At 38.7% G+C, this 288,358-nt stretch overlaps 2 protein-coding genes and 1 long non-coding RNA gene across 10 annotated transcripts; 2 read left to right on the top strand and 1 right to left on the bottom strand.

Moving 5' to 3' along the window:
• Positions 1–58,518: 58,518 nt before the first annotated feature.
• On the bottom strand, positions 58,519–197,364 carry HHLA2 (HERV-H LTR-associating 2). 7 transcript variants are annotated; one of them, XM_013064885.2, is made up of 11 exons: positions 197,226–197,361; positions 196,688–196,837; positions 174,287–174,330; positions 85,000–85,106; positions 72,463–72,552; positions 70,405–70,758; positions 68,971–69,234; positions 66,172–66,492; positions 62,962–63,069; positions 60,719–60,774; positions 58,519–59,744 (listed from the first exon to the last, which is right to left on the bottom strand). In XM_013064885.2, exons 5-11 carry the CDS (start codon positions 72,524–72,526, stop codon positions 59,709–59,711), a joined length of 1,203 nt encoding a protein of 400 aa, XP_012920339.1. In that variant the 5' UTR covers positions 72,527–72,552; positions 85,000–85,106; positions 174,287–174,330; positions 196,688–196,837; positions 197,226–197,361; the 3' UTR covers positions 58,519–59,708. The 7 variants fall into 7 exon arrangements, with proteins under 7 accessions (XP_012920339.1, XP_044944240.1, XP_044944244.1 ...); XM_045088305.1 differs by having other exon boundaries at positions 197,233–197,361; XM_045088309.1 differs by lacking the exon at positions 66,172–66,492 and having other exon boundaries at positions 197,226–197,364.
• Positions 197,365–197,535: 171 nt separating this feature from the next.
• Positions 197,536–251,024, top strand: IFT57 (intraflagellar transport 57). Of its 2 annotated transcripts, XM_004769130.3 has the most exons (11): positions 197,538–197,874; positions 200,369–200,531; positions 201,318–201,436; positions 204,583–204,673; positions 209,361–209,429; positions 225,357–225,479; positions 245,066–245,137; positions 246,121–246,252; positions 247,592–247,654; positions 249,561–249,627; positions 250,628–251,024. In XM_004769130.3, exons 1-11 carry the CDS (start codon positions 197,663–197,665, stop codon positions 250,804–250,806), a joined length of 1,290 nt encoding a protein of 429 aa, XP_004769187.1. In that variant the 5' UTR covers positions 197,538–197,662; the 3' UTR covers positions 250,807–251,024. The 2 variants fall into 2 exon arrangements, with proteins under 2 accessions (XP_012920337.1, XP_004769187.1); XM_013064883.2 differs by lacking the exons at positions 200,369–200,531; positions 201,318–201,436 and having other exon boundaries at positions 197,536–197,874.
• LOC123394373 lies at positions 229,135–234,232 on the top strand. Its single transcript, XR_006609079.1, has 2 exons — positions 229,135–229,957; positions 232,847–234,232. It is a non-coding gene; the product is annotated as an uncharacterized LOC123394373 (long non-coding RNA).
• Positions 251,025–288,358: the final 37,334 nt, after the last annotated feature.

Raw genomic sequence — 288,358 nt, 5'->3', positions numbered from 1 at the left:
TATATTTGTTTCAGGTGTGTAACACAGTGATTGAATGACTATACACTGCTCAGTGCTCACCCCAAGTGTGCTCTTAATCCGCTTCACCTATTTCACCCATCCCCCCCACCGACACCCCCTCTGAAGTATGATGTGTGATTAAGTTCTGAGCTGAGCTAGCAGGTTTCCTCAGGGAGCATCCTATCTACTTAAAAGGACGATTGACCAACAAACTATGTGTATTCTGATTCAGATATTTGGCAGATATTTTCTCAAAAGTGAACAAAGTAAGCCTGTCGCTTCAAGGAAAACAACTGACATTATCTGTTGCCAATAATAAAATTGAAGCTTTTAGGCAAAAATCATGTTTTTGGAAAACATGTATATGCCTTCATGAGCCTGATGCTCTCAATTGTTAAAGACTTTTTGGATGAGATCGGCAGTGATGTTAACAAACACACTGTTTTCAATGTTGTATGGAATATGTCAATATTTTAGAAGATCTGCGTAATTCAGTGAACACATATTTTTCAAATCACCACGTCATGATGTTATATAGTCATGTGTGGGTGAAAGATCCATTGAAAGTTTAAGCTAGACTCCTGAATTTTAAGGTAGCAGAGGATCATACTGCAACTAATCCTTGAGATATTTCTATTTGTTGAGTTTTGATATAGTATCAAATAATGGTCACAATTATCTGAAAAGACTATGAAAATTCATCTCCCTTTCCCCATGTATCTATGGTAGGCTAGATTCTTCACATACGTCATTAAAAACAGTGTATTACAGTAGATGGCATTCAGAGGCAAATATGAAAATCAAGCTTTTATTAAGCCAGAGATTTTTTAAAATGTAAAATAATGTCATTTTCTCACTAACTTTTTTGTACTTTTAGAAAATATAGTTTTTCCTCTTAAAAATGGTTGTTTAGGTAAACATGTTAACACATCATGAAGATTTTTATTATTATTTGAAAATGAATTAGTACAAATTTTAAATTTCTCTTTTAATTTCAAATATGCTATCTATTAAATATAAAATCCATGTAAACAAAATCTTTTTGGGGTCCCCAATAAATTTTAAGCATATGAAGTGTTTCTGAGACCAAAAAGTTTGAAAATAGCTGCTTTAGCCAAAACAGATGCTTTCTTATAATGCTAAGAGTTTTAGAACTTGTTTATAGCAAGAAATATAGGGATCACAGGTATGGTGGGCTATTAGTGTTGCACTAATTACACTATAGAAGCAACTGCCTTTGCCCAGGATTGGCTCAGTATTTGGTACAATTGCTAATAATCAAGGCATTGCTGTCCTATCATCAGCAAAAGAGACAGAGAGTGTAGACTACTGTATAATGAAAAGTTCCCCCATCATGGTCCTAGCCTCCACTATTTAATGACTATTTTTAATATTTATTTAGCAGCTAGTCTATAAAACACATTCACAGTAGTAAAAACACATTAGTCACAAAACACATTCATTTAATTTCCATTAACAGTTTTTTAAAGATTTTTATTTACTTAGAGAGTGTGCAATTAGGGGCTATGGGTGAGAGGGAGAGGAAGAAAGAGAGGAGGGAATCTAAAGCAGACTTTGCAATGAACACAGAGCCTGACTCAGGGCTCAATCTCATGATCCTGAGATCATGAGTTGGACACTTAACCGACTGAGCCACCCAGGTGCCCTGACAATTTTTTATTGTTATCCTCATTTTACAGATGTGACAAAGAAGTTGTAATTCCCTAAAGATTATATAGACAGAAGTTGGTAGAGCCACATAAAAGAAGCAAGGGAGCATAACACAAAAGAATGTGCTCTTCAGGGTTAAAAAACTTCAGTAGAATCTGCCTCCACCACTTACTGGCTATGCACGTTGGTGTCTCAATCATACCCTAGTTAGTTGCTGTTTCCCCTCTTTAAAGTGGGTAATATACTACGAACATGGTCAAGGAGTTATGGGATTTAAGATGGATAGTAGTGCCTGTTGCACAAAAAAGTTTCAATATATGGTAGCTAATATTACCTATTATTGACCCAAACTTACTGTTAAAAATCAGTTCTTTCTCAGGGCTCTTTTGTGCATCCCAGAACAGATCATTGCCATGGTTTTGCTGATGACTGAACTCTCAGACCCCTGTTCTATTAAAAATATGTGTTAGGAGTCACTGTGGTGTCCTTCGAGTGGACAGCTCGTGGGAGGAGGAGGTGGTGGATGGGGAGGCAGGCTAGGATGAACTCACTTTGTGAAATCTTTCTGTAGGAGAGTTCCTGAAGAGGTTGGAAGAAAAGAAAGCTCTGATAAACCAACTTTCCAGGGAAAAGAGCAACTTCACTGGGCAGATAGAAGCACTGAAAGGGCAACTGGAAGAGGAATCCAAAGTAATACATCTATTATTTTTTGCCAGTAGCTTGACTGTGTGTTTAAAAACAAACAAACAAACAAACAAATCATGCCTGATGGATGAGGCTCGATATCTCCTCCTATAAAAGAGAGGAAAATGCCCCGGAAGTTATGGGGGAAAAAAACATGGTGGACCTTGTATGTGCCAGGAAGGAACTTCATCACAGAAGGACTTTACTCAGTGATGCAAATTGCTTGTCTAGTTTGTCAAACTTTTTTTTTTTTAAGATTTTATTTACTTATTTATTTGACAGAGATAGTGAGAGAGAGAAAGAGAAAGAGGGAGAGAGGGGCGCACACAAGCAGGGGTAGTAGCGGAGGAAGAGGGAGAAGCAGGCTCTTCATGGAGCAACGAGCCCAATATCGTGACCTGAGCCGAAGGCAGATGGTTAACTGCTGAACCACCCAGGCACCCCGTTTGTCAGATTTAGACACAGCAAGCAAACTGTGTATTTCCATTTTGCATTATTAAGTGAACAGGAAGTCAGCAAGTCTCTTTATGGATCTTTGATTCTGAATTGCACCAAGAAGTAGAATTAAAAAGAAGACCAGAATGAAACAAATGGGACTGGCTTAGTTCAAATTTAAGTTGTCGATAACCTATACATATCAGCCATATCTTCCCAAGAGGATATATAATGTTTCTAGCAGGTGACGCCAGTGAAAGTGGCCCTTTAAGGTGAAAATGGAGTGACTGAGGTGAGAGAGAAGTTCTCTGAACTCTGATATTTCAAGCTAATACCTGGTTCGTCTTGAAGGCACCTTGCTACTGACGCCCCATAGCACCTCACTTGTATGTAATCTCCCTGCAAAGGCATCTCTTCTGAGGTACAGGTCATGAGACTGTAGATGTCTGTTCTCAGATATTTTATTTTATTCCCTCTATTCTCCTTATTTTCTACATTATATATACATTTTTAAATGAATCCCATGGTTTGTGCATCAGACATTCTGCCAGATATGTCTCTCATGTTATCTCAATCTTCATAGAAGTCCTAGGAAAAAGGAAGAATTATATCTTTTTACATGAAGAAACCAAGGCTCTGAGAAGAAAAATAACATGTCCAAGGTCATACAGTTAGTAGTAGAGTGTGAAGGAATTGTTGCTGGTCACGAGATGACTTAATTTAGATTTTAGAAGATCTCTCTGGCTGACTTCCCAGTGGCTTCCAGCTGGCCTCAGAGGCCCCTCTGCTTAGCCTCCAGCCTCCTCCTGCGACCTTACGTCATACGTCTGCTTGCCTCATTTCCTCCCCTCCGGCTGCCCAGACCTCCTCTGGGCCTCTTATCCAAGTCACCATTACTCCTGCCAGAGGACTTTCAGAGCTGCTATTTCTACTATGTACAAGCCCGTCCCTTCCCCAAGGCCCTTGGGCAATGATGTGAAGGAGTCAAACATCCTGTATTGTCATTCTGTTTTAGTTCCTTACTGCTGTTAGCATTAAAAAATTTTTTAATTTGTTTATATGTTCATTTTGTGTATCCTCTCACCCCTTTATGGCTCCTGAGGGCAAAGACTTTATCTTCATCTCACTTACTTCTATAAACACTAATGCCTTGAACAGGTGCTCAATGAATATATAAGAGGGGTAGGGTCACAATTTAAAGCCAAATTTATTGGCTTTCAAAGCCTGCGTCCTTCTCAGGGTCACTGTGTATTGTTGCTCCTCTTTCAAAGCTGCCCAAGGGTGTCTGGCTGAGGCTGCTGTTAACTAAGCCTTGTGCTCTCAGAGCTGCATCCACGGATTGAGAAGGTGCTTTTTTCTAATTTGCAGTAAGGACCTGTGAGGGCTCGGCCCAGACTCCAGTAGACTAGGTTCTTGCCACTAGACTAAGTTATCTTTTGGGAATGATGGCTCTAGGATAACCACACCACAGGTAAATGACAGAAATGTTCACCAAACTCAGCTCTGCTGTCTAAAAACCACAGTAGCTGCTACGCTACCACAGGTGACTGTGTGAATTTAAGTTTATTTAAAACAAAACTAAAATTCAGTGACCACACATTGTACTAAGGCACATACTGAGTGTTCAATAGCTATATGTGGCTATGGTTACCATATTGGATGGTCCATATATAAAATCTTTTCTTTTTTTAAAATAAGGATTGATTGATTGATCGAATGATTGATTGATTTGAAAAGAGAGAGTGCGCAAACATGAGCAGGAGGGGCAAAGGGAGAGGAAGAGAGACTCTCCAGCACACCCCATGCTGAGCAGGGAGCTTGACATGGAGCTCCATCTCACGGCCCTGAGATCATGACCTGAGCCAAAACCAAGAGCTGGACAGTTAACCGACTGTGGCCCCAGGTGCCCCTAAAATATTTTCATCTATAGAAAGTTCTATCAGGTAGTGCTGTTCTAAAGTGACCAGAGATAGTGTTCAGAGATTGACATGTGAAATAAAAGATTTTTTCATCAATGAATGAAAAGCTGGACCAAGTCTCAGTGATGCTTTTTTAGTCCAAATAAGATCTCAATCTTAGATAGTGCTAACCATAAATCTTCCTGTCTAAATGATAGGGAATGTTTTTGCTACCTTTGTATTCCCCACTATTTCCAGAACCTGCCAGTTGCTGAAGCCCACATAGTCAGGCAGACATTTCCCTAAATAGAACACTGTTCCCTGTTGTAACAGCAGCAATTAGATACTTGATCCTTTCTCGTCCCAAATTCTTTCCTGGGTATTATCTTACTAGGTTCAGGTTCAGCTTGAATTTGTGGCAGGTTGTTATTAACCTTATCTAAAAAAAAAAAAGATGTCACCTCCAAGCGCTTCGTTGTTAATGGTAGCGATGCCCTTTTTTAATGTGTGTTGCGTCTGTTAAGTCACAGAGCGCCCTGGCCCAGGCCCTGCAGTCAGCCAAGCATGACCGTGACCTTCTTCAAGAGCAGAATGAGGAAGAACAAGAGGCCAAGGCTGAGCTGCTCCAGGTTCTCTCCAAAGGCAATAGTGAAATGGTGCAGTGGAGAGTGAAGTATGTAGATGACATAGGCCAGAGGACTGAGGACTTGGAGGATGCCAAGTGAGTGGGGCAAGGCATACCTGAATGCAGAGGGAGTTATACAGCAAAGGATGAGGAGAGTGACCTTGACATAAAGGCCTCATGTAGACATTGAATGAATCGCCACCAAGTGTGTGAATAAGCCCAAGACCAAAGCTGAAGCAGCCCACTGCTGGCAAGGAGCACATGCTCTGGTGGGGCTAAAAAATAACAATTATAATAGAGTAATAAAGACTAGAAAGAGGTCCTGGTGAAAGAAAGGAGGCCCTTTCTAGAGCACGTCTTCGTAGAAGACGTGACTTGGAGCTAGGATCTGAAAATGCGCTAGCCCTCAGAATCCTGTACTTCATTTGGAACATCAGAATAGTCGAGTCCAAGTGTGTACACGACATTAAAGTCTCTGGTCTACAATTTGGAGACTACAAAGTGCTCTGTGAAGATGGACAGAGATGGCTCAAAACATATCAGGATCTGTCATCACGCCTTAAGAGCTGCAAGTTTCTTTGAAAAGAAGTCACCCTCAGACCACCTCTCAGGTTAGAATATCAGTTTTATAGCCAGCACTCCATAAAGGCTTTAGAAGTCCTTCTCAGGAACTACAGGAGCTTGGGGCCTAGATAAATCAAGACCTGGTACCGGGGTGCAGAACTGAAGCATATTGTTCAGAGGTCAAAGGGCTGTGTCAGTTTGAGAGGAAGTGTCAAGCCAACCCCAGATTTCTAGTCATTAAAGCTTTACTCAAAAGAACATGTCCCTGGTTTGGCAGCTTAGCAAAACTGCAGGGCAGATCAATCCCGTTCTCTTTAGTTTCAACCAAAACTATTGTTTTTCCGTTCTTCACCTAAATCTTTGAGAGACATGGCTGTGCATTTGCTCAGTAGTCACTGGGTCCTGTCCCTGGAGGGGTACCAAGTGATCCATCTCTGAAGCTGCAGTAACTTGAAAAGGGCTTTGGGATGACGGATACTAAGAATACCTGCGGTAGACGTTTGAAAAATGCCAGGCCACAGAAAAGTGGGGCTTTGAACTGAAATGGCTCCTCATATTGGAAATAGGGCACTTGCTTCTAAAGTAAGATTCTTTTCCCCCACTATGATGGAAGAATGCGGGTGAAGGTGCCACCAGTCACAGTGTTTGCAGGTTTCTTTGGGAGGGGTAGGAAGGGGGGAAAGCATCTAGACTACTTATGACCACATGGATTTGTTGAGCTAACAGACTGTTGTTCTGCAGCACATGACAGCTAAAGAGAAATAATGGACCACATGGTACTATCTGAATACCTCTTCTGCTTTCAACTTATTTTTTTTTTTTTTTGAGGGAGAGAAAGAGAACTCGTGCGTGAGAGTTGCGGGTTAAGAGGACATGGGCAGAGGGAGAGAGAGAATCCTAAGCAGGCTGCACACCCAGCACAGAACCCTGCAGGGGACTTCATCTCCCCACCTTGAGATCATGACCTGAGTCAAAATCAAGAGTTGATTTCTTAACTGACAGAACCACCCACGTGCCCAAAAACTTAATTGAATATCAAATAAATAAAATGTTGTCTATATCATATTTTCTTTGTGATTCATCCCAGGGAGGCAGAACTACCAAAAAAAAAAAAAAATCTAGGATTCTCTATATATATTTTTTAATTGGCTTCACAGGATGACTTAGTCTAGCTGAATCAAACTCACCTGAGACCCAGCTGAGTGTTTCTGAATTCCACATTCCCCAAGAATAGGGAGTTGGTTTCTTAATCTTCCACATCTTGCACATTCTTTTACTGAGTAAGAACTTATGGTTGGCAAATGAGGAACAAATGGTAGTTGGTGTGGAAATGTAGAAAGCATTATCACTGAAGTGAGGGTGACCAACTTGTCCATTTTGCCTAATGGAGTTGTGAGTTTGCTGATTTTAGCATGGATGGCCCCACGTCCTGGTAACCCCTCAGTCCCTCCCCATATGTGGTCACCCAAAGAAAAATCTCTATTTTCTGGTACCAATTGAGTATTTCTAAGGTAGTTAATATATAATTTATATTATATAAATATATATACATATTTTATATATATATGTATATATATATATATGTAATTATTTTATAAGGCCCCTATTTGAGGTGGAGTAAAGCATCAGAATCTCCTTTGGCTCCAGCTTTATTGTGATATAATTGACATCTGTATATGTATTGACATTGACATGCTGGGACCAAGTAGGGCTCCAAACTCCTACGTACCTTTAAATATGTTTAGGAAATTGAAAGGGGAGGTGAACCATGAGAGACTATGGACTCTGAAAAACAATCTGAGGGGTTTGTAAGGGCGGGGGGTGGGAGGTTGGGGGAACCAGGTGGTGGGTATTAGAGAGGGCACGGATTGCATGGAGCACTGGGTGTGGTGCAAAAATAATGAATACTGTTATGCTGAAAATAAATAAAAAATAAATTTAAATAAATTTAAATAAATTTTAAAAATAAAAAATAATATTCAATATATGTTTAGGTTATACAATGTGATGATTTGATATGGGTACATATGGCAAAGTCTTTACCACAATGTAGTTAGTCAATAGATCCCCTACCCTATGTAGTTACAATTCGTTGTCCTGAGACAGTTAAAGCTCTACTTTCACAGCAACTTTCAAATGTAAAGACAGGATTATTAACTGTAGTCACTAGGCAGTATCTCTTGTTGGGACTCCTGGGTGGCTCAGTCAGTTTAAGGGTCAGATTTTGGCTTTGGCTCAGGTCATGATCTCAGGGACCTGGGATTGGGAATCTGTGCTCCCTGGGGAGTCTGCAGGAGATTTTCTCTCCTCTCCCTCTGCCCCTCCCCACCTTGCATGCATACCCTCTCTCTCAAATAAATAAATAAATAAATAAATTTCACTCTTTTTCTCTTTCTTTCTTTCTTTCCTTCCTTCCTTCTTTCCTTCATTCTTTCTTTCTTCTGAGAGAGAGACAGAGACAGCATAAGCAGAAGGAGAGGGAGAAGCAGACTCCCCTCTGAGCCAGGAGCCCAAATATGGGGCCTGATCCTAGGACCCCAAGATCATGACCTGAGCTGAAGGCAGACACTTAACCATATGAACTACCCAGCACCCCTCAAATAAATAAATCTTAAAAAAAAAAAAAAAAAACAACTTCTCTTAACATTTAAGAAAAACGAAGCAAAGTTGAGAAGTTACTACAGTTAGAAAGCCAGCGAGTAAGTAGTTGTTAGTGCACAGATCCCTCCTGGATGCTGAGCACAGATTAGTTTTTGTAGGATTCCCCCCCCAAAAGGGGGCTTTATGACTACTTTGGTCTGATGGGCTACCTGTGTGGCACATGTTCATTCCTGAGGACATTTTTCTCTTTAATAATAGTAGATCAGAAAGAGCTTTGGTACACACACTACCTTTCATCTAAGAAATGTAAAGAATGGGTAAGAACGGGGCTGCCAGCCTCCCTGCAGGAGATGGGAGCAAGAGAACACATTGCATCCATCAGAAAGCCTCAGGGCACTGCGTTGTGCGGATGGCAGAGGAGGCACTTTAATAAACCACTCCATCTCAGAGGATGCTGGAGGGCCAACAGCAGGAGCTAGAATCCCCCCCCTGAGAGCTGTGGGATCTGTGAAGAGAGCATAACAATGGGACGGATTTGAGTATGTAAATTTGAGAAGAGCAGCTGAGGTGGAGAAGGAATTCAGAGGAAAGACAGAACTTTGGCATGTTTAGGAGCTACACGGTAAGAGAGAGAGAGAATGAGCAGGAGAGAACCAAAGAGTGTTCCTAGAAAACAATGTAGCAGGGAGATCTTTAAAGACCAGAGGTGCCTAAGAACTTTTAACAGCCGCTTACTGTTGGTGGGCTGTTCCATACAATCTTCTGCTTTCTCTCACTTCTTCCTGAAGTCATTGATAAAGTCTGGATTGCTGACAGAAGGTTTAGGGTTAAGCAAATACTTATAGGTTTAGGGATCCCGAGTTCCAAGACCAGGTTGGCAAAGGCTAGGGGAAGATAAAGCACACCTGGACATCCGGGTTCTCTAGGCACACAGTGGTCATTTGGAGATGTGAGCTGCTCTTGCTTTGGTACCTCTCAGCGGACCTCAGGGGTCTCCCTGCTGTGTACCCAAGCGCTGCTGTAATCCAGGACACACTGGGGGAGGACTCTGAGGGCTGTAGCTTCACTTGCCTTTTGCTTGGGTCTCCCCTTCTCAGGAAGAAGCTGGCCATGGGGTTGCAGAAGGCTGCTGAAGCCATGGGGGTAGCAAATGCCAGATATGCCTCCCTGGAGAGGGCCAGGCACCAACTGCCGCTCGAGCTTGGGGACACCCTGTCCGACCTTGGGAAAGCCCGCTCCTCAGCAGCCATGCTGGACCAGAAGTGGCAGCACTTGGACAAGTGCCTGGATGGCTGGAAGCAGAAGCAGGAGGAGTCACAGGCCATGCTAGGGGCCCTCTCAGAAGGAGGCCCGGGCCCTCAACACTGAGCTCCTCAAGCTCAGGCATGCCTACGAGGAGAGCACTGTGAGCCAAGAGATCCTCCAGAGGGTGAAAAAGAATCTCCAAGGTACTCTGAGCAGGGCTTGGAGCCAGAGTAGGAGCAGAGAGGTGTGGGGGAGCCCTCAGAATTGTCATGGTCCCACTCAGGTTTTAGCTTTTCCATTTTTAATACTTTTTTTTTTAAACTAGGGTTATTATTTATTAAATTCTAAAAATAAGACTACTCTCCTACCTTAGCCTCAGGTTCACTTCGTCAAGAAAGCCACTATGAAGAATTTCTTTATCATCCATAGCCTGACCAAGATTTCCCATGCATAAATGCATGCATGTATTATTCAAGTTGTGCAGTATTCTACACCTCGTATTTTTTCATTTATCAAAATAATTTCTAATTTGACAAATATTTCTGTGGACTATGCAATGTGTCGGGCTCTGTTGCATACACAACCATTCCTTATTTAATTCTCAGAACAGTCTTATGAGTTGGTTTGTCTGTAAAATGCAGATTGTATTAAGTCCTATAAGATCAAGAACTTATCCAAATGCACAGTCAATCCAAAGCAGGTGTGAGATCTGAGCCCAGGCAGCTTGACTCTAGCCTATGCACACTTAATCACGGGCTCTACCACTGCCCACGTGCTTCGTGATTCTCTTTTCAGGTCTGTCCCCGGAGGCCTGCCACGTGATTGCTGATAGTTGCAGAGTGTTGTATTATAAGGATGAGCAACACTTATCGAACTAGACCTCGTTCAGCTTAGATACAATTTCTCGCAGCTACAAATAATCCTCTACAATATACTCCAGACATATACCTGTGGATATGGGCTAATGTTTCAGAAGGGGTAGCTTCCTAGAAATGAAACTGCTGGACTAAAGGAATGAATTGGTAAATTAGGAGATGCTGCTGCCAACCTACACCAGCACCATGAGTGATGGGCCTGAAAACCCTGAGATGCCCTGGAGAAAGCTCATTGCTCTTGGAGGCAGGAGTGAATCTTGCTTCTCTGTTGGCCTACATAGTCCATGCTCAGTGAGACTGAGCATGAGCACGTGAGAGGTGCTGGAACAGTGGTCAGAGAACTTCAGCTGCATCTGAACTGCCCAGAGGGCTGGTGCAAATGGTGGGTTGGGCCCCCCCTTCAGAATTTCTGATTCACTGGGTCTAGGGTGGGGTCTCAGAATTTGTATTTCTAATAAGTTGCCCCTGAGGAGAGTGCTGCTGGCCTGGAGACCACACTTGGGTTGGGTGGAGGCTTGGGCAGAAGTCTTTTTCAAAAGCTCTCCAAGTGATTCTGAGGTATGGTCAGAATGGAGAACCATGGCCCTGAGTTTTCTTTGGAAACCTCTCTTCTAAAGAGGACTTATAAAAGAAGCCTTCATTACATAAGAATTGTCATCTAAAGAGTTTGGTGTTGTAACTTTTCAAAACTCTATCACAGCCGGGGATCTTGGAACCAGAGGAGCAGGCAAGCTCTTGAGTTCCTTCCACTACTTCTGGGCGGTGGTTAATTTCCAGAGCTACTTGGCCCTACTCCACTCCTCTCAGTGACTAGATGCTTCCTTCCTGAAGAGGCAGAACTGACAGTAACAATGTTGAATGGTGGAGGTTTTGTCACTTCTGGATGCCTTATTCTGCCTACGACTCCTGTTCATGGGAGGCTAGCCACAAACGCTCAAGCGTTTGACCTCCTTTGGATACTCTGGTCAGTCTGCACTCACACATCAGCTTCTGGCAGGCAATGACCCAGCTTATGCTCCAAGTTCCCATCCTGGTGACGGTGGACGGAATGGCAGCCACGGGTCTCAACAGGTAGGCACTTACACCAGAAGTATAGGGATTCCCAGTCTGTGTCTCAGAGCAGCAGCCTGCGGAATCTGACATGGCTCTGACAAGCAGGCCTGCCGTGGAAATTTGTACAGGTTGTTCACTGCACGGTACTCTGAGAAGCACCGTCCTCTCCGGTTGTAGCAGGCAACTTTCCGGTGGGTGGCAAGAGACTATACTGAAGAAAAAGTGACTTTTTCAAATTCCAACAAGGGTCGCATAGATGCCATGGGTGACCTTACCATCAAGTCTCCAAGGATGGCATGACCACGGTCCTAGAGGTACGGTCCACTGTACCTGATATCATGGGTCAGATATCACTGGTTCCTTTCACGAACTTTGCTGTTCTTCCTTCTCCAGAAGAGATGTCTAATCTGACAAATCAGGTGAGAGAAGGAAAGAAGAACCTAAATGAAATGGGAAAGGCCAAGAAGCAGGTTGAGCAAGAGAAGACTGAGGTCCAGGCAGCGCTGGAAGAAGCAGAGGTATTACCTCCGGGGATCAAAGAAGGTTTTTGTCATTGTGACAAAGCAAAGTAATAGCAGCAGCAGCAGCAAAAGCACACTCCTACAAGTGTGAACTCTGTGCTGGGGACTAGGCCCAAGGCTCGAGACACCGTACCTTGGCAACCATTGTCCCATTTCACAGATGAAGACACTGAGGACCAGAGGGCAGGGTGAGCAATACTGGATACAAATCTACCAAGTGTAATGAAAAATAGGAACCGCAACTACCTTCTTTATTGATTTATCCCCTGTCCCTAGACCCTCACTGTTCAAAACTGAGCCCACGGATCAGCTGCTTGGAGCTGCCTTGCCCTGGATTTTGTAAGAAATTCAGACTCTCAGCCTTCTCCCCAGCTCTGCTGAGTCAGAATCTGCATCTTAACATGATCCTTTAGTGGCTCATATTTACACTAACGGCCGAGAAGCACTTGCCTAGAACACGGGCTGGTGTGTAGTAGAGGTTCAACAAATATCTGGTGACTGTTAAATGAATGATTGTCCCTTCATGATATTGAATGATATCCATTGAATGAATATCAAAACACTTCCTCCCCCCAAAAATTTAGTTTTAAAAGTGAGCTTCAAAATGATATTCTTAAACATTTGTCCTCAAAGCTTATCTTTGTACAGATTGTTTGGCAGGATCATTTTGAGTGTTAGGGATTAAAAGTTCAGGAACAATCTCTGACCTTATCCCTGGGTATGTGCTAAGGATTGAACAAGCCACCGAGACTTTTTGCCAAAGAGGGTGAACTAAAAGGAGTCATCTGTCACGGTCACTAAGCAGTTAACACATCCTGCAAAGCCTCTTTTCTCGGAGCTGAGTTTTATCTTCTTGACCCTCCCTTAGACTAAGCATCCATCTGGTACTTAAAACGCAGCCTCCACCACTCACCTTCCAACTGAGAAGATGATTTTTTTTTTAAAGATTTATTTATTTGTTTGAAAGAAAGAGATAGCAAGAAAGAGCATAAGCAGGGGGAGAGGGAAAAGCAGACTCCCCAATGAGCATGGAGCCCAATGTGGGACTTGATCTCAGGACCCCAAGATCATGACCTGAACTGAAGGTGGACACGTAACTGACTGAACTACCCAGGAGCTCCAAGAAAATTATTTTTAATTGGCAAAACAGTCCCTTTTAAACAGAGCCTTTGGAAGGTATGATCATGGAAAATTAGACTTCAAAGGTCTGCTCCACGCCAAACAATGTCCATTAAGTTCATGTTATCACTGCATTTCTGTAAGAGACCTGACAGACAGAAGATGTATCCACAGTATCCTGCATATAGAGCTGTCAAGTGGATGGCTTTTTTTTTTTTTTTAAGATTTTATTTATTTGACAGAGAGAGATCATAAATAGGCAGAGGGGCAAGCGGGGGTCGGGGTGGGGGGGAGGAGGAAGCAGGCTCCCCACCTAGCAGAGAGCCCTATGCGGGACTAGATCCCAGGACCCTGAGACCACGACCTGAGCTGAAGGCAGAGGCTTAACCCACTGAGCCACCCAGGCAGCCCAAGTGGATGGCTTTTGACACAGCTCTTGCCTTTTTATGCATAATTGTTTTCCTGAGGTCTTTACATTTTACATAGAATTCTTTCAGTTGGTAGTGTCACCCTACCAGGCTAGTCCTTGTAAAGTGAGCTTTGTTTCATTTTCTTTTTCCCTATGGTCCTCGGGCCATTCTGGCTAGGTACTTTCTGAAGCCACCACCCTAACCTAAAGAAGTAAATTTCATGGTAGAAATTTCAAGCACTATGATGGGCCGGTGAGAGATATGACTGGCCGGTGGGAGGGGTGCAATTTGAGTCCCATGTAACACAGAGACATTTCACTTAGTGAAGGGACTGGCACGTCAACAGGCAAGAGTAAGGCCATAGCGCTCATACCACTTACCACCACTAGATGGCATTATATTCTATTTGCATTTTCTCAAGTTTTGTCTTTTACAGCATCCATAAATACTTCATCAACTTGGACAAGTATTTGTAAAATTGGGTTATTTGCTTTCCTGGGTGAGCCTTTATGAGAAACTTTATCATATTAGTTTTGAAGCCACAAAGCTCAAATTATCCCAGGTCACCTTCTCCAAAGATTGTTTCTCTGTGAATTCTAGAGGGTGAGAGGTGACAGTTTCCCCTGAAGGAAGGGCACCATTTCCTTGCAGGAAATTGCTCTCCAAGCATTGGTTTTTGATTTATTTTCTTTTATATTGAAGGTAGTGTTGAGGGAACAGCAGCAAGGCCTTAAGACATATTAAAATTAGTAACATCTTTCTTATTTTTATCTTGAAGTTGCTACTCAGTTTTACTTTTTACTTTTGTTTGTATGTGGTAACCACCCCAGAAAAGGCTACAAAAATTACTCCTGCCTCAGGACTATCTTCCAGGTGATAAGCAGATTGTTGTCACACCTTAAGTTCTTTATAAACATCTTCCTCAGTATTTTCCAAATATTTTGTTTGTTTCTACTTCTATATAAATTGTGTCTTTGGAACAGGCTTTAAAGATTTAATCAAAGCTACACTTTTAAACTTGAATCACCTTTATAACATCCCTGGCAGTAATTGCCTTGCCTATGTTTAAATACTCAAAGGGACGGGAGATTTCCCTAGCTGTCAAAGCAATCCATTTGAAGTAGTATTAATAGTTATGGTGATGATGGCTCACACCGAGTGTTATGTGTCAAGTACATCCTAAATTCCTTTATTGTTCTTCCTTTGACAATATTTGGATACTCGCCTGTTTCCTGCTCTCTGAATGCTTTCAACTTTTTCGCTATTCCTCCATGATGTCCAGAATTAAATGGAAGATTCCAAAGTCGGAGTTACCATTATCCTTGCTCTAGCTTTGATCCACTTATTGATTCATCCTGAAGTTGAACTATATTAAGCGAAGCCAAGAGTAATAAATTAAAAAGTTTAAATATAGTCACAGACGAGATTGAAATTTTCTATTTTAAAAAATGCTTTAGAATTCTAGTTCCTGAGCTATAGCAGAGAGCCCTAGGAATGTCAAAGCTGTAAGTGACATGACAAACAAAAGCAGTCACTTGTTTCTCATCCTGTTCCAATCTTCGGGGACCTGATTTGAACTTAGAGCTCTCCCAGCAACTCCAAAGAGAGCTACGATAGTGACATACATTTTGAGGGGGAAAAAAATTTTTGTGTCCAAAAAGTAGACTTAACTTGGTACTTTTTAAATTTATGTCTTTCAGGGAGCTCTGGAACATAATGAAAGCAAGATTCTTCGCTTCCAGCTTGAACTCTTGGAAGCTAAAGCGGAACTTGAAAGAAAGCTTTCAGAGAAAAACGAAGAAATAGAAAATTTTAGGTATCTGCGATTATTCTGATGAGCAACATTTGCATATTCCAGAATCCTTGACTGACTAGAACATGCTGTGTTTGGAAGCCTTTTTGGCCTCTGTTTGAACATTTCCAAAGAAACCAAGACAGTTTAACCCTACACCAGCACCTTTCTAGTGAGCTCACCACTATGAGTATGAAGGCACACCTTTATGCAATTATTGCATCATTGCCTGTTTTTATGATTTTCTTATATTCAAGCAGCTTCTGTTCTCCTAGAGACTCCAGATAACACACCCAAAGAAGTATAATCACATGCAAAAGGACTGGGGGCATTGCCCAGTCTCTTTCTCAGGCATTCGAGAAGCTGACGGATAATGCGGAAGGGTGGAGGAAAGGAACCAAAAAATGTGATGTGGTGCATTAAAATTAATGTCAGATCAGAGTGAAGTTTTCACAGAGCCCCTCCCCTGTGTGTACCTGTAGCCATTTGCGTGGAGAAGGGCAGAAGCCAGGAGCTAAGCCGCTTACTGAATCCCTGGTGGAGAGGCTGAGTCTTAATAGTCAGGAAACTGAATTAGACAGGACTCACGGGTGGCAGGAGCTTTTCTTAGCTTCCTTATAACAAGCTGATGACTTTAGACATTCTACTTCTTAGCGTCTCAGTGAAGTGAGGGGATAAAAGCAGCCCCATACATGTCACAGAAGGTGGTGAGGAAGATCAGTGAGCTGATGTTGGCAAAGCACTTCACACTGTATAGATCAAAGCACAATTATAAACACATGGAATTCACTATGATTATATTATTTATCCGATCTGTTCCATTAAGTCTATGCCATATGTCAGCAAGGAAAATCATCTGAGTCGGAGTTTTGAGTGGCAAGTTGCTTTCAATGTGTTTGTTAAACAATTAAAAAAATTGTTAATATATTCACTAGAACTGGCTTCTTTCCTGTAGCCCAAATTCAGACAAAACTCCCATGGGCGTCATTTTTTTAATGAGGCCATCAAGCCCCATTTGGCCCTCTGTGTGCTTTGAGTTACCCTTGCTCTCACTCACTAGCATTTTTCCCTCTCGAGGACTAACTGTGGGGATGAATTCTGGTCGACTTAAGAGGCTCTGAGGCAGTGTCTAAAAGAATTTTTTTTGATGAAGGGCAGAACATCGGGCCTTGGTACTTGCCCTACTTCCTTCCGTGAGGAACAAAAACGAACATTTCTTTGTGCAGTTAAAAAAACTCATTTCAGGTAACGTCAAGCCTGCACCTATTAATAAACCAAGCTGAGAAAAAATGAATCCTCCGAGAGTCTGCGTCTTGTCAGGTACATCTGAATGTCTTAGAGCCGTTCACCAATTATGATAATCTTACTGCAAAGGAAGTGGAGATCCAAACAGCCAGGGCTGGAAGAAGAAAGAGCGAACCCTAGCTTGAAGCCTTGAGGGGCCTGAAAAAGGAAGGGGCGGGCTGGAGGGTGGGGCGAGCTCGTCAGGAGTTTTAGTTAATGATTCATAATAACTATAATAGGTACATCCGGAAAGGAGAGATGAGCCTCTCTTAAAGAATATCACAGAGGCCCTAGCAGACGTTTCTGCAGAAGGGCTTCTCCGTGCAAGTGCGGGTTGTATCTGGATGCTTTGGTTTGAATCTGATGCTTTCATGGGACTTCAGGGCAGGGAGGCCAGCGGGTCCCAAGGAAGTGAAAAGAGTGGCAGGGGCAGAGGGGGAAGCCCAGGCAAAGCAGAGCCTTCCAGCAATCAAGGATAAGCCAAGTAATGTTCTAGAACTCGAGGAGAGCATTGCCTGGGCCTGCTGAGGTTCTAGGTCTTCGGTCCACATCAGCCTTGGGAAAGGCCACAGAAACTAGAGACCCGTGGAAGGGACCAGAGAAAGCAGCAGAGACCCGAGTCGAGGGCAGGGACCTGATCGCGCTGCAAGTGGCCTGATGCATTCAACTCCTCTGCTATCTTTAGGTGAGGACTAATCCTGAGGGAGCTGGAGTCCTGTTGGTGGGGAAAAGTAGAAGCAGCTGGTGTGTGTGTCATATGTTCCACTTGTTAAACACATATTTGAGCACTTCACGTTGGCCAGACACTGTGTCTGCTATTCTTGCCGGGACTTCCTAAACTTTTATGGATTCAGTAGGGCTTTCTTTTTTAAAAAAAAGATTTCTACAAAAGCTCTGATTAACATAACTGGAGGTAGGGAGGTGATGACACTGTTGCTGATGGGAGGAGAGGAGGCGTGTTGGTGGCTGGCTTTGGTCACCCCCGTCCTAGATACAGGAATGATGGCTGTTAGCAGGAAGGCTAGCGAGTGGCTGTAACTGTGACCCAAGTCAGGTTCTAATAGAAGACTCAGAACTGGGTTGAAAACAAGTGGGTCAGGTGTGTCTTGAATTTTCAGAGACCACTGAATGTCTCCTTCCTCCAGCTCAGGACAGGGAAATGCTGGGATGTGCGAGGGCCCAGGGTGCACCTGCCTTGTCTTCAGCTCTCTCCAGACACACGCAGAGACGTGCTGGGAAGCTTTTGGGAATGAGGCACTGAAATTCCTTACTCTGTCAAAATGCATTAGCTTGCTTTGGTTTGATCACCTACAGAAAGGTTGAACAAAAACTTCTGTATGGGATCAGATAGGGTAGGGGAGTAGAAAATTCTCTTTACCCACTTTGGGTCTCTGGCTGGTCCTAAGAATTAAACTGACTGAAGACAGAGTAGCAGGAGAAAAGTATACACATGTTATTGAATTTTTACGTGCACAGGGGGCGCCTTCACAAGAGGATAAATACCTGGAGACATGACCAGAGCAGGAAGACATAGAAACCATGAACTTGTGAAGTATTGACACGGCATGGGGATTTGGGCCAGGGGTAGCAAATGCTGAAGAATTAGCAAGGTTTGTTTATATAGCCTTCTTGGCCCTAAATTCCCCCTTTGGTGGTAAGGAGGAGTCCCTTCCTTCTGTACAGGGGGAGGGTATCCTTCACATGCGAGATTTATGTACTGCATTCAGCGCAGAAGGGCAGAAGTATTTAGAGCGATCTTCCTGGTTTTGTTGTTTTCTTGAACTCCTTGAGCTTAAGAAATTTAATATGCCATGGTGCCACAGTTTGAGCTAGCAACCCCCAAGCAGCATCAGTAGTAAATATTTGTGGCTTGCACAGGCCATAGGGTCTCTATCTCTACTCCACCTTGCAGCTGTAGCTTGAAAGCAACTGTAGGCAACAGGAAATCAAATGGGCATGGCTGGATTTGGCCCATAGCTTCTCGTTTGCCCACACCTGGCCTCTAGCCTTGCAGGATCTGCTAATGCTCTATCATGCTTTCTCTCCCTTTGGTCTGTTCTTCAGAACTCAGTGATGTCAAACTTCACACGCAGTCTTAATTTATAAGCACCATCAAACTTAATTTCGTTTACTGTCTGAGTTTCTGCCAGAAGAATATGTTTAAGTCTTTTCTCGTTTCTAAGTAAAATATTTTAGCATGTCTTAAAAAACAGGATCTCAAACACAGACATGGTATTTAGTCAGGAAAATATCTGTTAATCATTTTAAAGCTAAATCCTATATATTAGAGTTAAGGAAAGTCTTATAGTTCTCTGATATGCATGAATAATATTGCAAGAGAAAAAAACTGACCTATTGAATTGACTGACCATTTAAAACTGTTAAGATCTTAAAGTTGGGTTTTGTTTTTTTTTTGTAATTCTAAGGGTTTTTTTTTCAAGATTTGAGTTTTTTTTTTTAAATTCTAAATTTTAAAAAATATACAATTTTGTCTTAGTTTCGGGTATACAATACAGTGACTCAACAGTTCTGTACAGTACTCAGTGTTCGTCACAGTAAGTTCATTCTTAATCCCCTTCACCTATTCCACCCAGCCCCCACCCAGCTCCTGTTTGGTAACCATTAGTTTGTTCTCTATGTTATGAGTCTCTTTCTCAATTTGTCTCTTTTTTTCTTTGTTCATTTGTTTTGTTGCTTGAATTCCACATATGAGTGAGATCATATGGTATTTGTTTTTCTCTGACTGACTTATTTCACTTAGCACGATACCATCTAGATCCATCCATTATACCCTATAGATTGATACGGGAGTCCATTCTTTTTTATGGCTGAGTTATATTACACACACACACATCTTCTTTATCCATTTATCTATTGGTGGACACTTGGGCTGCTTCCATAACTTGGCTATTGTAAATAATGCTTCAGTAAACATGAGGGTGCATATATCTTTTCAAATTAGGGGTTTTGTTTTCTTTGGGTAGATAGCCAGTAGTGGAATTACTGGGTCATAGGGTAATTGTATTTCTAATTTTTTAAGGAACTGTTCTCCACAATGGCTGCACCAGTTTGCATTCCCACCAACAGTGATGGTGGTTCCTTTTTCTCCACATTCTCACCTAAAATTTATTATTTCTTGTGTTTTTCATTTTAGCCATTCTGACAGGTGTGAGGTGAAATCTTATTATGATTTTGATCTGCATTTCCTAGATGATGAGTGAAGTTGAGCATCTGTTTATGTATCTCTTGGCCATCTCCATGTCTTCTTCGGAGAAGTGTCTGTTCATGTCTTCTGCCCATTGTTCAGTTGGATTATTTGGGGGTTTTGGTGTTGAGTTATGTAAGTTCTTCAGATATTTTGGATACTAACTCTTTATTGGCATGTCATTCACAAATGCCCCTTCAGTGGGTGGTCTTTTAGTTTTGTTGATGGCTTCTTTCCTGTGTAAAATCTGTTATTTTCAGATACACCCAATAGTTGATTTTTGCTTTTGTTTCCCTTGTCAGAAGGGATTTGTATCCTATGACTTTACTGAATTAATTTATCAGCTGTAGTAAATTTTAGATTGAGTCTTTAGGGTTTTCTATATGTAATATCGTCTGTAGATAGTGAGTTTTACTTCTTTACCACTATGAATGCCGATATGGATGCCTTTCTTTTGTTGTCTGATTGCTGAGGTAAGGACTCCCTACTCTAGTACTGTGTTGAATAAAACTGATGAGAATGGACATCTTTCTCTTGTTCCTGATCTTAGGAGAAAAGCTCTAAGTGTCTCACCATTGTGTATAATGTTAGTTGTGGGTTTTTCATATATGGTCTTTATTATGCTCAGGTATGCTCCCCATAAACCCACTTTGTTGAAACTTTTTTTTCATGAATGGATGTTGTTCTTTGTCAAATGCTTTTTCTCCATCAATTGAAAAGATCTATGGTTTTTATCCTTTTTCTTGATGTTGATGTGATGTATCACATTGATTGATTTACAAATATTGAACCACTCTTGCATCCCAGGAATAACTCCCACTTAATCATGATGAATGATTTTTTTCAATGTGCAGTCTAGTTGGATTTGGCTTGCTGATATTTTGTTGAGGATATTCGCATCTATGTTCATCAGAGATACTGGTCAATAGTTCTTTGTTTTTGTAGTGTCTTTATCTAGTCTTGGTGTCAGAGTATTGCCAGCCTCATAGAATAAATTTGAAAGTTTCCCTGACTATTCTATTTTTTGGAATAGTTTGATAAGATTAAATATTGATTCTTCTTTAAGTGTTTGGTGGAATTCACGTGTGAAGCCATCTGGTCCTGGACTTTTGTTTGTTGGGAGTTTTTTGATTACTGATTCAATTTCAATGCTGATAATTGGTCTGTTCATATTTTCTATTTCTAAAAAAGAATTTTTATCCTATGTCCTGAATTGGTTTGGGGACGTTATATAAATTCCTAGAAAGGAATTTATCCGTTTCTTCTAGGTTATCTAGTTTAGTGGCATATCAATATTCATAATATTCTCTTACAATCCTTTGTATTTCTTTGGTGTTGATTATTATTTTTCTTTTGTTTCTGATTTTGTTTATTTGAGTCCTCTTTCTCTCTCTTTATGATGAGTCTGGGTAAAAATTTATCATTTTGTTGATCTTTTCAAGGAACTAGCTCCTAGTTTCATTGATCTATTGTTTTTAATTTCTATTTTGTTTGTTTCTGCTCTACTCTTTATTATTTCCTTCCTTCTACTGGTTTGAGGTATTGTTTGTTCTTTTTCTTGATCCTTTAGGTGTAGGGGTAGGTTGTTTGAGATTTTTCTTGCTTTTTGAGATAGTCCCATATTGCTATAAACTTTCTTCTTAGAATAGCTTTTGCTGCATCCCAAAGATTTTGGGATGTTTGTGTTTTCATTTTCATTTGTCTCCATGTCTCCATTTTTTTTTATTTCTTCTTTGATTTCTTGGTCGACCCATTCATTATTTGGTAGTATGTTATTTAGCCTCCATGCATTTGTATTCTCTCCAGATTTTTTCTTCTGATTGATTTCTAGTTTTATAGCATTGTGGTCAGACAAGATGCATGCTAGGACTTCAATCTTTTGAATTCATTGAGATTTGTTTGTGGTTTAATATGTGATCTATTCTGAGAATGTTCTGTGTATAACTGAAAAGAATGTGTATTTTGCTGTTTGGGGATGGAATATTCTGAATATATCTGTTAAGTCCATCTGGTCCTGTGTATCATTCAAAGTCACTGCTTCCTTGTTGATTTTCTGTTTGGATGATCTGTCCTTTGCTGTAAGTTGGGTGCTAAAGTCCCCTACGATTACTGATTACTATCATTACTTCCTTCATGTTTGTTATTAGCTACTTTATGTATTTGGGTACTCCCATGTTGGGTATGTACATATTTACAACTATTATATCTTCTTTTCGGATTGTTTGCTTTATGATTATACAGTGTCTTCCTTTGTCTCTTTGCTTTAAAGTCTATTTTGTCTAAATATAAGTATTTCTACCCTAACTTCCATTTGCATGGTAAATGCTATTCTCCCTTATTTATTTTTTATTACAAAGTTTTATATAGAAAGTAGTTTAGCTGTTTTCGCTCTCAATTTTGGCAAATATTTATAATTTCAGTAACTAAAGATTGTCAGTGCCCTCTTTCCTTCCCTAGGATAACTGCCCCCACTAAGTCTTGAGGAAGTCAGCTCTTGCTCAGTGGTGGATCAGGGTAGTGGTGTGTTGATGGGGGTCCCTTCTCTCTTTGTGTGGGAGGCTGCATTTGCCTCTGCTGTCTAAGACCCTGACCTCAGAGCTAAACTGTTGCAGGGCTCCCAGAGTCCCAGAAGCTGGCCTCTGCTCAGATGGGAAGGCAGAAGGGTTGCCCCTCTCTTGTTTCCTCTCCCTAGGTACCCTGAAGTGTCTCAGCCCACCTCCTGCCCTGCCCCACCATCCACTGTGCCCTAGAGACCAATCCATCCATGGGTCTCTGGGGAAGCTGCCCCTGCTTTCTCCTGGGGGATCAGCCTTTCCACTTCTCTGCAGGTAGCTGCCCAGGGTCTCTCTCAGGTGAGAAACTCAGCTCATTGCCTGAAGCCCCTTCTCCACCAACAGAAGAACCTGGAGTCCTGGTTAAAGATGGTGTAGATCGCCGGGTTAAGCAAGCTGTTGCAGTAGTTTGGCAGTAGCCAATCCAGAAAAGGAACTTGTAGAGCAGGTCCGCACCTGGCATGTCTTGGGGCAGATGCCCTGCAGGCTGTAGCTGAAGGGGAGCCAGCAGAGCAGCAGCACACCCATCACCACAGTGTGAAGGTAAAGTACTCTTGTGCACCTGGGCCACTGAGCCTCAGAACACGCTGTGGGGTGCAGTGCACCTGGCACCCTGGCAGCACAGAGAGAACAGGGAGTGTGAGCTGGCATCTGACAGGCACCTGCCAGAGTGCAGACCTCCAGCAGCCAGCACTCCCAAGTTGACTCTGGCCAGACCCTGGCGTATGGGTGGCCGTCATCCCCACCCACATCAGGCTGCTGTCCTCTGGCTCTTCTTACAGTTGCATAGCCCCTGTTGCTGCATCCAGCCCTCTTTCTGTAGTCCTGCAGGCACCTTTGTGGCCTAGGGTACATACATGCTAAGCATGTGCATGCGCAGCTTGGCCCTATAGCAGATGCTGGCCTAGACCAATCCCATGGTGAGGCCGTGTGGAAAATGAAGCTGTTGCAGCAGGGCTAAATGTATTCTTGTCCTTGTTGAGACTGCATTGTGGGTGGGTGGGGTTGTCAAGCTGGCAGTAGAGCCGGAGAAATGGTAGGAAGATGACAGCTAAGATGAGCCACATGACCGCATCCATCCCTTCACCTTTAATCCGCAGGCATCTTTAGGTCTGAAAGGAGTCTCTTGTAGGTGGCATATAGAGGGGTCCTGCTCTTTTTTCCAGTGTGTCACCTTATGTCTTTTGATTTGACCATTTAGTCCATTTACATTCAAAGTAATTATTGATAGGTATGTACTGATCACCATTTTGTTACTTGTTTTATGGTGTTTTTGTAGTTCTATTCTTTTCTTCTCTTGACCTTTTCTCTCATGGTTTGCTGGATTTCTTTAGTGATATATACTGATTCCTTTTTCTTTATTTTTTGCATATCTATGACTGGTTTTTGATTTATGATTACTATCATGTTTATATATAACATGCATATGGCAATCTAGATTAAGTTTATTGTCCCTTAAGTTTGAACCCATTCTTTATTCCTCTCCCCTCTATGTTTTAGGTATATGGTGTCATACCTTACACCCTTTTATTTTGTGAGTCCTTTAACTGATTTTTATAGATACACTTAATTTTACTGCTTTTGTGTTTCCTAATTTTCTCATTCCTACTTAGTCTTTCCACTCAAAAAGTCTCTAACATTTCTTGTAGGGATGCTTTAATTGTCAAGAGTTCCTGTAACTTTTGTTTGGGAAACTCTTTATCCTTCCTTCTATTCTGAATGGTAGCATTGCTGGATTGAGTAGTCTTGGCTGTAGGTTTTTTTCTTCCAGCACTTTGAGTCTATCATGCCACTCTTTTTTGGCCTGCAAAGTTTCTGCTAAAAAAGCAACTGATAGGGTTATGGGGTTTCCCTTGTATGTAACTATTTTCTTTCCTTGTTTTTAAAGTTCTCTCATTATCACTACTTTTTGCCATTTTAATTGTGTGTTTTGGTGTAGATCTCCTTGGATTGATTTTTTTGGAGATTTTCATTGCCTCCTAGATCTGGATTTCTCTTTCCCCAGATTCAGGAAATTTTCAGCTATTATTTCTTCCGATAGATTTTGTGCCCCCTTTTCTCTCTCTTTTCCTTTTGGAATCCCTATAATGCAAATTTTATTATGATTGATAGTGTCACTGAGTTCTTTAGGTCTATTAGCAGCTTTTATTACTATTTTTCTCTCTCCTGTTCAGGTTGATTTCTTTCCATTAGTCTATCCTCTAGGTCACTAATTTATTCTTCTGCTTCCTCTAGTTTACTATTTATTCCCTCTAGTGTATTTTTAATTTCAGTTACTGAGTTCTTCATCTCTTTCTTTTTTATGTTTTCTACCTCTTTATTAAGGCTCTCACTGAGGTCATCCACTCTTTTGTGGGTATCTTCATGACCATTACTTTAAATTCTCTTTCAGGCATATTGCTTACCTTGGTTTTGTTAAGCTCTTCTGTTGTGATTTTGTCCTATTCTTTAATTTGGGACATATTCCTCTGTCTCCTCAAATTTTGTCTAATGCTGTGTCTGTTCCTATGTGCTAGGAAAGTCAGCCATGTGTCTGCTCTTAAAAGTAGTGGCTTATGAAAATTAGTAAATAAATCTTCCCTTATAACCCAGGCATTTTTTCTTTTTTTTTTTTTTTAATTTAAATTTTAGTTAGTTAACATACAGTGCAATATTGGCTTCTGGAGTAGAATTCAGTGATTCATCACTTACATACAACACCCAGTGCTCATCACAACAAATGCCCTCTTTAATATCCATCAATCATCTAAACCCATTCCCCCACCCGCCTCCCTCCATCAACCCTCAGTTTGTTCTTTATTGTTAACAGTTGCTTATGGTTTGTTTCCTTCTCTCCTTTTTTACCCCTCCCCCTATGTTTGTATGTTTTCTTTCTTAAATTCCACATATGAGTGAGATCATATAGTATTTATTTTTGTCTGACTGACTTGTTTCACTTAGTATAATACACTCTAGCTCATCCACATTTTTGCAAATGGCAAGATTTCAGGGGTTGTGTGTGTGTGTGTGTGTGTCTGAGTGATTAATATATATCCCACATCTTCTTTATCCATTTATCAGTCAGTGGACATTTGGGCTCTCTCAATAGTTTAGCTACTGTTGATAATGCTGTTATAAATTATAGGGGTGCATATACCCCTGGAATCTATATTTTTGTATTCTTTGGGTAAATACCCAATAGTGCAATTGCTTGATCATAGAGTAATTCTATTTTTAACTTTTTGGGAAACCTCCAAACTGTTCTACAGAGTGGCTGCACCAGTTTGCACTCCCACTAATGGTACAAGAGAGTTCCCCTTCTCTGCATCTTTGCTATTTGTTATGCAGTCTCTTTAAGGATGGGGTTCAGTTTTCCATTTCTCTTGCAGAAACTATCCCAATGATTTTTAAAGTTCCAAGTGCCAAGCCCAATTGTAAGAACTCGTGAAGCCAGGCCCCTCTGGTTTTCAAAGCCAAATTTTATGGGGATTTATGTTTCCCACACAGGTTCCTCATGCCTGGGGTGCTTAGTATGAGGGTCTGTTTCCCTTGTCTCTATATTTCTCAATACTGTGGACAATCCCACATGTCCATTTAGGTCCCAACAATGTCTCTGCCCTTCCTACATTCTTCCATGTGGTCTTTTCTCTACTTCTATTTATGTAAAATCAGTTCTGCCAGTCTGTGTATTGTTTTCTGGTTTATTTACATTGATGTATTGTTATCTAGTTGTATCCACGGGATGAGGTTAGCTCAGGGTCCTCCTATTCCTTCATCTCCCCTAGAAGTCTGTACCATATCTTCTTTATCCATTTACCTATCGACGGGTACTTGGGTTGCTTCTATTCATGGCTATTGTAAATAATGCTGCAATAAACATAAGGGTGCATCTATCTTTTTGAATTAGTGTTTTTGTTTTATTTGGGTAAATGTCCAGTAGTAGAACTACTGGATCATATGGTAATTCTATTTTTGATTTTTTTGAGGAATGTCCATACTGTTTCGCATAGTGATTGCACAAATTTGCATTCCCACCAACAGTGCATGAGGGTTCTTTTTTTCTCCTTTTCATCCCTAACCCTTATTATTGTTTGTTTCTGAGTTTAGTCATTCTCAGAGGTGTGGGGTAATATCTCACTGTGGTTTTGATTTACATTTCCCTGATGATGAGTGATGCTGAGCATCTGTTTTTGTGTCTGTTGGCTATCTATATATCTTCTTTGAAGAAATGTCTATTTATGTCTTCTGCCCATTTTTAATCAGATTATCATTATTATTACTTTTGGTGTTGAGTTGTATAAGTTCTTTATATATTTTGGATCTTAATCTATTACTGGGTATATCACTCGAAATTTCCTTTCCTATTCAGTAGGTTGCCTTTTTGTTTTATTGATGGTTTCCCTCCTTAAGTTTTAAATTTTTATACTGATTTTTTTTCTTTTGGTTTCCTTTTTCAAATTGTCTTCCACATTTCTGGGGGTGAGGGCAAGAACTTCTTACTATATTGTTCTGGTCCTGAGTGCTTCATTTTTTTTTAAAGGTACTTGGAGGAGTTTTCATTTTAAAACATAACTATACATGAAATGTATTGATCGTCTAGAGGCCATTCTCTAAGCCTGTATCCTATCCAAGCCTCTCAAACCACAGTAATTTCTACTGTCTGCAGGCTCTCATGAAGATTCATAAACAACTATAGAAAAATACAGTTTGAAACATTGTTTAAGTAAAATGTATCTCTGTACAGAGGATTTTGACACCAAACTAGGAATACTTTTGTTCCTGCATAAGGATAGTCGGCTGTGGCGAAAATAAGTTTCCTCGCTGTAAAACAAAGAAGAGTCTTAGAGCTTTTAGTAAGCGTCTTAGAGCTTTTAGTGATTTTGAGAATGTGAGTCCCTGTGTGAGTCTGCTTAGGCTGCCATAATGAAACACAGACTGAGTGGCTTAAATGCATAAATTTATTTTCTCACAGTTCTGGAAGCTGCAAGTCCACAATCTAGGTGTTGGCAAGTTTGGTTTCCCCTGAGGCCTCTCCTTGGCTTGCAAATGACGCCTCTCCTGTTGTGTCCTCACATGGACTTTCTTCTGTGCATGTGCATCCCTGGTGGGTTTGTGTATGTCCAAATTTTCTCTTTTTATAGGGACACAAATCAGATTGAATTCAGCCCCACCCAACAGCCTCATTTTACCTTAATCACCTCTTTCAGAGGTCATGTCTCCAAAGATAGTCACATTCTGAAGTACTGGGGTTGAGGGCTTTGACATATGAATGGGAAGGCACATATTCAACTGTAATAGTCTCTTTTAACTTTATATACTGGCATCCCTGTAGGATTCTGAACTGGAAGCTGAACAGAAGCCCAGGACATAAGAATAGACATGAGAGGCTGACCTCAACTTGCTGGGTACAGGGATGTGGGGTTAGCAGAGGTGATGTACTCACTCTGGGCTTTACATTTTCCCATATGTTTCCATAACTAGCTCGAGACTTCCTCCCACCAGTGGGGAGAAGAGTGGTTGTGACAAGTGGCCCCTCCTCCTATCATCTAATTGAAAACTCTAACGATACTCCTACCCAATGTGGGCTATATGCCTTGCTGATTGGCCTTAGAGCTGAGGACACAGGTTCAATGACATTTCAGTGCAGACCTAATTCTGATACAAGTTGAGTACATTCTTACTATTTGTGATAATGGGCTCTGTGATGAAGAATAAGAAGGTTCTTCCCACCTCTGTCTTGTCTCTCCAGTACTAAGTCCTGTTTCATAGGGTAAGTTTAACAGGGCATGTTGGTTATAGCAGTTAACCTGCTCTGGCTCACAAATAACAAACCTTGGTGACTTAAAACTATCAGAGTTCATCTCTGCTTTATGTCCAAGTCCAATGTAGGCTAGGCTACAAAGAAAGCCACTATTCTTCAAAGTCATTCAAGAACCCAGGTTTCTTCCTTCTTGTGGTGCCACAATCTTCCATATGTGGCCACCAAGTTTGCCATAGATGTGGAAAAGGGGAGTCATAGACCATAAAAGTGAAAATGTTGTATGGGCAAGGCCTGGAAACATTTCTGCCCATAATCCAGTGGCCAGGATTCAGTCACATAGTCCCAAACTAACTGCTAGGATGCTGGGAAATGGTTGCCATGAGTTTCCCAGAGTTTTTCATTACTTTCCTGAACACACATCCATTGTCTAAACTTCTGTCACTTTGCAAATATGGTTTCAGCATAGGGCTTTGTCGTTAGGAAGAAATATTGAAACAACTCAATATTTACACAGCAGTTGGTTTTCTCAGCTTACCCTTGACTACTCCAACTCCTAGAGAAAGATAACCGTGCTATTATAGAAGAACTAAGAGCATCGACAGGCCATTAGAGCAGTAGTGCTGGTCCTTGAGATGTTAGCCTGCGTGGCTCTTTCTTGCCTTGTACAAATGTGTTTCGCCATTGAAAGTAGTTTAAATGTTATAGCTGTCAGGAAGAGCATCCTTCCTTTTTACTTAGCCACTCTAGGAAATCTAGGTGTTTGCCTTATGCTGTTCTTTAGGGCATTTTAGATAAGGCTAAGGCTCCCCCACTGGAATGTCACAAAGATTTTAGTACTTTCCTTGATTCTTGTGGGAAGGTGTTCTAGGATTCTTAATCTGTTATGATGCTCATTAACCTAAGCCTTCAACCTCTGTGTTTTTAAAAAAGATTTATTTATTTATTTGAGGGAGAGAGAGCATGAGTGAGCATTCAAGTGGGGTGAGGGGCAAAGGGAGAGGGAGAGAGAGAATCTCAAGCCAACTCCCCACAAAATGCAGAGCTGGATGCAGGGCTTGATCCCAGAACCCTGAGATCATGACTTGAGCCGAAATCAAGAGTTGGCCACCTAACTGATGGAGTCACCCAGGTGCCCCAACCGCTATGTTTCTAAATGACAACCTTAGACTCATTTTGTCAATTTCCCAGAATTTTTCTTGAATTTTCTTTTTTTTTTTTTTCTGTTTCCTAAACTATTATGTACACAGCAGGTAACCTTTCTCAATTTGGGTGCATGATTTTTCCCCCTGAATGTTATTCTAAATTTAGGAGGAACCAGCAATGTGCTGTTGACTCCCTGCAGTCTAGTCTGGATTCTGATACTAGAAGAGAATTGAGGCGACCCGGCTGAAGAAGAATGTGGAAGGGGGCCTCAATGAGACAGAACTTCAGCTTAACTGTGCCAACCGGCAGGTGTTAGAAACAACCAAATCCCTGGGCCAGCTTCAGACCCAGATCAAGGTATATGTACTATGGGGCAGGGGGCAGGGAATAAACAAACCGAGAGACCGATTATATTGAGCAATGACAGTAAGGGCAACAAATCTAATCCTTCAAGAGAGCAGGAACATACTTAAATTTAAACTGGTGGAGGCTTGCCCAGAGCAGACTTGCAGGTGCATAGCCCATTGAACTCAGAGCGATCTGTGCCCCAGGCCCGTGTTTTCTCTCACAGGACCTTTGGGTGCAGCTAGATGACAGCACACTCCTGAACAGTGAGCTGAAGGAGTAGGGGGCTATGGCCGAGAAGCACAACTCTCTTCTCCACTCTGAGCTGGAGGAACTGAGGTCCTTGTACAAGCAAGACAGAATGGGGGTGCAGGCTGGCAGAGGAAGAGCTCCTACAGGCCACAGAGAGAATCAACCTTTTCCATACCCAGGTGAGGCCCATAAATTCTCCCCATTAGCTGCGTCAGCAGTGTGAAGGCCATTGTTTCCACCTGCTGTTCAGCCTCGGACCATACCTAGTTGCCATGTCAGGCCTTGGGTGTGCTATATGAGGCATAGGTTAAACCTTTGGCAGCAAAGCAGTGGGCACACTCTTCATTTATTCCCGGATGTATTAGTTTCCTAGAGCTTTTACAACTCAGGACCACAAACTGGCTGGTTTAAAACAGCAGAAATTGATTCTTCCCAGTATTGAAGACTAGATGACTGAAACCGAGGTGTCGGCTGGGCCATGCTCCCTCTGAATCCTGTAGGTCAATCCTTGCTTGCCTTTTTCTAGCTTCTGAGGTTTGTTGGTGATCTTTGGTGCTCCTTAACTTGTAGCTGCATCATTTCAATCCTCTGCCTTCACATGGTATCCTCTCTGCGTCTGAACACCATTTTTCCTCTGTTCACATTTGTATCTAAATTTCCCTTTATTATTTTTTTAATAAGAACATCAGTTGTATTGGATTTAGACAGCTCCTAATGATCTCATTTTTAACTTGATTACCTCTGGAAAGACTCTTTTTCCAAATAAGGTCACATTCAGAGATCTGAATTAGGGGTTAGGACTTTAGCATCTCTTTTGGAGAGCATATAATATAACCTATAATACTAAGTCCCAAAGAATGGACTCTCAGAGCATTGATAACCAGGATTCTGGAGAGATATGAACATTCCCTAGTACCAGAGCCACTTTCCTGCTTCTCCTGTTCCCTCCAAGTCCCATACTCTCCCAGCATCCCAGGATTTTTCTTTTCTTTCTTTCTTTCTTTTTTTTTTTTTTTTTTTGTTTGTTTGTTTTAAATATTCCTGCCTCAGAGCCAGGAGATTTCTAACAATTCTAAGCGGCTGCTGACTGATTTGATGAGCTGTCAGGACTCTGGTATCTCATGAAAGGTTATGTAAGTGACACAAAGCAAGAATTTTGAAATTGTTTGCCATTCTCATAGAACCAGGAGAAACCCTCGTGTACAGTAAATGGATCAGTCAACATTTCCAGGGCACCCACCATACCCTGAGCAGATATACATGGTATCTACGCAGCATGTCTCTATCGTCCTAAAAAAGTGAAGATCTAAGCGAGGAACTTCAACCCACTGCCGGTGTGTAGTGTCAGAGCAAGCCCATCCCTACAGAAAGCCTTCTCTGACAGTCCTAGACCTACTAGATACACAATATGCTTAACTGCAGCTGGAAGCCAAAGACAGAAGTCTAGGGGAGGAGGAGATTTGGGTTGTTGAGGGAAATTGCTATACTCGAACATGGTGAGGCAGAGGTGGGAGAGGTCAGAGAAATGGTATTAAGAGGCAGGGAGAGCCAGGTCCCCAGCAACCTTGAGTCTGAGACTGAGGCAGCTTGAATTCTGTCTTGTAGTTAACGGGGATCCATTGAAGAGTTTCCAGTAGCTAAGAGTGAAATGATCAGATTTTCATTTTAGGAGTTTCAGTCTGGTGAGTGCCGTGAAGGGTGGATTAGGCAGAGCTGCCATGCCTGGAGTATTTAGCAATGTCTGTGGGATCATTTTGGGATCACTCTCCAGTGACTGGAGAGTGCCACTGACTGGGCAGAGTTCAGAGATCCTAATATTCATGCTAGGTGCAGGATAATCCTACCTCACAAAGAACTGCCCCTCCCAGAATGCCAGTTGTGCCCCCTCCTAGAAATACTGGGAAAAAGGAAGGATCAGCCAAAGATATTTCAGCTAGAAAGCATTGCAATTAATTTGTGCCTACAGCTTGATTTTTATGTCCATCAAAACACTGTGCATGGCACAACCTTATTTAGATACCATGTGATATGGAACAAATAGGCTGTGTGTTCTGCATAATTCCTGGCAAGCTAACTCACTTCAACATTTTATTTCTCTCTCAGGAAAGCTTCTCTAAATACAATGAGCAGGATTCTTATAAAGTCGGATATTGAATTTTTAAAAAGTAATCATCTATCTGTAGTACTTAATAGCTATTGGTAATAAATCATTTGCCATGCCTATTATAACTGATAATGCACCAGTGGGTCCCAATATGATGAAAAAACACTAGGCTAGAGAGAACTGAGCACATCAACCAGAGGAAAAAGCAGACACAGGGAGGAGGAGATGAGTTTGAAAAAACAAAAAGAAAATTAGGTTGTGGAAACCTGATCTCTAGGGCAGAGTTTCTGACACTTTGCTGTATAACAGAAACTAACATAAAAATTCAAATTCTCAGGTCTCATTTCAGACCTACTGAATGAAAATCTCTGCAGTGGGACCCAGGAATCAAATGAATTCTCAGGTGATGCTGCTGGTCCCTTTGACCAGCAAATCTAGGTGATACTACCTTGTCTAGACCAGCGTATCTAGGTGATACTACATTGCTCACAAGGACCTCTCCCCAATCTTAATCATGTGGGGGCACCTTGCAGTTAATAGAATGCTGTCAATCTTTTGATGACATAATGAACCTTTAATGGAACCTTCTTAGTACGTTCTGCATTCCCAGACCTCTGAGCCTAGAATAAAGATACAAGGCCAGCCTTATCCTTGACTGACTACATGTGCTCTTTTTAAAACCCAAGCTGTGACTGTCTAGATTGCCCTCTTGCACAATATCTCCTAAACCCCTTCCTCCCCAAAAGAACCAGTTAGAGTCATCCAGCTTGAAAACGTTTTGGCAATCATCTCTCTAGCAGATTTTAAATGATTCCATGTATAAACAAGTCAGCATTTATATTTATACCTTCCTTTACAAAGAAAGAGTTTCTATGGAGTGACGTACAGTGAGCATCCAGAAAATACCCAGTAAAACACACGTATCCTCAACACCACCACCACCACCACCAGGGAAAATCTTGGGTTGGGGGACACAAAACCTAAGCTCTCTGGGAGGACAGAGCACGGTGGCCTTGATGAAGATGCTTCATGCCATTGAGGAAGCAGGGCAGAGCCTGTGAGGCTGGAATATCTTTCTATTTCCAAGGTACAATCTGCTTTCTGAGAGAGGTACTCGCTAGAGAAAAGTGAAAGGACAATGAAGAAAAATCAAAAATAGGAACCTGTGCTTTTTATATTACATTCTCTATGCTAAGGTTTCACACCCTCAGAAAAGCTGTGCTTCAAACATGGGCCAAATAGCAGCAAAGGGAGCCTCAGCCTCTAGTGTCATAACCCAGGAAAGAAGAATTAGGGCAGTACCAGCCACAGAACACCAAGCATCCCCCCCGTGGTAGAGGCTTCCTAAGGGCTAGGGGATGAGACTCATCTGAGCTACTCATCTGAGCCTCCTCACTGCAAATCAGGTAGAAAGGGAGGCAGATAAAGAGAAAGGGGGGTTTTTGTTTTTGTTTTTGTTTTTCCTAGAGCAGCATACTGGAAACTGATTTTTTAAAAAAGGTTTTATTTATTTATTTGACAAAGAGAGAGAGATCACAAATAGGCAGAGAGGCAGGCAGAGAGTGGGGGGAAGCAGGCTCCCTGCCGAGCAGAGAGCCCAATGCAGGGCTTGTCCAGGACCTTGATATCATGACCTGAGTGAAAGGCAGAGGTTTAACCCACTGAGCCACCCAGGTGCCCCTGGAAACTGATTTTTTATTTCCCAACCTCCTGCTCCCCAAATATCTGCTGCTGACCCTGACTTGTGCTCTGGAACACTTGTTTCTACCACATCAAAAAATAAAAGGCAGAAAACCGTATTCCTCAACAAGTTGAAAACCAAACATACATTTGGGGTTTGTAGCTTATCTGGATCCATTTCTACTTTCTTATTCAGAGAAACTGTCTCTTTGATATCGAGCCTCTAATGGATGAAATACCTTCCATTCAAATATGCCTTTGCTGGCACAGGGGAGTTTTCTAGTGTGGCTTCCCGGGGTTGGAAGGACCGGTACACTGACTAGCCGCTTAGAATGGAACTTGCTCCCAGCCAGAGCCCATTCCCGTTGCATGTCTGCCACCAACCAGCTGGCTTTTGCATCGCTGGTCTCAACTTGCCTAACGAGAGTGCTGCTTTGCTTTAGAACACTAGCCTCCTCAGCCAGAAGAAGAAACTGGAGGTTGATGTTGCCAGGATGCAGAAAGAAGCCAAAGAGGCAGTGCAGAGGTGTCAAAATGCAGAAGAGAAGGTCAAGAAGGCAGCCACTGAGGTGGGTCCATTGACTGCTCCCTCACTCCCGTCTTCAGAGTTGACCGGAGTGGTAGCCGAGGGGCAGAGGCAGATCCGCGGCCAGAAAGAATTCCATTGATTCTCCATACAGCCGGGAGCAGATTAGCTGACCCCTTTGCCTCTCTGTTCCCATTTTGAAAAATTAGGCCAATTAGCTCCTCCCTTCCAACCTACTCAGACATTAAAAAGGAGCCGTTGAATTGCTATAAGCAAAACCTCATGAAAGCAAGAGGGGTTTTTGTGTGTGTGTGTTTTTTTTTTAAAGCTAAGCCACTTTCCACTTGTGAATCAATACATCTAGAGTCTAGAAACAATTCTTCCTGTATGTCCCCACAAATAGCTATTTTCTTAGTGTCTGTAATGGTTTGATGATGATGATCTGGAAAGAAAGCTTATTTCACTTATCTCTTCCAACCCATACTGTTGTTTGAGTAGCACCATCAGGTTGGTAAAGAAGGGTTCCAGGGCTGGTGTACCTTCTTTATTTGAAAGTTTAAAATTGTGGATGGGGGTGCTTTTCCTAAGTGGCACTAACCTCAGCATTGGCAGCCAGCCTTGTCTGAAGCTTTGTGGGAACTGAAGAAAGGCCACTGCTGGGCACCCCCTGTGGGCAGATGCAACACTTCTCTCAAAGGGCATAGCAAGCAGAAGGTAACACTCGGCATAAAAATTAGCAGAGAGAGATGGAGGATCTTGCAGGCCCCAGGCTTGTTGAGCAGAGTGTACCCTTAACTGCAGCCTCCACTCGCTCTCTCCCCATCGAGTGACTCTGTGTAGTCCATCAACGCCCGACTATGTGTAGCAGCCCTGATTTTGCTATGTGAATGGAAGCTGATCCTCTTGATGAAAGGGGTATGGGAAGTGGGGAGACAAGACATTTAATTGGATTTTATATTAGTCATTTTAAAATTCAAAAGAGGGGAAGAGCTTGTGTCTATATTCGCCTGAGTTATTTGCCAGTTGAGGAGCTAAACAAAATCTTTGCGCCAAACCCCTGGATACCAGGTCACTGCAGAATCCAGCCCTCTCTAAGAATAGAGAAGTGTGCCTATCACCCAGCCATTTTGTATCAAGGCAGGCATTTCGTGATGGAAAAGAGGTATGTGAAAGCTTGGAAATGGTTGATGGCCAAGAGGAGAATAATATGCTTAACATTTACGAAAATCCGCAAAGAGAGAATGGGATAAAAAGAGTGTCTACTCCAGCTTGGGAAATGTATGCAGTCATGCATTATGAAGACTAGCTGCTCTCGCGTGCCTTTATGAGAGTTTCTTGACAATGTTGAAAAATGAACCTCACTACCTCTTCCCCCACCTTCCAGTTTTCTAATAGATCAGCTCTGAGTCCCAACCCCACATAGCAGAACCCAGAGTTGCCTCCCTAATTCATTCTTTGCCCTCACCATCTGCACAGACGTCTCACACTTAAATTATACAGATGGTTGGTAACCTGATAGACAGAGAAGCTTTGGCTGGGAGGACAGTGTTCTTACATTAAATGCACTGAGAGATTCATGAACCAGTTCTTAATAATTTTGTCGAGACATCAAGCCCTTGTACACATAGCCAAAGCCAAGAGCAGGCTTCACAAACAAGAATTAACCTTCTTTGTGCCAGATTATTGGCACTGAAAGCATCTGTAGCTGCCAAATTCCTGAAGCCTAAACTTGTTTGCTGTTGTGAATCACAGAATTATAAAAGTGAGATGTGAAAGATTTTCATAGGCATCCTTCCGTACTTGTCCTGGTGCAAGATACTACAGGGCACGTCCCGGGTTTTCGTCTGCTCAGAGCTGTTGTTCCGGTTGGTCAGCTTTCTTTTGTGTTGTGCAGTGTTCATGCAGTGCTTCATCTCTAGATAGTTTCTGCTACCCCTCACCCCAGTTTCTCTGTAGCTGATGTCATCTTGATTGCCATATCGTTGACAAACGTGAGGGTGACAGAGGAAGACATGACATCTGGTCAAATCATGACCTGAAGATTGTGGGTGCAAATGAGAAGGTCACTTGGCTGCCGCCTTATCCCAGCTCCTTTCTTCTGTTTTAGGCAGCGAACATATCAGAAGAACTGAAGAAGGAGCAAGACACCAATGCTCACTTTGAGAGGATGAGAAAGAATATGGAGCAGACAATTAAAGACTTACAAAAAAAGCTGGATGAAGCTGAACAGACGGCCGTGACGGGGAACAGAAAGCAAATCCATAAATTAGAATCTAGGGTAGGCATTTGCATGGGTCATGATGGGGTCATGATGACTCCAGATTCAAGGTCTTATCCTGGAATATCACTCCAAATGTTCCCTATTTCTCTAATCACTTCTGCTTTTTAGCACTTGTAGATCATTGAGAGCATCAGATCTCAATATACTTATTTATTCTTGTTTGACTTTGGGCGATCAACCAAGACTTTTATTGGGCTGGATTAACTCTGCCTCCCCTTTTCCTGCTAAGTGAGAATACATCTTCTTCCATTCAGCCACACCAACTCCAGGCTTCCCACAGCTGGAGTTACTTGTTGGGTACATCTGTGCAGTCTTGCTTTTGTGTCTTTGTTCCTGTTATTTGCTCTGCAGAGAATGCACCTTTTTTATTTGCCAGGGAAAGTGGAAGGGAAACAACTAAATCAAGGATCAAGAAATGCTTGGTGAAGATATAGGAAGGGCAGACGACAGTGACATTGCACCTGCCTTCAGGGAGCTTAACAACAAATAGAAAAATCTCTCTTGACTATTGAATCGATTTCAATGACTATGTACAAGTTGGTGACAAATGTTAGGAGGGGAGGAAGAAAATTTCACTGGGACTTGATGGTTCAGAAGGGCCCCTGACAAATACAGTATTGCTTTTGCACATTTATGGTATATCCATACAGTAGAATTCCAATGCACATCCATGGTACCTCCATATAATCATGCTGATTAATTAGGAATGAGGAAGAGCTCTGTAGTAGGTTCTGGAGATCCCACCTAGTGGTACAATGATGATAAAAGTCACCATCAATAGGTAGTGTCACAAGCTTTTGTGCAAGAGCAGAGGAAATCTAGAAGATGGGTGCACATACACATTTTGCTTAGGTTTTCAAAAAGAAGGGGTGACAGGATTAGACAAAAACGAATAAAAATAGCTACCCATAGGAGAAGAACACAGAGATGAAACTGAGACCTTCTGAATGAAACTTGTTCCATTGTTTTGACTGCAAAATCATATAAAGCATTTACATGCTTCCTAATTAAAAAACAAGTTTAAATCAAAGAGCAGAATAAAACAAATCAATCCTTAAAATGTTAACAAAAATGGAAACAAGTGAAGCTAACTGTGTATCAATTTGGGGAGCATAAAACCCACAGATGAATTATTCCCAGTGACTTTTAAACATAGTGCTTTGTACATGCCTCATGGGATACATCTAAGGACAAAAGAAAAAAAAATAGCAAATGAAGTACTGTACTTGCAGTTTCAAATAGCGATATCTTATTACTACTATGAGTAAGACTAATATAATTCTTTAACCAATAATTATTTAATCTTTATTGTATAAGAACCAAGTTTTTTAGTATGAGAGAAAAAACATATAGGTATAAAATTCAAGAACTTAGAATATGTCTTTTTTCCCTAATAAAAAAATAATACAGGATTGATACTGGTATTTCCAATTCAAATTTAAGATTGCAGGCTTTAATTTTGTTCTTAATTCTGCTCTTTCTCCACCATTAAGTCCTAGAACCAGTGTTAACTCAGTAGCAATGAGCCCCTGATATCGGCTGATACTAAGGAATTATGATTAATTTTCTTAAAAACATAATCATAATACTATTATCTGTTAGGATTACATGACGATATATTTACAGTGAAATTATATGATGTCTAAGGTTTTATGTAATAGTGATTTTCCCAGAGGAGTTTTAATACACTTAAAAAGACATGCAAGAAAACTTCATCTTAAAGGGGGGGTCTCATCGCCTCATGTCTCATCCAATAGAACTATGTTTTAGGCTCCTGTGTGATAGGGGGTTAGAAGATTATTTTAATGGGCTTCCTCTATAAAGAACTGGTACACCTGCTGACTTGCTCTCCCTGAGGAAGAGCAAGAGCAGTGTGTCTGAAGTGGGGGGAGGGAAGCAGGGAGTAAGAGATGGGGTCAGACGTTCCGGGCACATTCCTGCCTCGGGCATTAGACTGCAATTTTTAAAAGGATAGTCCGGGAGGCCCTGTGGAGAAGGTGGCATTTGTGTCAAGAAGAAGGCAGGGGAGAGAGCCACGGACATCGAGGGGAAGAGAAGGAGCAACCAATACCCTTCCTCCCTCAAGTCTCTACCCCCGTTTCCACTTTATTTCTCCAAACTCACCACTGAACATATCCTATATTCTGCTTTGTGTGTTCCCCCTCATTAAAATGTATGCTCATATAGGGGAGAGATTTTTGTTTGTTCTGTGCACGGCTGTATCTCTAGCCTTGGGGTCTGGTGTGTGGCTGGCATAAAATATTTGTTGAAGGAATGTTAACTTTGCTTATAGGACTCCGTCAGGCTGCAGGCAGGTTGTCAGTGTGCTATAGCTCGCCCACACAACAGGGCTGCCGGGCGGCAACATGCCGCATCCGCCAGAGCCTCAAGGTCAGATTTCAGAGAGTCAGAGCTGACCATGGAGAAGGCAGTTTAAGACCACAGAGCACAGTGGCTGGTTCCTTTATTTTTTTTTTTAATTTTATTTTTTAATTTAATTTAATTTAAATTTTATTATTTTTGATTTATTTATTATTATATTTTTAATGAAAGTGGCTGGATCCTTAAAGGGTGCTCTATGTAGCTGATTCTCCGTATACTCACCGATGTTCCTACACACGCATATGTGTGTATTTTGTGATCTAACAGGAGAATTGTCACTTCTGCGTGGATGAGCCTCTCACTGCCTTCAGAGTTTAAAGAGGCCTTTTATAAAGAATTTAATCCACAGAATTTAATCCACTCGCTTTTAGCGAGCCAGGGTTCCCAGAGACGGGGCCCTGTTTAATCATGGCCGGATGGAGAATGAACGCATCTTTCTAGATGACGTCGTTCTATTGCAAAGGACCGTGCCAGTCGGCAAATTCGATGTCACCCTGGCTTGCTGGCGGCCAGCCTGTGGTCTGAGGTCAGGGTTTCGTTGCAGGTTTGCAAACTGGAAGGTCAACCGGAGGACGAAATCCGTCGCAGGGCAGAGGCCCAGGAGGAAGCCGGCAGGCTGGAGCGATGCGTCAGAGAGCTGACCTGTCAGGTCCTCCTGGAATCCGTTGGGGTGCTGGAGAAACGTGCTCCTTCAAGCCTGAAATGGCCTTCCGGGTCTCCTGCTGTTCTCTCTCCATCTTCGCCCTCCCTCAGCAGTAGACACGGACTGACAATCCCAGGGCTTCTGTGCTATTCGGGGTTTGGGACGGTCCCTTTTCAGCGCTTACAGGGAGCAAAATGGGAGTGGCACGTCGCAATTAGAAGCGAAAAGCTATTTATACGGTGCTGGTTTTGTCACATATAACGTCTGCAGCGCTTGCAGAAAGATGCCTTCCTGTGAGAGGCTGAGTGAGAACAACGTGTAAATGAAGTGGCCGACAGAGAGTTGGGGGGGAGGGTCCTCAGCCGGCAGGTGACATGCGACCCTGGCTACCCCGGAGCAGGGGACATCCTCACCCCTAGTGTCTGGTAACACAAACCCTCCAGGCCCCCCAAGGACTCTGGTGCTGGTGCCAGGTGGTGGAAACACAGCAACGGTTCACGACGGGCCTCCAGAACTCTCAGCTTCTCTTCCTGTGGCCCAACGCTGGTCTCCAGCAATAACAGAGAAGTGGGAAGGCTTCTTACCAGGAATAAAGGCATTTCTGAAGCCACAAGATCATCCTTCCTTTCATGTTCATTTTCTAACCTATCTTCCCTTCAAATGGAAGGGCCCCTAGAGTCCATGAGACCAAAGGCCCCTCGGGGGCCTCGTGTCTTCCTCGCACAAGTTGGGGTGTGTATTCCAGTTGTCAAACACGGACGCCAGACGTCACTTTCTAGCCCTGTCCTGCCGCATGGTCTAGCTCATGCCGGCGAAAAGGCACCTTCACTCCAGGGGCCACCCACTTTCACAGCACCTTTGGATCTGCTCGTCTTGCTTCTGGTCCCTGAGGCTGAGTTGCTGTTTGAAATGCCAACATCTTCCTCCCTCGCAGCAGGAAGGATACTGTAGATAAGAAAGCAGAGCACTTCAGAAGCCCTGTCCTGGGCTAATTAAGATGAAATGAGCTACTTGCGCAGCTCGTCTTTCCTGAATAAGCGGTTCTTGTCTAAGACGAGTTAGTCTGGTGCTTCTTTAGGCTGCACTCCTTCTATCGAAACCACCCAGGAGTGAGCCCCTGGTATGTGCTGCAAAGGAGGTAAACAGCTTGGGAGCAGGAGAGAGGTGGTCTCCGCCCTTCTTTTGAGGAGGGTGAGGAAGTCCCGTGTGCAGCCTGTTAATAACGTCCAGGGTTTTCTTTTTATTTTCCTACAGATTATTCAGACATTTTTTTCTTCTGAAGACAAGTTCATTATAGAACAAAACACCAAAGCTATCCTTTTTTGGTTTTCATTGTCCCCAAGAATGCATTCTTGTTCTATTGTGTTTTCTCTTTGTTCTTCTCAGCAATAACCTTTTTGTTCCCTCAGGTACTAGCGTGGAGGAATAGTTCTTCATTTCTTCCAAGTGTCTGCACAGTGCTTAAAGTGTATCTACTCAATTACGCCATGATTTTTCTGCTGTTAAATCAGATAACACCTAGTGAGCACCTGTTTCACACAAGATATTAAGCTAAGCGCCGTAACGTTAAAGAGACATTGGAGAGCCCTCCACATTCCTTGATATCAGTACCTGGTTTTGAAATATCCAAGATAGATGCTGACTGGATCCAGTCTGTTCTCCTTTAACATCAAAATGACCACCAGGACTATGAGGTGGGGTGTTTCGTGATAGTCTTCTTTGGTGCCAATTGAAAATGTCATTTCGAAAGGGGCCTAAATGTGGCTTTGCTTTCTGAGGAAAAATCCTCTGGGAATATCCTACTATATTAGAAAGGGAATCAAGTGTGACCCCAACCACTATAGTTGTATGACCAGTCCCCATTGAGCATTCGGAAGTTCATCCGATTTTCTCTCTTCAGTACCCAGAATAATGTGCTATAAAGCAGGATGTAGGACTAGGAACTTAGAACCGTTATAGAAGGTACAGACAGTTTTTCAGCAGCACCCCCCATCCACCTGCTCCATTTTATCTTCAACTGCTTTCTATATTCAAGGATCTATGTATAGATGTTATTTAATCCTTACAAATCTAATTACAGATATAGTGTCTTCCTTTTTAGAGATAAGGAAACAAAATGTGATTATTTGGGGTAACTTCTCTGGGAACCAGGTGCCAGGATAGAGTTCTAGAAGTACAAGAGATTTATTGGACATAACACCTGGAAAGACAAAGGGGAGAGCAAGAAAGATCAGGCAGAGAAAGCCTTTAGGCGACAGTGCAAGTCTGACACCCATGAAAGGGAAGGGTGAAGGAGAGGCAGATTGCCGCGCACCTCGGAGCAGCCTCCAGCACAGAGGTTGCACGGAAAGGAGCCGCACGTTGGGCAGTGATGGCCAGGTCCTCATAACTGCTGGCTGGGCCCAGGTGTTGGCTGGGGGATCCCTGGGGAGTGGTGATCTCAGTGTGAATGCTATAGCGACTCCCAAAGGTGCTACAGCTGGAGGTTTTCCGGTAAGTGCCCACCTCACAGCTTGAAGGGAAATCTGAGCTGTGTACACCTCTGCCTACCACAGGGCTGAGATGTGAACCTAAGCCTGACAAAGGTTTTGCCTTCTCAAGCGGGAGGAACACTGTTAACATCAGCAACCGCTCCTAGGCTTCTTCAGTTTTCTTCTTTGTGGCTTCCTTGACCACGCAGTAAGTTTACTGGTCTCCGTGAATTGGGTTTAAGCAATTAAACTGCTATTGGTTTTAGAACTTCCCGTAAACACATAATTCTATGAGTCTTCAAATTTCTTAAACCTGGGATGGAGAGGGACAGGCAGATGAAAAGAGAATAGATTTTATTGAAAAAATAGAGTTGTCTCATTTCCTTATATCTTGGTCTCTGCTTTAGTAAGCGTAAAATTAGTAATGAATTATCTATGGTCAGATTGTACTTTAAGGTGGAGTGGGGAAGGACGCTAAGCGATACAAATGGCTTGAAGTTTTTTTCTTTACTCATGTATTTATTTATTTATATTCAGATAAAATTGACACATAACATGGCATTAATGTTGGGTGTACAATATAATTTGATGTTTGTTTACATTGTGAAATGATTATCACAAGTTTAATTAACATCCATCACTACACATAATTACAAAATCTTTTTTTCTTGAGATGAGAACTCTTAAGATTTACTCTCTTAGCAAGTTTCAAGTATACAACACTGTATTGTTAACCGCATTCACTATGCTCAACATTATATCTCTAGGACTTGTTCATCTTAAAACTGGGATTTTGTACCTCTTGACTACCTTGATCCATTTCTCCCACTCCCTACATCCCTACCACCAATCTGTTTTTTTTTTTTTTTCTGAGTCTGGTTTTTTAGATTTTACGTATACGTAAGATCATATATTATTTGTCTTTCTCTGACTTATTTCACTTAGTATAATGCCCTTAAGGATTGCAAATGGCAGGACTTCCTTCTTTTTTATGGCTGAATAATATTCCTCTCTGTGTGTACATACACATACCCCATTTCCTTTATTCATTTGGGTTTTTTGTTTGTTTGTTTTTAAAAGATTTTATTTATTTATTTATTTGAGGAAGAGAGATCACAAGTAGGCAGAGAGGCATGTAGAGAGAGAGGGGGAAGCAGGCTCCTTGCTGAGGAGAGAGCTCGATGCAGGGCTTGATTCCAGGACCCTGAGATCATGACCTGAGCCAAAGGCAGGCACTTAACCCACTGAGCCACCCAGACGCCCCCATTCATTCATTTGTTGATAGACACTTAGGTTGTTTCCATGAACATGGGGATGCAAGTATCTTTTTAAGATAGCGTTTGTTTCCTTCAGCTAAATAACCAGAAGTAGGATTGCTGAATCATATGGTAGTTCTAGTTTCAATTTTTTGAGGAAACGTCCATACCATTTTCCACAGTGGCTGCACCAGGTTGCATCCCCTTTTCTTGTTTTCTCATTAACACTTGTTATTTCTTGTCTTTCTGATATCTCATTGTGATTTTGATTTGCATTTCCCTGATGGTTAGTGACGTTGAGTACCTTTTCATGTACCTATTGGCCATATATATATCTTCTTTGAAAAAAATGTCCATACAGATCCTCTGTTCATTTTTTAGAACTCCAGTATAATTAATGTACAATGTTATATTAGTTTCAGATACTCAAGATTGTATTTCAACAATTCTATACCTTACTCAGTGCTCATGGAGATAAGTGTACTCAATTTCCTTCACCTATTTCACCCATCCCCCAAACACCTCCCATCTGGTAACTACCAGTTTGTTTTCTATATTTAAGAGTCTGCTTTTCATTTGTCTCTTATTTTATTTGCTTGTTTATTCTGTTTCTTAAATTTCATATATGAGTGAAACCATATGGTATCTGTCTCTCTCTGACTGACTTACTTTACCTAGCGCTATACCCTTTAGATCTATCCATGTTGTAGCAAATGGCAAGATTTCATTCTTCTTTAGAGCTGAATAACATTCTGTGTGTATATATACCACCTCTTCATTCATTCATCCTTTGATGGATACTTGGGTCGCTTCCATATTTTCGCTATTGAAAATAATGCTGCAATAAACATAAAGGTGCATATATCTTTTTGAATTAATGTTTTCATATTCTTTGGGTAAATACTTAGTAGTGGAATTACTGGATCATATGGTAATTATTTTTTGAGGACCCTTCTTACTGTTTGCCACAGTTACTGCACTAGTTTGTGTTCCTACCAACAGTGCCTGAGGCTTCCTTTTTCTCCCTTTTTCTTGTTGTTGTTTTTATTTTAGCCATTCTGATAGGTGTGAGGTGATATCTCATAGTTGTTTTGATTTGCATTTCCCTGATAATTAATGATGCTGAGCATCTTTGCATTTCTGTTTCTCAGCCCTTTTTTTTAAATTATATTTTTTGTTTTCAGTTTTGTTCTGTTATTCAGTTGTATGAGTTCTTTATGTATTTTAGATATTAATCCCTTATCAGGTATAGGATTTAAAATATTTCTTCCTATTCTATGGGCTGCCTATTTATTTATTTATTTATTTATTTATTACTGTTTCTTTTGCTGTATGGACATTTTAGAGTTTGCTGTAGTCTCACTTATTTATTTTTGCTTCTGTTGCCTTTGTTTTTGCTGTCAAATCTAAATTTCATAGTCAAGACCTATTTTGAGGAGCTTACCCCATGTTTTCTTCTAGAAGTTTTATGGTTTCATATCTTACATTTAAGTCTTTAAGCCATTTTGAGCTAATTTTGTGTATGGTATAAGAAAGTGGTCTAGGGAAGCCTGGGTGGTAAAGCAGTTGGTAAAGCAGCTGCCTTCGGCTCAGGTCATGATCCCAGGGTTCTGGGATCGAGTCCCACATCGGGCTCCTTGCTCAAAAGGGAGCCTGCTTCTCCCTCTGCCTCTGCCTGCCTCTTTGTCTGCCTGTGCTCACTTGCTCTCTCTCCCTCTGTCTCTGACAAATAAATAAATAAAATCTTAAAAAAAAAAAAAAAAGAAAGTGGTCTAATTTCATTAGTTTCATTCTTTTCCTTGTGGCAGTCGAATTTCCCCAATACCATTTTTTCAAGATACTCTCCTTTTGTATTCTTAGCTCCTTATCATAAAGTAATTGACCATTTATATGTGGGTTTATTTCTGGGCTATTTTGTTTCATTAATCTATGTGTCTGTTTTAATGTCAATACCATACTGTTTTGATTACTATAGCTTTATAATACAGTTTAAAATCGGGTAGCATGGTGCACTGAGTTTTCTTCTTTCTCAGTTCCTTTGGCTATTTGGGGTCCTTTGTGGTTCCATACAAATTTTAAAATTGTTTATTCTATGTCAGTGAAAAATGTAATTGAAATTATGATAGGCATTGCATTGAAACTGTAAATTGCTATGTGTAATATAAACATTTTAATAATATTAATCCTTCCAGTCCATGAACATGGATTACCTTTCCATTTAATTTGTGTCATCTTAAATTTCTTTCATTAATGTCTTATAGTTTTCAGGGTGTAGTTCTTTCATCCCTCTCGTTAAATTTATTCCTAAGAATTTTTATCCTTTTGATGCATTTGTAAATGGGATTGTTTTCTTTTCTTTCTTTTTTTTTTTTTTTAAGATTTATTTATTTTAGAGAGCAAGCACAAGCAGGGGGAGGGGAAGAGGGAGGGGTAGAGGGAGAGGGAGACAAGCAGACTCTGTGCTGATCAGGGAACCCATCCTGGGTTCCATCCCAGGATGCTGAGATCATGACCTGAGCTGAAATCAAGAGTCAGATGTTTAACTGACTGAGCCACCCAGTGCCCTGAGATTATTCCTTTTTTTTTCTTTTCTTTTCTCTTTTCTTTTTTTCTTCAGGATTGTTTTCTTAATTTCTCTTTCTTATAGTTTGTCACTAGTGTACAGAAACACAATGGATTTTTGTATGCTGATTTTATATCCTGCAACTTTACTGTTTATTGTTGCTAATAGTTTTTGGTGGAGTCTTTAGTTTTTGTTTTGTTTTGTTTTGTTACATATGCTGGTGTATTATCTTCAAATCAAGGTTCTTTTACTTCTTCTTTTCTGATTTGGATGCCCTCTATTTCTTTTTCTTGCCTAATTGCTCTGGCTGAGACATCCAGTAATATGTTGAATAAAAGTACTAAGAGTAGGCATCTTTGTCTTGTTTCTAATCTCAGAGGTAAATCTTAGTTTTTCTTGAGTATAATGTTAGACAGCTAAGTGAGTTTTTCATATATAGCGTTTATTATCTTGAGAGATAACACTTTATACCTACACTATTGGGAGGTTTTATCATGAACTGATGTTGAATTTTGTCAAATGCTTTTTCTGCATGTAGTGAGATGATCATATGATTTCTATCCTTCATTTTGTTAATGTGGTGTATCACATTGACTTACAGATATCAAACCATCTTTGCATCCTTGGAATAAATCCAATTTGATCATGGCATGTGATCCTTTTAATGTATCATTGAATTCAGTTTGCTAATATTTTCTTGAGGATTTTCATATCTATGTTCATCAGGGATACTGGACTGTAATTTTCTTTCTTTCCTCTCTCTTTCTCTCTTATGGTTTGATATCAAGGTAATGCTGGCCTTGTAAAAGGTGTTGGAAGTGTTCTTTCCTCTTCAATTTTAGGAAGGAATTTGGGAAGAAGTGATATTAATTCTTCTTTAAACATTTGAAAGAATTTACCAATGAAGACATCTGGTCCTGGACTTCTGTTTTTTGTGTTTTTTTTTTTTTTTTATTACTATTCCAATTTCCTTGCTATAATTGGTCTGCTCAGATTTTTTTTTTTTTTTTGGTATTAAGATTGATTGATTGATTGATTTTGATTTTTTAAAAGATTTTATTTGTTTATTTTTGTGTGTGTGTGAGAGAGAGAGAGAGAGAGAGAAAGTACATGAGCAGGGGGAGGGGCAGAGGGAAAAGCAGACTCCTGCTGAGCAGGAAGCCAATGCAGAACTTGATCCCAGGGCCCCAGGACCATGACCTGATCCAAAGGCCAACACTTAACCAACTGAGCAACCTAGGTGCCTGAGTTTTATTTGTTTTTATCATTTTATTTTTTTATCATAATAAATGTACTCTTTAATCCCCATTTAAACCCCATTTCACTTAGCATTATTCTCTCTGGTTCTGTCCCTGTTGTAAATGGCAAGATTTCATTCTTTTTTATGACTGAATAATACACCAATAATATGGCTGAAAACACACACACACACACACACACACATACACCACATCTTTATCCATTCATCTAATGAAGGACTTGTGGGCTGCTTCCATAGTTTGGTTATTGTAAATAATGGTACAGTAAACATCAGGGTGCATGTATCCCTTTGAATTAGTGTCTTTGTATTTTTTGGGTAAAATACCCAGTAGTGCAATTTCTGGATCTTAGGATATTTCTATTTTTAATTTTTTGAGGAAACTCCATACCGTTTTTACCAATATGCATTCTGCCCAACAGGGTAGGAGAGTTCCTTTTTTCCCCACATCCTTGCCAAACTTGTTGTTTCTTATGTTTTTGATTTGTTCATATTTTCTCTTTATTCATGATTAAGTCTTGGTAGATTGTATGTTCTAAGAATTTATCAATTTCTTTTAGGCTGTCCAAATCTTTAGATATAATTGTTTATAATACTTTCTTATAATCCATTGCATTTCTAGGGTATCATTTGTAGTGTCTCCTCTTTCATTTTTAATTTTATTTGAGTCCTCACTCTTTTCTTGGTGAGTCTAGCTGAAAGTTTATTTAAAATGTTGCTATTGTTGAAGTATAGGTGACACAGAATGTTATATTAGTTTCATGTGTACAACATAGTGATTTGACATCTCTAGATGTTATGCTCTATTCTCTACAGTGTAGCTACCATCTACCACCATATAATACTATTAACATACCATTGGCTATATTCCCTATGCTGTGCCTTTCATCCCATGACTAATTCATTACAAAACTGGAAGACTGTACCCTCCCACTCCCCTTACTTCTTTTGCTCATCCCCAACACCACTGGCAACCACCAGCTCTCTGTATTTAAGATCTTGTTTTGCTATTTTTGTTAGTTCTTTCATTTTGTTTTTTAGATTACACATGAAAGTGAAATCATATAGTACTTGTCTTTCTCTGTCTGGGTTATTTTATTTAGCATAATACCCTCTAGGTCCATTCATGTTGCTGCAAATGTAAGCCTGCATCCTTTTTTATGGCTTAGTAATATTCCATTGTTTATATATATCACATCTTTTTTCATTAATCTCTGTGTTGACACTTAGGTTGTTTCCACATCTTGGTATTGTAAACAATGCTGCAGTAAAATAGGGGTGCATATATCTTTGCAAATTAGTGTTTTTGTATTCTTTGGGTAAATACCCAGTAGGGGCATTACTGGATTGGTATTTACTATGGTACTTGTATTTTTGGTTTTTTGAGAAACTTCCATACTGTTTTCCCTAGTGGCTTCATCAACTTACCAACTTACATTCTCACTAATAGCGAATTAGTGAGAATGTAAGTTTCTCCACATCCTTGCCAACATTTTTTTTTTCTTTTAGCCGTTCTGACAAGTGTAAGGTAATATTTCATTCGGGTTTTGATTTGCATTTCACTAATGACTAGTGATGGTGAGCATCTTTTCCTATGTCTATTGGCCATCTATATGCCTTCTTTGAAAAATGTCTATTCACATCCAATGCACATTTTTAAATCAGATTATTTGGGGCTTTTGGTGTTGAGTTATATAAGTTCTTCATAAATTCTGGATATTAACCCCTTGACAGGTATATCATTTGCAGATATATTCTCCCATTTAGTAGGTGGTACTTTTGTTTTGTTGGTGATTTCCTTTACTGTGCAAAAGATTTTTAGTTTGGTATAATCCCAATAGTTTATTTGTGCTTTTATTTCCCTTGCCTAAGGAGACATGCCCATAAAAAATAAATAAAATAAATTAAAAATAGGAAACATCCATGAATATGTTGTTAAGGCTGATATCCAAGAGATTACTGCCTATGTGTTCTTCTAGGAGTTTTATGGTTTCAGGTCTCACATTAAAGTCTTTAATACATTTTGAGTTTATTATTGTGTATGGTGTAAAAAAGTGGTCCAGTTTCATTCTTTTGCAGATTTCACAGCATCACTTATTGAAGAGACTTTGTTTCCTTCTTGTGTAGTCTTGCTGCCTTTGTCATAGGTTAACTGACTATATAGGTGTAAGTTTCTTTTGGGGCTCTCTGTTCTGTTCAGTTGATCTATGTATTTATTTTCATGCCCGTACTGCACTGTTTTATTATAACTTTATAGTACATCTTGAAATCTGAGACAGTTTTATTCTTCTTTCTCAAGATTGCTTTGGCTATTTGGGTTCTTTTGTGCTTCTACAAATTTTAGTATTATTTGTTCTAGATCTGTGAAAAATACTATTGGTATTTTGATAAGGAGGACATTGAATCTCTAGAATTGTTTTCTTAATTTATCTTTCTTCCACTTCATTTCAGTGTATTGAAAAGCAACAGATTTATGTATATTAATTTTGTATTTGGTAGCTTTACTGAATTCATTTATTCATTTCTTCTAGATTATCCATTTTGGGGGCATATTAATTGTTTATAGTAGTTTCTTATGATCCTTTGCATTTATGTGGCATCAGTGGTAATGTCTCCCCTTTCATTTCTATTTTTATTTGAGTCCTCTCTTTTTTTCTTCGTGAGTCTTGTTAAACACTTATCAATTTTATCTTTTTTAAAAAAACAGCTCTTAGTTTCATTTTCTATTGTCTTTTTAGTCTTTCTTGATTTATTTTCATTCTGATATTTGTTATTTCCTTCCTTTTAGAACTTAGGTCTTCGATTTTTCTTCTAGTTCCTATAGCATAAAATGAGGTTGTTTATTTGAGATCTTTCTTCATTTCATAATGTGGACATTTATTACTATGAACTTCCCTCTTAGAATCACTTTTGCTATATCCTATAAGTTTTGGTATGTTGTATTTCCATTTTCATTTGCCTCAAGGTATTTTTTTTTATGGAGAAAAAGTAAGTTTATATTGATAAGAGGTAAAATTCATAATGAAGAAATTAGAGGTACCAACATTTATGTGATAAACAATACTGCATCAAAGTATTTTAAAGAACAGCTTCTTATTTTGTTTTAGTTTCAAAGGTAGAGTTTAATGATTTGTTAGTTGCATATAAGCCTCAAGGTGTTTTTTTTTTCTTTTTTGGTGTTTTTTATTTCTCTTTTGATTTATTCTTTGATGCATTGGTTGTTTAGAGAATATTTGTGAATTTTCCAGGTTTTTTTCCTTATACTTTCAGTTTCATAGTGTGTGGTCAGAAAAGACACTTGGTATGATTTCAGTGCTTTTAAATTTGTTAAGACTTGTTTTGTGGACTAACATATGATCTATTCTGAGGAATGTTATACGCATGCTTGAGAATAATGTGTATTCTGTTGCTTTTGGTTGGAGTGTATACAGTCTGTTAAGTCCATCTGTTCTAATGTTTTGTTTAAGGACTATGTTTCCTTAATGATTTTCTGTCTGTATGATCCATCCATTGATGAAAATTGGGTATTAAAGTTCCCTATTATTTTTGTGTTGCTGTTTGTTTTTCCCTTTTGTTCTGTTAATATTTGCTTTATATATGTAGATGTTCATATATTAGTGCATAGATATTTACAAATACTATATCCTCCTATTGGATTGACCCCTTAATCATTATAGAATGACCTTTGTCTCTTATTAAAATCTTTGTCTTAACATCTGTTTTGTCTGATAGAAATGTAGCTACTCTACCTTCATTTTGGTTAACATTTGCTGGGAATATCTTGCTGCATTCCTTTACTTTTAGTCTGTGTGTGCCTTTAGATCTGAAATGAGTCTCTTATAGGCAGCAGGTAGATGATTCTTTTTTTAAAAAAATATTTTATTTATTTATTTAACAGAGAGAGAGTGATCACAAGTAGGTAGAGAGGCAGGCAGAGAGAGAGGGGGAAGCAGGCTCCCTGTTGAGCTGAGAGCCCTATGTGGAACTTGATCCCAGGACGCTGAGATCATGACCTGAGCTGAAAGCAGAGGCTTTAGCCCATTACGCCATCCAGGCACCCCGAGTCTTGTTTTTTAATCCATTCAGCCACTATGTCTTTTGATTGGAGAATTTGGTTTACTTACATTTAAAGTAATGATTGACAGGGGTGTACATAATTGCCGGTTTGTTAGTTTTCTGGTTGTTTTATAATTCCCTTCTTCCTTTTTCTGCTCTTGCTTTCTTTGTGATTTGATGATTTTCTGTAGTATGCTTAGATTTCTTTCTCTTTATCTTGTGTATCTACTCTATCTACTGCAGGTTTTTGCTTTGTGGTTACCATGAGGCTTACATAAAACAACCTGTATTTATAATAGTCTATTTTAAGCTTCAATTGGGATGCGTTTTAAATCTCTATATTTTCGCTCTCCTCTCTACTCACATTTTATGTTTTTGATATCATAATATACATATTTTTATCTGTGTATTCATTAACAGATTTTGGAAGTTGGTTCTTTTTACTTTTTTTCTTTTAACCTTCATACTAGATATATAAGTGACTTATCAACCACCAGAACAGCATTATATTACCTTAATTTTATATATTTATCTTTACCAGTGAAATTTATTTGTTCATATTCTTTTACTTATTAGTGCCCTCTCATTTCAGTTTACAGAGTACCGTTTAACATTTCTTATAAGGTCAGTCTAATGATACTGAATGCCTTCATGTTTTTCTTGTCTGGAAAACGATTTATCCCTCCTTCAATTCTGAAGGACAACTTTGCTGGGTATTCTTATTTGGTGGGATTTTTGTTTGTTTGTTTTTTGGTTTTTTTCCCTTTCAACTCTTTGACTATATTATACCATTTCCTACTGCCCTGGAAAGGTTTTGTTGAAAAATCTGCTTATTCAGTCCTATGAGGTTTCCTTTGTATGTAACAAGTTGTTTTTCTCTTGCTACTTTTAAGATTCTCTTTCTGACTTTGACAATTTAATATTGTGTGTTTTGGTGTGGGCCTCTTTGGGTTCATTTTATTTGAAAGTCTCTGAATTTCCTGGATCTAAATGTCTGTTTCTTTCCCCAAGTTAGAGAAGTTTTCAACCATTATTTTTTTCAAATTTTGTCTGCCATTTTCTCTCTTTATTCTCCTTCTGGGACCCCTATAGTACAAATATTCGTCTGCTTGATGTTCTTCTCTAAATCGCTTAAGCTATGTTCACTCTTTATTTTATTCTTTATCATTTTGCTGTTCTGATGAGATGAATCCCACTGCCCTGTCTTCGAGTTTGCTGATCCATTCTCTTGCTTCTCCTAGTCTGCTGTTGTACTTTTTAGTCCACTAATTGTATTCTTCATCATTGTGATTCTGTTTGGTACTTTCTTATATTTTCTCTTTGTTGAAATTTTCATTTTGTTCATGCATTGTTCTCCTGAGCTTGGTGAGCATCTTTATGACCATTATTTTGAACTCTTTATCAGATAAATCACTTACCTCTTTTTCTGAGATTTTATTTTGTTCTTTGGTTTGGAGCACGTTCCTCTATTCCTTCATTTTCTTTGCTTCTCTGTACTGGTTTCTCTGTGTTACATAAAAAAGATACCTCTCCCAGTTGTGACTGAGAGGTCTCATGTAGGAGATGATCTTTATTGTTCAACACTTCTCTAGCTCTTGGTTGTTCCTAAAATCTTTGTAATTGTCCAAGCAGTCTTCTTTGGTCTGAGTGGCTCCCAATAGTTGACGATGTCCTAGCCTATTAGAGTCCCAAAGGGGAGATCTCAGTACCTAGATGCAGGCTGATTGGAAGCTGATCTTCAGGTAAGATCTTTTTTTTTTTTTTTAATTTTTTTTTTAAATTAACATATAATGTATTATTAGCCCCAGGGGTACAGGTCTGTGAATCGCCAGATTTACACACTTCACAGCACTCACTATAATGCTTATGTTCCCCAGGTCCATAACCCAACCACCCTCTCCCTACCCCCCACCCCTGGCAGCCCTCAGTTTGTTTTGTGAGATTAAGACTCTCTTATAGTTTATCTCCCTCCTGATCCCATCTTGTTTCATTTATTCCTTTCCAGGTAGGAAAATATGCAAATATACCTCTTCTAAGGGAAGACTGAGAGAAGGACATTTCTGTCTGTTTTCTTTGTGCTGAGACTTGAGGTGCTAGCCATTTAAGAACTGTTTCTTTGTTTACTGCCATTCCATTGATCCTGTGAGCATAAACCTTGCTGACCACCAGAGCCAGGCTATCAAGAGATGTGTCTTCTGGACAGAGTTACACAATCCAGGGCACCAGATCTGTACACAAACTCCTTTCTTGGCAGCATCAGCCAGCAAGGGTAGAACAGATGGAGAGTATAAAGCTGGCCCCACCAGTTTCCCAGTCTCTGGAGAAGATTGCAGTCAGTCCCTTGATGTATGTTAAATTAGAAGCAAACTCCTCAGTCACAGCTACTAAGATAAATAAATTGGTCTCTTTTACAGAATGATGGCATTTCAGTATGCTCCTTCTATACTGTGCCATGGCAGGGGAAGGGGCAGCTGATTAAGCAGTTTTTGTTTCTTGCAGTCCTCCGGGACCACTAGCCACTAGAGCCATAACTTCATGAGGTATTCCCTGGGTTGCAGCCACAAAACTAGGGAGCCAAATATGCACAAGCTCCTTTCTGAGAGATATGAGAAACCTGGAGTGAGGTAGGGAGCAAGTGTGAATATGATGCCTACTTGCCTCTCCAGTATCTGGAGAGTATTGTAGTCAGCCCCTTGACGTGTTTAAATTAGAAGCCTGCCCCTAGCCTTTTGCTGCTAAGGTAAGCAAAGAGGCCTCTTTCATGGAAAGACTGGGTGTTTCTATCTGTTACCTCATGCTGTGTCCAGGAGGAGGGGATATTGACTGAACTTACAGAGGTGGGAATAAGCAGGGGAGCTGTGAGGTAATAGATGAGCCTAGCCGGAGTGGAGGAAGTTTGTGGAAGGTAGTGGAAGGTAGGTAGAAAGACCATGAAAGTCATCAAAGGTGTTGACATTTGATGAAATAGGTAAGATGAAAACAGGAAAATAAGTTGAGCAGCAGGGGTAGGTCTTGATTAAATCAATATCTCAGCCATAAGCCAGTTGAGATGTTCTTCTTTCGGGAAGCTCAACAGTTCCAGAATGGAGATATTCTAGTTAAAGAGACATAGGAAATTGGAGGATGTGCAGAATCTTGCCTGCCTGCATACCTCTCCTTTCCTGTTTCCTCAAAATACACAAGGCTCTGTAAAGCTTAGTTGAGAAATACTACCTTAGTAGATTTTGTTTCTCTAGCCCAAGCCTGGATTGCAATGGAAGCAATGAGAATGTACATACCAACATGGCATCGCTTACAGAATTTTCCTATCTCTGATGATGCCCACACCAGAATTCCAGAAATCTTACCTTTTCTATAGTTTCATTATCCAAAGCCAAGAGTCAGTTAGAAAGTTCAAGGAAAGAGTTGATTAGTGAGATAGGATTAGAGAGAGATTAGTAGGCTCTCAGTTCCAGGTCTTAGATTCATTTGTGTAGAATAGTCAGGAGTTCAGAGAGCAAAGAGAGGAGGATTCGTTTCTAGTTTTGCACATGAAGCTTTTGTAACAATGGTACTTCCTTCCAACTGAGAAAGCACAGGCAGGTGTAGCTTGGTTAGGATGGAAGGGCTGTGACCAAATTAAAACTAGTGGCTTTAACTTCTATTTCAGTGAAAGACTCGTGGAGTTCTGAGATCAGTGCTCAGAGCTGTGTTAATTTCTCAAAACCTGGGATGAGTAAAGTTAGACCCATTTTTCAAATCACAACTAAAATATGTTGCTTAATAAAGTTTCCTAACTCTTATTTTCTTATAAGGCAACTCCCAATGCAGACTGTTGGATCATGATCATTCAAATCATCTTCATATATTCACCTATGCATTTCAGGCAGGGGAAGACCAAAAAGATCTGAGCAGGATGCAGACTCTGATGGATAAACTTCAGCTGCAAGTACAAAGTTACAAGCAGCAAATGGAGGCCACAGTAAGTACCTGGGGCTGTTGCAGTCTCATGGATTTCCCAGCGATTGTTCTTGATTAATGGAGACATGTGAGTATTTTATCTAGAGAGGACCAGCTCAGCTTAAAGTCTGTTCATTCTCTAGTTTTTCTCAAACTAGAGTTATCACCCATGCTCAGAAAATTGTTACTTTTCCTTCCAGGGAGTCAGAGCGCTGCCTTCAACCTTGTGGTTATACTCAAACACGTGCATTGCAAGAATAGAGTCCAGTAAGAACACAGTGTTGTATAGTTGAATTTTTGGCCAGGTAGTCCCCTTGGGGCCTTCCTACCCCAAAACCTTGGGTGAGCATAAATGTGCTTCCTAGTCCTTTTTCCTGATGAACCTGGACATAACTGAACCAGATAACCATCATTTGAAATGTATTTGCCAACCTTGGGTTAATATCCATAGCTACATATAATGTAATTCTTAAGTGCCATATATATTGGTTTATACCTACTATCTCTTGAGAGATTTTGGATTATTTCAATGATTCAGGCTAAAACACAAATTACCTGTTGACCTGTATAATGGTTAAAGACAAACGCCCACTACTCAAAGAAAAACCAGGATGTTTAACTGATTATGAAACATTTGTGGTTTTCTTACATGTAACATGTGGAACGTGCTGATCTAAATTTTCAGAGAACAGTGGTTATAAAAATGGATCTCATGCCTAGTAGAAAGTCTGAATCCATATATATCATACCAAAATATATTCCATTCAATACTCAGAAGTTTAGATTCTTTTCACACATTTTTAAACTTTTTCATGTCAAAACAGAAAAAATGACTATGCAGGCACAGGGATATTTTTTCTTTCTTTTTTTATTTTTATTTTTTATAGGAAGCACAAGCCAATCAATATCTTTCCAAGTATAAGAAGCAGCAACATGAGTTGAATGAAGCTAAGGAAAGGGCAGAGATAGCAGAATCTCAAGTCAATAAACTCAAGATCAAAGCAAAGAAATTTAGAAAAAAAGTATGTCAGATATACAACTCAGTTGTAATTCTTAAAGTGTGTGTGTTTAGAGTGCATGTCATCACACAAACCAGTAGAACAAGAAATTATTTTTTAAAATACTTTAAAGAGAAAAAAACAAGAACTAGGTTCTGCTAAGGTCTTCCCATATTTACTAAATTTTCCTTGCCCAGGTAACAAGCAGTGCTAGGCATTCTAGTGGAATGTACATTGTATTTCTACCTCTCAAATGCTTAACTTGTAACTTTTCAGTTCTAGGTCCTAGATCCATTTGTGTAGAACAGTCAGGAGTTCAGAGAGCAAAGATAATTTTATTTTATTTTATTTATTTATTTTTAAAATATATTTATTTATTTGACAGAAGGAGGGATTACAATTAGGCAGAGAGGCAGACAGAGAGAGAGGGGGGAAAGCAGGCTCCCCGCTGGGCAGGGAGCCCGATATGGGGCTTGATCCCAGGACCCTGAGATCATGACCTGAGCTGAGGGCAGAGGCTTAACCCACTGAGACACCCAGGTGCCCTACAAAGAAAATTTAAAAGTACAGATAGATCTGCATGAAACAGAGTTGAGTCTTTCTATGTAGATAAGTACATGACTTCATACTGGATCAGTATGGAGACCTGGGTGCTGAGGTTTAAAGCTGAGGTAGTGGGGAATAAATGTACTTGTCTTCTCTAGCTTTCTGCTTTTCCCCTCATTCTGTCCTAAAACAAGAGGGAAGGGTATTTCCATATCTGTGGTTCTCAACACTACTATTCTGATCCCAGGGTAGGAGTTGCTACCCTAACTCTACTAGCGTAGTGGCAGCATGACAAAGACCACTGACCTGTAGGCTTTTCAGGGTCTGTTCAGGCTGCTGTAACAATGCCAGAGACTGGGTGGCTTACAAATAACAAGCATCTCTCACAGTTCTGGTGGCTGGGCAGTCCCGGATCACGGTGCTGGCAGATTCAATCCCTGGTGAGGGCCACTTCCTCATAGATGACCCTTTTCTCACTGGGTCCTCAGAGTAAAAGGGATGGGGAGTGGGAGGAAGCTCTCTGCAGATTTTTTTTAGAAGGCACAAATCCTACTCACAAGAACACCATCCTTAGGACTTGAAGGCCCCACCTCCTAAAACCATTCAACATATGAATTTGGGGGTTATATAAACAAAACAGGAAGTCCCAGCTTTCTTATTGAGATATCTCGCAAACAGGGTCTTTAAGTGAGATCTGGCTTTAGGAGAAATGAATTGAAAGACATTGTATAATGCGCCATTAGCTGCCTATTATGGAATGCCTGTAAAGCACTTAACATGGTGCCTAGCACAGACAGGTACCATTTCATTTTTTAAAATTTGGTATATACCTATTCCTCTTATTATAAAAGAATTACTAATAACTCTGCAAGATAAGTAGATAGGGTTATTCATAATACATATGACCTGAAAGGAGGTCAAAATAATCTCTTTTGAAGGAGAATCTAAAAGTTGGTTATATTGAATACATTTAGATATAAATTTGAGAAGCATGAGTCATTGGCACACTCCAGAGATTTCTTGTTGCTGCCTGAATATTGTCTCAGGGATAAGGCCTCTGAGCAGAGGCCCACTTAAGTGGTTTGAACTCTGCCCTCAATTTGAGAAGGGTCATGGCATTGGATTTGGGGTCTTAGAGGCAGAGCCTGCCCATCAACTCCATTTAATGGTTTTGTTTAGGGAAATGCCTCACATGTGTTACGCTTGTGCTCAGCTGGAAGAGGTCAAAAGGACTGCAAAACATTTGTAATGTATTCGACTTTGTCACAGTTATTTCCAACAAAGAGCAAAATGAGCGAAGCAGAAATTGCTTCTTAGACATACCCAAGATGACTAGGAAAACCATCCTTGGCGGTGCAATGACTAATTGTTCCCCATTCTCAGAAGGAAAGCCTGAAAAATCTCTTAACTGCCATAAACCAAGCAAAAACATTTTTTCTGATAGAATTGGGTGTCTCTCTGGGCTGTGGAGCCAACTGATGATGTGGTCACAGTCTTTCCCTCATGGAGTCTTTGGTAGAGGGCGCTGCCTTCACTACCAAGGCTAGGTGGGCAGAAAATGGAGAGTGTCCAAGCCCATCCTTCAGAAGAATTACCTGTGTCTGCTTTCTGTAATGCATATAATTGCTTCAATTCCCTGCCTCCCTTTGAAGCTAATGAGGACTTGGCTAAGGCCTGTTTACTCCGAAAAGGGCTGGGCTTCATTCTGGGTGTGCGTACCACCGATGAAAGTCACAGCAATCTCAGCACACTCATGAAGAATAAGAAGTCCTTTGCTCAGGAAGGACAGAGGCCGGACGCATCCAAGGATGGTACCATTTAATGTTTGAAAACTTCAGGTGCATTTGAAACAAGCATTTAAAACGTTTATGTGGTGTGGAAAGCAGTTTAAACAAGGTGATTAGGAAATGTAAGAGAGTATCTTTGCTTCCAAGGTTAATGGGGATTAAGGGAAGGACCCAGGTTCATTCTTGTCTGCCATCCTCAATTTGTTGACTTTATTCTTTCCATTTTGTAATAAGAATATAGCAGTTGTGACCCTTTTCTCCTCACAGTTAAAGCTTTTCTTTATAGTGATGTCAGTACTTAGAGAAAACCAGGCCAGGTAGCATTATGCACAATTCAGGGTTGGTTTCCTTCTATAAACTATAGGGTCAAAACTTAAGTCACCAAAATGCTGGTTAGACTTTTTCTTTCTTATAAATTGATTAAAATAAAGAGAAGACATCATCAAGTCAGCTGGGTTATCCATTCTCCCTGTGTGTAAAAATTTATGTGGAAATCTAAATTTATCATAAAGCTGATTAACAACATGACAACTGAGTCAGAAGAGTGAGTCAAATTATCTTCATAGCTAATGTCACTCATCTATGTAAACCTGGTGTTGGAAGGCATAGCCCACCCCCCAAGAGATGTCAGTTCTTGAGTTGATAGGGCCCTTTGCTGTAGGCAATCTTGGAGATACTGACATTTTTAAACTTTGGGGTCCCTAAGATTCACCATATTAAATCTAGTTGGTTAAGCAGATATTAACTATTCATGTAAAATGAGTACAATACCTTAGCAAATCAAGTGCCCTGATTTTTTGCCTTTTCACTAAGGTGATTTCTGCTTCCGTGTGCTCTGTCACCCATCATTAGTTGATCAGATTTTGAATCAGTGCTTAGTGATACATTTCTTCCAAGGTCTTGGTGGGAACCTCAGTGTGGCCTCCTGTACTGACTGTAGCAGGAGTGCCACTGAATGAAAACAGTTCTTTTCTAGTTGGAACTGGCATCCAGGCATTCATAATCTTGATGTAGGTATGGAGTCAGTGAGTAATAGTTGGGATGTGAACAGGAAATATGGTAGTGGGAAACTCAATGGTTGCAAGTCTTGCCAAAGGTAGAATTATTAGGCCATGATAAGCCACCGCTGGAATTGCAGTGAAAAAAAGGGGAAGCGAAGTCACTGGATATGAAGGGTCTCATCATGGGTTGATACAGTTCTGTCTTACTTTCCACTGCTGGCTGGGTGTTCTGTAAAAGCCTAGAACCAAGAAAAATGGATTTTAAATGGCTGGGATTCATGTCAGAATAACCATTTTTATCTTAAGCATTTAATGATGATAGTGTTTTGTTTTGGTTTTTGGAAGTAGGGAGCTTTGGAGCTATTGTCTGCATCTGTAATCAGAGAACCATGAGACAGTTATAAGTAGTTATAAAGGCTCAATTTTAATCACCCTTCTAGATTAGTTCCTGGTTTTTTTTTTTTTTTTCTTTTAAGATTTTAAAAATTTATTTGTCAGAAGAGAGAGAGCACAAGCAGGCAGAGTAGCAGGCAGAGGCAGAGAGAGAGGCAGGCTCCCGGTGAGCAAGGAGGCTGACACGGACTTGATCTGAGGACCGTGGGGCCATGACCTGAGCCGAAGGCAGCCGCTTAACAAACTGAGCCACCCTGGTGTCCCTAGTTGCTGAGTTTTTAACCAGTAGAGAAAAGAGTTTACCCCACTCTTTGCTCTTATTTATATTCTGATTAATGGAACTCATAATAAAAGGTGTGTGGCAAAAAGATTTAACTCCATTTTAAACAAACGAATTTGCAAGTAAACTATAATTCGTAAGCGAATTATGGGTTCCCAAGGAGCTTAGAAGTGATTGGACAAATAGGGAAGGCTAGCCAACTGAATCTGGGTAGAAACTGTAATCTGCTTTTCTCACTTTGTATTTCTTTCTACTTCTATACAGTTCCGTGCTTCCACTGGAAGAATAGGTACACTGGTTTCCCATCATATGCATAATGCCACTCAGATCTTCTCCACAAGTAACAATAGAAAATGAGAAGAGCAGCCAGTTATTTAAGTAGAGCCCTAATTATATATTTTTTTCCTGTTGTTATCCCGTGATCCCTCTCGCCCTTTCTTATCCCTCTATCAAAGTCTTGCGAGATGATATATGTATCGATTACTTTTTCACAGTAGCATTCTTATGCTATAATTGGTTTGATAAAGTAAAAAGCTTTACCTTGCTTTCTTCTGCATCAGCAGTGTTGGCCCTCTCAGTATAGACAGAAGACCTTTCTATAGGAAAAAAAAAAAGAGAAACTTAGAAAAAATCTTTTTGCAAACACTCATTTTTTTTATTCCTGCCTCAGTACAATTATGTTATTAGATGCACATTAGTTCTTCTCCCTTTCATATCTTTCTCCCAAAAAACAGCCTTAAAAATGCAGTGTAGAAATACCTCATTAGCTACAAATAACAATAAATTCTTATGGCTGATTCAGGTGCAACAAAACAGGGATAAAAGCTGTCCAGCCAGGCCAGGAATTCCTGGCTCTTTAGGATAGTTGGCCCGAGTCCTACTAACCATTAACAATGGAAAATAACAGCCAAGGAGGTGGTGATTAAGTCCATCGATAGCAAAAGAAAAAGGTACGGGTACAATGCTATTTTCCATGGAAGGCCTTCCTTTTGTGCCTTGCTAAAATCTAGGATAATTTATACTTATCTTAGACTTAAAGCATTTTAAAACAGTTCTAAAAAAGGGAATTTAAAAAAGAAAACACATACCATGGTCATACGGAACTACAGTGTAGGGACCTAGAGGTGGGCAAGGTTTGGGGGCCTTGAGTGTAACAGCTTGAAATATATTTTCAGCCTATCTAACCACACAGTTATCGAACATTGTTTAAATAGCCAAAACCCTGACACTGTTTTTGCTGATCGCTCCAGACGGCTCCTTCAGAATCAGAACCCAGCCTGCTGTGTCTGCCCTGTGTAGCTGACCCGGACGGATTCCTTCCATGGGCTGTGTTTTCCCTCTCCTTTCCAGTTGGAGTAGAGAGTACAGAGAGGGAAGGGCGAAATCACACATTTATTCTTCCAGGGCCTTCCTTGTAAGGTCCCCTTGGTCTGGCTATGTCCTTCAAGTAAAAGTTACTCTCCCTACAAGGCATCTGATTTTACGGGACTCTCTTCTTCTGGGTTTTGGTAATGGCACCTTCTACTTGTTTAGATTTGTGGGCAATCAGCTGCTCCCAGCTCTGGGGAAATGAACTATCTTCTGTGCTCCCCTTTGTACAGTTTTGAGTGTGCCAGGTGTCTTCTGTTGAGACTTGACTTTTGCACACTTCCAATACAGAAACTAGACTGTCATGCTGGAGCAGTATGTAGTGCCCCAGTATGTAGTGCCCCTCTGTCATATAATTTGAACCCTAGGGGACAAACTAGACTTGCCTATGATTTCCCATCTTTTTCCACTTCTGGTCAGCTAAGGGACAGGAGGAACCAGTAATAAACTGGAGTGGCCTTCCTATTAGTATAAACAGTCACAGGGTGAAATTAGTGAAACTCTTACTGTCATGCTTCATATCTTACTTTCAATAAAGGAATAAAGGTGTCTCCGATTTCCAAATCTCCTAACTTCATCGGGGCAAAAAGCAATTAGTAATTGGAGGAATGGACATGGGATTTATCTCAACCTCCCAGGACGCTCAGGCATCTCAGATTATACAATAAGAAAAAGCAGCTGGGTCTCCTCTAGTGGTATACAGAAGTCTGTTTCATGCCCCTAACTTCTTGGATTCCACTTTCCTGGTCTATAAAATGTGGGGATAAGTAGAACTAAATTTTTCCTAGATTTAATTCTGTCAATAAAAGCCAAGCCTTCTAAGAAGTCCTATGACCATAGCATCTTAATGTATCATTTTTAATTACCTGTAAGTAACCCAAGTTTTGTTGCAGAAAATCTAGAAAAAAGTGTTTTAAAAATGCAACAAGGATTAAAATAAAATGGCCCATAAAAGACAAAGCAGTAATACGATAGACAAAGCTCAAAGAAAGAGAAAACAGAGTGCAGGGACGAAAGCACGTCTAGACATAGGGACAAACTCTTTCCAAAGGCATCCACTGTTAAAGTTTGGGCTTATTTCTTTCCATCTCTTTTTCAATGCAAGATAATTTTGGTAATTTGTGTATTATTTTAGTGCTAGATTTAAATTTTTTCAGTGTGCTGCAATGCATGTGCTTGTATATGGCTTGTTACATCTTTAACCATTTAATTCAGGATAAATTTGTTAGCAGTATAGTTAGCTGGGAATGTGGGAACACTTTAAAGGATTTCTGATAAATTTTACAAACGACTGTCCAGAGAATTCAGAACTGTTTATATGTCCAACAGCCATGTAAGGTTATCTGTAGGTCATCCTTGATAACCTCTGCCTGTACACCGAGGGACAGAGTTCATATTCTCCATGAGATACCTACCTCTCCTGGAACAGTTGTATCTTTTAAACATACAGAATATGCAAATTGCCAGGAAAACAAAAATCACCAAAGACAGAGTAATTATCCAGGTTCTGCTTTGACTCTGTTCTAAATAAAACAAAAAGTCTGTAAGCTGGAAGAAAAATTACCAAAGAACACATTTATGATTTTAAAAAACAGTTAATTCTGCATTTATGAGCATAAATACCTCCCAGTCTCAATGTCTCTACTGTGGGAAACCTGCATAAGTCAGAATATTAACCTATTTGGGGCTTGGTAGGAGGTGGGTGTTGGGGAGAAAAAGGTTGCAAACTTGAGAAGCAATGAGTGTATTATGCATTGTGAGTTTCTATTGTTTCATATTATAAAGAGAGTTAACACACTGTTACAAAGGAATAATTATGACTACAGACTATCCACAGCCCAGCATCCTCCTTGGAGGATGAAGGGAGAGCAGAGTATAGCCTTGGCTTGGAGAAGACAGGGGCATAGAGAAACAGGGTAAGTGCAGAGGGGATCAGTGGAGCGGAGTGAGAGGTGACAGGTGAACACCAGGATAATAGAGTGCTTGATGCTCCTCAGAATCACTGCAGGAGCTGGGGTTTTTTCCAGCATCTTTGTTGGAACTATAATTGTTGTAATTAGTATTAAAGGAAGTAGGACCCCAGAAGGCAGAAACTTGGAGACCTTGAGTTACTCAAGTCAGAACCTGTTAATCTTGTGATCTACCTTCTGCCATAGAGTAGGAGCTAGCATTAGAGCACACAGGCCGATTCAAGGTGAAAAGGTGAAATGGCTATTTTTCATATAACAGATGTCCATTTTTATGAACGTACTCTTTATTAATTATATTCTGTAACCACTAAAACATTCATCTCTACACATATTGGTATCATTCTGAAATTGTATACCCATATAAAGAATGCGCAATTAAGTGGAAATGTTGACTTTGAAAGTGTTTTCATATGCATACTTTTCTGGGACCCCTGGGTGGCTCAGTCGGTTAAGCGCCTGCCTTAGGCTCAGGCCATAACCCCAGGGTCCTGGAATTGAGTCCTGCATCAGACTCATTGCTCAGCAGGGAGCTTGCTTCTCCCTCTGCCTACTACTCTTCCTGCTTGTGCGCACTCTCTCTCTCTCTCTCTCTCTCTCTGTCAACTAAATAAAATCCTAGAAAGGAAAAAAAATATGTGCATACTTTTCCTCCTGAAGAAAATCCTGCAAAGTATAGCATTTTCTTACTTCATCACCCTCACTTCCTCCACTGTAAAGAGATTTGCCCAACATCACATAGTGATTTACTGCAGAATTTAGCAAGGATTATTCAATTCCATTCAATTCCATGCAACCTGTATTGAATAGATCTAGACTCTAAGATCATAACTCCCCTTACCACCCAATCTGGGCTTCCTTTTCAAGTGCTGCTGTATCTCCTGGGTAAGACAAGTAGAAAACTGTGATTCAGAATAGAAATCAAATTTCTTTGAAAGAGTGATATCTAGGATACTAGTAGTGCTTGACCTCTTTCCTGCCCTGCTGGGGTAGCTCCTGCCACACCTCTCTTTCTGGGGGGAAGTGTGGACAGACCCTCCTCCAGTCTCAACAGGCCAGGGTTAACTTGGGAATTCAGAGGTTCTGAAAAGCTTCTTTTGTCAGAGATGGAATGGTCCTGATGTTTTGCTTTGTGTAAACTAAAAATTAAATCTCTGGTTAGAAAGATGGATCATGGGACGCCTGGGTGGCTCAGTTGGTTAAGCAGCTGCCTTCGGCTCAGGTCATGATCCCAGCGTCCTGGGATCGAGTCCCTCGGGCTCCTTGCTCCGCAGGGAGCCTGCTTCTCCCTCTGACTCTGCCTTCCACTCTGTCTGCCTGTGCTCACTCTCTTTCCCTCTGTCTCTGACAAATAAATAAATAAAATCTTAAAAAAAAAAGAAAGACGGATCATATGTGGTCTTCAGACCATATCTTCCTGTTTTTTGTTGTTTTTTTTTTCTACACTCCAAAATGAATCCAATCCAAATGAAGCAACATTTGAAAAATAGAATGTAAGCTTACCTAGATTTTACAGAAAACTAACATTTTTATTTGGGAGAAAAAGAGGAGCTTCAACTACACCCCAGTTTTCAGCACTCTCAAAATGACAGCTCTACACAAAGGGAGAAGCATCCTTCAGTGTCTATTAAGCTTCTATTTGAAGGCCACTTGACCTAAGGACAACTCCGTATTCTTACCTCTAAATCTCACTACGTAGAATTACTGAACCTCCAAATCTGTTATTCCTAATTTTCACAACTAGAATGATATGCTTTTGTTTTTCTTTAATATCTCACTTATTTATTTGACAGAGAAATAGCACAAGTAGACAGAACAGCAGGTAGAGGGGGAGGGAAAGAAGCAGAGAGCCTGACATGGAGCTTGATCCCAGGACCTTGGAATCATGACCTGAACCAAAGGTAAATGCTTAATCGACTGAGCCACACAGGTGCCCTGATAGAAATGTTTTTTAAAACACATGTCCCACTGGCTCAAATATACTTAATAAAGAATAGAGAGCTGCCAATATGTCCTATGATATCAAATTGATAGCTTAAAGGTAAGGGGATCAACCAGCCCACTTAGAAAGTCAACTTCTGGGTGCATGTGCCATGACTCTATAGAGAATAAACTAGAAAGATCTTAAAGAGTTTGGGCAGTTAACTATTACTAGAGGTTAAAGAAAAAAGAGCAGAATCAGGTGTACATTTAGTGTTTCCAATGTCCTTTGGTGATTGTTTCCACCGAGTTCCCAGAGCGTGCTTCCCCAGCATCTACCAGAGCCCCAATTCTAACTTCTTACTGTGCCTGAAGCCTCAAATCCCCAGATCCCAGGACCTAAAGCATGTGTCAGGCACAGCAGTAAACAGGAATTGAGGATGCTTAGGCTCAAGAGTCACCAAATCATGTAGGCTCCCCCTTCATTTCTAAAGCCCTGAAACCATGAAAAGGAAATCTTATGGGAATAGTTTTTGTTTCAATGAAGAACTTTTGTGTGTTTGAAAGAAGGAGGTTGACTACGATCTTCACCAAAAGTATTCCTGTAGTATCTACATTTTCGAAAGTACTAATCAAAATTCTTTAAATGCCAACCTAATTTCCCTGTTTGATAGTTACAATCTCTATTGCTATATTGTTATAGCCAAAACCAGTTATCCAACCCTACTTGTAACTTACCTACTACATGCAGTGTTTGGGTGGTAAGTAAAGTGTATTTGCTTGAAGAAATATTGCATAAGTATTCCCCACTGTCTGAAACTCTAAGATCCTTCAGAGTCAAGAAAAAGTCACTCTGGTTTATTCGCTCTTTGTTCCAGGAGACTCGGGGTTCATAGATGGTTGTATTTTGTGAGGAGCTCAGAAAGTAAGCCAGTATAGAGGAGGTCTCTCTTTCCACTTTGGACCAAGTGACTATGAAGTCTTGAGCCAGTAAAAAAATACTATTTGTAAGTTCACATGAAAGTGAAAAATCTTCACTTTGCTTTTTATGAAGGTCATCTAATAATGGGATAGAAAAGGAAACATCAATGAAAATACAATTTTCAAATGAATTTTCTAAGTTATACTTAGAAATGCTTTGAGAAATACCTTTGGAAATGGTTTCTTGAAAGAAGCTGTGCCACTGCCATTTTAACACTTACCATGATTAAGTTTAGACCTTCAAAGAGGCCTAAGCCTGGGCTAGCTAGTGAGGTGACACTCCTGGTTTCTAACTCCTGCAGCCTGATAGTGAGCACTCAAGAATGTTGCTACCAACTACCAGGCTTTTGAACTCAATGTTGTTCTTCTTTTGACCCCTCAAACGCTGGTATTCCCCAGGACCTTCCTCCTTTCCCTCTGTCTACTCTTTAGTAGTCTCTTCTGGTCTCAACTGCTTCTTAATCACTCTCTGTGCAAGTCTCTTCTCCTGACATTAAAGTCTATTTCCAGCTGTGTGCAGGTAAGCCCCCATTGGACTGAGCTCTGTGAGAAGAGGGACTCTGCTGGACATTCTCAGCTTGCTCCTCCACATCCAGCTCTATCTTGTCCTTCCAGTTCTGCAGCTCGGTAGCTGACCTCTGTGCACTACCACGACTTCTTCTGCCTAAGCTCTAGACTCACTCACTTCACACTCCACCTGTGAGAGAGTGATGCCAAAACAAACCTATCTAAAATGCACATCTGGGTCTCTCCAATACTTCAAAAATCCTTTTTTGGCTCCATGCCACCTCTGGAATCCTGGTCTGCTTCCTGAGCAAGATCAAGGCCTTCCGTCTAGTTTTTGACTCCCTCTTCAGGCTTATCTCTTGCTACTTTAGCTTCACCCTCTACCACGTACACTTCTACAAATACAGGAGACACTTACTCCTCAGTGCTTTTGTGTTTTTTAATCTGGAATGCCTGTGTTCTCTGGAAATCCCTGCTATTCCTTTAAACTTCTGCACATATGCAACCTCCTTAAGCATATATTCTCCAACAACCCTGTTTATACCCAACCACAGTGAACAGAATTAATTGCTTCCTTTGTATGCTACCTTCCTAGTTTAGTGTTTACAGGATTGTACTAGATGCTGTGGATCCAGAAATGAATATGAAAATGAATTCTTTTTTTTTTAAGATTGTTATTTGAGAGAGAAGATGAGAGAGAGGGAGACAGCACAAGCAAGGGAAGGGGGAGAGAGAGAGGGAGAAGCAGGTTCCCATCGAGCAGGGAGCCTGATGCAGGACTTGATCCCAGGACCCTGAAATCATGACCTGAGCTGAAAGCAGATGCTTAATGTCTAAGCCACCCAGGCACCTCAAGTGTTCACAGTCTGCCAGCAACACACATAGCATATAATGACTCCTCAGCAAGACAACATAGCACTGAACCTAAGGAACTGTGGATGCTTCTGGATACCGAATTCTGAATAAACATGAGAAAATACGATTTTCCTTAGAAAATATTTACAATTTAGTATGAACATTTCCAACACTTTCCCATGGTTCCATTGCTGCCTGGAAAAGTGAACATTGGGTGACCATGCCTTCAATACGGATTATGTAAAGGTGGTGAATCACTCTTAATTTAGGGTCTTCTTGCAAGCACTTGAGAATATGAAATTCCAGAAAAGAAGACCAAAAAGGATAGCTGATCCCCACTTTCTCCATGAAATAGGGATTTAGTAAAACATTTTGCTTTGCTTCTAAAATGTGGAACATTTTTCTTGAAATTGGATAAGATGTCAAACTAATTTTTCCTCTTAATCTTAAATAGTAGATGATGTAGATATTGATCAGAATTTCTGTTTGTTCAAATAAATGAGAGGAAGGGGTACTAAAAATACTCATGCTATGATAGAGTTGTTGATAAAGCTTAATGGGCTAATACTATGTAAAGAGAATGAACAGAAGCAATAATACTAGTGAATTTTTATTTAGTTGAAAGATTGGCAAGCATCACAGATTATGACCTAATAGGCAAGCTTTCTTCTCAGATATTTGGAAGTGCAATGCAGGTAGAAATCCTATTTGGAAGTTGAATCACAGAGGGTGCTGGGTGGCTCAGTTGTTGAAGCATGTGCCTTTGGCTCAGGTCATGATCCCAGGTCCTGGGACTAAGCCTGCATCGAGCTCCATGCTGAGCGGGGAACCTGCTTCTCCCTCTTCCTCTGCCGCTCCTTCCTGATTATTCTCTCTCTCCTCCTCTCAAATAAAATGAAGTTTAAAAAGAAGATAAATCATAAATAAATATAATAATATTTTAATAACGTTCATGAATAGGTTTACTACTTTCCATTTCACACATCCTACACCTAGCAGGTAGGAATTACTTCTATTTTACTAGTGAGGAAGTAGTGTTCAGAGCCAGTAAATAGAGTTGGTCAGCCTCAGTCTTCTCACTGGAGCAGATGCATTTTCGTTCTTTTGTGTTCCATTTTTTCCCTATAAATCAATCCTCATTTCCTCCCAACCTCTGACATAGCACGTACACACAGAAAGCCCAATGGAGCCTACCTTTCATTGTCCATCTCCCTGTCCATGTTTGGTTCAGTAATGAGTTTTCAATACCACATTCATAAGATAAATTTGATCCTGTAATATTTATCATACTGTCAACATGAAGAGGATCCAAAGTTTCGATTTCTCCCTTATTGCTTTCAGAGATGGTTGTGTTCTCTGTTTTCCATGAGATATGTGGATGAGGATAACTTGACACACAGCATATTAAGAAGCTCTCTGTGTTCCTCTTTTCATATTTCATCACAGGTGTGACGAAAGCTAGGAGGGAGAAAGAGGGACATATGAGGGACTGTCAGCTTCTTCTTAAGCCATCTGTGCAGAATACTTACTACTTTAATACCCATGAAATGAAAAGCTGAGCTTAATGAGCAAATATTGGCACTTACTAATGGAAAAACAAAACCAAAACTAAATAGAAACTTAAGATATACTGTGTTTATCTATTTAAAAAAAAAAAAAGCATTCATGGATATTTAGCATAGCAACTAGCAATCTTCATTCTCTAGCAAGAGTTCTAAAAAGAGGGGCGCCTGGGTGGCTCAGTGGGTTAAAGCCTCTGCTTTCGGCTCAGGTCATGATCTCAGGGTCCTGGGATCCAGTCCTGGGAGAGACCCTCACATCGGGCTTCCTGCTCAGCAGGGAGCCTGTTTCCTCTCCCCACCTCTCTGCCTGCCTCTCTGCCTGCTTGTGATCTCTGACTGTCAGATAAATAAATAAAATCTTTAAAAAAAAAAAAAGAGTTCTAAAAAGAAATCTAATGACCTCGCTGAGCAACCAATAGAAACTAGAGTTCATGCAACACTCTGAAGTCTCCAGGTAATAACTCAGAGTCTTTTTAATTCTTTGTTTACACATGGTTCTTAGATTTCTGAGTCAAGGTCTGAAGCAGCTAAATGAGACAGAGGAAGAAGAAACAAGTGCTGGATGTAACAGCCCACTAGAAAATGCCCCTCCCCTCATAAATAAGTCATAATATTAATACAGACAAGAAGAAAGCATATAATATTAAAATTACCCTTAAGTAAGCCAATAGTTTAACATTTTTAAAAGATACCATATGGGCAGAAATTAATGCTGATAAGACTAAGGGGAAAATGGATGCTCTTATGCTGCTGGTCAAAGTAATGTATTAAAATTTTCTGATATTTTACTTTCAGATCATTTCCTACTATTAAATACAAGAATGCCCCTCACAACATTTGTCATGTAAAACACTGGAAATACCTGAATATCTACCTGTAGAGGAATGGGTGCATCAATTATAGCATGTCTATACTACAAGATACCATGCATTTAAAAATTGAGGTAGATTTGTATTTATTGACTTGGAAGGAAGCCCACAGCATACTCAATTAAGGAAAAGGTATTTCAGAAAAACATGGAATGATATCCTTGTTATGTTTTGGAAAACCTCATATACTTACTTACCTCCCACCTTTAGTACCACTTTATTTATGAATGTTCTAGATGTTGTTCCCACATAGCATAAATAAATTCCTTCATCCAGAAGGCTTAATCTTCTTAAAGATAAAGAGGCATTCCCTTTGTGCATTTCTCCATGGAAGAGGGATGTCCTGTTCGTGTATCTGTGATCTTGCGCTTCCAAATGGTCACTGCCTTTGTAGTATGAGTGAACATTGTTATCTTGATTTTTCCAGTGAATTACAATTTCAGGCTCACTTTCAAATGAGCAAGGGAGAATTATATCTTCACCAAGTCTCCCAATGACTATTTGCTCTTCATCAGCAGTTATAAGATTAGGGGAAGCTAAAAGGAATGTATCTAAAAATCAAGAGCAGGTATGAAGAGAATTAGTGATGGGTGCTTATTAAGGGCTCCATCAGGACCACCTAGCAGAACTATCCTGGGTCTGCAGCCTGATCACTAACAGATCATACCATCAAGAACCTTGCTAGTCTGATTATTAGAAACAAGCCATGAAGCTTGTGTTCAAGTTTTTGTAATTGTGTATTATGTATACAAAAGATTCCTCCTGATTTTTATTCCTGGACACATTCACTTTTAACATCTACCATAGCAATAACCAATTAGTTTATCCAGCTAACTAGAGTCAGCAGGCTCTAAAAGATTAGAACACATTTAACTTGGTTTCATTAGAAAATATTTGGACTACGTAGAAGACAATGCTTGATTCGGGAATCTGTTAGGAATATGCAGACATTAGCTTCAAGCAAGGGAACACATGAGGGAACACTCCTCCTGCTCAGGAGGAGTCCGAAAGGGGAAGTGAAGTGACTCATTTATTTTGGCCTTAGGACAGCTCTCCAGATATCCTATGAGTCAACTGAAATATAGTAAAGGAACATTATTCTGGATGTAAATGTGGAAGTCCGGTCACCCTGAGATACATACACACATATATATACATAAATATATATTTATAATTTATATATATAGTTTATTACTAACTTCAGAAATTACTTTTTTAAAGAACATGGATTCATCGCAATCAAGATTTCTGCAAAGAAAATATACTTAGCCATTTCATAATCCTTGAAGGCAAGATCCAGCTTCTTTGACCAATTCATAAAATATGTTAAGTAGGTTATGTACCCTATCTACAGATTTTAGAATAATAGAGTTGGAAAGGGTCTTATCTTATAGATGATGGAGTAAATTCCTTCCACCCTTAGGCAAGACCACCTACGGTGGAAGAACTGAGCGCTCCTGTGGCTTATCACAGTCTTTCTCCTCTGCCTCCTCCTCCCTTTCCACTGTGTTATCTCCCACTTCTCTCCCTCAGAGAGAATTAGTTTATTTCTGTACAGAGCAGAGGGATTGCAAATATTTTGTTGAGAGAAGGACACGGAAAGGTGGGGGGAAAGGAGTGGTTTTTGTCAATCTCCCTAATTGCTCTACTAAGCACCTCTAATATTCCCTTAGGTAATTGAAAATGCTCGTCACAGGACCAAACAAAGGGGATAATGCCTTCTGTGAAGTGTTAAGTACTAAGCTTACACTTGAAAAAAAAAAATCAATCATCAATCAATCAAACTTGGCTTTCTAGTGACTTTATATTGGTAGCAGATAACTGATTAGAAAAAGCCTTACAGTAGACAACGGAAAATACCATTTTTAATCTTCATGCAGGACCTCTACTCTGTTTTCCTGTTTCTCATTAAGTGATCTTTTAGAAAATTTCACAATGCGGGACACCCGGGTGGTCATTAGCTAAGCTTCTGCCTTTTGGCTCAGGTCATAATCCCAGAGTCCCGGGATGGAACCCCGTATCAGGCTCCTTGATCAGTGGGAACCCTGCTTCTCCCTCACTCTCTGCTTGCCACTCCCCTTGCTCATGCACTCTCTCTCTCTCTCTCTCTGTCAGATAAATAAATAAAATCTTCAAAAAAGAAAGGTTCACAATACTATGGCTACAGAGGAAACTGCCCACTTTGCATTGTGTGCTCATGTTCCTAGCTCTGAATACAAACAACTAACACCTGGGTGTATTATAAAGGAACTCACCGTGAAATCCGCTTAGAGATGGTACAAGAATGAGGATGATAGACAGCACTGCCTGTACCTTCATGTCTTGTGGAGGTCATACTAGTTATACTATCAAAGACAAGCAAAATATGCATGTTATGGATTTCAAATGCAAACCGGAATTGGGATAGAAAGAGTATCTGACTATAGGAGATCAGTACATCCACACAAATCATTCTTCTGCAGCCACTAAAGAGGATATTGTAATAGATGGTTCAATGGCATGGAAAGAAGTTCTTAACGTTATAGGAGAAAAAACAGAATACAGTGTAACTTGTAAGTAGCATAGTCCCTTTTTAAAAGCACATACATTTTTGCAGATCAGAGACAGATATGACATATCACTAAATATACATTAGGATGTTAACTGCAGAACGGATTTCATATCTAAAGCAGTGCCTACTATACAACTGGTATTGAAAACTGGTCGTTGAATGAATAAAGATCTGATATATGTTCAACAGTAGTTCTCTGGATAACAGTTTCTGTTTTTTTTAAAGCTTTCTACAATGGACATGTATTTTGATAGTAAATATACTAAAAATAAATTCATTTAAAGATTAACACTGATGATGTTAACTATAATGTTATTTATAGTCACACACAAAAACAAAACAAAATCTGGAAATATATTTTCATGTTTTATAAGAATAGTACAAATCATAAGTCAGTGATTAAAATCATGGTTCATGGGTGCCGGGGTGGCTCAGTCAAGCGTCTGCCTTCGGCTCAAGTCATGATTCCAGGGTTCTGGGATCAAGACCTGCATCAGGCTCCCTGCTCAGCAGGAAGCCTCCTTCTCCCTCTCCCACACCCCCTGGTTGTGTTCCCTTTTTCACTGTCTGTCTCTGTCAAATAAATAAATCAAATCTTTTTAAAAAATAAAATAAATCATGATTCAAAATGAGTATTTCAAAATCTAAAACAGATAAGAAAATACAGATGGCAAACTATATACATACAATATAATTCCAAGTAAGTAAAATATAACTGATTTTCTCTGGTGCTGGGATTATAGATAATTTTTACTCCTTTTAAGAAATATCTTGTTTAAAGAATAACATATAATTAGTTTTAAAAATCTCTAAAAGAAAATTTTAAAGAAATAACTTGGGATCCACACGATTAAAAAGTTGTGTTATAAATATATTATAGGATATGAGATTTAAGAATAATTAAGACTATTCTAAAAATATACAATTATAGTCCTTCATCGCAGCAAAATTAAACCTGATAGAATAATTTCTAGTTTCATCTTTACCTTTTAAATACTAGAAGAAAATAATTGTATGTATGGCCCTAGGAGAGGGCCTTTTTTAACAGGACTATACATTTTTTATGATAGATAGATCTACATAAAAATTGGAAAAGCAACAAGAACATATTAAAATACAAATAATCAGGGAATACATTTGCAGTATGACAAAGTTATCACTCCAGTAGCTCAGAGCAATAGATATAATGTTTGGCAAAGCAAAAACTTGTAAAATAACCTTAGTTATGAAAATAAGACTTTTCATTTTTTTCTATTGATGTATTTGCATGTTAATGTATGAAAAGTTGTGTCACGATGATTATTTCTGAATAGTAAGATTACAAGTAATCATTAAACTCATTTTCTGCTATGAACATATGTAAATATGTAATAACACTTTTTATCTTTATAGGCTACTTGATAAAACAAACAAGCAAACAAGAATTAAGCATTTTTTCCCAAGCAACAATTAATTTAGATCCACCTTGCTTAATTTAACTTTGGGGCATTCCATGTCCACTATCTTACTATATAGGTTCACTTTCTCATTCTTCATAATGACTCCAATATTTGCTAACTTTTCTTGAAACTTCCAGTATTTCTTCCCCCCACCCACCATGTCTCTTTCAGCTGATGCTTTTGCCTTCATTAGTGACAATTATGGATACTCCCTCACTCCACCACCAGTTGAACCAAGCCATTAACAGCTGTGTCGTCTCTTTCTGTCTCCCCTTCTGTTCTTACAGAAAGCCACATCCTTCACTGTTGCCCTGTTTCCCATATTTTTTATACTCAAGAGATCTATCCCTGCAAATATATCCCCTCTTCTACTGTATCATCAGTTTCTCTCTCTCCACTAGATCAAGCCCCTGAGCCCCAATAGGTCCCATCTTAAGAACATGGAAAAAGCCCCATGATATTCTCCTCTGGCTCTTGATTAGCTATCTACCTATGTTTTAGCTCTATTCTAATTCTAATTCTTGAAAGAATTGTCTAAGGGACCACCCCCATTTCCCTTTTACTATTTCCTCTCAATCCACTGTGGCCTCTGTTTATGTGACAGGTCATAAACTGCCCCTGTCAGTGTTTCCAAGAACCTCCACGTTGTCAGGAACAGAGAGGATTTGTCCTCATCTTACCCAGTCTCACAGCAGCATTCAACATAATGGGCCCTCATCTCTCTGATGGAAGATCCTTCTCTTGTTTCCAGCCAACTCATTCTCCTGGTTTTTTCTTTTCTTTTTCTTCTTCCTCACTGCTGTTCAGTCTCTGCTTTCCCTATTTATGTAGAAATAATGGAAGTTCTCAAGTCTGATACTATCTCTGGACTCTCTCCCTAGGTGAGTTCCTCTATTCCATAGCTCTGAATGTCATTCTGTATGTGAAGGATTCTGAAACTTATCTGAGTCAATGTCATATATTCAATTTTCCATTTGACTTGTCCATTTAGATGCCTATAGGCCTCACAGAATCAACATGAGCCCTTGAATTTTTTTCTCATTCCCTTTGCCATTGCTCCCTGCCTTACCCCAAACAAGACAACAAAATCACTCAAAATTACTCCCAGTCATTTTGTTAATGGCCTAAAACTCCATTATTTGTGCACTCAGCAACTCTACCATTACTGTCTCTTCAAAAGCCACTGTCATCTCATCCCTAGATATCTAGCTGGTTACTGCTTACAGTCAGTCCACTATCAGTGCAGGAGACAACAGTCATATTTTTAAAATGTAAATCATTCCATGACATCCTCCTATTGAAATCTCTTCAGTGGCTTCCCACCATACTCAGATCCAAATTTTTAACCCTAGCCCACTAAGCCTTCCATACTCTGGCCACTGGGCCAGCCTGCCCTTCCAGCCTCTCCCATAAAAGCCCTCAACATACATTCTAAAAAACTTGTGAACACAATCCTCCCAATTCAAGGGTCACCATGAGCTGAAAATTAGGCTCTTGAGAGCTATTTAATTCATGTCTTTTGAATAAAATGACAAATTACAGTAACCCATTTATCATCTAAGATAAAGTACTATGAATAAAAAAACATACTCAACCTCTTCTACACAAATGCTTGATTTAGCTCTGTTGAAATAATTTCAGCATTCAGCTAAGTGAGGCAGTTAATGAGTATTTGGCCCTATTTTTATGCCCAAGTTTTATTTTTAGACATTTATTTTCTTCCCCAAAAGCAGCAGAAATCATCCACCTTGAATTAAACTGAAGTTACCCAAGTTGCAATCAGCACCCTTACAAAAGGGTTCAAATGTTAGAAGCATCTTGTTCTGGTACATTTTGGCTGGATTCCAGATGTGGGGGAGAAAGGCAGAGAGGCAGCCTCTGTAATGGAACATGGCAAAAAGAAATCCAGATGCTAAGACTAATCAGACAGAAGAGAAAATTGAGGCCATTCTACAAGCATAAAACAAGGAGAACAGAACAACTACCCCTGGACCCACTTTGACAGCGACAGACCACACTTACTGCAGCCATCAGCACTAACTGTGACAATAATGACAAACTTCACTTGCGTTCATGCCAGACTCTCTAGCCTGCCCATCAGTGACACTCAAGACTAGACCTGGCTCCTAACTGCTGGCCTAAATGTGACTGAGCTACATTGCAAGTCAATTTGTTTTTGAAAAACAAGAATGTTTCCTATAACTTGCAACATGCCAGTTTCCTTTATGAGTTCCTTCAAGAAAAGCAGCTTCCAGGGTGTACATTCTCCTCTGCATTGTTTTTAAATTCAGTGCCTCACCATAGTGTTCTTGGCTCTGAGCCAGTCTGTGAAAGTCATAACAAAAGGAAACTCTTTGTAACATTGTAGGGATTTCTCCTAAGCATCCACTTAGATTTTAATAGTATTAACTTTGTTAAGACAGAAAAGAAGAACAAAAGAATAATTTTAGGATTACCCTCTCTTTACTCAAAAAAATCTCACCTGATGTTTTACAGTGGACATCCACTCCTTGAGGATTCATACATTGGGTTGAAACTCTGAATCTCTAGGGGTACTATCTTTGTTTCAGGCTCTGTTTTTGTTTGTTTGTTTGTTTGTTTGTTTTTGTTTGTTTGTTTGTTTTCTGCTGTTGTTGTGGATGGAGGACTGGGTCTTTGTAACAGGGGTAAGGTACACAGTAATACATTTTTGTGGAGGAGGAGGGGTGCAGCAGCAGAGCACTAAGAGTGAAGGAAAAGGGGAAGTGAAACAATGAAGAAGGGAAAGTAGATACCAGGTTGTGATTGCCTTGGGCATAGCTTTAGAACAGAAAACAGAACCACTTGCTCAGATCTCCTAGTATCTTCTACAGAACCACATATCCGTCAGAGAAAAGGAACTGAAGGAATTCATTTACGGGTTTTCCCCATGAGGCTTTAACTCCCATGTTTCTTCTAGTTGTGCACCTGGCCCCTCGGCCATGGAGGACAGCCATGAAGGAAGCCAGAGGTCATGCCTCACAGTATGGTACCCTGAGTCTTGAAATACAAGGCAGGGGAAACCAGTGCCTCTGCGAGTGTCATGGAAACTTGTGTCTGGACTGTGGTCACTGCAGCTCACACTGTGGTGGGTAAAATTGTGGACACGCTGAGTTGGCCTCCCCAGAGAAGGTGGGGTCAGCACCTGACATTTAGAAGCGGGTCAGTGGTGTTGGGGTAGGGGTTCTCTCTGTCCACACAGTTGATGGCCCAGGAAACAGGTAAAACCAAGAAAACTCAGAAAGGTTCATAAATTGGGTCTAATAAAAGCAGCTATTTTAGAAATTCTATACATTTAATATCTGATATTTTGTACATTAGCAGACCATTAGTCTCCTGCACAGATCCCCTGTGATCAATTTTATTAAACGCTGCTTGGCTACTGCTACATTTTTCAGAGGATTGTCCTTAAGTGATGAAAGCTGTGATTCTGGGAGTTAAACACCTTCCCTACTCTCTGCCCCAGTCAGTGGTAGCTTCAAGTCAAGAAACCTTTTGTGGTCCAGAGCTCCTCCCAGGGAATGAAGCTGGGACTTCACCGGAAGCCATATCCCTGCTTAGCTCCTTTTTCTGCCCTATCCTGTTCGCACACTTCTTCACATTTTCCTTCTAAAGACACTCTACAAAACCTATCCAGGGTTGATCTTCTGGAAGCAGAGCCCACAGAGCCTGAGACAAAGAATGTGAGGAAGAGGGGTACTACTATGCCTCCAAGGGCCATTTTCCACTTTAGACTGCATCACAAAATGTTCCTTCCTGCCAAAAGGGTAAGTTATACAATCCGCCTCAATAGTGCTATATACAAGAAAGAATATAGCTGGACAGAGTGGTGGGTTTTGTTTTTTTTTTTTTTTAAGCAAAAATGCCACACAGCCAAGACAACAGACACAAGAAAATGCCAAGGTTAACAAGGCAGATGGCAGGAGTTTTGTTGAGCATATAAAGGTAGTAAACAACTGAATAAGACTCCATTAAGTGAAGTGAGTTCTGAACATGTGCAGATGTAAGGCCAAGGACTGATGAAAAAGTCAGGGCTCCATCTATAAACCACTGATAGATGCCCGTGGCATGTCAAGTGCCTCTGAGAAGTTGGTCTGCCCTTTCTGTGTACTTGTCCTCTCGCCAGTCCAGTGAGTTAGCATCACTAAATAATTTAAATGTTAATTGACTAAATGTGAGGACAAGACAAACCTGGTGTTTCCCCAACAGCTAAGTTGAATAAGATGAATGCTCTGGAAAGATTAAGTAAGAGCAAGTCACAAAAAAAGACAGAAAAAAAGTCTGCTATCGGATTAGGTGTCAGAGAGACAATAGTAAAAGACTGAGAGCAAACTGTGAAGATCTAGAAGGAGCCAAACTCTTATAAAAATCTGAGTACCAAGTTCTCTGGCCACTTTCAAGAAACTGGATAGTACGCTACAAAGGCTGTCTGAGAAAGAGAACACAGGAAACCAACAGGGCTTCATGCTCAGAACAATGCCTTGACCCCGTCCACTCAAAAAACCTAGAAAGTAGTAGATGAACACTTGTTATTTTAACTTTAAAAAACATTCAAAATATATAACTTAGATACCAAGTTTTTTAGCTAAACCAACAACGGGGCCTGACTGTGTCAGATGTAAGGCTTTTGAGAAAAGTACGGAAAGCTCTGAAGTGATTTGGTGACCTCTCGCAATAGACATGTGGGACCCAGTATCTGTAACACAGAGAGGAAGCAGTAGTACCTGGAGGGTCAAAGGAGACCTTCCTTAGGTCAGTTTACATTTATCACTCAATGTCGATATCAGAATCCCATCCGATAGTTGTCACGGCTGCTATATTTGAATATATCTATTGCATGGTAAGTGATATAGTCAGTCACTCATTCTCATTAACCATTAACCATTTTGACTCGATCCCTGTGTCACCCTTTCAATTCCAGAAATAAAGAACTCCTTCTTGCACCTACGTATAGAGGTGCTGGGGTTGAGTGACCTATAACAGAATTGCTGAATCAAGGATTTGGTGTAAAAAAAAAAAAAAAAAGGCAAAACAATCTTTACAAGACTTATTCCTAGCTGTGTAGATTGCTTAGTGTTTTTATTAAGTGATGACTTGTAGAGGTCTGCTTTCCGGCAAGTGCTTGTGCCTATGGACACCTGAATTAGTGGCTTTCAGTCCTTGGAATATAAAACTATAGCTGACTCAACTGGCTGGTGCACAAGACAGGGAAGACTGCTGGCTTCAGTCTGCATATAGTGCTTAGTGGGTCATTTCAAAGTATAGTGGTTGTGAGGTTGACTTCATATCAGTGAGTTTTCTCTACAGTTCAGAGTTAATTCTGCCAAATAACCTTTGTTTATAAAGCTCCATTGCTTTAGCCCTATCTTCTACCTACAATCCATCCTTTGACTCCGACCATATTAAAGTTCTGAAAAACAAGAGAAAATGAAAAACCTCAAATTTATCCCAACCTCCTAGGAAACAGGATTAGATCATTGTTTGTATGGTAACTCTGTCATCCATCAAGCTTAACCATCTTTTTTGCCATGGGAGACATACAATTTGAGCATCTCCTATGGGTCACAAACTGTATGGGGATGAGTTAGTTCCTAATCTCACAGAGCTCAGGCTCTACCAAAAGATTGACAGATCATATAAACAAACAAATCATAATACAGAGATACAGGCAGCAATAGGAAATCCCATGAGGTGCTATGGAAGGACAGAAGAAATCTCTTGAGCTTAATGGGGGCAGGGTGTTAACAAAAGCTTCTTGAAGCATTGGGTTTTGAAGGACAAAGAGAAGCTGCCTGTGGGAAAGAGTACAGGGAAGTGGAGGAGGGAAGATATTTTCTAGGCAGACAATAAAACAAAGATACAGCTGCAAGAGAAACATAAACACCAAGCAGGCCATGTGGAAGAAAAAATGCTGGAAAGGTGTGCCAAGGCCAGATCATGACTGTTCTTGTAAGACACACTGAGAAAATAGGAAGTTAATGGTCAAATCAGATTTGTCTTTTGGAAAGATCCCACCAGTGGGATTATAAGAGACAAATAAAAGGAGCCAGCCTGTAAGCAAATGTGAAAGGAAATGATTTAAAAGCAAACTTAATAACATGAAATAGATAAAATGTGAAAGCACACCATGGTAGACACTGGTACCATTTCCCTTCTTTGCTAACAGAACTCCTCTGTTCAGCCCTGTGTGAGACTTGGCCACCTCTAGCCAATAGAACAATGGAAGGGTCTAGAAAGGGTACATGAGACGGCCATATTGGCTCCGTGTGGGAGGGGGAGTCCTTCACATTTGGGGAAGGAGGAGCCAGGGTCGTGACCACCAGGAAGAGTTGGAACCTAGTCAGAACTTCCCAGCTGTACTGGAAGTGAGTTCAGCAACTAACTACGTTTGCACGACTCAAGTACTGAAACCCAACTATAATGTCTGTTTGTCTGCCTTTCCCTCCTTGTAACTCTGAGCCCAAGAGAAATAAGAGTGTGGCCAGCTTCTTGCACTGCTTTCTCCAAAATGAACTACTGAAATCAAACTGAAAAAAAATTTTTTGGACACTGTTTTGGACAATGAGACATAAGCAGAGGTCTGCTGGGAGGATTCCTGTGGAAAATTTTGTGTCTTTATAAGAGGAATAGATGCAATAGCAGAACTTCATGGCAACCCCCTCCTTCTGCTTTCTGAGCACACATTTCATGCTGTAGCTGCAGGAACCACCTCCCTGATGTGAAGAAATAAGTGTGAGGATTAACAAACCAACATAACAAGGATCATAGAAATGATAGAAAGTCAGAAAGAAATGGGATTTATAATGATATTGTTGAGTCTAGCTGTTCTGGATCTTCTACCTTTAGACTTTGTGCTAACTAAGTAATATATTCAATATATAATATAATATATTTATATATAATACATAGCTATATATTATATATATAATATGTAACTAAGTAATATATTTAAACTGTTATGACTTGTCCCTACAAATGTCTCCAAATATTCTAAAGTGACACAAAAAAATATGTTTTTTACCTGTTGAAGAGCTACTGACACAGGAAGTTCCATTTTTGTCTACATAAATAAATCAATGAAAAAAAATCTCTCTTCCCATCACAATAAAATATTGACAGAAGTTTTGTCATATGTTAAGAGTTAAGTTAGAGACATGCATTTTCTTGTTAATGGTGGCAAAACCTCATTTAATCTTGGAGCTAAAGCAAGTGTCAGTTATGAGCCATTGGAATTTTGTAGTAAATTTAAAGTGCCTTATGTTTTTTGTAAGAAGAGGTTTCTAACAGCAGAACACATTAACCTTAAAATTCCCCTTTCTTTTTAGTATCAACATTAAAAGTAAAATACTGATACTCAGCTGAAGTAGTAGTTTGCAAAAATGATGTTTTCTTTTATACAACTAAAAAAGAGTTTGGCTATTTCACCCTCCAAGGCCCCTGCTTGTCCTTATTTCTTTAAAAAAAAAAAAAGAATAAATATTTATTTTCAAGGGGCTTTAAAAATAAGGCTATGGGGGTAGTAAAGTAACTTAATAATACACAACTAGGACTGGCATGTTGGTAGAAAGAGTGATTTTGACAAGTTCTAACGCAATGATGTGTACTTCAACATTCTAAGTTTAGTATTGAATTTATAGTTAAGACTAGAGAAGGGACAATATAAAAGTTTTAAGCTGGTCTGTAGACCTTTTGAAAGCAAAGTACATGAGTTTGACTCATTCATACACATGGCTCCACTCAAAGTTCAGGCTGTCCTGACACACCTGGTAAGTCAGCCTCTGCTCAGTTCTACGTGTTTCTATAGCTAGAAGGTCTCCCAGGGGACTTCTGAGTTCAGTAAAGACACTGGAACATTCAGGGAGGGAGAAAGGAAGAGAGACTGCTGGTGGGCGGGGGGGGGGGGGGGAGAGGGGAGTTGCGGTTTGAATGGAGGGAGAGAAAGAGAGGAGAGCCAGAAAGAGACACAGAGAAACAGACTGTAACCAGTGATGATAGGATTCTTTAAAGTGAGGCATCTTTTTTATGTTCTCATCTGTTCAGGCAGTGAGATCCAGGCCCAGCATGATTTGCTGTAGAATGAGGACTGTTCCTCCTTGCCTTGGCTTCCCATGCTTCCTTTCCAAAGGTCAACTGCTCCCTTCCTTGAGAAACATGAATGACCTCATCTGCTCTCCTCATATCAACCCATCTTCTCGCTATTCCTCCATGTCCCAATTCTGTTCTCTCTTCTCTTCCCCAGACCTGAACCCTAACCCGCCCCAGCTCTCCTTCTCTTTCCCCATGCCTACAAACACACTGAATAACATTCCTTGACCCCGTTTTTCCCTCAAATTGTGACCCCAATTCCCAACAAACTTCACCCCCTGAGCTGTACCTGGGACCTTATCTACTGCTACTCCTTCTCACGGTGTACTGATTTTAAAAATCCTGTGAATCAGATCCCCCCTATTAATCCTGAAACCATTTTTGCAAAGTCCCAGTGACACAAGTGACAAACTGAAGGGCATTCTTAAATGACATGAGGGGACATTTGACTCCTCCATCCTTGACACAAAATGCAGTGTTGTCTACATTTGTAGGGATCTTGGGTGGGAGGAATTGGCAGGTCAGAGAGCAGATGATGTGAACATCTAAAGATGGATGAAACAACCCATATGAACAAAGTTTACAAGGAGGTCCTATCTGCTAAAAGAAAAAATTTAAAAATTATAAAATGTAGTATTCTCTTTTCTCCTGAATTTATTACTTTTTTGGTAATATTAGCAGGTAACATCTCAGTGCTATTAAGCATACAGTAATGTTATATACACTGCAAATCTAAATACAATCGTGTGAGATGTTATAATTTCCATTACAGAATTGTAGATGAAGACACTGAGGTTTATATAGGCTAAGTAGCTTGCTCAAGATTACAGTGAATGCAACGTCAGGACTTTAAAAAACATCATGTTCATGACTTTGGGGCCCTCTATTAACCACTCTACTCTGAAACTTTTCACATGACATCAGTGATTCACCACCTCTAGGTCATTCCCCAGAGAACCAGCTATCAAGGAGCAAATGGTCCCTTCCAATGGTCCCTTTAGTCTTTTTGAATCTTGACCTTTATGGGAGTTTCGGCCCCAATTCTAAGAAGCTATTTTCTCTTGGCAAGTGTTGATGGCAATTATAAAACCATGTATGGTTATAGTGATTCTAAGTTCACTTTCTCAGTTCTCCAGATAGCGTTTCACTTTCTCAGTTTTCCAGATAGGGTTAACTGTGTCTTCTGTTAATTAATAGTAGCCTCTTTTACAGTGCCCCAGATTGGATGATAAATTATATGGTTACCCTAGTATGTACCATTGCTGTCTTAGTCTTTTTTAAGCATTGATTTCAACATGTAATCAATCTGCTCAAAGTCAAGAGCTCCTGCTAAATGCGTAGAGAATATTTCTGTCTGCCCAGCTACCCTGCCTTCGGGGGAACCCTTTTTCCCCATTTCATTTCATTCTGGGAAGGGGGTTGCTGCTAGTCTGTGTTGGCAACAATGTCCTACTCTATCATTCCAACCAAGGACAGGCTAATAATCCAGGTGGGGCAAATCATGGCAACCCATCCAAACAGTGGGCAAGGGACCCAAGAAAGGCCAAACCACTTCTGAACATTAAATGAGAAGACCTTTCTTCCACTAAGGCTTCTAGGTTGGGAGACTATGTTTGAAACTAATGGCAGCAATAAACTCCTGCCATGGGAAGAGAACTGTTTGACAGAAAGAAATCAATCAATGGCAGGGGGTGCAGACAGAGGCAGAGGATGAGAGCATAATGGCAAGTAGGCGAGTGCACCCGAGCGGACAGAAATGCCTGCCAATAAGCACATCGTTATGGCCTTGGTTCCCACACTTCTTAATTCAATTCTGTAAACTACCCCAGTATCTTTCCATTTTATGTGTGCTAACCAAACCTCTTTTTTTTTTTTTTTTTGTCTAAGCTAATTTGAATTTGGTTTCTAAAACTTGCATATAAAATTGTCCTGATACCTAATCTCTCCCAAATTTACCTTCAATAATACTCAAAGATACAAAATATTCAAAGATATGAAAAAATTTTTCAGAGATATGAAAGATATGAAATATCTTCAAATATTCAAGGATATGAAAAAATTTTAAATTAGATCCCATTTTTAACCTGGCAGAATGACAGGTTAGATAGATAGAGACAGGTTACATAGAGAGACAGATATCCACACACATACACATATGTATATATACATTTAATATTCAGCTCTGGAAAGATATTGGAGACATATCTTTGGTGATGGTATACATTGATATATAACTTTCTGGAAAGCCATTTGGCAATATTTATCAAATGCTTTTAAAACTATGAGACCTTCTGTAGTGACAAGCAACAGATTTAAGACTTAAACAAGAAGGAAATGTATTAGAAAGAGACCGGGAACTCCAGAACTGAAGGATGAATCTCCAGGCTTCAAAAGAGCAGACAATGCCGGGGAAGTCAACAGCTCAGGTTTTGTTACACAGTGACTCAGTTCCAGTCAACTTCCTCCTGACTAGATCATGGTTCTACTTTCCAAACTGGAGAGGCCATGTATTGGTTATATACTTCTCCTCTTAGGAAAGCCAGCCATGGTAGGTAGAGAGGGCAACAGATTATAGGCTCTACAGTCAGCTCATTGGTATATTTCTATACATGAACCTTTGGCTGCCCAACACATGTAGCTAAGGATGTCTTCACTTACCATCACCCAAATACTCTATGAACAATGGCCAGCTTACTTACCTCCTTTGCTGTGGGAAGCATTCCAAGTTCCAGAAGTTGCCGCATTCAGGAGTAATAATAGATATCACGAGGGCACTGCTAAACAAGATCAGCACTTCTCAAACCATCTACAGTAAAGAAACAGTAAATTTTGGTTTCTAATCTGTCATGGGAAAATTCACTGGGAAAATGTAATAAAGATGAATTGCTAGATAAATGAAATTAAACATAAAATGTGAGCCTTGATTTTTTATTATTATATACAATAGGCATAGAAATCTAGATAGCAATCTATCAGAGTAATTTTAAATACTCTATTTCTATACTTCTTGCATCATGAACCAGTAATAAACAGCTCATACACTGGCATGAGCCCACCGAGCCCCACTTCGAGTGGTTCTACTTTAGGATATATTTATTCCCCCTCAAATTCTGCTTCAATCTATGGTCCAAAATGAGTACCATCACCAACATACTCTACATACTAATGTAGATAGAAGACATTTTGTTCTAAGTCATGACATGTCAAGCAAAGAAACAGACCATGGTTTTTCTATCTGCCACTTCTCCCTAAACCAGAGCTAGTATTTGTGTCTTCCCTTTTCTGTTAACTCTTCTGTGATCTCCTTACCTTCTGGCAGTCCCTTAGCTATGTTCACCCAGTGGGGTAGCCCGAACCTTGACCTTTGAACTGTTTCCGTTCTTTGTGGTCTTACCTAGGATCTTACCAATGGTCTCCCCCTACCCTTTCCCACTGAGAATATAAAATAAAGGTATCCATTATGTTCCTATCATACTCCTCCTAACTGCACAGCAGTAATCATAGTATTCTTACTAGGCATGGTCAATCACCCCAGATAATACAGTATCTCACTTTTCTGCCATTTTCCCCCTGGCATGAAGAACCCTGACCTGTCTTAGTTTCTAATTTAGAAGTACTACATGGCATGTTACAGATGTTTAGTGTGTAACATACAGTGTATGTGTACCATATAGTGTACGTGTAACCTACAGTACTACCCTGTAGTACTGCCTACAGTACTACCCTGTACTGTTACAGGGTAGTACTGTAGGTTACACATTGTATGTTGCCTCTAGTCCTCAGGTACTAAAAGGGAGGATGAATGACACTAAAAGCCTCAGTGAGTAAAAAACTGAGAGTAGCTTAGTTAAAATTGTTAACTACCTCAGTCCCTCCTCTGTCCATGGTTCCTAGATCCACATCTTCTAACTGTGGGGACACAGTTCCTTATTTGGAACACTGGTTCAGAGCCTACCCAGTCTTCTGTGAAGTAGCTATGTCATCATGTAGAAGGTGCCCTGGAAGATTGCAGGGCTAAGTTTTTAGAGACCACTCCACCATGTTAGAAGGCTTGTGGATCATTGATAGAAAACATAAAATAAGTGAGTTACATTTGAATTAGTCCATGACTTGCTTTCTTTGCTTGTGATCAAGGAACTCCCTTCAGAGCCAGTCTGGGTAGGATAATGACTGAGTCTGAAGCATTCAGTAAGACTGCAGTTGGTAGTTCTGGCAAAGGCACAGCCAGGAAGAAGGGAAATACGATCCTTTCTGTAACAGAAGCAATTACATATAATCCAGCAAAAGCCGACATGTCTTTGTTAGGTGTGATGTCACATCAGAGACGTGGGCTGATCTCTAAGGCTGACAAAGTGAGCACTCAGCTGTGGCACAGCCTGATTTGCTTTGATGAGGGAAAGGCTGTGTGGTGGAGCCTACACAGAGTCTATCTAGACTTCTATGGCCGCCTTATTCATGTTCCCTGTGAATGCTCACCAGAAAGCCTTCACTACAGAAGAGGCTCTCTATAACATGACCAGGCATTGGTGGAATCAGTTCAGTTCAATCTCCTTCTCATTGCTTGCCAAATGGGTCCTGAATGGTATATAAACAGTTCGTTCATGCAATATTTGCTTAATAGAATACCAGAAGGCACACTTTGTTGTAGATAGTGGATCCTTGACCATAGGCTCTAAAACTCAAGTATCTTCTTCATAAACTCTATACTATTTATATACCTAAACACAACTTCTGAAGGAATGCCCTTGGCCAAGAAAACCAAACCTTTCTCAAAATCTAGGAGCTTTTATTTCAATTCTATTGGGATTTGCCATGGATAACACTCAGTATCCAGAACTGCCTCAGTCACTGTGTAAATTTCTTCCAATGAGGAGGCAACACATGGACAGAAGTTATAATGAGACTCGACATTAAGTAATAATGTGTTAGGCAGCTTTTCTTGTACCAGCTCCATTCTTTCCATGGCTCAAGGTCCTGACAGGCAGACCCGTCAGGGTTCCAGCTTCCATGAGGTGACCTCATCCCTAGGATTCCATTGTATCAATTCCTTCACCATAGAAGTGACTTCCTATTGTTCCATGAGATTCTTACTGTCTCATCCTTGATTTCCCAACTCCTTTATTACTTGGATGCCTGCATTAAATTTCCTCTGTCGTAAATAATTGAAGTGGATGCTATTTTCTTAGCCTCTACCTGTAGGCCAGCTAACTTCACTTACACTGGTCTCTGCAGGACTATAATCTACACATTTTTTTTTTCCTCTGAGTATATAATGAGAATGTCTATCCTTGGAAAATTTTGGAATCCCCAAATTAACCAGCTCCCTGACCTCTTTTGTAAAGGCTAGAGTAGGAGGAGAGCCAGATGGTAGCATTTTGCAAACCCGATGCCTTCAAAATAGTTGATCCAAAGTAATACTACATCCTAGGATACTTTCAAGGGCTTGAGAGAGGCGTATATGAATATTCATACCTTATTCTCAAATAGTTCCTCGGCTTAGTCACTGCAATACTGATGACAGTTGAAGAATGAAAGTTGTTCTTTATGTCAAAAAACTGGGTTAGGGTTGTTATATGTAACTAATGAAACATTGAACACTACATCAAAAACTAATGATGTACTATACACTGACTAACTGAACATAATATAAAACTAATGATGTACTGTATGTTGGCTAATTGAATTTAAATTTAAAAAATAAGTAAAATTTTAAAAAATTAAAAAGTAAAACCAAAAACAAACAAAAAACCCCAACAAACAAAAAACAGAACTAAAAACCTGGCTCATCAATTTAATTCCATGTTTAATTTGAACCAAAGATTTCTGCTTGTCTATTTCCTGAGTCCTGAATATTGCACTGCCTTTGGATTTCTGACCACACCCGCTTGGAGTCTGCAATCAGTTGCTTTCAGCATGACTCCTCCTAACTCTGCTGAATTTAGGGATCCCATTTTCACTGCATCTCTCTCCTCTGCCGTCTCCTCTGGCCTACAAAACCCAATAGCAATGTGCATTTTTAAAAGAATTCTGCAACCTGTGTCAGTAATCTGTTTCTCCCAGGAAGGAAGATTCTTCTGAGCCCCAGGAACAGAACAGAATGGGAGGTAGGTGGGCCAGACTTACACATATATCCAAATTAATGTTTCCAGTTCTTGCAGTCTTTGAAAGCACGAAAAGCTGCAGAATGATAGAGGGGCCAGGATTCAATGTCACCTACTGTAGGATAGCATGCAACAAAAGTTTGCACTAACCAAGTCATCAAACTTGAAATGAAAGCTGGCTGCCTAGGCTAGCTCATTGAATAGAGACTGCCTGGTGAGTACTATAACAATGATTTCAGCAGATCTGAATTTCTGAAATTTCCTCTGAAATTTTTTCTGCACTGCACCCTTTGAGGCATGTATGTGCTGAAGTTAAATTCATTTTTGTTGCTGAGGGGGAATACTGAAAAGAGGGTTGGATATTGGGCTGTGTACAGTTGCCAGATAAAATACAGGATGTCCAGTTAAATTTGAATTCAGATGAACTAATACTTTTATATTATAAGCATGTCCTATGCATTTTTTGAGACATACTTAGGCTAAAGTAAATCATTCATTGATCTGGCATTCAAATTTAACTGGGAATTTTGTATTTTTATTTGCTAACTCTGACATCTCTATAGTTGAGGGACATTTGGCAATAGTTCCTCTTCATATAAAGGAGACTTAACTGCATTTGGCAAGGGAGTATAAAGAAGCAGGTAGGAACTAAGGTTGTGGAGTGAGGGTGCCGAGATTTGAATCACATTACTTCCACTTAATGACTGTGACACTGGGCCACGATTAGCTGCATTGATTTGTGGCACCAGGTGCTTCTTGAGTTTCTGTTCTCTTCTTTTAGGAAACAGCTATCCAGACACCCAGAAATTCCCTCTGAGAAGAGGTCTGGTTGGCGGACAGTAAGAGGTTGATGAGAAAACTTGGCTACCACTTACCATGAACATTTACATTTCTGTCCCAGAACACAGAAGGGAGTCTCACTGCCTTTCAATCCAGTAAGATTGAATGACTGATTCCAAATACTACCATTCTCTAGATATCACTGTATATTACATGTAGCCCACTGTCGGTATCAGTTAGGTGTTGCCCCCCCCCCTTTTAGGGGCAATAGGTAGGAACCCAGAATAACAAGCAAAATATAGATTCAGGGAAAGTACGCCAAGACTGCTCATGTCTCAAGCAAGGGCCACACAAACCAGCTTCTGGATGGAATAGGGGTGGTGCTCAAAACTCAGCCATAGGAGCCTGAGGGTTTGCCCCAGGTCCCTGCCTGAGATGACCCCACATTTTCTGCGTCTGTGTCAAGTTTCTCAATCTTCCTTTTTTTTGGGAGAGGGTGATGGCCAGCTTGAATCCAGGTCCTCTATTCCTGGATCAGAATGTTTTAGGGACAGAGAGGGAATGATTGCACAGCCAGAGCCTCACAGGGAATTGATGTGAGCTGGGCACACACTCCAGCGTGAGACTATTTTAAGTTCTGATCCAGCAACTCTGTCGGGACTATTACAAGAAAATAATCAGAAATATAATAGATGTATGAACAAAGGCTTTTATTACAGTGAAGAACTAGAAGCAGCTTAAATGTCCAATAATAGGGGGGAGATTAAAATAATATGGGGAAATAAAATATAATATGTGAATGTACATTATTTGAGGTGACTTTAAAGGCTGGAATTGATATTTAACGTAATGGGAAGTTCTTGTATGAAATTTATAATGCTAGTCAAGCTTTTATGGTGAACCCTTTTCATAAAGACTGGTAGGCAATACACTTAAAACTCACTAGTCTCACCATCCCGAGATAATTTTCAGTTTCACAGTTAAGTAGCCCACATTTTTCTAGGAGTCTGGAAATTATTTTCTAAAATTAAGTTTTCTGATTTCTTATGAATCAAGCTACAAGTCACCTTTTAAAACAGATGTTGTTTCCTGAACTATTTGACGCCGATTCACTTTGATTCCCAAATGTATCATGCTCATCCCCACAAGTAATTTTCCTTGCAGTCAGCATCTGTGATTTCAAGATCCACAGAAGTACCACATCCTTCCTGAAACCTCAGCCAAATCCTAGTGATGTCACTTGCCACCTCCCTTTCCTACATCTTGTTTGTATCACTCATGAAACCTTTACGTGGTTCCTCTGTGATAGTTTCAAAATCATGGAAGAGTTTTCAAATTTCAGGGCAGGTGGAAGGAGGAGGAAAGTTGGATGGAAGCAGAAAGAGAATTGAAGATAGAAAAAACATGGACTATTCTAGTTTAAAGATGGTGGAGGGAAAAGACAACATTGGTAACCAAAATGCAAAGTGATCCTTGATTAGATCTTCCATCAAAAAATCGCTGTGGGGCTTCTCAAACTGATGTGCATATGAATCACTGGATTCTTGTCAAAATACAGTGATGCCTAAACTTCTGGTTTATGGCTCAAACCTTATGAAGTAACCATCTAAGGGGTATTTTGAGAATTACTGGAAAACGCTGGCTGTATTAGATAATACATCAATGTTTCATCGCTTTGATGTGATAAGGGTAAACGATTATCTGAGATAATTTCATTTGTAGGAGATATGTACTAATGTGCTTGGGGTAAATGCCATGTTTGTATCTTACTTGCAAATGGTTCAACAACAAAATTATACATAAATATGTGTATGAGAAACAAAGAAAATTGGATGAAATAACAATTGATGAATCTTGGTGAAAGGCATTCACTGTACTTCACCTTTTTTTTCTGGTTTTCAAAATCTTTAAAATAAAAAACTATGAAATGATTAGTAAAAATAATACATAGCCCTAAGCTATACCCCATAAAAATTGAGTCAATCCATCTGGAGCGAGGCCCAGGAGTTTATAATTTAACAATCATTCCAGAAAGTTCCATTACGAGTTTTGCACAGACCACATTGAGAATAATGTCTAAGCTGTTAGTTGGGGGAGCACTGTTGTCTGGTGATTCACATCCTCACTATGGCGAAGGTCTCCAGGTTTGAAATACTATCATAAACTCCAAGAGCTAAGTTCAGTTTGTCTAACAGCCTTTGCCATTCCCTCATTTCATAGTGGCACCATTCTTGCCTTAGGAAGCTTCCTTCCAGTTCACAATATGAAGGGAGATGAACAGAGAGAACACCCTCACGTCCCTTACCACAGTGGGCACTTTTATTCGTTTTCTATGCTGCATAACAAATTACCAGAAATTTAACAGCTTAAAACAACACATATTATCTCAGTTTTCGTAGGTCAGAAGTCCAGGCACAGCTGAAATGCACCTTGTGTTCAGGGTTTCACCAGGCTGTTATCAAGGTGAGCCAGAGCTGCTAGCCGGGAGTCCTGTTCCAAGTTCACTAACCACTGGCAGAATCTGCTTCCTTGCAACTGTAGTACTGAGGACTTCAGCAACAAGAGCCCACTATTCATTCCGTGGCACATGGCGCTTTCTACAGCATGGCAGCTTGGTTCTTCAAGGCCATAGGAGAGGGTCTCTATATTTCAAGTCTCTGACCCTCTGTTGAAGGATCACACCCACCCAGAATTATCTCCCTTATACTTAACCCAAATCAACTGGTATGGGACGTTAAGGGCATCTGCAAAATCCTTTTACCTTCATCATGTAATACAACTGAATCAAGGCCTTGACTACCTAATCATATTCACAGGTCTGGCCCACACTCAAGGGGAGGAAATTATAGAGAGAGTGTATAACAAGGAACAAGAATCTGGGGCCATCTTACAGGGCTGCCTATTATAGCATCTGCAGGAGCAGCTTTTCTGATGGTGTTCCTGGTGTTCAGACCCTTGGATGGTCCTCCTGCACATTTTACCGTGGTTGATCCATGTAAACCAACAGAATGAGAAGAAATGATATGCTACTTCTGAGATTAGGTTATAAAAGACATAGTGGCTTCCAGTGAGTTTCTCTCGCTCTGATAACTCACTCTGGGGAAACTACCCACTACGCTGTGTGAGCAGCCTTGTGGAGAGGTCCACAGGAAACTTCCCACCTACAACCATGTGGATGAGTTTGGTAGCAGTTCTGCCCTGGCCAATACCTTTGTTGCAGCTCCATGACAGACCCTGAGCCAGAACCATCCAGCTAAGCAGCTTCCAGATTCTTGACCCTTAGAAACTCCATGAGATGATAAATGATTGTTATTTTAAACTGCTGAGTTTGGGGAGGATTTGTTATGCAGCAGTAGATAAATAATATAAGACCTGTCCTAGGCCTGACTAATCTAGAGTGAAAGATGCCTGTGTCTCCCTTCGCTAAAGTGGGAAAAGCATATGCAGTAGTAGGTAAAGAGCCCACAAAGAGAAGAACAGAGATCAAAGGTAGGTTGGCAGGTGCAAGGGTAGAAAGGGTCCTTTTTAAGCTTCTGGGTAGATCATAGTGTGATATAGTGCCACTCCTGATATTCCAATATCATGAGCCAATACATTCCCCTTTTTTGCCCCTCATTTTTTTTTTTTAAAGATTTATTTGAGAGAGGGTAGGGACACAGAGGGCAGAGAGAATCCCAAGCACACTCCATGCTGGGCATGCAGCCCAACATGGGACTCTAACCGAGGATCCTGAAATCATGGCCTGAACTGGACCAAGATTTGGATGCTTAACCAACTATGCTACCCAGTTGCCCCCTTTTTTGCCTTTTGAATTCAGAGACTTCCAAAGTACATTTAGGTCTGCTGAACACATTTTGACCCTCTCTCTATCTCCAACAAGTGTAAATTTATAATGATATGCAATCAGTATATGCAAATCAGCCAAATTCAGTAATTTGTCTTTCTTTCCCCTCTTGATGGCTGTGATTAAGTTGATTTGAATCTGGTTTCTGTCACTTGCAACCAGGAGTTTTGACTCATAAAAGCCCTCTGTAAGATTGGTTCCATGTCTTACTCTGGTCATTACTTTTTAAATGACATCTTTTCCTCCAAGGTCATGTTGGCTGGTCTTAAATCACATGCTAGGTCATAGTTTTTAGGTTCCCTGGAAAATAAGTTTTATGTACTTGTGTTTCTAAGGAAGTTCCTATGGCATTTTTCCCCCCAGGGAAGCCTTATGATGTTGAGAATATAGCAATTTGACTAAATGATCTACATTTATTCCAGGGTAAATTTCTTCTGTAGTATATGGCATTTTTCTTCCTAACTTAGCTAATCAAACTCTCTGGGTACTGAGCTAACTATTCATGCTGAAGCAGCCCTAGTCATTGTGAAAAGAAACACAATAAACAAATCTCACACAGAAATCAAGCAAAAATTCCGAGTTCTAAGATGCCATTTCTCCATACTTGCTGCTCTCAGCATGAGAGTCTGTAGAGACCCCACACTTAACCCATAATTCTGCCTTCTCCCAATTCTGAATGACAGCAGTGAGTTTAAAGAAACTGGGATAAAGATCCCCTCAGTGAGTCTCCTACCCCTTATGATAATCCTACTTTGATTCTTTTCACCCAACACTACTACTAAAATGACAGATAATGCATGTAAGCTTTATAATCATTAGACAAAGTCTAAGTGCCTCTCCTAACTGCCCTTCCCCACGTAATTCTAAGTTTTACCATTTCCCAGAATAATACAGAACTTTTAAGTCTAAATTCACCCTCAACATTATTCTTTCTTACCAAATCAATTTAACTTAGGCTGGTGACCATTCACAAAATCACCCTCAGAAAAAACTGAAGTTAAGTAATCCTATTAATGGTGTTTATCCTTTGGTTTAATACATTAAGCATTCAGGGCCTGAGCTTAGGGGAATTGGTATAAATTGTAATCTACATTGTGCCCCCCAAAGAATATTCTCACTCTACCACATCCATTAGTATCAGAGACTGAATCCAGACCACTTAGATTCTAAAACTGTCTTTTGCACTTAAAGCCATGTACCATTGGTCAAATTGCCCAACTCTTCTGTGTTTTACATCTGTAACGTAGGGATAATAGTAATATCCATCTCAGAATCATTGTTGTAAGACCTTAATGATATTTGGAAAACACTTAACATATGACCTGGTACACAGTAATGGTTAAATAGCCAGCAGAAATCACATTGAAATCTGATTGTGTATCTCCCCAATTATCACAGAAGGTACTTCAGCACCATTCAAAAGAGGCATCCCCATCACATCTCATCATTAGTACTCCTTTACCTGCTGTGTAGACGAAATTAAAATGATCCCATACTATTAGTACCCCATATGACTAAAAGAATAAAAAATAACCCATCCTCTTTGCAAGAAGATATTATCCCAGCTGAAAATTATTTCTGTAACATTTTTGCAAATACAAAGTCTGGGTCACAAAAAATAACCAGACACTCAGGGACAAAATAACAATCAAACACAGAAAAAACTGAAAATAAAACTCATAAGCACTTCAGATGTTGGAGTTTTAGATATACACTTTAAAATAACTGTGCTTATTTTGTTCAAGGAGACAAGATAGAGAATTTTGGCAGAAAACTAAAAACCATGATAAAGGACCCCACAGAAACTAGAGGAACTGGGAGATAACAACTGAAAATAGCAACAGTTTAATAGATGTAATTTAACAGCTGTGTAGGTAGTCAAAGGATTAGTAGCTTGGATTATTCGTTGGTAACAAAGAATTGTCTGGAATGAAGTAAGGAGAAAAAAAAAGAATAGAAACATTAGGAAAGTAAGAAACAGGATACAGTGAGAAGGCACAATGTAAGTGGAACTTTGGAGGTAAAAAGAGAGTGGGTAAAAAGAATTATTTCAAGACATGCTGGATGAGAATTTTCCAAAACTGTAAGCCATTAATTTATAGACCCAAGAAGCCCAACAAACCCTAAACAGAAAACAACCATGTACCTCATGGTGAAATGTTAAAAACCAAAGAAAATCTTAAAGTAGTCAGAAGTAACAACAACAACAACAAAGGCATATTGTCTCCAAAATAACAATTAGGCAGACAACCAATTTTAAAACAGAGTTAATAGATGTCAGAAAGGATTAATATCTTCAAAGTGCAGAAAGAAAATACTCCCAACCCAGATGTACAAGTTTAGCAAAAATGTATTTCAAGAAAAATAGGATGAAATAATTTTAAGGCACGAAAAGAATTTGCAACAAATAGATCTGCACTAAAAGAAATACTAAAGGCATGTTTCACAGACAGAAGGAAAATGATACCAGATGGAAACTGAGACTCAGGAAGGAATGATGAGCAATGTAAAGGGGAATATGGGACAAACTTAAGTAAGTGGACTGACCATGATAATGTTCCAAATACAGACAAAATTAAAGGAAATAATAATGCCTTGAAAGTTTACAGGGGGATAATGGAGTTGACGTATCTAAAAGGAATCTAAGGTTCTTCCACTGTTCATGAAGAAAATAAAGTATCAATTAATACAAGACTTTAAGAACCCCCCCCCCAAAAAAAATGTTTGTCATACTCTTGTGGTTAACCAGGAAAAGAACTGCAAAAAAAAAAAAAAAAAAAAAAAAAAAAAAGTGTAAGTTCCAAAATAGTATAGGAAAACAAAACAAAACAAATGTGGAGTAAAGGCCAGAAAGAAGGACATTTAGAGGAAACAAACAAACAAACAAATAAACATAAAATAGATGGGACAAATAGAAAGTACTGAGTAAGCCTGACTCAAAACAACTCATACTACACACCTCCAGTTGTCTGAAATTCTAACAGAGGCAATTCTGAACAGGCAAAACTAAAACGAGGATGCATACTTAAGTAGTACAACTAAAGAAAAGTAGGGAAAGGATGATTATAAAAGTTCAGAAGAGATTTCCTTTGAGGAAAAGAGAGATGGTGGTGATTTGGAGGGGACTTGAAGGTTAGAAAAATGTTCATTGCTTAGCTAACTGATGGGCTTTTGTTTTGTGCTGATTCATTTAACTATATGTATTTTGTCACTTTCTCTGTATTTATTTTATTTCTACAAAAAATAGGGTATAAGGGGCATCAAAATGTGCTGAGATCATATAATCCTCAGAAAGATATGGTTAAATAAAGCACTGAACAGCAGAAATAGTATGCTCTTGTTAGTAATATAAAAGCTTACATACTTGTATACAGGCTTGTATTCACACAGATCATTTTTTAAGACATACAAATAAATTTAATCTAGCCCCTGCCTCTAAGAGGGGAGACTAGGACTCTGGTATTTATAGAACAAAGGGGGTAATTTTCATCCGGATTCTTTTACTGTGACAATAAATCTTGAATTATTATTTTTTTTAATAAAAAGAAATTTCACCAACCTATAAGTCAATTTTGAAAAAAAACAGGGTTACTATCGAATGAAATCATTATTTTTAAATGAACAACTGCATTTTGAAATCTTAACTTAAACTTGGCATGTATAACCAAGAATTTTAAATCATTGCTAAATTTGTTCAAAAGATGGATCAAATTTTCATAACCAAGAAGGGAAGAAAAGTGGCTTTTATTTTAAACAGACACCCATGAATTGATTGTCTTTCCATTTCCCTCACACAAATGCAGTAGAGGTAGGTATGGATAATTCATTTTCATTTCAACTTGTTTCTAGAATATTGGTATAAGCCTCCATCTGCATTACAATGGAGTGCTACTAAAAATAGGAAACAAACTTAGGGTAAACTGAATGGCTGAATTTAAGAATCTGCCATAAATCATAAAATTGTACTGTAAACTCTTAGTCATATGAAGAATGAACCATTATCCAATAATGAGGATAATTTGAGTTGCCAGAGTGATTAGAACTAAATGTAAAATACGTTTAGGGAATTCAGCAATAAATAGAACGATAACATCCATTGTTGAAAAGGTGTGAATAAATGAGCCATCTAGGACTTTTGGGTTAAGACAGCAACCTCAACATATGCTTTTAATTTTGTTTCTTACCTCAAGTCAATAAACATTTAGCAAATGTTTTTCTTAAAAAGAGAAAAATACAAATCAGAAAAAGGAGAGCGGGGAGACAGTAAGGTTTTGGAAACTAGAGATATATGGGCAAGTAAAAACTGACTTGGTAGATCCAAGAAAACTAATCTCCAGCTAGTACTGGCGAAATGTGAAAGCCAACCAATTTATATACAGAGTGCCCAATAAGCACAGGAACTGTCTTTGGAACTGGCGGTAAAAGGAAGAGTAAGAAAAGCTTCAGAAAGCTATTTCTTATAGCCATGCTATGTGGATGGCCTGGACCTTCTCTTAGACTACATATTTGTGCTCCCACCACTTCATCTGCTGAAACCCTACTACCCAGTGTAATGGTATGGGGAAAGGGGCCCTCATGATGGCATTAGTGCCTTTATGAGAAGAAAATAGCATATTTCTCCCTTTCTACTCCCCACCATCTGGGGATACAATAAGAAAATATCCATCTGCAAACCAGGAACAATGCCCTCACCAGACACTGGACCTGCCAGGCCTTTATCTTGGACTTCTCAACCTCCAGGACTATGAGAACTGTTTTCTTTTTGTTGTTTCTTTGTTTAGACCTCCCAGTCTATGCTAATTTGTTATGGGAGCCCAAGCAGACTAAAACACCCTTCCAACAATCAGGTGGGATATCTAGACTGATGACACCATGCACATATTAAGAGATAGAAAAAATTGTATTATGTCATGAGACTTTCTGGGCAGAACAGGAGAGAACCCAGCATTGTCTAGAATTGGCCTGAGTGTCTTGAGACTGAGAGAAAGTGGCTGTGGTTGTTATCATGGTGAGGGGGTAGAATGATAGGAGAATTCATTCCCAGAATTGTTTGAACGTTCCTCCAGCACCAAAGGAAGGAATGCCCTGGCTTTCTTATCAGCGTGCCTAAATGGAGCAAAGTAGGGAAGATGTAAACTGAGGCTTGAAAGCTCTCAGCAAAGATTTTTTTAAATGGAAACAGATTTTCTTAGACTATTTAAGAAGCTAAACCTTGAAGATACCCTCCTCTACCCCATTTTGCTGAGTAATTCCCCCTCCCAACTCTGAAAAAAATCCGGAAGCTTGTTCTCTGGAGAAACTAAAAGCAAGATGTCTGGACTGATGATTCTGGCACACATCAGAATTAGGGTAAAACACAGGATTCTGGGATCAAAAGTACACCTAATGCTGAATAAAAGATCCCCTACTGCCAATCTCCATTACTCTCCAATGAACTCAGGTGATAAGCATGGCCCATATTTTAAGCTCTCAGAACTTTTAAAGAGCTTTTTATGTCCTTCATACTTAATGTTAAGCAGATGCTCAAATATTATGAGATATCTGAGGAACGCTCCTACCATGGAAGATAAAAATTAAAAAATTTTAAAAATTACTAATTTTCTTCAAAAAATGGCATCTTGAAGTCGATAAAAAATGCAAAGGTTGGAGGAGAGGGAAATCAACATGACCAAATGAAATAAAATTATCATCATCCTCAGAGGAATAAGAAAATGCAACATCCATGAAAGAAGAGCAGGAAGCCATTAAAAACTAAGAAAACAGAGAAGAGCTTGGAATTAAGAATATATCAAGTGCAGTCATTCAGAGGGTTAGGAGATGAAGTCTGGGAAGTCTCCTAGAAAGTGGATCAAAAAGACAAAAAGGCAGAAAAATAGGAGAAAAGGAAATAAGAAAATAGGATGTCAACCCCAGAAAAATCTAAGGAAAAAGAAAGAAAGAAAGAAAGAAAGAAAGAAAGAAAGAAAGAGAGTATAAAACCAAATTGTTCAAGAAAATTCCCCCAGAAAAATAGGACAAGAACTGCTATTACTGGAAAAAAGGTTCACTGAATAGAAGTAGTAGATGAAAATAGGTACACAAAAATATCTAAAATTTCAGATCACCAGCAAAAAGAAGATTCTACCAACTTGCAGAAAGAAAAAGCAGATCAGAAAGGATCAGGGATCAGAACAGCTTCAGACTTTGCAGCAGCATCACTGTCAGGAAAAGGAAAATGGAGTAATATCCAGAAACTTAAAGGAAAGTGACTTGTGACCTATACTTACCCAATTCACAAGACTTGTGAGGGTAGAATGCCATTCTCAGACATCGACAGTCTCAAAAAAAAAAAAAAAAAAAAATGACCATCCATCCTCTTTCTCAAGAAGCTGCTAGAAATGTGCTCCACCAAAATAAAAGCATAAACCAAGAAAAACGAAGACATGGTACAGGCAATATGAGTTCCAAATGGGATAAGGATGAAGGGATTCCCAGGAGGACAATGAACAGACATCCTGAGACGCTAGCTGGAAACTACATAGGAGCAAAGTGAATCTAGACAGACACACCATAGGATATATGACCATGACCCCCACTGCTTTGGTTTAATCTTTTTAACAACAACAACAAAAAAAAAAAAAAAAAAAAAAGAAAGAAAGAACAAAACAACAACAATAAAAAACACCTAGAGGAAGGCCTTGGAGAGCCTGGCTCAGACAGAATGTGGTGTTCTTGACAATTTGCTCATACATGTCCTGCTCTTACCTCCAGATCATGCAGCCTGAAATGCATGTGGACAATTATTTCACCCCACCAAAGTTTTCTGCTTCCATTTAGTTCTGAGAGCTGCAACAAGGCCATGGTGGGCTCTGAAGCAAAAAACCCAGAGCAGTTCACTTCACTCCCACTGATCATGTTTAGTACCTGTTCACACTTCACAGTTCTTCCAAAGTCATAGACTGTGTTAAGCCTCAGATTCCCTAGAGCTCATGCCTGGCCTCTTCCATTGACTCCACAAAGTCCTTTTGTAAACTCCCAGGAAGCAGAAGCCTAAGACCCACAGACGATTGAGTTTACCTTGCTCACACAACTAGCTCTGTATTGGTCACCCTGTGGGAGGAGAGGTGTGGAAGAGGAATGTTGAGAAGCGTCAAACACAAGAGGGTTTTAAGTTCTATTTCTTAAGTTGGGTGGAGGATTTAAATCGTTTTTTTTTAAATTGTTGAGGTTTTTCTAATTAAAAATTGACACTGTGCACATAACATCACATGCAGAAAATAAAGGGAAAAGAAGTTAGCCAACTCATACTTGTAATGGTTGGACTGTAAATTGGAACAGACTTCTTGGGTGGTTTTCTGGCAATGAATAACAAAAATTCTTAAAATTGGGGATTCATTTTGACCAATTATACCTCTAAAAAATACTCTATGAAAAGCTGGACAATGCCCAAAGTACACAGAAAGGCTTTGCTAAATCAGAAACTAACAGTTAAAACTTAGGAACCAAAAAGACCCACTCTTGCAGAATTTATTAAAATAACAGGAATATTCATGCCATTGACCATTTTGCAGTCACTAGATATGGTGCATTTGCTGACATGGATAAAGTTCACATTACACTGTAATTTACTTTAAAACACCGAAGCATGGACCATGTGATGTGTGTATGCACTGATTTAATCTACTTCCCAGGGGTAATTAGTTAATATTTGAAGAACCCTGTTCAGTGCGTGTACTCCAGGGGACTGACTGTGCTGTAGAAGCAGCAATGGCAAGCACTTTAATGATAACTAGCTCCAGCAGCACTGGAGGATCTGCTAACTAGGATAAGAGATGCTCAAAATATGTTTACACTGATAAAAAACTACTAACACATCTGCTCTTGCATGAACAGGAGTATAATAGAAGCCTAGACCCATAAGAGCTGTTAGCACTAGAATATATCAGTGTTTGCCTTTAAGTCAACTTGTTGTGCAAGGAACTTTGGGTACCTATGAGACAAGTGCTGTAGTACTTCCCCAAGCTTCCATGAACAGGTTTTATGACTCTTAATGGCCACGTACTAAATATAATATTTGGAATATTTCTGAGAAACTGAAGCCAAGATAGGATTATTGCAGATTTACTGGGGGAATATATCCAGGATGAAAAGGAGAAGAGGGCTGAACAAGACAGGGAGAATCTTGAGGTGATGAGGAAGTCTGGCATTTCCAAAGGAGCCAGGGAAGGAAGGAAGATTAGGTGGGAAGGTTTCAGATTACAACGGGGCTCCAAGAAAATTTTAGCCCATCTGATAGGGAGTTCCTATGCTAAAGTCACCCATCATTGGAGTCACTCATGTTGCAGCAAAGGACCCGCATTAATACCCCCAACCATGCTCAGTGATTGGCTAGGAGCAGCTACGGGAAGCATGATGTCAGTGTAAATGAGGCCATATGTCCAGAGGCACAGCAGCTGGCACTGGCAGTCAGCTACGCTCCCCACAGTAGGAACCTTATTTTCATGACTGCCATACTACGCATTGCAGAATTCAGATGGCAAACCACCTAGAAAAGAATTTTGAGATTATCACCCCCGCTGATAATCTAATCACTGGGAACAGAACTAGGAAAGAAAGTATGATAGTCGTAAAATGTCCAAGTTTGCTGAAATTTATTCTTAACAATATAGTTTGAAGTGTGAGGAGGACAGGGGGATGTGTAGAGATAGGATGGCCCTAGCCTTTGTTTTTAAGGTCAATTGCATCCAATGGCAGGATTTTTTTTTTTTTTTTAAGTATTTTGCTAGCTACCACTATATTTCCTTTAGGGACTTCGCCACCTTCCCAACCAGGCCCTAAATCCACTATGAAACCATCTTATCAAGGCCTTTTCGTAAGACCCTATGAATAAGAAATAAACAGGCATTTGGCTATAAGAGGACATAAAGAATAAAAGAACTAGTGTGCCTGGATGGTTCAATTGGTGAAGCATCTGCCTTCAGCTCAGGTCATGATCCTGGGGTCCTGGGATTGAGCCCCACATCGTACTCCTTGTTCGGCAGGGAGTCTTCTTCTTCCTCTACTTCTTCCCACTGCTTGTGCTCTCTCTCTCGCTCTCATGCTCTCTCTCACATTCTCTCTCTCAAATAACTAACTAAATAAAAATCTTTAAAAAAAAAAAAAACGGGGCGCCTGGGTGGCTGAGTGGGTTAAGCCGCTGCCTTCGGCTCAGGTCATGATCTCAGGGTCCTGGGATCGAGTCCCGCCGCATCGGGCTCTCTGCTCAGCAGGGAGCCTGCTTCCTCCTCTCTCTCTCTCTCTGCCTGCCTCTCTGCCTACTTGTGATCTCTGTCTGTCAAATAAATAAATAAATAATCTTAAAAAAAAAAAAAAGAAGAAGAAGAAGAAAAGAGCTAATGAACAGAGAGAAAGAGCAAAATAACAAGGTGTTCAGAGGCCAAAAGACTTTATGCTGTCTTTTGAATGTTGATCTCATGAGTGAGAGAATGAAGAAAAAGAGCGACATGCCACAAAGGGATAGGGAAATATCTACAAAATGAAGAAATGATAATCAAGGTTGACAAAGTCCCTGAGCAATTTCAGAAACCTTCCGCCATGCAGTAAATTTCCCACATAACTTGGAGTGGTGAGGAGTACAGCTTAATGTGAGGTAGACTGAGGGTCACCGCAACAGACACCTTATTGAAAAATATAAACACACGAAATATATGTGGATAGAAAATATTTGAGAGCATGAATAAAATGTTACTATTGTCTCTTTACAAGACAAGGTTATAATTTTTTAATCTGCATTTTCTAATTTTTTGACAATGAACATGAATAAATATAATATAAAGAAAAAGATACTGGAATAAATAATTTTAGTAATTGCTTATTTCCAGGAATTAGACTGAACATTAGCTAAGTCATTGTTTTCAGCACAGTCTCCAACATAATTGGTCAATTATAACCAAACCAAACCAAATCAAACAAAACAAACAACAAAAAAAAACCCAACCCTCCATAGAAAGGTCAATCTACTCTATAACCCATGGATGCACTCTGCAGCTAATTCATCCTGGAAGGCATATTTTGTATGCCATGTTAGTCAAATTAGACCTTTTTTTTTTTAAGATTTTATTTATTTGAGAGAGAGAGAGAGAGAGCATGAGAGGGGAGACGGTTAGAGGGAGAAGCAGATTCCCTGCCAAGCTGGGAGCCCAATGGGGGACTACATCCTGTGGTTCCAGGATCATGACCTGAGCCAAAGGCAGTTGCTTAACAAACTGGGCCACCCAGGTGCTCCCAAATTAGTTCTTTTAGTTAAGATATATTTTTTTCCAGGCCTGATAATAATTGGCTCTTCCCTCTCTGAAAGCCCTGTGACTAGACCCATCTCTGCTTTGTTAGGAGGTCTTAAGAAAAAGATTGCTCCAATAGGGTCTAAATTAAAAACTGACTCTGGTTAAAGCTACCACTTTTCTCAAGAAGCAATCTCCTTGGAGTACAGGCTACCTCACCCTCTCAAGGACAGGATGACAGCATTCTATTGGTAAACTTATGTACTATCATGTAAAACTACTGAAGTACACCTTAATGACTGAGATGTGGAGGTATTTTCTTCTTCCTTCCCTGCCACTCGTACTTCTTCTTGCCAGCTTAATTTCTAAAACCTGTGGCCCCATCTTTAATCATCAACAGCTAGCACTTTAGACCCCTACTAGTTGATAGTGAAGAACAGTTGTAAATGTTAAAAAAAAATACACCTGGCAGAAAGAATGTCACAGATTCTAACCTCATGCCATATATATCCACTCCTACAGGCTTATGTTCTATTTTTGGATCAAGCTAGATCACTGGAAGATGATGTGTGTTACCACTGGTCACAGTGTCTTCCTATGAAAAACAACATCAATAGCAAAAAACACCTCCCCTTCTTCCAGAAGGCACTGTCCTATTCCAGGATACATGATTTGGTGAGAGGAATAGGGGCCAGATTTCAATCTCATGAGAGATCACATGAACAATCACATGAACTAAGTGCCCCAGTGCACTAGTCCAGGGTAGCCATGATCTATATGCTTAGCAGGCCCTACTTTAGTCTCATGAGAAAATCCTGTCAGCACATTAGGGTTTAGCTCTAAACTTTTACTCTCTTTGAGTCCCTCCAGCCATGTTTGTTGAGGGTCTTATGTAGACCCATGTTTCCCAGCTTCTTGGGTTTTATGGACCAGTTAAAAATTTAAAAAAAAAAAAAAAAAAGTTTTTACTTGAAAAAAATAAAACAAAGTATATAATTTACTGAGCACTGTAATTTTAAAATGAAGGCCAATATTTCTCAAGAAATAAAGGCTGTCAAGTAGAGCTACTTACATGGGCATCACCTGCCTTTCCTGTGTGTACTGCCTCCTCCAGGCACATGTGGCTTTCTGCCGGATCTCCAGCGCACCCAGCCACTTCTCCTTCTGTTCCCTCAGCTGAACCGGTGCCTACTCATCTTTCAGGTCTCAGCTGGGGAGTCAGGGAAGAATTTAAGCAAACTTAGGAACTTAGGAATTGCTATTCTTTCATCAATTGATTTAAAAGACAATTGGTTATTTATCCATAGGTTTAATATTCATCACACTTAGGGATGGAGCTTCAGGAGAAGAGCACTCATACCTACATAGCTTTGTCTCTAACACCCGACACAGATCTGACTACATAATATGTGCTTGAATATTTATTGAATGGATTAAACCAATGTCCCTTACAGAATGTCCTCTCTTAGAGATGTGAGTTTGGAACCAGAAGAACTTGATCCTTTTTTTGGAATGTTAAACATTATATAATTTGTTTTCTGCCTTTTCCTGCTTCCGAGAATCTTAGACACAGGCTTATATTCCATCATAGCAACTATGTTGACTCTTCTGGTTGGAATATTTACTCTATTTCCTCTTCCGTATTTTTTCTTATTATTTTACCCTTATTATAAGCTGTTCTAAGCTGTTTCAAATTCCTTTTCAGAAAGACACATGGTGTAAATAAATAAATAAAAGCCTTAGAGTGCAAGAGCTCACCTGCTCCTGAAATAAAATGCTGACATTTCAAATGTTCCTTATTGTAAAGGTTAGATGATTAAATATATTCCTCTTCTGCTACCTCAGATTACCCAAATAAACACCAACCGCATGCAGACCACACAAATAGATCAGGGTTTTGAATGGAGGTGGTTTTAAAAGACAGATATATATTTAAAAACTCAAGAGAAAAGAAAATGCAAGGTATAGCACTCTCATTTAAAAACATACAAGCAACCTTAAGAAAACTACCATGTATACTTTTACTTATGCTTACTATGTGCCCTTTAAAAATAATAAGAAAAGCCAGCTGCCATACTTTCCAAAGATTTTTTTTTAAAAGACTTTATTATTTGACAGAGAGAGAGAGAGAGAGCACAAGCAGAGTAGCAGGCAGAGGGAGAAGGAGAAGCAGGCTCCCTGCCAAGCAGGGAGCCCTATGTGGGACTCAGTCCCAGGACCCTGGGATCATGGCCCGAGCCAAAGGCACACTCAACTGACTGAGCCACCCAGATGCCCATCCAAAGATTTTTGAGGAGCATTAAGACTCTTTTCTCCCATAAAGATCAGCTTATATAGGTCTGCTCTTAACATTCAAAACTGGAGATTGGTAAGTACCACTTAAAACTGGGCCATATATCAATTAAACTTTTAATTCTGCATTATATTCTAATAAAATAGATTTAACACAAAATGTACGTAGGCTAATACTCCTTAATTGGCTCAATTACTCATATAAAACATATCACCTCTGGTCTCTGGCAGCACTTTATTATCTCAAAAGAAAGACCCTAAGTTTCCAGAAGAGAAAGTTCCTGCCATAAGAGAAACCATCTTATCTAACAGCATGTTTGCACAAGTAGGTTAGCATCCTGGAAGTAGAAAGCCTCTGGGGCTGCTAGCCAGCCTCACATGAGATACACTGTAGCAGAAGTTAACAGACTTGCCTAAGGTAACATAGAGGATGAGCAGCAGTTGGACTAAGTGCTTCTCCTGCACCTGTAGCCCCTGCAGGGAAAACTAGCTACCTGGGGGGACCAACAGGAGAAGAGTTGAGTGGCAAAAGAGAGCTTAACAGTCTACAGAAGCAGGGGAACACTTGCCCTGGGCACGTGCTTAAGCTCCAAGAGGCTTTGTAATAGCCTATGTAATTCTATGTAATAGGAGGCTATATTCTCTTAGTCATATCTGAGGACTTTCAAACTGTCAAGTTTTTGCCTTTGGAACCACACAGAATATATTCAGTGTGCATAGCACTTGGTGGAACACCCACTTCTCAGTTCTGAATTCCAGGTTCTTCTAAGAGCAGGCAGGTAAGAGAGTGCACATGGTGTGCCACCTTGAATTTTATTTCACAGGCTGAGAGCCTCTGATGGAAGGCTTAATGGTAGTACAAAAGCAACATTTTCAACCTGTGTGGGAAAATAAGGGCATTTGTCCTTCTGAAGAGCTGAAAAGTTTTGGCACAGAACCTGGCATCTTTCTTGGTGGCACAGCAACCTTTGTATTCAAGAGAGAAAGGGGAGAAGTCCCAACGAAGAGTGGCAGGCTCCTTTCACAGAGAGGATACCTGAGTCTTGTGATACCAGTAGGTGTTGTAGCAGGAGGCAGGTGAGATCACAGGCTCTGCAGTCAGGCCTCGTTTCTTACTTCCAGCTCCAAAATTTATGAGTTACAGGACTTTGAGAATAGGTTACTTTTTGAGTGGTATCCTCACTGGTAAAATGGAGGTTGGGCATAGCAGTGGATACAAATGGTCTCCTAATCCTCACTACACCTTGATGAAGTAAATGCCTAGCCTCTGTACTCGCTGGTACACATAGTTTTCATATTCTACTACCCCCTCCTTACCTTCTCTGGTCTTTCCAGATTCTCTCCTAACAGGAGCAAGGAGAAGGGAGTGGTGGGAGTTCCAGGTCTGGACCCACTGCATCTGGCACCAGGACAAACTCCTCCCCTTCTCCTTCCAAAGTCTCTCACACTCAACAATATTCCTATCCTCTTTACAAATTGAGAAGGATTCAGTTAAAAGGGGAAGGAATCCACAACATGGCTAAAGGCAAGCCTAAGGATGTGGAAGCGGAGGAAATTTTTTTTTTTAAGAGAACAGGGCTAAGATTCATTTTCCTTGTGGTAACAAAAGACTAGGTGCTCACAAGAACATGGAAAGTGGCTCCATGGCTGCCCTCCCCCAACCCTGAATTTTTTTCTCATTTAATCTAGTTCTCAGTGTAGGTATTTTCTTTCTTTTTTTTTTTTTAAGATTATTTATTTATTTATTTGACAGAGAGAGATCACAAGTAGGCAGAGAGGCAGGAACAGAGAGAGAGAGAAGGAAGCAGGCTCCCCGCTGAGCAGAGAGCCCGATGCGGGGCTCGATCCCAGGACCCTGGGATCATGACCTGAGCAGAGGCTTTAACCCCCTGAGCTACCCAGGGCCCCCGGTATTTTCAAGGACACCTTCCCTGGGCATGGGCTTAATACTTGTTAGTACAACAGTTGGCCAATTTGCTAGTAATGTGGGCACAAAGACAAAATCAGTCTGTGTCCCAAGTAGTTCGTGCTTGACTTCTGCCAGGAACAGCAAACACTCAGATGAGAACATGATACCCCTCCGTAAAGCCATCCATGGTCCTGCAAGGATAATATTTAAATTGTGTCTTGCAAATTAAGGAAGATTTAGTGGGGACCAGGGGAAAAAAGGAAGGGGCTTTCACAAAGTCATTTTAACCCTGAAAAGAGGTATGGTGAAAGTCATTCCCAAACATCCTAGGCTTCAATTTTTACACAAGTAAATTAGGATTGGTTTGTCTAAAGTCACAGAGATTGGTGTCTATGTGGCAAAGAACCAGACCTTACTCCTAATGAAGTCTTTTGACTAGTGTGGCTGTCCCTTATCCTACACACAGTAGCCTGTATGGATACTTGTTGAGTGCTTAATAAACCTCTTACTCCAGTCATGCTGCGGCAACCAGCTCTGCAAAACCTTCAGCCAGTTGAGTGTAGATGGAGCCTGAAGCACCTTGCCCTGAGACTATCCTGGTGCCTAGAAAGTTTGGAAGTAGAAGTGACAGAGTGGCAGGAATTCTCTCACTGTGTCTCCCTGCATGAATGCATGCACAATCCAGAAATACGAAGGAGGTAATGCCCATGAGGAGACTGCAGGGGGTGATTTAACAGTTCGGAGACACACTTCCTAATGCTCCTGAGAAGTCCCAAAGGGTGGAACATAGTCACGGGAGGCGGTGACCTCATCAGTAGTGCATCACTGTGTTGGCTTTTCTTCTTTCATCCCCAGTTTGACTGCCCTTGAGCTGCAGTCCTGCTGCCTGCCCTAGTCTCCGTTGTAGCCTGCTTTCCCTGAAAGCAGAGCCAAGGATCATCACTCTCAAGGTCTCATCCTTCCACCCTCCCCACGAATGGTTCAAGGATGATTCTTCATGATCTGAAAGTCATTGGGGAACTTTATTTTCGTTTTTGTGATAAAGTGACCTATATTCTGAGTCTCATGGATGACCACTTTAAAAAGTTGCTACACAACTTCAGTATCAATGTTCCTTTGTTTGGCATTAAGTTGTACCATATTGTCCCATGTTGATAAGGACAGGGGCACACTGGTTTTTATCGAAGGAAGACTAAGTGACATACCACATGGACAGTGTCACCAGTAGCTTAATTCTACTTAAATTCTACTTAATTCTGTACTAAAAACTATTTAATACTGAGGATACAAGAGAATTATCCCCCCAAAGGAGAGTTATGTATTATTCAAGTCTGAGAAAAATTGCCTTCATATAATTGTCTCAGTTTCTATTTCTAGTCTTAAATCAGACTTGCATTTCTAATCACCCCAGGTGTTTTCACTCTTAAACTCTTGGGGCTCCACAATCACCCAGTCAAAAGCACAATATCCTCTTTTTTGCATTAATACCTAACTTTCTAAACCTTAATTTTGTAAGGCCCACTTTCTACATATTAAAGTTTTGAGTTCTCCAACAACTGTAGGTCCTCTAAGATGTTCCATTGTAGCTTTTTTCATTCTCACCATTACTACTCTGTTAGGAACTGTAATTGAGCTCTGTTCACAGCTTCCATTTAACCACCTCAAAAGATAAAAGAAATGGAGAAAATTGGTCTGAAATATACGTCCTAGGTTAGGAGCCCTAGAAGCAGAGCCAGAGATGGGGATTCTTATGTGACTGATTTTTCTGAGGGCGCACTTTTAAGAAAAAGCTGTGAGGAAGTGAAGGAATAGGACAAAGAAGGAAAAGAAGCCAAGCAAAGATGGGCTGACAGGTCTGGTGCCTGATGGATGGCACAGGAAGCACTGGAGCGTGAATGGCACCACAGACTTGTTCATCCTTGAGGCAAAAAGAGTCAATGGTCTGTAATCTCAGATTAGTCAGTTGTTGGTGATGGGCCATCCCAGGTGGGATGACTTGGCCCCCAGGCATCTTTGGGCAGGGGCAATTCTCTGGATAAGAGTGTATCCTGAGCCATCAGTGGCCAACACTCCTAGAGCTGAGGGTTGGGTGCATCTCCGTGAAAAAGGATCTGTGTAGGACATCAACCGGGGCTACTGTGCAAACTGACACCTGTACATTGATAGAACTAGGAAGGTCCAGCCAGGAAACAGTAACAACCATAGGTCTTTCATAAAGAAGTAATTACAGGATTTGGCTACATGGGTGATGGGAGAGGTGGGAAGCAACAGGTGTGAATAAGACAGTCAGTAAGTAGGAGTAACAAAAAGCTGCTACCACCTCCTAAAGCTGGAGGGACAATGAAAGGTGATACAGCCTGGGCTCTCTGGGAGTGCTAGAGCTCTGAAGGGATGCAGAGAGGACACCTCAGGAAGTAAGGATGGGGTATAACCTGGCTTCTCCTCACCCCTCCCCTCCAGTCTTCTAGCTATCTGCCTGTGCTTCCTCGGCCAAACCTATAAAGAATCAGAGGGAAAGGAGGCTGTGGAAATACAGTTTCTTGTGATGCAAAGTAGGGGAAGGGCAGAAAGAGAACAGGAGCGATGAACAGGTACTGACCTTGCTACAGTGTGCCTGCGCATTTCTGTTCATACCAAGCGAGATATACACCTACCAAAACAGCTGTATGTCATCCATTTTCCTTGATATTATAAAAAATAAACTAGGGGACACAGACATTCCCTTAGACTAAAATAGAGGTAATGATATTTATGCCTGATTTAGTTTATGCAATCAAAGGTATACCATGGGTTGTTGTCTTAGCTCAGTTCCTAGTTTTCAAGCTATGGAAGAGAACAAAGTTAAAAGCTACACTCCTCCTAATGCCCATTCCCAGACCCAAATTATATCCAGGCAAAAGGGATAAGAAAAAAAAAATTGGAGGATTTTTTAAAGTAACTAAGAATTGAGCTCTATTCTATTAATAATTTTGGCATAGGTTGACTGGGCAGGACTCCCCTTTGCTTGAATTTCCATTTTCTCTTTCATATATCTGGGTAAATACTTAATATTTGATATTACTTGATATTTTCAAAAATTTAATCATCACCTGAAGTGTTTCACCATGGACTAAATAACAATTAAACATTAACCATAAATCCAAATTTAGTGGGAACATTTGCATATGTTTTTAATTATTTGTCAGTTTGTGTCAGTACTTGGGACTACTCAAGAGACAGTTTGCACAATGGCTGCCCCTAGGGGCTTAACCAAGAGATTACAGTCTTATTAAGAAACAAGACCATCTTCCCAGGTGGTGTTCTCTACCACTTGCAGATCAAGTAACTGGCGGGGTGGGGGGGGGCGGGTATCAAACAAACATACAGATTGGCTAAGAGTGGAACAATTTTCCAAGTACATATAAATTCAGACCACACATATATTTCCATTTAGTAAACTGAAGAAAATAAATAGCATTCCGTAAGCGTTCTCAACTCTAGGTTTCTGTAAAACAAGCTGAAAGATCTATAAGCTATATATAACCCACTACCACACCCAGAGTTCATTATGGTGAATGGTAAAATCTTATGGAAGAAACTGGATTTATGTCTGCACACATTAGCACAAAGTACCCAAAATTTGTTTAAAAAATCACTATATAGGTTAAATGTTGTATTAAAATAAAAGTTTCTGGGCGCCTGGGTGGCTCAGTGGGTTAAGCCGCTGCCTTCAGCTCAGGTCATGATCTCAGGGTCCTGGGATCAAGTCCCGCATCGGGCTCTCTGCTCAGCAGGGAGCCTGCTTCCTCCTCTCTCTCTCTCTCTCTCTCTGCCTGCCTCTATGCCTACTTGTGATCTCTCTCTGTCAAATAAATAAATAAAATCTTTAAAAAATAAATAAATAAATAAAATAAAATAAAATAAAAGTTTCTGCCTTCAAAGAAGTTATATACCAGGGGCAAATGACAGAGTCAAATATTTAGAATATACCAAGAACACACATCTTCCTCAAATCCAATTTTTCAATGGTCTTTGAAGCTTTCAAATCAGTCTTAAGATGCACTAGGGAGGCATCCAGTTTTATATCTGCTGAGATGAGAAATCAAATCCATAATCATAATACATATGTAAATCCAATGCTCACTGCCGGTATGGATGTGGGATGCAGTTAATTTTCAGCAATTAACAACCTTTGGGAATCAAAATTCAGACCATTACACTATAAACTTTCTCTTGATAATCCAAATGAGTTACTCTAACTTGCCAAAAATTTTCAAAAAAAATTATTAAGCCTGCTGATTTTTTCTAATAAAAGGGGAAAAATAATCCATTGACTCCAGCAGAATATGATTGATGATAATAACACAAGTATATTAACTGACAATTTAACAAGTTTTACATTCTTTATTTTTCCCCTGAAAGCAATTTTAAAAATATGTAACTATGTTTTATCCATGTAAGACTTATTTCTTCCCATAAATATCAAAATTGGAAATAAAATAATATCTTTTATTAATTAGCTTACAATTGCTCTCTTAAATATATTTGCTCCAGCCTAGGTAAATGTGAGTGGTATGGGAATATACATTTGGGAAGTGATAGAAAAGGGAAAGAAAGTGCTAATTTTAAACAAAAGTGCTAGTATAATCAAAAGGACACAGGCATCAACTTCAAAGAGTCCCTAAAGGCCAAAACTGGACATTTTAAGCAGCAAAACAAATATATTATTGGATTAAAACCCCAAATATTTTTTTCTTTTCCTTTTTCTTTTTTTATCATGATAAGCATAGCTCAAATGCCTGTCCTTTATTTCGCATTCCCCCACCTCCCCTCTGGTAACCATCATGTAGTTAACTATATAACCATCTATGTAGTTAAGAGTTTGTTTTTGGGGGCGCCTGGGTGGCTCAGTGGGTTAAAGCCTCTGCCTTCAGCTCAGGTCATGATCCCAGGAGCCTGGGATCGAGTCCCACATCGGGCTCTCTGCTCAGCAGGGAGCCTGCTTCCTCCTCTTTCTCTCTCTCTCTGCCTGTCTCTCTGCCTGCTTGTGATCTCTGTCTGTCAAATAAATAAATAAAATCTTTAAAAAAAAAAAGAGTTTGTTTCTTGGCTTGTCTCTTTTTCCCCTTTACTCATTTGTTTTGTTTCTTAAATTCCACAAATGAGTGAGAGACCATTGTATTTGTCTTTCTCTGACTTAGTTGGTTCAACATTATATTCTCTTCCTCCATCCATGTCATTGCAAATGGCAAGATTTCATTCTTTTTTATGGCTGAATAGTATTCCATTATAAATATATAGCACATCTTCTTGATCCATTCATGTATCAATGGACACGGGTTGCTTCCATAGTTTGGCTACTATAAACAATGCTGGAATAAACATAGGGATGCATATATCCCTTTGAATTAGTGTTTTCCTAGTCTTTGAGTAAATACTCAGTAGTACAATTCCTAGATTGTAGAGTAATTCTATTTTGAAACCCAAAATATTTTTTAAAATCCATATATCCATAAATGGTTGAATAAATAGTTTTTTCCTTAACAACAACACCAAAAATGACCCAGAATAACATAGGCATACCACCCCCTTACCTTGAGTATGCAGTGGACTTAGTCACTTACTTCTGACAAATAGGTTATGAAAAGGGGGAGCATAGTAACTTTATAGTGGAAAAACCTTAGCTTAACTAAGTGATCATGGTCATCATTATATCATGTACCCCTGGTATAATGGCAAGGGAATTTCACTTGTGTAGTGTTCTGCCACAACATTCACGACCACAGTCTAATCAGGAGAGAAACAACAAAGCCAAGTTGAAAGATATCAGATGATTATACCTCAAGACTGTCAAGGTCACAAAGAAATAAGAAAAAACACACTGTCACAGATTAGAAAAGACTATGAGAATATAAGTATTAAATGCAATGATGTATTCTGGGTTGAATGGAATTATGGAATAGAAAACAAAAATTAGTGGAAAACCAATGACATTCACATAAAATTTGCAGTTTAGTTAATGGTACTTTACCATTGTGAATTTCTTAGTTTGGATCAATGAACCATAGTTATGTAAGATGTTGACACAGGGAAAACTAGGTGGAAGTAATCAGGAGCTTTCTAATATTCTTGCAACTTTTCTATAACTAAAATTATTCCAAAACAAAAATTCTTTAATTACAACCAAATGAAAAAATATAGTATACACAAACATGTACAATGCAGAAAAACAGTCCTTTAAGGGAAATTTATAGTCAAAAATATTTATACTGAAAATGAATAAATGTTAAAATTTATGAAGTATAAAATCTAAGAAGTTAGAAATAAGGAAAACAACAGTGGAGATAAATGAAATAGAAAACACAAAAGAAGGGGTTAAAGTAAAAAACTGATCGGTAAGACTAAAGAAATTGACAATAGATAAACTTCGGGCAAAATTCAGTGAGAAAGTACTATAAAAGTGGCATAACTATAAATACAGCATAGATTTGCTAATATTAGCAACTTTCTTCAAACAGACTTGAGAAGTTTTCTAGGTATCTTGCTTTTACAAAACTCACATACAGCAGGCCTAGATAGTTTTTTAGATGAAGTCTACCAAACTTCTAGGACAGAATCACTTCCTTATTAAAACCAGGCAAAGACAGCATAAGGACAAAAGATAATCAACCAATTTTACCCAGGAAAATAAATCTAAAAATCAAGACAAAATGTTAGTAAACCAAATCTAACAATGTTTAAACAAACAATATACCACGACTGTGCTACTCCTGTCCTCCAAGAAGCAGACATCAAGATGGTATAATAAGTGCAAGGGATTTGTTGAGGGAAATTCTTTAGAAGAATAAAGGAGAATAAAGTAGGCAGAAGTCAGTAGGAACCCTTTCAGACTTGTGAAAGGAAAGGGAGAAAAGAGGAAATGAAGTAAAAAGAACCTCAGACACAGTGCAGTTCTAAGAGAGTTTTGGCAAGACCACCGGAGAGTCCTTAGCCTGTCACCCTTTAGAGAATCCCATGAACCTCAGGAATGAGCCTGCCTTAGTTTCACCATTATGGTCCGTCATCAGTTAAGTAAATAATGACTGAGCATTGGGTGAGTTCAATCTTGGCCTTCAGTGAATGTGCACATAACGGAAAGATGGTGATTAATTCTGAGGGTGCAGTTGGGGCTGTCAATCAACCATGCTCTGCACAGCAGGAGATCCTTAACCCTGTCACAGTGACCAAGTTGGGTTTTCTTCAGGAATCCCAAAGTTTTACTATTAGGAAGATCTATAAATGTGACTTACAGCATGTGTTAGACCTAAATCTATGTATCTCTTCAGATTCCCTGGCCACAGATGCTTCACAGACTTTACCATCACTATTAATACCTGATTAGACATTCGTCCTAATTAGCACCAGTCCCTTCTCTTTAGTCATCATTGCAGAACTGAGCCACCCAACCACACACCTGGATGTCTGACATCTAATACTTCTGGGCTTGAATGGAACACTATACTGCAAGGCTTGGGATCCAGCATCCTTAGCAGCCATCAAAGAGACTAGACAATGGAACTTGGATATACAAGTTTACTTCCTGGGAGATAAACTTCAACCACTAGGGACCAGCGGATCTGGGCAGATAAATTCCTCCCATGTACTACTGCTTGGAGATACAGTTCCCTATGCAGCCCATTCAAAAGAGTTGCCGGTGCTGAGTAAATCCAACTACCAAGAGAACTGCTCTGTTTTTGGCTACTCATAAAGCAGAAGCCAGCATGGTAAGCCATCCCTTCACAAACTTTCCCACCTTTCCTTGCCTCACTTCCGTTTTCCTTCTCTCTTACCACACTGGGTTTGTATATCCCAAATAAAGCCTCAGCATTTTAATCCTTTCTTCAGGTTCAGTTTCCTAGAGAACCCAGGTTAAGACAATATATTAAATGGATTAAAGTGGAAAATCCAATCATCTGAACACAAGAAAAAATGATATACAAAATAATTTTAAAAACTCATTACATGAGTAAATGACTTTTTTAAAATATGATACAGCACATATCTGAAAAACCTGGAGCAAATATGATATTAAATGGGAAAACAGAAATACTCTTTACAAAATCAGTTATATAGGAAGGATGCAGAATCAGGCAGGGACTGAGTAGAAAATGTGACAATATATTGGATAGCTGAGAATAGTTTACTAATGTGGTTATTTGCTAAGTGATGGGCAGGGTTAAGAGAAACTAACAAGGACTATATTATACCTCCAAGGATAGCAACAGGGAAGAGAATCCTCATTACCCTGAGCTAAAAGAGAAATTTACCAGATCTATAGAGAGCAGCTATCTGTAGGACATGAACTGTGGCCTTTAATAGAGGGGATACAGCCAGCCTTCAGTGACCATGTAGACATGCGGTTGTATTCACAGAATCTTAGAAGTAAAGTTTTCCCTAATATACATGTAGTTGGGTTGACCAGTATCCACCCAAAATTCATGTCTACCTAGAACCTCAGAATGTAACCTGAAATAGGGTCTTTGCAGATGTAATTAAGGATCAAAATAAAATAGCATAGATGAAGCTGTGCCCTAAATCCAATGAGACAGAAGATGCTACATAGACACACAAGAAGGTGGCCACAGGAAGATGGAGGCATAGACTGGAATGATGCACCCACAAGCCAAGGAATGCCAGCAGTCATCAGAAGCTGTAAGAATCAAGGAAGGATTCTCCCTTAGACCCTTCAAAGGGAGTTTGGCCTTGGTGATATCTTGTTTTAGTCTTCTAGCCTGCAAAATTGTGAGAACAAACTCTTGTTTTAAGCCATCATGTTTGTAGCACTTTGTTATGGGAGCCCTAGGAAACCAATATACTACCCAGATTTGAAAAGGAGTCATTTCTCTCTCTCTCTCTCTTTTTTTTTTTGCCTTAATGGGGGACTAGTAGGAAAGAAATGGGAACATAAACAATAAAGTTGACTCTACAATGAAAGTAGAGCTTATACAACTGTACCTTGAACTGGGAGCAATCTTTCAAAGCCTCCTGATATATTCCCCTTTAGAGAACTACACATGTGTGCATGCAAATACACACACACACACACACACACACACACCCCAACTGGTATAAATACTAGGACAGAATATTCATTAGGCTCAAAAAAAAAAAAAAAAAAGAGAGAGAGAGAGACTTCAACGCAGTTATCTATCAGAAACTATACAAAGCCAGTGCCCAACTCTGGCCAGTAATTCAGGCTAAGAAAATGAGGATGGTAGCATTGGAGGTTGTGTTAGTGGTCATCGGTCACAGATACCATGGGAGCAGAAAAAAAATCAACCATCACGTACATACTATGTCAGAGCAATTTGACTATTTAGTCACTAGTTGAGCAAAATAAAGAAATGACAAGCTAAATATATACTAAATGTACATTAAATATACAATATATACGTAGTCCAAAAAGGGATGGGGTATGCAGCAATAGCATGCAAATGACTAAAAAGTAAAAATAAAGTCCAGCCTAGAATAAAATAGTTAAAAAAAATAAAGTATTTTCTTGTATTAAATCCATACCTTCTAGAAAGTAAACCTCAGGACATGTGTACAATAAAATAAGTATGTAGAAACAAGAAAAATCCAAGAATATGATGAAAATGTGACTAAGGAAACAAACCACACATTAAAATTTCTTGAGAGAAGCAATAACAATACGGAGTTAGCTAAGTATAGAAGAGATACCACTGAAAGCCAATTACCATATATTTTTTAAAACCCTATATTTTTCTGTGTGTCTCTTTTATTACTCACAAAGAATACTTCAGATACTTCTAGTCACCAAGTCTGTGAGTTTTTTCCCCCCACACCAAGCACTTGTTCAACACTGGTTGAGTGTTCAACACTGGTTGAATATTCTACTATGTAACTCAATGTTGATATTATTTACTTGGAGATAGAGATAGAGTCAGATCCCCCAGGTTAAAAGTTCAGTTCCACAAGACTGACCCCTCCCCCACTCCTGCCACCTCATATGCCAGTCACAACTAGTAGGTCTCCACCTACTAGTTGGCTATAAATTGGAGGTCCCTGTGACTTCCTACACCTTAGATTCAACTATTGCTAAAACAGCTCACAGAACTCAGGGAAACATGTTTACCAGTTTCTCAAACTGGTATATACTGTTTCTCAAACAGTATGTTAAAGGATATAGATGAACAGATAGATGAAGAGATAGATACATAGGGTAATGTGTGGGAGGGTCCTGAGAGTTGGGGTGTGTCACCCTTCTGATACATAGGGTGTATCGGTTCATTTTTTTTTTTTTGTTAGTGACCATGCAGTACATCATTAGTTTTTGGTGTAGTGTTCCAAGACTCATTGTTGCATATAACACTCAGTGCTCATTGCAATACCCATCACTGGGCTAACCCATCAACCCATCCCTCTCCCCTCTGAGACCTTCAGTTTGTTTCCCAGAGTCCATAGTTTCTCATGGTTCATTTCCTCCTCTGGTTTGCCCCACTTCATTTTTCCCTTCCTTCGCATAATGTCCTCATTCCTTATGTTCCACATATAAGTGGAACCATTATGATAATTGTCTTTCTCTGTTTGACTTATTTCACTTAGCATAATCCCCTCCAGTTCCATCCATGTTGATGCAAGTGATGGGTATTTATCCTTTCTGAAGACTGAATAATATTCCATTGTATATATAAACCACACCTTTGTCAATTCATCTGTTGAAGTTTATCAGCTTTTTGAACCCAAGTTTTGGGAATTTGTTGGGATTTTGGGATTGGGATTTTGTTGAGGCTTCATCACACATGCATGATCAATCAATTCCATTTCCAGTCTCTCTTCTCTAGAGAAGGCACAGTGGAACTGAAAATACCAAGCTTCTAATCATGGCTTGGTCTTTCTGGTAACCAGTGCCACCCAGAAGCCTAGTCAGAATCCCTCATTAGAACACAAGATTCTCCTACTGATCCCATCACTTAGGAATTTATAAGAATTTTAGGAATTCTTCACTAGGATCCAAAGGCAGAAACCAAAGTATATATTTTCTATTATCTCACACCACAGTACAGTACAAAGATTTGACATAACCTGGTAATTCAGATAGAAAAAGAGATGAAAAGAACTAGATAAACATAGATGATGCAATATAAGGTTAATTGTTATTGGTTCTTGAGGCCAAACATCTATCAAATTAAGCTACTGATACATAGATAAAATAGAAATTCCCCCCTGAAATGAAGAAAAAATTAAGCCGTTGATGAAAAGAACATCTATGTTTCAGGACTAAGGCATATCCTAATTAAGTTGAATATCAAATAAAAGGAAGGGGAGAGAAAAATTTACTTTTTTTGCTTAAACAATCTAGTAACAAAAAGGTAGAGAAGGCATGGAGAAGACAAAGAAGGACCTCTAACTTCTCCACAAAAGACAACAGAGAATGATGATTTCCTATCCATCTATGACGTTTTCATGGAGCGATAGACTAGGACAGAAACAGAACCAAGCAAATATTTCTATTAAGTACCCTCAAGAAATTCCTTTTTTCCTCTTCCTTCCTGTCTCCTCTTTCAACTTCAGGACTCTTGCATACTCTCTTCTGAGTTCCAACTCCCGAGAACAAAAAGAAGAAGATGGTAATTCCTGAAAGTGGCAGACGTTTTCCACCCAGAGGAGCCCTGAGGCAAGATTAAATAAGTGGCTACAAATTAATTGGGGGAAAACACTGATGCACTAATTTCTAAAAATGTATTACTTGCCTTGAATTGAATATCTTGCATTGTAAGAATCCAGAAATCCCCAACTGTAACCTAAACAAATGAAAGTACAATTAGTAGGGCAGAAAGTTGGGGGAGATGTTAAATTGTCAATAAAATCATGTCTGTGTCAACATACTGTCAGCAAAAGTAGACAGGTGGGAGCCAAGAGAGTAAAATATTTACAGGTTTATAGGTAATCTAGTACTTATTCTTTCACACCTATTTTCTAGTGACTAACTCTCCTCCTAGAGGAAAACAGAAAATGAATTGAGGTGTTCTACAACCCAATTCATATACCCTAAAAAGGTCAGATTGTTGAATCTTCATATTAAAATTCATTGTCCACTTAGAGAAATCGCATTTACGTAACTAGTAAGCATGCATTCTTGTAGGAATTAGATGGTGAATGTAAAGAGCAGTACAGAATTCAAACCTCAGACCCTCACTAACCTTATTTCCTAAACCTGTGACACATCTCAACTTTCTTCTGAAATGAAAATGTCAACCCAGTACCCTCAGCTCAGATATGTGGATTAAATGAGTTTTATCTTTATAATGCACAACTATCACCCAGACCACTCAGGGGCTCAGTGAATGGATTCCTCTAATTAAACCATCTTAAGGACCAGAGAAATGAAGGGTTAACGGAGAAGTCAGAGAAAGTGAAAAATAAAATATGCTACTTGGTTCCAAGAAGAAAGAAGTAGGCAAAGGCGACCTTATGCCTGCTCGAGTTGAGGGAGACAGATAGAATCCTTATAAGGAGAAATTACAAGAAATTTGTCAAGCAGATAAAAATGACTGTGGGTCATCCTCAAAATGTCAAAAGCAAAAGAGGAACAATCAAGTCTCTCAAATTACTGTAAGGAAGGTAGTAAGAGCACAAGAGATTAGGACACCTGACATAATTAGGGGCAGGGTAAGGAGAAACAGCAGACTTCAACTTGTGGTGAATAAAGACTATGGGGAAAGGATTTTTGAGGGAATAGGCGGTAACTTAAAAAAAAAAAGACTACAAGAAGGTAACTGTAGGAGAAAGCAAATGCCTTGGAAAACAACGGAGCATTTGGAATCTTCAGAAAAGGAAATGAATAAAAGTAGAAACTAGAGCAACCATACACTTGGAGTTCAACCATCTATTTCTGCTGTCATGTCTCTGGAATTCACACGCAAGACAAAAGGAGGGCAAAAGTCCTGCAAAGACAACTTGCAGAACCACATCAGAGCAAACAACTCCAAGAGCACAAGAAGGCATAAGATTCTGAAATGTAATCTACAAAGCACACTTAGGATATAAAGCTGTTTTGCATATGAGATAAAAAGCTACATTCAATGGGGAAAGTTGGTTTAAAGGGTCTAGATCTCATCATTCTCAAATTTTAAAAAGACTAACTCCAACACCAGAAGACATAAATTAGAAGAAATATTTGTGGAAGTCTAATCTCCTCTTTCCTTTACAATGGGAAAGGAAAATTTGCTTTTGTTTTATTGTAATGCTATGAATTATTTCCTCTGCATCCGAAGATAAACCCAAATATGTGATGTCATTGTTCATTTTTTATTACTTTCAATCCCAAGATTAAAGCCCATTTGGACAATGGGTAAACAATGCTAGGAGTCTTAAAATAAGGTGTTAGAAATTCACAGCTCTGTTACAAGCGATAACAACCACAACAATGACAACAAATTTCCAGAACAAACTGGCTTAGACAACAATGGAAATTTCCTGAGAAACTAAAGATACTGAGAGCCTCAAGCCAGTATGATCAGGAACCATCTTACCAGGTCTCATGTCTCTGCTTTACCTTCTCTGACTTTGCTCATGGTAATGAAGGGGCTGCAGAAATCTTGGGCCTGATATCTGCACAACACCTGATCCTGATGGAAAGAAGAGGTGCTTCAGCCAGCACCTTCTATTGAGAAGTCTGTTTCCCAGAAGCCCAAGAAAACAATTTTTTTTTCTTTTTAAAGATTTTATTTATTTATTTGAGAGAGAGAGATCACAGTAGACAGAGAGGCAGGCAGAGAGAGAGAGAGAGGGAAGCAGGCTCCCTGCCGAGCAGAGAGCCCGATGCGGGACTCGATCCCAGGACCCTGGGATCATGACCTGAGCTGAAGGCAGCGGCTTAACCCACTGAGCCACCCAGGTGCCCCAGAAAACAAATTTTTGCACATCATTAGCTCACCTGGGCTATGTTATCCCACCCATCTGTGGAGCTGGCATCTCCCACTCCTTAACTAGTTTCTCCTGGGAGCACTATTTTAATAAACCATTTGCACCTAAATCTTTGGCTAAGCAGCTGCTTGTAATAGACTCTTCCTTAAGATGCAAACAATGGGGGCTCCTGGGTGGCTCAGTGGGTTAAAGCCTCTGTCTTCAGCTCAGGTCATGGTCCCAGGGTCCTGGGATCGAGCCCCGCATTGGGCTCTCTGCTTAGCAGGGAGCCTGTTTCCCTTCCTCTCCCTGCCTGCCTCTCTGCCTACCTGTGATCTCTGTCTGTCAAGTAAATAAATAAAATCTTAAAAAAAAAAAAAAAAAGACAGAAACAATGTACTGAAATTCCCTGACAGGTTATCCTCGAAAGCCCTAAGCTGTTCCTTCCCACCTCCACATCTCTGCAAATGCTGGCATTTCACACTGAATAAGACACTCTCATTTTCTCACACATGCCCTTCCCCGGGTTCTGTGTTGCTTCTCCCCTGACCTAGGCTCCTATTTCTGCAGTTCTGAGATCTCTTCTCTGTGCGTTCTGAAAACATCATTCCGTGATAAACTGCTCTTTGCCCACACCTGCATAGAGTCCTGCTGCCTTCCAGCCTCAGTTGACACATGACTCATTCTCAAAAGAACCATTTTCCGTTCTCCTTTTTCTTATTAACGAATTTCCTATCTCCTTTCACATTGTAATCTGGAAATAAAGCTGTCAGTCTCTGTGCACAATAATGCTCTCTCCAAACTCTCACCATCTGTATCATCAGGGCTTCAAGATCTCACCGTGAGAATCAAAAGGATCCCTTACTCCTCCATAGGAAGGTACATAGGGAGTGTCAACTGGGACATATATGATTGTGTTAGAGAATTCTTTATATAGAATAGCATTCTTCATATATTTTCTAGGTAGGAGATTCTTTTTAAGATTTTTTTTTGGAAGTATAATTAACATACATATTTTAGCTTCAGGTGTACAACACAGTGATTCAACAATTCTATACATTACTCCTCACCATAATGAGTGTAGTTAGCATCTATCCCATACAACATTATTACCTATATTCCCTATGCTGTACTTTTCACCAGGTATGAGATGTCATTAAAAAAAATTACATCTGTGGCTCAGAATCATCTGTCTTGGCTTTCTTATGCCTTCATGTTATCAAATTCCAATTGGGTCCATAGATTTTGAGAATTAGCACTAATCTCAGTCTCCCTCTCCATCCCCAGTGTTATCAACATTCTGGGTGAATACGATGCCCACATGATGACAAATACAAAAGTCTTGAGATAAAGGTTAAGAATTCCAAAACTAAGTCATTTCTCCATAAAACCTATCAATTCCAAAGATGGATTCTTGCCCGTATGTCCCAGAATTATTCTATCCTTGAAATATCAAACTCAGAATATCTGTCCCTTAAAAGTTCCCATCATAAGAAAAAGAAATAGTTAAAAAAAAAAACAGAGAAGAGAAAAGGAAAATAAATTGTAACCATGTAACTATGTGTGGTGATGGAAATTGTGGTGATCATTTCATAATATATACATATATCATAATATTATGTTCTACACCTAAAACTAAAATGATGTTATGTCAATTTATACATCAATTTTAAAAAATTAATTGAAAAAATATAACATCATTAAAAAAAGACTATCTTACCCTGACACAGTTTCTAACATTCCAATACCTTCTTTCTCCCTTCCCACTAAATTAACAATCTAAGACTTCTAAACCCTGACTCCATCAATTGCTCCCATTCTCACTTAGGCTACTGTGTACTTCCTGAGTTAAATAGTTAAAAACTATTTAATATTTTGAGCTCTTTTTTTTTTTAAATACTAAACAGATTTCTTTGTTGCCAAGTCAATTTTGATAACTACGGAGCTGCTAGCTTAGCTTACATATAATTAGATTAGTAATATAATTTGCCATTTGTAAACCTCTAAAAGTAATATTTAGCAATCAATGTGGTTATTTTAGAAGAAATCCAGATTCTCACAGACTAGTCATGTGGACAAAAAAAGATGACTAGGGATAGCACTCCGGTGTTTCAATAGGCTTTTTTTCCTTTTTTCCCCAAAAGATAAGAATGTGGTAGAAAAATCCACTGTTCCCAATTAGCACCTAATACAACCAATGATGAAATGAATGAAAAACCAACATCTCTAAGGAATTTATCCTACAATTAATGTTAGTGTTTATTATTTTAAATTCTACAAGTAGGTTAAAAAGTACTTTCAATTAAAAACATCAAGTGTATATCTGTTTAAAAAGAGTGGAAGAAGGGAAGTGCCCCACATACCCCCACACCCACTTATTCTCCACCACATACATTTGGAATTAGAGATCAATCCAGTTGTCATTAGCATTTAAACAACCTCTGAGTCACTGAAGCAAGTGGCTCCTGTTGATATCATCTGGACAGTTTTTCACTCCAAAACATGCTAGGATGTTTTTGTTTTAATAGGCTACACAATTTTGTTGTCAAAGAGAGATGCTTGGTCTTATTTTCATAATCAGTATTCCCAGACCACACAATATACCCATGGCTTAAAACCAGTTCAGGAAACAATTACCCACTACTTACTAAAGGGAAAGTACCTTTTCCAAGGCTGAAAAACTAATCAAAGGTCGCAATGACCTTTCCAGGACCTGGAAGATTTGCTACTAAATGTGGACCCATTATTCCTAGGGAAATTGAGGAAGGTTATAGGGAAGTATTGAGTGAGACAGGGGTTCCTTCTGGGTAATCTTCAAGCAATCTACAGAAGGCGTTTCTATGTTCAAAAGGAAAGAAACAGGGGTTCTCAGAACTACTTGGGTAGAGCTAGATGCTCTCAATAACTCCTCTGACACGATTGTGAAGAAGCAAGACATTGACCTGTCCTCTCCCTTCAACAGTACCACAAGTCCACAGTACACTATACCATCTGTCTACATCCATCTTCAGAGGCACAGATTTCAGAGGCATAATTCTTATCTATGGCTTCAGCAAAAGTTTCATATTTTTTCTACTAGGTCCCCAATCTAGTAAAGTGGATATTTTACATGCTTTCATATACCATATGTCAGATTCACAGCTGTCCTCCACAGATACTGATGTTAAATTGGCTAGAGTGTAGAAGGATGTTTCTGATAGCCATCCTTCTAATCTGAAGAAGTTAGGTATATAAAGTTAGATAAGAGAAGTTCAGAGGAACATGTATTTTTGGATTTTAAAAAAATATTGCCAACTCAGTTTGAGGAGGAAGGTTGAAGTGTTTTATTATATTGACCAAAGGGTAAAACAGTAAAAGGAGAAATAAGATTCTAAATTGGCAGAATTCAAAAATATGATTATAAAAATGCATCAGTTATAGGTAATTTTCTCTTCTGGAAAATCTATGAAAGAGTAATAGATTTTCCCTTCCCAGAAATCTTTTTCCTTCCTAGTTGGCAGGGTTAATGCAGTATAAACTACAGAAAAGAAAAAAAAAATTCAATTAGAACACCTATAGAGAGAGCCTTAAAAAGATGAGGACTTAGGAGTGTCTCCTCTATGGAGATGTACCTTTGAAAAGATGTTAAAAGCCTGGATAATTAGTTATGAACTATAATAGCCTCCATTTAAGTCCCTATTTGATCTCTATTTAAATGAGAAGATGGAGGTACAGAAAGTAAGTGAATTGCTCAAAGTCACAAAGATACTTAAGCAGTGGACCTGAGTGCCATTCTAAAGCTCATCCTCCTTCTAATCCATGTTGTCTACATCATCAGGAGGCAGAGAAGTGAATTATTTTGGGGCATGTCCACGTGTGAAACATCAGCCACACATCTTAGGTGACATGTGCTTTCTGGGTGCTCTTGCCTTCTAAGTGGACACTCAGACCCAGATATATAAAGTAAATAAAGTTAACAAGAAAAAATTGACTTAGAAAGCTTTCTCATTTTTTGATGCCTATAAAGATGGCTTAAGCAATAAGAAAGATCCCCTTCACCCCTATACACAAGAAGCCCTCTCCTGTGGTTCACTATGTCATAATAGAAGTCACTCAATAAGTGTTGGTGATGTGTCGGGAAATCTGTTAAATAAATAGGTCATACATATGCCTTAAATTTGGTTCTAGCAATAACTCTGTAAAATACATACTAATGTGTCCATTTTATAGGTGAGTAGATTGAGGTGGAAGGAATTGAATGGTTTTTTTCTAACTAATAGCAATTGGCAAGGCCTAAGTATAAAGCTAGACCTGCTATTCACCTCATACCACATGTCATGGAGAACAGAAAATATGGCCAATGTACATGCTTTGACCAGTTTATTCTCCTCTTTAAATATTCAATAGATTCGTGCTCCCCACAAAACAAACTCTTCAAAATAAAATTTAGGATACCAAAATCTGGTCCCAGGCTACCTTTGAAAATTTCTACTCTTCATTCCTAATCATACACCCTTCAATTATGGTTATAATCATTGACTTGTCTCTTGACCATCCCCTATGCTCAACACATGCTATTTCCTCCATGAAGGATATTATGACAACTACCACCTGTCAAAGCCCTTCCCATTTTTCAAAATCACATATAAACTCTATGTCTTCCATAAAGATTCCTGAGATCCTCCTCCAAATTACTTTCCTTTATACTCCCAGAGTAATGCCATCACTTCTACTGTGGGATTTATCATGCTTGGTCTCTTTATTTTATCAGATTAAGCCCATGGCTGAGTAAGACGCTTTTATTTTACACATATACTTATATGCATCTATGTATGCTCGACCTGGTAGGTGTGATATGCAACCTCTAAAATGGCCTCAGTGATCTGCCTCCTAGAATTCACACCCTTATGTAATTCATCCCCCTTGAATCTAAGCTACATCTAGTGATTCACTTCTAACAAGTAGAAAACAGCAGAAGAAATGAGATATCACTTCTAAGAGTAGGCAACAAAAAGATCAATTTCCATTTTGGGCCCTCACTTGCTCCCTTGTTCTCAGGGAGCCAGCTTCCATACTGCAAGCTGCCCTATGGAGAGGTCCACATGGCACAGAGCTGAGAGAGGCATCTTGCTCATAACGAGCAAGGAACTAAGCCTCTCAAGTCCAACATCTCACAAGGAACTGAACCATTCTAATGACTATATCTGTGATATTGGAGGTAAATCCTCTTTCGATCAAGCCTTCAGATGAGACCACGGCCTTGGCTGATACACTGACTATAGCCTCTTGAGAGGCCTTAAGTCAGAGGCACTCAACTAAGCTGTGCACACATTCCTTACTGAGAGAAAACATGTACTAATTCCTTGTTGTTTCAAGGTACTGGATTTTTCCTACATAAGAGATAACTAATATAATAAGTGTATGATGTATCTGAATTGTATTTTAGGATAGACAGATGTAATGAAAGGTATATCCATCCCAAAAGAAGTACAAAAACTTTACTCACGCCAAATCTATAAAGAAAAAGCTATGAACACATTGGTTTATAATTCAAAAGAGCTGAACTATCTTTTTGCCAGGAGTTTATAACCAGAAGGCACTCTAGAAAAAACTCACTTCTGAATGTCCACTATTAAAGGGAGGCTATCCACTCCAGGCACCAAAACTATTTGTAAAAAAATAGTGTAAAGGATATAGACACAAACAGTAAAAGCCTTACCCTACAAAAGCTCTACAAGCTCAGATATTAGGATCCTTGCTTGACAAGGTGCAAGACTAGTGTTCAAAATAGTACCTCACAGAGTATAAAGTCTATTTTTAAATTAGGCAAAATACAATGTGACTGTCTTGAAAGAAGAGGTACAAAATGAGCTGTTTATTGGAGAGACTTATAAAATGGTAATTGTGGGGATGCCTGGATGGCTCAGTCATTAAGAATCTACCTTTGGCTCACATCATGATCTCACGGTCCTGGGATTAAGCTCAGTGGGAGGCCAGCTTCTCCCTCTGCCCCTCCCTCTGCTTGTATTCTCTCTCTCACTGTCTCTCTCTCTCTCTGTCAAATAAATAAATAAAATCTTTTAAAAAAGGTAATTGTGTCATTTGCAAAAACCAAAACCAACAAAACAGAACAAAAACAATGAGCATAGATAGACATGCTATAGACTTTAGAAAAGACTAACCTCTAAACATTTCCAAGGATCTAGCTATATTCCATGGTGAAACTTTCTAAAACAAAAAAATGGCACAATAGATGAAGTCTCTCAAATTTAATTTGTAGTATCACAAATAACCTTCCTTCCCCTCAAAAAAGGGGTAGAAAATCCAAAGAAAACTTTGTGAGTCAAAAGGTTTCTCCAAATACAGATTCTAAAAACAGAATAAGTTAGGAATGTATTATCAAGGAAGAATTCAAAATTAGGGTAGTCAGAGGCTAGAATTAAATATCAGAAAAGACAAATGCCAATTCAAGGAAGGGCAAATGAGAAGAGTTAAGAATGAGAGACACCTCTGTGAAGTCACATTTGGAAGAGGCACTGAACGAAGAAGAATGGTCTCTGCTGCTTAGCAGGTGTTTTAACAGTTAACAGTGGAATTTTTTCCCTCTTCCGATTTTTAAAAAAAACGGATAGTGATAGAACAAGGAATGTCTAATGGTAAACTGACGGCTCAAGTGGAGTGAGGATCTCCAATTCCTGGGCTCACATTAAACAATAGGAGCTGTAGAAAGAACTTATTTTGCAATTGTAATTCTGGAATCCTTATCAAATTCTCCTAGGTTGTTCACATAGGCTATCATTTTTTAAAAAAAGATTTTATTTATTTATTTGACAGACAGAGATCACAAGTAGGCAGAGAGGTAGGCAGAGAGAGAGAGAGGAGGAAGCAGGCACCCTGCTGAGTAGAGAGCCCGATGTGGGGCTTGATCCCAGGACCCTGGGATCACGACCTGAGCTGAAGACAGCGGCTTTAACCCACTGAGCCACCGAGGCGCCCCTAGGCTACCATTAAAAAAAAAATTTTTTTTAATTATTATTATTTTTAAAAATTTTTAATAAACATATAATGTATTTTTATCCCCAAGGGTACAGGTCTGTGAATCTCCAGGTTTACACACTTCACAGCACTCACTATAGCACATACCCTCCCCAATGTCCACAACCCCATCCCCTTCTCCCTCCCCCCCTCCCCCCAGCGACCCTCAGTTTGTTTTGTGAGATTGAGTCACTTATGGTTTGTCTCCCTCTCGATCCCATCGTGTTTCATTTATTCTCCTACAACCCCCCTAACCCCCCACGTTGTATCTCCACTTCCTCAAATCAGGGAGATCATATGATAGTTGTCTTTCTCCGATTGACTTATTTCACTAAGCATGATACCTTCTAGTTCCATCCACGTTGTCCCAAATGGCAAGATTTCATTTCTTTTGATGGCTGCATAGTATTCCATTGTGTATATATACCACATCTTCTTTATCCATTCATCTGTTGATGGACATCTAAGTTCTTTCCATAGTTTGGCTATTATAGACATTGCTGCTATAAACATTCGGGTGCATGTGCCCCTTCGGATCACTACATTTGTATCTTTAGTGTAAATACCTAGTAGTGCAATTGCTGGGTCATAGGGTAGTTCTATTTTCAACTTTTTGAGGAATCTCCATGCTGTTTTCCAGAGCGTTTGCACCAGCTTGCATTTCCACCAACAGTGTAGGAGGGTTCCCCTTTCTCCGCATCCTCGCCAGCATCTGTCATTTCCCGACTTGTTAATTTTACCCATTCTGACTGGTGTGAAGTGATATCTCATTGTGGTTTTGATTTGTATTTCCCTGATGCCAAGTGATGTGGAGCACTTATTCATGTGTCTGTTGGCTATCTGGATGTCTTCTTTGCAGAAATGTCTGTTCATGTTTTTTGCCCATTTCTTCACTGGATTATTTGTTCTTTGGGTGTTGAGTTTGCTAAGTTCTTTATAGATTTTGGACACTAGCCCTTTATCTGATATGTCGTTTGCAAATATCTTCTCCCATTCTGTCAGTTGTCTTTTGGTTTTGTTAACTGTTTCCTTTGCTGTGCAAAAGCTTTTGATCTTGATGAAATCCCAATAGTTCATTTTTGCTCTTGCTTCCCTTGCCTTTGGCAATGTTCCTAGGAAGATGTTGCTGCGACTGAGGTCGAAGAGGTTGCTGCCTGTGTTCTCCACAAGGATTTTGATGGATTCTTTTCTCACATTGAGGTCCTTCATCCATTTTGAGTCTATTTTCATGTGTGGTGTAAGGAAATGGTCCAATTTCATTTTTCTGCATGTGGCCATCCAATTTTCCCAACACCATTTATTGAAGAGGCTGTCTTTTTTCCATTGGACATTCTTTCCTGCTTTGTTGAAGATTAGTTGACCATAAAGTTGAGGGTCTATTTCTGGGCTCTCTATTCTGTTCCATTGATCTATGTGTCTGTTTTTGTGCAGGTACCATAATGTCTTGATGATGACAGTTTTGTAATAGAGCTTGAAGTCTGGAATTGTGATGCCACCAACTTTGGCTTTCTTTTTCAATATTCCTTTGGCTATTCAAGGTCTTTTCTGGTTCCATATAAATTTTAGGATTATTTGTTCCATTTCTTAGAAAAAATGGGTGGGATTTGGATAGGGATTGCATTAAATGTGTAGATTGTTTTAGGTAGCATAGACATTTTCACAATATTTGTTCTTCCAATCCAGAAGCATGCAACATTTTTCCATTTCTTTGTGTCTTCCTCAATTTCTTTCATGAGTACTTTATAGTTTTCAGAGTATAGATTCTTAGCCTCTTTGGTTAGGTTTATTCCTGGGTATCTTAGAGATTTGGGTGAAATTGTAAATGGGATTGACTTCTTAATTTCTCTTTCTTCTGTCTTGTTGTTGGTGTGGAGAAATGCAACTGATTTCTGTGCACTGATTTTTTTTTAAATTTTTAATTTTTTATAAACATATATTTTTATCCCCAGGGATACAGGTCTGTGAATCGCCAGGGTTACACACTTCACAGCACTCACCAAAGCACATACCCTCCCCAATGTCCATAACCCCACCCCCCTTCTCCCAACCCCCCTCCCCCCAGCAACCCTCAGTTTGTTTTATGAGATTAAGAGTCACTTATGGTTTGTCTCCCTCCCAATCCCATCTTGTTTCATTTATTCTTCGCCTACCCACTTAAGCCCCCATGTTGCATCACCACTTCCTCATATCAGGGAGATCATATGATAGTTGTCTTTCTCTGCTTGACTTATTTTGCTAAGCATGATACGCTCCAGTTCCATCCATGTTGTCGCAAATGGCAAGATTTCATTTCTTTTGATGGCTGCATAGTATTCCATTGTGTATATATACCACATCTTCTTGATCCATTCATCTGTTGATGGACATCTAGGTTCTTTCCATAGTTTGGCTATTGTGGACATTGCTGCTATAAACATTCGGGTGCACGTGCCCCTTTGGATCACTACGTTTGTATCTTTAGGGCAAATATCCAGTTGTGCAATTGCTGGGTCATAGGGCAGTTCTATTTTCAACATTTTGAGGAAACTCCATACTGTTTTCCAGAGTGGTTGCACCAGCTTGCATTCCCACCAACAGTGTAGGAGGGTTCCCCTTTCTCCGCATCCTCGCCAGCATCTGTCATTTCCTGACTTGTTGATTTTAGCCATTCTGACTGGTGTGAGGTGATATCTCATTGTGGTTTTGATTTGTATTTCCCTGATGCCGAGTGATATGGAGCACTTTTTCATGTGTCTCTTGGCCATCTGGATGTTTTCTTTGCAGAAATGTCTGTTAATGTCCTCTGCCCATTTCTTGATTGGATTATTTGTTCTTTGGATGTTGAGTTTGCTAAGTTCTTTATAGATTTTGGACACTAGTCCTTTAACTGATATGTTGTTTGCAAATATCTTCTCCCATTCTGTCAGTTGTCTTTTGGTTTTGTTAACTGTTTCCTTTGCTGTGCAAAAGCTTTTGATCTTGATGAAATCCCAATAGTTCATTTTTGCTCTTGCTTCCCTTGCCTTTGGCAATGTTCCTAGGAAGATGTTGCTGCGGCTGAGGTTGAAGAGGTTGCCGCCTGTGTTCTCCTCAAGAATTTTGATGGATTCCTTTCGCCTGTGCATTGATTTTATACCCTGACACTTTACTAAATTCCTGTACAAGTTCTAGCAGTTTTGGAGTGGAGTTTTTTGGGTTTTCCACATATAGTATCATATCATCTGTGAAGAGTGATAGTTTGAATTCTTCTTTGCTGATTTGGATGCCTTTAGTTTCTTTTTGTTGTCTGATTGCTGAGGCTAGGACTTCTAGTACTATGTTGAATAGCAGGAGTGATAATGGACATCGCTGCCATGTTCCTGACCTTAGCGGAAAAGCTTTCAGTTTTTCTCCATTGAGAATGATATTTGTGGTTTGTTTTTCATAGATGGCTTTGATGATATTGAGGTATGTACCCTCTATCCCTACACTTTGAAGAGTTTTGATCAGGAAGGGATGCTGTACTTTGTCAAATGCTTTTTCAGCATCTATTGAGAGTATCATATGGTTCTTGTTCTTTCTTTTATTAATGTGTTGTATCACATGGATTGATTTGCAGATGTTGAACCAACCTTGCAGCCCTGGAATAAATCCCATTTGGTAGTGGTGAATAATCCTTTTAATGTACTGTTGAATCCTATTGGCTAGTATTTTGGTGAGAATTTTCGCATCTGTGTTCATTAAGGATATTGGTTTGTAATTCTCTTTTTTGATGCAATCCTTATCTGGTTTGGGGATCAAGGTGATGCTGGCCTCATAAAATGAGTTTGGAAGTTTTCCTTCCATTTCTATTTTTTGGAACAGTTTCAGGAGAATAGGAATTAGTTCTTCTTTAAATGTTTGGTAGAATTCTCCTGGGAAGCCATCTGGCCCTGGGCTTTTGTTTGTTTGGAGATTTTTGATGACTGTTTCAATCTCCTTACTGGTTATGGGTCTGTTCAGGTTTTCTATTTCTTCCTGGTTCAGTTGTGGTAGTTTATACGTCTCTAGGAATGCATCCGTTTCTTCCAGATTGTCAAATTTGTTGGCGTTGAGTTGCTCATAATATGTTCTTATAATTGTATTTCTTTGGTGTTAGTTGTGATCTCTCCTCTTTCATTCATGATTTTATTTATTTGGGTCCTTTCTCTTTTCTTTTTGATAAGTATGGCCAGGGGTTTATCAATCTTATTAATTCTTTCAAAGAACCAGCTCCTAGCTTCATTGATTTGTTCTTTTTTTTTTTTTTTTTTTGGTTTCTATTTCATTGATTTCTGCTCTGCTCTTTATTATTTCTATTCTCCTGCTGGGTTTAGGTTTTCTTTCTTGTTCTTTCTCCAGCTCCTTTAGGTGTAGGGTTAGGTTGTGTATTTGAGACCTTTCTTGTTTCTTGAGAAAGGCTTGTACCACTATATATTTTCCTCTCAGGACTGACTTTATTGTGTCCCACAGATTTTGAACCATTGTGTTTTCATTATCATTTGTTTCCATGAATTTTTTGAATTCTTTCCTGGTTGACCCATTCATTCTTTAGAAGGATGCTGTTTAGTCTCCATGTATTTGTGTTCTTTTCAAATTTCCTCTTGTGACTGAGTTCTAGCTTCAGAGCATTGTGGTCTGAAAATATGCAGGGAATGATCCCAAAATCTTTTGATACTGGTTGAGACCTGATTTATGACCCAGGATGTGATCTGTTCTGAAGAATGTTCCATGTGCACTAGAGAAGAATGTGTATTCTGTTGTTTTGGGATGAAATGATCTGAAAATATATCTGTGATGTCCATCTGGTCCAGTGTGTCATTTAAGGCCTTTATTTCCTTGTTGATCTTTTGCTTGGATGATCTGTCCATTTCTGTGAGGGGAGTGTTAAAATCCCCTACTATTATTGGATTATTGTCGATGTGTTTCTTTGATTCTGTTATTAATTGGTTTATATAGTTGGCTGCTCCCACGTTAGGGGCATAGATATTTAAAATTGTTAGATCTTCTTGTTGGACAAACCCTTTGAGTATGATATAGTGCCCTTCCTCATCTCTTATTATAGTTTTTGGCTTAAAATCTAATTGATCTGATATAAGGATTGCCACCCCAGCTTTCTTCTGATGTCCATTGGCATGGTAAATTGTTTTCCACCCCCTCACTTTAAATCTGGAGGTTTCTTCGGATCTAAAATGAGTTTCTTGTAGGCAACATATTGATGGGTTTTGTTTTTTTATCCATTCTGATACCCAGTGTCTTTTGATTGGGGCATTTAGCCCATTAACATTCAGGGTAACTATTGAGAGACATGAATTTAGTGTCATTGTATTGCCTATAAGGTGACTGTTACTGTATATTGTCTCTGTTCCTTTCTGATCTACTACTTTTAGGCTCTCTCTTTGCTTAGAGGACCCCTTTCAATATTACCTGTAGAGCTGGTTTGGTGTTTGCAAATTCTTTCAGTTTTTGTTTGTCCTGGAAGCTTTTAATCTCTCCTTCTGTTTTCAATGATAGCCTAGCTGGATATAGTATTCTTGGCTGCATGTTTTTCTCGTTTAGTGCTCTGAATATATCATGGCAGCTCTTTCTGGCCTGCCAGGTCTCTGTGGTTAAGTCACCTGCCAATCAATATTTTTACCATTGTATGTTACAGACTTCTTTTCCCGGGCTTCTTTCAGGATTTTCTCTTTCTTGCTAAGACTTGTAAATTTTACTATTAGGTGACAGTGTGTGGACTATTCTTGTTGATTTTGAGGGGGGGTTCTCTGCACCTCCTCGATTTGATGCTTGTTCCCTTTGCCATATTAGGGAAATTCTCTACAATAATTCTCTTCAATATACCGTCTGCTCCCTCTCTTTTTCTTCTTCTTCTGGAATCCCAATTATTCAAATGTTGTTTGATCTTATGGTGTCACTTATCTCTTGAATTCTCCCCTCGTGGTCCAGTAGCTATCTGTCCCTCTTTTGCTCAGCTTCTTTATTCTCTGTCATTTGGTCTTCTATATCAATATTTCTTTCTTCTGCCTCATTTATCCAAGCAGTGAGATCCTCCATTTTTTATTGCACCTCATTAATAGCTTTTTTTTATTTCAACTTGGTTAGATTTTAGTTTTTTTATTTCTCCAGAAAGGGATTTTATCTCTCCAGAGAGGGTTTCTCTAATATCTTCCATGCCTTTTTTGAGCCCGGCTAGAACCTTGAGAATTGTCATTCTGAACTCTATATCTGACATATTACCAATGTCTCTATTGATTACATCCCTAGCCTTTGGTACTGCCTTTTTATCTTTGTGTGTGGTGAGTTTTTCTGGATTGTCATTTTGTCCAGATAAGAGTATATGAAGGAGCAAATAAAATACTGAAAGGGTGGCAAAGACCACGGGAAAATGCGCTTTAACCAAATCAGAAGAGACCCCAAATCGTGGGAGGGAAAAAGGGGATAATAAGAAGTTCAGAAAGGAAAAAAAATAAAGAAAAAATATAAAAAAAGAAATATATATATATTAGATAAACTAGTTAAAAACGTTAAAAAATAAAAGGGTAAAAGTTTAAAAAATTTAGCAGAAGAAAAAAAAAGATAATTTAGATTAAATTAACCTCAAGACTAAAGAATCATGGGGAGAAAGCCATGAGTTCTGTGTTTTGCTTTCTCTTCCACTGGAATTCTGCTGCTCTCCTTGGTAGGTGAACTTTTTCTTGGCTGTATATTTTTATTTTAATCACCTAGTATTCATCATAACCAGTGTACTCCTTAACTTCCATCACCTATTTAACCCATCTCCCCAACCACCTCCCCCTTCATGTTCCATCAGTTTGTTCCCTGTAGTTAAGAGTCTGTTTGTTGGTTTGTGCATGTGTGTCTCTCTCTCTGTCTCTTTTTCCCCTCTGTTCATTTGTTTTGCTTCTTAAATTCCATATGGAATTTGGTCCATATGGCCCATGAGACTATATAGTATAACTTTCTCTAAGTTATTTCACTTAGGTTTATACTCTCGAGCGTCATCTATGTTGTTGAAAATAGCAAGATTTCTTTTTCTTTTTTTTTTGTGGTTGAATAATATTCCAGAGTGTATATGGAATATATGTTACCACTACTTCATTATACATTCATCTGTTGAAGGAAATTTGGGATGCATCCATAGTTCCACTATTGTAAATAATGCTGCCATAAACATAAGGGTGCATGTATCTCTTTGAATTAATGTTTTTATATTCCTTGAGTAAATACCCAGTAGTGCAATTGGTGTATCGTACAGTAGTTCTATTTTTAACTTTTTGAGGAACTTCCAAACTGTTTTCCATAGTGGCTGCACCAGTTTGCATTCTTACCAATAGTGCAAGAGGATTCCTTTCTCTCCCCATCCCCACCAACACCTGTTATTTCTGGTGTTGTTGATTTTAGCTATTCTGACTGGTGTGAGGTATTAACTTATTGTGGGTTTAATTTGCATTTCCCTGATGACAAGCATCATTTTATTTGTCTGTTGTCCATATGGATGTCTTCTTTGAAGAAATGTCTCTTCATGTTGTTTGCCCAGTTCTTAATCCGATTATTTGTTTTGAGGACGTTAAGTTTTATAAGTCCTTTATATATTTCTTTTTGGTCTATAGAAATGCAAAGGTTTCTATAGATTGATTTTATATCGTGTGACTTTACTGAATTAGTTTATCAGTTCTAGGACTATTTAATGGAGTCTTTCAGGTTTTCTACCTATAGTAAAATGTCATTTGCAAATAAGGAAAGTTTTACTTCTTCCTTACCAATTTTGATGCCTTTTATTTCTTTTTGTTGTCTGATTGCTGTGACTAGGACTTCCAGTACTATGTTGAATAAAAGTGGTAAGAGAAAACATCCCTGTCTTGTTCCTGACCTTAGGGGAAAGGCACTCAGTTTTTCCCCATTGAGGATGATGTTAGCTGTGGCTTTTTAATATATGGCCTTTATTATGATAAGTAATATTCTCTCTAAACCTTTGTTGAGGGTTTTTATCATGAATAGGTGTTATAATTTGTCAAATACTTTTTCTACATCTATTGTCATGATCATATGGTTCTTCTTCTTCTTCTTCTTCTTATTGGTGTGATATATATCATTGATTCATTTGTGAATACTGAACCACTCTTGCATCCCAGGAATAAATCCCACATGATTATGATGCTGAATGATTTCTTTTAATGTATAGTTGAATTCAGTGTGCTAAGATTTTTGCATCTATGTTCATCAGGGATATTGGTCTGCAGCTCTTTCTTTAGTAGTGTCTTTATCTGGTTTTGGAATCAGGGTAATGCTGGCCTCACATAATGAATTCAGAAGTTGTCCTTCCTCTTCTATATTTGGAATAGTTTGAGAAGAATAGATTAGATATTAACTCTTCTTTATTTTTTAAAGATTTTATTCATTTATTTATTTGAGCAAGAGAAAGAGAGAGTGATTGAGGGAAGGAGTAGAGGGAGAGGGACAAACAGACTCCACACTGAGCCTGGAGCCTGACACAGGGCTCCATCTCACCACGCTGAGATTATCACCTGCGCTGAAACCCAGAGTCAGACACTTAACTGACTGCGCCAGCTAGATGCCCCTAAATCTTTTTTAAATGTTTGGTAGAATTCACCCATTAAGTTATCTGGTCTTGGACTTTTAATTTTGGGAAGGTTTTGGATTAGTCATTCAATTTCTTTGCTGGTAATTTGTTCAAATTTTCTATTTCTGGGGTGCCTGGGTGGCTCCATTGATAAAGCAGTTCCCTTCTGCTCAGGTCATGATCCCAGAGTCCTGGGATTGAGCCCAGCGTTGGGCTCCCTGCTCAGTGGAGAGCCCGTTTCTCCCTCTTCCTCTGCCTGCCACTTTGCCTACTTTTGCTCTCTATCTTGTTGTCAAATAAATAAATAAGTAGATAGATAAATCTTTAAAAATTTTTTTTCTATTTCTTTTTGTTTCAGTTTTTGTATTTTGGTTTCTAGAAATTTATCTATTTCCTCTAGGTTGTCTAATTTGTTAGCATATATTTTTTCATAATATTCTCTTATAATTGTTTGTATTTCTGTGGTATTTATTGCTATTTTTCCTCTCTTGTTTGTGATTTTAATTATTTGGGTCCTTGGTCTTTTTTTTTTTTCTTGATAAATCTAGCTGGAGGTTTATCAATTTTATTCATTTTTTTCCCAAGAAATATCTGTTTTCATTGATCTGTTAGATTATTTTTTTTGTTGTGCTTTTTTTTTTTTTTTTTTTTTTTAGTTTCTATGTCACTTATTTTTGCTCTTTATTTTTTATCTTTATTATTTCGCTCTTGTTGGTTTTAGGTTTTATTTGTTCTTCTTTTCAGGTATAAGATTGGGTTGTTTGAGATTTTTCTTGCTTCTTGAGGTAGGCTTGTCTTGCTATGAACTTTCCTTTTTGAACAAGATTTGCTGTGTCTCAAAGATTTTGAACCATGTGTTTTCATTTTCATTGGTTTCCATGTGCTTTTTCATTTCTTCTTTTATTTCCTGACTGACCCATTCATTGCTTAGCAACATAGTATTTATCCTTCTTTGTTGTCTTTCCAGATTTTTTCTTGTGATGGACTTCTATTTTCATAACACTGTAGTCAGAAAAGATGTATGCTATGACTTTGACCTTCTTTAATTTGTTGAGGCTTCTTTTGTGGCCTAATATGTAATAATCTGGAGAATGTTCCATATGAACTTGAAAAGAATATATATTCTGCTGTTTTAGGATGGAACATTCTGAATACATTTGTTATATCCATCCAGTCTAGTATGTCATTCAAAAACATTGTTTTCTTGTTGACTTTCTGTTGGGATGATCAGTCCATTGATGTAAGAGGAGTGTTTAAATGCCCTACTACTCTTGTATTATTACTGATTAGTTTCCTTATGTTTATTATTAGCTCCTATATGTATTTGGGTGGTCCCATATTGGGTGCATAAATATTTACAATTGTTATATCTTCTTATTGGAGTGTCCCCTTTATTACTACAAAGTGTCCTTGTCTCTTGGTACAGTCTGTTTTAAGGTCTACTTTGTCCAATATAAATATTAATACTCCAGCTTTCTTTTGATATGCATTGCATGGCAAATATTTCTCCATCCCCATTCCCTTGCTTTTTTTTTTTTCTTTTTTGAGAGAGAGAGAGACAGCGTGAGTGCATGGGGGAGGGACAAAGAGAATCTTAAGTAGGTTCTACACCCAGCATGGAGCCCAACATGGAGCTCCATCCCATGACCCTGAGATCATGACCTGAGCCAAAATCAAGAGTTAGACATTTAACCAACTGAGCCTCCCAGCACCCCTCCATCCCCTCACTTTCTATCTGCAGGTGTCATAGGTCTTAAATGAGTCTCTTGTAAGCTGGATATAGATGAATCTTGTTTTGTTTTGTTTTTAATCATCCTGTCACTCTATGTCTTTTGATTAGAGCATTTAGCCCATTTACATTCAAAGTAATTATTGATAGAAATGCATTTATTGCCTTTTTATTACTTGTTTTTGGTTGTTTCTGAAGATATTATCTGATTTTTATCTTTCTCTTTTATGGTTTGCTTGTTTTCTTTAGTGATATATTTGGATTTCTTTCTCTTTATTCTTTGTATATTTATTAGTAATTATGATTTGTGGTTATCATTAGGTTTGTACATAACATCTTTTGCATAAAGTGGTCTTATTATTATAACATATTATATATGTTCATGGTCATTTAAGTTTGAACCCATTCTTTACTCCTCTCCTCTCCATGTTTTAGGTATATGGTGTCATATTTTACATCCCTTTATTTTGTGAATTCCTTGGCTGATTACGGAAATATTCATTTTTACTGTTTTTGTGTTTTCTACCTTCATACTCACATTTTGGGTCCTCCCACTTAAAAAATCCCCTTTAATATTTCTTTCAGGGTTGGTTTAGTGGTCATAAACTCCTTTAGTTTTTATTTGTCTGGAAAACTGTTTATCTCTCCTTGTATTTTGAATGATAGTCTTGTTGGATAGAGTATTCTTGCCTATTTAGCACTTTGAATATATCATACCACTTCTTTCTGGCTTGGAAAGCTTCCACTGAAAAATCCACTGAGGGGCTTATGGGGGTTTCCTTTGTATGCAATTAGCTTCTTCTGTCTTGCTGCTTTTAATATTTTTTCATTATCACTATTATTTAGTCATTTTAACTACAATATGGCCTGGTGTGGATTTGCCTTTGTTGATTTCATTGGGGGCCCTCTGTGCCTCTTGGAACTGGATATCTGTTTCCTTCTTCCACATTAGGGAAGTTTTCAGCTATTATTTCTTCAAATAAATTCTCTGTTCCCTTTTCTCTCTTTTTATTCTGGGACTCCTATTATCTGAATGTTATTATGTTTGATGGAGTCACTGAGTTCCCTAAGTCTATTTTCATTTTGCATCATTCTTTTTTCTCTCTTTTGTCAGCTTCATTACTTTCATTACTCTGTCTTCTAGGTCATTAATTCATTCCATCAATGTGTTTCTCCTTTCATTTATTAAGCCCTTTTTCTCTGCCACGTTATTCCTTATCTCTGTGTTAATGGCCTCATTGATGTCCTCCACTCTTTTCTCAAACCTAGTGAGTATCCTTATAATCATTGCTTTAAATTCTCCAATTCTGCAAGAAATTCTCCATTCTTTAAATTCTTTGGAGTTTAAAACTCCAAAGGTATGTTACTTATATCGGTCTCTCTTAGATCTCCAGCTGTGTCCTTGTCCTGTTCTTTTATTTGGGACAAATTCCTCTGTCTTCTCATTTTTGTCTAAGTCTCTGTACCTGTTTCCATGTGTTAGGAAAGTCAACTATGTCTCCTGCTTTTGAGGGTAATGGCCTTATGAAGAAGAGGTCATGGAGTTCCCTGTCATGTAATGTCCCCTATTCCCCAGGGCCTGGCACTTCTGGAAGTGTCTTCATATTCTTTGCTATTCTGTCCTGGTTGTTTCATCCTTCAGGCCAGTTGTCTGCAGAGGCTCTCTTTGCCCATCGTGGGTAGTGTTTAGTCCCTGGCCTGTATCTGGCACATTTTAACTAAGTGTGCTCTGGTCTGCTTGTGACATAAGATCTGTCAACACTGCCATAGGAACTGAGGCCTGGCAAATCTCTCGGGTTGGGAAACACAGTGTTGGCAGGGCCACGGGCTGGTCTTCTGGGGGAGGGGGCCCACCATGTCAGGACTAAGATAAGCATGACTGGCTAGTATGGCTCCACCAGATATTGGGGGTGCTGGGCTTGGTGTAAGTAAGTTGGGTAGCAGGTGTCAGCTCTGTTCTGGTTCTGCAGGTGGCCCTAAGCTTATGCTGAGGGGCAGAGGAGGGCAATGGCATCTTACCAGTTCCTTTGTTCCTGGAAGGGTCTCTCCATGAGCACTGCCTCTCTGGGACACACTCCAAGATGAACAAATAACCTTCCCACTGTGTACCCCAGAAGCACTTCAGATCACTGATTCCACACTCTATGTCCATGGGCTATTTGTCCAGTCTTTCCTCCAAGAGTAGCCCTACTGTCCTCTGAGGTCTCTCAGTGCCAAGCATGCTGACCTTTAAAACTCAAGGTGGTAAGCTCCACTGGTAGCAAGAACTCATGAAATTCAGGCCCTCTTATTTTCCAAGCCAGTAGCTATGAGGATTCAGTTTTTCCATGCTACTCCTCTGTGTGCTCTGTGTCACCCCTCTTCATGACTGTGGCTCCCACTCCACCACAGTGGCCACAATAGGTTTTTCTCCCATGCCACATTTCTGTACTTCCTGCCTTCTTGAATGTGGCCTCTTTTCTACATTTAGTTGTGTAGTTTGTTCTGCCAGTCTTTAGGTCTATTTCTGGGCTATTTAGGATGATTTGACAGGTATCTAGTTGTATTCATGGGACAAGCCAAGCCTGGATTCCTACTTTGCTACCATATTTCAATCCCCACAGGCTATCTTTAAACAATGGACATTGTTAATGATAAACTTAGCTGCTAATTTTCTTCAGTCACACAGACATCCCTGGATGAATTGGTTATGGAAGGGATTTATAATCAGTCACTTCACATCCATATGATCTTACTGGTTGTTTATGGTGCATTCTGATTAGGTGGTGTCTCCACTGACTGACTAGTGCCACTGCCTTAAAGGCTGATAAATATTTTTACTACATGCTTGCTCTATAAATTATTAAATCTATACATATTAAAATATTAAATCTATACATTGTAGATAAATTTTAAATCTATTTAAATCTATACATTGTAGATAAAATATTAAATCTATACATTGTAGTTGAAAGCTATCCTGGAATTTAACTCTTCAGAAATTATGGCACCTGAATTTAACATAGACCAGAGCTATCTACATCCAATAACATCTGGGTGGAAGGGGTATAAGCATATGACAAATGATCTTATTGAGAAAGACCACTGAGGAATAAGATTGTTGGATACAGACCTGGCTCTTACACTCACATCTGCAGCACTGAACAGAAATGAGAATAAACCCTTGGGTGGTTTGGCAGATTTAACAAATTAATGTGTATAAAAGTTTTAAAAACATTATCAGGGAATGCCTGGGTAGCTCAGTTGGTTTAGGATCTGCCTTCAGCTCGGGTCATGATCTCAGTGTTCTGGGATCAAGCCCCATGTTGGGCTCTCTGCTTAGAGAGGAGTCTGCTTCTCCCTTTCGCTCTGTGCTCTCTCTTTCTCTCACTCTCACACTCTCTCAAGTAAATAAATAAAATCTTAGAAAACAAAAACAAAACAATGTCTGGCATATAGTGCACACACAGTAAGTTTTAGTCAGTGTAAAAGCCTTGGAACTCAAAAATGAGGCCCCCTTACCAATAATTACCAGAAGGAATTTCAGAAGTTGCCAAAGGCTTTTAGTCTTACAGTCAAAAGGCATATAAATCTTGGGAATAAAAAATGTTTATTTTTTTAGTATCTACAGGTCCCACAGGCAAATACCGTATTGCAGATGAAAAAGGTTAACAACCAGTACCATCTTAGCCCTTAGAACTCTATTCCAATCACCCACCAGGAGATGATCTTTCCAGTAACTCACCAGGTCTGAAATAAGGTGCTTTGTATATTGTGTTTTAGCATTTTATGAATTTTATATTAACTATAGGTTTTTACATGCTCTATATTTATTGAGATCCTGCTTTCAAAAAGAGGTTTGTGATATATACTGCCACTAGTCATGTTTGGAAGTGTTTATCATACCTCAACATCATCAGCATTAAATATTTTAAATATTTTGCTAATAAAAAGGGGCATCTTTGTCTTGTATTAATTCACATTAGAATGTTTTAAACAGATGAGGTAGCTTTGATAAACATTTTAACTTGTTGCCTGTGTTAGAAACATAGAGTGAGGAGATCTTTAAGGTTATATCAAAAGTCATGGTAAAAAGTTCTTACATAATTATAGGTAAATTATCATTAAAAGTTTTAGACTTTGAAAAATATATAGCACAGCTTTAAAAGGGCATAACAAATTTTTTAAGGATCAGATGACTGGATGAAATAGTTCAAAGAATATGTAAACTAAAGAAGTTTATTTATGGGAAAGCATTTTTTAAAATATTTCAAATGCAGGGATGCCTGGGTGGCTCAGTTGGTTAAGCAGCTGCCTTCGGCTCAGGTCATGATCCCAGCGTCCTGGGATCCAGTCCCACATCGGGTTCCTTGCTCGGCAGGGAGCCTGCTTCTCCCTCCGCCTCTGCCTGCCATTCTGTCTGCCTGTGCTCGCTCTCTCCCCCTCTCTCTCTCTGATAAATAAATAAAATCTTTTAAAAAAATATTTCAAATGCAAATTTTGGTGGGGATGATGTGGACTAGGATAGCATGGGGGGGCAATTTAATCAAAATACATTTAAAAGAAAAAAATATGCCTAAGGTAGTCCTAAAACAATAAGTAAAATTTTAAATATATAACTGGGAATAGAATGTTCAATAAAGTACTGAACTTTGTATAAGACAGTGGTGTTTCCCAAGAGATGAAATGTTGTTAAAACATAATTTGAAATGATACTAAGCCTTAACATCCTAGAGAGAAATGTTGCTAAAATCAGGCTCAGTGACATTGATTTGCTGTAATTGTCAGGACATTTTAGTGATTACAGCTAAGGCAAATAAAGGATGGGCCAGAAAGGTAAGGAAAGAGGGTTTTTCTCTTCAGAATGTGTTCTCTGCAATGTTCTTTAGAAGTCTAAGTTAAATTAGATTAAAATGACTCCATTTGTCTTAGATGATGTGAAGGACAGAACCTGGCTGGCCATGGAGAAGACACGCCAAGTGAAACAGAAAGTGTTAAAGCAATTATGCTATAAATGTACATTTGCTTACCTATCTCCAGCTTAATCTTGATATCCTGTGGGTTGGGGAATAGGACTTTGAACTCAAAATGACTGCTAAGAAGTGGTTACAATTTAAGACTATGAGACTTCAAGAATGAAGACAGAGGAACCCCCATTACCCAGAATATAAGGGTAAGCCTCAACAGAATCATTTAACAGGTTTTACAGAGAAAAGTTCTGAAATTGAAGAGATGAGAAGCTTCCACAGCTAGCCACATCTTATTCTTTAATAGGGAGAGAGAGAATCAAGTGCATTATCACAGAGACTTGCCAGAAATGAACACCCAGAGAAAAGAAAATCTCCAAGGGTGAGGTCTATATCAAAAGAAAGAAATAGACATATTTTTAAAGATCTTGGAGTAAAAGAGGTCCTAAAAAAATGCACTGGAACTTTAGTTTGGACCAAATTAGAGAAACTTTTAATACCTAAACATCATAGCTGAATACAGTGAAAGGTGGACATATTTTTAAAAAGACAGTTTTGTATTGGAAAGAAGAATCCAAAGTTGAGGAAAAGCAGAATAGTGGGATTTTTAGAGTGATACATGTTTTTAGTTACAATTGCATGGAACAAACTTAGGTCTCAGTTTTCTTTTGTAAGGGAATCAGGTGAGAGTCCTAGAGAGCATGCACCCAAGGGCTAGCGTCAGCTGGGAAAAGTTGAGAAATGAGTTTTGCTGGAGTAGGCAATTTGGGTTTCCCAGAACTAAAAATAAGTCAGAAACTAACAGGGCTCTTCTGTGGCTTCTAGGTGGCTGTTGGGAGGCCTCCTAGAGAAGAGATACTCATTCCCACTAGGTGGGGTAAAACTTTTGTATGTTTGAGGTTGGATGTAAGTTATAGAGATTTTTTTCAAAGTTTCACAGAAGAGAATACTATCATGTAATAGTTTAGAACAAAGTTCCCGCTCCTAGACTAGTCTTGGGGAATTTCCAGTTGGTTGGCAGTCACAGAAAGAAAAACACCTTTAATGTTTTAGCATCCAATGTACACCTGGTTGCTGACAACAGCAGTCAGGAGTCTCAGGATCCCTGGTTACTGATCACAATATTCATACAATTGTGGTCTCCTCAAAGCATGTGGAGGGGAAACTAAACCCAGGAATCTGTCCCTCCTCCAGTTCAGGCCAACCTATAGAACATGCTGTTGGGCTGCACCCTGGAACCAGATGCAGTCTTCAACTATGGGCTTTAATTTACTTTCAGACCCTTTCAACCCTTAGGACACGAGGATTACAAGGTATCATAATATCATATTATGATAAGATTAGGAAATTATTTGTCTTTCATATATGTATTCTGAAGTCATAATGAATAATAATAATAAATATTTATTGAACATTTTCTATGTACCAGGCACCTTGCCAAGCACTTTACTACATTGCATTTAATCTTCTCAACAAACCTTGGAGGTTCTATTTATCCCATTTTACATATTAGGAAACTAAGGCTTAGAAAAAAATACACAGCTAATGGTAAAGTTGGTATTCACATCAAGGATTATTTAACTGTGGACACTATGATTTTGAGCACTACATCTTATTACATCCTTTAATTAAAGTATGCTTATAAATGTGTGAGATGACACCAGTTTACTGTTCTTGACAGAAATGATTTCCTCCAAGTTTCTGGGAAATATGGAAACTCAAGTTTTCTTCATCAGGTACTGGTGACAGAATACCCAAGGTATCTTTCAGTATTCTTTTTTCTATTGTCCAAAGTCCCAAATAATAGGAACCTACTGATAATTAAATCCTAACTTGTATCCTTTCTTAGGCATTAAAAATGAGATAACTTAATGACCTTCCCTTGAGACACTTTAAATATCTTACAGACTTCAGTTTCTTATATTAGAATTCAAAGATCTCTAGATTCTTCTAGAAAACCATTATCACAGTCCTTTTTTCCTCCCAGAGCGGGGATGGGGGGGGAGTATATCCTTGGGACAGCTAACAAGCCTCCTTAGAGTAACTAGATAAACAGAGTGTGAATAAGAATATACTCTCAGACATAAATTTCCCCAGATACTTTTCAAAACAGACATTTCTCATTCTTTCTTCACTATCTTATCAGAGCATTAGGACCTTCATCTTTTGCATTTTATCATTTTTGGCAAATTCTTTTACTTGAAATATCTCAGCTTGATTCTTCAACCTTTTATTAAACATTTATTTTGCACATATGTACTATAGAGATTTGCATGAAATCAATTTAAATTGCCAGTCACAACTTTTTCCTAACAGAAAAATAAAGCATTAGATAAAACCATGTATTTTTGATTCATTCATTTCTGATTTTAAGATCTAAGTATAAACAACTTAGAAGGAAATTCTTACCTTACTTAGAGATCTGTGACTTTCAGCTGAATGTTAAGTAGTCCACAAGAATAAAGGTTGAATTCAGGCACATACAAGAGGAAGGGATTAGCAATGCAGTACGAGGCAGAGAGTAAAGTCTATGATATGTTTGGTTAATTATCTATAATAAGTCAAGGAAAACAATGATGTTATACAAGACTCCCTCTTTCAAATTAAACCCCACCCATATCAAGATCAGTGTATTTTAAAAGTCCAGAAATCAGAATGTCCCATTAAAAATAATAAAATGGAGGGGCAAAATGCAAAGTACACTTCTCTGATTTCCACGCTATGCAAGTCAGCGGTCACATCAGCAAGAATCATAATTCACGCAGCCTCATGGAGCAAGGCTGCTCTATGACCTCCACATCCAGAGAAAACCTTATCTAGGTTGCTTCAGAGTAATAAGGAAAAGTGTGCTTCAGGGCACCTGGGGGACTCAGTCAGTTAAGCATCTGCCTTTGACTCAGGTCATGATCCCATGCTCCCGGGATGGAGTCCCACATGGCATCAGGCTCCCTGCTCAGCAGAGGAGTCTGCTTCTCCCTCTTCCTCTGGCCCTGCTCCTGTGTACTCTCTCTGTCCCTCGCTGTCTCAAATAAATAAATAAAATCATCAAAAAAGGTGGGGGGAGGGCAGAAAGAGAAGGAAAGTGTGCTTCCGGATGCAGTGGGTGTTGACAGTTCTATGAAAAAGAACCCTAACCCTACAGAAAGTCATAGTTTATCACATCTATAGTTTACATTGCTAGAACACCCAAGTTTAACAAAGTCGGCTTCAGAGTAAAGCCTTCTTTGCCAAGACTTCCCTGAACACTGTGGGGCCAGCTTAACAGCGTTTCTCCTTTATGTTACCATATCACATTGTTATTAAAATTACTGAATATTTCCTTCTCTCTCTTCTGTCACACACACCACACACACACACACTTGCTGTAGATACCAGGACCTTCATGCTTTACTCATCCCTGTATCCCCAACAACTAGCACTGTACCTACTACATACTAGCACAGTGACCACTAGATGGTCAATATTTGCTTATTGAATACCTGGACACAAAAGTTACAAAGTAAATAAAAAGATACTTTACGGAGTTGAGGGACTCTTCAACAGGACTTCAATGGAGCTCTTCTGTCTGCATCAAAAAACACCATCCAAGACTCAGCAGGGTACTCAAAGCCCTTGATCATATGGCTCCCTGGCCTTCTAGCTTTTATGCATTATTCCTGCTTCGATTTTGTCCTCCTGACACATGGAGATGCTTGGAGCAGAAGACAGGGTCCATATGGAGAGGTCCTGTCCCCTTCCTTCCCATCTGTTTCTTGCTCTTCTACTCAGGAGCTGTCTTTAGTGAGACATTTGCTACCCACTACAAGTTGAGTTGGAGGTCGCTGCCCACCTCCCCAGATCCCCAAAGTTATCTAGGCCAATTTTTATTATTATTTAGTAAAATCAACAGTGACATAAATCAAACTAGAACTTCCTTTAAAGATGCGGGCAATCCCAGCTTTTACTTTTCAGTCCCCAGGGCCGTGTAGTTCCTGGTACATTACAGCCACACTAATATTAGGTTATGGAATAGCTAAGATTCCAAAGCATACACATGGAGAGGATGGTCTTTCACAGAATCTCAAAACAGAAGAACTAGATACTCTTTGAACATTTTTGAAGTTTTAGGATGAAATGCCATATACACAAAAAGATATTGATTATGCAGATTGTTCAAGCTGAAGCAAAAATAGAATTAAGGTTTTTAAGAATAACAATGGTTGAGGGTTGCTCTGAGGTAGTGTCACAGGGAAGGTTACTACAACATTTATACCACAATTAAAGATTAAATTGACAGTTTTAGGTCATGTGCCTCTCCCTTGTGATGTCTTTGTCACTACCTCTCCAGGGAGGGGTAACTGAAAGGAAAAGCAGGATGAGCGATTAGGATCAAGACAGGGAAGCCCACATGGCCACTGCTCAAAGAATTTCAGCTATTAGGCTTTGAGACCTGCTTCCACTCCAAGTATCACTTTGGGCTCTCCCCTGCAAAGTTCTCCCATAATGTCTTCAAGTTTCTGGAAGGAGAGCTGGCTTAGGAAACACTGTTAGCCTTGATCATATCTATCATGCATATGCACCTCCACTAAGACTCAGAGAAAATTTAAAGTAATGTTGGCATTTAACACTCATTAAATTTGCAAAAGTTCCGAAGAAATAAAAGTATAACTGTCATGTAATTTGAAGACGGGAGAGTAGCTGCTGGCTGAATCCTCAGAGATCAAATAGGGCTAAAATTAATAACCCAACTGGAGACTTTCAATTGTCAAAACACTGCAGAAGAAAGTGAATTTGATCTCTAAAGCCGAGGGGTAGACGGACATGACTGCAATGTAAAAGATCTTAAATTGGTCGGAGAGGCAGACCAGGCATTATGGTCTTCATGTATTAGGCATTTGCTAAATCAGTTCAATCAATATTTATTCCAAACAAGAAACAATCTCCTAATATCCCAGCTGGTAGATAATTTGATCTGTTTAATTTGCACATTTATTTTCCAAGATGCTAAATGTGATATTTGTCATCATTTGTGCATGTCTTCCTTTCCTGGTGCATGGTTGTTAACAGAGCTGCTACATCATAGGCAGGGGCTTCCGATGGCCTGCTAGATGCTTTCTGTGACCTCCTCTTTGTTCTCCGTTTTCTCTCTCGTTCTACATGTCTCAGGTCTAGAACAGCCTCAGCTCCCTTCAGTTTTGTAGTGCCTTATTGTTTTTTTCTTTTAAATATTTTTATTTATCTATTTGACAGACAGATCACAAGTAGGCAGAGAGGCAGGCAAAGAGAGAGGAGGAAGCAGGCTCCCTGCTGAGCAGACAGCCGGATGCGGGGCTCGATCCCAGGACCCTGGGATCATGACCTGAGCTGAAGGCAGAGGCTTTAACCCACTGAGGCACCCAGGAACCCCAGTAGTGCCTTATTCTTTAAATTGCTTCCAAGTGCTTCCATTAATCCTGAATGATCACTCAGGGAAACAGGCAGGTAGGTTACCCCCGCCTCTTTTAGGATGAGGAAACAGGTGCTAAGAGTAGACAAGTGATGTGCCTCATGAATAAGTGTCACAGATGGGCATCACACTGGATATCTGCCAGTCCCCTGACCTATCTCATCCACCCACATTTTGACTCTGGCCATTGCTGAGTCAACCACCGGCTGAGCACTGCATCCCAGCTATAGTGTGTGTCTGTCTTGTTTGTTTCAGGGATTCTCATCAGAAAACAGAGAATCCCTGAGAATCCTCACCAGGGATTCTCTGCTTCCTGGTGAGAATCCTGAAGGAAAGAAAATTAACACCCTCCAGTGTTAATCATAGCCTGTAAAAGTTGGGTTGTTCTTCTCTTCTGTGTCTATGATTGATAATTCTGAAGGTCTCTCCACCAGAACTAAGCTCCCGTTGCCCACAGGATTAGCCAACTCCAGCACAACACACTTGGCTCAGCTCTCCTTCCTCCCTTGCTTCACTCTTCTCAGGGGCCCCTCCCCTGTTCCCTGGGCTCACTTTCCAAAATCACCCACTTGCATTAAAAACTTCTCTCAGATTCTGCTTCCCAGAAGAACCTGAGTTACAACAGGCTGCAAACAATTTGTTTGTATTTTCTAGTTCATTCTTCTTACTATCCTATTAATCACCAGACCTAAAGTTCAATACCCAACTTTTTTTCTGCTTACAAACAATAGCTATAGATCTAATATTTGTATGCCACATATAACCTCTTTAAGTATAGACTTGCACACATTAGGTGCTTAGTAATAGGATATTGTAGCTACCCTGAAGGGTAAAGAAAAATGATGCCTATGTAAATATGAAAGAAATAAATAAATTGCTCTTCTATAGATGACTTAAAGGAGCTGGAAGTAGCTATCTTTACTCAGTGACACTTCTAGGATTACTTTACAAGGGTTTCAAGGGTTTCATGTCTGTAAACCTTCCTGGCTGGCTTCTTTTCATCCTATGTTTTCTATAGAAAGTAAACTTTTAAGTTTTATGGCCTCTTCTTTTAGATATATTGATGGCTTATTTTAAATAGTCTCATTAAATAGAGAAAATTAAATAATGTTTCTATAACTTCAAGCTATAAAGCAATAACATCAATATTTACCAGTTTTAATTATATACACATATATGTGTTAATGGGGGTTTGCCTCTCATAAATTTTATAAAGATGGCACATTATTACTCATGTTTGTTTGTTTCTGGTATGAAAAAAGCATTACATACCAGCACAGGATCAAGAAAAACCAACTGCTGAATGTCAGACTATTTTTGATTTGGAAAGGACAAATTTAAGTATAAATAATAGTACAAAACAAACAATTTTATTCAGCTTGTGCAGATCAATGGGTCACGGTGGTTTTTATTTAACAACCAACAAAGGTCATTTTATAATATTTGGCAGATACTAGAAATCAAGCAGCCTGAATGTAAACATTGCTTTGATTGCTGGTACTAAGACAGGGATGCAGTGTGCTAAGGTATAAATATGAAGAAAAGAAGCTAAAACACAGCTTCTGGAACTTAGATCTATTGACCGAAATATCTATCAGTGTGCAACAACAAGAGAGGTTCTGTATGATCTACGTTGATTGGCCAAGGAATACACTTCTTTCAAGGCCTAAAATAGAATTACATATAAGGAGTTATCTGTCACTATTCTATGGGCTAAATACCAGAGTTATCCATATGATGAATAATTTTATGTAAGTATTAAAGAACTTTTAAATTGTAGTTTGCTTGAACACAAAAAGCAGCAATAAGTCGTATCAATTGAAAAATAATGACTTGAAATCTATTTCTAAAATTGCTCTTAATGTTTTAGGGAAAAAATTTGTATATTCAATTTTAGAAAATTCTTCTTGAAGCTCTGAGAAATTTACTTTTTAGTCAGAAAGTAAAATATCTTTGTTTCCATAAGCCCGTCCTTTGACTTCCTATTTCACTAGAAGTTCTCCTAAATATATTACCAAGGCTTTCCCTATTCTCTAATATTATTATCAAAATTAAATTCATATTTGCATGATTCTCTTGCTTTAAACAAAAGCAAGTTATGAAAATAAGTAATTTTGCTTAAATTTTTAGATGTTGACTTGGCAATAACCTCTTATAGTTATGTAGTCAGAAAAGAGCTACGAAGTCATTAGAGAGTAACAATGAGTGAGGAATAGTAGACCTTACACATGGCAGCTACTGGTAGCCGCATTTTAATGGTACAGAGGCCCAATGAGACTCAATAAGCTCTAATAGGATCCATGACAGAAAAAGTTCTTTTAAACCCATGGTAAGACGAAGGCATCAACCACTAGCAGACAGGATGGACTTTATTGGATATGCATCACGAAGTCTTCGCTCTGCAGGAAATTATATACTTGCTCTGGAAATGGGGCAATTATGTGAAATGTTAATGAATGCTTTCAGACAAAAGAAATGTCAAAATAGCAAAGTGGGATTGGATTTTATGAGGAGGTTAATTTCTAAAGACAGCATATAAAGCAAAACACTCACAAAGTCAAAATTACCTCTGAAATTTACTTATGAAAATCCCTTACCACATAAGAAACAGACAGAGACAATCCTGAGTTCAAAGTTTCTGCCTTTTGGATTTTTATTATTTAAATATGGAAATGGACTATTATTTCTTTAGTTCAGATTACTATTCTTCATTTGAGGACCCAACATAGCTGGCTTGCATTTATGATCTATGCGATACCAAAAATATGTATTTAAAAGTAATTTTTCCTAATCACTATGAAATAGTTGCACTCAAAATTGTGCAGTATATCACAATTTTAGAAAGTCACAGAACACTGGATGGAATCAATTACCTTTAAGCTTTGGCAAGTTATTTTTACTGACATATAAAGCAATAATACTTGAGGTTACTCCCTATTCTAAGCTCTGTGTCTATGAGATACAGTCATTACTAAAAGGAAGAAAGTAGTCAGGAATATTGCTCCACAATAAAGAAAATCAGAAAAACCCATGGCAAAGTGCTACATATTGACTTATTGCTACCAAGACTCTAGGTCAGCACCCATGCCAATCACCCAAATTTGAATTCACAGAAATTGTGAATTCAAATAGCTCAGCCTCAGAATTGATGGTCCTCTGACAGAGAACTGAGTCAAAAGTTTGGGTCAGTTTTGAGTATAACCTTTAGCCATGGGGAGATCTATATTTGAACCTCAGAACCACTTTAAAAAAAAAACAAAAACTTTTTTACTTTGAGATAATCATAGATTAACATGCAGTTGTACGAAATAATACAGAAAAATCCCATGTATCTTTTAACCAGTTTCCCCAGAACATCTTGCAAAACTGGAGCATGATCTCATAACCAGCATATTGGTTTGGTAGGGCCGTCATAGCAAAGTGCCATAGGTTTAGTGGTTTTGAGCAACAGAAATTTATTTCTTCACAGTTCCAGAAGGTAGAAGTCTGAGAACAAGTTGTCCACAAGGTTGCTTTCTTCTAAGTCTCTAAGCCTCAGAAGCTGACGTTCAGGTGAGCAGAACAAGGTGTTGGCAAGGACGCTTCTCTTTGCTTGTAGATGGCTCTCCTCTCCCTGTGTCTCCATAGTGTCTTCCTTCTGTATGTGTTTCTATGTTTAAAATTCCTTTTTTTTTTTTTTTATAAAGAAACTAGTCATATTGAATTAGGACCCACCCTAATGACCTCATTTCAACATTAGTACCTCCTTAAAGACTTGATCTCCTGTATGGTTACACTCTGAGTGCATGGTTACTACTCTAAGGTAGTGGGATTAGAACTTTAACATATGAATTTGGTGGGTTGGTGGTGGGCAGCGGGAGGACACAGTTTGGTCCTAGTACAATTAGGATACTGACATTCCTGTGAACAGGATACAGAGTATGGACATCACTACCAGGATCTCTCATTTTGACTTTTCATAGTCAGATGCACCTCTTTTCTTTCCCCCAACCTAACCCCTGGCATTCACTAACCTGTTCTCCAGCTCTATAATTTATAAGACTCTGGATCTTATTTTTATAGAGTATTTTAGTTGGCTTTTCCTGACACAGATCCAGCAAGGAAAGGCAGGAGATGCCATTTCATTATTACCGAGTAGAGGTAGATATCCAGCCTCCCACATAGTCATTGCCTAGAAAAGATCCAAGTCTGTTTCCCATTCAGCTTTCCCTGACACAACCCCAGGGGCAGGGTGTGGCATCTTCTTACAGCCTCTAGAAAGTAGAAGTACAGCCTTTCCTTTAGTTTTTCTATGATATTTGGCATGAATAGAATGGTCATTGTCTAAAAGCTGTCTATCTTGCCAGGTTCTTCTTTCCTGGTCTTTTTAGTAGAGAGAAAAGGGTTTTGTTTGGGCCTTTTTGGTCTATGCCTGTTGGCATTTCTGGGTTGCCAGCCTCTTCAGCTTCAATTGTAGGATATATGAGTCTAAAAGAAAACCAAAGAATTCTCCACACCGTGGGTCCTTGGGTCCTGGGGTTCCTAGTCTGTTGTTCTTCTTCTTTCTATTTTTCAGACCCTAATATTTGTTTTATAAAAAGTGTTCTGGGGTTTGCTATGCTTTGTGGGAGGAAAAGAGACAAGTCTTCCACTTGATCTTCCTGGAAGCAGAAGTCCTTTACTGTCACTCTAGCTATTTGGTCTTTTTATCACAGTTTCCTTATCTCTGGGATCTGGACAACCTCTACCTCATCAGGTGGTGCAGGAGAGTAAACAAGATCATTTGTAAGGCCGTTGACTCATTACAGACACTGCTTCTCTTTGAAATGAAACTGTGCCACCAGTCACCTGATCTTTCAAGTGCATATTACAGGACTTCCTCTGAATCTTCTAGTTCCAAAGAGACTCAACATCTGCCAGCCCCTTATACACTCTTAATATCATTTCTCACTCTCCTCCTGGAGTTGGCAATTTTTCCCTGTAAAGACATTTGATCTTGTTAGCAAAACTCCTAGCACATAGACACTCAAAGATCAACTCAAATTCAAGTTCCTCCTATATTTTGTAATTTTACAGTGTGTCTCTGAGCCAATCTTCAGCAACAAGGCCATTTCCTTGGCAATAGGATAGGGCTAACACTTGTTAGAGTGGATACACATACAAACATTCACTTCTAAATGATATCCTCACCTGGTACCAAAAAATTGGGGAGCACACTATTGCAGTGATACAATAATATCCTGTTACTATCACCAATGTTGCCTCGTCTTTATCCCCAGCTGCTAGCAGAGCCAAGGACAATAGCTTAAATGTGTTGCAGCCACATTAAGGGGAAATTCAGGACTCTAGTACTCACAAATCAGGTTTTTCTTGTCTATAAGATAGCAATATAGGTACATGGCTAGGATGATATACAGACATAGTTTTATTTCTCCTATATTAAATTCTTAGATGAGAGCTATGCATAAGCAAATCTATACCATTCCAAAAGAACTCTAACTTTTAATTAATTTTGGACCTTTGTAACAGTGGAGTACCCAGGGATAGTTTCATTAAGTTATGAAATAGTTTGCAGTTTTAGAGCTGGAGATAATTGCAAGGTATATAGTCAAATGCCTGGGTTCACTGGTTCAGCTCTGAGGTTCTAAGAAGTCATCTGAAGGGAAAGATTTTCTCATACATTTTGAGGAATTTCAGATATGGTGACTTGATCGCCACACCAGTGATCTGTTTAAAATATTTACATTTCCTTAAACACAGTAAATGAGTCCATCTGACTTTCACATACCTATTTTTCTGGAAGATATAAATTTTTCAGAATCTCCTTCCTCACTTTGAAAGGGAGTTGAAGGATAAGGTTCCTTAAAAGCAGCCTATTTTATATGAAAATCAGATGTCTTCCTCACTGGAAATGTCTTTTGTTTCTGCGTGTTGTAGAAGGAAATTCTATGGCCAGAAACATAGGCTTACCATCTCCAGATGAACCAGATGCACCCTCATTTACTCATTTCTCCTATCATTTGTAGAGCTCAAGTTTACTCAAACTTGGATCATATTACTTCAGTTACCCGGGAATGTGAAGAATGTCTCTAATGACATAGGAGACATAAGAACTATTTACTTCTCTATTAAAAACAAAACAAAACAAAACAAAATGAAGCAAAAATTTCCTTGAGGATAGGAGTCCTGTTTTTTCAACTTGTAACCCTAGCACCAAGGTTACTCATTGCCCGGTGACCAATAAGCATTTACCAAACAAAAGGGGTGTGAGAGAAGGAAAACAAACAAAATGGTAACTGAGGCAATTACTTTTAAAAGTTACAATGTGATCAGTGTTCAAGTTGAATGTTCTCTGGGAGCAAGACACATAAAGATTTTATGGAGTTTATTAAGGAAATCATATTTCATTTTTCACCCTTGAAAAATATGGGAAAACTGAGGCTGTGTTAATCACAGGACAAGATGCAGGGATAACAAGACTGGGGCTGTGGTTTACCATATTGGTGGGACTATCAGGTGGAGGGGGAAAATTGGAGCTAAAGTCTTGCAAGGTCAGTAGAATTTTTTTGTCCTTCAGCATTTTTCACAGGAAAAATAATGTAAATGGGAACCTTAGAAATGCATGTTTCTATTTTCCAATGGATTGAATGCTGCCCTAATACAAGAGCATTAAAGATAGAGCTTGGAATTTTGACTCTGAGGGGACAGAAAGGAGTAGATCAGAAAAAATCAATAGAAAGAAACACAAAGCTATAGTAGAACAGAATATGGATAAACCACAAAGAGATAAACATTTTGTTAACATCAAGATTGTAGGAGGTAACAGAGGCAAGGAGCAAGTTGGCTTAAAAACAAAATATACAAAAACACATTCATGACAAGCAAGTTCTTCTTGGCATATGTTACCTTCTTTCCTTCGCCTCAACAGGACGCTTTCTTCCCAAGAATATTTTTGGATAAGTTAGGTCTTATTAAAATTGGTTTTATTTAAAGTATCTAGGTTCCAAAATATGCAAGGTTACTTTCCGGTGAGAAACAGTTGGGGAAAAAATTGGGACTCCATGGAAAACATAATAGATAAAGAATTATCAGTATTTATATTCCAGAAGTATGGTGGATTAAATATTCTAAACAACCCTTCTCTAAGGAGAGGATATTTAATCTAATAGAGTAAATAAAAACATAAAAATATCTTTTATAAAGTGCCAATAAATTGGTACAAAATTGAGGAATATGAAAAATTCTCCAAATAATTTAAAACCAGGAATGCTGGATAAGCATCACCAAATTAATCTTTTGACTTGTCAGTTTCTGTGGAACACTGGAGTCTTGAGCTATTTCTGTGTGAGCTAATATGAGGAAGAAATAAATGTATGGCCCATCCACTTAGGAAATCTAATAATATATCTCTGCACAAAATTCACTTTTTCAGGTTCTAAGAAACAAAACAAAATAAACACTGCCAGAAAAGATAACGTCAAGGAAATATGCCTCCTCAAACTTGGTACTTAGTGAGGAGGAAAGAAGATAAATTCTTCCCTGAGAATACATAAACATAAACTTGTTTATGCTTGTGCTCCCTTCTAGTCCTATAGACGGCAGGTGCCATGGAGCTGGTACTGAGTGGTAGACGAGGAAACCCGCCAGCATGCTCAGCTGAGATTCCTCAAAGGGCTGCCCACTGAGGTAGTCTATCCTCAAGTTTACTGTCTACATTCAAGTTACTTGTGTGCAGAATTTAATCTGCAGTTGCGATTAATCATACTTCTAGGATACAAGAGAAGAAAACCTCAATCCTCTCAAAGGAGCTTAACAATCCAGAATTCTAAGAACCACAGGAAGTCGAGTATCTCCACACACACTCCAAAATATGAACCATAAAAGCCCAATGAAAACACATTATGAGTAAGATGCGGGAGAAGTAGATTCATAAACATTTTAGGTATCAGAATTATCAATAAGATTAAAAAGCAAGTATGTTTAAAGAAATGAGATCCTTGAAAATGTGCTAGAAATCATAGATTTTACAGAGCAGCCAAGATATTAACACATAACTAAATAGAATATGCAGAAAAGAATATAGCACATAAAATGTAAAATTCAGAATATGAGTTAAAAATATGATTAATTTTACTTTTGCTCCCTCTACACTGGAAGTATAATTTGAAGAAAATTTCCAAAATGCATCCCAGAAGGATTGATATATAAATATAATAGAGAAGAGACATGGAGAATAGAATGAAAAATCTAACATTTGTCTGATTGGGGTTCTAGAAGGACTTGAGAGCATGAGGAAGAGATAAAGAGTAGCTGAAAATTTTTTGTAATTATTGAAAAGCCAAGACTTCCAAGAAGTCCAAAGCAATAAAAATAAAAATAAAACCATGCCCGGATACATCATAAATGTTGAAGAAAGGTAGATTGCAAAAGTACTTAGAAATGAAAGATAGTCTACAAAAAAAAAAAAAAAAGACAATTAGATTGATGGTTAAACTCTTAAGAGTATCATAGAAGGAAGAAGATGGTGAAATAATATATTTAAAGTGGGGAAAAAAGATAACTTATCATTCTATACCTAGAGAAAAAGAGTATTAAAAACTGTTTTATAATCAGAGTAATGGCACTAAGTAAATTTTAATAAATGTTATTTAAGCAGAAGGGAAATGATCCCAGGTAAAGAGTCTAAATCATAAAAAGTAATGCCTACCTTCTAGTCCATATCTAATTTGGCAGCAGGAGAGTATAAAAGTGCATTGCTCAGATCTCCCTTTAAGTGATAACCTGTAATGGTGGTTGCAGGTCACTGACAACCAGTACTTGAAGTCTCTTCAGGATCTGCTGTTATTTGAGCCAAAGACAGTCCTTCCCAGACATCTCCTAGCCAATGGCACAGAGGAAGAGAGATAGGGGAGTGTGGTTGTTTTGTGCAGTGCAAGCCTCCTGTGATGGGCGATCTTCGCTCTGGAGCTCTCTGTCAGGCTCCTGGAGACTCACAAAGCTGCACCTCAGCTGCATGCTATTCCCATCAATCCCCACAATGTAAAGGAGAAAGTAAGCAGGAACAGGGCAAGGCTTCAGACTACAATTCAGGTCTGACACTTAGTCTGAAGGCTTTCCCTATTCCTGCTTACTTTCTCCTTTATGTCTCATAGCCATTACCAGCAATAAAATTAATATATTTCTATGTCTGTCTTGGTGATATTACAGGACACAGAACTATTTCCAAACTTAGATTTGGCTATTTGCCACTTGAAAATCTATACTTGGAAGACAAGTGAGGTGGGAAAGGAAAGGTTGCTTTATTCAGAAATTCAGTCACCTGGAAAGATGGTAGACTAACATCTCAAAGACCATCTTCTCCATGCTGGCAAATCCAAAGGATTTTAAAGGGAAAGGCATGGGGAAAGGGTGAGGGAGCTGAGTGCAAGAGCAGCAGGTGCTCAGGCAGTTAGCCCTATGTCCATGACCCTGAACAGAGTTGCAAGCATCTGTGGCAGCTGTTTTCAAGTGTAATCGGTCCTTATCTTCTGGGAAAGTGGTCCTTTATTCCTTGAGATCAGTGGTCTGCTAGTATCAAGGAAAGTCAGTCAGCTCTGCACAGATGAAAGAACTTAGGTCAGTAAGCAAAGAGTTCATAAGCTTGAAACGAGTTAACCCTTAAGACCCGTTGGAATGCTGTGAGAAACTATTCCCTGGGAGACATAGCCTGACACAACTGGTATCAGGAGTGGCCCAAGAAAGCAGGTGGTGAAATGGGGTTCAGGAAGCGCTTCCCTGAACAGCTGAGTGATAAGACTTCTTTCTAAGTGGTGTGTGAGGCAAGGCGAAAGGAAGCCCAACTGCTAAAAATGTCACTAGTTAGGACAAGAAAAACATCTCAGTGGATGAATACACTTGCCAGTGGGATTATTCACCATTTATAAGATAATAAGGCTAACAGTACATTCAAGGAAAGTAGAATTGTCTGGTTATAGCTGTTTAATTGATGAACTACAGAGGGAAACTGATACACCGTAGGGCAGTTAAAAAGTTCAAAACTAAGTGTGAGAACCAGAGGGCCTGTTTAGTAGTTTACAAAGAGGCCCTTATATTCCTCCGAAGGAGAGCAGATACAATTGAGAAGCAAACACCTAATCTGACAATTAAGGTTAGGAGGGTTCAAAGGTCATTGAAATCTCATCCCACATAGGGTCACTACTTTAGGATAAGCCATATTGGGAAAACATCCCTGAGGACAGTGTCTCTGTGGATGCCCTGAAGCAGAGCCTAGAAACAAGTTAGATGCCCCCATCCTCCCTTTTGAAGTCTAACATTGACTTCATACATCAAGGCAAGACACTGAGAAGGTTTCTTCCTCACAAAGCATCCAGTGCTCACCTCAAGAAATGCCTCCATTTGGTCTTGCTGGGAGGAAGAATTTTCTATACTCTTCGAGGTCTTTGTAGGGGCAATAAGAATCAAATGGACATGAGACATATTAACAAGGGAAAATTGAATTTAGTAGCATACATATGGGGAATCCACACAGATCTGGAAATTCCAAGGATAGTGAAACAACGGGACATGGGAGCTAAGGAGGGTGTAGAGTCTGAGGATACAAAGGGGCAGGAAGGAGAAAGGTGATGTTTGGAAAACAAGTAAGTTTCTTAGTAAAGTGAATGTCTGATAATAGCTCTTTTCCAGGTATAGGCAAGCAGTTGGGAGGGTGGGGTGAAAGCAAAGAGCTTTTCCTGAATCTGGTGGGTTTTTATTGCTTTCAACTTAAAATAATGCTCATGCCAAAGTAGCCCATCTTCAGGCTACCTGCCCTTGGCCCATATAGCCCTGGTTTTAAGAATGATAACTAGGGTTAAATGCCAGTATATGCCATCTGGGGTTATGCCAGTTTTGTTAAGACAGGGTAAACATTAGACCCCAAAGGAACTACAAGAATTACCTAAACTTGTATTAAGAAGAACAAGGGGTTTTCATTTGAATCTCCCTGATGGCTAGCGATGATGAACATTTTTTTCATGTGTCTGATAGCCATTTGTATGTCTTCATTGGAGAAATGTCTGATCATGTCTTCTGCCCATTTTTTGACATGATTATCTGTTTTGTGTGTGTTGAGTTTGAGAAGTTCTTTATAGATCCTGGATATCAACCTTTTGTCTGTACTGTCATTTGCAAATATCTTCTCCCATTCTGTGGGTTGCCTCTTGTTTTGTTGACTGTTTGCTTTGCTGTGTAGAAGCTTTTGATCTTGATGAAGTCCCAAAAGTTCATTTTCACTCATTTCCCTCATTTCGTTCATTTTTGTTTCCTTTGCCTTTGGAGACATATCTTGAAAGAAGTTTCTGTGGCTGATATCGAAGAGCTTACTGCCTATGTTCTCCTCTAGGATTCTAATGGATTCCTGTCTCATGTTGAGGTCTTTTATTCATTTCGAGTTTATCTTTGTGTATGGTATAAGAGAATGGTCGAGTTTCATTCTTCTACATATAGCAGTCCAATTTTCCCAACACCATTTATTGAAGAGACTGTTTTTTTTCCACTGGATATTTTTGCCTGCTTTGTCAAAGATTATTTGACCATAGAGTCAAGATCCATATCTGGGCTCTCTACTCTACTCCACTGGTCTATGTGTCTGTTTTTATGCCAGTACCATGCTGTCTTGGTGATCACAGCTTTGTAGTAAAGCTTGAAATCAGGTAATGCGATGCCCCCAGTTTTGTTTTTCTTCTTCAACATTTCCTTAGCAATTTGGGGTCTCTTCTGATTCCATACAAATTTTAGGATTATTTGCTCCAGCTCTTTGAGAAATACCAGTGGAATTCTGATCCGAATGGCATTAAAAGTATAGATTGCTCTAGGCAGTACAGACATCTTAACAATGTTTATTATTCAAATTAAAACCACATTGAGATACCGCCTTACACCAGTTAGAATGGCCAAAATTAGCAAGACAGGAAACAATGTGTGTTGGAGAGGATGTGGAGAAAGAGGAACCCTCTTACACTGTTGGTAGGAATGCAAGTTGGTGTAGCCACTTTGGAGAACAGTGTGGAGATTCCTTAAGAAATTGAAAATAGAGCTTCCCTATGACCCTGCAATTGCACTACTGGGCATTTATCCCAAAGAGACAGATGTAGTGAAAAGAAGGGCCATCTGTACCCCAAGGTTTATAGCAGCAATGGCCACGGTCGCCAAACTGTGGAAAGAACCAAGATGCCCTTCAGTGGACGAATGGATAAGGAAGATATGGTCCATATACACTATGGAGTATTATGCCTCCATCAGAAAGGATAAATACCCAACTTTTGTATCAACATGGACGGGACTGAAAGAGATTATGCTGAGTCAAATAAGTCAAGCAGAGAGAGTCAATTATCATATGGTTTCACTTATTTGTGGAGCATAACAAATAACATGGAGGACATGGGGAGATGGAGAGGAGAAGGAAGTTGAGGGAAATTGGAAGGGGAGATGAACCATGAGAGACTATGGACTCTGAAAAACAATCTGAGGGTTTGAAGGGGCAGAGGGTGGGAGGTTGGGGGATCCTGGTAGTGGGTATTAGAGAGGGCAGGTATTGCATGGAGCATTGGGTGTGGTGCATAAACAATGAATTCTGCTACGTTGTAAAGAAACAAACTAAAAAAAAAAAAAAAATTAAAAAAAAAAAAGAACAAGGGGGTGCACCATTGTAATAGATTTTGAGAGTCTGACCAAGAATGCCAGACTGGCTAACTGAGAAGTTTATTTACTTTGGTCTTCTTAATGGGGTATAGCAAGGATCCTTCAGTTACAGTGAGCATGGATGGTTCTGGGAAACTAGGAAAGTGCTGGTCCACTCCGTGCCAAGTAAAAAGGCCTGAAATGCTGAGACAGACAGTGGAAAAAGGATTAAAAAGCTCAGGGAAGTAGGCTTCCTGGCCAAAATATGAGGCCAGAATACACACCACAGGATTATGTTCCATAGGAGGGCCCAGAATGCACCACTATTCAATAAGGCCCTTAGGAATGTGCTGGAGAGAACTTTGCCAGCATCTCTAAAAATTGTTTGCTTTCCTCTCCAGTCAGAGCTATGAATAGAAAAGCTGGTCTCAAGATTTGGTTCATTAATACCAATGAGGTTAATGGGGAATAATAGGAAAAGAGATGGGAGTGCTTAAATACCACAAACTAGGAGGGCACAGTTAACTTAACAACCAGCAAGTTTGGAAGGGCAGCTAAGTGAATTTAGCCTGCAAGGAATTACAGTGTGTCTACAGACAAGATAGACTGGCAATTAATGATGGCGCTACTGTACCCAAAAGCAGTCAAGAATAAAGGCAGGTGGCAGAAGGTGGCCATCTCATTTTAAAGTCACATTGTTTTGCTCAGTTCCTGGTCCTGAATAGTTTTAAGATCTGGAACTCGTTGATTGACGAGGTGACTGGGTCCTCAGGAAGAAGAAGTTTGCAAAACCATGGTAGATATCTACTAATGGTTCCATTAGTCCTTTCCCAATAAGATTGATGGCCATTTACTTTAATATATGGGAAAGGGGAACACCCAGACATTTCAAGGACTTTTGGACATGGGTTCTTCATTGATATTGATACCCTCAGAACTGACTAAAGTCTCCACTGCTAAAGGGGGGTACACAAAGTCCAGGTAATAAGTAGATTCCATTGACTTAGAGTACACTCATGCAATTTGTTCTATATCTGTTCTGCATGTGGTCATCATTTCCCTAGTCTCAAATGTATAGTCGGGGTTGACATAACTTGCTTAGTTGGCATAACCTTCATATTGGGTCTTTGTCCTATTGATAAGAACTGTCATAGAGGGGAAGGCCAAGTGGAAGTCTCTGAAATATCCACACCCACGTATGATGGTAAATATAAAACAATATCTTATTCCAAAAAGGGATACAAGACTGGTGGTCCCTTCCCTAGAGAAACTGAGTGGACCCTAGTGAATTACTATAGATCATAGACTATACAACACTACTGCAAACTCAACCAACTAGTGTCACAGTCACTGTGCTAGATGTGGTAACATTCCTAGCAGATTAATAAGGCCTGAGGTACATGGTATACAACCATAGATTTAACAATGCTTTCTTTTTTGTCCCAGTCAGAATGAAAATCAGAAAACTTGCATTCATATTTGCATTTTGTAAAGACAAAATTTCTTTACAATTTTGCCTTAGGGACAGTTAACAATCTGGTCCTCTGCCAGCTAGTACACATCATGTCAGTTATTGCGCCAAGACCAACTCCTATGGCAAAGTTGTGGTTATTCTTAACTAACCTCCCTACTCAGTAGAGAAGTGTAAAGTAACTCTGGAGAAGCTGCTTCCACTGTGTTCAGTGGATCTGCAGACAGCAAGTAAAGACTGCAATAGCAGTATAATGTTTCACTAGAACCTCCTAGAAAGAGAAAACTTGCCACAAGGACTGCAGTTAGCTGACAGCCTCCAAGGACTATGCTTTTGAGATCTGCCGCAGTGTTCAAGTCAAGAACACAACCTCTCCAGGCAGACTGCAGTCACCCTGGTATAAGGTCCTGGTCGTTTGTCCCAACATGGAATTTCCTTAAAGGGCAGTCTGCTCTAGAGCACCCCCTTGGCCTAAGCAAATGACTTTCTCTGACATTTACCTCAGTTTGAGGTGCTTCATTCTGAATTCTCCTTCCTTCTCTTCTTTCACAAGTAATGGCCCTGCTTCATAGACCTGACTATTCCCCAGTCCCTCTCACTTGTATATTTCACATATCACTTCTTCCAATAAAGCTCTTATACTTCTAATTTCTTCTTGACATCTGTTTTCAAATGTCCCAGACTAACAAAATCACCTACAAATCTGAGGTACCACATGCAGTATGGTACCTATGGTTAACTGAAAACATCCAGCATTTTCTGTTGAGGCTGCACTAATTATCAAATATGGTTATTTCCTCCTCTTCGTGTTCCTATCTACTGATTTAACATTCTTAATCCAGCAACATGATTAACCTGACCTAATGAAAGAAAAAGAACCTCATGGTTATTTTTCTGTACTTTACAAAGTATCCATCCTAGAGAAAATCTTTTGGACATGTTTATTCCAGATTCTGACTTCCTTATTATTGATGGATTTTATCTTAAAAGTGAAAAGTAGTAATGCAAGGATAGACATGCAATAATTACTCTAGATTCTCTTCCAGAACCCATCCCTTAATGGAAGCCAAATCAGTTCAAGTGGTTGAACTTGTGGTTATATAAAAGGCATGTTAAGTGGCCAATAAACAAAATATACACACACACTGATCACTGATATGCTTTTGAAATAGTTCATTAGTAGTTTAGTAGCTCATGATTTTGAAATACTATAGAAACACAAAGGTTTTCTACCCAAGAAAGTTGTTGTCATCGAGATAGAGGCCTCCAGTAAGGGAGACTGCAGATCACCCTGCTAAACACTGTTCCAATAAAAACGCCCCCTTACAAAACAGAAAGGACGAATCCATGAAGAAGTTCAAAGAGTACATAAATATGAGCATAAAATTTGACCCCAAATTCTGCAGAAAAAATGGAAATCACCGAATTTTAAAATTTATGAGGATAAGATCTGTCAGATCCAGGTAAGATATGTACTGTTATCAGACTTCAAATGGACCTTGTTAAAATCCTCCATGATATAGTGCATTCCAATGGAAGTAAATTGCCTCTGATGTTAAATAGTAATAGGAAAACTTCTCTAGAATAAGAGAGGATATGCCCAGTGCATGCTTCACTATAATTAACACAATATTGAAAAAACTATACAGGTGACACACACCCAAATTTGAATGACAGGATTAGTTGAGCATCTCGAAATAAATTTTATAAACTTGGCTGCCTAGACAGTGAATATATAGTAGGAAAAGAATGTTTATTCTCTGGAAGGGATGAAGCTCTAGCAATAACAATGGCCCAATTTAAAAAGAGAAGCTCTAAGACTTCATGATTTCTACCTAGACAATCCTAACATACCTATTCTACCCACTGATAGAGAAAGAGATTTTGCAAGAACAATTATTCATGGTTTATGAAAGTCTTTATCCTTTACTTAGAAACATCATTGTCCTTATTAATCACCAAGCATCTGGAAAAGTGAAAAAATTCTTAACAGAATTAGGAAGTTGCAACCATGAGAGACCTTAAAATAACATTCAATTGCAGATCAATTGCTGATTCAAGATCCTCAGCAAAAGGAGACAATGGAATAAAGTAGACATTTCAGCCCCAAATCATCTGAACAAGATTTCCAGAGCCATTAATTGCCATACTCTCCATTGCCCAAGGATTGGGCAAACAAAGGATAACTGGATAGAATGGGGACATACCAGGACAAAATTGTTCCCAGATGCACCTTCAATAGATGGAAATCCTGCTAAGACAATAACTCACCTCTGCGAAATGGCTGACTCAAATCTTTCTGAAGACTCCAACATCATTCCAGGAATATAGTCTTGCTGGACATTAAACTAAGAGATAAAAGGCAAATCTAATCTCCTTAAATTTCTTTATGTCCAGTTTTGAAGGTACTACAAAGGTAAGAGAGAATTGAGCAAGGGGACCTGAGCTGCCTCAGAATCAAAGACAGCAAAAGCATCAAGTCATCAAGAAGTTGGTGTAAACATACTCTCTTGAAAGTCAAACATCAGCCCTGGAGTTCCTGTCTGCCTTGGCCCTGGGGATTCCATGAGACCTAACCTGGTTTATACCACCATATACTAGCCTGACTCAAACCCTGTCCAACTCTATTCTGACATGTGCCTTCAGTAGAATGAAAGAAATTCAAAAGGTGAGATGTAAAGACCAAAGGCACATGGACTAGATTTTCTCAAAACCATTAGAGGCCTTTTCCTGGGATTACAGCACAACTGATGAAGAGTTTAATTGCCCCAAAGGTGAGATGATTACTACTACTTCTTAGGGTAAAAAATCCAAGACATTAAGAGAACCAAACAACCCTTTTTAGATATCAGCTCAAGATCTGAAGACTTCTTTGTTTGTCCTGTAGATCTTCCAATTAGGAATCAAAAAGAACCACTGTAGGGGTCATTTTGAAATTTATTTTTATAACTGAACTTTCAATACATTTTAAAACATTAGTGTCTCCAATAATTAGAATAATATTCTCAGTTTTTTTTCTTGTAGCCTAGATAGTGTTAATTTTTTTTTTAATCAAGTAAACTTTGATCCTGTATCTTTTGGTGGATTTGGTGTTGCCAGAGTTAGTTTAAAAAGTATGCAATTTTCAAAGTCTAGAAAACTTCTTAAAGAAATAAGCTTCTTAAAAATTACATTTTACCTTTCTACAAAGTGGCTAAAAGTAATCGGAGATTCCAAGATAAAGAACTTTATCTTTATCAAAGGTATGGATATACACAGAGAGAAAAGTGTACAAAAGCTGTATTCACAGATGAAAAGAGGTCTGGAATGTACAGTATACAAACTCAACCACTAAACATGAGAATGGCAGACAGACATATTTAATTGTCTCTAATTCACTGCTAATTGTTCAAATATCTTTGTAAACCAGGTGTAGATTTGAAAGTAAAAATGGAAAGAACATAATTGAAACTCTATAACCAATTTCATCCTAGCTCCAAAGCCCCACTTCTGCTCAGCAATAGAAAGAGTCGTCCAATTCAATGATTATTTCCAGCCAAGTTCAAAATCATTTAATTACATTTTTATTGAAAGATCCTTTTTCAGGCTTCTTTCTTATCCTTGCTCGGAAATTATGTCCACTCAGCTAGGAAGGGGGTAGGGCATATTCCTATCTTTCTATGCATAGCTGCTGGTACCTCAGGATTTGGTATTTTAGCATAAACATTGACCAATAAGGACTTTATCACATGGCATCACTTGTTCCTGCAAATGCACCCTCATCTCCCCTGGAGCTTCCCAGTATCCACGATCCTACAGAGATTTTTGCCTAATTCCTCTACACCAGAGATTGGCAAACTGCGGCCCTTGGGCCAAATACATAGTCTTTATCCTGATTTTGTATAATTCAGGAATGAAAAATAATTCTTATATTTTTAAAGAGTTGTTAAAAAAAGGGGGGAGAAGTAGGAAAAGAAAAAAAGGAGGAAAAGGAGAAGGAAGAAGAAGGGTAGGAAGAGGAAAAAAGGGAAAAGAACATGGGACAGAGATTACACATGGCCTGAAAATTTTAAAATGTTTACTATCTGGCATTTTAGAAGAAAATTTTGCCAATGCCAGCTCTATACACAGATCTTAGTTTCTCTTTGATGCTGTCACTTTCCTGTATCTGCAAATCTTATGGAGTTAGCACTCTGATACTCAATGATCAGATGTTGACCGCCTGGTTCATGGAGAATTTGAGTCTTCTTGATGCCAAGCCCAGTGCTGTGGTTAATTCAGGGTCATCTTGGCTTTCTCTAGCCTATCTAGATGTCTGCCATCTCCAGCCACCTCTTTTGCCCTGGTAGTGTTGGATGAATCTGAGACCTATTAGTTAAACTCTAAACATGAAGCAGGCATCAGTTCCCTCAGCCTCATGGAAGAATCTGTTATCCCAACCCCCATGGTCGAGGAGCATCATTCTTTTCTCCATCTCCCAAAAATCTGTACTCTGAGATTGTAGCATTTGAAATTACCAGATGGTCTTTGAAAGGACAAACCCATGAAGCTGGAGCCTGAGTAGCCTCAATATTTTTCAATTCCTTGAAAATTTCCAATTATGCAAGCATATTTTGACAAAAGACAAGTATTACCAAGTTATTTATTCTTTATATCTGTGTGAAAGGATCAGGAAAAGAGGCAAACCAGATGAGAAGTATCCTCAAGACTGCTATCATTGCAACAAGGGGGAAAGAGACACTGGATACATTAGTTTTAGATACTGATGATTTAGATTTTGATATTCATTTAGTGTTACTTTAACATGTTATCTTTGGTAACTAACTTGGAAATGCTGGATCTTAATAGCAAATAAATCAATTGTCTTCTCTAACTCAGTAAAACAGAGAAAGGTATCCCAGTAAGCAGCAGGACCTCCTGGTTACCTGCTACGTTGATCACCCATCTTGGAAAGAACACCTGGATCATTATACAAACACATACTTAGAAAAGGGGGGCATCACAAAAATATCAAATTATATGGCACTGGCCTAGGAGTTAGATAGCAAGAAAATAAACTCTGGAGGCTAGAAAAACAGCGATCCATGTTATACAGTGGTGAAGCATTTGGCAAAATTGTCGCGTGGGACACTTTGGAAGGTATATAGTTTAAGTGCTTGATAAACTTGCATCTCTAAGGAAAGAGGATGGAAAAGAAAACTTTAATTACCATTGGCTATATTTGTCAACAAACAAAAATGTGGATTAACTCAGGAAATTGTTGGCTGGTTTGCAAACTTCAAGAATGAAAGGAAACAGAGAGGATCCCCAAAGTCCAGGCCTTGCAGGATTAGGAGGGACACTGCTTCTCATACCCAATTGGTAAAAGATAAAAATGAGAAATCTTCTGAGCAAAAAAGGCTTATTAGAATTCAACCTAATAGAACCAAGTCAAAGGCATGCCTGAAATGTAAAACTTCCGAATGGTTCCAGCTATGTTAGAACAGAGATCTAGCCAAGTTTATAGCATCCACAACAGCACTTTAAGAGGACAAAATGGCTTGAAGAGAAGAGAGAAAGGCTATGTATGATTTTCCCACCAAATCCTTCCAGGTTCAAACTGTGCCCTTGATTGAACTGAAAATAATTGTGGACAAGTCTACTGGTACATGTTGCTGATTGGAATCAAATATATGAGAAACCAAATTACATTTGTATTTGTGGTTGTAGTTACAGTTACATTTGTAGCTGCAGTTCAAAGACCCACAAGACTAAACCAAAATTTGAAACTTAAATTGATTATTTGAAATTTAAAGTGACCCTTAGTCTCTAAAGACCACCTAAGAAAGCTTTTCAACCTGTAAGAAGAATATATTCTCAAATCCCTCCTCAAAGATAACCAAGGAAGATAACAGGGAAGGGAGAAACTCCCCAAGGCTAAGCTAAGGGCCCTGGAAAACAATGGACTTGGGAGTCACTCCCAGGAAACAGAATGGAGCCCTGATTAGTAACAGCTTCCATCCACAGCATAAAGGACCCTCACAACATAGTCCCCAGGTGATTTTAAAATTGCCAGTGACTCCCAAGTGTCCCATTCTTTTCCTAGTCTGAAAAGGACTGTTGGTTTGAGTTATTCTTTTCTTATTCCACCAATGTATATCAGTTTGTGAAAAACAAGTAACTTGTCATCTTATTTCATAGGTTTCCAGATAATGGAGAACCATACCTGGATTTGATGTAAGAAATTCTATTTATCACTCTGAGATGCTGGGCTTGAGTTTGATACACTGACTGGAAGTGACTTTTGAGTTCTATCTCTCAAGAAAGGTCAAATGTGTTTTGGCTGCATGAAAGAACATGGTGACCAGCATATTTGGTTGCCATATTGTAAAAAACTGACCTCTGTGCTCCAGAGCCAAAATATAACACCAAGACAGAGTGTGAGGATAGAGAGAAATGACAGTTTTATTACTTGCCAGACAAAGGAGGCTATGTCTTCAAAACTGTGTTCCTGCCTGGGGTAGAAAGCTGAGGAGCTTTACAGAAAAATACAGGATCTGGGTGGTTTCAGTAGGAATCCGATACATGCTGCCACAATCACCGTCATGTCTTCAAGGTGATCTCAAGATGGCCAAGCACTGGGGTGTCTGGATGACTCAGTTGGTTAGGCAATTCCCTTCGGCTCAGGTCAGTCCCAGGACTGAGTCCCACATTGAGGTCCCTGCTCGGTGGAGTTACTTCCCCGACCCTCCCCACTGCTTGTGCTCTCTCTCTCATTCTCTGACTCTCTCTCTCTCTCAAATGAATTAAAAAAAAAAAAAAAAAAAAAGATGGTCAAGCACTGGCACCAAGTACACACTGAAGTCAGTGAGACATCAATACTGACTTCCTGGAACAAAGGATTCTACAGAAAAAGTGAAAGTGGAGAAGATTTCAAGAATAAGAGAAAAATTTGTCCCTACCTTACTGAAACACTAGTGTGTCCATCTTAATTTCCTTCCACCTTTACTTTTCTAAAGTGGTTTCAGCCAGTAGGGGAGATATTAGTGATTTTTGTTGACGATTTGCATCTCTTTTCTTTCTGGTAAAATGGCAGGATCGTATTTCCTGGTCCTCTTAGTAATGGAGAAGGCCACTTGACTACTCTGACCAATGAGTTGTGAACAACAGGTGTTATTTCCAGACCAAGTGTACAATTGCTGATGATACAGCCTCCAGAATTCTCTTTCCCTTTGCCTTAGCAACCAGCAGCGCTTGAGCTGCTAGCTGATCCATCAGTCCCTGAGTGACTGTGACATGCAGAACCACTCTGCTGATCCACAGTTGACATATTCATTTCTCACCAGGCATACTGTCTGTTTTAAGCCACAAAGATGTGGGAAATATTTGGTACTGCAACATAATATAATCTATCTTAACTTATAAAAGAACCAAGAGGGGAGTGAGAAGACAAGGTAATGCGCACAGTTTTCTTCTTGGTGCACTACCACCAAACAAGATTAAAATTATGGGCATTTAGTTTTAGGGCCTCGACATTAGGGGTAATTAAATCTGTTCCTCCAAAGATACTTGCAGGGTCTAAAACTGATCAGAAATTAATACCCAGAATGTCCCCCAGAGAGGTGGGAACTCCATGGGGAAAAAAAAGTTGTGCAAGGTACATATCCACAGGCTATTTACATAAAAGAAAACCCAACGGGCTAGCAAGTATGTAACAAGATGCTTAACTCAACAGTAATCAAAGAAATGTAAATGAAGAGAAGATATCATTTTATACCTATTAGCCTGGAAATAGAAAGCTAGGAAGTTGTAAAGTGTTGGCAAGAATGTGAGAATGAGTAAATCCTCAAGAATGGTTGATGGGGACAGTTAGTCATAACACTGTCAAATTAAGAATCCTTAACGCTGGGGCACCTGGGTGGCTTGGTGGGTTAGAGCCTCTGCCTTCGGCTCAGGTCATGGTCCTAGGGTCCTGGGGTTGAGCCCCACATTGGGCTCTCTGCTTGGTGGGGAGCCTGCTTCCTCCTCTCTCTCTCTGCCTGCCTCTCTGCCTGCTTGTGATCTCTGTCTGTCAAATAAATAATGAAAAAAAAAATCCTTAATGCTAGTTCTGGATGTAAAAACATGAAATAGAATAAAATAGGCTGAGATAAACCATTTCTGTAAGTTTATATATATATATATATATATATATATGCACAACAGTATACATTTTATAAGAGCATATATAAAAGTATAAACATTATATAGATTAACATGTTTGCCAGTGACAGCAGAGGGCAACAGGAGTGAAGAATAAGGATAAATGGAAATAATAAAAGCCTTAATGATAATGAGCCACAAACTGATTAACAGGACCATCTGCACTAGAGAGCTCCCCCAAAATAAGTAACTTAGTTACTCTTTTCATCCCAACCAAAAGTGGGTTAATACAAAGGAACAAATGATTTTATTCAGTATTTGTCACATGGCCAATGATTTTAAGCCATAGAAAGATACCCTGAGAAACCCAAGATTCCTTGAGTACAAGTCAATGCCAGTGACCACAGTGGAAGTATTCTGTAACCTTTCAACAGTAGTATGCTGATAAATGTTTAACAGTTCCGGAAGGAGGAACTAGGGACTTGATTCGTAGGGTTTGCCGATTTCTGTGATGTAAATATTCCCATCAGAGCTAATTTCAAACTATCAGTGATTTAACGAACAGATGGCAAAACTCCTGAAAATGCACCAGTTGGCCCCCGCAAGCTAGTCAAACCATTTTCCGGCGGACTGCCTTTAAGACTCCAGAACTGAAGCACAAAACTCACGGATACAAATGTAGAGCCTGCCAAAGATGACAAGATAAACACTCAGAGGTTTTTCTGTCCATCATCTCCTGGAAAGCAACTCATTTCACCTGCAGAGAATTGTTAATTTGAGCTAAGGAGACCTTCTTCTCCCTTTCCATTTGCTACATTTAATTATTACAGAAACACAGACCCCATTATTTAGGGGGGAGTCATAGTCATAGCTAGACCTCAAAGAGAAACCTAAAGACTTGGGTGATGTATTTTGTTCCTATTTCTAAGGGTATATTCTTACCACTTAGATAAAAGATCTTAGATCAGGTTATATTGAAGTTACCTACCATTATAAAAGGCTTTCTAACATGCATATCTCTCACCGACTGAGTCTGCTTGCCTACTCAACAGCATTAATATTCCAATCTGTTCTATTTCCAACATGCAATTTGCTTCTTATTTCTCTTTTTGGCAGATTCTGTTTTTCAACAGAGATAGGAAAAGTTACACTGTTTCTCAAAATCAGAATTTCCTCCACTGTTGAGAAAAGATTCCATGAGAACTGTGCAACCTAAAAGAGTTTGAAGATTGATGTGGAAGTAGCAATAGAGCTCTCGGCCCATGCTACATGCTGTCACATTAGTCTCCTCTTTTTGGTTACCCCCTCCTAACCCAGTTTTGCAGACTGAGAAACAACAAAATAAGAGCAAAACTCACTCCTGACCTGAGGTTGGAATGACTCATAAGCAGTTTATTCCTCGAGGGCACTTTTGGGACCCACCTTTGCGAAATCTGACATTTATCATTTAAATTCTGCTCTGAAAGCCGCATGTCATCAAACACAGGCCATCAGGAAATCATTCCCAATGATTTCCTGGAGCCTCCAGGCTTCACTCTACAGGATCAAATGGTTGAAACCTATAAAACCCCCATGAAAGAGGAGGAGCCATAGATTTAAGTTATGTTCTCAACCAGGAAAGTACTGTAGCCAAAGGTACAACATGGAAACATGGGAACATTTTTGCTTGGGTGATGACTGGGCACAGAGACATGGTGGTTGAGGCCTTTAGTGGTTGGAGCCAGGGATATAAGTTATCCTAAAACACACAGGACAATCCCACTTAGGAAGTTATCTTCCTGAACAAATTTTTACTATCCCAGGGCACCAATCCACTGTAAGCATAAACTAATGAAACTTTATTAGTGAGATGCTGAAAGATTTTTTACATAAATTCATGCAAAAAGCCAACATAATTTAAGGAAAAGATGTTATAGAGAGAAAAGCTTAAATTGGGTAAAGGCTATTTTAAAACTATTGAATAAATAAGTAAGTACTTCGTACTTTCTAGCTACTCAACGTTGTATAGCATTTTCAAACGTTTATCAGTTAAAAAGGGTTTCATGTTATAGAAGGGCAGTTACTGCAAAAATGACAAGGCAGATGGCAAATATATCACCGCTTTAGGATCTTTTAAGTCACTTAATGTCAAATATTATTAAAGGAGCAGAACACATTGGGATATCACTATATTTCATTATAAAAATGTTTTTAAAATTTCACATGCTTACCATCTTATATTACTTTCTGTAGTACAAGGATAAAAAGTTAGGTTGTGAAAATAACACTGAAGTTGTTTTGGTGCTTGCCTACTTTCAGCTCTTACTACAGTTCTGTCCCTAATGGTTCATCACACAATTTCTCTATAGCCTCTTACTTTATGACTTTTTTCCAATCTATTCCATAGTGCCTATTGCTTATTAAAGAATATAGCCTCCCAGGCCTTTTTAGCTGAGACTGAACATATGCCCAACATATAATGGGATTTCAAAATAGGAGATGTGACACTTTGTCACTATCATACCTTATGTCATAATATAGGAAATTAACACCATGCTTGTAATGCTGAGCTCATTTGCAAGAATCCTAAATCCCCGTTGTTTCCATCTCAAGAGTCTGTAATTTATCTTGGTGTGTTAATCCTACTTCAACAGGGGTTTTTCCTTTCCATTATATACAAAAAAGCTCTCTTTTTTATATACATAAGAGTAATACTAGGCTTGATTTTAGTGTCCACCCATACCACTGCTTCAATTTCCCTATACATCTTATACAAAATGATTTCTGAACTCAATTTATTATTCAGGAGGGTACTAACACCTTACTACTTCACTGTCTTTTAATATATGTTTACAATCTGAAATATATAACTCATTTCAAAAAATTCTCTTTTCTGTAACAGAACATATGTATTGATTTTTTTTTTAAACTATGTAGTTAGGTTCTATTACTGCTTAATTTCACTTTGGTATAGAAAAGAAGACATTACAAACATTTGGTAGAAGGTAGCATTGGGTGTGATAGGACTGGGAATCACTGATTTAAGGTAACACTTACAAACATGAGTTCTCCTGGGTCTTGCAGTGAGGCCAATCCTCGTACTGTGAAGAGGAGGCAAAATCAATGCTTATCAGTGTCTTTATTTAAACAGTATCATTGTTTCTTATTAATTATTCTACACTGAAAAATAACTGTCTTCCAGTTCTAAGAATATAGTTGATTACCACACGTCTGTCATAATGACCAAAACGAAAAACAAACAAACAAACAAAAACACAATACTAATTGTCGGTGAAGATGCCATTAATATGCCAACAACACTAGCTGCTGGTGAAGACAAAGAAGACTAATTGCTCTCATTCATTGAAGATGGGGATGAAAAAAGATACAGTTACTTTGGATGACTGTTTGGAAGTTTCTTTCACAACTAAACATAGTTACCATACAATTGTGTTACCACATACACAATTGTGTTACCACAAAATCCAGCAAGCATACTCTTGGCATACTTCTCGATATTTACCCATTTATGTCCACACCAGAATCTATACCTGAACGTTTGTTGCGATTTTATTCATGGTTATAAGAATCTGAAAACAACCAAGATATTTTCTCCATAAATGAATAGATAAACAAGCTATGGTACATCCATACAATAGAATATTAGGAATTAAAAAAAAAAAGGAATAAGCCAGCAAACCAGGAAAATACATGGATTAATCTTAAATGTGTATTAATACTATAGGATACCAATTATGTGACGTTTTGGAAAAGATGTAACTATAGAGACCATAGAAAGATCAGAGTTTATCAGGGAAGAGGGGAAGAGGAAATGCGGAATAGGTGAAGCACAAGGGATATTTTTAAGGCATATATTCTGTAGGTAATTGTGGATTCGCGAGATTATGCATTTGTTAAAATCCCATAGACTTTCATAGCACAGAGTAAACTTTAAACTTTGATGTACGCAAAACTTGAAAAAATTATTTAGGAGGTTAGAGGATTTCAGGATGAAATGCAGATTGAGACAAAACAATCTAATTGTACTATAAATGTAGGAAACAACCTTACTAAGGAAAGTCCAGGGAGAGGGGCTGACCTAAGTAATGAGTGGCATTTAGTGGGTACGAGAAGAATAAATGAAAGAAGATGGGATTGGGAGGGAGACAAACCATAAGTGACTCTTAATCTCACAAAACAAACTGAGGGTTGCTGGGGGGAAGGGGTTTGGGAGAAAGGGGTGGTATTATGGACATTGGGGAGGGTATGTGTTTTGGTGAGTGCTGTGAAGTGTGTAAACCTGGTGATTCACAGACCTGTACCCCTGGGGATAAAAATATATGTTTATAAAAAATAAAAAATTATATTAAAAAAAAAGAAAGCATAAGCACTATACTCTGGTTGATGAAGTGTTTACTACTTAGGTTCAGGTTAATTATCAGACCATTATTCATGTGGTATACTGGAATTGAACAGTTAAGTAGCTAGATGGCAGATGATGGGAGCCAAGTATCTCAACATGGGGAATTTAGAGAGAAGCAAAGGGAGGACACTAGATAATCTATATGGTAAGAGATTAGAGTTGGAGACATCAGTATAAACTCAAGTTTAACATAATATAGATACAGATGGTTACAACAGAAGTATTTACAGGGGAGCCTCGGTGGCTCAGTTGGTTAAGCGTCCGACTTTTGACTTTGGCTCAGGTCATGATCTCAGGATAGTGAGATGGAGCCCCATATAGATCTCTGTGCTGGGCGTGGAGCCTGCTTAAGATTCTCTATCTCCCTCCCAACCACCCACACCCCCCCCCCCGTTCTTCCTCCTGGCTCTGCTCTAAAAAGAATTTTTTATAAAATATTTATAGGCATGTATATGCAAATTTTAGTTATTGCTTTAGTATAACACACATTCCCTTGCTCTGTAGGCTGAGAGGACCTAAAATCAAGGACACTCCAGGAGCAAAAAGTATACCTAGTGCCTAGATCTCGGTTTCTGATACCATTCTCCAATAAAAGGAACAAGGGCTCCTTGGAGAAATGGTTGATTCTAGGACTGGGAAGGAAGTATCCAAGATGAGCCTGGACTTAGATATAAAATACAAAATTATGATACTTTTAGAAGAAAAGTAAGACAAAATCTTTGGAAACTAGGGCTAGGCAAAAAGTTCTGAAAATATACTCCATAAAAGCAAAAACTTTGTAAAATGGACCTCATCAAAACTTAAAACTCTGTTTAATAAAAAACACTGTTAAGAGAATAGAAAAATAAAATAAACCACAAACTGAAAGAAAATATTCGTAAGCCATGTATCTCGCAAAGGACTAGTATCTAGAATACTTGAAACACTTTCAAAGCTCAACTGTGAAAAAGCAAAGAATTCAATAGGAAGATGGGCAAAAGACATGAAGAAACATTGTATCCAAGAGGATATATAGATGGCAAGTAAGCCCATGAAAGGATGTTCAACATCATTAGACATTAGGGAAATGCAAATTAAAACTGCAATGACATATCTGTTATAATCAAAAATTTTAAATAAATAATGACAACTAAAAAAAATAATGACAACATCAAACACTGATGGGGATATAGAAAAACGGAATTACCCACACATTGCTGATGGGAATGTAAAATGGGAAAGCTGATCTGGAAAAACGGTTTGGCAGTTTCTTTTAAAACCATAAGAGACTCTTACTCTCAGGAAACAAGCTGAGGGTTGCTGGGGGTAGGGGGGGGATAGGGTGGCTGGGTGATGGACATTGGGGAGGGTATGTGCTATGGTGAGTGCTGTGAATTATATAAGACTGATGATTCACAGACCTGTACTCCTGAAGCAAATAATACATTATAGGTTAATTAAATACACACACACACACACACACACACACACACACACACACGTGGTGCACCTGGGTGGCTCAGCTGGTTAAGCATCTGCCTCTGGCTCGAATCATGATCTCAGTGTTCTGGGATGGAGCCCCATATTTGGCTCCCTGCCCAGTGGAGAATCAGCTTCTCCCCCTCCCTCTGTCCTTCCCTGACCCTATTGTGCTCTCTGTCTCTCAAATAAACCTATAAAATCTTTTAAAAAATAAAAATAAATTAAAATATACATGCAATTACCATACTACTCAGTAATTGTACCTCTGAACATTTACATTTACCCAGAGAAATGAAAACTTACATTCACACAAAAACCTACACGGTAATGTTCACAGCAGCTTTATTTGTAATAGGCAAAAATGGGAAATGACCCAGACATCCTTTAATGGGTGAATGAATGGTTAAACTGTGGTACATCCAGACCATAGACTACTACTCAGAAAAAAAAAGGGGGGGGGGAGAAAGAAAGAAAGAAAAGAAATGAAACTATTGATACATACAAAAACCAGGCTAAATCTCCAGAGAATTATGCTGAGTTTAAAAAGTCAATTCTAAAAGGTTACATACTGTTTGATTCTATTTATATAACATTCTTTAAATGACACCTTACATAAATGGAAAACAGTATAGTAGCTGCCAGAGGTTAAATGGGGTGGGGAGAGATGTGGATATGGCCACAAAAGGTCAACATGAGGGATTTTTATGGTGATGCGTCTTGACTGTACAAATGTTAATATCCTGATGATGATACTGTACCATAGTTTCATAAGATGTTACCAACGGAGTGTTCTAGGAACAGGGTACAAAGCATCTTTCTGCATTATTTCTTATAGCTACATGGGAATCCACAATTATCTCAAAATAAAGTCTAATTAATAAAAAGTCTAATTGAAAACCAGGACAAGGAGAACTTTTATTGCATATTCAAACAATTCTGTTAGAGACTGCGCTAGTACACAACCACCATGGAGGAAGAAATGATGATGTTCCCTTTGCAGTGAAAAGACTAGGGGCTTTGTCATGAAAGACCTTGGATCAAATATAGCTTGCTACATATGAATGGTGTGACCTTGGACAGCTTGAGTTTATGTGTTCTCACCTATAAAATACAATTTCTTCTAAGGCTCCATTGAGGTATTATCTAAATTAGATACATAAAACACCACGTACTTCACACTCTTGGTACTGTGCCTTCCACAGATTAAGTACTCTGATGCTAGCTATTGTGAAGTAAAGAGAATCAGAGCAATTATCTAGCAAGCAACTGTTTCTTCTGTCGCTGGTATTAATAAACTTGGTAAGTGATTCGGAAACAGATCTAAAACAAGGTATAAAGGGGATATAGAGCCCCGACCAGGCAAATACCCATTAACAAACTTGTATATGTGATTTTTTTAAAATGGTCAAATAACTTTTCTTTATTTTTAAAGTAGGATACGATTTCAGAGACTGGAAAACTTAAAAAAGAAACACAGATAATACCATCATGATTACAGAATAACTTTGTTATCATGATGATTAATCTTTTTTATATGCATATATTTTTAGAATACTGGTATTATGCTGTTTATACACAATTTTCAGAACTACTTTGTGATTGCATGACTATTTTTCCATGTCATTAAATATCTTAAAACATCTTTTTCAGTGTTGCTTTAATTAGAGCCCATATATACAGTGGAATATTAACTATGTACCACCGGACATGTTAGTTAAATCCAATTTCTTTCTATTACAGAAACTAATAGAAAAACTCTACTTACATAAAAGTTTGTCTAAGTTGACTATTGATATATTCACTAGTCTATGGAGGGGGTATCAAGGAAAAGAATACACTCTAAAATTCTTGATTTGCCTGCCAAGTCCCTCAGAAAAGAATGAAGCAGGATTTTTAAGAAGTTATTTTTCTGGAAGAAAGCAATTGCTCTCCTTGAATTAATTTCACTCTGACCACCATAAATTAATGTTCTTTGAAGCAGAAGTAATGGAAACTTTGGGAGAAAGCAAAAACACCCCAGAATCTATTACAACCAAAGAAAAGCATGTCAAGCACATTGAAAAGTATGCCAGACATTAGGAAGGTTTATTTCAAAGCAGTCAGAACATTCAAATGTCACACTGCCCATTATTGTGAAAGACGGTTGGGGCTGATAGCAAGCTTGGACTGAACTCCAGCACCTGAATCATTTGGGAGGTAACAGAGAAAAGAAAAAGGGGAAACAGGTACATAAATTCAACAACTCATATTATAGATTCAGGGAACAGGTGTATAACCAAAAACAATAAGGGAGTGCATCAGGAAATAAGCCAAAATTAGGTTTTCACAGGAAGAGCATAAAAAGACTAGATATACACCCCCCCAACCCCGCTTGAAGAATATGATCTTTTTAAAGAAATCATCCTGTGAAAGGAGGCAGAACTCCTTAATTCCACTTTCATTTCTTCTTCATAAAGGAGAAAAATCTTTACTCTAAGGCAGAACACTATTAATAGGAAGAGGAAGTCCAAGATGGATGGAGTAAAGTGATAACTAAGGAAGGAAAATTCGCATTGCAGAATGTCACAGAATAGGGTCATTAATCTGACAAGCGGTACTTTGTGAAAAAGAAAGAAGGTAATTTCTGAATTTTTATGTATAGCAAACACGATGCAAGATAGAAGCAGTAACTTTGCTGGGAAGATGATATAACTATGAGCTGCATGTAAGATTTATCTGCAGAGATTTTAAACACTTGGATGTACAGCTTCCATCCAAGCACAGTCAATTAGGATGTTCGTATTGGTTGAGGGATGGGCATCTGCATATAGCAGCCCAACTGCTGTTCACTGAACTAGTTTTTAATAGACCAGGATCATGAACCCCACACATTTGAGAAGACTCCCATCAAATGTTAGCTTTGGCATCTGAAAGGACGAATCCTCAGTTAATTACCTTGACTTTATCACCAGAAATGGTCAATGACAAATATGTATCACCAGATACATGTATTACTGATGTATACTGAATATTTATGTTCTCTTAAGACTTGGATAAGGCCAGGTACTTTCCCAAACTAGAAGAATTTTCTCATTAGCTTTGTAGTCTTCGCTGATGTCAGACATTGGTGCTCTGTTCTTCTGTGACTCTAACAATTGATCTATAATTAGGATGTAGTTACCTAATCAGACTTTCTGGATTCATGGTACTTTTCACGATTATTTTAAGCTTTCAGCCCCATAGAATTTATGCTAAAGCCAAGCTAAAGAATTATCCCTCATCTCCACATACATATTCTTTCTCTGAGTAGGCCTTCCAAAAGTGAGACAGAGAGGCTATGGAGGAAGAAGTCCCCTTTTTTCTATTCTAGCCTGACTACAAAAACCCAGGGGGAATACAAGAAAGATAACAAACTAATCCTACTGATCTTCAAGAAAGAGAGTCCCAAGACCATTAATTAGAATCTATACAATGATGAAAAGTATGGATTGGTAGGAAAGGTGTTTTTCTAATTTCAATGGATCTTGGCTTTTTTCTTCAAAACTCTATAAATTTCTTAAGTTACTAAGCTATGCAAATCATCACAGGCAAAATCAAAATTATAAGTGATATCTATTGCTGTACGAGACTAAAATAAGAATTTATATTTACTGATATGTCAAAGCTCAGTTTCTGGTAAGGATTTCATTCATGATACAGCTTTGGGCAGAGTTGTGCTAGTCCCCAAGCCAATTTATTTTAAATGGTGGATTTTCTTATCTTCCTAACTCATTTTAGTTTGGAGATACCTCTGAGTTCACTCTGATACCTCTGAGTTCTCCAAACAATATCACAAATTAGCTAGCTCTTCATGTATGAATCACACAGAGATTAAAGAACTCCATGGTAATTTGACACATAGCTATAAAATGTATTTCGGTTTGGTCTCATTCATTTCCCTCTTGTTTCTTCTGATACTTTGTATTTTAACTACTGTGTAGATACAGATTAACTACTTTAATCAATTTTATTATCCAATATTCTTCATTTACTTTTTGGTAATATTTTTAAAGGAGATAGGAGTAGGTATAGGTTAGAGAATTGTTTTGAATGTCCTTCCAGACAAAGAGCTGCCATTCTTCCCAATTCTCTTATAGTAAACACGCTACACTTGAATACACCAAGGATGTCCTAAAGAAGTCATTCATTACTTATTAAGGCCATGTAATTGCTTTTTTGATGGGAACTCATTCCTTAATTCCCAGTTTACAAAGGCCATTTTCAGGAGGCAAGTTAGGATTTTATTATTTTGGAATCCTATGTCAGGCCATAGTTGAAGTGTTTATCAACAACCTCAAAAAAAAAAAAAAAAAAAAAAAGGAGAATCCTGAAATAGCTCCCTACAGCTTATCTGAGTAATTCCTGGTTTTCATCCATCTGATTTCATTGAGATGAGGGAACAAAGAAAACTTAACTCTTATAGTACAACTTGAACCATATGAACTTGTAATTTTATTGTCTTACATTGTACACTATTATATATGGTAGTTTTGCTCCTGGAGTAGGTTTTAGAGAGGAACAGTTAATTGAGTGCCTATTAAGCACCTGTGTGCCGGGTGCAGGGGAACAAGGAAGACTGAAACTGAGGAAGTAAACACACAGTTACAATACAAGCAGAGAAGTGTTATGATGAGCAGAAATCCAGGAAGGTAGAAATGGCAACAAATTAAGCTGCAGGTTTTCTTTTCTTTTTTTTTTTTAAGATTTTATTTATTTATTTATTTGACAGAGAGAAAAAGAGAGAGCATAAGCAGGGGGAGGGGCAGAGGGAGAAAGAGAAGCAGGTTCCCTGCTAAGCAGGGACATCCCCCCCAATGCAACAAGGGGCTCGATCCCAGGACCCCGGGATCATGACCTGAGCAGACACCCAGCAGACTGAGCCACCCAGGCACCCCTAAGCTGAAGGTTTTCTAAGTCTTCCTTATAGGAACCTTTGACCAGTTACGATGCATTAAAAAAAAAGAAAGAAAGAAAAACGCACAACATTATGTCATCGCTCCCATCAGAAGGTGAAGTGGTTTTGTCCCCTTCTGTGGCACTGGGTGGGCTTGTGACTACTTTGACCAATATAATACAGCTGAGGCTGGATCATAAAAAGTGTTATTTGCTAGAATGCTTACACTTGGAGCCCTAAGCTACCCTATAAAAAGTCTGAGTACTCTGAGGTCATCATGTTGTGAGGAAGCCAAGCCACATGGACAGACCCTGTGTAGACGTGCCCACCCCCTAGTTGGCAATCTTCACACCCTGCCAGCCCACCTGCCCCTATGAGTGAACAAGTATTTAGAGGAATCCAGCTCCCAAACACGGAGTCACCCCAGCCCTGGAGTTGTTACAGGATGTTTTTTCCTTTAGTGCCCATGGTTCTTGGTCATGCAGCTTGGAAGAATGAAGAGGCAGACCCAATGAAGAGTGGTGGGCAGCAAAGTGAACTTTATTGAGCTACAGTAAAGTTTACTGAACAATAGCACAAAGCTCTCAAAGAGGGAGGGGACCAGAGAGGGTGGCCACTGGAGTTTCTAAGCCTACAGGTTTTTATGGGCTTGTTGGCAGGCTGTTTTAATCTGATTAACCCTCCCTGCATCTGTCATCCAATCAGGTTTTTGTCCTCTATCTATCATGTGGGAAAGGGTGAAGGGCTCCCTTCCTCTTAGGGCAGGGCCCTTGTCCCAACTACCCTCCGTTAAGAGTCTTCCTGCCTGAGTCCCTAAGCGTTACAAAGACAAGCTGTGCTTAATATGCTGTATTTGAGTTCCTGGCCCATAGAATCTACTATCAAAAGAAAAATTCACAGAGTTTTACTTAATACAATATTTTGAGTGAGAAGCAAACTGTTTGAAAACAGGGAGACTTTAAAACTGACAGTGGTATTGTTAGGTAGAAGCTAGATCTGAGCCACAGAAGGAATGCCCTGAGGAATTTCATTCATTGACCCAAAAGATTAGAGAGCCCAAGTCCTTGAGAGGAAAATGATTAGAGTAGGCAGTTGGTTAGAATAGGACAGGAGCTGGGGGCAAGGACGGAGATAAACAGGTTACACATTAGAAGGCCGAGGGCACCACATCCTGATGTTACAACTTCCCAGACCTTGGAGCTAACAGATCAAGAGCAATGGGTGCAAAGCATGGGCTCTCCCCTTCCACCTCTGCTCCAGACTCATGATAACACAGTTACTGTGTGGCTACAGCTCCCCTCCTCCATCCCATGGAAAAAGCCTACCCCATGACAGTTCTGATACAAATTTGATAGGGTCAGGAACTACCCTCACAACCGTGGAAGGAGTTCTCCAAATGACTGGAAGCAGCCTCCATTAGAACTACCGCATCCATGATGTAAGACCCCACTCACATACAAGAAAAGGATCCCTGTACCCTCAGGATAGTTGCCACCTCTGAGCCTACCTGCTTTGTCCTACCTTGAGAGTATACTCTCCTTAATAAACTGCTTTGTGCTTTCTACTCTGTTTCTGGCTATCTTCATTCGAATGTGGATCTTCACATAAAATCTTTCCTGGAAAATCCAAGAACCAGACCTCCATTCACACAACGCAGACCCTCCCACTAGTAACAATATGAAGCTCAGGTCTCCAGAGTTACAGCTCAATTTACAAAGCATGAATGAGAAAGTACATTGTTTTCTGTTGTGACTGGTAACTAGCAACTTACACTCCACTTAAGGTAGAACCACTGTATAAATTATTTGTAGCTCACTGGAAACTGAAGAAAGCTTACATTCTGTAAAAAAGCTTAAGGTCAGAGTCAGTGATATGGGAAACAAAGGCAGAAGGAAATGCTTTGACAAATACTTGACATGGCAGATTATAACATTCCTCCAGGATCCTGTGAGTCTTATTTAGCCTATGAAAGTCTTTTTGGAACTTCTCTTTAATAAAACCACCATTTTGCACCTCAGCAACACACGGACATTCCAAAATTACAACATTTGGTGCCATGTTGGGTGCCACACTGGGCCATATTGGGCACCAAATGATGTAGTTTTGGAATGTCAGTGTGTTGGTGAGGTTGGTAGGGTCTGGAGCCAATGGCCAAGAGAAAGTTCTTGAGACACCTTCAGTGCAAAGTGGTGGTTTTATTAAAGCGTGGGGGACAGGACCTGTGGGCAGAAAGAGCTGATACTTGCTGTTCCTAGCTGCCCCAGGATCATGAAAAGCAAGTGACTGTATATCTTGGGGTTGGAAAAAGTAATATTAAGGGCCACACCTGCTACCTTTCTTGTTTGTCAGGACAACAATTAGCATTAAATCTCAGCTTAACACAGCTGGAGATGTGCTGAGCCTTACAGGGGAGTAAAGAGACTATACCCTAAAGAATTATATGATAGGAAGAATCAGGAAGCTATTTCTAAAGTGGATTTTGAAAGTTCTTTTTTTTTTAATTTAAGATTTATTTGAGAGTGAGTGAGTGTGTGTGTGTGTGTGTGTGAGTGCCAGTTTTGGAGTGGGATGGGGGGGAGTAGAGCAGAGAGGAAGAAGAAGAAAGAATCCCAAGCAGACTCCATGCTGAGCACAGAGCCCAACACAGGGTTTGATCCCACAACTCATGAGATCATGACCTTAGCCAACCAGAATTGGATGGTCAACTGATTAAACCACCCAGGTGCCCTGATTTTGAAAGTTCTTGATCAGTGGGGATAAAAGGTACAATGGAAAAAGCCAGAATTCATTGACTTGGGGATACTTTATTAAGACTCAGGAAGGACCCAGAGGATAGGTAAACTCACCACGGAGGTAGCCCCTAGAAGCTTGGTAACTCTCAGTCAAGTGGAATGTCTAAATTTTCCTAGCAGAAAACAAATGAAGGAATTAAGTAGCTGAAGAAAGTGATTATGTGGTATGGATACATAAGGCCAGAAGACCCACCAGAAGATTATGTTCCACAGGGGGGCCCAGATAGCACACAGTTCACTAAGGCCATCAGGAAGGCACTGGTAAGAAGAGAACCACCACCCCTGAGAAATTCTGTGATGGCTTTCCTCTACATGCCAGAAATGCTGGTACTAGAAATAGTTGCATAACTGGACTGGTTAGCATCCCTGGAGATGACGGGGCCTTGAAGTAATAGAGGCCAGATGGCAGCACTTGTCCATCAGGAACTAGGAGGCTGTAATTACCATAATGACTGGCAAGACCGCGGGGCAGCCAAGGCTACTTGACCCAGAGGGAGTTATAGAGATGGTTAATAGAGCATAGTGTCTCTCGGGGCAAAACAGATGGACAGCTAACAAGGGTGTTGCTTAACATTACAACCAAATAAGCACAGACAAGCAGGATGCTGAGAGTTGTTGCCCAACAAAATCACAGTCACTTGCTCAGTTCCCAGATCAGTATAAATTTGCACATTTATAACCAATTTGCTAAAGAAGGGGCTAAGATCCCAGGAGGAAGGACTCTGTCACACCACAGCAAGTAAGTACCATGACAATACAGTGCCTGCATGCATGATCTGAATTAATACATCAGGCAGTTGGAGCAATCCCCACATCATGTTGCTGGCCTCTGGAAAAAAAGTTATCGTAGCAGGAGAGTCAAATGGAAACCTCTGAAACCACCCCCCCAACACGGTAAATTTAAAACATAATAATATCTCATGAATAGGTGTTGCAAAGATAAGCATCAGGATTATATACTTGAAGGATGCAGGAATAGTTGCTCTTATCATATCTCCATTTAATTTGGAGTCAGATGGATCCTGGAGAATAACTGTAGATTATCACAATGTCAACCAAGATTGTAAATTGTAGCTACTATGCCAAGCCTGGTATAGTTGATAGAAAAACAATGTGGGGCCAGGGACAAGAAATACAGTCATTAATCTAGTGAATGTATGTATTTTATTCAATCCCAATCAAGAAAGAGGATCAGAAACAATTTGCATTCACATGGATGGACACAATATTCACTTAAATTTTTCCCTCAGGGCTGTGTTAACTCTCCTGCCCTCAGTCATAGTCCAAAGAGATGTAGACATCCCACGGAATATCATGCCTGTCCATGATATCCATGATATGATAGTGAGTGAGCAGGAGGAAGAGGTGATCAATATGCTGGTGACCTTTGTAAGATGCATGCACTCTAGAGGATGAAAGATCAAAGATTCAGGTGCCAGTCTTTTCAGTGATGTTTTGAGAACCCAGTGATCAAGGGCATGCTGAGACATGCTCCAAAGAAAAAGACAGTAAATTACTGTATCTTGCATTTCCTAAACAAAGGAAGGAAGGAAAGCATTTCGAAGGCCTCTCTGGCTTCTGGAGGCAACATATTCCAAACTTGGGAATATTCATCCTGCCCATACTGTGGGATGATACAAAGACTACCAGCTTTGTGGGGACATCTGGGTGGCCCAGTGGGTTAAGCCTCTGCCTTCAGCTCAGGTCACGATCCCAGGGTTCTGGAATTGAGCCTCACATCCAGCTTTCTGCTCAACAGGGAGACTGCTTCTCCCTCTGCCTGCTACTTCCCCCCTGCCGTGCTCTCCTGTTGTCAAATAAATAAATAAAACCTTAAAAAAAAAAAAAAAGTGCCAGCTGTAAGTGGGGGCCCTTTGACTGCATGGCAGTGTAGAATGAGTTTTTCCAAACAACCTTCCTACTCTTTATTCTTCACCGGGGTTTAGTCTTATACCAAGATCTGACTGCCAACCCAGCCTTTGTCCAGCTCCTTTCCTATCTTCAATCCCAGATGTATAGCCTAATGAAATTCTGTCATGTCTACTCCCATTCAGCCTCTGATTCTTGGAAGATTTGGACTAAGACAAGTGTTTCAGGGAAAACGCATCCAAAGAATAAGGAATCATTGTCGTACTTAAAAAGAGACTCTAGAGGAAATAAAAGGGGGAAACCAAATTTACAGTGTAAGGAGAAGATGGGTAAGAAAAAATGAGAGTCTGTGTAGTACACACACATCATTCCACTCTCAACTAAGAGAGATCAGACCATTGTTTGGTGTAAAGAAGAGTTAATAACAGGTGTCATTAGCATGACTTTGGCGGTGTTGACTACAAAGCCAGACAAAGGTATGAGAGAGTGAATCCAATCAGCTCTTAGTAAAATATCATTACGAACTGTGTCTCAGTCAAACAGGAAGACTATTTTTTTTAAAGTTTTTTTAATTTATTTGACAGAGAGAGAGATCACAAGTAGGCAGACAGGCAGGCAGAGAGAGAGGGGGAAGCAGGCTCCCTGCTCAGCAATGCGGGGAGAGGGGGGGCTCAATCTCAGGACTCTGGGATCATGACCTGAGCCGAAGGCAGAGGCTTTAACCCACTGAGCCTCCCAGGCACCCCAAACAAGAAGACTATTAAATAGATGTGTCAACCGGGTAGTTAAGGATTAGTGAAGGAAGCTAGTTATTGTTGGGTCAAGAGGTATGATCTCAAATCACAAGAAAGTAATTTAATTAACTTTACTTAATTTAGTAATTTAAGACTCAAACTTGAACCTAATCATAAACAGCCTACTCTGAAAACTATGGGCTTAATGTTCTCCTCATTGTGATGACTATAAGGTTTACCATGTCTGTCTCATGTTAGGAAGAACCATCTTGGCCATGTGCAGCCAAACTAGTTGAGTTCTATTCAGAAATCTGTAGCTGTGGGTGATCAGAATAAGACAAACAAAAATATGCGACTTTGTCATAAAGATTATTTTCAACTGAAGATGACTGAGAAATAGCAGATGCCAAAAAAGGCTCTGCCTTCCCCCACATTTGCCTAAAATCAAATCGAGACTCTGAATTACTGAAGATTCTTACAAGCCCAGAAACAGCACTGAGAGAAATCTATATGACATGACTTACCAAAACAACCTTTACCTTTCATTAGTTTCCCCCATATATTTACTGTGGAAGCCTAAAACCCTTTTCCTTTGTTTTGTCACTTCTCTACAAATTTGTTGTTATCGGGAAGTTATGTAAGCCCAAGTTCTAATCACCTCTTTGAGTTACTCATTCCTGAGTTTCTCTTGTGTATATGCTCAGAACACATGTTATTAGACTGTTTTTCTCTTGTTAATCTGCCTTTTGTCAGTCTAATTTGTAAGGTCATAGCCAAAGAATCTAGAAGGGTAAAGGAAAAAGTTTTTTTCAACTTCAACTTGTTAGATGCTTTATTTTGGTCATTATTTATTGAGCCAGTAACCTCAGCTTGTTTGAGATAAAATAATTCCCTCAGTAGAGGCAGATATACCAGGAAATGAGTGAAATTTATGCTCAGGGAACCTCACTTGCATTGCCCCTTTTAAGGTCCCATAGGGGATTTTGAATTCAAAATTTCATATTTTTCAATTAAAAGGAACCCTCACTCCCCACAAATTGCATAAACTTCAGGCCCCACAAAGCCTGGATTTGTCCCAGGAGGCTTGTATAGCAGGTTGAGAAATTTGGATACTGTCACAAATAGGGATCCATATACAGATATCGGGTAAGACAGTGACATGTCCATATTTGCATTTTAGAAAGATTACTCTGAGAACAATGTAGACAAAAGTGTGGAAAAGAACCAGATCTGCAGGGAAAACTCTAAGGAAGCCATCATTGTATTCCAAGCAAGAATAAAGACCTTTTTTCTTTTTATTTTATAAAAGGACTTGGTGTTTCTTTTGAACGAACAAGATCCTCTGGGGCATTTCTAATTTTACTTATAAAAGCTTCTGCCTCCCATTTCAGAAGTATTATTCTTCTTCTAAGAAGCTGTGGAGATTCAAATCTTTTGCAGTGCAACAGTCTGTCTTTGCCTACAGAAAGTAAAATATGGAATTTTCCTACTCAACAATGCTAAATTACTAGCATAAGGAAAATAGCAAGAATTTGTGTTTTAAAATCGACTGTCAGTTTACAAATTGAAAATAGAACAGTTTTTCAGAAACCTTTTAATCTAATAAGAGATTCAAATAGAGCATATACTATGTCCCTGGATGGTAAACTCAATATTATTAAAAAATATCCTAAGAGCACACACTTTAACATTAAACAAGTTTGGTGTTCATCCGGAAGAATAAATACATGATAATCAAGATTGAGAAAGGCAAGTTATTCTGTTAGAGAGTAAATCTTATTTTAAAGCCATGAAAACAAAAAGTTTTAGCAGCATGAGAATAAGCAAAGACAACTCTATTCAAAGTTTGGAGTCTGGAAATGGACCAATTAAGTATAAACATGTCATATTAATAAGGAAAAAAATGGGCTGGTAGGTGGGTAGTCATTTTTTTCACAGCACTGTGGAATGAAGGGGAAATCATCAAGTCTACTCTTTGGGAGAACTGTGGGAAAGATCTCCCCTTTTCTCTGGGGACCAGACAACCACACAGTCTATGTACCATCAATTATTACTCTTCCTCAGAAAGATACTATAAAAGTATTACTCTGCCTTGGAGTACTGGGGAGAAGGAAGAAAAGTTTTACACTAACTTTATGAGTATTCCTTTGAATTCTGCAGCTACAGACACACACACAGACACACACACACACACACAGCGTGCAGATCAAGCACAAAGACTTATTGAAAATTATAAGCTGTTAAAAAGTCATAGAAAATAGTCTTTAGTATATGCTCTTGATTCAAGACTGTTTTGGGATGATTTCTTTGGAATTTGCTTAAACACATTCCAATTTGAATTCTTAGCAAATGGGCCACAGGTGCATAGTCTTCTCCAGATTCTGAAAATATCTGATTGTATATGACAGACCCCTTGTTAAAGTTCTTAGGCAAAGAGAGTTAGCTCATGCCCCTGCACACGAAAGCAAAAGGCCGACAGGCATCAGCCCCCACATTAGACATAAAGGAGAGGAGCCATCACATTTGCTCTGCAGTTTGGCTCCCCAGGCCTGATATCTCTTGCAGTCATAGTAGGTTCTCCTACTAGTGTCCCCTTACTATTCCTCCCAACACTTCAGATCATAATAAAAAAGTGCTATTAGAGAGACAGAAGGTATCATAGGCAATGGCGGTACAGAGGAGGCCTACCCAATTCTGTCTCATGAAGGAAAGAAGTCTGGAGAGCTTTTTCGAAAGCACACTCCTCTATATCGTAGGTTGCACTTGTCAACTGACATGTGTATCCTGCATTAGGGTATGAGACATTTCAGCACAGACGCCAGGCTTGTAAGCCTGTGTATCACTACACCCACACATGGTGCCTAACATATTATATGTACTCAAATATTTGCCATGCAAAAAAATTTGAGAAAATACTCTCTGTGGCTGTCAAAAGCAAAATACTGATCTTCGGATCTATTAATTTTGGCTTTCACATTCACACCTTCAGAAAAAAAGAAAAAAAAAAGATATTCTCTCATTATCAAAATCTTCCTAGATGCAAAGACAGAATGGATTACTTGTTATATTCATGAGGCAAAACATGTAGATACAGAGTAGAAATCATCTCTATAAAGAGCTAGGGATAAAAATAAGGCAATTGGATTTAATATTTTGTACCATATAATGGGTTCAGCACCAGCTTCCAAAAACACACAAGATGCCAATAACTATTTCAGAAACTGGTTGTCAGAAAGGCTGGTGCACTATTCACTGAGAGGCCGAGTTGTACCATGAAGGCATAGCATCTAGCAGATTTTGCTTTTATTAGGCTCTAGAGAGCCCCATCAAGAAAGCTTGTTGTTAGGACATTTATTGTTTACTCTCCACTTGAATTTAATTTTTCCTTGGGGGAAAATGCCATCTCAACCTGTAAAATAAATTGAATTTTCTTAATCTAGCCCTTAAAGAGTAAACATTTCTATTTAACCTTCAAAATTCTGAAAAACCAAATCGGTCCTTCTTGTTAGTACTCAGTATGTATCAAAATCTTATTATCATATATGATGGAATAGAACTCTTTTTAAAATCTAAACTGTTTCAATATTTTCAATTACTTCTCTGCTATTTTCCCATCTGATTGCTTATACTATAGCTGCTCAATAAGTTATACCTTTAGCAACCCTACTTTCTTGAAAACCATAGCTTAACACCATCTTCACTACTTCAGTTCATGTTCCACATAAAGAAATTCTGAAGTGCTGCATTTTAATGTCGACTCTTGTAGTAAAAGCTGCTGATGCCTACCCAGGTCATTTTTTTTAACAGGCTGATATTCCCATCCCCCAGTGGCTATAAATATTGGCCATTCAGTATTCACAGTTGTATCCTTCTCCACAAGATTATCCTTAGCCAATAGAAGCTCTTCACCCAGAGATGTCTGGGAAAATTCAGCCAGTGACCCAGTAAGACAGGAATACAAAGGCCAATTTTCTTGCCTTAAAGTGGGTTATCCTTGTGTCATTCATGCTCTAGAGAACATCTCATTGTACCTGTTACAAAATTCTGTTGAATATCTTTTATAATATCTAAGTATCATTTTTCCACTATTATAATTGTCACTCACCTCAGTTTAGGACCATCTCTCACCTGACTATTCAAATTGCCTTCTGAATCAATATTCACCTTCCTATAGTGTCCCCTCTACAATATTGCTGGAATACTCCAAGATATAAATCTAAGCTTTGCTCTCCCTCCTTCAACACATATACCCCTACTTATACCCTTCATTAATTATCTCCATCACTTACACAGAGGCAATAAACTGAACTCAGTTCACACATGTACTATGTTTCCCTCCCAAGCTAAAGAAACCATAAAACAAAGCAAAGCCTCAAAATATGTATAACTGTATCAGATTTATCTACCTTGAGAACCAAACTTAGCTAAAGCAGTTAACTATAATCTTAATGGATTTAGAAGACTTCCATTAGTAGAGAAGAACTAGAAAATGAAGTAAACCCAGGACAATGGGTTACAAAACCACTTCCCTTTCTAAGTTACAGAGTCTATTCTAGTAACTTAGGACTTAATGTGTCCCACCAGTATTTTGGACAAGAATCTCTTCTACCTCTGGCCCAAGAATCTCTTAGTCCATTGCATGGGAAATTTCACAGATTCTGGTTGGGATGATGTTTGGTTCCCAGGTGGGTGAGTATATTTTAACCCTGGAAAACTGCAAAACTAAATACACTGAGGATGAAAGTCAAACCCACAACAGTAATAATTATGCTAAAGAATAATTTGTACATATTTGATACTTAAGTATCTAATGTTTGAAAATCTGGCCTGTTAGAGAAACAGACTGATTTGTGATCCCAGTTTATAATATGCAACTGTGTAACTGATTTAGATTTGGTTTTACATTGAAATCTGTTTACAAAAAGTATTGGAATATTCAACAGAATATATTTCCCTCTCCTCCCACCATTTTTTCTGGAACCTTAAATTCAGGATATTTTATGGCATCTGGAATGGTTTGTCAGAGAATGTTAAAACAAATATGGTAAGTGTATGAGCAGTTTAAAAATCTCTATAGAAATTTAAGCTGTAAATTCTACCCCCCCTTCCTTGACTATAACAAACTTCCTACATTTACAAGTTGAGTAAGATTGAAAATCAAAATAAAATTTAAGAACGAGGTTTCTCAATTTTGAACTTTGATGTATTAATATCTTTAACAATTAAAGTAGCCCTGAAATAATATTTTGCATGTAGAGAGGTCTCCTCAAGAGAACCTCACACTGACATACAAATCCAGATCTAGATCCTTGCAACATAATACATGACAAAATTGGGTCAAATTCCTAAATGACAAAAATGTCCCCTCCTTGAGATGATACATGAGTTCTCTAGTTCACCAGTCTTCCCCATTGCTCCCCATCCCACCCCACCCCCACATTGCTTACATTCCTGGTCCTTATAAAGGCATTTCCTGTTTCAACCCAAGCATCTAGAGAAGTGGTTCTCAACCAGGCCCAGCTGGCAAAGTCTGGAGACTTTTTTTTTTTTTTTAAGATTTATTTATTTAGTTGAGAGAGAGAGAGAGAAAGAGAGCACACAAGGGGGGAGAGGGGAGGAGCAGAAGGAAAGGAGGAGAAAGAATCCTCAGGCACACTCCCCACTGAGCATGGAGCCCAATATGGGGCTGGTTCCCAGGACCCTGAGATCAAGACCTGAGCCAAAACCAAGAATCAGGTACTCAACCAACTGAGCCACTGAGGCATCCTTGGAGACATTTTTGCTACAACTATGCTGTGAAACATCCTACAATGTATAGAACAGTATGCAGCAACAAAGAATTATCCAGCCTAAAATGCCAATAGTATTAAAGGCCAAGAAATCCTGACCCAGAAGAAAATATCTAAAATCCTCTAACATGGTCCAGAGGCTTTGGGATGACCTCTGTATATTCCAGAGACTAATCCATTGACATTATATGGGTCACTTGTATCTTTTTTTTTTTAATTTTTTTTTTTTTTATTATTTATTTGACAGACAGAGATCACAAGTAGGCAGAGAGGCAGGCAGAGAGAGAGGAAGGGAAGCAGGCTCCCTGCTGAGCAGAGAGCCCGATGTGGGGCTCGATCCCAGGACCCTGGGATCATGACCTGAGCTGAAAGCAGAGGCTTTAACCCACTGAGCCACCCAGGCGCCCCTGGGTCACTTGTATCTTTTTCCTCATTGTTTATATAGTTCTTTATTTAAATCTAAGTTCTTAAATTTTAATGAGTTTCTCTTTCCTTTAAAATTTGTTTTTTATTTCCTTCAAGAAATCTTTCCCTATTGAGGTTAAAGATACTCTTTTGTTCTTTTCTAAATATCCTATAAGTATTCCACATTTATACCTTCAATCCAACTGGAATTTATGTGTTGGAATTCAGAGATATAATTTTGTTTCCATATGCATAACCCATAATTCTAACAGCATTTACTGAGTAGTTCATCTTTCTCCACTAATCGGTAACACCAGTTTTGCCATATACTGAATTTCCAGATTTTCTATTTTCTATTTATTCCTGTGGTGTCATTATTTTAAGTTATACCTTGATGATGAAACCACTATCTGATTATCATGATTCCCTCCCCAGTCTTCCTTAAATTTACTTTCATCGGGGCTTCTGGGTGGCTCAGTCGTTAAGCATCTGTCTTCGGCTTGGTTCATGATCTCAGGGTCCTGGGACTGAGTCCTGCATGGGGCTCCTTGCTCAGCTGGAAGCCTGCTTCTCCCACTCCCCCTGTTTGTATTCCGTCTCTCGCTGTTTACCTCTTATCAAATAAATAAATAAAATCTTAAAAATAAAATAAATATACATTTATGTATGATTTTCAGTATCAGCCTTCTTGTAATTTTATTCAAAAGTGTATTGAGTTTAAAGATTGGGCAAAGATAATTAATTTCTCTCATTCATGAATATCATACCCCTATCTAGATTGTTCTATAATTTTCAGAAAAGTTTAACAATTTCTCCATAATGATAATGATACATTTATTCCTGTGTGCTGTATATGGTTTATTTTTGAGGTTTTTGTTCTTCTAGTAACCTTTCTTCAGTTTGGATTTAGTAACCTTTCTTTAGTAGTAACAAGACTTTTAATAATAGTAAATACTAATAAACACTTTTATTAGTAGTAACTAGTAATCTAGTAACCTTTCTTCAGTCAGGCAAACTTGCTGAGCTGTCTTACTAACTTGTCTATAGATTCCCTTGGAATTTTTTACTTAATCATATCACCTGCAACAGTTTCTTCTTCTGCAATACTTAAATAATTTTTATCCAGTGTTCTAGTTCTGATCTCTGGTACAGTTTAGAAAAGTGAGTGTCTTCATCTTGGTCTTAACTTTAAAAGACATCACCTCTAATGCTTCACGTTTAAACGTGACCTTTTTATTTTTTGGATTTTTGGCATACACTTTCTATTAAACTAAGAAAGTTTTATTCAATTAGTGATTTTCTAAGTTTTTAACATCTCAAAGTCATTTATAATGCAAAGCAGGTTTGCTCTTTAAGCATGCCCACCCAGTCTTGAAGGACTTGTTCTTATATCTGGAGATGTAGCTGGAAAGTCTTCCTCCACCTTCGAACCTGCCTCCTTTTTACTGCCAGCCTTGCTCAGCATCTTTCAGGAAATCCATTTACTTTAAATCTCCCTTGATCAGAGCACCGTTCAGTTTCCAGAGATTAGCCCATTCAGTCACAAAAAGATCTTAAGGGCCTTAAAAATTACCTCCAATCATCTCACAGTTTGTAAGAGATAAAAGTCCCTGTCAGAAGCCTGGCTATTAATTGTGGTCAACACATAGAGTCAGAGATACATCTCCCAAGATTCCTGCAAGGAGGAATGCACATGCCTCAACACTCTTTTCTCTTCAAGTCCTTGTCTAACTCCTTGGTCAACATAGGAACTAGTCCAGCGAAACTATGAACAAAAATGTACCCCCAGCTTCCAAGTGGCTGAGAAAGCTGGAAGAGGGTTTCAGTGTGCATTCTCACACGTGAGAAGGAAATCCTTCCAGCAGGGAAAGAGAAGTGTTTTCAACTATGATGGGAAACAAAGATTCAGCAAACCTCATCCCCAGGCCTTAGAAAAATGAAATGACATTTCAGTATTGTTTGCCATGTTTTTTTCTATGGGAAAACACAAAATGTTGAACAGTTGGCTTTTCCTTTCTTTTATTCTTTCTGTGTCACAGTTACCGTGGCACACTTTATATTTTAGTCTTTTTCCTCCTTCACAACAATGAAGGGGAGAAACAATTCCTCATACTGCTTTCAAGCCAGGATGCATCAGTATTGTGCTGGGGAAGAAAATGGCTAGGTTCTGGGACAGGTGGGGCTTTTTTTTCCCCACCAGTCAAAATACATATGTTGTTGGAGGGTTTCTCAGCCAAAATACAACGTTTGGCTACTTCATCTTGAGTGCTATATATAACTTTCTGAAAATGTCAGAACATCTTATGCAGGTAGAATGACTTGAGTGAACATCTCCCTGGAACCAATTTACCTGTAAAGTCTGAAACCTTTTTGAGTATCATTTAAACAGCCAACGGTTGCTTGTTGACTAACCAAGCATCACAAAGTATGCCTCTGAGCTTTCACTTTTCTTTTCCAATTGTAAAAAGCTATATATCTATCTTGTACTCTGAAAGTTAAACAGACTTACTACAATATCCCTCACCCCCAAATGTGGTGGCTGGGGTGGGGAATGTATGGGTGAGAAACACTCTTCTGAGGAAGCAAAGAAAAAGGCCAAATCTGCGGTAGGGTAAAGTCAAAGCCAATTTTCCAACCTATCTTTATTAAAAGCAGCTGGCTAATGACTTACAGTAGGAAAGTAACATTATTTATTTAAAAAGCAACTCTCTGTGGCCCTTCCCTTTGGTTATCTTCTAAATTATTTTATGTATTTCCTTTCTCTGGTAAATGTTAGAAGATATTTGTCTTTCTGATTTTTCGCTTTAATAACTTTACTAGTATCAGAAAGAAGTTAGACAGATAGTAAAATGAAAAGTGCTCCTCCACCCATTTTCTAACAAAAACAAAAATATATTAGATAAATTTCAAAACTTCAGTTATGTCAAAAAAAAAAAAAGTAACTCTTCTGTCCTCTAGTAGCAGGTATAACATCAGAGATCTCCCAAAACTCACATCATACACACAAATACATTTCCAGTCTCTTCCCACACATTCTCTTCTTCCATGAAACCTCCACACATCTACCACTTACCTCATATTTTATGCTGCATTTTGGAAAACTGTTTGACACACAAACATGTTTTGAGGACTGCAAAGCTGTGGTCAGTTATGTCACCTTTCTTGTTTTCCTAATAGCTGCAGAGTACAGTAGTACCTCTCTTTAGCCACACTTAGAGCTGTCCTGCAGAGAAATTCAAGATAATCCCCTTTATTTTGTGGATTTTAACAAGGAACTCCCAAATTCTACGCAACATGTAATGGGCTTGAAACCAGCAGGATGTGAATTTAGAATTCTTGTTTCAGAGGTAGAACAAATCCTTCCCAGTACCTCCTTTTTGCTCATCCTCTTTTCTTCTTTTCCCCACCCCTTCCTTGTTCCAGCGCCAGAATAACAGGGGAGAATTATAATACTTCAAGGTTTATCATATTCCTTTTGTAAGCAAAAACAGAAACCTGTTGTTGGAAAGTTCCTGACCCAAAGGGAAACCTACGATAGCCACTATTTTTGCAACCGTGAAAACTTTCAATTTTGAGACTAGTGAAAACACAGCAGTGGGATTCTTCCTTACCCCTTACATTTTTCAGCGCTACCTGCAAACTCGGATACCAGCTCAGAAGCGGCGGGTAACCCAGGCCGAGCCCGCCCCGGGAGCGCGCCACAGACACGCCTTCCGCCCCTCCTCTGCCTGGAGGCGCGGCCCCACTTGGAGGAGGAGCGCCACGCCCCCACGAGGGGGTGGGGCTACTTCCCTGCCACCTCCTCCCCAGGGGCGGGGGAAGGGTGAGGGGCCCCGCGTGACGTCGTTCAGAAAGCCCGCCCTGGTTGGAGGGAATTTAGAAGAAACGTGGGCGGGAAGGGGGCGGAGTCTAGTTTCCCTGGTGACGGGTTGCCCGGCGGTCGCCTGGTAACCGGTCGCGGCGGTCCTGGCTGCGGCAGCTCCGGCGGCGAAGGCCGCCGAGGACTGTGGGCCGGAGCCCACGCCGGGCGCTTTCTGCTTGTTTTGTGATGGCGGCCGCCGCGGCAGTGGTCACGCCGTCAGGTCTGGAAGATGGAGTGTCTCGGTCCCGCGGCGAAGGGGCAGGGGAGGTGGTCGTGGAGCGGGGGCCCGGCGCGGCCTACCACATGTTCGTGGTGATGGAGGACCTGGTGGAGAAGCTGAAGCTGCTCCACTACGAGGAGGAACTCCTCCGGAAGAACAACCTGAAGCCCCCGTCCAGGTGGGTGCCCTCGTCCTCCAGCGCCTGGGTGCCGGCCGGACCCCGGGGAGATGCCTCCTCCGGCCTCCTGGGGAACCTTGAACGCGAGTTAGCGCTTGCCTCCATCTTCGTAGCCAGGAAAGGGCACTGCACCCCGAACTTGGCGACAGAGGCCTCGGAGCTCACCGAGTGTAGCTTTGGTATTTTTTTAGAGTCAAGTTTCAGAATCGCTGAAAGAACCGGAAGACGGCTTGGCTTTCTTAGTCTTTAAAGCACACACACCCCTCCACAAAACACAAACTGTTTTTTTCTGATTATAAAAGTTATGAAAGTACCTGTTATAGAGGACTCAGAAAAACACAAGAAAGTGCGTAGAAAATACTGATATGACCCATAATCTCATCCCCAAAGATGAATACTGTTACCATTTTAGCTCCCTTTCTAGTTTTTGTTTTCCTTTGTGATAATCTGTCCCTACAACTGGTAACTGTGGGTACCTAGGACCTTGCTTGACTTTATATGAAGTTAGTAAACTTGTTGACGAATTGCTCTGGTTTAAAAGACTTCTACCTTTGTGATAACAGTACTTTCAGAAGCTAAGAAGTGGAAAAGACAAATAAAATGACAACTGAAAGAACCGTGTCTATCTTACACCCTAAAGGTCTTTCCTTGTTCTGGTGGGGAAAAGTCCATCATTCCCTGAAGTCAGTGCCATTAGTTGTCGAGGGTTATGCACAGCTAGCACTTTTTCTCACAATCAGTGTAGCTTAGTGACAGATAACATTGTTTATTGTGTAAAATGCAACTTAGATTAAAAATCTGTAATACTTTCTTTTAATGGCTGTACCTTGGTTTAAATAAATTCCCTCGACAGTTTTGATTTCATTCCTTGCTCTCTTCCAATAACTTGCATTTTAGGATATGTAGGCTCTATGTAAACTGCCCAGACTGCTAAGTCAGTCCAGAGTAGGAGAAAATAGTTACAGGAAAAGGTAGTGTTGCTTGATCTGTGATAGGAATTTTGGGGTTGAGAGTTATTACTTCAATGAATCAATCAGGATAATATAAACAATCAACATTTTCTATGATAAAAATGCATTTTTGTTCCCAATTGTATTTTCAAACTAAAAGAAAATGGCCTAAAGTTTCTACTGGTATAACCTCTGTGCTATAATCCAGGATATTTTAAATCATGGATTTGTGTGGCAAATTTAATGGTTCCCAGACTGTGGTTGTCAGATGAGCAGTAGCATGGCTTGGGAATTTATTATAAATGCAAGGCCACAGTCCCTTTCCAGATATACTGCATTAGAAATTCTAGGGGTGGAGCCTAGAAGTCTATTTAACAAGCCTTTCTGGTGATTCTGATGCATGCTCAAGTTTGAGAACCACTGCCCGCCCTGTGTCTGGAGGATCTCTCAGTATTCAGTCCTCTGTTCTGGAGTTGGTAACAGCCTGGGAAAAAAAGATGAGTTTTCAGCAGTGGGTACTTTGAAAGCATTGTGCACATATGCCTGGAAGGACTTCCTGACCTTTTTCTTCCCAGCTACCTGTTATCTTTTAGAACATTTGTACTACCCTGCAGGAAAAAGTTTGGGAAACATGAAAGAGTAGACTGCTGATTTTTATGAAAAATAGTTATAATAGCCATAAATAAAATTATAAACGGCACAAAAAATTAATAATTGCACATAAAACAAAATCAGATCTTTGATCAAACCGACTTGAGTATTGTTGGCAAGTTTTATTCTTAACCTATTTAAGTATAAATCATACATTGATCTTTGTAGGACTATTTGCCTACTGGCTAGGGGATTGAGCAAAAGTCAACAAATGTTTGTTAGGCTGTGGATGTGATACTCAGTGGTTCTTAATCCTGGTACCTTAAAACCATCTAGGTAGCTTTTGAAACATACTTGTACTGGGGCTTTATCCCCAGAAGTTCTGATTTAATTTGTAAGGGAAGGAGCAATGTTTTGTCCAGTAGCAATAGTTCAGCAAGCTTCTCGGGTACTTCAGATATGCAGCCAAGATGAGAACAACTGTTTAACATACCTAATGTGTTAGGAACAGTATGTAAAGATACCAGTGACGTTGTAAAAATGCATAGTAATTAATCATTAGAGTCTTTTTTTTTCAAAGTCTGAAATTCTCTTAATTCCCAGTTTTCATTTTCAAGAGGTACTCTTATTCATTATTCCTGACATATAGATAATACTGGCAAAAGTTGTACATGATCTATCAGTTTTTTAACATGCCCTGCATTTACTGGGTGTAAGATCTTTGATCTAATATTTTGCGTATAGTAGTAATTGCTCTAGTTCTATTGATTAAAAACTTGAATATGAGTGTTGTGGATTACCAGAAACTTCAGAGTGAATTATAAATGTCTTTTGATTTTAAAGCCATTTAAAAAAAAAAAGTTCTTTAGCAATTTTGGACTTAGTCCATTTAGTTGCTATAGACTTGTTTGCAATATGTCATATTCCATCCTCCCCACCTTGTTTTGAAACAGACACTATTTTGCACTGCCTACCAACCCTGGTGAACAGTTCTACATGTTTTGCACTCTTGCTGCTTGGCTGATTAACAAAGCAGGACGCCCCTTTGAGCAACCTCAAGAATATGATGACCCTAATGCAACTATATCTAACATATTATCTGAGCTTCGATCATTTGTAAGTGTAAACAACCCTCTTCTTTCAGAATGTTGTCAAGTTATGAATTTTAATTTTTGTTATTCAGTGTAGATGCTACCCTTTTAGATTAATTTTCTGTGAATAACTGTGTCTATTCACACACATACATATATAAAATTATATCTGGATTTTTCAGATAAAACCTCAGAATGCTTGGTATTAAAATATTAATGCTACTTCTAAAAATGTTCAATGTACTCTTTATAGCTGAAAGTAATATTTTTTCTTAATCTTGTTATGTCTCAGAAGTATATTATTTGGATACTTAGTTTTCCTTCTAAAAAATGCTAGTAGGAAGTTGAAACACTGTATTTTGAAAGGGAGCTTTGATTTAATAGACCATGATAGCAGTTGTACTTTTCATTTCTGACTTTTCCTGAGGGACAAGCAGTAAAAATTTTTGGCACACGTTATTAACTTTTGACAAGTGATTCACTCTGTCCTTCCTATGGTTGTTTAACAGTAAGATACCAAGGCAGTAGTGGTCTTTTTTCACCCTAACAGGATCAATTACTTGTTCTGTCATGAGGTTATTGCCTTTCAATTTGATACCTTTGACAATAAAATGTCTTCATTTTCCTGTACTTTTTATGTATCAGTGGACTGAAAAGATGGATTTCTAAGAAGCAATATAATTACAGTTATTTTAAATCCTATTTGAAAAGTAGAGAAGTGATACATTTATTCAGTAGTACTTTGCGTAAAATATTTTGACATTTGAAATATAAATAGCAAGTAATACCCTGTTTATCTTTTGTATTTCAGGGCAGAACTGCAGATTTTCCTCCCTCAAAATTAAAGTCAGGTTATGGAGAACATGTATGCTATGTTCTTGACTGTTTAGCAGAAGAAGCATTAAAATATATTGGTTTCACCTGGAAAAGGTAAACATTACCTAACCTGACAATAGTACTTTTATGTGGATAGCTTTTTCCCCCATGGGTTCAGAGCTATTTAATTGAACTGACAAGAAGCATTTCCTCTTGACTACTCTAAACTGAAAATGCCACAGGTGATTAGAAATGTCTGCATAGACAAAATTGGAATAACCAGTATATTCACAACCAGTTCTGATTTTATCATGCCCCTTCCCAATTCAAATATATAATTATTAAAGGTTTAACTGAATATCTTCGTCAATGTAGGAAATTTTTTCAAAGTCTACTTATACACACAAAGATAGTTATACATGGGGGTAATTGATAGCTGCAGATTTAAGGAAAAAATGGAAATTAATATACTTTAAATGGGATTTTTCTCTTTTGCTTATAGATACTGGGTAAGAATAATAGCCACCTGAAGAAGCCACTCTCTTAGGCACTGTACATTGCTTCTTTGTCTGACCTGAGAGTGATCTGTTTATAATTCCGTGCTTGTATTTATCTTATGGTATTGAAATCGTTTTTTACAGGTTTGGCTTTCTTGCAAGAAACTATGAACTCTTCATATGTACTGTATGGCAGTTAGCATAGCACTTTGTATATCATAGATGCTCAATAAATGTTAATCACATGGATAAGAGAATAAAATATTCAGAAACTATCCATTTATGTAAGATATAGTTAGGAAATACATAATTTTGGTTCTTTCAATATTGGACTTATTGACTGGTTAGAGATTGTGGAAAGAATTATTTAGGCAAAACCTGAGCAAGCAGTACTTTGGGATGAGAAAAAATTTCTTTGGAAAGGTGTATATATTGTTCCCTGTTAATATCTTAATGTATATTCAATTACATTCTCATGTAAATAATCTATTCTCTTATTAATAAGTACCTTAAAAAAATGTACTTGACTTAGGTCATCATCAACTTGAACCATATGAAATTGCTGATATTCACCTGTGATTGAACTAAAATATGGCAATTTCATATGCTTCAGCCTAAATATTACCAGTTAGTGCAATATAAGGAATAACTATATGGATTCACATTACTTCCTTATTAGACTCCAAGAAAAGTTATGAGATGTGCTACTCCATTTTGGCATTTTTAGATGTTATTAAATTTACCGCCCAATGTGTTCTAAATTCACCTGAAGGTGATTAATATCTCAACCAATAATCAGTTTTGTACTTCCTTTGTTTCTAGGCATATCTAATTCTTGACCATGTATTGTGATTTGAATAATTTATAAGGACTGTTAAAATACATGGGGAAGAATAAGAGGGAAAATACTGAAAGTAGGCATCAGATAGTATGTCAGCTATGTAATATATAAATTACATAGAAGTTATATATTTATAGATTATTATTTTATATATTAAATATGTCAAAGCAAATCCTAGAAGAACATTGCTTTTGAGGTAGTCTCTAATTCTAATTAATGAAATAGAGAACTTATTCCTTAAGATTGATTTGGTTCTTAGTACTTTATGTTGATTTTTATATTTTATTAATATGTCTGAGGTATGGATTTTTAAATGAGTTTCCAGAAATAAACCTAAATATTTTCAGTTATTTTTAATCTGGGAAATATATGTCGTTAATCTTGTTGGAGAAATGGTTGTTCAATACTTAGTGTTAGGACCACTGATTAGATTTAGAAGAAAGCTGGAACCCTTCTTATTCCATCAAAATAAATTTCAAATTGGTCAACGATGTAAATGTGAAAAATGAAACTGTAGGGTACTAAAAGGTCAAAGAGGGGTGGAAGGTGTCATGTGAAGGAAAACCTTGTATATATGATGTTAAAACTGCTAGCATCCATGCAAGGAAAAGTTGCCAAATCTATGTAATAAGAATTATAACAGTCCTGAATAGCCAAGTATTTAAGTGATAAACTAGGAATATTTTTAATACAAGTTAGGCAAAGCATTAATTTTCTTAATATACAAAAGGGCAAAGGCCATAAATAGGCATTTCAATGAAAAAGAAACACCAATAACCAATTAAAACTTGAAAAGGTGTTCACTTACTCTCTTAAAGAAATGCAATTAAAACAAGAGATTTTTCACTTATATGATTGGCAAAGATTAAAGTTTGTTTGCAGTATTTGTGAACATATGCAAATGGAGTCACTGTTGTTGGGGGTGCATATTAGGGTAACATTATGGAAATTGGCTTTTGGAACATATGGAAAAATAATAAAATGTACAAAGTTGTTGACCCAGCTATTATATACATTTATTCTAAATGATGGACATAATGATGAATGTACAGGATGATTTTTTGTTTAGTTAAAAAAAACTAGATGGGGCGCCTGGGTGGCTCAGTGGGTTAAGCCTCTGCCTTCAGCTCAGGTCATGATCTCAGGGTCCTTGGATGGAGCCCCACATCGGGCTCTCTGCTCGGCAGGGAGCCTGCTTACTCCTCTCTCTCTGCCTACTTGTGATCTCTGTCGGTCAAATAAATAAATAAAATCTTTAAAAAAAAAAACAAAAAACTAGAAACCACCTCAGTGTTCAGGCTAAGTTTCTAGTTAAATTAGTTATGGTACTATTGTTCAGTAGAATAGTGCAGGTATAGGGGGAAAAAGAGAAAAATGTATATGTACTTAAATGTGGTAACTTAGTGGAAAAGAATGTTGGATAACAATATGTATTTTATCGGGTGCCTGGGTGGCTCAGTGGGTTAAGCCGCTGCCTTCGGCTCAGGTCATGATCTCAGAGTCCTGGGATCGAGTTCCGCATCGGGCTTTCTGCTCAGCAGAGAGCCTGCTTCCCCCTCTCTCTCTCTGGCTGCCTCTCCGTCTACTTGTGATTTCTCTCTGTCAAATTAATAAATAAAATCTTAAAAAAAAAACAATATGTATTTTATCGTCCCAGTTGTGTATATTTATTCTTTAAATTTGGAGATAAACATTTTTGCTTCTTTACGTAGAGCTAACACAACTAACATAACTAACGTAACTAAAAATAGAAAGTTTCAAAAGTATACATCAGACATGTAGTAGTGATTATGGAAGGGCGCATAGTAAAAAAGGACAAAATCTGGCATAGAAGGGGTTCTTAAAATTCACATTATACCTTTTTGTCATGCTAAAATGTTTTGTTTTTAACTCTTATCACATACTAAGCCTTATTATTTTAGACCAACATACCCAGTGGAAGAATTAGAAGAAGAAACTGTCCCAGAAGATGATGCAGAATTAACATTAAATAAAGTGGATGAAGAATTTGTGGTATGTGTGCTACTGAACTTTTTGTTTCTTTTTACCTTTGAATTCCTTTCCTTTCTCTTAATTCCCCCAAACTTCCATTTTTAGGAATGTATTTCATTTCATTGTTTCTAGAGAAGAAACGCTTTTAAAATAGGGCACCAAGTATCAGTTGTTTAGACCATTAGTTAAGTTAATGCTCATGTTTTCTAAAGATTGAAGTCTGAATTATAGCAGAAGTTCTCAAACTAAACAGGAAACTGGACTACTAGTTATATGAGTAAATAGTTTATTAGCAACCATTCGTGATTTGAAATAAACCATAAATAATATAGAATTTACAAAAGAATAGTAGGGTTTAGGATTAATATATTCTACTTTGTAAGAACATTGTTCATTTCTCAGGAACTCCTATATGCTTCTAAAATTAGGATAAGTACTACCCTTTAGGAGATTTTAAAAACACTTTTAAGTACCAACATTTTTTAAGTTGTTTGGCAGCATCTGGGCCTTTACCATTCTTAACATTCTATTCATATTGTGAAACCACATGATCAAGTCTTTATAACAGATTAAACTATTTACATGGTAGGAAAAAAAAGCACTTTCACAGAACCAGAGCTAGATTGACCCTGTTATTTTAGGAAGTATACCTTTGATCTGAAATTAAAATAGTAGGGGGACAAAACCTTTTTTTAAAGTGTATTTTATTGCCATAAATCAATTACACTTTCCAGGTGACTTTTTCAGACATTAGATAATGGGTGCCTGGATGGCTCAGCCTTTTAAGCATCTGCCTTCTGCTCAGGTCATGATCTCAGGGTCCTGGGATCAAGCCCGGCATTGGGCTTCATGCTCAGCCGGGAGCCTGCTTCTCTCCCTCTGCCATTCCCCCTGCTTGCACTCAAATAAATAAATAAATAAATAAATAAATAAAATCTTCAAAAAGTAAATAAATCATTAGATAATAAGTATATTCTATATTTCAGCTAATTTATTAAGCTATTATATGCTACATTGTTTTCTAGATTGCTGAAACTAACCATTAAGTAAATTAGACTATTTCCAAATAGTAGAATATTATGTAGCCATAAAAATTGTTTACAAAGAAATGTTAGTGATACAGAGATGATAATTTCTGCTGTATGCATAAACCCAAGTATGTAAAATATACCAAAAAGAAAAAATAATAATATGTTAACATTAGTTATATATGGGTAGAAAGGTTATGGATGATTATTTCTTTTTTTTTAAGATTTTATTTATTGAAGAGCGAGTAAGAGAGGACAAGTGGGAGAGGGAGCAATAGACTCCCCACTGAGCAGGGAGCCTGATGCAGGGCTCAATCCCAGGATTGAGTCTGCAATTATGACCTGAGATGAAGGCAGACACTCAGCCAACTGAGCCACCCAGGCACCCTGATTATTTCCTTTTCCCCACTGAGCAGGGAGCCTGATGCAGGGCTCAATCCCAGGATTGAGTCTGCAATTATGACATGAGATGAAGGCAGACACTCAGCCAATTGAGCCACCCAGGCACCCTGATTATTTCCTTTTCTATGCTTTGTATTGTCAAAGTTTTTAACTTGAATTTTACCAGCAGTATAAATATTTTAAACCATTAATAGGAAAAAGCTAATTCTGTTATTTATAGAAGGAAAATTAATCAATTTATAAGATATATTTTAAAAGCATGATACATTTTAAAAGTTAAGGTAAGTATATGTTCATTCATTCCACACGTGTTTTATTGAGCACCTGTTGAGCAAGACCCTGGCGGAAATGCATGTACATAAGCTCTGAGGCAGGAGCGAGCTTAGCTTGATCAAGGAACTGAGAGACCACTGGGGCCAGATTTCCTAAGGATGGTGGGTGTATGCATGTGTGTGGTTTAAGATTCACAGAAAAGATAGACCAGGTCCAGATCATTTTGGCCATTTTAAGGAGTTCCGACTTTATTCTTTGTATAATAGATCTTCCCATTCAGGCTTAGAAAATGTTAAGTTCTTGCATACTCCCATTCGTTGACTTCATTTACTTTACTCAGGTATTTTCCTAATCTTCACTTTTTAATAAGTATTTATTAGTTAATGGTTTATTGATAGAAACCTGGTCCTAGTGCATTGACATTTAGCTTCAGGGACATAACTCAAAACTGCCAGTGAGGGGGAAAAAAGTACAAAAACCTACTAGTCAGAAAGAAGACTCTGTAGGGATGGAAACCACCTTTGCATTTTTTTGTATCTCCATGTTACTAGTGCAAAGTGGGGTGCTCCTTAAATATTTGACTCATAATCAGCTGTCAGCAAATTGCTATGTAACTTTTAGAAATTATAGCTCATTTTTTTCTAAGCACTTTTAAAGTCCAAAGCAGCATCATTAGGTGTGTAAATTAGAGAAACAAACTAGAAAACAGCCTCTTTGCACATTTCTTCCCAACTGTACAGTAAAGACCTACTATCATTAGACCAAAATGAAGGTCTTCCTTAAAGGGTTGCCTCTGAGGCTGCTGGCTCCCTTATGTTGAGTCTCTTGAATTTTCCCTTTTCTTTCTTTCTTTCCTATTATCATCATGTTGTCTAAGTAGCCCTTCATTACCTCTCCCATCCCTCTCGCTAAGGTGATGAGTGCCAGAAAACGTTTGGATGGTGGGATGTTACATTATTTTGTTGCCAGAGTTTGTGCGGTGGCTCAAGGTTGGAAAAAAATTATTTCTGACAGAGTGAAGTTCTGCTATAATCATCTAGAAATTAGAATCCTTTAATTTTAGACTTGTCAAGATAGGACACGTTGATAACTCTTTAAAAAAAGATAAAAGAAGTATTGATCACAAAACAATATTTTCACCTGCTGTATATAATCATGTACTTAGTGACTGGCAGTTAGAGAATTAAGAGGGTACATAGTACTTATGTACTTATATGCAAAGAAATAGTGGGAAATTATTGAGTGTCTTCTATATTACTGAAATCAGAATCCTCTTAGTTTATTTTGAAACTTTTTTCTAAGTCTGTTTATATTTGAATTCCTTTTGAATGCTCTCTTAGTAATATTTAGTAACATAAATCCTTTTTTTGACTGCCTACTATTAAAGCTTTTTACCTATTAGCATTTAATCCAGTACTAATTCAACGAATATTTATTGATTCCCTATGTAAACAGTACTGATTAGGTTATGATAAAAGCATAATAAACTTGTCTCTTCTTCCATGGGCCTTGAGTCATTGGCAGTTCGGTCATTTACTCTGGTTGGTAAGTAGGTCATCAGCAGTGCAAACACAGAATACACTGAGCTGGATCTCAAAGGTGTGCATCTGCATTTATGGCTAAGATTTAAGATGTAAACAATCACATCAATTTTGTCCACACCTCTGTGCTCCACTGCCCTGCCTCTCTGAAAAAGTAACGTAAAAAAATGTAAACATAAAAAAAGTAAATGTCACTTGAGTGTATTTATACTCTGCATTTATATTGCTTCATATTTCATAAAATCTTTCCAATTCCCCCAAAGATTAGTGTAGTTCTCATAGCTTACCTTAGTGTCCCCACCCCCGAGTTTCGGAGTAGATCTGGGATAGAACCTTAGAATCTGCATCCTAACAGGCTCCTGGGTCTTGCTGGTGCTGATGCTGATGCTGCAGGTCTCAGAACCACTCTTACATTTGAATGAGTTCTTGAAGATAAAGATCATCTTTGAAATCTCCCACTGCAGCTTTGTAGAACTGTATGTGTGGAAATGTCTGCCAAATAACACACACTTACTGTTTTGTTTTGTTTTGTTTTGTTTTTCCTTTGAGGACCAGTTCCATTCACTGTCTTACCATGTCCTTAAGTCCTTACTAGATTGGATTCACCCACCTAAAGACCTTTGAAGAGAAAGGGGAGCTTTTTTTTCTTTCTTTGTTCTATATGCTTTAGAACCTCCCCAGACTCCATTTTTGTATTTTGGGAAAGGGATTGCCTCTCCAAGGGTCACTTCTGACCCTGCCCCCCATATCAGTTGGCCCAAGGATCAGGACCAGCTTAGAATATACCTGAACTATCCTTTTAAGTAGTTAATACAAGGTTAGAGTTGAGGGGCCATGGGCCAGACAGTACTAATGACTAATCTTACTTATTTATTAAATTTGAGCATGTAAGAGATGAGATGTCAAAATTATGCATTAATGGGACTGGTCCTGGGAGCAGGTGAAGATATTCTGTGTCTGTCAACCTCATTTTTGTCCATTTTAGTCATGTTCTCAAAATTGCCATTCATTTCTTTCATTATCTCTTCTCTTTTAGATATACCACTCTTCAGTGTTTCTTGTTTTATTCTTTTTTAATTATTATTATTATTTTTATTAACATATAATGTATTATTTGCCCTAGGGGTAAAGGTCTGTGAAACATCAGGCTTACACACTTCATAGCACTCATCATAACACTCTTGTTTTATTCTTCTTTATCCCTCGTTTTACAGCAGCAGCCCTACCTTCTGTTTTTTTTTTCCTTTTTCAGTGACTATAAAAAGGCCCTATTTTAAAAGGTACCATCAAAACCTCAAAAAACAGATGAGCTGCTAATAACATTATGCCCTACTTTATGCACACCACTAGGCTTTTAAATACCCTTTCCTGCGTTAGTCTTTGTGTTGAACTTAGTGTATTATGCATGCAAAAACTGGAAATACATTCTTTTTACAATTATTTACTTTTTTTTTTTTTCCTAAGGAAGAGGAGACAGACAATGAAGAAAACTTTATTGATCTCAATGTCTTAAAGGCCCAGACGTATCGTTTGGTAAGTAACGTGGGATACACACAGGACCAACAAGCAAACAGTACACTTGTTCTGCTGGAAATTAAAACAAGTAGAAACCATGTTTACCATTGTTTTGTGTGTCATGTGAAAAGTAGCTCTCAAAAAATTCTTTTCCTATATATAAAATGTTATAATTGTAACAAATACAAAACTCCAGAGGGGCAAGTGGGGCAGCCTCCTGTCTACACCATGAAAAACCAACACAGTGCTACTCACATAAGCTGAATATAATTTGTCATTTTTTATTATAGAAAGACATTATTTGATTTCAAGTTATTTTCCATTATAAGTGGCTAGTTTTGAATGGTCTTGATTATATGAAAATATTTAATAGATAATTATTTGAAATAAAGTAGATTATTTTAAGACTGGTGTATGGATAGGAGTCAGACAGTGTTTTAAGTCAATGTTTGCTCTGTTTTAATTAGGAAATAAATCTGGTCTATAAATGAGAACCACTCAATGAGATTTTTGAAAAGTATGTATGGGATTTTTGTATTTTCCTATTTGTATATTTCAATAAAGTGATACCTATTGCTTGCTCAAAAAGGTATGTATATAATATAATAGTCTCATTTGCCCTTTATTTTTCTTGTCTAAATTCTGCAAACAATTTTGGATATAGCTTTGGGCTCATATCATGAAGACTTTGGTGGCCATCTTATCCCAGGATGATCTCTTCATTTATCATTTACTGTTAGTCAGCATTATTTGTTATCATTAATGATACATTTGTGGTTTTCTGCCCAACTCGCAATGCAATAAAACATAACGAGTAACGCTGTAGCTAACTTGCCTAAATGTGTGAGTTAACTTCAATACATTTAATAGTTACTAGATATCTGACCTTGGGCAGGTTTCCAAAAATTCTTGTGCCTTATCTTCCCCATCTGTAAAATGAGGATAAAAATGTTTTCTTTTCATAGGGTTTTTAAAGATTAAAAGAGTTACTACATATAAGGCGTTTATAATGATGTCTGGCACATAGAAAGTGCTCAGTAAATGTTGGTAAAACCCAGAACCACATCATCCCACATTCCCCTTCTCAAATCTGATCTGTATAAGCTCCTTACAGGATTATAGGAGATAACTATCATTTTTTATATTCTCCATGGTGTAACATAGAAGTTGCCCAATGAATGTATTTTTATTGCTTAATTGAAAATTGAGAGTATAATATAATCTGATACAGGATATCAGAATAATGTGTTAACATTTTAATCCAAACAAATAAACTCTAGTTGCAACAGTACATTTGCAAATCACTCTGTAGTTTTCAAAGTCCAGTTGACCCTTAAACATGGGTTTGAACTGCATAGGTGCACTTTAACATGGACCTTTTTCCAATAAATACAGTACAATACTGGAAATGTATTTTCCTTGTGATTTTTTTCAGTAACATATTCTTTTGTCTTTATTGTAAGAATACAATATATAATACATATAGCACGCAAAATATGTATTAATTAATGAGTAAATCTTCCAGTCAATGGTAGGCTATTAGAAGTTAAGTTTTTGGAGGGCACCTGGGTGGATCAGTCGGTTGAGCATCCGACTCTTGATTTTGGCTCAGGTCATGTTCTCAAGGTCATGAGATCAGGCCCCACATTGGACTCTGTGGAGAGTCTTTTTGAGATTCTCTTTGTCCTTCTTCCTCTGCCCACCCCCAACTTGCACACGCACACTCACTCTCTCTGTCAAAAAAAAAAAAAGTTTGTTTGTTTTAATTTTAAAAATAAAAAAGTTAAATTTGGGAAGAGTCAAAAGTTATATCCAGGTTTCCAGTTAATTGGGATTCCACACCCCTAACTCCCACACTGCTCAATGGTCAGTTGTACTTTAAACCACATCCTTTACTGACCTTGTGAAGAATTTGAGATGTTGTTATCTCCCTTTTACAGATACAAAAACTGAAATTTATAACCTTGGGACAGTATACTCTTAAAAAACTTAATAAATCTACAATAGCTGAATTAAGTTTGCTCTAAACTTCCCTTTCCCTCATACGAGAGTTCAGCAGGGTAGGTAAGATTTGATTCCCACATTAAGAAAAGACACTGTGGTGCTCAGTATTCCTGTATGTGTTGAAGATGACAACAAAGTTGTCCTAAAGCATAAGGAAATAAAATAAAAGAGATGAATACACAATTATTCTCAGAACAAAACTGTCATTTGTGCTATTTATTCTTCCACTGATGGTGTAAATAAAGACCTCTAAAGGCAGCCTGGGATTCCCTCTGGACAATGTAGTGTGGGAATTGGGAAGGCCTTAAAGTAATTTAATTTGTTTCTACCACTACCCACTACTCTTAAGTTCCTGTAGGTCCTGATTTCAATTTTTCACCTTAATTGAACTATGTAAGTTCTCCCCTACCTGTGCCTTTATAAATTATCTAGGTATTAGATTCTTTGGACAAAGATGATATAACATAAACCCCTTTGAGCTAAGACTGTATATGGTTGCATTTTCATAAGAGGAAGAAGTCTGAACACCAGGTGTTTGTGGATGGTCAGCCATGAAGTACTAATGAGGCAGAAAACCCTTTCATATTTTAAAAAATCTGGCAGGCTTATGATGTTGCCCACTAAAGCCATCTGCCTGAGACAGCTGTATCTGACTCTAGCTTATGATGGCTTAGGCTGCTCTTTCCCCAAGACAGAACTGCTATATAGGTTAATAACATAGATTTAAGATTTTATGTTTGATGCAGCAGGTGGACTCACGATGCAGAGGAAATATTATTTTAGGGAAGTTGCATGCAATGAGTTTTGTACTAGAACAAAAATATTATGTTCTGTCTAGGAAATTGATATACGAAATGTGGATGTGACTAGGCCACCCCAGCCATTTATGGATGATAGCAATTCCTCTCTACCTATGGTTTCGAAACAACAGATGCTTCTCCAATCATTCTCTATTCTCTTACCTTGCTTTATTTTTCTTTCCAGACCCTGGCAATGTATTCATTTCTATCTATTGCCTATCTCAATCACTAGAATGCACCATCCTCTAGAGTGGGAACTTTCTTCAGTACTTTTTCACCTGTGCCTGGCATGTAGAAAGTACCCAGTATTGAATAACATTGAATGAATACATGCTTGAATGAACAATATTTTATATTTGTAATTTTATAGGCAAATATAGTTTAATCTGCAGAGAGAAAAGAATTGCTCAACAGGTACATATTATCTCTTCTATGTACCAAGTAAGATGATGCAGGGAGGAATCTACTTATATTCCCTCCTTTCATTAAATAATGTGATGTTGAGATCCTAAAACATGTGCTTGCTCTTAAGTTCCATGATAATGCAAGAAGATGAGCATACCTAGCATTTTCTTGAGATTTGTGGTAAATGGAACGAGAGAGAAGGGGCACGGAAAAGACGTGCTAATGATTACGTTCTCACGAAGTGGACAGTGAGACCTGCGTTTGGGGTCCAGGATGTTCATTGTGAAAGGAAGGGGGGAAGAAGTCAGGCTGAGGGAGATGTCTAGCTGTGGTTCAGGCCTGACAAAGCTTTTGGCAACCTGTTGAAGAGGTCTGACACCAGTGCTCCCCACTTGGCTCAGTCACTGGAGGCAGGCTGCCCTGGGGAGGACATACTACCAGGTTGAGGTGGCCTCTCTGGGTGAGACAGCCTGAGGGAGCCAACAGCAGGAGGCTATCTGCTGGCCACAAGGCTGGCAGTGAGGCAGCACATCTTTCTCTGGAAGGAGACCTGCTGGTCCATTTTCCTGACTACCACAGTGGATTTGAATCCTCTAACTGCGAATTTGAAGAATTTGTATAGAGCTACCAGGTGCCCACTGACTAAACATTGAAGCGTTTGCCTACACAGAGCCTGAGCAGTAATGTTTCATGAACACTGATAATGGCGTTCTAAGCAAATGTTTCCTCTAGTCAATATTGAATGCTTACATGGGTGAAGTCAGTTTGCTTTGGAAGCAGTTGTTTTTCAGAACATTCATTTACTCTGAGGTTCAAAAGGTACATTTTAATGCCCTTTTATTTTGTGATTTCACCCTCTAATTCTCTTACTGCAATTACGGTTTTGCCAAATACAATATTTTCAAGAAAATAATTTTTGCAGTTATTGAGGGATTGCTTTATCTTCTGAAATTTGATCTGTAGGTTAGTTATTTGAATTTTCATCGAGCTTTTCTTAGAAGGGGAAAAAATGAGTAAATAGCAGTCTTCAAGTCTAGCCCACAAAATTCCACATTCTCTTGGTCGCTCTCTAATTCCTAAATATTCTTGAAATCCAAAATTTAGCCAAAGACTCCTTGAGAACGGTCATGGGGGAAGACACGGGTGCTGTATTAAAGCTCTCACAGTTGGGCAGAGCTCCTGATGGGTTGGGGTGCAGTAGAATTTCAGAGATGTGAGGGGTGGGAGCAGGAAAGGAAGGTGCTGGCGGTGAGGTGTTAGGCAGGTGTTCGGGCCATTTCTAGTTCTATCTCGAGTATGTTAATTGGAAACTGCCTGCATGGTTGTGGCAGCTACACTGTAATTACAAGTGGTCTTTGTAGCTCCCCTCCATTCTGAAGCTCAGTAGAATCACAGCAGCAGTGTTGTGGCAGCATAACGCAGATGTGTCATTCTCCTCCCCCAGTGGAAAAAAGATGGGAGGGAAGCTGTGCGCTCTGAGTTCTATTTTTAAATGTCCATCACTTCATTTCAAAACATTTTTTTCAAACATGCCATAGATACCATTCTTCCTTGAGATGCTAAATTTGAGGTTTTAGAAACCAAATTCTGAGTTAGACAGCATAAAACCAACTTTCTCAAAAGGTTTAAACACAATTGGTTTTTAATTACTTAGCAAAAAATTCATTGTACCAAGAATGAGAGAATTTTTAGCTTAAAAAGCAAAAGCTGTGAGGAAGCAAAAATCTGGGCTTGGAAAAAAATGTCATCTCAGTTTTAGAGTGTCATTGTGGCAAGTCTGCAAGATTATAATCAAAAAAGGGAAGAAGATGGGTCTACTTTGGCTTATATCTTAAATACTTTAAATTTCTTCATTTTACATTTGATTTACATTTCACTTCTTGACAAAACATCATTTCTGAGTAGGGCAGGGGAAAAAAAAGTACTGTTCTGCAATATAGCTTGCCCCCTAGGTTATCACTGGTTCTGATTCCTGCTTGAGGAAAATGGTTTTCCTCTCCATTCCTAAAACATTTGTTTGCCCTCCTCTATTGTGACTGAGAAGTCTGCGGTTGGTATTTCACAGGAGAAACAATTAAAGCACCACATGTCTGAGTGCGATGGAACACATTATGACTGAGCAAATGCTTTTATTTCTCTGGTAACTAACCTGTACCACCCCATCAGTTTTACATCTGGAGGTGAATCGAAAATGTAGGTTAGAGGAAAAAAAGCTGTACTCTGCATTACTCAGAAGAAGCTCAAATGGCAGTTCTTGCTGGGTGTAAAAGAGGGTTTTGCTTGATCTCTAGTGAAGCTTTTGAATCCACACTTGGAACAGGAAAGATCCTTATTTCCGTCCTGGTTTTATTGTGAGCCTAAAAAGAAGTGTGAAGCAAGGACTTCTCAAGGTCCTTTCCAGATCTGAGTACATACCTTCGATGTCGACACCAGGGTGGAAAATAATCCTTGCATCATACTGGGACTGTGCATCACTAGACACTTAACCTTAGTAAATTAACCTGTGACTCTGCTTATTCTGTACGATGGTGACACAATTCTTCCCAGTGTTGTTTTGAGATTAATATAACCTAACTTGTACACAGCACTTAGTTTGACGCATTTCTTATTTTGTATAATTTTCCACCTTTCCTAGAGTTTGGAACTAAGAGACTGGAATGTTACCAACATTCTTATGTGCTATAGGAGAGTATAAAAGCCCCAGTCTCTCAATGTAAATAAGTGTCTAGATTGCCACAAGTATTTTTGAGTAAGAAGCTTATATAGGATATAAGTTATCAAGAAGGCTTGCATTTTTGTATAAATTAGGAAGTCTTGGTGATGTCATGTCTTTATTTTCATACTATGTCACATGAATTCTTATTAAATGCCCACTGGACTAAATCTGCTATCATATAAGGTCTCCCCTACAGAAATGACTAAGGGGAATTTGATGAGAACTAATATGATCTTTTTTCAGGATTCATTTGAGAGCTGTTATTTTCTAAATGGATAGATTATATTTCCTCAATCAATGCCAATAGCAGATATTTTACATAACTTCATGTATTAGATGGGTACCCAGAACGTGTGCTTTTCTCAGTCCTATAGAAACCTATATTCTTTAAATCCACCCAACCCCACCCATTCACCTCTAGCAGTGTTAGTGCTTGAATATTTGTCTAATGATTTGTTTTAATCCAGACATCTAGTTGGTCTCACTAAGACCTGCAGATGCTGCTTTTGAAAATATTTCTCATATGTATCCCTTTAGCTATCTTTCAAGGGCATGTCTGCTTCATCTCCTGTCTGGATTATGTAATAATAATGGCCCAAATGGTCTTTGATCCTCTTCCTTCAATCCCACCCTCACCCTTTTGCACAATATTTTTCACTACTCTTTTATCTTACTTACTGCCAAGCGACTTTCAAAAGGTCATTCTGAGTTCAGTAACTTTTGATGGCTTTTCACTGCTAATAGGTCAATTTATGTAGATCATAAAACAATAATATTTTGGTCTGAATTTCCAGACTCTTGGCAATTTGACAACTTGTCCATATAGCCAACCTCAATTTCTTCTGCTGGAATAACTTTATTCTAGATAAATGGATCCTCCCATGGGTTTTCAAACACCTTATGAGCATATCTGTTCTCGTCTTTGTCTCCTATCTAAAATGTCTTCTCATCATCTCTCTACCTGAGTCGTAAGCCTTCAAAGTTCAGCTCAAATTCTGCCTTTTTGGTGACACCTTCCCAGCTACCCCAGCCCCATTCAGTTCTATGACCCACAAATCTATAACCCGTAAGTCTTCATAAAACATGATTAGAATGTTCTTTCATGAGGATTTTTAACATTTTATTAAGTGTCCCTGTTACTGAATAGTACCTGGCATATAGTAGGTGCTAAATAAAGATTTCTTGGATAAATTCATTTTTACCTTGCTTGTAACTCTTCCTGACTTCCCTTCTGGCTTAGAGGACAAAATTCCTTTCCTCACCTTAGCTTCTGAGGTCTTTCACAAAGTTCTTAACTCTTTTTTTGCTCCTCGGCATTTGCCTTTCTAAGCCCCTAGTCACTCTTGATATGATCTTCACAAGCCATGTGCATTTCTATTTCAGTATCTTGGCTTATGGTGCTTTCCTGACTATAAACACTTGGCTTGTCTCTTTTCTGCCTATTAGCATTCCATACATCCTTATAAGGTTAAACTTAGATCTCACCATCTCCATTAAAACACACTTCTCTCTCTCATTCAAATTCCTAAAGCATTTACACCCATACCAGCTAGTTTCTGGAAGCTTATCAAATTTATTATTATTACCTGCTTTTATTAAAAATACTTTATTCTTTTTTAAAGTGAAATATATTCCTTATTTTTTAAACAAAGGTGCAAAAAAGTACAAAGAAAAATCTGAAAACATCCCCAAATCTCAGCACTATACTAGAAACACTGTATCACTTTATACATAATGTCCCTGAGGTTATGTAAGATGCTAACGTTTGGTGAATCTGGATGAGGGCATATGGGAATTCTTTGTACTATTTGTGTAATTTTTTTTGTAAGTCTGAAAAAAATATACTGACACAGAAACAAATTGACGAAGTACAGAGTTCATAAAATAATCCAAATATATTGTAGTATTAATAATGTAGGAAGCAGTGCAAATAAGTGGAGAAAACTGGACTGTTCAATTAAAGGGTGATGGAATAACAGGCTGTCCATCTGGAAAAAAAGATAGGCTCTTCCCTCATATTGTACATCCAAATAAACCCCGCATGGATCAACAAATTAGAAAATGATGAGGTACAAAAACAAAAACATGAGTGACAAGGGTTATACATACAGGTTGAATTTGGCATGATAAAGCCTGCCAGGAAAACTAAAAAACAGAGAAGAAAAGCACTGATAAATCTGAATGCATAAAAATTAAAGTCTATAAACGAAATGATGGGATGGGGAACACCATAAAGTTAAAAAGACAAGTGATAAACCAGGAGAATGTAGTTGTAACTATATAACAAAGGATTGATGGGCATTTGTTAAGGTATCTAAGAGCTTGTGTTCTAGAGTAACATCGCCTGGACCCTGAACTCTGCTAATGATGTGACATAGGGAAAATTAGGTAATTGCTCTATAACTCACTTTTCTCATTTGCAAAATGGGAATAAGTCTCTTTTGATTCATGGTGCTATTATGGGCATTTAACATAGGCGAAAGAATCTAGTACCATGCTTCACATTTAATAATAGTAAATGTAACTGTGAAAATATATTGTGGCTTACTTTGTGCCAGGCACTGTGCAAGCCTTTTAAAATACATCATATAATTCAATCCTTACCACAACCCTTCCACTGAGGAGAGTACCATTATCCCTATCTTAGAGATCGCAACCCTGAGATTTAGAGAGGTATGCAACTTGACCAAGGGCTAATAAGTGATAGAGGTAAGATTTGCAGAGATGGGATTCCAGACCCATCCTCTTGACATTTTACACCACAGTGGCAGTTCTCAAGACAGTTTAGTTCCCTTTTCCTTGAGTCTTGGGACTATGTGATCTTGACAGTTAATAGGTTTTCATGTTCTTCTCAGTACGTATATGAATTGAGCTCTTCAAATGTATTTGGGCACTGGTATATCCATAACATTGCCATCCCAGAGAAAAGAAGCCTTGTAGAAGTCCATTCCATAAAGAATTAAACTTCCTTTGGCATACTCTGTAACACCAACTCTAGTGTCTATGACAGCTTTTCCATACATACTTCTTGGGGTGCTTTCTTTTGGTTTTTATCTTGAGAAAATTAAAAATCAGGGATGGTTTTACCTTTGTACTTACTGTACATTAAAATAGCTGAAATAGTGACAAAGACAGGTATTTGAGATATTAAACAGAAATAATTACTGGAAGTTGAGTTCTCATTCAAAAATAATTTCAGAATTCTTATTCAAAAATCAAATTAATTTTGTGTTTAGGAAGCTTTTTAACTTTTTTGATTTGTGAGCATAATTTATTTAAATCTTAGGCCACATTATAACAATAAAATTTCTTTTGATAGTCTTAAAATTGAATTGAAAACTTTTCTGAACTTCATATATTTAAAGACAGAGGCTATCATCTATCTATTTCTTTTGATGGATTATAGCCAGGGTTTAATTTAGTTTTTCAGAACAAATCCGAAAATACTTTTTATATGGTATTAAACATTTTTCTTCATAGTAATATAGTGTTAAATCATTTAAAACCTAATTTGAAAAGAAAATAGTGAATCAGACTCATGATTTATGCTTCTTTAATCATGAAGAAGAATTGATTTGTAGGGACATGAAAGGTTTTAACTCTGTGCCTTCAATGTGATTTGTTAAAGTCACTGGATTTCAGTGGAATACTTTTCTTGACTGAAATACCTTATTTATCCCTCTAACTTTTTATTGATCAATGATAAAGAAAGAAGGACATTAGATACCCTTAGGAGAAACCCTCTTTAATAAATAGTAATGCCAGGGGCACCTCAGTGGCTCAGTTAGTTTAGCACCTGACTCTTGAGTTTGGCTCAGGTCATGATCTCAGGGTCCTGGGATTGAACCCTGAGTTGGGCTCCTTGCTCAGTGCAGAGTCTGCTTGAATTCTCTCCCTTCCTTTCCCTCTACCCTCCCCCTCCCATACTCACTCTCTCTCTTAAATAAATAAATCTTAAAAAAAAAAAAAATATATATATATATAGTACTTAGCTTGTTGGCCACCTATTCTATTTCCTCTGTGGAACAAAGCATCAAATTAGGAAGATTCCAGAAAGGACTCTGAACAAAATAAGTATAATCACTACCATTACAAAAATATCTATGAAGGGGCACCTGGGTGGCTCGGTCTATTGAGCATCTGATCTCAGGGTGGTGAGATGGAGCCCCAGGGTAGGGTTCCATACTCAGTGTGGAGTCTGTTTGTCCCTCTCCCTTCTCCTCTGCTCCTCCTCTGCCCCCACTCACATGTGTGCATGCTCTTTCTCTCTCTCTCTCAAATAAACAAATAAAATCTTAAAAAAAAAAAAAAGAAATCTGTGAAGTCCCACCCTCATCACCACCACCAGCACTCTCACCAGCTCTCACATATTTCCCCTGTATTCTCACTTTGCCTAAATTCTCACAAGTTTGGATATTAGATTTCTAAGCCCACAGAAGTTTAGGAGGAAGAAGAGGTGCTACAGAAAGTCAAGCAGACAACCAGAGGTGATCACTGCATCTGATACTGAGGGGCTACTGGAAAACGTTAAAAGCAAACGTAAGAACACAAAACTTATAACTATCTGAGAACTTTTAATGCAGGTTCAGTCATACCCAGTTTTCTCAGAGAGAGAAAGAGAGCACCATTGTATTATAGAATTAGTATAATAAGAGACATCCTAAAAGATTTAATTATGGTTAATAAATGTCAGCATTTACCAGTATCCAGTCTGACAGTGATATCTCATTCTTGCAAAAGGCCTTGGTAACTGAAGATTCAAGAGCCTCTGCTTGCTCATGCTTCATTAGTTCAGTTATCTCCCATTTTCACCAGGAAGTCTGTGAATCCAGTTTCTGCCCAGGCCCTCACGATCTAGGTTTTCTTGGCCAGGCTCCCATTTGAACTTAAGATCTCTCTGTAACTTCTGATGCAGGATCCCCACTCCTAAGGAAACATCTTCTCATGGATGCCTGAGCCTTGAGCTTCACTCTTGGGTCTGCCCATGCAGCCATATGTTTTCCCTTTACTAAACAAGGTATTTCTCTGTCAATAAGGGGAAGTACTATAGTGTATCCATGATTAGTCAAATTTTAGAAACTCTACTTCATCCTACTTCTAGCTTTCTTCCTTCTTCATTCCCAATGGAGTATCTTAACCAGAGCTAAATGCCCAACCTGATTTGGACCCTTGGGATCAAAAGATCCTATAGCACTAGATTTTTGTTATTATAGCAAAACTGAAATGAATGGGTAAGTGCAAGAAGTCATAATCAACAATGCTTTGTTCAGTAATACTTAGTTCCCTTTCCCTTATGGAGTTTTCCAATAGTGCATATGTACTACATACTAGAAATAGTTTCATTCCAAAGAGTTTTTTTTTTTTAATTCTTTGCTTAAGATGGTAATTCATCAGGTCTACCAAAAATGTTGTCAGTGCTTCTACTGTATCACTTGTAACAGTTTTCTATATTAATATTAATATGAACTAATATTAATATTTGTTAATGGTAGTTGTTGTTTGATTGACTTTTTTCACTTAGCATAATACCTTCTAGTTCCATCTACATCATTGCAAATGGCAAGACTTCATTTTTTGATGGCTGAGTAGTATTCTATTTTATACACACACACACACCCCATATCTTCCTTATCCATTCAGTTATCAGATGATTTCACTCATATGTGGGATTTAAGAAACAAAACAGAAGATCATAGGGGGGCGCCTGGGTGGCTCAGTGGGTTAAGCCGCTGCCTTCGGCTCAGGTCATGATCTCAGGGTCCTGGGATCGAGTCCCGTATCGGGCTCTCTGCTCAGCAGGGAGCCTGCTTCCTTCTCTCTCTCTCTGCCTGCCTCTCAGTGTACTTGTAATTTCTCTCTGTCAAATAAATAAATAAAATCTTTAAAAAAAAAAAAAAAGATCATAGGGAAGGGAGAGAAAAACAAAATGAAGTCGGAGAGGGGTACTATAAAGACTCTTAATCATAGGAAACACACTGTAGGTTGCTGGAGAAAGGGGGTAACTGCGTGATAGACATTAAGGAGGGCATGATGTAATGAGCACTGGATGTTATATAAGATTGATGAATCTTTGAACTCTACCTCTGAATCTAATAATACACTAAATGTTAATTAATTGAATTTAAATTTTATAAAAAATATACTTGTTAATGGGCCAGTCTGTCCCTGTTAATATCAAATCCATTACTTCCCCTACTGGTAGTCATGGCCTACCTGGAGTCCCCAGTTAATTAGAGGTGAAGGTATTTTTGAAGGTCTATCAAATTTTGTACTGCATTTAAACTAGTGTGACAGAACACCTTCGCAGCACCATATAGGCTACCCAGCAGCTCAGAAGCTGCAAAGGGCTTTATTTACCCTCCCTTGTTGATATGTGAGGCCTGCCCTTATTCTACCCCTATAACTATAAGACTAGATACATCCAATTTTATAAATATACATACATACATACATACATTTATACACACACAAACACATTCAATTTTATGTGTTTATATATATAAACAGATACACAGAATATAGTATTTCTTCAGATGCTTAACCATCCCATTAGTATTACCTGGAAATAGGGAGATTACTTCCTGGAACAGGATTCTGAGCAGGCTTTTAACATTGTATGTTTGATCCTTAAACTGGCTTTTGTGGTATGCCCCACTGTTTGAGCCCAGGTTTATGTTATAGGATGGTTTAGACTATCTTCTGTTCTTCCACTGACCGTTTTAGGGTCAGTTTTCATATTTTTTTTTCCCTTGGGTCCATTTACTACCTCCATAAACTAGCCTGAGACTCCCCCTAATAGGCTTATTTGCAGGCAGGGATTAAATGCTTTTATCTTTCCACACCAAACACAGTGCCTGGATTCTTACCTTGTGTGTTGTAGAAGCTTTACAAATGGCTTACTGGTAAATTAATTAATTATAAATGAGACTTCTGGATATAGCTTGTGTCTTATTGAGCTTCTAATTGTTTCTTCAATTTCTTCAGCAGCATTAGCTAGAAAACACAATTTCCCAGGAGTTATGCTTTATCTTAGTTAATGTTGTTTCAGAGAGGGACTGGGATTTTGTCATGCTGATATAAAATTTTGATTAAATGGAAGCAGTTTATTTCTCTTTTACTAATATCTCCACATAAAATACCATTTGTTAAATGGACATACAATTGGGAAGGAAAGGTTTTCTCAAGTTATTATAACCAGGACACGATACAGTTTTAAAGTGATTTCTACTTCAAATGTAGGGCTCGCTCAGTTAATGTCTCCATTTATTAGGCATTGGGAAAATTTGACTGAGGAATGAGGTTAGGAAATAGATGTGCAAACATGGGAACAGAAAGAGACCGTATAGTTTGAATAAGTTACTCCTGCTCTACCAAGCCTAATGTTCTCTTTTTGCCCTTCCTCATTTAGTAACTAGGCCATTTCCCCCCAGTATATTAACTGTGGCCTAGGAGTGAGTGAAGACTTGTCAGCTGGTATATTAAATCACTTTAGGACATTGGGAGTCGGAATTTGCAAATCATTGCTTAAGGGAACCAAATAAGAACTTAAGAAAAGTTCTGACTTACTAAAGGGCCAATGTAAACCAAAGAGCAGCTTATGCTCTGGGATGTCTTAATTCAGTTTTTGAGCTCCGTGTACCTTAGTAACTCCTAGGTTCTGAGTCTGATTCAGAGAGAGCCACTGCTAACCCATTTGCCTTTAGGAAAATTAGAAAAATGTGCCCTTCCTTGAGGAAAATCTTTGAGGATGAACAGTCCTATGACTTGAGGTCTGAAGAAAGTGGGACTATGGATGAGTACCCTCTCTAGCCTTGTCTGGTGATTCTGGACTCCACCCTCCTGTAGGGAAGGGAAAAAGAAGGAACGGGAATGAGAGAATGGAATTGAGAATTGGCTCCGGGATTTAATCAGCAGTACCAACTTCAGTTTGCTGAAATGGTGGTTCCATAAACGAAACTTACTTGTAAATCGGGGACTAGAACATCTACGTTCTATTAAGATTCACAAAATTGCTGCTGATTGGACATGCCCCTTTGTCTCAGTAGCATGTCACAAAACTTTCCTCACAGCTTTAGGTTTCAACTGGGAGACTCAGTCCCACTTCTCCTGCTGTCGCATTTGTCTCCTAAAACTTCACACATGTCTACTTTGTGAATACTGTCCTCCCCACCGCCCCCGCCCTGCTATGGTGTTCTTGGGCTACCCTGATTCACTTTATGACGTATGTTGGGTTCTGTTAGTACTCAAAATAATACAGTATTTCTATATTAAAGTGAGCACCTTAATGTTTAACACAGAATCTTGAGCATTTTTCACTTAGAGTTTCCGTATTTTACTTACATTAATCAATACTTCTATTTTTATACTTCTGGTTTTTCAAGTAGAATGTACCTGAATAAATTCAGACATGTACTGTAAAATGGCAAGGCATGTATTAGTTATCCATCCTCAATTGTGTGGTTAGAACTATAGAGCCCCCTGAATTTCTGAACAAAAAGCAACATATGCTCCTTTTAGGGCTCTGAGTCTGTTCAGGTCTTGGTAATATGAACTAGGAGGTAGGAGAGAGAGACTTTCTGATGCCATCAGTGCTCTAGGGACTCAGTCAGGAGTTTAAAGCCCCTAAAGACCTCAATCTCCCACCAAAATACAAATCCCAATATAAGGTTATTCTTTATACTTAGCATTAGACTGGATTGGAAAGACTAGTCTAATGAGCTTTTGTTTAAAAAACGTCTTTTAGTGACATAAATTCACACTGAGAATGAAATTTCACCATGAGCTTATTTATATAATCTTTTATTTTTAAGTTTTGTATTCTGGAGAATTTCAAACATAAACAGAAATGGAGAGAACAAGATAATGAACTCTTATGTAACATTATCCAGCTTCAGCAGGTAATAGTTTGTCAACCATGTTTCCTCCAGAGGCCCCCTCTTTTTCCTTTGCCTTGTAGCATCTTGAATTTCAGACATCATGTCCATTTACCTGTAAATATTTCAGCATTTGTCTCAAATTTATAAGGCTTTGTTTTTAAATGTAACCATTGACATTATAAATACCTCTAACATTAGTCATAATTCCTTTTATCATCTAATGCTCTTCCACATTCCAGTTTCCCTGATTATCTCAAGAACATCTTCTTACGGATTGTTCAAACTAGAATCATGTACATATGTATTTGGCTATTTATGTCTCTCAGGTCTCTTTTTTTTCTAGATTAATACATTTTTATATGCTTTCCCTCCATTTTCTTTTAATTTATCAAGGAAGCCTAAAGGAAAAATTGTTACCAAAATTAATGTGATAGGTGTTATCTTTAAGTCATTAATTTGTATATTCTTTATAGTTTCAGATCCATATATACTTAATGCCCAAATGTGAAAGGCTGAGAAAATGAAAAAAAGATGGGGAGGAGGTTTTTCTTTTGTAATTGAAAAAACAAGCATGAATTGATTTTATTACCCAAGAGCAGAAACCAGATGCAGAAATGTGGCCCCCACCCTGTTTAAGTTCAAATATGTCTGTATTAAATCACGGTTTAAAGCTACGTAATTTGTAAGCAGTGTCCCCTTGGCTTCTGGGATCTTATCTTTTTTGTCTTTCAGATTTGTGGTTTGTATTTCAGTACATTATATTCAAACTGAGACAATATTTTCCTACCAAGTGTGTGAATGTTTGTACTCCTTTACTATTATCAATTAACATAACTAAATGGCTTGTTCATTTGATAGTATTCCCATTGAGTTCACACTGATATCTCAAAAGCATTGTTGTTGTTTTTGTCAAAATGGTTGAATCTCGTATTTGCTTCTTTTTAAAAATGCTAATTTTGCTATTCTACCAGGTTTGTGCTTTGTTTTCTTTCAACATGGCTAGGAGGACAGATAAACTTCTTCTGCCACTGTAATTTTGACACTACCATGCTTGATATAAATTGTGCAGTCCTGCTAAAATGCCTCAAAATTTTACTGTTTCTTTTTATAAGCTCTCAATCTTGTGATATCTTTCCTTTCTTAGGATATGAACGAGTCTGCCAAACAGGAAGATATTTTGGAATCCACAACAGATGCTGCAGAATGGAATCTCGAAGTGGAACGTGTACTACCACAACTGAAAGTCACGATTAGGACTGACAATAAGGTATAGGGGACGGGATACATTTTGTTCAAATAGAGCTTCATAAGGCAATTTCAGGGTCAGGGGTACTCCCAATTATATGAATGATTTAAGATGGTAGGATTCAGCTTCCAGTGTTCTGACTTAGCAGAGATTTAGTAGATTGTTGCTGAAAGAATCAATAGTGTCATATTAAAGAAGGAAAAAGAAAGCAATAGATCTTTAAAGTGGTTTGAAACACTTGTCGTGTTTCCTTGGGATTGAGGGGCATTTTCTCAATACATTTTGATGTATTTTCATAGAAATCATATTTTGTTCAGGTGAATGGTGAACAAAATTGGAATTTTATGACTGTATACCAACTGATTATAGTTAGAAAATGGTTTTGGAACCCTGCTGGTTGGCAGAACAGAAGACATCCTTGAGGTTGCCTTACATAATCTATTCAGTACATATGATTAAAAGTCAAGTAGTAAGCAAATAAGCAAAGCATTTGCATTAAGATTTGGGGATTGAGCCAGATGAACTGACCCATTTAATCAAGTTTCTGCTTCTTTCTTACCTACAATGTACAAGAACTTCAGAACAAACTAAGAGGTGACTAAACAATACCATTCTCATTAATACTATAGTAATGTCTGCAGAAGGGACTAGAGAGACGTGTAGGTAAGGAAACTAAAGGGTTTTTTATCCTAGGTGGCTGGAGAAAAGCACCAGAATTATGGAACTAGGTTCTAAGGAAGCTTGTTACATTTCTACCCCCAAAGATGGCTGCTTTCAGAATGCCTTGGAAACAAATTCATTCTCAGAATGTCTGGATTTGAGCTTATAAAACTGTGTCCTAGAGAAGGTAAGAAGCAGGCTAGACTCCCAGGGCAGTCCTAGATTAGGATAAGGGCAGCAAAGGTCTTACTAGACTAAATAGCTGAGGAACAAACTTAAAGGTAAATGGGCAAATCCTATAGCTTGTTTACCATGTATTTACCCAAATATTATGGACAGACATTATTTGGCTGCTTTAGGGGTGAATTTTTTGTTTGTGTATCTCTTATATATAAATACATGTTAATACAGATTTCTTCACTGATTTAAACTCTGCTGGATGTCATAATTTGCAAAAACGTGATTTCTGAGGGGGGATGTAATTTTTAATTCTTTAATTTTATAAGAAGGAATGTGATAAATTTAAAAATCACTATTATTGTTATTCTAGTTAGAATGACGTGTTAGAATAACCATGTAGTGAGGAACTCTCAGGTACATCTTAATCTCACAAAGAAGCAAGTTTAATTTATTTACTTTCAAGCTAAGTAAACTTTTGAAATCCAACATCTCATTTAGAGCCTAATAGGATCACACCAGAGTCTTTTTTAAAGCATGGTCATTGATTTCTACATAATAGGAGTAACTGAATGAAGAAAGGATATAAATGCAACTTCTGACACATACAGTTTTACAAAACTAAGTACAAGTCAAATTCTACTAACAAGCAAATATTACAGTAATCAGAATCCTGGGTTCTTAGAGAGTCAATGATCTCCTGATTTGGGGAAGAATTAACTAGGTGAAAGTTGGCCTCTTACATAGCACAATAGTAATTGTTTTGTATATAGTCAAATTTTACAAGCAACATCCTGAAATGTCAGATGAAGTTTTAGGGTTTTTCTTTATATGAATAGCATTTGAATTTAGGTTTTTGCAGTAAAATATACTGACATAAAGTAATATCTGAGTGCTTTTTCAGAATTCTTTTCTAGATCATTTGGTCTTTGTGTCCAGTATTTCACAAACTCAGTGTTTCAGAGGTATCAAATGGAAAGTACAGGTTATGGATCAATTCTTTATTCAGCTTTACTTAATAAAAATAAAATTATACATTGATTTGGGAAAGTAAGGGGCTAGTGAATAAAGAGGTGTTTTTCATGCCTCGGAAATAAAAGTAATCTGGTCACAGATGAGGTTTCTCACAGGCTCACTATCCTCCATCAGAAGAGGTTGACTCCTGCATCGTGGTAAATCCCGTTCTTCTCAACTCCCGACGCTACCAAAACCAAATCCTCTCCTTTCTTCTTGACCAAAACAGTTATCTTTCACTCAACACACGCTATTTACGACATTTAGAAAATTCAACTTTGTGTTTGAGGGGAAATTAGTTTTTTTCAGACCAATGTGCTTTACTGATCACAGTTAGATTAATTTTTAAATAGCATAGAGATGTGGGAAATAAATAATAAAGGGCCTCCATTATTTAGACCCATTATAAAGTTCTTGAAAATGACCTTGTATTAGGAGTAAGTAAGTTCCATATTTATTTAGCACTGGATCAAATGTTTGTTTTGCTTTCTTTTCTCACAAATTTGGTTTATTCCTTGTATGCTTATTGGCACGCAATCGCAAAAAAAAAAAAAAAAGGAAGTCTCCTTGTCTTTCTTTTGGCATATTGTAGTATGTATGCTTTAATGAGATCCTCTCACATACTAATATTTTATTTTATATTCCCTATAATGCTGTAATTAGGTTTTTATTGCTGGGCTAACTTATCCTTTTTTCTGGCACCACTTGTTACTGTTAACAGTTTTCAAAGAACGCAAACAAATTGTAATATTAGCTTATACAAATTACAATTGGGAAAATACATATGTTGCCAAAAATACAAATAATACAAATAATATGTTCCACAGCTGAAAGTGAAGGACTTCTGTCCTATGTTAGCTTGAATGGACCATATTAGCAGTTTCCTTTTTAGGTTTGGTTATAGAGAATGCTCCTGGTGATTACGTCTAGAGTGTTATATACCCAGCGACCAACTCAGCTCTGCCTTGACTTGGAATAATGTGTCTAAACACATAGTCAGAAGTTCTGCCAAGGAAGTCAATAAATTCAGACAAATCCTGGGTCATTCCATTCTAGTTAATGCCTCAGTTATGACCAAGGAAGTAAGGCTTTGGAGTCAATTCCTTAGAAGGGCAGTCTGAGGACAGCTAAATTAGAGTAGATAACAGTGCCACCTAATAAAATCAACTGTGAGCATTTTTAGCACACTGTGACTGTATATCTTGCACTTTTTGCTCTTTGCCTCATTTTTTTCTCTTTATATCTCTTTCCCTTTCTTCTTGTGTATTTTTATGTCTTTTTTATTGTTTTTTGTTAGACCAGCAGTTGGTGCCCACAAGTGTTACATAAGTACTCTGGTGAAATTTAGAACTAAGAGCAAACATCTGTGATTATAATCAGAATAAACTTAAATCTATAACTGGTCAAGAATTCTCCTGATCTCTAAGTCTTTTTTTTTTTTTAGATTTTTATTTATTTATTTGACCAAGGAGAGATAGCACACACAAGCAAGGGGTCCAGCAGGCAGAGGGAGAGGGAGACCTGGGCTCAATCCCAGACCCCAGGACCATGACCTAAGCCAAAGGCAGACGCTTAATGAACTGAGCCATCCAAGCTTCCTTCTCTGAGTCTTTTTAAAATACACTTCTGTTTTTGGGTGCTTGGGTGGCTCAGTGGGTTAAGTGTCTGCCTTCAGCTCAGGTCATGATCTCAGGGTCCTGGGATCGAGTCCTATATCAGGCTCTCTGCTCATCAGAGAGCCTGCTTCCTCCTCTCTCTCTCTCTGCCTCTCTGCCTACTTGTTATCTCTCTCTGTCAAATAAAATAAAATCTTAAAATAAAATAAAATACACTTCTGTTTTTAATTATAAAAATAATATGGAAGCAATTCAAGGGGAAGAGGGATGGGCAGTGTGCTATGAGTTAGAAGCTAGTGATCCCACATTTATTTTCACTATCAATTCCTGATTTATTGGGCCAGAGTTTCAGAAACTTAGTGGAACTGGGGTAGTCACAAAGATCAAGGGAAGACAGAGCCTATCTTACACATCTTCCCTTGCCACCCAGAATTCATATTTCTACCATTTATTAGATGTATGATCCAGAACTAGTTACTAAACCTCTCTGTCCCTCCTTCTCCTAATTTGTAAAATGGGACTAAGTGTATTACTTATCTTACACAGTTGTTGTAAAGCATCAACAACAGTGTCTGGGACATAATTAATGCCTAATAAATAAATATTAATTATTGTTAAATTATAGTATTGTTATTATAATATTATTGTGTTCTATCATGGCCCTCATATTCAGTGCCTATATCAATATTCAGAAGAAATTTATAAAATTTCTGTACTAATACTTCCATCATTTAAAGGAATATTTTAAAATATCAGCCTTACATGGGAATATAATCAGACTCATATAAGTAATCAGGCTCAAAGTATTCACTTTGATAAATCTTTCCAGTTTTTTTCCTCTAGTAAAGGTATATATAATATGGTAATAATAACTGATTTTACCAAGTGTTTACTATGTGCCAAGTACAGTTCTTAACACTTCACATGTATATTTACTCACTTCATCCTTTCCACTGCCCTGTTACATACAGGTACGTTTCACTGCAGAGGAGGAAACTGAAACAGTGAAGTGAAGTAACTTGCTTTTGCCTAGTAAGTGACAGATATGTGAACTTACAGCCCAGGCTCTTACCTATTCCATTAATGACAATATCACATACTGGTTAAAAGCACAAATTCTGTGCAGATAAAAAAAAAAAAAAAAAAAAAAAGCACAAATTCTGAATCCAGGTTGCTTGAGTACAAATCCTGGCTCAATACTGACTAGCTTTTGGACTCTGTGGGCAAGTTTTAACTACTATGTCTCAGTCTCCTCATCTGTACCATGGAGTTCATTATAAAACCTACCTCATAGAGTTATGAAAGGGGGCGCCTGGGTGGCTCAGTGGGTTAAGGCGCTGCCTTCGGCTCAGGTCATGATCTCAGGGTCCTGGGATCAAGTCCCGCATCGGGCTCTCTGCTCAGCAGGGAGCTTCTCTCTCTCTCTCTGCCTGCCTCTCTGTCTACTTGTGATCTCTGTCTTCAAATAAACAAATAAAATCTTAAAAAAAAAAAGTTATTAAAGGGATTAAATAAATTAGTGTAGCTTAAGCACTTAGAATGTTGCCAGAAGAATTGCTTAATATATGTTAACTACTATTTCCGTGTGCTTTTCTGTGTATACAGTTCAGGTTACACCTCTGCTTTTAAAAACCCAGAAGTACATCATGAGCAGTTCCACACATCCTTAAAACGTACAAGCCGTAACTTCAGCTGAGTGGTAGGTAGCAGAGATGGCTTGGCCAAGCTCAGCAGGCTGGGATCAAACCAGGAGGCCTAAGATCTTGGTGGAGAAATGGCTGGCTGGGCAGAGTCATGCAACAGCTGATAGTTAGAATATGGGCAAGCATAAGGACCATAAGATCTGAAAATACAGACCAATAGCAAGAAATGAAACCTGCCAGTGAATTGTTTTGGAGAAACGGTTGGAGAAATAGTTACTGGTGGTGGAAGTACATGATATCATTTATTGAAAGATAATATTTTTCCTTCATGATTAAAATATCTTTAATTCCATAACAGTAATTTTTTAAAACATCTAAGTGAATCAGTTGACAACTACTAGCTGGAGACTGAGCTGCCAAAGAATTCTACATGTTCCATAATTTCTGAGGAAATAAAAGATGTGGTTGCATATTCATACAGATTTGACTTTCTGTGTTTTTTATTAATTTTGAATCACTAAATAATGCTGTTTCTCAACGAACATTATTCTTTTTTAGTTTCCTTTTTATTATAAAAAACAAGCCTATGTTTGATTTTGTGGAAATAAAGGAGACCACCTAAATAAGAACAAAGACTATGTATTTAGAGCTTGCCATAGCCAGGGAGTTAGCCATCATCACCTGCATTTGGCAGAGACTTAAAGGCAGGCAGGAGTATTTGAAAGATTTATACTGGGAAAAAGGGAAGCCTTCAGCAATGTTCAGATATGACTGGAGATTTGGAGGCAGGCTAACTAGAAGCAGGGCCTCCTATGTGTCTGGTTCGGAGAGGATACGTGGCTCTGTCTGGCTGGTTGTACATTGGAAGCAGGTGGGTGAGGGGAAAAACTGGGGAAGCCAGCAGTTACTAAGTCCTGACTGTTTTGGTCCAATTTCACTCAGAGGTTATGGTTTGACTTCCTGGACTAGTTGCTGCAGATTGTCAGTCAGAATTCTTCTACTACTACTACTACTTCTTCTTCTTCTTCTTTTTTTTTTTTTTTAACACTTTATTTGTTTGTCAGAGAGAAGGAGAGAGAGAGTGCACAAGCAAGGGGACCAGCAGGCTGAGGGGGAGGCAGACTTCCTGTTGAGCAAGGAGCCTGCTTTGGGGCAGTATCCCAGGACCCTAGGATCATGACCTGAGCCAAAGGGGGAAGCTTAATGGACTGAGCTACCTACGTGTCCCAGTAGATCAGAATTCTACTTTTGATTATGGCCTGGACATTGTTCTCCATTCGTATATTCAGTCAGCTTAATCCATTGAACCAAGGGAAAATGGCTTCTTAAAATGATCAGTCTTATCAGTCTTTATCAGGAGAATGACTTTTTTTTCAAGTCAGGGGTTTTTACCGTAATAGAAACCAAGTAAACATTAATAATATTTATTCCTGTTCTCCAGAAATAAGAAAGAGCAGAAAGTGTGAAATCAGTTTTCAGCTAAACCTTACATAGACCCTTTTCCTCAATTATACAGTATTTATCCCTAAACAATTGTATATTATAACGATTTAATATGGGGTATTTGATGCAATGAACAAATGTTCTATCATGCTTTAATGCCCTGTGGATACTGTAATTAAAATTTTGATTAATGACTTAAATTGATTTTTTTTCCAAATTATAATTAAATGTTTCCTGCTTTGTTGTTTTAAAAGATATTTGGCTAAGTACCCCCTTCATTTCTCCAAAATGTCTCCTACTCATTATGTAAATCTTCAGGTTCATTACAAGAATTTAGATAAAGAGATTATATATATATATTTAAAGGCTTTGGAAGTACTACAGCATATGTTTCTAATTATTTCAAGCCTTTGATTCACTGAACTGCTTTTTTATATCCTTACCTGTTTTTCAGTGTCTGACTTTCTCAGGGTGCAGTTGTAAAAAGAACCTTAAACTTTAAATTTCAACTCCAAACTACTGGATTTTGTTTTAACGTAAATAAACCATACAGGTGTTGCCTTGGGTAATTCACAGCAAGAAACCTTTCTGGAAGAGTCATTGTGCTAAGGATGGAATCATTGCAATAGTCTTGAGCCCTTGGGCTCTCTAGTCAGTATGAGAGCTAAAATCTAAGAGGGAGGAGAGAGGCCTTTATTAATCAGCAGGTGGAATTCCATTTAAATGAACCTGGAGGGACCACAGAATTACTATATTAGATTTAAGTCTCTTCATATTGGAAGCCAGATCCTGCAGAAAATATACAATAGTAGGCTTTCTCTTTTTACCATTATAGACAAATCTGTATCTGGAAGCAAGAGAAAGAGGATGTTTTTCTCATTCCAGAGCAGTGCAGAGAGTAACCTGCTTTGACCTTCTGCCATCGCTATGTTTGGATGTAGTGTAAGAAGAATGTTAATAAAATTTAGCTTTCTAAATATTTCTGACCTGCAAGGATTTATGAATTGTTATAGTTTGGAAATAAAGAGCATTTCTTAAGACTTGTACTCTGGTTGTTGGATAGGCTACATTGATAGGATTCTTGCATCTATGAGCAAAAAGGTATAATATATTCTGTGGGCTAGGATACAAGAATATAGTTTATTTATGTATTAGTCATTAAAATGTGATTCTGCTAGTTCTTTGAGTAATGAGGAACCTACATTTATAATTTTTAAGGATTTTCTGGTAGAAAGACCTTTTGTTGAGAAATATTTACATAAATAAAAAAAAATAAGGTACCAAATTAAAAAAAAAAATCAGCTTTTACAATTACCAGTAACAAATGTAAATACAGGTGGCAATAAGTTGGTCTCCATGAGGCTCCATGCAGGAATAATAGCTCCAATTACTGTCACAAATGTTTGTAATTGTATCTATTGCTGCCAGACAATAAATGCTTTTTAATATAGTAAGGCCATAAATGTACATGCTGCTGTTGTTTAAACAAAATACAATTTCCAGCAAATTTATCCTTGAAACACCTGCTATAATCAAAAAGAGGTGAATGCTATCAAAATAAACTGCCTAAATTAACTAGACACATTTTTAGAGCAGCCTGCATGATTACTCAACTGCCACATTGTCTCAAAGAATGAGGGGAAATATTCGCTGATGGACATTTACAGGCAAGCTTTCTTTAAAGGAGACTACAAGAAACAGAGGATTGCTTTGGATTTTTGTGTTATTTTTAAAGCATAGTGTTATTTTGTAGACTTAGAGTTTTATTCACTGTTTCTTGTTTTTCTTAAGCTGGTCAACTGTCGTTTTTGTTGTTGTTGTTTGTTGTTTTCTTTTTAGCATATGGGTCATGGACAGATATCAGGATTGTGGAAAAGAATACTGTGCTTAAAGCTATATGCAAAACTACTGCAAAACTACTGGGTGGAGAAAAACCCAGCTATCCTTAAGAAACTGAAAACAATTTTTAGCTGCTTCTGTCACAGTCTTGTTGAACATTCAGGATATTCTGCTTAAAGATAGTTGATGATGCCTTCCTTCCTATTTACCCTGAGTGTGATAAATGTTTCAACTGGATCAAGGAAAGGTTTCATTTATCACAAGTCGAAATAGGAGAACAAGTGTTTTTGCTTTAGAAAGTACCATCAGCTCTAACTTAAGAGCATCAACAGTGGTAGCAGATTTTAAGGAAATAACCAATAAAGACTGCATGTTATATGAACACTACAGAGGGAAGTTCGTTACTAATGCGTCACAGCAGATACACCTCAGATAGACATTTGTGATTGAGAGCAGTGAATTAATATATATTGATTATAATTAAAACTTTTAGACTGCCTAAATATTTCATTATTACAAAGTATGATTTAATGTTTCCTTTAAATTATTTAATGTAAAAATATGAATTGAAACAGAAACCATTTGTCATATGGACCTCCCTATGAAATGTACTTTTTAATTCGTTTGCTTCATTTCTCCAATCAATGATACTAGAGTAGTTCTCAGTATCACTGTGTTTCATTATTAAATTTCTTAATATGTGGACAAATTTTACTCCCATAGCCTTTATCCCATTACATTTGATTCTGTTTCCTTATGCCAAGGTAATGATTTAGATTTCTTGGTTCTTCAAATATGCAGATGGCTCTATTTATTTTTTCAGTTTTTTTGTTTTGTTTTGTTTTTTGAGTATTGTAGGAGATCAAGGTTTTGGTTAGTGGATTCTTGAAGTTGAGAGGGACTGTCAAGGTTATCTTCTCTGGCTATGCCTCATGGTTACTCAGCATCCTGTGAAATAGTTACATTCTCATTTGGCCCAAGAGTGCCCCTACATTCACAGAAGGGCCCCCACTCACTCCCCATCTGCCTTGCCAGCTCTCTTCTCTGGGCTTGTAATTCCTTCTAAAGTCTAGAAACCCTCACTCAGGAGAATTTTGTGGCTATAAAAAAGGGGTGTGGATGGAGGAAGCATGAATAATAAGTCAGAGTCAATGTATGAAAACACTTTAGAACAGATGGTAGTCAGTAAAGACATCTCTGAGCATACAATTAGAAATGAAATTATTGGGGGAGACAAACCATGAGAGACTATGGACTCTGAGAAACAAACTGAGGGTTTTGCAGGGAAGGGAGGTGGGCGGTTGGGTGAGCCTGGTAGTGGGTATTAAGGAGAGCACATATTGCATGGAGCACTAGGTGTAGTGCATAAACAATGAATTTTGGAACACTGAAAATAACCAAATTAAATCTAAAAAAAAGAAATGTAATTATTTAACTAATAAGGTTTAGAGATTATGGATCTCCAGTTTTAGTTCAACTACAGGCAGGTGTGAGAATATTAGTGATTGTTGTGATAGCCTTTGCTTACCCTCTGTGCACACTGTCTTATCCTTCTCTACAACAAGAGGAATTTCTGGGAACCAGGAACTTTCCTGAGGAAACTTATATTTCCAGCACTAGTGGATTTCCATACTCCCTGCAACAAATATACACATATAATATATATCACACATACAAACTCAACTCCTAAGTCGTATGTTTAGTTCTTTAAACACTTACAAAGAAAAATCATGTTTTCACACAAGTGTGTATCAGAGAAGACTTTAAGTTGCTGGCAATGAAAGAAAACTGTCACATTAAAAAATTCAGAAAGCCACGTTCTGTGATTACCTCACAACCTGATAGGCATTTTTCATTCAGAAAGTAATTCAGTCTCATGAAAAAAATATCTTATGGACACTCTCGCTCACTCCTCTTCTCTTTCTCTCACACACACATACACAAATAAGTGCACAAACGTGAGCCATGGTGAAGACGCAAATTAACGATTAGAACAAAAAGAGATTGCAAAACCACTTGTGCGAAGTGGCAAAAAAATGAATATAGATAATGTTCTATTATTAGGGAAGGTAGTATTATGGGTGGAGGAGGGAAATTTGCTGCTCTTTTCCTTGCACTGAAAGCGTGATGAATTATCGACCTATCCCAGCAACATTTGCTACAGTGAACTTAGACATATGCAGCCACTTCTATCAAGCTGTCTTCTCTGCTTTTTTCACTTAACCTGATTCCCACCATCCGATTTCCAAAGAATTTCATCATTGACCATGAATGGGGTATTAAACATGTCACAGGAACATCAGTATTCCACACTGAAATCTCGAGACTGATCACTTTTGGACTGCCGCTCACACTTGGCCCTACCTCCCTACCACTGCAGATACAGTTATAATCTTAATAACTGCGTCTCTCTCCCTGTGACTGAAACGGAGATGAAATGTCCAGATCCCTTTACAAGCAAGGACTTGCTGCCCAGCCACAGAGTGTCGTCGACAGACAACCCCTAGCTGCCTGTGCCTTTGATGGCAGAGAGCTTCCTAGCCCAGGTCATGCCCTTCCAGAGGAGCCCACATCTGGGCTTATGTGAATTGTTTATAGTATTATAAATAATACTGCTTTGAAAATTCTTGTACATGTCTCTTGGTAAGCATCTGCACACATTTCTACTGGAATTTCTACTAGGTGTGGAATTGCTAAGTCCTGGGGTATGTACATGTTCAGTCTTAGCAGACCCTGCCAAATAGTGTTTGAAGGTGGTTATACAAATTTATGTGCCTCCCAGCAGGGTATGAAAGTTGCAGTTGCTCCGCATCTTTATCAACATTAAGTATTGAATCTTTTTCATTTTTGTCATCATAATAGCTATGCTATAGTCTCACTGCCATTTTAATTTGCATTTCCCTAACAGCTGCTGAAGTCGAACCCCTTTCCATATATTTGACATTTGGATATCCTCTTGTCTTTTGTTATTGGGTTATCTGCTTTTCCTTTGATTTATAGAAATTATTTTTATACTCTGGATATGAGTCCTTTGTCAGGTATATGTATTGCAAATATGTACTCTTTAGCTTTTCTTTTCATTCTTCTTGGTATATTATGATAAACAGTGGCCTAATGTTAATATACTCAAAATGACCTTTTTGGGGGGGGAGAAGGAAACATGGCTAATATTTGTTTTCTTTAGGAATCTTTGCTTACCCCGATGCTATAAAGTTATTCTCCTATATTTTCTTTTTGAAGCTTTATTGCTTTACTTTTGGCATCGAGTTCTGTGATTCATCTAGCATTTTTTCTTATGTATGGTGTAAGGTAGAACTCAAGACTTATTTGGGGGAGATATATATATATGTAGATCGATAGATAGATAAATAGATCTATCTATCGATCTACAATATATATATATATATATATATACACCCATTTTCATAAAAAGGTTATTTTTTCACCAGTGCACTGCTTTGTGATAAAAAGCCTTTATGTGTGGGTCTGTATCTGGACACTCTGTTTTATTGCCCTAATCTATCTGTTGTTCTTTCATACTACTGAAATGGTATCTCTTTAGATTTTATTTTCTGTTTATTGCTGGTATATAAAAATAATTATGGGGTCACCTGGGTGGCTCAGTCAGTTGAGCCTCTTGATTTCAGCTCAGGCCATGATCTCATGGTCATAGAATCAAACCCTGCATTGGGTTGCATGCTCAGCGTGGAGTCTGCTAGAGATTCTCTCTATCTCTTGCTCCCCCTGCTTTCTCTCTCTCTCATAAATAAATAAATAAATAAAATTTTAAAGATTTTTAAATTTTTAAATTTGCCTTATATAGTGGTTAAGAATTTTTGTCTATGTTGGATATAGTGGTATTAGGGAAGCTTTTAATATTTCAATTTTACCAGTATGATGTTAACTTTATGACTTTATTTGCCTTTACTAGATTAAGGAGCTTTCCTTTTGTTTCTAGTTTGCTTAGAGTTATTATGAATGGATGTTACATTTTTTTCAAATGATTTTTTTTCTTCATCTATTAAGAGGACCATGTGATTTATTTCCTCTTTTTTTCCCTCTCTTGCTATGGTGGATTATACTGATTGATTTTTGAGTATCAAACTAACCTTGCGTTTTAGAATAAATGTAACTTAATCATGATATATTATCCTTTTTATATGTTACTAGATTCTATTTGCTGGTATTTTTTTGAGAACTTTTTTTTTTTAAAAATTTTATTTATTTATGTGACAGAGAGAGAGACACAGCAAGAGAGGGAACGCAAGCATCAGGAGAGGGAGAGGGAGAAGCAGGTTTCCCGCTGAGCAGGGAGTCCGATGCGGGGCTTGATCCCAGGGCCTAGGATCATGAGCCGAAGGCAGACGCTTAAGCATCTGGGCCACCCAGGCACCCTTTTTTGTTGAGAACTTTTATATCAATGTTTACAAAAAATACTGATTTGTAATTTTTCCTGTTTTTTAGGTGTCTTTGTCAGGTTTTAGTATAATGCTATCTAGGCCTCATAAAAGTTGGCAATTGCTCTCTCTCTCTATTTTTTTTTTTTTTTTTTTTTTGCTGTCTCTGATATTTGTGTAAAGTTGTTGTTATTCCTTAAATATTTGAAAAATTCACTGATGAAGCTGTCTGGGTCTGGGTATTTCTTTGTGAGAATTTTTTTTTTTAAGAGTTTTATTTATTTATTTGACAGAGATCACAAGTAGGCAGAAAGGCAGGCAGAGAGAGAGAGGGAGCCAGGTTCCCTGCTGAGCAGAGAGCCTGATGCGGGGCTCAATCCCAGGACCCTGGGATCATATCCTGAGCTGAAGGAAGATAGAGGCTTACTTAACCCACTGAGCCACCCAGGTGCCCCCTGTGTGAGAGAATTTTTAATTGCATCTGTTTATCCTAAAACTTTTAAATTCTTTTTTTATTATACAATTGATACATAAACACATTCTTGGTAATATTCAGATATTACAAATGAAACTAACATCTCTTTTAACCATTACCCCCTTAAAATTTTTAGTTATACTTCGCTACATTTCATCAGGGAGATGATAAGTAATGATAGCATGGTCTCTGCAAATTTGCGCTCTACTGCTCACTTGCCTATAAGATTGGGCAGTCTACTTTAAAGTAGCTAAATCTCAATTTCCTCATCTTATGAGAGTTTTTAAAAGAATTGAATGTGATGATGTGTGGATAGTGCTTAACATAATGCCTGACACATACTAGACATTCTTGAATGTTAACATTGAAGCTATCATTAGATGTAAAAGGATCTCGGAATGGATGTGACTATTGGAGAACTACTCTATACCAAGGAAGGAAAAAGAAAAGGTTCCTAAGTAGCCAAAATAGAAATCACAAAAAACTATGTACTAAAGCTCATGCATTTTATTTATAGGGGAATCTGATAAATCCTTCTTTGGAACTTACATATAGTTGTTTCAGAGATTATTCTAACAAGGTTGGTTAAACAGACTGTTCATCCACAGCAGATTAGAAGTAGCAAACCTCCCATAGCATCTAAGCTTTAGCAAAACAACTGAGCTAAGAAACATTTATTTAATGTGCAAACTTGAATGGAAATTTGTCAATTTCTTGTGCTCCTTATTGAAATTGGGTGACAAAGCAAGGAAATGAAAGAAGCAGGTCAGTGTAATGGAAAATCTGTAAGGGAGAGAAAAGACATTTGGATTCCTATTCATTTTGTAATTGGTATAGTAAAAATCATACCACCTCAATTTGTTACCCAATCAGTGAAATGGAGGTACAAGATTTCCTCACCAGCGTGATCTTGAAAATCCACAGAGAAAGTGAATTCAGGGGTGAAATAGAGGCCCAATGAGAAAAATGCAGTGAGGACCCTTAAATGCAGGGAGCCCATAAAAACCCTAGTACTTATTGTCATGTTCACTAAAACACAACTGCAAAAACAGAACATTAAATTAAGATTCCATTAGTAATTATTCATAACTCAGTGGGGGGAGAACCAGTAAGAATAGAGGGAAAAGGGAAAGTAGATGGCAGAAGTAGCATTTTTGTGATGGAAAGAAATTCAAAATACATCTGAGCCTTGGGGCCCTGCTCCCGCCCTTGGGGGCTGAAGCAAAGGTGCCACTAGAGCCACAGACTATGAAACTCCACTGCTCTGGCATGGACATTTCCTGGCCCAGGAAAAAACATCCCAATATACACCAGAGTGCCTTCCTCAGCTTTGTTCTATCAGGACTCCATTGACTCTCCCCCTCTCTCTATTCAGAAGCTCAAACTTGGGGGGGGGGGGGGACTGACAGTTTGACACTTTATGAGTTGTATAATTAGTGAAACGTATATACAGATAAAAGTTCCATTTACCACCTCTAGCTCGTGTGTTGGTCTCTCCCTCCGCAGCAGTTTCAGAGAGGAGCTTGGAGCATTGAGTTGGGGATCCAGACAAAGAAACCAAGTGTCTGTGCATAATATGTAAAGTTAGTCATTCAGGGGTTGTGCTGTTGAAGTAAAACCCAGAGGTCCTTGTAGTCTTGCTGGTCACCTTAATGGCTGCAGCTGGATCTCCTACATTTTGACTTTATGGTATGCTGTGACTCACCTGACAAGGCATCGCTATTCTCCAGTTTTTGAAAAAGGGAGAGAATATAATTTGGCATTCAAGAACTTGGAGTGGAAAGGAAGTTATGGTTACAATAGTCACTTTCCTGTCTACCTCAGAGGTGACAGAATTATATAAAATTTTGTATGAAAGGATTTTTAAAAATAGCCTAAAGAAATGATATACTTATTCATATTTAGTCTTCTCATTTCCTCAGAGAGAGGAAACATGCTGGATTAGTGAAAAACTCAACATCTACAGAGAGGAGTGGTCTCACTTGGTATATAACAAAAAAATTATTGGTTTACCTTAGATACTCTGTGGTAGTTCATTTTATCCTAAAGAAAAGCAGCCTATGGTATGTGGAAAATGCACTGATCTGAGAGTGCTTTCCATTTTCCAGACATGAAACCTCAGAAAGGTCATTTAATTTGCCTGATTCTTGGTTTTCCTCCTATACAATACGTATATATAGTCAGTTTTTCTGTATCAAAAGCAAGCCCAAATCACAGTGGTTTATAATCATAAGAACAACAAATATACTGTCACTCAAGATACGTGTCTGCTGATGTGTGACTTAGCTGTGGCTCTAGCCCTGCTATGTTTCATATTTCTTATTCCCAGGCCCAAGCTGGAAGTATAACCCCTATGTGTGGCATGCCTATTATAATGGCAGAAAGAAAGGGAAAGGGGGCTGATGGATGCCTCTTATACCATCTGCACAGTCCTGGCATAGGCCACACCCACCACTGTTCCACCGGCCAAAGAGAATCACATGGCCAAGGCCAGCATCAATGGAGCAGAGAAGTATACTCCTCCCACAACTGGTCCACAAATCACATAACCCTCTCACAGGGAAGGGTAGAAGTGAAAAAGAAGGATGACAAATTGACATAGCACTCCAAACCTTTGTGAGTCTCAAATAAGGAAATGTATATAAAAGTGCATTATAACCTAATGGATTCTCTACCAATATAAGGATTGCTAGCATTTGGGGGATCAAGTCCTTCATCACTTCTTCATTCTTACCACAAACCTTTGTAAACTTTTTAACCATCTCCATTGTAGTTTTTTAAAAGCTATTTGTTTTGCCTTTTTATATTCATGTTTTTAAAATGTTACAAATGTGATCACTTATACTTTCTGCTGTAACTGTATTAAACCCCTTTCAAGAACTACTTGGGCATCCAGACTTTTTCCCCCTGATGATTAAAGTGATGATTAAAAATTCTCTGGCAAGAAATTTGGAAAATTTTGGAAGGATAAAGAAGAAATTCTAAACATTGATATCCAAATTCCTGGCTTAATATATGCATGCACACACAAATATACACAAATATTAATTTTTACTAAATTGGACACCTAATAGGATATTCTTTGGGGAATGTGTTTCCACTTTACTTTATGTTGTTTGCCTGTATTTTTGCTGAATAAATTTCTATTGAAAACATGAATTTAACATTTTGATATGCAATACATATATATTTATGGAGCCCAGTAATATAAACAAACACTCGTGAACCCACTACTGAACTTGAGAACTAGACCATTACATGCCCTTGAAATTACCTGGGTGCTCCTCTGCTGCTGCCCTTTGCCTCCCATGGGGAACCGCTGTCCTCAATTTGTGTATCATATATTGTCTTTAGCTGCTGCTTCTGCTTCCTCTTCCTCCTCCACTTCCTTCTCCTCCTCTTCCTCTTTTTTAGTATTTTAATGTATCATTGAGCTTTGCTTCATTTTGAGCTTTATAAAAATGGTATCATACTGCATTATTTTTAGTGGTGAAATGGATATCACAAAATTAGTTTAAACTGTCCTCTACTGTTAAACGTTTAGAGAGTTAACTATTTCGAGAGCTGTTTTACAAAGAACTTGTACATTCCTCTTTATGTATATCCCCATATATTTCCTTGGGAATAATTTCTAGAGGTGAAATTGCTGGGTTAAGAGGTTAGAAGACCTTTAAGGCTTTTTTTTTTTTTTTTAATAACTATACATCAGGAAATGTGTCCATCTAGATTTTAATAAAACATTCAGATTTATGTGCCAGATAATTATAAATCATTATTAGCTTTTCACTTTAAAAGGCAGTAAGAATACATAAATAAGTCCCAGGGGGTTATCATATTAAGAAGTCCCAAACCAAATCCTCAGTATTTCTGGGTCCCTGAAATCTATTCTTCTCACACTGTGATATTACTAATATCTTCGTCCCTAAGACTGGAAACGTTAAAGACACCTCTCTACCACCCCATCTCTACTTCAGCCACCCCACACTTGCCCTTAGTCCTCAAGTCCTGGTAGTTCTGTCCCTATGATGTCCCTTGAATCCATCTCTTCTCTTTCATTCTCACAAGCGCTGCTCTACTGCTAATGTTAACGTGGGCCATTACACAGCCTCTTAACTGGTTGCCTACCTGCCTTCAGTCTAATTCTAATTCTTTCTTGCCTTCTAGTCCTTCCCTCTGTTACTTTCTCAAAACACTAACTTGTCCTAAAACTGAAACCAAAAATCTTTAATAGCTCTCCATTGTCCACATGATAAAATCCACAGTCCTCAGTTAAAGCCCTCCACCTAACTTAACCTACCTCTCCGGCTTTGCTTCTTCGTGATTCACCCTCTCCGCCCCACCCTGCCCCAAGAACTTTGTGTTTTATATTCTAGCCAGCCTGGGCTCTTGTTCCCTATATATTTCCTGTTTTTTTTTTTTTTTTTTCTTGTTCTAGTTACTCCCTCAGCCTAAAATACCCTTCCTCTCCCACTCCTTTCCAGCCTGTTGAAATGCTACTAATGCTTCAAGCTTGCACTGAAATGCCAGCTCCTCCATGGAGTTTAACATCAATGTAAGTTATCATAGTTACACATAAATGAGTCAGGCATGCTTAATTCTCTCAAAATACTTTATCAGAACATGAAAAAAATGTAATGGTAAGATAAGGCTGCGTAGGAAAAGCAGAACACAAACTATTAGACACATCAATTACTATAAATAAAATAATAGATACAAAGTATACATATGTATATATGTATGTGTTTATACATGTATATATCTACAGACACCGAGACTGTAGAAATACTTACACTTGGTGTTTTGTTAAGCTTATGAAGGTTTTGTTTTGTTTTTGTTTTTGTTTTTTGGTATCAGTCTGGACGAGTACTGTTTTGGAAAAATTACTAATATAATGATACTTATTAGGTTCATTTTCTTTCATAAGGATGCTTGCTTGGGCTTAACCAGTCTTCCATTTTGAGGCTTAGGTAACGTATTTGGTCCAGCTGCAGCAGGCCAGCCAGTAGCCTCTCCTCCCCATTCCAGTGTTGACTGGCTGTGTTGGAGAGGCCTGTTTCCTTGCCAGATCTGTCTAGTCATAGTCACGGGTGATGAACAGTCCCCTCAACTGTAAAATGAAAATGTTTCACCAGGTGACTGTTAAATGGATGAGTAGATGATCTTTAAGGTCCTTTCCAGCTCTCATATTCTGAGATATTTTTTGCTCATGAGACAGAAAAATGCTTATGGACAAAAGGAAGTGCTGATTTGTTCTCTGCTCTAGCACCTGCACCGGTATCAAGTACCCAGTTGCTCCTTTTATTAACTCTGACCTGCCAAAATGAGGTCTGCGAGAATTAATACACTTGGCTTCTGAGCCAGGTGCACCACTACCCATGTGGGTTTGGGTGTGCCCCGGGTGTGCCACTTTCTTTCACGGGACCTCTTGCTTATCTGTGAAATGATAAAGGTGAGCCTAGTTGCTCTTTGAGGTTCTTTAACATATTGTAATTTTATCATTGGTATGTGTGAAGTACCCCTAGCTTGCTTTTTCACCCGATAGTCACTAGCCCATGTTTCAAAGTTAAGGAATTGGTAGAAGAGGAAAATTCACAGTGTATTTATGTATCACAGAATAGTGTAGATAGCAAAGTGGAGCATCAGGCTATGCAAACAGATATGTATAATTGAGGAATATCCTGGTTCCATTACTTCAACTTACCATATTTTTTCTCATCCTGGGTATTTCTCCAGTCTTAAAATCGTTACCTTTATTAATGTAAACCAAAAGATTTTGAAGATATCTTGTAAGAAATTAAAATGTTGGCATTGATTTTAAATATGCACACAGCCTAGTAGTAATGCGATATATCTCAAAATATATGAACTCTAATAATCATTATAGATTTCCTTTTTTCAGAAAGAGAAGTCTTCCTGAAGAAGAGGGCCCTATCTTAATTTTCAGAGGACAAACTAATACTTGATATATGATACTTGATTTGAGAGTTGCTTCTTGCAATTGTTACTATTTAAACAACTATTTCTTTTCTAGTAATTATATATTTTTTCATTTTGATGGGTAGTCATAAATATTAACCACCAGCAGTGCAGGAATAATTTATATTCAAATTGTCAGACATCACTCTGTGAACACATAAAATAATTTACATTTATTTAGAACCTTTAATCCTAAAGTGCTCTTCACGTATTTCTTTATAATCTGATTGCAAGCTATTTATAGGACTTTCCTACCTGAAATAGGGCAGCAACCAAAGTAATTAAATGAAGAATACAACTTCAAAAACATAGAGGAAAGAAGGAAATGTGTACTTTACTTGTTCCTGTTACACTCTTATGCTTATAGGATTGGAGAATCCATGTTGACCAAATGCACCAACACAAAAGTGGAATAGAATCTGCTCTAAAGGAGACCAAGGTATGTGAATTATTTCAAGTGAATCAATGTACATCTACTCATCTGTTGAACACCTGTTAAAGGAAAACATGAAAATTTAAAAAAAAAAAAAGGTGCAATCCTTGCCTTTGAGTTTATAAATTGAATGTACCGTATTATATTTCAACAGCCCTAACGTACTGAAACTAAAGAAAAGTAACTTTATATCAAATCAGTATAATATATACCTAGTACAGAGAAAGATAAATATCTCTAATATGTATGTATACTATATAACTACACTATATATGTAAATTGTGCAATATACAAATTGTATACATTATGTATATTGTAAAATATATATAGTTGTGTATTATTATACAATTATACAATATATTCAGAAAGAAAAGAATGATGGAGTGTTTCTCTAATATATATTAGATTAGATCTAATGTATATTAGATTCTCTCTCTATATATCTATACATATTAGAGAAACATTTCGTCATTCTTTCCTTTCTGAATCCCATGGAGTAACAGAGCACCAGGCCAGCAATGCTTCTCTGACAGAAATAAGGACTCTTTTGGAGGATGCCATAAGGAAGCAAAGTTGGAATGAGAAGTTACGGGTCCCAGGCTAGAACTATAAATTTCATGACTTACCTCCAAAGGGAGCATTCTAGTCATCTTTGAACTGTGCTATAAGAAAGTCTTGTTATTCCATTACCTACTTTGATTATGAACTTTATATAAAGCAGATTCCACTCATGTACAATTTAGATATGCATAAGAGCTAATGAATTGACTAACACTACCAGGTGCTTTTTTATTTTAACATTCTGCTAAGTATGACTAAATTATTTCTCATTACAGAATTCTTTTGCTATTGAAAATCTCAAGCTAACTTCCTTTTCACCAGTTGAGAATTTGTGGGCTGAATTGAAGGAGATTTAGCCCGTTTTATACTATTCTTAAGAAATATATTTGTGAATTCTTTTATCTACTAAAATCCTATGGAATTTCTAGGGATTTTTGGATAAACTTCATAATGAAATTAGCAGGACTCTGGAAAAGATCGGCAGCCGAGAAAAGTACATCAACAATCAGCTTGAGCACTTGGTTCAAGAATATCGTGCAGCTCAAGCCCAGCTGAGTGAGGTAACTTGGGAATGATATCTGGGATTTAGTTCAGCTGATGACACTATTTCCCAGACGTGACACAGCACTTTGCATTTGTGAATCATAAAATGCCTTTTACAAACAGCAACACATGGATTCTCTGCCCACTTTAGGAAGCCACGTGAGGCCGGAGCACTTGCCATCTCTGTGTTACGTGTAATAGAAATTATCTCCTGGAAGTCTTTAAATGCATTTCTTCTTTGGTTTAAATAATGAAGGCATGTATTGTTGGGGAACATTGCTTAGAACAGGAACGGAGTATCAGGACACCTGGTTTTGTTTCTAAGTCTGCTGTTAATTTACCCTCGGAGTAGGAGGAAAAGAATAGTATGCATTTACATGTGTCAGTAGGAAAAGACATCATTGCCTTAATGACTTACAGCCACATAATAAAGAATATGAAAGCACGACACGTTCAAAGACAAGCAGTTTAATTAATTTAATGAGCAAATTTTTTAATCCTTTCAAGGTTTTAGAATTTCAACCAAAAAAATAAAACCTTCAGCCTTTGAAAGCAGCAGTTCTTTGTACCCCAGTAGGGATCTAAAGGCTTTCCTTGGGAGTTATGCCCCCTCTTTCCTGATACTGAGGAAGACTGGTAAGAACACTTGCAAGTGTCAGTTAAAAACTTTTTTTTCTTTTGCCAAACAAGGTTGGAAGAATGGGAAAAAAATGGAAATGAACTTGAGATACCTCTGCACTTTCAGAAGTTCTCAAAGACCAAACAAAATAATTTTCACTTTTTAATTATTTATTTAACAAAGTATTCCCTCACAGACACATCTACTCATGGATGTTTTACTTTCAAAATGCTGTAAAAGACTCTGATTGAAGCCACTGTGTATCTGTCAAACATTGATATTAAAGAATTGTTAGATTAGTTCCCAAGAACATATTCTGTACTGTCATACCATTTGTTAATCCTTATTAATTGCTTATCCTGACGCTCTATTATGATTGATTTTTTAGAACTCGTTTTCTCTGCATTGCATGCAAATTAGATCGACCAAGAGCTACTCTCCTAAACTGTGTAGGAATAGCTGAGGACAGTTTTTATTGTGAACCATGCCTGTGTGAGTTACACAGTCAGTATATGAAGGTTAAGGTAGTTTATCATTTTATAGTGCCTTGGTTTAAATACATGGTGTCTATTAGGGACATAAAACAGCTACAGTTAAATGTCACTTTCACAAATGTACTCACAAATGGAGGGGGTGTCATAAAATTATATGCAGAAATTACAGACACAAAGGGGTCACACTTAAGTAATCTGCTTCTGTTTTGAATTTGTCATTAAACAAAATGTTTTCTCCCTTAGGCGAGGGAGCGATACCAGCAGGGTAACGGTGGAGTAACGGAAAGGACCAGGCTCCTGTCTGAGGTACACAGTTTGCTCTTGCTCTCTTCTCCCCATCAGCTGAGCCCAGGCCGTGCGGAGCCCGGGCGGTTTTATACAGCTACAGCCGGGTGCTGTTTGTTTCAGTAACTGCTTCCCATGGCTTTAAGTCCTTTTCTTTAAAGAGAAGATCCCTAGTTTCCTTATCAGTGACTCAATTATGTATTTATATGCTGTTTGTTTCCATAAAATGCCTGAAGTTGTTTTATTAAATTCAACGCAGAACCTGCTGATAATATTAGCATGTTTATAACCTTCCTTAATCTTTTTAAAAACCTAATAATTATGATTAATATATAGAAGAGTAGGTAAAGCACTGGCTTAAATGCCTTACACAGATTTTAATGTTAGTCTGTAAGATGTAAGATTTGTTTTTCCTGATTGCTGCCGATGTATGTGATCCTGAGTATTTCTCTCCACAAACTGGAAGTGGCTTGTAACCCTTTCCCTCTGAGAACTTATGAAATATTTGCATATATTGTTATATTGACTTTCAACATCATGTAAGAGAATAAGATCTAATATATATTCCAGTTTTTTACTGAAGAGCTGAGAGGAAAAAAAAGATCTTACAACAAGGTCAATAGCCAATGAACAAGATTATCTTTGGTGAAAATCCAGTGTAATTGTCCCAGACTTTTTCTATATAATAGAATTAAGCTTCTTTTATAGAGATTATTTGAGGCATAAATAGTTATTTTAGAATACTAAAAATATAACTTTAGTAATATTTAGACTCTAATCCTGTGGTGCTTCTAGGCAAATAGAATGTTATGTGGAAAGAAGTAAAGTGCTCACTTACGTTAAGTAAATTAACACTTGAAGGGAGTCCAGGGACCCATTTAGTTCTTTTGGAGGAGGTAGTTATCCCCAGTTGTAACATTGCAGGTGCCTAAAAAAAATTAATTTGCTTTACTTGGATGAGCACTTTATTCCCAAGGAAGTTTTTGTTCACCAGTATGATAAAAATAAAGCCTACTAAGTTACAATAATTATGGCTTAGTTCTAGGTCATATAAAAATATTTTTAACTTTTTTAAAGATAATATGCCAGTATGGAATTTTGCTGATAGAGGCTATAGTAGTATAATTTTGAGTATGACGTAGAGTACAGATAGGAGCCGATATGACAGCACAATATGCCTCTTGGAGCTCATGGTTTGGAAAAAAGCAGTTGGAATATTTTTATATTACAGCCATATGATATAAACATTATTTTTAGCATCCTATAGAGGAAAGATGGCATCTTCTCTTATAAAACTATAATATTAAGAAATATAACTAGTAAGCCTCAGAAATCCAAAATCTTCTCAGGATGTATGTATGGTTTTTAATTAATGACTCATTATTAATGACTGGCATAGTTGGGGTGCCCGGGTGGCTCAGTTGGTTGGGCATCCTACTCTTGATTTCTGCTCAGGTCATGATCTCAGGATTGTGAGATGGAGCCCCGCGTCAGGCATGGAGTCTACTTAAGATTCTCTCCCTCTCCCTCTGTCCCTCCCTGCCCTCATCACCCACACACTCTCTCTCTCTCTCTCTAAAGAAAGAAAAGAAAAAGAAAGGACTGACACTGTAGATGCTAGGAGATAACTGCAAGGTTTGCATGTCTGATGCCTAAAACGACAACAACTCAGATCATTTTTTTATTGTCATGTGACAACCTGAGAATGTCATTTGGTGAAATTTAATGTTTGTAGCACTCTCAGAAGATCAAGAGTGTCTGCCTATTTTATGTTATTATTCAGATTATGTCCAGAAGACTCCTTATATTTTTATGTCCCCTTACAGATGTATTAGATCTAAATTTCCTTAACACATCATTCCATGATTTTGAAAGTTTATTAAAATCCAGAGCGTGTGAAAACTTTTTTTTTTTTTTCCAATTAAAGGTGACAGAAGAACTGGAAAAGGTAAAGCAAGAAATGGAAGAAAAAGGCAGCAGCATGACTGACGGTGGTGAGTACACACTCATCCTCAGGGGAAAATGAGCAAGAGGAGAATATTTCTCAAGAAATCTGTTTAACAAAATGCTATTCATAAATCAGGAGTCTGCTTTTTAAAATGAGTTTGAGGAGAGGTAGATATGTGGCACAAAAATGATGTCTGATAATCCATATACTATTTTCCTCATTAATCACCTCAGGAGAATCATATTTTTTTACCCTTATTTAGGATTTTTTTTATTCTAACTGTGTTGATTTAGAGATAGAGTGGGAAATACTTAAATATACACTTTGTTATTCCTATTTAAAAAAAAAACAATATTTGCAGTTTTCTCAAATGAGCTTCATTATTCCACGTTATGTGCAAAAGAGCACTAAGTGTGTGCCCAAATGGCATGAAGGCAGCAATGGGGTGACCTTTGTTTATCTTCCTCTCCCGCAGTGGACCCGACTGGCAGAGGGGTCAAATAGAGAAGAATTAATAATCCTCTAGTAATCATGCTCCATCATGAGCTAGTCACTTTGACATGGCCTGGTTTATTGCCTAAGGCCCTTCTGTGTTCTAGAAAGATTTTCCAGAGTTCTGATATAAACTGAGTGATTATCCAAAAGGGGACATATAGAGATTTTGTACTATGTTTGAATGAACCCATTAACTCTATCTCTCAGGTAGTTCTTTCTTCCTTTTTTTCTCCCATTGTATCCCTTTTCCTTCAGACAAATATTCTAGCTCATAAAATTTATTAAAGACATCCTTAAATACCCCGTTAGCACCTCTTCCCCAAGAAAAGGAAGGAAATTTAACCTCGGCTCAAATGCTGCATCATTTCACATCCTAAAAATCTCAGGTATTTAAAATACCACAGCAAAACCATGTGAATGTCAGTATGTTGTAGGTTGTGTTTTTAACCCTGTTTTTGGCTTAAGACAAAGTGAGGAAAATGTCATGCAATTCTGTAATACACTGATACTCCAAATGAACATTTTTATTGCATGTTATTTTCATTCTGCAGCTCCCTTGGTAAAGATTAAACAGAGCTTAACAAAGCTGAAGCAAGAAACGGTTCAGATGGACATCAGAATTGGCGTTGTGGAACACACGTTACTCCAATCAAAACTGAAGGAGAAGTCCAACATGACTCGGGACATGCATGCAACAATCATTCCAGAATCTGCAATAGGCTCTTATTAAAACACTGTTTTTCATGCTTCTGATTAGTTGTTTTTTATATCAAAGTGTATTTCATGTGGCATAGATTTCCAAACACTATTATACCTCTCAAAGCATGTTCAGTGGGTATATTTTTACATATATACACACACATATTGTATCATGGTATTTATGGATGACTAAAGCCTTTTAATGGAATATAATAATTAATAAAGATATTAAAAATTCTCACTTTCAAAGAAGCTTTCAGTAATCATTACAGATGTTAAAACCCATACCCGGTGGCATATTTTTCTCATTGTTCTGTGTAAGCCAGTGTGTATGACCCATATTTTCTGCAGGGGCTCCTGCTGCTGTCACCACATGGACCTTTGACACAGCCTGGCACCTTCAGTTTGGTCTACCTCTGCAGTGATCATAAGTGCCTTCTTAAGAACCCAAACTACCCTTGCCTCAGCTTTATGGTTACCTAAAATTACATTTTTCTTAAAAAGCATATGAAAAGACTTAAATGTCCTTATTAAGTATTGAGTATTTCATGACTAGAATGATTTTATATCTTCTCTGATTTAAGGCCATCTAATAAATAAACAAACAAATGAACATTTCAGTCATGTTTGACTCTGTAGTGACAGAAAAGGCATATACATATCTCAGTTCTACTTTTTTCTGCAGTATAAGCTGTACTAAAGAATCATTTCACAGCAGAACGGGAGACAGCAAGACATGTGAAGATCAGCCTCCTAGCACTGGTGATCTTTGCTTGCACATCGTACTGAGCAACTTTCTAGCCTGGGACTTCTACCTCAGTAAAATAAGCAATAGTTATGTGACCAGACTTAACAACTGGAGGAGACTGGCAAGGAGAGCACAAACTATAAGATAGCCCACCTTTATATTTTAAAAAGAAGAAAAAGAAATCTAGAGGTAAATTTTGATAAGAATTCTTATATATATATAAGTATATTATATATAATATATGTATAATAAAGGAATTTTATTATTTTTGTTGTCATATATATGTATGACATATATATGTATGACATACATATATATGTATGACAACAAAAATAATAAAATTCCTTTTTCGATTTTTATCCTAATATTTTCTTCCCTCAATTTTCTGCCTTAGTCTTTACTTTGCATATGGCACATGCACACAAATCTTTTTCTCTCCTTCCTACTGTTCTTGAATTTAAGTTTAGATAAAAGAAAATCGGGGTGTGTAAACTATTCTGTGGCTCAAGAGGGTGACAATAAATCCAATGGCAAATAAGTCAGTTCATTTAGTTTGGGTTAATAGGCAGTTTGAAAAAATAAAAAATGTCCCTTCCCTTATTTTATGGCCATTGAGTGGGGCCTAGAAAAAAGAGGGAAACCCCAACTTGGATCCCACAGGCAAACACTGATTCCCTTGGAACTTACTTGCATAAGTAAGTATGTCATGGCTGCAGCTTTTTGATGAATTCAATCAATGCAGAGACCCTTCTAGATAAATCAGAGTGCTCTGTAAAGTGTACTTTTATTCAGAAGCAAAGTACACTCTTCATTTTGTGTAAACGTGCAATAATCTAAGAACTCTTGCAGCAAGTAGTGTGGGTGATCTATTTTTGTTTTCTTCCCCGGAGTAATCCAGTTTACTCAGTTTAACCTGGGCACCCCTCCTCTCTGATTCAATAGAACACTGAATATCTCTAATACAGAATTTATTGCACCGCATTGTAATTATCTATTTTCTTCTACCCTCTCTCATAGACTGAGCTGTTTGAGAAAAGGGAAAAAGTCTTTTTCATTTCCATAGTTCTAGGGGCACCTGGGTGGCTCGGTGGGTTAAAGCCTCCTCCTTCTGCTCAGGGCATGATCCCAGGGTCCTGGGATCAAGCCCTGCCTGCATCAGGCTCTCTGCTTGGCAGGGAGCCTGCTTCCCCCTCTCTCTGCCTGCCTCTCTGCCTACTTGTGATCTGTCTGTCAAATAAATTTAAAAACAAAGAAAGATACATTTCCATATTTCTAGCCAACTACCTAGCACACAGAGCATGAGTTTCTAAGAGGATGGGTGGATGGCTGGCATTACCCAGTTCCAGAATGTCTCACAGTTCCTATTGTATTGCATGACAAATTTAATGACTTCAAGCCTATGAGTTTTGACGCAGTTTTGAGGTAGTAATTGTAAATGTTTTTCTACCCACTGTGGTATTGTGTTGGAATTGGAAGCATCAGCATGGACTCATGGTTTTTTAATACATACAGATTAACAGAAATCAATAAGTATATAGAAATCCATGTACATATATACCCATATATTTACTATTTCTGTCCTCTATGAAGGCCTAGAAGCAGTGATGCATAGTAACAAAATACCTCACACTCAGATCTTGGTTTTTAAATTTTCTACTTAAAAATGAAAACAGGCTTCTTAGAAGAATGACTGATTCCTGGGCTGGGGCAGGAAAGGCACAATATGAGCAGGAATTCCTTTTCTGCCAGAAAGCAGAGAACTGGTCAAAGAATAATGGGAAAATGGCTAACGGGTATCCGTCAGGTTGAGGGGCGTCCCAATCTGGGACAACTGAATATTAAAATAAATAATGATAGAAATGAATTCTAACTCACAGAATAAAACAAGAAACCATGAGTCCATTACAGATAGAAATTGTGGAAATTAATGAAAGAAACCTCACTTAAAATAATGGAGTCACCCCTGGGGCTAATAATACATTATATGTTTATTAAAAAATTTTTAAAAATGGAGTCAGACAGCTTGAGGGGGAGCTCTCGCGTAGATACCACTTGTTTAGCCTCCCTAGCAGAGAGAAGGAAGATAAGATTATCTTGACAAGGAAAGACATTTTTCACATAGGAATTTCATGTTCTGCTTTTCAGGAAAAAAAAGGGGGGGGTGTGGAGATCCTTCCCCCACTGCAGCAACAAAGTACAAACCATCGCTTGCAGCCAATGAGAAACTGCCACGGCCGTAAACCCTTGCTCTTCTCCCATGAACTTTCCTTCAAAGCAACCCTCTCCTAATAAAAGCTGACTTTCCCTGTGTCTCCTCAGACTTGCCTGCGGTTGGTTCACCATAGCTTGCGTGTCTGTATTACAATTCCTCTGCTATCTCTGAATAAACTAATTTTGCTAGTAAAAGTAACTACTTATATGTTGACAAAATAAGTGAATCAATTGAAGAAGACAGAGGTCTTTCTTACAAGAGAGTGACAGCTAATGTAAAAAGGATATTGCATCTAGAAAATGCCATCTGGCAATTACCATAGTAGTAATTGTTTTGGGCAAGAATCATCAAAGTGTATATCAAAGGATTTCAATCTAAAATGGAACCAGAGAATAGGAAAGGGGGACTCTCATCTATGCAGCCTTGGAATTTAGGAACTGAGAGACTGATTTCTCATAAATGCCTGATTTATAGAAGACCCAGATTTTTCTCCTAATCAATGAACATAGGAATATCTCACTATCCTCAAGCCAATGAACTTAACAGACTGGACTCTGGCTAGTCTTCCTGTCTTTGCACTCCTTGTTCAAAATTAGAGCCCATCCTCAACTCTCAGTAGATTCACCTATAGCTTGAGTGTGTTTTCTGAATTATTGTTCCTCTGCTCTTTCTGAAAAAACTCAATTTCCAGTAATTCGACTTTGCCTCAGCTTACCTCTTTATTTAGGTTGACAAATGCTAAAACTACTAGGTGAAAATTTAATGAAAATCTGAATGTTTACATAATCTCAAACTGGTTAAAATATTCCATGAAGAGGAAAAATGGTAACTTTACAGAAGAAAAACCTGGCAGACACCACTTTGAGTGATCGAGAGTTAACATCACTAGTAGTGAGATAAATCGACATCCTGCATCTCCTGTAAAGGGCAAACATTTATGGGGTTCCTTCTGAAAATACATAACTTGACTTTCATCATGAGGAAACATCAGATGAAGCCAGTGGAGGGACATTGTACCAAATGGCCTCTATTCTTCAAAAATGATAAGGCCATGGAAGTGAAGATTGAGGAACTGCTCCAAATTAGAGACTAAAGAGACATAATTAAATGCAACAAGTGATTCCAGTTTGGATCCTGGACCAGGAAAGACATTTTGTTGTTGTTATTAGAAAAGGACATTATCAAGACAGGTAAAATTTAAATGAACTCCGTAGATTGCATAATAGTATTAAAATAATGTTAACTTATTTACACATATATATGGTTATGTAAGTTTTTACCAAAACAGAGTATTTGGAGGTAAAAGATCATCATGTCAGTGCCTTGCTCTCAAATGATTCAGGAGAAAAAATATGCGAATGTATGTGTGTGTGTGCGTATTCACGTCTATATAAAGAGAAGGAAGATGATGGAGAAAATGTGGTGAATTGTTAACATTTTGGAAATCTGAGGGAAGGATATAGAAACCCATTGTATTTTTTTAAGGAGGTGCAGCTTTCTTTATTGCAGTATAGTCAACACAGTGTTACATTAGTTGCAGAGGTATGACATAATTCAACAGTTTTATATGTTAGTCAGTGCTCATTGAGTTAAGTGTACTCTTAATCCCATTTATGTACTTCACCCAGCCCTTTTCCCCACCTCCCCGCTGGCAACTGCCAGTTTGTTCTCTGTATCGGAAAGTGTGTTTTTTCAGTCTGTCCCTTCTTTTCTTTGTTGATTTGTTGTTGTTGTTTCTTAAATTCCACAAATGAGTGGTATTTATCTTTTAGCATGATACCCTCTGGATTCATTCATATTGTTGCAAGTGGCAAGATCTCATTCATTTTTATGGCTGAGTAATTCTCTCTCTCTCTCTCTCTATATATATATATATATGGATATTCCATATATATACACCACATCTTCTTTATCCACTCATCTATCTATGGGTTGGGTTGCTTCCATATCTTGCCTGTTGTAAATACTGCGGTAAACCTAAGAGTGCATATATCTTTTCAAATTAGTGTTTCCGTATTTTGCGGGTAAACACCCAGTAGTGGAATTACTGGGTTATATGATAATTCTATCTTTGATTTTTTGAGGAGCCTCTGTACTATTTTCCATAGTGGCTATGCCAATTTGCAGTCCCACCAACAGTGCACTCGGATCCCTTTTTATTCATTTCCTCACTAACACTTCTTATTCCGTATGTTTTTTATTTTAGCCATTCTGACTGGTGTAAGGTGGTATCTCATGTGCATTTTTTTTTTTTTTTTTTTTTTTTGGTGATTAGTGATGTTGAGCATCTTTCCATATGTCTGTTGGCCACATGTATGTCTTCTTTGGAAAAATGTCTATTCAGGTCCTCTGCCCATTTTTTAATCCAAAGATTATCCAAAATCCCATTTTTTACCCAAAAGATTATTTGGGGTTTTGGGGGGTTTTTTTGGTGTTGAGTTGTTTAAGTTATTTATATATTTTGGATATTAACCCCTTTATATTGTGTTTTTTTACTAATTTTTCTATAACACTGAACTTATTTTAAAATATAAAGTTTAAGAAATGATGGTTCTTGGAAATTATATGCTCCATATAGAAGTTAGCCTCCCTCTGAATCAAATACAAAGCCAACTTGTTAAAATAATATAACCTTCCCAATAAAATTATATGGCCCACTGAACACATTTTATATTTGTACAATTTTAGGGAGTTTTTTTTTTTTTCCCCCTACTGCCCTCTCGCTTATCTAGGTCAGCAATCCCCATGAGTTTTACCCAAAAACAAATTTCTGTAATCAGTAAATTTGATAATGTTAAACAAACTTCATTTTCTTCCCCTCTGCCTTGTGAATCTGCAAATAGTGAATATAGTTCCTTTTTTTTTTTTAAACAAATATGTAATCACAGATCCTTTTCATCCAAGAACACACTTTGAGAATGCAGATTTAGGTAAATGGGCATGTGAAAATCAGTGTACAAATTTGAGATTATTTTCAACCTTTTATTAGAAGCAGGGATCTGCAGGCTCTGTGTAGGAAGATGAGGAGACACATGTCACTCTGTTCATAACTCTCCTGCGTGGCTGATTAACATGCATGCGATGCTCTTTGAATGTCAGTAGACTTTGAGGATTTGGGAGATTTTGTAGAGAACCTAGGATGATATGGCCAAATGCTTTGCTTCTTAAAACTCTTCTATGCCTGCCAAAAAGGCTTTTTGTTTTTCCTTTAAAGCAGGCTTTAATAATAACGTAATTATAGTAGTTAGAATGTACTGCCCTATTTTGTGGTCAAATAGCAACCATTGTCATAGCTTTATCTTTTTTGAAATTTAATGTAGCTAACAACCAAGTCATAAATCCTAAAACTTTGTATTTTAAAAGGAGAAATGGAGTTTTGTTTTTTTTTTTTTAAGATTTTATTTATTTATTTGACAGAGAGAGCACAACCAGGGGGAGCGGCAGGTAGAGGGAGAGGGAGAAGCAGGCTCCCCACTTAGCAGGGAGCCTGGTGTGGGAATCAGTTCCAGCACCCTAGGATCATGACCTGAGCCGAAGGTAGACACTCAACCAACAAGCCACCCAGGCGCCCCAAGAAATGACATTTTAAAGAGTAAGAACAAATTTGGATTCACTTGTCTATTTGTTTGGGGTTTTTTTTTGACAAGCCTTTTTTAAAACACAGGAGAGGAGGACAAGAACCATGTCCATCTAAATGTGTCCTAAATAACATGTCTCAAGTGTTAGATTTACATAATGGAGTGCATTTCATATGGACATGCAAAGTTCAAACTTAAGATTTGCTGATTCACCATCAACGCCTTATTTCAGGACTGTGTCTGACCCTTTCCACACTTTGTTCTCGTGCTGCCAGGTACTACAAGGACACTCTCCAGCTTATCATCAGACAGTACCCTAGAACCTATCACCTGCTCCTGCTCCTTCCCATTCCCCGCTTGAGATGCTATCACATAGGCTTAAAGCCCCCACACATCACCCCTTCTCTGTGGGTCAGCAGTTAGCAGAGTTACCACTTTCTTACCCTGCAAAACATTCTCTAGCTAGCAACATGTTCCTAACTCTGCTTGGATATCAAAACCAAATAGGCCACTTCCACGACAACAACAAAACAACAATATCCCAGCCCTTTAACCCCTCAGTTCTTACTTCATAGTTCTTGGGTGGGACTGAGAGGCCAGAAATATCAAAGAATTGCTCAGATGACTCTGATGCAGCTAACTGAAGAACTATTTGGGAGAGTTACCACTCTAGAAACTCTCCTTACCTACCAGTAAACAGATAAAGTACCTTGGATCTGAAGAGCTCTTTAAAAAGGATCTAAACTAGTGTCTCTTAAATTTCGCCTTTGGACTATCTTAACATCAGCCCCACTGGGGGTGATTTTTACTAGGTACCTTAGATTATTTAATACACACTAGGGTTTGAGACACCTTAATGTTAAAAATCATCACTTAGAAAAAATCATAAAGCCAATGCCCAAAAAGGTCAAGCAGCTTGCCCATTTTCAAACGAGGACTACAAGCCTCAGTTTTGTACTGAGAACCTAAACAGTTCTCAACGCAACCTGGAACAGCTCTATGGGAACTTCATGTTCACAGCTCCTGTCACCCATTCTTCCCATCCAAACCCCAAAGCAGCATTCAACAGTCATGATCCCATTCATACCCCAAAACTGTTTTTCTCTACTCCCTATATAAAGGCTTTTGCATAGATTACGGAATGGGGGAATCCAGACACCTTGGTTCCAACCAAAAGTCTGCTAGTAAGTTTTTGCATGACTTTTAGGACATCACTTATCCTCAGTATCAATATTTTTTTTTTCTGGAAAGTTAGGAGTAGGACTTAAATATTCCGAATGCTTCTCATCCTAAAATTGCATGATTTTAAATCTTCAGCAAGCTCTCCTACACTATTTAAATAATTTGCTACGGTGTAGCAGCTCCTAAGAGCTGATTGTCAGATATTTAGAAACTTTGAGAGCAGTTGTTTAACTGTTGGTAGCTTAAAGCCAGTGCATAATGGGAGTATTTACACCAGGGAAATAGGAAAACACTAAAAAATTAGGGCTTTGAGAAAACAAAAACAAAACAAAAAGCCAGTTTACCAGCACACCACTGATAAGAAGTGGTATAATGTTCCATAGACCAGAACCAAATGCAGTAAATATATAACAGAATGTCCCACCATAATTTAAGGTAGATTATTATTGTACTAATTGAATTAGATCAGATTTGCAAATTGTTCTAAAAAATCATTAAGTCTCCATAAAGCCGCTCAGTGTGTCAAATGTTCATCGCCTGTACCATTTTACTGATGTAACTTTACTGCCTTTCTCACTAAACCTAGGTCCTTTTACTGCCTCTCAAATCAATAGGCTAAAGCAGCCCAAGCATCTTCCCTCATGATAGATTCAAAGATCATGCTTGTACAACTGAAAAATATAGAATGCACAACTAGTCCAATTACTTGCTATAAAAAAACAACTAATTCAGTTCACTGCATCATTGATCCATTTAATTGTATAGCAGCTTCCTATTGATAACAGGAAATGTCCCTGACTCAACCATGCTGAAACTGAAACTGGCCAGTTTTCCACAACCATAAATTTCAATAATGGTTCTACATAATACACAGGGACTAAAAATTGTAGCCGGAGTTTATTATGTTTTTCTTAGTTTTACTGACATAGTTCCCTTGTATATGACTTGATTTCTCTTATGCTTCCTGGGCCTCATTAGTCAATAAATGTTAGCCTATGCTAATGTTCATGACTAGATATTTTATTTCAGATAGAGATTGTGACAGATTTTAAACTCCCTATCCATTTGACTCTTGGAAATCTTTCAGCAATCCATGAGTTTTACAGAAGGTGCTGCTGGTCTAGAAGCGTTACCTTCATATTTCTGACCTCTTGCTTTAGGCAGATGCTGCTTAGTACACTTACATAGTATAAATGCAGCCAAGATGTGATGGATAAGTACTGTATTTTGAACACAGTAGTAGGTGCTGGAGGAAACAAATAATCAGACATAGTCTCTCCTTCAAGAGGTCACAGTCTAATGGGGAAGATATGTGCATTAATTAAAACATTATAATGGTAGCATTCGTAATAGAGAAATAAACAGAATGGTACTGAATTGGGTTTCTTCTAACTTGGAGGAAATAGAGAAGAATTCCTAGAGTTGGTCCTTGATGGATGAATAAGATTCCAGTAGCAAAGAAAAACAGGAATAGCCATTCTAGGCAGAGGGAAAGACACAAAGTCATGGGGTGCAGAAGGGCATTAAGGGATCGGATGGTTGAGAGGAAGGATTTGAGGTACACCAGGAGGAAGAAAAGGAAGATGAAATGGAAGATTTCGAATGCCAAGATAAGGAGTCAAGCAGGAGAAGTGGTAAATCAAATAGATATAATACAATAAAAAATAATAATGTACCTGGGTACAGTAGAACAGAGCTGAGAAGACATGAATCCACTGGGAGGAAAGGACCCAGGTCTTTCAAAATTTTGCAAAATGGAAAATAGGAGAAGCAACATTCCAGAAATAGGGATTTGTATGAGCAAAGGCACATAGACAGTGATAATGATTATTATTATCACTCTGCATGCCAGGCACTGTGCTAAGCTTTTTATTCATAATATCACGTTTTGTGAAGGAGTGAGGTATTTTGTAAGTGAGGGAGGTATTATTTCCACTTTACAGATACAAAACTGAGGTCCAGAGAAACAAATTAACAGGTCAAAGCCAGATATTAGTGGACTCAGGGTTTGAACACTTTATACCATGAACCTTCAATCTAAGAAAGATAAAGATATATGTTATGACATTGAAGGGCAATAGTACACCAAGTCGGTTATAGTGTAATAATTTTTTAAATCATAAATACCATTTATTGTGCAGCTTCTATGTTGTAAGAAATTTAATATACATATTAAATCATCACAACACCTTGAAGAGAAAATTGATCAGCTCACCCAGTGAGTGGCAAACTTAGAAAATATTACCACACAGAAAGTGCAGAGGGAGCTGAGGAGAGGAGGGGGAGAGGATGCAAGCCATGACTTTCCAGAGAGGTATCTGTGGAGCAAAGCAAGGAACTTTGGCAGCTGTGGTTGACAAGTACTCTGTTCTGTGCCTGCTCCCTTTAGCCCTTCTTACGTGATGCACATGAAGAAGGAACCAGATTCAGTGTCAGGAGAGAGACCCTAGTTCATCTATACTTTGTTGTTTTTGAAGCATGTATCATGTAGATACACTCAAATGGACAACTGCAAATACCGTCAGTCAAGAGTTGGTATGGGATATCTTGTAATGGGAGGTGGTGGAGGAATCTGCCTAGAGACTAATATGAAATACGAAAAAAAGACCAAGCTTTCATTTCCTTGGGAGGGGGCCAGGATGGCAAAAACCAAGTCTGCCTGGGGATGTCAAGTTTTAGTTCAGTTTGGAATCAGTTAGTGGCAGTTTGGGAGCTGGTATGATCCCAAATGCCAACCTAGGTAATGGCAGGTCACGGAGGGTCCGGTCTGTTTGGGAGTTTTGATCCAGAAGCAGTAGAGGCCTGTCAGATCTTGTCTTCCCCAGACCTGGGGCTGGTGGGGAAATTGGAAGTAGGTAAGGATATTGTGTGGGATCCCTCCTGCAGTGACCGCACCTTGGAGGGGAACTCCTAAAGTCCAAGACAACGGAAAACTGCACGGCTCTCCAGAAACCATTTGGCAGCCTCCAAGCATTATTTCCAGAAGGTGCTGCTGATCCAAAACAGCACCCTTCAGTCAGATTTCCGATCTCTTGGTTTGGAGAGATGCTATCTAGTCCTAATCTCACTGGGATTCTGGATGAGGCCGGAATGACTCTGGCCCAATACATACCAGCTGGCCATAAGCAGGTCAACCCCAACTCACTTACATGTACAGGTGGCTAGCTGGGAACTGGCAAGGCTGGCCTGGCTTTGGAATGTAGAACAGAATCAGGACCAGAGATGGGATTCATCAACTGGGAGGCCATACTTCAAGCCTGGCATGGGTAAGAAACAGACTGGGGAAAGGACCAAAGATCGAAAAAGCTTTTACCCCTATGTTCTGGCAAGAGGAAGGAAGCTGAGAAGGATGAATCAGATAAATTAAAGGTAAGTGAGGAGAGTGTAGCTTCTAATGTAGGCCTTTTTCCTCTTCCTCCTTCATTTCCTGTGTATGACTTTTATTTTTATTTTACACACTTATTTGTAATTGGAACAAACCTTCAAGAAGAAAATTCCCTTCACTGCAAAATGATAGGTAATGAGGCCTCCCTCTGGGAAGACTGCGAGTATTAAATAGGGTAATGTATGTGATTGTACCTATTAGGTGCTCAATGTATGCTCATACTGCTTCTGGCCTGCCTCCTTCCTTCCTGGGACTTATATTCCTTAGCTTATAAATCCTTTGATCTTATCAACAAAATAGAAGCAGGTGTGATTAAATTAGATGTGGTTGATTTCTACATACAGACTTAACAGTGGGAGAAAAGAAAAGAATTAAGCCTCTGGTTTCCAAATCGGCTTTTGCAGCATATTGGAAAAGTGTTCTTTGGCCATATCCTTTTATGGGTGAGAAAATTGAAATAATCAGCTGAACACAAGTGCTCTCTCCAAATCCATAGTTGTAGCCTGTGCCCTGGCAGACACTTTCTTGCCAGTTGCTTAGCATTTGGGAAGTTCCAGGGAGTCCAGCGAATCATTTGGTATTATTTATCCCTATCCGTCTAATTCTGGAGCAAACCAGTTCCTCCGAATCACCTTATAGGAAGTCTGTTGCTTAGCTATTAGATGTCAATGCTGCCATTTTATACATGCAAGGATGGTAATCACCAACCTGTTGCCTTTCCCCCTTATTAGAAGAGCTAGCTTTAGGGTTCTAGGGGTCCCCATAAGCTCCACTTCATGGACTCCCCTTTTCTGTACTATGGCTCCTGTAGTCGATCTTAGAAACTCACATGACTCGGAGTTGGGTTCGTGGGAGCCACATGTTAACTCCCTCTTGGCCAGCAGGACCCATGAACTTTGACCAAATAATTGGGGACTCCAAAACAGTGCTAAAGTGGCCTTCCTTCCCTGCCAGTCCCCAGGAATGTGACAGATGTTTACACGGTGGCCCAGAAGCCTCTTGATCCTCACCCTAGTGGTCAGGCTGAGCTCAGGAAGGAGAGAACCTGATAATGTTGCCGCAGGGCTAGTTTCTAACCAAGTCCACTCCTCTGGGCTGACAGCGCCCTCTGCTCTCCAACATCAAAGGTCCAAGGATCCCCCAGGGAGACCACTCCAGCTTCTCTCACATAATAACCTGTGATGTCTATCTGAGTGTCCGTATACACACACACCAACATTCAAACATGAGAATTTCGCATAAGGATCCAGATTGCAGAGCTTAACCAAAGATTAGAAGATGCCCCGACTCGAAGCCTGCACTGGTACCTATGACAATCACATCGAGTGGAGTGATGTTCTCCATAGGACCTCAGTCCGCACCAGTCCTGACTGTGTTCCTGACATGAGGCGGTTCTAAATGTGAAATAGAACACTCTTGGATTATTGGAATTCTTGCCTTGCCGGTCCCCCTTGTCTGCATTGCCCCCCCTAGTCCAGAACTGGGAGCAATACCTTTTTGCTGCCTCTAGCCTCTAATCACCATCACATTTAGCAGTGTCACCAGCCCCTGGTTACCAGTCCACTTTCAGGGAAGAGAAATAAAAAAAACATCAACAGATATTTTTCCTTTCACTGAGCCCTCAGAGCTCCTGGAATAGAATCTGTATGAGGCGCCTAAGGCCATCCCAGGGCCACGGGACTGTTGCCAGGGCTGGAATGCATGCTGGCAGAGCTCTGAGTTTGGCGTTGGGCCTCTCTGACATTTCCCGGTTCTTTCAGGAGACAGAAAACCAACTCCCCTCATAGGCCAGTTCAGTGTGAACTAACTGAAAGGAAGATTCTGTTTGTCATCGTCATTGTCAAAAATTTGCTCTCTATTTTATCATTGGTAGATGCCTCTTTTACAAATATCCTATATACATATTTTACACCTATGTAGACCTAGATGATTTTGATACATCATGGTAGAAAATGTGGACATGTTCTCAGTTTATAGTTCCTCTGCGGACGGGAAGCCTTGGCTCAGAGTAGGCAGTCTTTGTTTCCTGACATCTCAGCTTTCTTTCCAACTTGAGGAAGTAGCCCGTCTAGACATTAATATTCATCGTTAAGGGGCCTTATTCCACTGAACAAGCTGGTACTCCTATGCTCACCGAATGTTCCTTTCATATACAGAGACGCACAGGGCAGAGCTCGTCTCTCTGCTCTGATGAGAAGGCAACAGGGCTCGGGGACAATGGGCTGCTCCTCAAATCCAGGTGGGACGATGGGCAAAGCCACCCTCCCGGCCTGCAGCCCGGGGCTCTTCCCGAGACTGCCGCCTCCATCGGAACCCACTGAACGTTTAAAACCTATCTGCTGATTGAGTAAACTACCCACAGTCCCTGGCAGAAAGGACGTAGGAAGATAAGGCAAAATATTAAAAATACCTATGCACTCTACTGACCGTTCCTAGGTATTGTATCAGAGTTAGAGGCATAGAGCAGTTGTCAAGGCACTCTATAATGAAAAATGGTCATGGTTGGGCTGTGCTCCTTTATCTTCCTAATTCTATAACCCAGTTCTTATCAAGGACCTCAGGCCTGAAGAGCTCAAACTGCATTTTGAAGCTTATCTCATTAATATTCACCACCACATCCTCCAAGGGTGCAGGCCATGTATCATTATCTCCACGTCTCAGATGGAAATATGGCCGTGAAAAGCGGCACAGCCACGTGTGCCGGGGTTAAGGATTCAGAGACAGTTTCCTTATAGCACCCTCATCCATGTCCGATGCCCCTGTAAGAAGCCAAGCCAAGATAAAGCAAGTAGGACGCTGTCATTTCAGCCCGCTGTCCCCAGTGTCACAGTCAGACCAAAATAATAAAATCAAAGCCCCAAGGCTATGAGGAAAACGAAAGGCAATGATAAAGCAAGATTGGCAAAGAAGCCATTATGTATTGGTCGGGATTCTCAGACGTCCCTAGAAAAATACTGAAAGCACAGATATATATTATCAGACAATAGCAATTAAAGCCTGTACCTCACAGTGAAGGCAGACAGCTTAGAGACCCAAGCAGTGGCCACACAAGATTTGTGTGGGATTTCGGGGATTTGCGTTGTGATCCCCTTATGATCTTTCAGCAGGATCGTGAGCATCCATGTGTCAATTTCACCACTTCCAGCACTGCTCACTGGTTCTCTTTCGGCAAATCTCTTGGTTTTTGGTTTTTGTTTGTTTGTTTTTGTTTTGAAAGCAGGCTAAAGACACCTGGCATTAGCAACCTCAAAGACACTGAAAAGAACACCAGATATATCATGCCAGGCAGTTCAGTGTTCTATTGGATTTTGACTGAGAATTTTGTCACCAAAATCTGAGGACATGACTTTTTTTTTTAAGGTTTTATTTTATTTATTTATTTTTTTTAGAAAGAGAAAGCGAGATAGAGTATGAACAGGAGAGGGAAGGGCAGAGGGAGAGGGAGAAGCAGGTGTCCCACTGAGCAGGGAGCCCCATGCAGAGCTCAGGCCCAGGACCCTGGGATCATAACCTGAGCTGAAGGCAGACACTTATCGACTGAGCCTCCCAGGCACTGTGAGGACATGACTTCTTAAAAACTGGAGGACATAATGTGAAATAAATAAAGCAAGATGCATACACATGAGTGAGTATAGGAGGCCACTATGTGTTTAGAGATTGTGAAGGTGACTATATTTGATCATTTAATATATATTCCTTGAACACCTTAGACATCCCAAGAACTTTTCTAGGTGTGGAGTATATAAATATATATATATATATATATATATATATATATATATATATATATATATATATATGTGTGTGTGTGTGTGTATATATATATTCAATGAATGGAACAGACCAAATTCCCTACCATCAGAGAACTTATTCTTACTTGCTTTTCTATCCACTTTACAAAATGTGTTTAAAGACATATAAGAAACCCATTATAGCAATTCTGTGTTGGGAGAGGTAGGGGCTGGGCAGACTTGGGACAGGTGCAACAGAGCAAGTCTTCACTGTATGGTCTTTTACATTTTCTAAATATCTGAATCAAATAAAATAAAAATGAAAAAAAGTAGGAAAACCTTCAACATCTTTTAATCAGAGTGGGACTCACACTCACTAAACTATCTAAACCTGTCTTGAAGCTCTTTACCAGTTTAGACTAAGTAGTACACCCTCTCGGAAGCTTCTTCCATATATTTACTTGCGGAATTTAAATAAAATACCATTTCCTTTATTTATCCTATAGGTGCGTCTTTTCTTGGTTTCAAAACATGCCTTTCGCCTGTGATATTCCGAGATTAAATGAACACGTTTATGATCATTGTCCTTGCACCATTCATTCATGTACAGGCTTCAATGAAGTCTCCCCCATTATCTTTGCCTTCTTTCATTGAAGGCTTCTCATTCTTGCTAACAAATTCCTTACTTTGACCCTGTTAGTTATATACACCAGCTTCTCTGCTTGTAACTGAGGTGACTGGGACTCCACTTCTTCCCCCGCTAGAGCCCCCAGCCTCGCCCCCCTTGCATGACTACCATAAACTCCTTTGCTTCCGAAAACATCCAGAAATGGTCATTCTGGACCAAAATTCTTTTTTTTTTTTTTTTAAATCCTGACTACCGTAAATTCCTCTCTGCCTGTCCCCACCCTTCCTCTAACTCCCAGATTCAGCCCTTCTCTCATCCCCTTTAGATATGGAAATGATGCTGTGCTGGGTGCTTTGTGCATGTGTCTGATTCTCTTACAGGTCTGGAGGCTAGAAGCTCAAAAGCAAGGTGCTGGTGGGGCCGTGATGCTACTGGAGGCTCTAGGGAAGACTCCTTCCTCGCCTCTTTCTGGCTTCTGGCCATTGCCGTCAGCCCCTGGCATTCCTTGGATTGTAGCCTCGTGACCACAGTCTCGACCTCTGTCACCACACAGCATTCTTCCCATGTGTGTCTGTGTTCCCCCCAGCCCTCGTATGAGGATACCAGCCATTGAATTTATGTTCCATCTGGTCCAGCATGACCTCATGTTAACATGAAGACATCTGCAAAGACCCTATTTCCAAAGAAGTCCCTTTCACAGGCTCCCTCTGATTGCCCCATGTGCACTCACCATCAGAGTAGCCAGATTTCTTAGACACTCAGGTTTCCCAGAAACACAAAAGTAGAAGCTACTGGGCCTTACCAAGTACTCACAAAGGGCCTTCCACGGCCTTAAATGCTAAGGTTACAGTGGAGAAAAAGATAGGCAGAGTCAACTGTGTAGAGGGAGTATCACTGGCTACTTCCCTTGCCTGGAACTCTGAGCTAACATGTTGCGATAGTGTGGGAAGAAGAGTGGACTACATCTGACAGCTGGACTTTAGCTGTCCTCTGGGTTCCAGACAGATGAAAGATGGTATAGCCCATCACCTGCCTCAACCATAATCTCCCTGGGCCTCCATTTCCTCGGCTACATAATGGAGGTGTAAACCAGACCTCCCCAGGGCCTCCCAACTGAGGTCTCCCACCATTTACACACCTGCTTTCTTTTGGTCAAACAACTTCTCAATTTTCATCTCCTTCATAGAGTCTTAAAAGTAGCCAGTGTTTGGGGGGATGAGTAAGGAGGGGAAGAGGGCAAGAAAGAAAACAAGGTTCCTGGGCAGTAGAAAATTACTCTCCCATTCCCCCACGGTATTCTGTATTCTTATACTTTTTTTTTAAATTATGACACTTCCCTAAATTATTAATACACAGCTGCTCAGATTGTGGTTTCCGTCTCAACAGACCCATTTGGCAGGAGTGACAGGCTGCAAATTGTGATCTGGGCCAACGTCATATGATTATTTATCATTGCTATCTTGAGCATACACCTGTTACAGAGACTGCCAGGTGTGAGGCAACAGATGTTCCTGGAATTCACAAAGAAAAACAGGTAACTGTCCTTCTATGCTTCTCAGAATAAAAACACAATGATATCCATTAATGGAAGGGACCAGAGAGTCAGCCTACATGATAGCATGTGTGTACTTTGTTCCAAGCAAGTCAGTACAGCTGAGATATATAGGGTTGTTTTTTTTTTTAAAGGAAGTGTTAACATTGCTCTTAATAAATTATGTCTCTATGCCAGTGTTTTCTTCAAAGTGTTGTATAAGGACCACATGCATCAAAATTATTTGGGCTGCATATTAAAATGCAGATTTCTGGGCGAGTTTAAGAGATTCAGAGTAAGTAGTCCTGGGATTTAATCACTTCCCCAAAACACACTGTCAATAATACTAGCACCTGACCCTTCCACCTGGCCTCTACTCCCTGCTCTTTCTTCCAGGCAGTCTGGATTCCAGATCAGAACTACATAAATTGCCCTCTTGCCAGGGATAAGCCCAGCCATCAGCATTACCACCCCATTCTCCACTCCCCAGTCCCGCTGAAACTGTAAGGATACAAAATCTGAGGGGGAAGAATAAAAGGAGGGTCTGAAGCAAGGGCCAGTGGTAGGCTCTGACTTGAAGGCAAAGTAGCTGGGAGACCAGAAGGTCACAGATGCAGGAAAGTATGGTGAATGTGGTGGGAAAGAGGAAGGGTGGAGACCCAGGGATCAGTTTCAAGATCAGGTCATACTGGGGTGCCTGGGTGGCTCAGTGGGTTAAAGTCTCTGCTTTCGGCTCAGGTCATGATCTCAGGGTCCTGGGATCGAGCCCCACGTCGGGCTCTCTGCTCAGCAGGGAGTCTGCTTCTTCCCCTCTCTCTCTGACTACCTCTCTGCCTACTTGTGATCTCTGTCTGTCAAATAAATAAGCAAAATCTTTAAAAAAAATATCAGGTCATACCCTTTTATTATATGCTACTGAGAAAATTAAAATGATTATACCTTGAGATAAATTTAGACTGTGTTAAAGAAGCTTAAATTAAGTTTTGAGTCAAAAAACTTTATCTTAAAATTTAATATCTGGCCTTTCACTCAAAGATTTAGTTTTACTACTTAATCTGTTACATTTAATACTAATTCCTTTGTGTTTTCAGAATCACCCATCTTATTTGTTCAGTGAATATTTATCAATGCTTACAGGGGATACAATGTTCAGCAAAAACTGACTTGGTCCCTATCCTTATGGAGTCTATATTCCACTATAGAAGAGAGTCATTGGGCAAATAATTACATAAACAACTGCATAATTACAAACTGATCTAAGTGTTATGACAGTGAGGTTCATGGTGTTATAATGATATATTATAGGAAAACCTAACCTAGTCTGGGAAGAAGGGCCAGGAAGGGGTCTCTAAAGAACTTACATGTGACCTAAGAACGGAAGAATGCATAAAAGTTCACCATACTTGGGGGTGGGGGTCGGGTGATGGATGGAAAGCATTTCAAATGCAGGGAATAGAATGTGCAAAGGCCCTGAAGTCAACTGAAAATGCCCAAATGAAAGAAGGCAAGTGTGCCTGATACAGAAAGTAAAGAAAAGGGAATTCACATGAGGCTGGACATTCAGGCAGAGACCAGACTTTGTAGGACCTTGCTGGTCTTACTAAGTAGATAGTTCTTCAGCTTTGAACAATGAGAATCATGAAAGAGTTTAATCAGGTGATGATATTGTAAATTTGCATTTTGGAAAAGATTACTTAAACTGCAATGTCAAGAGCAGATGAAGAGGGCCAAAGCTGGATGTGAGACCAGTCCAGGATCTATGGCACTAGATTAGATAAGAGATAACCATGATTTGGGCAAAGGTGGTGACTGTGGAGATAGAAAGAAGAGGACAGCTTTGGAACACATTTCAGAGACTTCAATTACAGGACTTAAAAATGGATGGGACATGACTGAAGGAAAGGAAGGGATGAGTCAAAGATGATGCCGGGTGCCTAGCTTATATCACCAAATTGAGGATTGTGTCCTAGACTGATGGAAGGAGGGGACCAGTTTGGAGGGGTAAATAGAGTTGACTCTTGAACAACATGAGTTTGAACTCCACAGGCCCACTTACATGTGGATTTTGTTTAAGTAATATGGTACTATAAAGATTTTCTTAATAACATTTTCTTTTCTTTAGCTTACTTGATTAAAAGAATACCGTGTATAATACATAGAGCATGCAAAATATGTGTTAACTTTTTATTTATTTATCACTGAGGTTTCTGATCAACAGTGCACTGTTAATAGTTAAATTTGGGGGCAGTTGAAAGTTATATGCAGAATTTCAACTGCATGGGGGTCTGCGCCCCTAACTCATGTTCTTCAAGGGTCAACTATAATTGAGTTAACTTTAGGATGCATTTTTTTAAAGATTTATTTATAATATTTATTTGATAGAGATAAGGTGAGAGAGGGAACACAGCAAGGGGAGTGGAAGAGGGAGAAGCAGGCTTCCCGCTGAGCAGGCAGCCCGACATGGGGCTTGATCCCAGGATCCTAGGATCCTGACCCAAGCCAAAGGCAGACACTTAAAGACTCAGCCACCCAGACGCCCCTAGGATGCATTTAATTTGGAGTGTTTTTGAGACATCCCAATGGAGACCTTGAGTAGGCAACTGAAGTTTGTCAGTCCATCCGTGCTTTGGTGGCGACAAAACTTACAAGTGTGGATGAGATCACCAAGAGATTCCATATAAACCAATATTAGCAATATTGGTGATTGAATATATATAGTAGCAATATTAGTGATTGAAAGCAGGGGTCCTGGAGTAAAACTGTCTTGATTTGCAGCCCAGCTTTGTCACTTTCTAGCTGGGCAGTCATAAAGAAATTACTCAAATACTCTACACCAAATTTTCGTATCTAAAAAACGGGGACAAGAATATTCCGTACCTTATAACACTTGGGGGTATTAAACAGCAGGATGCATTTAAAATTGTTAACATAGTTCTCAGAATCTAGTAATTACTCTATTAACCCGTCATTAAATGTGGACTTGAGTTCTTCCAGAGAGCACACGGAGTTAGTAAGTAGGACCCAGAACTAAGCCTTGATGAAATCCAGTGCTTAATGGCTGGGTAAAGGCTGAAGAGCAACCAAGTCATGGTCTGAAAGTCCACTGTCCAATACTACCCTCCAGAAAAACTAGGTCAGCAGGCCCAAGTGAAAGCTGTTAGGATGGCTTAACCCTTTCAAAGCAACTACAAAGGGAGCCAAGAGCCCTTGAAAGGAACCCAAAGTCAAAGGCCTAGGTAGATCTGGAGAACAAAGGGAGATAGTATGCAGAGCCAGGAACAAGCTAGAAATAGGTTAGAAGCAGGTCAGAAACCAGGGAGTTAGGAGCTGGGTAATGGCTGCTAACCATGGGCTGACCAGAGCGTCCAAATAAAGGTTGATGGGCAGGATGGGAGAAGGCACATTATTTCATAACATCCTTAAGTAGATAGATGTCTGCTGCTCAGAGTCACCTACTGTAAAAATACTTTTAACTGTCTTAAATATAAACAATAAAATAACGGAATTTGGTAGCCCTTCTTGTTCAAGTGTTTGAGTATCCTATCCTATCTTATATGAGTCATGACACAGTGTGAAACCTTGATGCTTACACATTATGTAACCTCATTACTCTTAAAAAGATATATTCTTCAGGGGTGCCTGGGTGGCTCAGTGGGTTGAAGCCTCTGCCTTCGGCTCAGGTCGTGAGGGGGATAGAGCCCCGCATCGGGCTCTCTGCTCAGTAGGGAGCCTGCTTCTTCCTCTCTCTGCCTTCTTCTCCACCTACTTGTGATCTGTCTGTCAAATAAATAAATTTCAAAAATAAAAGATGTATATATTCTTTGGTATTTTCAATTAGTGTTATTGTTTGGGGACACAATATATGAGATAGGGAGCATTTACTTTATTCAAAACTCACTTGCAGCCACATTCAAAATGTTCTAAAGATGCCCTCCAGTATGATGACAACGATGATGGTAATAGTGATGTCATCAGTGCATTATCAATATTGGCCGGGGACAATAGGATCAGGTCAAATGTGATGCCTACACTATGAGAAAAGCTTAAATGTCTATGTGGGGTAAGGGGTGTGAAGAGAGACAGAGTAAGAGAGAGAGGAGCATACAATGGCAAGGAAACTTAATTAAAAGCAAATTTGGATTGAGACCAAATATAGAGCAATAGAATTTGCATTATTAAATAAAGTATTGATATTGGCTCATGCTTCTAGACGTCTATTCTCATTATTATGATAGCTTTTATTTCTCCCATTAGATTGATGAATTACTGAAAGAAGCAAAAAGTGAATTTGTCTCAGTAAGTGAAAAATCATTTGATTGAGTGTAAATTTCTTTTGGTCCAGCCCCAACACTAAAATAGTCAGAGGTTGAATGTCAAATGGTCTCTCACCCAGGCTGTTCTCAAAGACAAGCAAGCAAGCTTATTCAAAGGGAGAAACATTGTGACCCAAAATTCAACAAATATCTTGGGAAATATTTAAATAGGCTAAATCTACTTCAATATTTTTTTCTTTCTCCTGAGCAAGAATGTTGTTCTGAAAGGTCTTCGGGCTGACGCTGTTTACTTACTGATGGCATGTTTCCCACTGTGTCTTCAGCATTCTAGTCCTGGGGACCATTTTTAAATACAAGTTTTTAATTTTTTTAATGAGAGCATTGTGATGCATTAAAGGCAGACAGAAAGTGAAAAGTAGCTATCTCTCCACACATCCCTACCCTCACCGCCCCCCCCCATCTCCCTCTTGCTGCTCTGTTTTCGGAAATCTTTGGTTTCTTTTTTGTTGGTTTAAATTCAACTAATTAACCTATGGTGTATTATTAGTTTCAGAAGTAGAGTTCAGGGATTCGTCAGTTGTATACAACACCCAGTGCTCATTATGTCACATGCCCTCCTTCCTTCCCGGCACCCAATTACCCCGCCCCCCCCCAACTCCTTTCCCCTCCAGCAACCCTCAGTTTGTTTCCTATGATTTAGAGTCTGTTATGGTTTGTCTCCCTCTCTGATTTCATCTTGTTTTTTTTTTTTTTTTTTCCCTCCCTTCCTCTGTTCTCCTCTGTTTTGTTCCTTAAATCCCACATATGAGTGAGATCATAGGATAATTGTCTTTCTCTGACTGAGTTATTTTGGTGAGCATAATACCTTCTGGTTCCCTCGGGAATCTTTGGTGTCTGCTGGAGTTTGGGGACAGGGTAAGAATCACTCATCCAGTCTCACCTTCTATGTCCACTCAGCTGAGGACTTGGCAAAAGGAGTAGAGGATCACAGCACAGTCATCAGCTTCACCAGCAGTAAAGCCAGATCGAATAACATGGCACGATCCAAGTGTAGTATCAGCTTCATGTCATGGACCAAAGATCACAGGGCACTTTTTCAAACTGTGCAGAAAGTGCAGCCCCAACCTACCAGTTCTCTGCTTCACATCTATACCCAGACACCCACTGGACCATAACTTCTTATACAGCCACAGGTAGAGAAGCAGTAACAGGAGACTTATCTGGACTCACTAGTGATAATCTAACCACGTGGAGACTTAAGACAGGCACACACATCTCCTAGGAGCCCTTGAGTCAGAAAGGCCAAGAGAAAAAGAACAATGACCTTCGACACTTAACTTTGCCCAGTAAAGAAATGTGGCCAAGTAGATGGTGTGCTGCTGTCCCTAGACTCACCTATTAGGAAAATGATCTTTTTTTTAAATTTTTTTATAAACATATAATGTATTATTAGCCCCAGGGGTGCAAGTCTGTGAATCACCAGGTTTACACACTTCACAGCACTCACCATAGCACATACCCTCCCCAATGTCCATAACCTCAACACCCTCTCCCTACCCCCCCTGCCCCCAGCCACTCTCAGTTTGTTTTGTGACATTAAGAGTCTCTTATGGTTTGTCTCCCTCCCGATCCCATTTATTCTTTTCCTACCCCCCAAACCCCCTCCACATTGCTTCTCCGCTTCCTCATATCAGGAAGATCATATGATCGTCTTTCTCTAACTGACTTACTTCACTAAGCATAATACCCTCTAGTTCCATCCATGTCATCACAAATGGCAAGATTTCATTTCTTTTGATGGCTGCATAGTATTCCATTGTGTATATATACCACATCTTCTTTATCCATTCATCTGTCGATGGACATCTAGCTTCTTTCTATAGTTTGGCTATTGTGGACATTGCTGCTATAAACATTCAGGTGCACGTGCCCCTTCAGATCACTACATTTGTATCTTTAGGGTAAATACCCAGTAGTTCAATTGCTGGGTCACAAGATAGCTCTATGGAAAACCATCTTCTTAAGAGAAGAATTAAGTAAACAGAAAAGGGCTGGCAATAGCACCTTTCCGGAGAGGACCATTGACCATTCTAGATGCATGTGGAGAAACTATTTTATTTCATTACTTCTCTGATGGAAATATACACATTTTTCCTCTTTTAAATCAAGTGCTGGTTATAGATGACACAGAAATACAAGGATGGAAAGGACTTTAATGAGGTAGAGTTTAATTTTTCATGATCACCATTTTGGTGAGTATTAACCCTCTTTTTCAACTGGTAGTGAAGAATTTCTGGAGATCAGCTAATTCAGTCACTCCGAAGAAGCTGATGCAGTTTGTTGTAAATGTGTTTTGCTTCACAGACAATAGTGCTGTGATGGAATGGTTAGTCCATGAATCTGTGAATAAATGAATAAATCACACACCTGTTAAATTGTGTGCTGCACATAATGAAGGGGTTGTGATGTGTTTTTTTTTTTTAAAGCAAAATGTTGCTTCTTTCCATTTGCTGCTCCTAAACAATTTCTAAATGTAGTGTCTTGCATATCTCCCCTTTTAGTGAAGCTCAAAGTACTTCATGGAATATGAATTCTAACTCCATTTATTCTCTCCATTAATTCTCAGAGTTATAAATACAAACACTCCGATTTGGCCTATAAGCAAATTAAAATATATCAACATTCTGATCCTCTATCAAGTCATATTGTAAGTGAAGTGTGGAGAAGTAGGAGCAAGAAAGTCTGGCTGGTGCCATTGACATGCTGTTCACCTGGGCATGTACCCTGTGGAAGAGTGTAAGTTGTGCAGTGTCTTGGAGAAACCCACCTAAGCCCTGGAGCCTCTGGCACCAATTCAGGGATGGATGAGATTTTCATGCCAGGAATGTGGTATTGTATCTACTGGTCCAGCCAAAGAAAGAAGAAAACCATGCAGCGACAGGGTTTTCAAACTTGTGCATGGATACCTTCTCAGTCCTTACTGGTATCTCGCAGATTTAAAACAATATCCTCTTCCAGAGTAGGGACGGGTACTTCATTATGAATGAGAACATTACATCTTTATCTAAGCTAAAAAACAATTACAACATTGATTTTATCCTACATTGTACCTATTATCTCCCAAGATATACACGGAACAGATTATAGGCTTTGGAGCCAGACAATTCAGTTTTAAATTCATGCTCTACATTTTGGTTGTCATTGGCCAAGCTTCCTAACTTACCTGAATTTCTTTACTCATCCAAAAAATAGCAATAAAATTATTATAGAGTAGGGATGTTGGGGGAATTGAATAAGAATGTGTGCATATGTATGTATGTGTCTGTAAATAAAATATGCAACACATTTAGATTGAAATAAACCCATAGAAGTTAGAAATTTTTACTGAAGGTTTTGGCCACTTTATATATTAATTTATGTATTGGTCCACCTAGTCTGTATATCTTTATAACAGTGTCAAAGAAGTTCTTTAACTTGAAATATCATAAAGACAAAAGAAATAAGGGGCAGGGAGAGAGGGAGAGAGAAAAAGGAAAAAGAGAAAGAAGTAAAAATGACTGAATATTACTAAGAACTACAGTTACACTGACAAACTACATATACATACATATACATACCTATGTACAGTGCAGTTCTGATACAGTTTACATAGGGGTGCAAAATTTGCCATCTCAAAATGTGTCTCCTAGGCATGCAAATTATTTTAGGCTGATGATTTTTAAGAAATAGGCTCAAGAAGCTTTTATTTATTGCCACTCCCCTAACTGCCTAAAAGAATATAGATAGAGGACCTGCTCCAGGAAGGGAGATACTGCCATTGATACCTACAGTATAATGTGAACTAGTTGTCATAGACAGGGAGGAAACCAGCAATGTCTGTTTGCTAAAATTCCTTCCTGGGTTCCACTGTTTCTGTACAACCCAGCAAACATTTGTTTACCAAACATCTACTATTCCTGTGAACTGTCTTTCTTTCCTTTCATCTTTTCTGTGAACTGTCTCAGCCCCTTCCCCACCTACTCCTTAGCTCTGCATCGCATATTAAACCTCAATTACCTGACTGCCTGCGGGCCTCATATTGTTGTGGGGCCCCAGACATATGTAATTAAATTTTATTTTCTCTTGTTAGACTGTATCATGTCAATTTAATTTTTAGACCAGCCAAAGAATCTTGAAAGGTACAGAAAACTTTTTCCTCCCCTAGAGCTGGTGTAGCCAGCAGGATAAACTTAAACTGGCTGAATGCTGCTCACCATAGGACTGCAACAGCTGAGAGATCCTGGGACATCTGACAAAAAGATGGCAGAGGGTAAAAATTCTTTACCATACCAGTCTCCCTACGTGTGCCTGCAAGATCTAACGGAAGCAATAGTGGTGAGAGTACTTTTCTTTATCTAAATTTAGATTAATAGGAGAAAACATTTATGGAACTATTTCCTTGGGTAAAGTGACTTTGGTAAAAACTTATTATGAGTACTATTATTTTCTATTGATCTTTTTTCTCCCAGAGATGGTCATTGTTTTCTTTTAGTCTCTGTTTTTTGTGTCTTTTGTGTCATTTGTCGTAAGAAACGGTGAACCATAGTTCTGATTAAGTTTTCCTCTCATCTTATTCATTGTCTTGAGAGCTGAGCCTTATGATGGGGGAGAATATTCTCTTTGGTCTCTACCAACGGGAGGATGCTTACCCCGGCATGCATCTGGCAGGCAGCCCAATAAGATGTGGACCCAATAGTCACCCTTCTCTTTGTCCAACTGTGCCAGCTCTCAGGAAAATATGTCATAAAGGGTTCCACTTCATAAAGGTCCTTTATCATCTCAACCTTCATTGTCACTAATTTGGCCAGACAGAAGTGGGGGTTGCACTTTATTTGCGGTTAGGTGTGTCTGGACAGACATACTTGTCCGTCTACTTGTGGCTAGATCTTTCTTAAGCTAACTTTGGGAGTAAACTTTCTGGATCTTGTGAGGACTAATTTTTTTTTTCTTTTATCTCCAACTCTCCTTTAAGGATACCTCTTGCATCTATGGTTAAGCCATAAAAAGGTTTATTGGTTTAAATCACTATTGAGTTTAATATGAGATTCTACTTATCAGTAGCCAAAGATTGGATCCCTTAAGTTGGGTATATTTGAAAGAAAAAAATTTTGGAGGGTTCTCATCCAAAACAATTGTCCTATTGGTATAATGGCTAGCCTTAGGGACCCTTTAATAAGATGAAAGAACAGAAACTAGATATAGTGGGGTGCCTGGGTGGCTCAGTTTGTTAAGCATCTGACTGTTGGTTTTGGCTGGTTCATGGGTCATGGGATCGAGGCCTGTGTTGTTTCTATGCTCAGCAGGGAGTCTACTTAAAACTCTCGCCCTCTGTCCCTTCTCCTACTCAGACACACTCTCTCTAAAATACACAAGTGAATCTTAAAAAAGAAAAAAAATGAATTAGACATAGTACAGAATCAAAGTCTGCTCAGGCCCCTTCCTTCAGACATTTTCAGGTATTAAAAAAAAAAAAAAAAAAAAAAAAACCAAGCTATTAGAAGGATAATTGTTCTGCACTTAAGAAGCAAAGGGAAAAAAAAAAATGAGAGCAACTTTCTTTATCTTACGAATCTTCGCAAAACAAAGAAAAAAAAATGCAACTCCACAGGCAATCCAAAATCCATCTGTTCCTTTCCATCAATTCTAAAACCTCACCTATTCATCTCAAAAGTCTTGTCAATTACTGGCCTTAGGAAACCAAAGTCCTTCTTGGAAGAACTTGTATTCTTTTTCAGTCTCTTGAAAAAAGTAAATCTTACCATGTCTTTGAAATGTAACACCCCAGGAGGTATCTAAAACTATGTCTACACTCACCTAAGACTAAAGGAAAAGACAAGAAAAGAAAAAGAGTCTTCTTAAAAATACAAACTACAAGAGGCACCTGGGTGGCTTATTTGGTTAAGAGTGTGACTCCTGATTTCAGCTCAGGTCCTGATCTCAGGGCCCTGGGATCAAGCCCCACATCAGGCTCTGCATTCAGCGGGGAGTCAGCTTCAGGATTTTCTCTCTTCCTTTGCCCCTCCCCTCCCCTCCCCTCCCCTCATTTGCTCTCTCTCTTTCTCTCTCTCTTCCTCTGTAAAATAAATAAATAAATCTAAAAAAAAAATTACGAACTTCAAAAAGTGTTCTCTTGCCCAAACTCCAAGCGATATCCTCCTTAAGATTACTTTGAGGGACGAATACAAATCTTAAAAGTCTTCTCCACAAATAGTAAAAACTTTCAACCATTCTAGTGAGTAAACTTGAATTTTTCCAACCATTATTTATAAACACGTGATTTTATATTGTTTTAAAATAGAGGATCATAGAAGAAGGGAGGGAAAATGAAACAAGACGAAACCAGACAGGGAGACAAACCATAAGAGACTCTTAATCTCAGAGGGTTGCTGGAGTGGAGGGGGGGTGGGAGGGATGAGGTGGCTGGATGATGGACAATGAGGAGGATCTGTGCTATGGTGAGCACTGTGAATTGTGTAAGACTGATGAAAGACCTACACCCTTGAAGCAGATAGTACATTATATGTTAATCAAGAAATAAAACAAAATAAAATAGAAGTTATAAAATCTCTATGCTTGTATGTCTGCCTATGCCTGTCTGTAAGAAATATGGTATTTTTCTACCTCTGAATGGTATTTCCAAAATCAATTTGTGTAAAAGAGTCCTATTTAATTGGCTTAAAGAAATTAGGCATTCACTAGCACCTGGGTGGCTCAGTCGGTTAAGCATCTGCCTTTTGCTCAGGTCATGATCCTGGGGTCCTGGGATATAGGCCCACATCGGGCTCCCTGCTCAGCAGGGAGTCTGCTTCTTCTTATCCCTCTGCTCCATCCACCCCACTTGTGAGCTCTCTTTCTATCTCTCAAATAAATAAAACCTTAAAAAAAATTAATAAATTTAGTATCCATAAAAATTCTCACAAATAAAATAAAAACTGGAGTGCCTAGGCGGCTCAGTGGGTTAAACTTCTGCCCTCAGCTCAGGTCATGGTCTCAGGGTCCTGGGATCGAGCCCTGCATTGCGTTCTCTGCTCAGCAGGGAGCCTGTTTCCCCCCTCCCTCTCTGCTTCTCGGCCTCTTGTGATCTATCAAATAAATAAATAAATAAAGACTTAATCCAAATGAATTTCAGATTTGTATGGTCTGGGAAAACATTCAGTATGAAAGTTAATGTAAGGATGCTTGTTTGGTTAAAATCAGCACGTCTTTAGGAGAAGGAAAGGGAAACTGAATTGGGGTAAATCGAAGCAGGAGATGAAGCATGAGAGACTGTGGACTCTGAGGAAACAAACAGGGTTTTGGAGGGGAGTGGGGTGCAGGGATGGGTGAGCCTGGTGGTGGGTATTAAGGAGGGCACGTATTGCATGGAGCACTGGCTACAGTGCATAAACAATGAATCTTGGAACAATTAAAAAATAAAATAAATTAAGATGTTAAAAAATATTTAAAATAAAATAAAATAGACATGTCTTAGAGTTATCAACATTGACTATAATCCAGACATACAACTTTTTATTCTACTTCGGTTTATTGTTAAGTTTGTTATCTCTGTTGCAAAATTTGTCAGCAAATAATAATTTTGAATGAAGGCTGACTCTGTCTAATGTCTCATGAAGTTTTCACAGGTAATCTAAACATGCCATTGGGGGCAAATTATTTAAGAGATGTAAGTGAGATAAGAGTTTTTAGGTGAACTTTTTTTAAAAGATTTTATTTATTTATTTATTTGTCAGATAGAGAGAGAGAGAGAGAGCACAAGCAGGCAGAGTGGCAGGCAGAGGCAGAGAGAGAAGCAAGCTCCCCACTGAACAAGGAGCCTGATGCAGGACTCGATCCCAGGACCCTGGGATCATGACCTGAGCCGAAAGCAGATGCCCAACCAACTGAGCCGCCCAGGCATCCCTTTAGGCGAACTTCTTTGCAAAAAATTGTTTTATGATATGTGTACTTAAAGATAATTTCCAAAATCTTTTTGACAACCTGAGAGCTTTGCTTAGTTATGTTGAATGATGGAAACTCATTGACTATCTAGATCATCTCCAAATAAGATAAAATAATGAAACATTAACTACGGAAAACAGGTGTATCTACTTCCTTACTACAGAGAAACTAAAGGTAAATTTAAACATAAACATGTTTATGTTTTAAAAACAAAAACATGTTTTGTGCATTATTAAAAGATTGTACTTTGAAGATACACATTCGTAGAAAGTATGAAATGTGTTCATAAATTTGCCAATCTAAAGAATGTTGATACAACAGACAGTTTACAATTGATTATTACTTAGTTTTCCGTAGAAATAAAAGTTTCTAAGAATTATGTACTCTAACATTTGTAGTTAAAGCTATTAGAAAGAATAAGGGAAATAGAATGTATATACAAGGAAAGAAAACATATGAGGTATGAAGATGTTTTTGTTAAAGGAAATAAAAGTAAATTTGTCCAAAATAAAACTGGTTATGGAAAAGAGGAAAGGACAAAATCTAAATGTAAAAAAGAAAGTCATATAAGATTGTGGAAATGGAATCATTGAAAAGGAATTTTAATGTGCAGTTAAGCTGGCTAAGATTAAAATAAACTTATTTAAGAATGAGCTTAAATACCAAAAGTACACTAGTACACAATTAGAATTTGGTTTTACTGTCTGTTAAAAGGACAAAGTTTTCTTGGACTCTTGATCTGTTCTTTATAACAGATTATAAAAGGTTTCTCTCTTCTCTTAAAGTAACCTGCCTAGAAAACAGAATTGCTGTGTTTTATCAAAATAATGCCCTATGCTTCATGTTATCTTAATCAGGTCCTTAATTACTTAAGACAATGAATCTCCTCAAAATTAAAAGAGCCAAGTTTTTCCTTCTTAGGGCCATTTAATTTTCTGTATTTGCCTGCAACATCCTTAACTATCATCATGGTTAAGTGGATAATTAAGTATTGTTCCACAGAGAACTATGACCCTATTTGACAAAATGTTTTACAACAGTTTTGATATTTTTGACAAACTTCCCCCAAATCAAATTCTAAATAAAGTCTTTTTGACCTCAAAATCACTTTGGGATATTTCAGATTCCGGAGGAATCACAAAAATTTGTTCTTTCTCCGTATAAAAGAGAGATATTAAACTGATTGGGCTTATTTGATATATTAAATTACATGGGAAGCTGTGTCAATTGGTTGTATTGTAATAGGTAAATATTATTAATGCAAGTGTTCTCGAAATTGTATAAAATTCCTAAAATTCTGATATATCTTAGTATAATGCTATCAGTTATAATTCTAGTTATTATCTTAAAATGTTGTATGTCACAGAAATAACCAAATTTCCTTGTCAGGCTCATTGCAATGAACCCTAATCAGACCCTTAGCCATGCTATTTTTAAGTCTTTTCAATTTAGTTATTCATTTACTCAGAGGCTTTTACAAAAAGAATTCCTGCAAAAATGTTCATCCTAACGGAGATTCACGGAGAAGCCTCCAGAATACAAGTTTCCGATAACTTTAAGACCATAAAACTAAGGGGATAAAAATTTCCACAACTAATGGAAAAACTGGATTCAAACAGAACAAAAACTAATAATACAGGCTGAAGGAACTGATGAAGAAGATTATAAATTTTGTGATGTTTATTGCTGATTTTTTAAAATGTTTTGCTTTCTAGTTTTAAGCACACTTTTTCTCCTGAGCCAACTATGACGTACAGCAATTTGATGAAGAATATCTTCGTGGGGGCGCCTGGGTGGCTCAGTGGGTTAAGCCTCTGCCTTCAGCTCAGGTCATGATCCCTTGGTCCTTGGATTGAGAACTGCAGCATCGGGCTCTCTGCTCAGCAGGGAGCCTGCTTCCTCCTCTCTCTCTCTCTGCCTGCCTCTCTTCCTACTTATGATCACTCTCTGCCAAATAAATAAACAAAATCTTTAAAAAAAAAAAAAAGAACATCTTTATAAACAAATTGACACATTTATCCTTTTCTCCTTACCTTTTATGTTAATATATTTACTTGCTTAAGTTCAGTAAGGGTCTATCCTCCTTGTAAGAGGACACAACTGAAAACATTGGTTATATTACCAAAGCTTTGACTGGAATGTCATAGAGAGAGATGGGCATAGACTCAAATATGAGTAGACAGTTTTCATGAACTAAGTTTGATTTTATGGACCCAATAGAGCTCCTTGGAAATATGAGCCTTGTACCTTGCTTATGGAGTTTCCATCAGCATTCCCAGGTGAGTAAAAAAGATGACTTCCAGGGCATCCAAGTAGCTCGGTCAGTTAAGGGTCCACCTTGGGCTGGGGACATGATCTCAGACATGAATGGATTCTGACTTGGAATCATTGAGAACTAAAACTGCCTTTTCCTGAAGCCCTACAGGCTGAATATGAATGACTTGATATCAACTTTAGAGAAATTACCGTAACAGCTCATGTACTTGTCATGTTCATAGCAGTTGCTGCGTGGCTGGTCAGAAAGAGCATCAGAGACATTCAAACTCCAAACCGAGAAAATCTATAAAATTGCTACTGCCTGCCCCCGTGCCATCTAAAAATCTTCTTGACTGGCTGTCTCCAGAGCTCAGAAACTGGGTTCATAAATTGCTGTAACTGATGAGGGAAACAAAGACAGAAGAAAAATTACTAAATTTCCTTACTACCTAGAGCCCTCTGACAAGTCCCTGAAACAGGCAGTGACATTCCTCTAGAGACTCAACTGGCTGGATGTTAACACTTTGCTAAGGGCAAAAGGCAATCCTAGCCTGAGTCCCCCCATGCCCAATCCTGTTGGTCTACTTTTATGTATAAAAATTCCTTTGAAATCCTTTATCTCAAACCCCCCCAAGATATGTGTTGGCAATCATCCCCAAGCATATGGTCCACTGATATATATCTGAAGAGTCTTCATGACTATTAGCAGTAATAAATGACTTTTCCTGACTATAGTTAGCCCCCTCAAGGTTCTGGAAACCTTGTTTCCAAAATTCCTTAGAGACTTACAATATCCCTAACCCCTTCCCAATTTGAAGGTGAAAAATGGGCCACTCATGACCCTGGTATGGCTCCTTCTGCCCATGGGTCCTATTCCCATGCCTCAATAAAATCACCATTTTACACCAAAGATGTCTCAAGAATTCTTTCTTAGCCTTTGGCTTTGAACCCTAATGTCCGTTCCTACATCACAATCATTAAGTATTTTTTCTTTCGTTTAAAAAATTTCCATAAAAATACCTCTTAGTTAATACCTGATTACTTGAACCACAGGCCTAACTTTGGGAGCACACCTCCATTGCTGCCTCCTGAGATGAATTTCAGGAGCTAACCTACTATCAGGACTGCGAGACTGGTTGAGTGAGAGGAAACAATCTACCAATTCAACTTCTAGACTTCAGAACTTCCCATTTTAAAGATAGGACTGTTGTGGGGGTAACAGTTGCCACCCAAAATATGTCTCTTTAGCCTGTAGATTATTTTAAGCTGATTATTTTTAAGAAACAGGCTCAAGAAGTTTTTCTTTTTTGCCACTCCCCTAAGTGCTTGAAAGAATTTTGATAGAGGACCTGCTGCAGAAAGGGAGATGTTGCCATAGATACCTACGTTGTGATAGGATCTAGGGGTGGTGGGCAGGGGGGATCTTAGCAGTCTGCTATCATTCCTCTCTGTGTCCCAATGTTTCTGTGGGGGCCCAGCAAACATTTGTTTAACAATTATTTACTCTTTTCCATTTTCCTGTGTTTAACAATTATTTACTCTTTTCCATTTTCCTGTGAATGGTTTTTCTTCCCTTTGAAGTTTTCTCTCTTTCCTAGCTTTGAATGGCATATAAACAAACCTAAACTGCTAAACTGTGGTGGGCCGCCTATTCTGTAGGAGCCCCTGTCACTATGTAATTAAACTTGATTTTCTCCTGTTCATGTGTTTCATGCTCCTTAAATTCTTAGATCAGCCGAAAGAACTTTGAAGTTCCTCCCTGAAAGTTACACTTCCTCCTCACTAAGAAATAAAGACTCCCACAGGATTTATAGAGTAGTCTCTGGTCTGGAATAAATTTTCCTTTCCTCCTCGTATTAATTCAGCTGAGCCTTCCCACATGCTTTGAGAGGTAGCATTCTTCTAGTTGCCCCCTATTCTCAGTGTTTCCTCATTTACTTGTTCCGAGTTCACTTGACTTTTAGAAGAGCTCTTATCACTGTGTTGCTAAGGGGGGGGGGCGCTTTGTACCCTCTAGTAATTGAGTCGAAATGCTAGTCACAATTTACATACTTAGAATGTCACTGAAATAATTCTTTTTGCATTTGTGTTTCCCTGAAGCCTTCTTTCTCTTTTTATGTGACTATTCTATGTCATACTGTGAAGATGGGGAGATTTTACTTTTGTTTTCTTCTCATTCTCTGCTTTTGTTGGTAGAAGGAGTAATTTCAATACAGGTTCCAACTCAATGGATTCCCTCGTTGAGTAGAACAAGGGTGCCATGACACTTTCTTTATAATTTCTGTATACTAAAGGTACCTGTGACCCTAGAAGATCAAGGCTATACAGTCAATGCTGAGTGGGTTTCTAAAAGTACTTGAATGATATTGAAATCTGTGTCTTATCTTCAGGTGGCATTTTCAGAGGTCTGTCAGCAGGGCTGTCTAGTTTTATAAAATCTCTACATAGGAGGCATTAATGAAAGCCACCTGACCTCCAAAATACCACATTCTTCTTCCCTCACCCTATCACTTTTCTAGAGTTTCTGAGATTCTTAGAATTGTTCATTCATTCTTCAATAAACAAGTATTTACTAACGTCCTTCAAGTATTTTTTGAAGTTTATTTATTTATTTAAGTGATCTCTATACCCAGTATGGAGCTCAAACTCATTCCCCCAGATCAAGTTACATGCCCTTCCAACTGAGCCAACCAGGTACCCTGAGGTCCTAGTTTGATCACAGAGCCGTGTGGTGGGAATTCATGGAATAGGATACATATACCATATACATATATGAATATACCTATACATACATGAATATATAAATCGGGCTGTACACTCACAGAGCTCACTGTTGAACTGGAAGAGGGACAATTAAACAAATGATCATAATAATGGGTACTAAGTGCCATGACAGGAGAAGTACACTTTGCTTAGGAGCCTTATTGGGACCGTGTAGCCTGTGGGGATAGAGAAAACCTGGATATACTTCCTGGAGGAGGTGGTATTTAAAAATCGTATGGTGTCATTCCTTTGAACTAGGCATTTATTTACCCTTGTTAAAATGCAAACCACTTACTCAGAAGAAAAACACTTTTAGATTAAAAAATAATCTGTGGATATTAGCAGAGATTAATATCCACAAACTGAAGCCCTGGGCTTAACTTCCCTTTTACAGCCATCTAAAATTTAACAGTTTAAATATTTTTTTTTCCCTCAGGGCACTGCTTCTGTGAGGAATTTTGTGTCTGCAGAGAGTTGAGTGCCTGAGGGTAAGGATAGGGCTTAGACTCAAGACACTGAAACAAGATTCAGGCTAAAGCAATAATTTCCCCTACATTAAAGTTTTGCTAAAAGCCTACTCCATTTTTGAACTAGTCCTTATAAGTCCCACTCACCAAGGAAAATGCCTCAGCTTGGCTTCTAGATAGTGAAAGTGAAGTGTGAGAGGAAAAATATCTTCATAAAATCTGACAATATGTCTAAGGTGGTTGTGCGCCAAGACAAGATTGGCTGGAAAAATCCATCTTGTTTTCCCAAAAGGCTATCTCAGTGACCCCTCCTTCTATGTAAATTGTTTATAACTGTGTGATCCTAAAACTCAACATAAAAATTGGTCGTTTATTATTTGATTACGTGAACATGTGCTGGCATCTACATTTTCTCATTCCAATAGCATTTTAGAAGTGCCCATAAATGAATCTCCTACTTATTATCTAGAAAAGCTTTCAATTAAACATCACTGCAACATAGTTTATACAGGCACTCCGGGATATAATAAAATCTCTAACCCTAATCTCAACCTGTGTCTTTTTAGTCTAATTCAAAACATCTTTCAAATGATTTGTTTCCTTTTATTAAGCAAAAACCAGGAAGTTTGTCTTGTGAAAATGAAGTGATCAGCATCTAAGAATTTTGACTCTACCCCTTTTCCTACCGGGAGAGATGTGATCTCTGTGAGCCAGGATCCCTATCTCTCCTCCTGATAGTGGTATGGGTGTGCGTGTGTGTGCGCGCTCACCCACATGTGTATCCCTGTGTGTAGGTGGGCGCATGCGTACATACATGCTCATATGTTTGGCTCGAAGAGAGATTAAGGTTAGAGTTCCCTCTTTTGCTGTGGGACAAAGATTTGTCCCTGGTGTTCCAACATGGAACTATGGAAATGAGGCAAGCTTCCTGCAAATGATAACAAAGCTCTGAAAAATATTTTACACTTTCACTTTTAGTTTATTCCAACAGCAAACCTGTGAGGAAAGTAGGTTAGTTTCCGATGCATTCTGCTTACAGACTTTTCATCCTATGGATGGTCACAGATAAAAACAAAGCTGTCCTGTGAGAACACACTACCTGGTAGCAGCCAATAATGTTGGACCGTGTGCTGTTGCCTTTTGTATTACGAAACTGCACTTTTTGCCATCCGTGCATTTTGCTGTGTTTGTGTTTATTTTGAGACATTTTCCCAAACATCATTAACCACATCAGGTCTCATAAGTCCAAGAGCAGTGATAGTGTTAAAAGCCCTTGTCAAGATACACAGTTACCATGGAAACAGAAGAGAGTTTTAAAAATTAAAAGTCGTCAGAAAAGGAAGAATGTTTCATGTGAATACAGAATGAATTATTCAAAAGTAGAAATGATTCTGAAGGACAAAGAACAAATCACGCAATGTACAAGAGTGCCGTCCCTGTGCTAATGGACAACACCAACAAGAGAATGAGAAAGGGACATGGTTGGAGTCTCATGTTAATTCCAGAAAGGGCTAAGCATCGGAGAAGTTTGAGGATTGGGAGACGGGGCCCTGCTGCTAAAACTCTTGTCTCTAGCCTCTTCCAATGTGATTTCTACCCACATGAGTGTTGAGGTGGTGAGAACAAAAACCATGGCTGCTACAACCACAGGACAGGGAAGAGGACAACCCGGGACAGTAGGAGATCCCTAAGGAGGGCAATTGTCTTCCTCCATAGACTTCCAGGAGATATAAACAAGGATGATTTTTAGAAAAGATATCATTCACTCATTCAAAGCCTTGTGTGTGTCAAGCGTTATTCTCTTAGCTAGGTCTACATGGCATAGGAGAGGTATGAACAAGAACAGCCTTAATTAAAAGCTTTGAGAAACTGATTCATGCTCCTATTCTTGGAAATGCATTTGGGACTGCAAGCTTAGTCACTTTGGACTTTTCAACTTTTCACTTACAACTTGATTGTAAGTAGAGGAGGTTCTGTATTAGTATTTCTAGTCTACTGATAAGGAAAGTGAGCTTTGGAGAAGTTAACAGACTTGCCCTGTGCAGTCAGAGGTAGAATGAAAATTCAAATTCAACTATTGACTTCAAACAAGAACTCTCTTCTACACCATCATGATTCTTTAAAACAAGGTTGAACATTCTGTCCCATAGATGGACAAAAGACTGATCCCCCAAATTTCCCACTTTGAGTTCTTTGAAGCAAATGGCATGTAATGCCCTAGATTGTCTTTTTCACATGTGATGAGACAAACTTTCAAGTAACCCACAAAGTATGTTACTATAATATGGTATCATGATCTAAGATTAACACATTATTAGAGTTTACCAATGACTTAATTCTATATTCTACTAAAAAGCTTGAATAGCACCAAAAGATTTTTAGCTTTGGCATATGACCTACTTAAAGACACAGAGATAGTTTGGAACTTCTGAAATATTTACTAAACATGCTGTACATTTTTTAAAAGATTTTATTCATTTGTTTGAGAGAGTTAGAGAGATCACAAGTAGATGGAGAGGCAGGCAGAGAGGATGGGGGAAGCAGGCTCCCTGCTGAGCAGAGAGCCCAAAGTGGGGCTTGATCCCAGGACCCTGGGATCATGACCTGAGCCAAAGGCAGAGGCTTTAACCGACTAAGCCATCCAGGTATCCCTATGCTGTACATTTTGAGTGTTGTTATTACCAGTAGCCTGGAGATTTCATCTTCTGACATTCTCACCTTTAAGTATCATTCATTGTTCATTTAATTTTAGAATCCCCATTTTAGTTTGCAGTGAGTTGTTGGATTAATCCTATTGTGAACAGTAATCTATTAACAGTATCTTGGTTCAAAATTACCCAATGGCCAGATT

Source organism: Mustela putorius, unplaced genomic scaffold (genome assembly GCF_011764305.1).
Source record: "Mustela putorius furo isolate JIRA1106 unplaced genomic scaffold, ASM1176430v1.1 tig00003834_pilon_pilon_pilon, whole genome shotgun sequence".
NCBI classification, from domain to species: domain Eukaryota; kingdom Metazoa; phylum Chordata; class Mammalia; order Carnivora; family Mustelidae; genus Mustela; species Mustela putorius.
Note: the sequence above shows the minus strand (reverse complement) of the source record. Positions and strands in the feature narration are given on the sequence as shown.

Excerpts from the sequence above, each read along its gene's own strand:
- HHLA2 (XM_013064885.2), bottom strand. The coding sequence starts at position 72,526 with ATGAAGGTACAGGCAGTGCTGTCTATCATCCTCATTCTTGTACCATCT. Across the intron at positions 69,235-70,404 it reads AGTGGTACTAAAGGTGGGAG|CTTTCGTCACACCTGTGATG; the intron begins GTAAGTAAGTAT and ends TCTCCCTCCTAG. Across the intron at positions 63,070-66,171 it reads CCAAACACTGCATGTAGTAG|AACAGAGTCAAAGCAGAACC; the intron begins GTAAGTTACAAG and ends TGTTTTATTTAG.
- IFT57 (XM_004769130.3), top strand. The coding sequence starts at position 197,663 with ATGGCGGCCGCCGCGGCAGTGGTCACGCCGTCAGGTCTGGAAGATGGA. Across the intron at positions 197,875-200,368 it reads AACCTGAAGCCCCCGTCCAG|ACACTATTTTGCACTGCCTA; the intron begins GTGGGTGCCCTC and ends GTTTTGAAACAG. Across the intron at positions 209,430-225,356 it reads AGGCCCAGACGTATCGTTTG|GATATGAACGAGTCTGCCAA; the intron begins GTAAGTAACGTG and ends TTCCTTTCTTAG.